This window comes from Lutra lutra, chromosome 2 (assembly GCF_902655055.1).
Source record: "Lutra lutra chromosome 2, mLutLut1.2, whole genome shotgun sequence".
Lineage (NCBI taxonomy): Eukaryota > Metazoa > Chordata > Mammalia > Carnivora > Mustelidae > Lutra > Lutra lutra.
The window spans coordinates 117,538,998-117,778,611 of record NC_062279.1 but is presented as its reverse complement, the minus strand read 5'-3'; the positions used below and the strand labels follow the sequence as shown (position 1 = coordinate 117,778,611).

Sequence of the window (239,614 nt, the reverse complement as noted above, 5' to 3'; positions counted from 1 at the left end):
TTAACATGGTATCACTTGTTTGAAATAAGTTATTAATTCCAGCTCACACAAAAAGGGAGAGAAATTAAACTCCATCTCATAAAGGGGGGAGTATAAAAATTTGTTGACACATGTCAAAACTGCTACTGTAAGAATGGGTGAGGTTATGTTACAGTTACAAACAATCTAAAATCTTTGCTGTTTAAGACAGCAGGTGTTACTTGTGGTGTTTTCCATTTTAGAGACTTGGGCTAATGAGGCCTTCACCATTTGTAATGTTTCTAGGCAATAGGAAGGGAGATGGGAAGATAGAGAATCACATACATGTTTTTAAAGGCTTCCATTCTGAAGTGAGAGTCTTCACATTGGGTCATATTGCATGGACAAAAGCAAGTTGCATGGTTACACATAACTGTGAAAGGATGGGGAAATGGAATCCCACTCTGTTCTTATAAGAATCAGAGCAATCATTGAACACCACTATTGATTAATGCAGTTGCCATCTTACCACTTTTTGGACAATTATTTTTAGATTTACCTTTTCCTTTCCTATCCTCTATTGTCTTAATCTAGGACAAACCAAAGACAGCATGTCTGAACTATCTTCCTACTTTTTAAATTCCTCCTTTCCAGTCAACCCAGTATATTTTTGAGAGATTAAATTTCCTGAAATACCATTTTCTTCAGGTTAGTAACTTGCTACAGAAATTATAATAGGTTCCTACTTCTTATCATGTTAAACGTCTAATCTCTGGACATACTGCAATGTATGTTACACTTAGCATGCCCATTCTTAGTTTTGTTCATGCTATTTTTACCTATATGTCTCATTTTTCCTACTCATCCATTAAGACACATCTCGGTTCTTTTTTTTTTAAATGTTTTTGGTAAAGATTTTATTTATTTATTTGTCAGAGAGAGATTGAGAGCACAAGCTGGAGAAGTGGCCAGCAGAAGGGGAAGCAGGCTCCCTGCTGAGCAGAGAGCCCAATGTGGGGCTTGACCCCAGGACCCTGGGATCATGACCTGAGCCAAATGCAATTACTTGATTGACCGAGCCACCCAGGCATCCCCAAATCTCAGTTCTTAATTATTTTTTACAAGAATCTTTCTTCCAGAACATCAGTGAATATTGGCCTGTTCCCTTTCTTGCCATCCTTAATATTTATTCTTTGTGCCTTTGTTTTTAAAAATTGTTCATCACTAAATAGTTAATGTTCCTACCATGTGGTTTTCTGCTGTATGATGGGCCCTGTTCTTGGTGTTGGGGCAGGAGCAGTAAACAAAACAGACAAAATTTCTTACTCATGGAGTTTATATTTTAGCAGTACAAAACAGACATAATAAGAGTATTAGAGTTATATCAGAGGAGCGGAACTACTAGGATATCGATATTGATATATCAAGTGTAAGGTCAAACATAGCTGTCAAGTGGAAGAATCAAGAAAACTGGCAACTGCAACAATGAACTAAAATCCATGAAACTGGAGTGGAATCTGCTTTGATTTCTCCATGCTTGCAAGGTTTCAACTTTGATAAGAGAGGTGATCTGTAGGAGGAGCTGGTCCGTTGTCACAGACCCATGAGTTGCAGAAGTTGAAATGGGATCTGTCAAAAGTTGAAGAAGGTACAGACCTGGCTGCAGCCCCACATGCACAAAATGAACTAGCAGATTAAGTGACAACTTGCATAATCCATAACATTGCCTCATGCCCTGAACTGACCTTCCAAGTGTGAAGGTATATGACAGCTGTTTCACTTCCAGCTACTATACAAAATGTCTCTTGTGGCTGTGCTAACCTGGAACTATTTAGGCAAGGAAATGGATCTACAGGACTAGCTTAGCTAAATTAACAAAATAGAAATCAACCACAATAAGTAAATTATATGAAAATTTAGAGTCAGTCAGTGCTATGGAGAAAAATAAAGAAGGGGATGAGAAATGTTTGCAGTGAGGATAGGAATTATAATTTTTAAAAACAAGAATTCAGGACAGATCTCCTTGAGAAGGTGATATTAGGCCAAAATGACTGGAAGAAAGGGAAGGAATAAAACATGTTGATATTTGGGAGAAGGATTTTTTTTTTTTTTTAAAAGATTGATTTATTTTGGAGAGAGAGCGTGAGTGGGGAAAGGGGCAGTGGGAGAGAGAGAATATCAAGCAGACTCCATGCTGAGTGTGGAGCCTGATGGGCTTGATCCCACCACATGAAGATCACCACTTGAGCCAAAACCAAGATTTGGACGCTCAATCAACTGAGCCACAGATGTTCCTGGAAGAAGAATATCCTAGGTGTCCAGTGCTTCCTGAGTGGCACCATACCTGATGTGATTGACAGCCTTTTACAAGACTCCCAGTGATTGCCACATCATGTTACCCCCTCCTTTATGTAATTCCCTTCTCTTGAGTGGCAAAGTGATGAGATGTAACTTCTGAGGTTATGTTATAAAAGACAGACTTTTTTTTTTTTTTTTTTTTTTTGCTACCATTCTTTTTCTTGTCTTTTTGGATTGCTTGCTCTGATGAAACAAGCTGCTGCATTGGAGAGCCTGTGTGGCAAGGAACAGAGTGGTCTCTGGCCAACACCCAGTAAGGAACTGAGGCTGTCAGACCAATAGCCCCTGAGGAAGTCAATCTTGTCAACAACCATGTAAGTGAGATTGGAAGTGGATCTTTAACCATTTGAGTCTTGGAATGACTACAGCCCCAGATGTCGATTGCAGTGCAGTCTGTAAGAGACACTGAAGCAGAGAATCCAACTAAACCAGATAATACTGTTTTAAGTAAGTACATGCAGGAATAGTTTGTTATTCAGCAATTGATAACTCATATACGTGGCATGTTCAAGGAATAAAAATGAGACCAGTTTGGCTGGAATGGGGTAACCACTAGCAAGTCAAGTTAGAAAGGTAATAGCTTTCCTAGAGCCTTTTGAATCATTAAATGATTTTTAGGGTTTTTTTTTTGTTGTTGTTGTTGTAGTTTTTTGTTTGTTTTGGAGTGAACTTGGTAGCTTTTGGAGAGTTTTGAGTAGAGGAGGGGCATGATCTGACTTAGGATTTACGGTTTTTTTCCTCAAAGCTCTATTGAGAAGACACATAGTGTCTAGGGATAGAGTTGGAGCAGGGAAACCAGTTAGGCTAGTGCAGTGATACAGGTGAGAGAATGGTGATGAGAGAGAATGATCCCAGTAGAGGAAATAAGTGATTCAGTTCTTGATATATTTTATGGTAGAGTTGACAGAATTTGATGATTGGTTTAGGTCATAAGAGAAATGGATATAGAATATGAGAAAAATAGCTCAAAGGTTTTTCTGAATATTTGCTGAGATGGGGATGACTTCTTCAGGCATGGGTTTTGGGGGAAGTAATACTCAGGAGCACAATTTTGTATATGTTAAGTTTGAGATATCTTTTAGACATCTGAGTAGAATTTTGGAGTAGGGAATTTAATATAGGAATATGGAGATCTGGGGAGAGGAATGGGCTAGAGCTGTCAAAGTGTAGAAGGCATTTAAAGCCATGAGATTTTTTGCTAATAACACAGGATTAAAGGATAGATAGAAAATAGATAAAAAATTTAAGAGGCAGGGCGGGGAGTTGTGGGGAGTAGGGAAGGAAGAAATGAAACAAGATGGGACCAGGAGGGAGACAAACCATAAGAGACTCTTACTCTCACAAAACAAACTGAGGGTTGCTGGGAGTTGGGGACATAGTGATAGGGTGGCTGGATTATGGACATTGGGGAGGGTATGTGCTACGGTGAGTGCTATGAAATGTGTAAGCCTGATGATTCACAGATCTCTACCCCTGGGGCAAATACTACATTATATGTTAATAAAAAAAAAAAAAGAAAACAGGATCAAAGACTGAGCCCTTGTACATTCTAAACACTTACCTACTGGAAAGAGTAGCAGGAACCAGCAAAGGATGTTGAGAAGTGAGGTAAGTAGGAGAGCAATTGGCATGTGGTATCCTGAAAGTCAAATAGAAAGTTTTTCAAATAAAAGAGAGTGACAGCTGTTCATGATACAAGTAAGATGGAAGTTGAGAAATCGCCATAGGATTTAGCAATATGGAGTTCATTTGGGACCTTGTTGAGAACAGCTTCATAGAGAATGGGAAGAGAATTGAAGCCCATGGATTTGGGTAACCAATTTGCAGACTTATGCTAGAAGGGAAAAGAAATGGAGTAGTATCTAGAGAGGGATGTGGGCTCAGGAGAGGACTATTTTTTTTTTTTTTCTGGAGGTATCATAATCCCAGATTTCAAGATACAGTACAAAGCCATAGTAATCACAACAGTATGGTACTGGCACAAAAAGACACATAGATGAAAAGGACAGAACAGAGTTCAGAAATAAACTCACACTTTTATGGTCAATTAATCTTAGACAAAGGAGGTAAGATGTCTCTTCAGTAAGTGATGCTGGGAATAGTGGACCACTTTCTTATACCATACACAAAAATAAATTCAAAATGGATTAAAGACCTTAATGTGAGACCTGAAACCATGAAACTCCTAGAAGAAAACATAGACAGTAATTGCTTTGACCATAGAAACACTTTTCTAAATATGTTTCCTCAGACAAGGGCAACATAAGCGAGAAGTACTGGGACTATACCAAGATAAAAAGCTTTTGCACAGTGAAGAAAACCACCAACCGAACAAAAAGGCAACCTACTGAACAGGAAAAGATATTTGCAAATTATATATCTGAATAGGGCTAAATGTCTAAAATATATAAAGAATTTATACAGTTCAATGCCAAAAACCCCAAGTAATCCCATAGAAAATGGGCAGAGGTCTCGAATAGACATTTGTCCAAAGAAGACATACTGATGGCCAACACATGAAAAGATGCCCAACATCACTAATCTTAAGAGAAATGCAAATTAAAGTCACAATGATATATCACCTCACACCTGTCAGAAGGGCTAAAATAAAAAAAAAAAAACCGCAAGAAATAGCAAGTGTTGGTGAGGATGTGGAGAAAAAGGAACCCTCATGCAATGTTAGTGGGAAAGCAAATTGGTGCAGCCATTGTGGAAAACAGTATGGAAGTTCCTCAAAAAATTAAAAAAATGGAATTACCATATGATCTAGTAATTTCACTACTGGGCATTAGTCCATAGGAAATAAAAAGACTAATCCAAAAAGATGATATGCACCCCTGTTTATTGCAGCATTATTTACAATAGCTAAAATATGAAAAGCAACTCAGGTGTTCATCAGTGGATGAATGGATAAAGAAGAGGTGGTATAAATATAAAATGGAGTGTTAGTAATTAAAGAACAAAATATTGCCATTATCAACAATGTGGGTGGATCTAGAGGATATAATACTAAGTGCAATGTGTCAGAGCAAGACAAATTTCACCCAAATGTGAAGATTTCACCCAAATGTGGAGTTTAAGAAACAGAACAAAGAAAGAAAGAAAAAAGAGACAAACCGAAAAACAGACTCTTAAATAGGGAAAACAAACTGGTGGTTGCCAGATGGGATGTTGGTGGGGGGATGGGTGAAATAAATAAAGGGAATTAAGAGTACATTTATCTTGATGAGTACTGAGAAATGTATAGAATTGTTTAATCGTTATATTGTACACCTGAAACTAATATAACATTTAATCATTATATTGTAACCTGAACCAATACATTATATGTTAATTATACTTGACTTTTAAACAAAGGAAAGAGATGAGTGGGTTATTTCTTAATAAAGTAAGAAATTGGGAGAATGTAAAGCATGCTTGTGTTCTGATGGGAAAGATCCCGTGGAAATGGACAATTGGTGGTGTAGGGGAGATTGGTGAATTTCTTATGCAAATGCTTTGACCTAAAATGGTGGTTCCAACAAGTTCATCTACAGAAACAGGAGTATATGGGCATTGATGCTGGTAGGTGAGTGATGTGGTAGTGTGGCCTTTTGAATATTCTTTTATATTAATGTTCCCACAGTAATAGAAAGTAAGGTCATCAACTGAGAAGTTGCGGGAGGGAGTTCTGGATATTTGAGAAGGGAGGAGAAGGTATAGTCAAGAAATAGTGTGAGCAGACTAGGAAATGTAGGACTCCTGGGACACATTCAGGAGCCACTTGAATTCTCATAATAAACTTAAGTTCATTTAAATTAAAATACTAGTGTGATTGTATATTTTCTCCACACCAATCTTGTTTGCATAGGTATAGGTGTAAAGCTGATGAGGAGTTGGAATTAAGATTGAGGTTTGCCAAGAAAGTAAGCAAGGTGAGCAGTGGGAAGGGGACTGTATGAAGGCTGTGGTCATATCGATTTGTTATGGAATTTAAACTAGATAAGGAGCCATGACAATACATTAGAATAGTGCGGGACCTGAAAATGTTAGTTGAATTAATGAATTTCAAGGTAATGGTGGGTCAAAGGAAGTTTGGAGCTTGGGTGCTAGAGTAAATGACACCATGAAACATCTGTAGTGTGTATATTTATTGGAAAGTATAGCAAGCAGCATACTGAGCCCTTTATTGTTTAACATGACAAGTTGTGGAGTTGCCCAGTTGTCCTCTGATCTTAAATTGGACTTTATTACCTCAAGATTGATTGCTTGGCTTGGCTATAGAAATGCACATGTCGATGAGAAGTTGTACACATATTTCATTAAATATTTAAAGTCTCGGGGCGCCTGGGTGGCTCAGTGGATTAAGCCGCTGCCTTCGGCTCAGGTCATGATCTCAGGGTCCTGGGATCGAGTCCCGCATCAGGCTCTCTGCTCAGCAGGGTGCCTGCTTCCCTCTCTCTCTCTCTCTCTGTCTGCCTCTCCATCTACTTGTGATCTCTCTCTGTCAAATAAATAAATAAAATCTTTAAAAAAAATATTTAAAGTCTCAAAAGTCCAACTTTTTCTTTTTTCCCTTCTCAGGTGGCTTGTGATTGTTGCTCTTTGGTATATTTACTAATGAGGCATTTTTTTTTGGGAGGACTTGCATGCATTTATGCAAAAGAAGATGATTTATGTAATAATATGGCAATATAGTACATTAAAATGGAAGGTCTTATTACTGTTTTAGAGTATAAACTATATTTGTAAAATATATAATGTAAGCTATACTACACATATTAAAGCAATTTGAAAGTTTAATGATCACTTGCTAAAATTCTGTTTTTATTTTCTCCTATAATACACTTCATAGATGTTTCATGATGTCAAACAGTTACTTTAGTACTTAGACCCCCATTTTTTTTCAAAGATTTTTTGTACTTATTAGAGAAGGAGAGAGAGAGAGACAGACAGAGAGAGGGCAAACACACATGAGCAGGGGAAGGGGCAGAGAGAGAGGGAGAGAAGGAATCTCTCTTTTTTAAAAATGATTTTATTTATTTATTTGACAGAGATCACAAGTAGGCAGAGAAGCAGGCAGAGAGAGAGGAGGAAGCAGGCTCCCTGCTGAGCAGAGAGCCCGATGTGGGGCTCAATCCCAGGACCCTGGGATCATGACCTGAGCCAAAGGCAGAGGCTTTAACCTAATGAGCCACCCAGGGGCCCCAGGAGAGAAGGAATCTCAAGCAGACTCTGAGCTGAGTGCAGAGCCTGACATGGGACTTGATCTCACGACCCTGAGAGCATGACATGAGCCGAAGTCAAGAGTCAAATCTTAACTGACTGAGCCACCTGGCACCCTCAGACCCAAAATTTTTATGATCTGTCATCCATAAGAATTATAAATATCTATGTTAGTGAAAAGATAAACTTAATGGAATGAAAAAGTTAAGAAGCAACCAATTTTTATAATGTGCCACTAGGTGGCTCTGTTACCCTATTATTTAAGTCTATTTAAAAAAAACCCTGGAAGGTTTTAACTTAAACACATTATTGTCAATGAAAGTATAAATGAATGTATAGATAATAACATGAAAATGTCATCATATATAATGGGTCTACCAGCTACCTTCTGGATTCCAGCTTTGTATAATATTCATAGTAAATATTGGAAACTAGATTCTACTAGAAAGTAACGACTTTCCCCTAGATGTAGATTCTAAGAATATGATTGAAAAATCACAGTCCTTTTTTATATTTGAACTTGATGTATAAGTCTTTAAAAATACTGAATTAATCAGGTAAAGATTTAATTCATTTCCTATTGTCTGAAGTATTTAAGTTGACATGTATTTTAATGTGGAGTGTATCAAAGTAGACAATGATTGTATTGCAGGAATAAAATATTTCTGCCCAATCTACCAGAGGACAAGGATATAATCATATTCATCTTAGCTATAGCAGTACTCGGTTCATGGTGCATGCTCAACGAATGTTTGTTGAATGAGGAAGTTGGCATGATAAAAGAAAAAAAATTTCTGGGAAATTATACACAATGTTCAAAAGGAAAAATGAATTTTAAGTTAGTATTTTTAAAAAAGATTTTATTTATTTATTTGACACAGAGAGACAGTTAGAGAGGGAACACAAGCAGGGGGAGTGGGAGAGGGAGAAGCAGACTCGAGCCCGATATGGGACTCTATCCCAGGGTCCTGGGATTGTGACCTGAGCCGAAGACAGATGCTTAACTGACTGAGCCACCCAGGTGCCCCATAAGTTAGTATTTTAAAACAAAAATGACAAGTGTTTTTTTGGTCCTGGGCACAACTAAGCTCTGTCTTTGCCAAAAATTTTAAAGTGAGATTACCCCCCCACCCCCATTTAGGGATATATTTTAAATCTTACAATGGAAATCATTTCACAAAGAAAATTTTATGACAAACTTTGTAACTGATCTTTATAGGTCTATATTTGTAATTGTAATAGTGTTTACTATCTTCACAATCTTGGTATTAGAAGTTTATATTCATTAATTCATTAATGGATTTCTATTTGATTCTCAAACAAATGGCAAGACTTGTATAATTCTCTCTGAAAAATTTTTGCTTGAGCTGAATCTAGAAAAATTGTAACATTCCTTTTTTAGAAGTAAAATCCTAAAACTATAAAACACTGATGTAAGAAATTGAAGATGACACAAACAAATGGAAGATATTCCATGCTTGTGTATTGGGAGAACCAATATTATTAAAATCTCCATTCTACTGAAAGCAATCTACAGATTCAGTATAAACCCTATCAAAATACCAACACATTTTTCACAGAACTAGAACAAATACTCCTAAAGTTTGTATGGAACCACAAAGGACTTCAAATATCTAAAGCAATCTTGAAAAAGATGAACAAAATCGGAGGTATCACAATCCCAGATTTCAAGATATACTACAAAGCTGTAGTAATCAAAACAGTATGGTGCTGGCCAAAAAACAGACACATAGATCAATGGAAGCGAATAGATAGTCCAGGAATAAACCCAGGCTTTTATAGTCAAGTAGTCTATGACAAAGGAGGCATGAATATGCAATGGGAAAGAGACAGTCTTTTCAATAAATGGTATTAGGAAAACTGGACAGCTACATGCAAAAGAATAAAACTAGACCACTTTCTTACACCATGCACAAAGATAAACTCATAGTGGACTAAAGACTTAAATGTGAGACCTGAAACCATAAAACTCCTAGAAGAAAACAGTAATTTCTTTGACATTGGCCATAGAAACACTTTTTTCAAGATATGTCTCTTAAGGGCAACAAAAGCAAAGTTAAAGTATTGGGACTATACCAAAATAAAAAGCTTTTGCACAGTGAAGGAAACCACCAACAAAACAAAGAAGCAACCTACTGAATGGGAAGAGATATTTGCAAATGATATGTCTGGATAGGGGTAAATATCTAAAATATAAGGAAGTTATATAACTCAATGCCCAAAAATAATCTCATAAAAAATGGGCAGAGGAGTTGAATAGACATTTGTCTGAAGTGGCCATACAGATGGACAATAGACATGTGGAAAGATGTCCAACATCACTAATCATCAGAGAAATGCAAATTAAAGTCACAATGTTGTATCACCTCACACCTGTCAGAAGGGCTAAAATTTAAAAAAAATGCAAGAAATAGCAAGTGTTGGTGAGGATGTGGAGAAAAAGGAACTCTTGTGCACTGTTGGTGGGAAGGCAGATTGGTGCAGCCACTGTGGAAAACAGTATGGAAGTTCCTCAAAAAATTAAAAAATGGAATTACCGTATGATCTAGTAATTCCACTACTGGGCATTAGTCCATAGGAAATAAAAACACTGATTCAAAAAGATGATATGCACCCCTGTTTATTGCAGCATTATTTACAATAGCTAAAATATGAAAAGCAACTCAAGTGTTCATCAGTGGATGAATGGATAAAGAAGAGGTGGTATAAATATAAAATGGAGTGTTAGTAATTAAAGAACAAAATATTGCCATTATCAACAATGTGGGTGGATCTAGAGGATATAATACTAAGAGCAATGTGTCAGAGCAAGACAAAAACCACATGATTTCACCCAAAGTGGAGTTTAAGAAACGAAACAAATGAGGAAGTGTGCTTGGGTGGCTCAGTTGGTTAAGCAACTGCCTTCAGCTCAGGTTATGACCCTGGAGTCTTGGGATTGAATCCTGCATCAGGCTTCCTGGTCAGTGGGAAGTCTGCTTCTCCCTCTTCCCCTCCCCCTTTCATGCTGTGTCTCTCATTCTCTCTCTTTCAAATAAATAAGTAAAATCTTAAAAAAAAAAAAACAACCCAAAAACAAATGAAGAAAAAAAGAGACAGTAATCCAGACTCTTAACTATAGAGAACAAACTGATGGTTGCCAGATGGCAGGTTGCTGGGAGAATGGTGAAAAAGGTGAAAAGTGATTATCTATCTATCTATCTATCTATCTATAAAAGATGAAATAAAAGACTTAAAATGAGGATGCCTGGGTGACTCAGTTGGTTAAGTGACTGCCTTCAGCTCAGGTCATGATCTCGGAGTCCCGGGATCGAGTCCCGCATCAGGCTCCCATCTTCATGGGGTGTCTGCTTTTCCCTCTGACTTTCTCAGCTCTCATGCTCTCTCTCACTTTCTCTCTCAAATAAATAAATTTAAAAAATCTTTTAAAAAAATGACTTAAGATGATATACAAGAATGCTCAAAGTAATATATTAGATATTTTAGTATTTTTAAATTCTGAATAAATTTATAGAAAACCAAGTAGAATTAGAACCAGAGAAATGACTTTTATATTCCTCTAATTTAAGGTACTTTTATTTGTATAATAATTTAGGTAAATGGAAATGAATAGTATGTGGTAGGTATTAAGGAGGGCACGTATTGCATGGAGTGCTGGGTGTAGTGCATAAACAATGAATCTTGGAACACTGAAAAATAAAATAAAAAAAAGAAATCAGAAGAATTCTAAAAGAAATCCTTGGAATTTAGTAAATTTGATAAAAGCAATAAGAATTTTTGAACATTCATCATTCTTTAGGGCACTGACAGTAATTGAGAGGATACAAGGAAAATTATACAAAATGAGCAGAGAAAGTGTTTCTGAAAAGAACAATTAGTTATTATTCCCTCAGTAGGTAATAATCAATGATAATGATAATAACTAATGTTTATTGAGTACTTCCATACTTAACTCATTTCATCCTCACAATAATTGTACAAGGATATACTATTGTTATTTCCATTTAACAGATGAGTAAATTGAAGTACAGAGAATGAATGTAAGATTAGATCTAGGATTTGAGTGTTGTGTGACTGGCACAGAGTTCACATTCTTAACTGGTGTGTTATAAAGAAGGAAGAATGATATTAGGTATAAGATAAAGATAAATCTTCAACTTTGCTTCTTATGGGAACTAGGGGAAGCTAGCTATCTTTTTGTTTGTTTGTTCGTTTAAGATTTTAAATTTATTTATTTGACAGAGAGAGAGAGATCACAAGTAGGCAGAGAGGCAGGCAGCGAGAGAGAGAGAGAGAGCGGGAAGCAAACTCCCCACTGAGCACAGAGCCCTTTAACAGGGCTCGACCCCTGGACTCTGGGATCATGACCTGAGCTGAAGGCAGAGGCTTATCCCACTGAGCCACCCAGGTGTCCCTTAAAGCTATCTATCTTTTTCAAACCTTTTTATTCATTTGTAAAAGGGAGCTAGTGATATTTCCCTTTTTAGTATTTTTATTAGAATAATTTACCTGAAAAATGTGGCAAATAGCACTATTTAAGGATTGGTTTTGTTTGTTTTACATGTAAACGTTATTTTGCGAGTTTTAATTCTTTGTTAGAAATTCATTACTATTTAAAGTCTGAATTAGTTTATTGTCATTTAAAAATTTTTAAAAGTTTTTATTTATTTGAGAAACAATATGCATAATCAGCAGGGAGGGGTAGAGGGAGAGGGCAAGCAGACCTCCTGCTGAGCAGGGACAAACCCTCCACCGCCCCCCCCCCCCCCGCAACCCCCTACGCAGGACTCAATTCTAGGACCCTGGCATCAAGACCTCTGCCAAAGGCAGACACTTAACAGACTGAGCCACCCAGGCACACTGTTTATTGTCATTTTGAAGAAAGCCCTGGAATTGTAAATTTTTGCATGATTGGGAAAATATATATCTTTCTTATTCAAACTTATTGGTTTGTATATTTTTTCTAACACTTAAATGTAAGAAAATATGTAATTGTTTAAATTATCATCATTTGCCTTTTTTCCTTTCCTAGTTTTTATTGCCAAATGAATTCATTCAACAAAGTACTTATTGAACACCTATTATGTGTCAGAGACTAGATATGTAAGTGTGGGGGTACCCTGATGTTAAGAAAACTGATGTGAGAAACTTACTTGAGTAGAAGACAACAGATACAATAAAGTTGTTAGTTATATAGTTATGAGATCATAAATATAATGGTAAAAAATAAAATTAGGGTAATGGGAATCAGGAGTGCAGGGGACGAGGAAAATTTTATAGGTAAGGTGTTGGCCTTTTAAAAAAAATGAATTGCAGGGGTTAGCCATATGGACATTTGAGGAAATGTCAGTACAAAGGCTTAAAAATAGCAAAGAAATCAGTGCAACTGTTGCATAATGAGAGAGGGGGAAGAAGAACTAAGGTCATAAAGGCAATGGATATCAGATCATGTAGGTCATACTGTGACTGGAAAGGAGGGCTATTACAGGATTTTTAATAGAAGATTGCTCTGACTTACTTTGTGAGAAGGTTCTTTTTGGATGTTGAGTGACAGTAGATTGTTGGGCTTAGAGATGGAAACAGGGAAGGTATCCAAGATAAAGATGGTGTTAGAACAAGGTAGCAGCAATGGAGTTGCTGAGAAGTGGTAGGTTTGGGAGAGACCTGAAGATAGAGCCCACAGGTTCCTTGACAGAGTGTATGTGGGATGTGCTAAGCAAAGAGTGACTATCCTCTTTAAAGATTCTACCAACTCTCCAGGCAATTTTATATGAGGGCATGACTCTTAGGGTGTGTCCACCACAGGATGGAACAGATTACTTTGGAGGAAGATCACAATTGGCAGATGTGTTCCATCTGTAGATTCATGCCTACTACATCACTGTGCACGTCCCCAGCTCTTCTTAACCGAGGCTGTGTCTCTCAGTCTGTCAGTAGTCAATGCTAGCTATTGCCTCTTTTTCCATGAGTCTCCATTGTTGCTAATTGAACCTGGGATGTATGGGTATATGTATGAGTATGAATTCCATAATCCACAACCTGTGCAGAATGTAGTTTTCAATAATTGTCCCCATTTGGGATATATTTAATCACTGGGAACTTTTAGGTCTATTTCAGGAAAGCCCAGTCAAATTCAGGATTCTTCTATCCTTTTCTTCCCAAGGTGGTCATGATAACGGACATGAAGTGAGAGGGTGACATCTGGGCCTCAGCTGCAATCTGTCATATGCTGGCATTGGGTGAACTTTCTCAAGTTCCATCTTTGGTAAGTGACATCTAGCTTCCATGGTCTGGGTTCCTCTCATGCCTTACAGTCATCAGTTTGGGAAGGTCATTATGTGTCCTCCTGGTTCTAGCTGCCCAGTCTCTTTGGATCTAAAAGGCCTGTTAGTGATTTCTGCGGTTTCCATAGAGAATGGGAACTTTTAAGTTCCTGTGCCATCCTAGGTCTTATATGCTTAGATCACCATGTGCTGTTTTAACTATTTTGCTCCCACACCACTGGTGAGCAGAGCACATAGAAGAGGTTGCTGCTTTGCAGAGTTTTAGATGGAAAGTAGGACATAGCTTTCTCTATTCTTGGATCCTCAGATCCCTAATCTTTCATTTTCAAAACTCACTTTCGTGGCAAGGAGGAAGGGCAAGGGGAGAACAATCTCATTCTCGGGGTGCCTGGGTGGCTCAGTGGGTTAAGCCTCTGCCTTCGGCTCAGGTCATGATCCCAGGTCCTGGGATCGAGCCCCGCATCGGACTCTCTGCTCAGCAGGGAGCCTGCTTCCCTTTCTCTCTCTCTGTCTGCCTCTCTGCATACTTGTCATCTCTATCAAATAAATAAATAAAATCTTTAAAAAAAAAAAGAATCTCATTCTCAGGTGTACTTCTCTCTTTTCCCTTTTCAGTATTTTTTTTTTAAAGATTTTATTTATTTATTTGACAGAGAGAAATCACAAGTAAGCAGAGAGGCAGGCAGAGAGAGAGGAGGAAGCAGGCTCCCTGCTGAGCAGAAAGCCCGATGTGGGGCTCGAACCCAGGACCTGGGACCATGACCTGAGCTGAAGGCAGCGGCTTAACCCACTGAGCCACCCAGGCGCCCCCCTTTTCAGTATTTTTAAATTTACAGCCAGGCAACTTCTAGTCTGGGAGTGGAATGGGAAGGTGATAGGAGGTATAGTTTGGATTTCCATCTATTTTCCTTCTAGTCTGTTGTTTATGGTATAAGTCTTGGCTCTTGGTACTTAAATTACTTCCAACTTCTATGTCAGTAGCTTTCACAATTTTTGGTGTGAAATCCCTTTACATTTAAAAAAATTATTGAGGACTCCAAAGGAGTTTTGTTTATAAGGGCTATATCTATCTATATTTACTGTATTAGAAATTTAAATTGAAGAATTTTAGAGTGTTAATTAATTTAAAAGTAACAAGAACAAACCCATAATAAAATCATGGTTTTAATGAAAAATAACTGTTTTCCAAAACAAAAAAAAAAGTAGTGAGTGGCCTTGTGTTACATTTTTGCAAATCGCTTTAATATTTGGCCTAATAGAAGACAGGGGGATACTGATATTTATTTTTGTATTCAATCTATTTTGATTCGCCGTTTTTGTTGAAGTATATGAAGAAAATCTGACCCTACACAAATATGTATTTGGGAAAGGGAACTGTATATTTATAGCCTTTTCAGATTATTGTAGATATTTTTCTTTGATAGTACACTTAAACTTGATAGGTGACATTTTCTTTTCTTTTTTTTTTTTTAAAGATTTTATTTATTTATTTGACAGAGAGAGATCACAAGCAGGCAGAGAGGCAGTCAGAGAGAGAGGAGGAAGCAGGCTCCCTGCTGAGCAGAGAGCCCGATGCGGGGATCGATCCCAGGACCCTGAGATCATGACCTGAGCCAAAGGCAGCGGCTTAACCCACTGAGCCACCCAGGCGCCCCGATAGGTGACATTTTCTTAAAAGATATTTGTAATATAGAGTTTGAAACCAACTTAATAAAGTTTTCACATTCTGCTACATTTAAAACTATTGGTTTGTCTTGCCCTAAGGATTGAACTTTTACTGTTTTTAAAAAATATTTTATTTATTTATTTGAGAAAGCATGAGAGGGAGAGCATGAGCAAGGGGCAGGTATAGAGGGAGAGGGAGAAGCAAATTCTGTCCTGAGTAGGGAGCCCGATGCAGGACTCAATCCCGGGACCTTGGGATCATGACCGGACCAGAAGGCAGATGTTAACAGGCTGAGCCACCCAGGCGCCCAAACTTCTACTATTATAATGATGTACCATGAATAATGATTCTGTAACTTCATGCATAGGTCATGTGGGAAATATTGGTTCACTGAATTATTCAGGTCTTCCAAATGTTAATATGTTTCATTATATAATATTAGAAAATAATATTTGTGAATATCACCATCAACCTCATCAGAAAAAGTATTTAGATGTTAGTCTGCTTTTAACATCTTAATAGCAGATACAGGTTCTACAAACTTTTAATTTTCACTTGAAAGCTCAAGTTTTATCATTGGCAATAAATACAGTCAATTGTTTTTCTTGAAGCGACAGGCTCACTTTGTTCATTTTCAAAAAAAATCTTTGCCAGTTACTGAAGTCTGTATAACCAGAGTTCTCTGTCAGTCATTTTTTCAAGTAAAGATGATCCTCCACAAATGAAGTAGTAGTTTTCTTTTAGTTTCGATATAGTGAATAAAAATAAGAAGAAAACGAAGTAGATCATTCAATTTGCAGTTCAGTTGCTCAAGTGCTTTTGCCTGAGACAACAGTACTTCGGTAGGTGGCAGAAGTACTCTAAGCATACTTTGCGTTTTGTCACAGCGAGTAATAAAAAGACAGGTACTCAAGGTTGAAATTTATTAATATTAATAATTCTTACTGCTTCATCAGGGCATTCTAAAGTGCAGCTGATCTTTTTTTTAATGAGTGTGTGTAATTGTGAAGAATATAATGACTACTAGTACAGATTAATGTCACTATCTTAATTTATGTTAAAGTACCAGCAGTTTCATCCATTATTGCTATTGTGAAATTGGGGAAAGATCAATAAAAAAGGGATATAATAAATTAGTATTTTTATAAAAATATTTTTACCCTGAAGACCCCCTGGAGGGGACTTGGTTTGGCCAGAGGTCCACAGACTCTACTTTTAGAACCACTGCAGTAATGTTCTAAGTAAGGCTATGCACCAAGATGGAGGTCTTACCTATTACTCAATCTGGATAATATCCAGTATCTGATGTGCTGAAGTCAGCTACTCCTCCTCTGTGATCTTCCCATTAAACTGGGCACTGTTGGTCCTGAATATTTAGACTTTTTAAGAAAAATGGTAGATCGGGGCACCTGGGTGTCTCAGTGGTCAAGTGTCTGACTTGGGCTCAGGTCATGATTCTGTGGTCCTGGGATCCTGCCCCTCATTGGGCTTCCTGCTCAACAGGAAGCCTGCTTTTCCCTCTCCCACTCTCCCTGCTTGTGTTCCCTCTCTTGCTGTGTCTCTCTCTGTCAAATAAATAAAATCTTTTAAAAAATGATAGATATTATTGTTGTGATAAAAACAGTGTATGTACTTAGAAATAAAAATTCAAATATTTCTCCCTTGTCCCATAATCTAGTCCCACTTATTAAAGGTAATTCCCTTTTACCTTTTCTGTTCAAATTATTGTTGATTATCTCCATAATTCTGGTTATCTTTTACCTTAATTTCTTGGTTTGCCAACTTTAAGCAATATCTGTTGGCTTCCCACTGAAGGATCATTTAGCTCATTTATATTATTCCTCTTATACTTTTTTTTTTTCAAAGATTGTGTTTCCTTATTTGAGAGACAGAGACAGGACACACAAATGGGGGAAAGGGCAGAAGGAGAGGGAGAAGCAAACTCCCTGCTGAGCAGGGAACCTAATGTGGGGCTTGATGCCAGGATCTTGGAATCATGACTTGAGCCAAAGGCAGACATTGAACTGACTGAGCACCCAGGTGCCCCCTTCTCATTTATACTTGTTCATCCTCATAATTTTTGAGCATATATTCATATTTTCATTTTTGTTTCTAAGCTCTTTTTGTTGTCTTTGTGGCTTTAATTACTGTATTTAAACATAGAGTTCTGCTGAAATTTCTGCTGTGAAACCACAGGCCACAAGCAAACCGGAGTGTTCTCCCAAGAGAAGTGAGGGGTGACAGGTTAAGCTACTTGGGCCCAGTTCCTGCTTGCAACTTGACCACCTAGGTCATTCATGGCTCCTGCCTGGTGGGAGGTTATGTGAGAGACAGGGAAAGCCAAATGTTAGAATAACTAATGATAAAGCAAGGAGAGAATGGGTTTACAGTGATCACATTTGACTTCTTCCATTAACAGATGGAGAAATTGAGGCAGCAAATGGAAAAGTGACCTATCCAATGATATTTAGTCAAGGGTAGATATTGGACTACAGTCTGACCTATCCTCATTGCTACTCTAGTTTTCTGAGGACATCCCTATAATAAACTGGGGATAGAACAATATGGTTTTATCAAGTTGATCCTAGATGGGAGTGAGATTTTCTCAATATTATATTTTCATAGCCTTTTGTTATTTTTAAAATGATAATCCTTAACTTTGTAAAAGTTTTTTGAACATATTCATTTGTATGGGATAGACTTTATTTTCTGATAGTAGGTTTTGTGGACCTTTAGGAATTGTGTTTGTTTTCATAATTATTAAACTTGTTCTGGTGATTTGTGATCAGTGATTATGACTTGCTGAAAGTTCAGATGATGGTTAACATTTTTTATCAAGAAAGCACATCTTAATTAAGGTGAAAATAAATAAAAAAATAGGAGTTGTGTTTGCTTTAAAGGACATAAATTTCATAAAATCTGAAAAGATACATTAGAACCCTAGGAATATATAACATTTTGAGCTTGCATTTCTGTTTAAAGTGGCTGAAACTTAAAAAAAGAATCAGATTCAGAATATTATTTACCAAAAAGAGAAAAAAAGAGCAATCTTCTCTGGTCCGACTGTACAAATTATGCATAATATTTAAGAGCAAGATCTGGTTTGCATTTTAGTTATTGATTTGAAATAGAGCATTTTGGCATCAGATATGTAGACAGCAGGCAGTTCCTGTACTTAATTTATCCCCTCATAACCAAGAAGCAGCTTGATGTAGACAGTTTTATGTAAGGTTTGTCACAGATCCTGTGTGCTTTGGAAATGTTTCACATTTCATTAAGCTTAATTCAGTTTTCTGTATGATAAAATGTGGGTAAATACATTCTTCCTAACAATATCTTGGAGACTTTATGCTGCGGGTAATAAATTTGTGAAATTTTTTTCACTTCCTTGAAAGGGATTGCTAGGCAAATAAAATATTTGCCTAAATCTGGAAAGTAAATGTCTTTCTTAAATACTTACTGACACTAGTCATGATTCCTTTCTCTAAGAGGTGCTCCAGAGGAGATGGTGAAAATATAGTGGGTTCCAATTTTAAGATTTACTAGTCTTTATAATTATAACTTTTCGACAGAGGCTGAGAAATTATAGAAACTCACAGGTTAAGATTGATATATGATTAATGGAAGAAGGTACAAGGGGTACCTTCGAATAATAATAAGGTACAAGGAGTACAATTTGTATAATAAAAAATAAGTGAATAAATTCTTTGTGACCTTTGTTGAGAGCAGTGAATGTATAGAGAACTCTATCAGATAATTTATTGAGGACAATAAATGGCAAGAACTAGAGGTAGCACTGGGTAGTGGGACGTGGCCCCAAAATTCTGTTAGGTACCTTTGGCTGCAGGTGAGTGGCATACTCAAAGTAGAGTCTAGGTTTTCTTGAGAATGGAATAAATGTCACACTGTCTTGGCTTGACCAAGACATGGCTTGACCTTGTAAATTTAGTCTGCTCTTAGGTAAAGTAAGTGAAGAGAAGGTAGATATTTCTATCCAACACAAATAATTTCTTAAGGATTATCCACGACAAGTATTCATTGCTCTTTCCATGACTGCCAGCTATTTCAGGATGGTGGTATGTGTGCTTGGGGTGGGACGGGCAGGAAGAAGGCAGCAGCTATGTTGTAGGTGGTAACCAAGAAGAGTCAGCTTTGGGAGAATAGAATTCAGTGATAGAGTATAATTTAAAATTAGAGAAATTCCTCCATACCAAATGTATGAACAGTTCAGTGCCTCCGCATTAGTTAGACTTCGGGTTAAAACATCTCTCTTGGAAATTGCAGTACTGATATCTCTGGAAAGTATAATAATATTTTAAGTCATAAAAAGCCACTAACATTGATGCAGTTGGTTTATTAACCATCACCAGTTGGTCTTGGAGTAGATGGAACATAAGATAACATATTTAGAGAGAAAATGAGTCGTCTGATGTATTCCATACTAGAGAACTCTGTGTGTGGGAGACAAACCTATGGGGAAATCAAATGGTGCATGTAGATGGGGATGGCTGGGGGGCATTGCAACATGAGAAAATCTGAATTCCAAGGAAGAAAGGGGCTGGACTAGAGGAAAAAAAGTTTGCGGACAATGTGGATAAATGGCTGCCTCCCTGCACATCTGTTTGTTTGTTTGGTTTTGTGGGTTTTTTTTGGCAGAGATTTTTTGGATAGATTTTTAATAAAAGAGAGATTAGTTGACACCTTTTAAAGCTCTAAAGAAAGGAGACCATTTGTGGGCAGCAGAACAGAGTACTGGAAGTAAGAAACACTGTAATCATTCAGGTTCTCAAGTTTGTTAAGTAACAGCTGTGTGTTTCTCTTATTCTCTGACTCTAGGATCCCACAGTGACCCTAGTTGTTGCTTCATATCTATTAGAACTAAAAAAAAAAAAAAAAAAAAAAATGGCTACTATTGATTAGAAAGATCTGTGCAGGGTTATATTATTAAAAATAAACTTACCTAGGGCACCTGGGTGGCTCAGTGGGTTAGGGCTTTGCCTTCGGCTCAGGTCATGATCTCAGGGTCCTGGGATCGAGTCCCACATCGGGCTCTCTCTCCACAGGGAGCCCGCTTCCTCCTCTATCTCTCTGCCTGCCTCTCTGCCTACTTGTGATCTCTGTCAGATAAATAAATAAAGTCTTAAAAAAAATAAACTTACCTATTTTCTAATTGGAAGTTTTCCATGCGTCTCTCCATTTTGAGTTATATTAGTGGTACTTGGGTTCTATAACCACCTCCCGCTCTGTCCCCGGCAAACACAAACAATCAAATACCTGCTTATTACTTAAAATCACCAGGCCCAAACTTTTCATTTTCTTATCACAGTTTATTGTTGTACATATGAGGTACCATGCTACTATCAGAATTATATTCAGCTTTTTTATTTAAAAAAAACTCAGAGAAAAAATGTTTCCAGTAATTTTCATTCAATGTGAATGACAAGAATATCATAGCTATAAACATTGAAATAACCATTTCATTTCTTCCTGAGGAAGTTCCAATTTTAAGCAATGAAAAAGGAATTCTATACAAAGCTAGTTTTAAATCACATTAGCTCTCATTCTTTTCTCATATGTATTTATGTTACTTTTAGAATATCTTAATAACCAGCTGGAGTATATAATGTAGAAAGTATGTATGTCCTCTAGAATTTGATGTTGCCTCCAAGATACATTAAGTGGTCAAAAATCCTTTCAAAGGTTTGCTACTATAGATAGCATAATGCCTGTCCTGTGAATGAGTGAATTTTGGTATGATCTTTTCCTTTTTCCTTCATTATACAAGCATCCAGTATGTTTTTTTAACATTTATCTTAAAGGGTATGATGTTCCCTTGACTCAGTTTACCTAGACAAAATTGTGCCAGGAGCAGCTTTGTTTAGAAATTTAAATGCACGTCTCATCATTAAAACACAAATGTATCATTTTTTCTTTTTCTTTTTTTTTATCAGTAGAAATGCCAAAATAAAACCATGATACTGTATGTAACTGCTGGGGCTTACTCTCACTGTGTGTGCTCCTCTTAAGCCAGTTTTCTTAAATTAGTGGAGGTGAAACACTACATTCATTTTCCTACCATGCTGGGCAAGTGCTGCTTTAAAAAGGCTAGCAGTAAGCATGAAGATTGAGTTCACCATATTTGTCCAAATGACTTTGATATTGCTTTTACAGAAGGGGTCTTGAAAACTTGTTCTTTCTCCAGTTCTTTTGGCTATTAATTTGTTTAAAACAGTGTATCATTTGGGAGCATAAGACCTTAAAAAATATTTAATAACTATAATGTGATTTAAAAATTTATAATAAGTGGAAGGATCTCAGAATTTGTTTTCTAATTAGTGAATAATTGATAGAGTTTAGTTTCATGAATTATAATGACCAAGAAAATATTTGGGCTATGACTTTTCCTTGCATATCTTTTTTTTTCCTTGATCATACTTTTGATAACATTTTATAACAGCTTATGTAATCGTAGCAGGGAATTTGCTACTTAATTTTTTATATGTACAGTGAATTTAAAATTTAATTAAATGTAAGCATAGGACAATTGTGATTCTTTTCTTTTCTGAATACTTTATTAACCATATGATCAATTGAAGTTTAAGTTAAGGAATCATGTCTGGCTCATCTTTGTACTTCCTCCATTTAATTTGGTAGATAATCCTTATACTTAACTATGTTTTATTGCCTTTCATGAGAGAACATACAAAATATTCTAAAAAAAAGGGGACATGGCCCTGGCTTATTTTCTTCTGCCTTATATTAAAAGTATTATGGGAAATATGAGATTAAAAATCATATATCAATTTGGTTTTTTGTTATAAATCTCTACATTATACAATTTCATTTTGAACTACCTGGAAAGATGCAATTTTTCTACATTTTAAATATGAATAACATCATCTAAAGACACTGTGCTTAGTTTTCACTTAATAGGTCTTGTTCTGGAGAAAATTTAAAAAAAAGTTTTTTACTTTTAAAAGTCAGTATGTTTCTGGAGATGACAAATAGCTCACATTCTAAGCAAGTGTTTCTGTAGAACCAGTGAGGACTATTGGAGTAGGTTTATAGCTCACAAAAAGAGAATACAAATTGTCAATGATAATATCTTCAGACCCCTGCAATTTCTCCCTTTTAGAGGATTCCATGAGTACAATTTACATTACTATTTACTGTTTTAGTATATTCAGCATGTTTCCATATACGTTTCGATGGCTTTACAACATATCTCAGTGTAACAATTACATTACAGCAGAGGAGTTAGTAATTTTTACATAAATGCACTAGAGTATGTGTATGAAAAATCAGGTTTTTTTTTTTTTTTTTGCTATAGCACTTACCTTTTTATTTTGATACAGATAAACCTCATATAGAACTTTTCCACTCTCTGATCTAGCAACAAATTATAATTTACAATTCTTTCTAAGTATCCAGTGGATTTATATCTTGGCAAGCATTCTTCATGGGTATTATGCCTTTGGCATTTTATGCTACATTATGATGTTTATTTTGCTTCTTGTTTTGTAGGACACTTTATAGGATCAAAGAATAAGAAAACATTTTACAGGCAAACAGTGATCTAAAAATCTACAGAGACACAATTTTAGTTGATATATAAAAGTGTAAATATTACTATGAAATGGAACAATTCTGCATTTGCGTCTGACACCTATATTGGTTGCAGCTGACTTCCACATGAGTGCACAGTAGTCTACAATAATCCCACAGGCTCAGATATGGATTAAGAGAAAGGCCGTAGGCCTCAAGGCTTGTAACAGGTATGTTTTCTTTTTTTCTTTGTTTTTTGTTTTTTGTTTTTTTTTTTCCCCCTAGTCATCCACATGCCAGCACATGGAAGGAACTTTGTTCTTTTTTTCTTATTTGAAGAGGTATATTTTTAAACAGCCTTTTGGTAGCTTCTGGAAGCTTTGTGAAAGGTGAATGTTACATGGCAGATGGATTCTCGAGATGTTGTCTCAGTGCTATCTCACTTTCTGCAGCTCCTGTCTCAGCCAGGATGGCAGAGGCTGCCCCAGTCTGTGTAGCAGTTTGGACAGTTCCACGTTGTGATCTCGGTAGTAGCTTGACAGAAACGCTCTGCTCTGAGGTGGGATATAAGAGGACATTTCACTTTGAGGATTAAAGTATATTTCATCTACTGTGATGACGTTTAAATCTGCGTCAGTTATACCATACCTGGGTTGAGATTTATATTAAGCATGTGGGCTATTTATTTAGCACAACCCAAACCCAGAGACTCTCTTCTTTAAAATAGATGCTCTAGGTACATACACTGTTTCAGCAGGGAAAGAGATTTTGTATTGAGCGTGGGATTTACTTGATTGTGCAGAATTAAATGTTACAGTAACTTGATTGAGTTGCTAGAAAAGTAGCTGTGACAACTGGTTGGGTCTAATATGATGCTCTTATTCAAATCACTCCTGTTTTGGAGAATGTTAGTTTGGTACATGTACAATATCAAATGCTCCTTGGTCATCATTAATTTACATTTAGATATAGAAGGTACATAATACTTTCTTACAAGAATTTTAAGGTGTACAAAGGCATACTGCTAAAAACAGTATTGTGTGTAGGCTTGAAAATGCAGTAGGTAAACCAGTTAACCTCTAGCTTGCTATATTTGTATGATTTGACCCAAGGAAGGAAAAGAATGCCTTGTAAACTATCTTGACTTGGAGGGAGGTAGATTTCTCTTCACTAAAGAAAAGATTTTAATAATTGAATTTGTCAAAACTGGAAAGGGCTGTGCTGTGAGATGGCATTTAGTGGCATTCATATATTGGTTGGATGACCGTTGTTAGGAATGTTGCAAAGGGAGGATTTCTGCATCTGTATCTGTACCTCCAGGCTTTGTACTACTCTGAGATTTTCAGCAGAGTTGAACCTTTAAACATTTTTGTTATTTAATTCCTTGTGTTGTTCTTTCAAAATGTCATATCTGGTACTCGATTTTAAATGCCATAGAAGAAAGTCTCATTTGGTATTGATTGATGTAACAGTGATTTTTGTAGGAATCATGATCACTGGAATTAAATAGAATAGTTGTGCTATATTCTAACCATTACTGGGATCAAGGGAGAGCCCAAACCACTGTGTGATTTGTGCCTGTCTGTCTCATTTCTGTTTTGGGTCTTCCTCAGTCATTAGCTCTAAAACCACTGACAGGCTGAGCTGGCACACTCAGACAAAAGAAAACAGTACAGATAAATTTTATTTCCCAGATCCTATATCTGGGAGCCTGATCATTCTGTGCCTCCTTTGCTGCCAGCCAGACCTGGAATCTAGGGAAGAACCTTACATCTCTGTCTCTGAGTTTCTGTACTTCCCCATTTTTTTCTCTCTTGCCGGCTTGCACCCCAATATTTTCATATGGTAAGTGATTGCACAACATCTTATCTGGGTCTAGGACTGAACCTCCTGGGATCTATTTCTACTGTCCATCCCTTTGGTATTTGAATTGAACCTCTGATACTGAGGATTATCTCAACCTTACCTCTACCTTTTGGGCATCATTTTCAAACCTCTCTGCCTGTGTCAATGTGCCATTGCAGACAAACTTTGTCCTGTGTCCTATTGTGTGTATGCATGTCACCATAATCATGTCCACTTACTCAAGTACCCTTTCCTCTTGTTGCTTCACTCCCTCATTATGGCAAGACAAATGAAATGAGATTTGCAATGTATGATATGTTTTATTTTGGAGTCTAGTATGTTTAGGCCAAAAGTTACTAGGATACAACTTTGTGGTATGCAGAATTTATTGAACATAAATTGTTATCTCACAGTCATTCAGAAGGTGGGATATTTTAGATAAAGCCACAGATAGGATATATGCGAATGTATGTCTGTAATCTGACTACTTCATACAAACTCATGTAAAATAATGTAATAAGAGGAGATAATATATACATTTATAATATAAAAGTATAAAAAGAAGGAATCATATAACACCTTCAATATCAGGTTATTTATTGGCCCATTATTAAATTAAAGAATCTATTACAGACTTTTGATTTGGAGAGATATTAGATTTAGTGATTTTTTTTAAGATTTTTATTTATTTATTTGACAGAGAGAGAGATCACAAGTAGGCAGAGAGTCAGGCAGAGAGAGAGGGAGAAGCAGATTCCCTGCTGAGCAGAGAGCCCGAGGCAGGCCTTGATCCCAGGACCCTGAGATCATGACCTAAGCCAAAGGCAGAGGTTTTAACCCACTGAGCCACCCAGTGCCCTTAGATTTAGTGGTATTAATTTAGAATGTCAGTTTTTATTCTTCTACACTGTTATTTTCATAAACAAAGTAAAAGTAGGAGTAGGCCAACAACTTTCTTAGTTTACCTGGATTAAATGCATTCTATGATGTTTTGGTGAGTTGGGTGCTGGCATTTTTCTGTAATAGGGGGAGAAGCAAGCAATGTGATAATACTGCCTCCTCTCAAACATTCTCACATTCGTGTTTCTGTTGTCTTTAAGAAGCCTCCTTTACTCTTGACTTCTCTCTGGTCTCTATTTGTATAAAATCAACCACTCTATGCCTTCAAATAAATCCAGTATATACTTGATATTGTGACATAAGAAATATATATAATTGGTTTTCATCTCAGGTTCCTGGCACAGAGCTTCTAAAACCATTTTTTTCCTCAGTGATAGGGGTGAAAGGAGTGTGTTTTGTTATTCATAATAAGACCTTTTAAACCATACCCAAGTTTATGCTAATGAGGTGACTCTTGCTGGGACCACAGATAGTGTCAGATGGAGGGGGTGGGATGGTAGTTGCTAGAGGAACCAAACATAATATTAGAGGTTGGGAACTCTCAGCCCTACCCTTTGACCTCCAAAGATGGGAAGAGGGACTGGGGATTGAGGTAATGACTAATGGCAGGTGATTTAATCAATCATGCCTATGTTAATGGGACCCCCATAAAAACCTGAAGTGAAGATTCTGGAGAATGTCAGGGTTTGTAAATGCATCTATGTGCTGGGAGGGTGGCACACCACAAACTCTACAGAGACAGAAGCTCCTGTGCTTTAGCACCCTTCTGGACCTTGTTCTATGTGCCTCTCACTCTGGTTATTCATTTTTTATCTTTTATAATAATAGAAAATAAAGTGTTTCCCTGGGTTCTCTGAACTGTTATAGCAAATTTTAAAACCTGAGGAAGTGGTCATGAGATCCCTTGATTTATAGCCACTTTGGACAGAAGTAAGTAACCTAGGAACCTGTTACTTGCTATTAGAGTCTGAAGGGAGAGCAGGCCTGTGGTAGTAAGCCCTTTACCTGTGGAGTCTATACTGGTTAGTGTCACAATTGAGTTAAACTATAGGGCACTTAGTTGGTATCTGTAGAAATCTGCATGCTTGGTTGGTATGAAATGCTGCACATTTGGTGTCAGAAGTGTGAGTTAATAAGCCCTTGGAATGTATTACACAGTAACATTTCTGGAGTATCAATATGGAAGTACTGATATTCTAAAATTTGTTTTTCTTATCTTTCTCTACCACAAAATCTAATATTATGTCTCATTATGTCTGTGTTTGATAGGAGTAAAATCAAATGCTAAGAAAGATGTTCTACAATGTCTTTTAAACATTTTAGTTTAATAAATAGAGAAATAGCCTGGACATAAATGAAAATGATGTATTTTATATTACTTTCTTGAAATACCATGGAAATTGCCCTTGAATTTCTATTAATGTGTAAGGATTATTTTTATAGTGCTCGAAAGTAAATTTTAATAATCATCCAAAGAAAACTGTCAAAGAAATAGTATTATGCAGACCACATTTACTACTATAGCATGACTTAATGGGGGAAAAATAGAAATCTTTTGGTCCTGTTTTCAATTTCCAGTTGATGTATTTCCTGTCTTGGTTTAAATTAACATTTTTAGTGCTAAAATTTCTATTAATGTATCATTCTTCTTGTAATCAGACATTGCCTTCTATGTTCTGCTTCAAAATAGAAAATTCTGTTGTTTTCCTTTATTCCTGCTTGACGTGTGTCATTGGAAAAATCCAAATAAACAACCTGGATACACTGAAATCCACATGTCACTTGTAATTTTTAGAAGGGCTAAATTTTTATTTTAACCACTTTTATAAGAAAATACATATTATTTATTACTTTGCTTATTTAGTTTTTATTTATAAGCTTTATACTTACATCAGGATCCATTGGAGGGTATTTTCTTCCTTTGCTCTTTCCCAGGCATTTTGTTTTACCTTCTTCCAATAATTGACACCAGAAACCTTTATGAGAATCAAACCTAAAAAAAATTAAAAACACAAAACACAAAAAAGTATTTTTCAAGCAATTTGTAAGTTATAATGACCAAAGCCATGAATATATTTTTGGATCTTAATCTATAACCAGAGAAACTGGCATATTTTTTGACTAAGTCACTTTGCATAAATTCTTTTGGCATACTTCTGAATTCTTAGTCCATCTGTCATATTTGTAAGTTTGCCAGATTCCTAATAGAAAAATTGTCAGCAGAAGGTCTTCTATTAATAGAAATTAATAAGCCTACCTCCTTCATCTGGAAGGAAAAAGTTTTATGAATTTCAAGTCTGTTCTTTTCCTTTGTAGGGTTTAAAAATGACAAGTCAGGTTTCATCCATATTTATGGACTTAGGTAGTATTTATACCATACAATTACAGAATAATAGAAGAGAAAGTGTTTGGTGTGCCATGGAGTGATTAATTTTAGGATTCTTCAGCTGTCATCCACTTAATTTTTTTCCATAGCCCCTTTCTTATTTTGGTATGAGCTCTGTATTAAAGTCACAGTACCTATAAATGTGGATTTTCATGGCATAACTATAATCAAAATAATAGTAGCACATTACATTTATATTTTATTTATTTTTAATCTTTCACATCGTTTTATTTGTTTATTATTTAATATTTTCTTACATTTTAATTTTAATTCCAGTTAGTTAACATACTAAACTTATATTTTAGTTTGCCAAAACATATATTTTTTTAAGATGTTATTTATTTATTTGAGAGAGAGAGCCAGACTAAGCAGGGGGAGGGTCAGTGGGAGAGAATCTCAAGCAGACTCAGTGCTGAGCATGGAGCTGAATGTAGGCCCTATCTCATGACCATGAGATCATGACCTGAGCCAAAGCCAAGAGTTGGACGCTCAATTGACTGAGCCACCCAGGTGTCCCAGTTTACCAAAATATTTTATGTAATTCTTTTTCCTTTTGAGTTTTCATTAAAATCCCTTAATGATACGGAGTACAGGATTCTTCCCATTTTATGGCACTTAACAACGTGTTTTTGGCTCTTCATCAATGTTCACTAAATGTTAGCTGAATAAAAAACTGAAAAAGAAGGAAATGTTTGTCAAAGTTTATTTCTCTTGGACTATATATTTTTTCCATACCTGGGTCATGACTTAAATCTAGGCCTCCTTACTCTAAGTCCAGTGTCTTTTCTTCTTCACTGGTCTCTGGTTATGTTTTATATTATTATTCATTATGAATAAATAGTAATTTCCATGCTTGAATATAAAAACAAAAGAGTCAGCAATGATAATTCTTTCACATTGCTTTTGTAATTTGATAATTCTATTGCCTTACTTTCTACTTCATTAGAAAAAATTATCACTTGGGGTTACTTTTTCATTTTGTTTTAAAATCCACATTACTAAAAATACTGTTTCTGACTTTTTCTTAAAATTATAGTGTGAGCAGTGAACAATTGGCAACTGAAATAACACATTTAAGTTAGCCTAAAAATGTGAAATACCTAGGGAAAAATTTAACAAAATATTTGCAAGATCTGACACTGAAAACTATAAAACATTGTTAAGAGAAACTGTAGAAGACATAACAAAGAGGGCTAAACCCTGTTCACAGATCAAAACAATAAGTATTTTTAAAGTATCAGCTCTCTCCAAATTTATCTATAGATTCAGTGTGATTCCAATCAAAACCCCAGTGGAATTTGTAGGAATTGTAAGGATGATTCTAAAATGCGTATAGGAATGGAAAGGACCTAACAAGCTATAACAATTTGAAAGCACTATGCTAAATGAAAGAAAGTAGATGAGTGGTTGCTGGGGATCGGGAGTGAGGGGGGAAGGATTGACTGCAAAGGAGCATGAAGAAACTTTTTGGGTAAATGGAAATGTTCTGTGTCTTGATTGTGGTGGTATATACAACTGTAACCATTTGTCAAAATTCATCAGTCTGTACAGTTAAAATTGGTAGATTTTTATTATATATGAATTTTATTTCAATAGAGTGGATTTAAAATTACACTGTGATTGAATATATGTGTATATGTATGGATTTGGAAGGTAGTCTTTATGTAGCTAATCTTGTGGAGCTTATAACATAGCTGTATGAAAAGAATGCACACCTAGATTTCTGCCTCTGTACTGGTTTGGATATTAGAGACACTAAAGGATTATCCACATCCCACTTAGGCAAAGCCTAATTCTCATGATTACTGACACAACTGTATGAGATCACGACACAACATGCTATGTCTTCATGTTATTTATATTATTGTTTGAATCAGTAAGGCAACTGAATAAAGTAGTTCCACACTCAGAGGTACAAGAAAAAAAAGCATTTAAAAGACTATTATTTAAATAATCTGTACATGAAATCTGGAAAGCTCTAATATGACACAATGGAAGTCTGGAAGTGTGCTATTGATATAGTATTTTTCATAAACATTTTGTCCTTAGCAACTTCTACAATTGAATTCTGGCTTGTTTTATATATTTAAGTGATCAAAATTTAGAATCCAGACCAACTATTATTTTTTTTTGGTAATATTCTAACTATACATCATCCATCTCTGGAACATACATAGGCCTTATGTTAAAATGAGCAGCCTTTTGACAGAATGATGTTTTCTTAAGAGACACTGAACTTCACACATAATATAATTGAGAATCAGAATAAAAATGGGTTTTTCTTTCATCCCTGTTCATTGGTTACATGTCATGCAGCAGGCTGTCATGTGGGCTTTATTGAGAAAAAGTATGTATGTGTATGTGTGGCTGGCATGTAGCCCAGGCATCTGTAGGCATAAGCTCACAGACAATGGCCTAAGTGTGTTGGAGTGGAAAGGAGAGGAAGGCAGAAGGGTGATCATGTTTATTTTACAGGTGACTTGAGCTAGAGGTGAAGGTATTGATGTTGACATTGTGAGTTGGAAGACATCAGCAATGCAATTTCAGAGTTCAGGTGAAGAAGCTTGACGTGAAATAGAGAAAGATCTCCCTGTATCTGTTTAGAATATTACCAGTGTTTCTCTTAAGATTACCCTTGGTACCACTGGTATCTGGTGGGACAGTAAGAAACCTTTCTTTGGGTAGGCACTCAGTAGTCATGGCTAGGACCTCTTTTAGAGGACTTCAGGAAGTGAACCTTTTGGGGGAAATTTTTTGTGTTGTTTACTTTATCATATGAGATCCTTTATCTTTGTATCCAGAGTCTTGCACATAATAGTCATCCAATAGAATCTTGTTGAATTAGACTAAAACAAGAATGAATTGGTTCTTCTCTCAGTCAAATAAATAAAACCTTAAAAAGGTGGGGGAACCTGGATGGCTCAGTCTGTTGAGCATCTGCCTTCGGCTCAGGTCATGATCCTGGAGTCCTGGCATGGAGCCCTGCATTTGGCTCCCTGCTCAGCAAGCAGAGTGCTTCTCCCTCTCTCTCTGCCCCCCTCCCCGCACTGTGCATGCTCTCTCTCAAATAAATAAATAAAATCTTAAAAAAAAATAAGAGAATGGATTGGTTCTTAAATTTCTATAGAATATCACCTGGAGATGTCTAGAAATAACTGGAAGAGACTTGTAGGCAGGGACAATTGAAATTCTCCAATGATTCAGCCTCCAACTGGTAACATTTGGGCAGGTGAATCCTAGGGAATATTCAGATTATACTTAGAAGTTCAAGTATGTTTAAAATACCTTTAGATTGAAATAACATTTCCATGGGAGAATAGTGAGTTGCAAACAGTGCTGGTAAATTTCAGAATCAAAACACCATCATTCAGGTGTCACTAATATGGAACAAACACAGAAGTTAGTTTTTGTTTGTTTTTGTTTTTAAATCAGTTCCCTCTCCACAAATATGCTTTTATGATTTAATGAACCACTTTGTTGATACCTGTTTTATTTGTAACAGTTTTTTTAAGGTATAATTTACTTAGAACACCCATCTTTAGTATACAATTAGATGATTTGTAGCAAGTTTATATAGTTGTATAACTGTCACCACAATCCAGTATTAGAACATTTCCATAATCCCCCCAAATTCCTTAGAGCCCACTGGAAGCAATCCCTGCTGTTACCTCCAGGCCCAGGCTAGCACTGATCTGCTTTGAGTCTTTGTCTTTTTGGGACACCTTTTTTTTTTTTTTTTTTTGGCTGGGGTGAATATGCCAGATTTTGTTAATCCATTTACCAGGTGATGGACATTTGGGTCAGTTCCAGTTTTTGGCATTCATTTATTCATTTACTTATTTATAATTTTTTTTTTTTTGTCATTTCAAACACATAGATTTCTTCACTTCGTAAGAGCATTCTAAAAGCAGTATCAATAGCATACAATCACAATGCTGGAGAACATTGACTAAGCATGAGCCTTAAAAAAAAAATCACAGGGCAGACAATGGGATGATAAACTGTTAATTTAAATTTATGATGTAGAGTCCAACAAAGTAGGAATCACGTGTGGTTCCCACCATGCGGTTATCAGTTTCTGGCTATTATTAATAATGCTTCTTTGAACAAGTATTTGTTGGACACAGGTTTTTATTTCTCTTGGGAGTGGCATTATTTGTAAGCCTCTGTTTAATTTTTAAGAGAATGCAAAATTGCTTTTCCATAGTGGCCATATTTTATACATTGTCATCTGCAACATATGAGGGTTCCAGTTTCTCCACATTTTGGCCAACATTTGGCATTGTCTTTTGGATTATAGACATTCTAGTTGTATTTCAGTGTGATTTTAATTTGCATATCACCATGATCTCACATTTACGATGCCAAGTGATCGTGTGTCTGAAGATGGATTCTTTTTGTAAGAAAGCCTGAGACAACTTAAAAAGCTCATTTTAAAGTTTCAGTCTTTTAAAGAAAATACTTCCTGTTGGTATACTATTCATTAGTCACAGTTTACAGTATTGTTTTTCTCTGGTTCTAACATCTTGTGCCAACTTAAAGAGCTTAATAGATTGGCAGCACAGTCCAGTGGGCTGATTGAGTTTTAGTCCTGACTCCTCAATTTATTTGCTGAGTGACTTTTGGCTTAGTTTTTCTGTGCCCGTTTTCATTTTTTTTTTTTTTTTTTAGCTGAGAAATGGAGCTAATAGCACCTATCACATCTACTGTTGGTAGGAAGAGATATATGTAAACATAGAAATGTAGAATATATACATGCATATTGATTTTCAAATGTTATAACCACTTTTAAAACAAATTGATCTTAAGAAATTAGGGCACACTATCTTTTTCACTACTTACCATTGCTAGGTGCTTCTTTCATGGGTCGTCCAGGGAACCAAAGGATTTTAGCTACTATGGCTACTTTTTTTTTTTTTTTTTAATTTTCTTTTTGCTACTGAAAAAAGTTTTTTAATGTGGCACCTTTTTACTCAAACTCATCCAGAATGGGATAGGAAAGACTTCCTCGGCAATATAAATTTGGTTGCTAGGGGAAGTGGGATGAGACACAATTGAAGACCTTCTTGAATTCTGAAGCAGCTTTGATTCTTTATGACTTAGTTAAGTCCTACCCACAGAACAAAACAAAACAAACCCATGATCTTTATCCAGCCCCTGGCCTTCAAATTCTTACTGTTCATTTATTGAAGTTTCACAGGAAATTTGTATTAAAAGTTCATATAATTCAATCCAGTTTCATCTGTGTTAATAAACAGGTTAACTGACTGAGAAATAAAGATGTCAGGTTCAGGTGTTTAACCAGTATTTCCACATATGAAACCTCTTGTCATGGTCATTGATGGCTTTGTATAATTGTGAGTTCATAGTTCATGGAAAAATAAAAAGTTTATATTTTTCATAAATTAGTTTATACAAATTAGCACAATTCCATGCTAAACATGATTTTTGCTGGTTTCTCTCAAATGTTCAGTCAGCCTAAAACACTATGTAACATATAACATGAAAGCTAAAATAGTTTGAGTATATCAATCCTATTTACACTTTAAGCATGAAGGTTATATTGAATAAGAATTGTAAAATACTCATTCCCTTAATTGATTTATATTAATCATTTATATTGTTAAAACTTTTATATTGTTTACAACTTTTCTGCTTATTTAAATCACAGCCATTCTGACCAAGAAAATCAGATTTTTTTAACATATTCAATGTCATTTAAAATTCATTATGCCAGTACTAATTCATGTTAAGACATCATAGACTATCCAATGACTGCATGAAATTTGGAAGTCGTGAATACTTTTTTTTAGCAATTGCAGAAAGGAATAAAGAATACTCTTACAATAGAAACTTACTGCCATTTTTCTTGAAAATAGTTTTGAAATTGGAACTGTTTTTATATTGAAGAGAATCAGTTTATAGAGTGCTTAAATTGGAGTACTTTTTCATGCCAAGACTGTATAGTAAAATCTTTGTGTAGACCTAGTTTCATTCATTTATTCTTCTGTGTGGAAAAAAAAAAACCCTGGATTTATGTGGTTAGTTGAGAATTCATATCTCTGTTTGCAGTTCAGTACATTCTTAGAGGATTTTAATTATTTCTTTTTAAGTACTAAAGAGATAGTCTTCACTACCACTAGCAGAAAAAATATGAAGCAATAAATTACATTTCTGAGAACATACATTTTGTTTGACTCCCGCTCATCCTTGATGAGAAAAAACTTATCAGTATAGTTACTTTAACAAGAGTAACTAAATGATCAGGGCAGGATTTGGAACTGCAAAGGGCTTGGTGAAGGAGGATATGCATCAGTTCAGACCTAAGACAATGACCTGAAAATCCAAATATTCTACAACAGCTCCAGGGCTGATGTGTTTAAGGCCAACTGATGATTGACAAGAAAATCTAAAAAGAAACTGAATGGCTATACATTATCTCTATCAGCAGGGTGAGAGCTTGGGCAGCCCTGTAGGGCGAGAAGCTGTGGTTTCAGAGACTACACATATCTTATCTTGCTGCTTTACCCACTGAGCCCCATACCAGGCTAGAGCAGCATATAACAGGCAATTTCAGCCAGATATAACCCGGGTGCAAAGTGATCCACAGTTCTTTGTATAAAGTGCTTTCCTTTGATACTACTTCTCTTAAGTTTACACTCCCTTTTCTCGGCAGTGGAGGTGAATAAAAAGCTTGCCACTGAGCTGGACACAAAAGGGACAAATAACACAGCATGCAGGTCAAGGACCATTCTATAAAAAAAGGAGATTATGTCTTTATAGGATACTTCACTTCTTTTTTCTGAAATACAGTGCTTTGCTATATGCTCTATAAAAGAGACCCAAAGATAAACCAACTTGAAATAGAAAACTGTTTAGAAAATAAAAGCGTTCTTTTCTGAGATACTTAAAAAAGATATAAAGCAAAGGGGACTTGAATTTCTAACTGCAAACTACAATCACTCAGGTTTCTTTAAGGTCAAGCTGAAAGTTAAATACCTAAGGCGAGTAGAGTCTGTGTTAGTTAGTACTTGAACTAAGCTCTACAAAGCTCTAACAGTACTCGTAGTATAAAAACACAGAAGTCAGAAGGTTAATAGTAATAACAAAGTAAATGGCTCTTGGGAAGGAAGCTCAAAACCTAAGTTCCTTTGTCCTCCACACCAAAATGTCTTTCTTACATATGTCTCTATATATGATTTGTTCAAGACATAAGCAGTATTTGATGTTTTCCTGACAATCTTTTTTGTAAGGGATGCTGAAAGGTAAAGGAATCCTCCTGCCTCTCACAGCTTCTAACTTGCTAGATGAAGAAGCACACAATGAAAAGAGAAAATCAGTTGATCTATAGAAATGAGTTTTATAATGAGAAATACAGTGGAAGAAGTCCATAACAGTCCTTTTCAGTTTCTTTAAGGTTCAGTCTATGACCCTAGAATTAAAAAAGAAAGTGTTATAGTGGGAGTCAGGTCCATGGCCCATCCAACTCAGTATCTTCCACTTGCTCTAGGGGTGTGAAATAGGAACAAAAACAACCCTCAGAAATTTGATTGCTGACCATAATAGTGGAGAAAGTAAGATGGAGGTCTTATTTAAAACGCTAAATGGAGTCCAAAGTCAGGATTAAGGTAAGGTAAGAGAGGGACGTGAGGTGCAAAGATTCAGGAGGCACCCACACTCAGGCATTTGCGTGGAGCTGAGAGTGAGTGTCTCCTTAAATCCTAATGCTTCTCTTGTGTTATCCTAGTCCTGGCCCAGATGGAGTCAGTTATCTAAGAAAATCAGAAAAAAAGAGGAAAAGAAAACCAAACCAGAGCTGTAATTGCTTTGGCCCCTGAAGAAGAGCTGACGGGGTCAGATAAACAGTGAGTAAAAACACAGAAGCAAAAAGCGGAAGTATGTGTAAGAGCACATCTCCCGGGGCACCTGGGTGGCTCAGTGGGTTAAAGCCTCCGCCTTCGGCTCAGGTCATGATTCCAGGGTCCTGGAATCGAGCCCCGCATCAGGCTCTCTGCTCAGTGGGGAGCCTGCTTCCTCCTCTCTCTCTCTGCCTGCCTCTCTGCCTACTTGTGGTCTGTCAAATAAATAAATAAATAAAAATCTTAAAAAAAAAAAAACCAAAGCAATTAAAGAGCACATCTCCCTCTGCCAATTCAGTCGCCTATTGGGTGATTTCTTGTTGCTTGACTTTGGTTTTGAAAATTGCACAAAAGCCAGTGGAGAGAGTTCGTAAACCATCTAGTTAATCACCTCTTTATGCTTCCACCGAGTTCCCACTATTGTCTGTTGAACAGGCTCAGGACTTACTGGCTTAAGTAGCCTCTTTTGTGGTTAATTGTTGGCTTTAAGATTTACAATTATTTTGCTTCCCTACTTTCCTTCTAGGGGAAATCTTTCATAGTTAGAAATCAATATAGGATTTAGGACATTTCTTTGCTACACTGTTGAAGTTTGTTTCCAAGTAGTTGATGTCAAACTAATCAGAAAATAGTATGTTAGGAACAGTTAAGACAATAGCTGCATCACCAAACTACAATTTTTAAAAAGCCAATTCTCTCCTGAAATTTCAATAAGTTAATTAGAATATAAACTTACGTTAAAGCTTCAGAGTAATTATAATGAGGAGATACTCCTAGAAATTTCTGTACTTCATCCATCACTGTAGCAGGATCCATCCTTAGCTGTTGCCCATCGATAATTAGCAACTAAATTACCGAAGGGGAAAAAAAAGACAATGCACATTGAAAAAAGATGTTTAACTGTATAATAAAAAAAAAATGAAGAACTCTTGAATTTATTCAATGAGAGAAATTCTACTGAGGGGATTTGCACACGTTGTTGTGTCCTTAACCAGGCCCTTTCATTAATGACCTGGAATAAGAAATAAATCACACTAATAAATTCACTCATGTTTTTGTAATCTGAGAAGTCCTGAAAATACTATGAAAACAAAAAAATTGTTTTTTTGAGGGAACCAAAAGAGCTTAAGAAATGTGGCTACACAATCACAAGTAGAAACCAAGCAAACAGTGATTCCATCGCTCAAGCTGGGAAGGAGCACTGTAGAAAAGAAGAAAAGTTGGAATAAGACTAGGTGTAATGAGGCAGAGGACATGTCATTCTCCATGAGTCCATTCAAAGGAGTGGCACTGTAAAGTTTTAAGAAATGATTAGATAACCCATTTGGAGAAAAAGGAAAGCCTCCCAGAGAACCTGAATGTGGATAGCAGTTCCTCAGTTGACTAAGGGGAAGAATTTGCTTGTTACTCTAAGGAAGGAGACAGGTGGCTAGAAAGATAAAATGCCAGGAGACCCTGACGGAGGACCACAAAGTGACCACACTCTGTTCTTCCATTTTGCTCATCCCTCTTCTTCAGTATTTCTGTTTAGTCTAGACTGACATTGTTCACTAGGATGTTTTGTGACTATGGGCATCTTCTATAGTTGTGGAGTCTAACAGGTAGCTACTGAGCATTTAAGACGTGACTAATGTGACTGAGAAACTGACTTCTTAATTTCATGTAATTTTAATACAAATTTAAATAGCCAGATGTGGCAGCAGCTGTCATGCTGGACAGCATATGTAGACACATAGGCATGCACCACGCCTGAGTGACTGGACTGCTTTATGCAATCCAATATTGGGGCTCAGTTTGTAATCTAGGTTGGTGCCTGGCAAAAGAGAGAAGCAAGGAAGGCAAGAAAAACACAGGGGTCATGAAAAATTCAGCAAGGTGGTTCAAAGGGAAATAATGGCACTTAATTAAGCAAAACAATATTTGCCTTATTTGGTTAAGAGGTTCTTAAGCTTTACAGGCAGACTAAGAATCAGGGATATGAAGCTTTTGAAGCTCTTTACAATCAGGATGGGCATATGCTAGAAAATACAGCAGGGAGAATTATTCTGAAATACTTTTAGAAAGAAAATTAAGCAGTTTGTCTACCTCTGCCTAACTAGTATTCTTTGCCACAGTCTTATTTACAACTACAGCGTAAAAGCTAGTAATGTTTTAATGAGTAAAAATTTCCTCTATCCTAGAGGCAAAGTCATCAACTTAATGAGATTGTAACATGATGTAAATTCTTATTGCTCAGTACCTGAAAGGGAGGGAAATAAACAAGCCATCTCTCGATGTGGCTGGCATACCACCCTGGGACCAAACATCTCTTCTGCAAGGCTCTAAGCTCGGAGGGTGCACGGGGCCCAGCTGAGATCACTTCGTAGAAGCTAAACTTCAGAGCTGCAGGGTCTTCATGTGATCGCTGATGCTATGATGAAAAGGTGGATAATTAAACTAACTTGAACCACAGGCATGAATAATTAAAAACCAATTTCTGTGACAAGTCTCGAAGCTAAAGGAAGGAGCAACTCACTGCTGGAGTTATTTGTTTCGCAATTAATAAAGGATGAAAATGTTTGCTTGGAGCCTCAGGATTTAAAGTTATGATACTGATGAAGATATCTTTTTTGAGAACTTGTTTGGAAGAGGCTGAATTCTTATTGATAGGCCTCGTTAACCAAACTTACTGAGTTTTTTCCATTAGTGTAGGTATCTATTCACAAAGTAAACTTTTCAAAGTTGCATTAATGCCCCCTTTGCAGCCCATAAGCAAACCATTTGTTATGTCCATTGAATATCCGAAACACACAAGCACTCTGCTAGTTCTGCCATATAGTTTTGCTCCATCTAGTAATGCAGTTTTAGATTAGGAAAGCCCTACTGGCTATTTTAAATGGAGAGACTACTGAAAACTCTGACATGTACATTATCTGAAATCCACAGCTTTTATCACATACCACCTAGCATCTAAAAGCCAAGATTATTTTACCTAATGGTAACCTTCCTTTGTGATGAATCAGAATCATTTATTGTACAGAAATGCAGAAAGCAGCAATCCAAATAGGAAAGTGTTTCATAATGGCTCAGGCTGAGGCCCATGGGTTTGAGGAAATCACCTTTCCCCTAAATTGACCAATAAATATTCAGGCTTAGTGGTAGGTTTGTGGATGTTTACCACATCTAGTTGAATAGCAAATTTGCTGCAATTGAGATTCAAATTACTATAGTACAACCACTACTAGACTTTGTTAAAGCCTGCATTTTGCTACTATAGAGTGATTTATTTGTAATATTTAGGACATTTTGTTAGCTTACAGACTTGAAATCTCCCTTTATGGTAAATTCTCAATTTTTTCAGGGGCTAAGCGGTTGCCAAGTTCCAATTTTCTTTTCTCTTTGAGTCAATTAAGGCTTATTTCTCTTTTTCTCTAGATACCTGGTGGAAAAGGTAAAAGACACAGAATCTAATCAGTCATTTTGCAATTTGCTATATACTGTGATTTAAAAGATGGCTGTAGGAGTTTGGCATCAATGCTTAGTGTGGAGTTGTGGATTTCAGCTTTCCAGGCTGTCTCACTTCCTATTATGCAGATTATTACCAACATGCCTATCTAAGATCCCATCTGTTTTATCATGACCTTTTCCCACCCTGTGCCGGGCACAAAACCTTTCCTGACAATCTGTTCTTCCTTTTCCAATCTGGAAAAACTACTTTTGTTAAATAACAAAAGGACCTGTGCTGAGAAACGTTATTGTCTAATATCCTAGATTGTCATGAATTATCTTTTTGAAATCCTATCAGTGGGAATGGAATAGACTACACTTGTCTGGAAGATCAGAGCTATGTGCACTTACTTTAATACAAAGAGGCAGCCTTATTTCCATCCCAGGTACAGAGATTCAGACAAGGAGTTTTTGGTTTTGTTGTTTTGCTTTTGGTTATTACCTTTGTCATTATGCGGTATCCTTCTTTGTCTCTTTTTGTCTCTTTGTCTCTTGTTTTAAAGTTTATCTTGTCTGATATAAGAAGCATTGCTACCCCAGCTTTCTTTTTGCTTTTTGCATGTTAAATGCTTTTCATCCCTTCATTTTCAATCTGTATGTGTCTTTAGGTCTGAAGTGACACTCTTGCAGGCAGCATATAGATAGGTCTTGCTTTTTTATCCATTTATCTATTGATTAGAGCACTTCGTCCATTTACATCTAAAGTAATTATCGGTAGGTGTGTACTTATTGCCATTTTATTACTTGTTTTGCGATTGTTTTTGTAATTCTTCTCTGTTCCTTTCATCTCTTGCTGTCTTTCTTTGTGGTTTGATAGCTTTCTCTCTTATAATGCTTAGATTCCTTTCTCTTTATTGTTTTGCATATCTGTTACAGGTTTTTGATTTATGGTTACCATTAGGTTCATATGTAACATCTTATGTGTATAGCAGTCTATATTAGGTTGATGGTTGCTTAAGTTTGAGCCCATTTTAAAAACACTAAATTTTTATTCCCCCATCATGTTTTATGGATATGATATCACACTCTACATCCTTTTATTTTGTGAATCCCTTGACTGATTTTTGTAGGTATAATTGACTTTACTGCTTTTGTGCTTTAAACTCTATATTGGTTTTATGAGTGATCAACCTACTATCTTAATTGTATGTTTTCATTTACCTGTGAATTTTTTCCTTTCCTAAGTTTCTTACTCTTGATTATGGCCTTTTCTTTCCACTTTTGAGTGGAATTCCCTTTAATATTTCTTGTAAGGCTGAATTAATGGTGATGAACTCCTTTAACTTCTGTTTGTGTAGAAAGCTATCTCTCCTATTCTGAATGATAAACTTGCTGGGTAAAGTATTTTTGGTTTTAGGTTTTATTCCTTTCAGTGCTTTGAATGTGTCATGCAACTTCCTTCTGGCCTGCAAGGTTTCTGCTAAAAAATCAGCTGATTGACTTATGGTGTTTCCCTTGTATGTAACTATTTTCTTTTCTTGCTGCTTCAAAAATTCTCTCTCTATCACTACTTTTTGCCATTTTAATTATTATGTGTCTTGGTGTAGACCTCTTTTTAGAAGCTATACTAGCCTAATAGCAGGTAAGGGGTTTTTGAATACAGGTTTTCACATTTATCTCAACTTTATATTTTCCAAGCAAAAGGGACCCTTACTCTATTTTTCAGTCTATTTTTTTGAAATGTAGATGTGTAGAAGCACAGATATACATACATGTACATACTATTTTGTTATATTTTCATTTCATTAATATATTTTATTAAATTAAGGCAAAATTAATAAAAACTTAAGGAGAAAGTTCATTTCTTCAGAAACAAAGAAAACTCTATCCACTTTTATGCAGATATACAACTAACAAATCTCTTTTATTGAGACTTGAGGTGGTTGCTATTGCTGTAAAACATCCTCCCTTCTTCATACTCTCCTTCTTACCTGTTAGGTTCTGTCTGTATTTTTCTTACCTGATACCAGGAATATGCTCGATCTGAGGGGTCGATGAGGATGGTTATGATCTTGGCTTTGGGGACCAGAGAAGCTGCTCTTTTAGGAGCTTCCTCTGAGTGGAAGTAATTGGCACTCTTTTCAAACAGAAAGTCTGTGGTGACATTAGATGGGACTGGGAAGAAATCCATATACCTGGAAAAGGAATATTTCTCAAAATAAGACTGGTTTATATTCATACTCTGGTGACTATAGATGTCAAAGGTATCCCACAAATTCATTTGTTTCCTAAACAAAAGCACTTTTCTATAAGGCATATGTTCTATATAGTTAGCAAGGGAAAAGTATACAGAACACTAATAATGTACTTTGAGAATGCTTCTCTAAATACATTTTCTTTTTGTTTTGCTTACTATCAGGAGATAGCAAAAATGTAGACATAGAATGATAGAATTGGACCAATAATCAACCTAACTGTGTAAAGTGTATGTAAGTGCAGAAATATTTTACAGAGAAAAATGTGAGTGCTCAAACAGAAGGAAAATTTGATCAAAACAGATGATATGTTCATTTCAAAGATATTTAGAAAGGACTTAGATAATTTTTTTTTTTTTACTTTATCACAAGTGAAATAATTTCCTTTCCACTAATGTGTTGTGCTGTGGTTGTATTCAACTATAAAATGTTAAAGGGCAGAACACATCTGGGTGTAAATATCACCTATTTGCTTAACTCTTTTCCCATTTAGAACCAATTATATTCTTTAGAGTACTTATAAAAGTTTAAAAGTATGTACATATTTCCAAATGTAAAATCCTATCAAATTTCCCAATATCAGTAAGTGGGCTGAGAATGTAAATCACCAGCAGTGTGAACACAGGAATACCTGAAGCCTTAAGCACAGATATGTAGGACATAATTGATTTTGTATAATGTCCCATCTGTACAAAAGCTGTCAAACATAAACTAATTCAGCATGTGATACCATATATTTCTGAGGCCCTAAGGGCAAATTTTTAAAGGAAAAAGAGCCTTTTTAGAGAGCATATGCAAATTTAACTTCTAGGGTTTCTTACATTTGATCATAATGGTTTCTTCATCCTCCACTCCCACCCTCTTCAATTTATAAGTCACCAAAACTTTGGGCTACCAAAGCAGTCACTCAATAATTATTGAACAAGAGAGACATTAACATTATTTGATGACTTCTTGATGCAGTATGTTGTTTTCTTTTAGCCATCTCACATGTTAAAGCTTCTGGTAGGATTCCAGTTGTTAACATATTGCAAAATTTGGCTGACACATCAAAGTGATGTCTTGAAACCCATGACAGTAAAGATATCCTTTTATATTTTCTGGAAATTGCCTTGGTAATATGTCATTCTGGTATCCTTTTACAGGGAAACAGATAAATAAACATTTCTGGAAAGTTTGATCTGCTATCTGTTCTTGTGTATAATCTATTTACAGAAAATGCCTGATTTTAAGATATTTCTTAATTTAGATGCTCACCTTGGTTCCAGGGATGCTAAGGTTATGCCAAGTGTCTAGTGGTATCTTATTTGCTCTAAGCTTGTCTTAGCCATGCTTATTCCGAGAAAGGCTCTGAAAGCCACAAAAGAAGGGCATAAAGTACTGAATTCTGGTAACTTTTAGTTCCTGAAAGTGGTCCCACTTTCTCAGCAGTCCTGTCTATACCTGGAACAGTTTCAGCCTTAAAAACTTTCTCATGCAGTTCTGGATCTTGGACCTATAATGTGTTGATCTTGCCTGGCCCCCAAAGGCTCATGGAAAAAGCAGGGTCCAGTTCTTGTCCAACTATTACATTCCTTTCCACTTTTATTTATTTATTTATTTTTATTTTTTTTTTTTAAGATTTTATTTATTTATTTGACAGAGAGAAATCACAAGTAGGCAGAGAGGCAGGCAGAGAGAGAGGAGGAAGCAGGCTCCCTGCTGAGCAGAAAGCCCAATGTGGGGCTCGAACCCAGGACCTGGGATCATGACCTGAGCCGAAGGCAGCGGCTTAACCCACTGAGCCACCCAGGCGCCCCTCCTTTCCACTTTTAAAGCAGTTTTTCATCATCCCCTTTTGTTCTGATGTTAATGTAGTTTTATTCTACCATATACAGGCATATATATTTGAGTCACTGGTCAAATAACCGCTGAAGTAGTTGATGCTTTCTTAGTTCTCACAGTTGTTATCTAACACCACACAATTAATCAATATCAAGTCCTGTACTGAATTGGCAGTGAAGGATATTACAATTAGAATATATGTAAATCCTAGTAGCTGCTCAAATTATTCTCAACTCATTTCTTTCCTTTTGGACTACACACAAGCAACTCTTGATACTGATAAAATTGAGATCATGAAATCTGACAACAGAAGTTAATATATAACAACTCTTTATGCTAAAATACATGCAAAATGTTTATGTTTATGCTCTAGAATTATTATAATAATTCCACTCTTTGATATCACTTTCTGTCTAGAATTTACACCTTTAACAGCAAGACTTAAAGATATATTTTATTATTAACATGTTCATATACAACATCCATTCCTACTATATTACTGTATTTTGTATATATTTGACATTTTAACTTTTAACTATTTTCCTCAGATCGTTGGTATAGTTCCAATTTCAATTCAAAGACCAAAGATTAAATTTTGTATATTGTTGATAGTTTTTTCATTTTCATTACTTATGAAATATGTACACATTTCTAGTTCTATTTGTTTATTTACCTTTTATGCCAAAACAAAATAGAAAATTATGTACGTGGACTGTAGCCTCACCATAATGCAAAGCATGCAAGAAGAGAAAGCTATGAAGTATTTTCTTAAGAGTAGAGAGGAACAAAATTCCTGGGTCTTGTGGTATTTCTCTGACTTTATATCTATAATTACCATCAAAGATAGTTAATGCAAATTGAAATTACATATGGATCCCTTGAGGTAACAAGTCCCTTAACAAACTGAGAAAAGTTTCTTATGAATAATTTCTGTGCTTCTTCATTTTATTCAATCCATTTCCAAGGCACAGAGGATAACTTTTATTTGTGGCTACAAACTTATATGTTTATAAATATTTAACACTAATTTTAACTGTGCACAGTACATATACTTTTAGATTTATACTAATAACCCATCTTACCAATCAATCCCCCTGTGGTAGTTATTTCTATTAAAGAACTGTACCTCCTCAAAGGTTTTTGGGCTGGGGGAGTTACTAAAGATGGAAGGATGCATAACCAGGAACAAATACAAAGCAGTGGTTCCTGAAAAGACAATAGAGATTTAGAAATTAATGAAATGAAAATAAAGTTTCCTATTACTAGCATTTCAAAGTCATCAATAAACTAAGTATTGTAATGATCCAAACAGATACGTATTAGTACTCCTTGAATTAAACTGAATAGATAACCAGCATTTTAAAAGAAGCAACTTCTAAAAAACTGGAGATAAGTATGTTGTGAGGAGAAGAGCCCATTGCGGGGACTGTTTGACTGCATCTCTGTCACTGATTTGGTTTGTGACTTTGGCTTTTCGCTTCTCTTTGTCTTGGCTTTTTCAGTAGAAAATCACCTGCCTTGCTCATTTCATAGGCTTTCTCTGAAGATGAAATGACATTTCGTGCCTGAAGATATTTCGATTTTAATCAAGAATTATATAAATGAAAGATCCCATTGTCTCATATAAGATATTACATCACCAAAACCAGTACTTGGGTCCTATACAGTTCTTCTAGAGGCCCAAGAAAATTTATTAAATTTGAGACAGAGTTTAAACTTTCAACAGGTTTGTTTAAATTTGAATGTACTTACCTATGTAAAAAGTGGTGTCAAAAATAGTTTTTTAAAAAAATTTTGTCCTTTCCTAATGACATAACTTATAAAATCTGCACTTTTGGAAAGAGACTGGCCTATCACAGGTGCCCATGTAGGTTTGTGACTATTGGGAATCAAGGGTGTGATTTTTTCAAAATGAACAGTGTTATAAACTGTAGAATTAGTATATTAGAGCCTAAATTATGAGCTAAAGGGCATAGCTTAGATTGCACAAGAAAAAGTGAGGCAATCTGAGTTCAGTTTCCCTAAAATTTAATCGGGTGCTTGTAACTATAACTATATTTATAAAATCATAATATAAAAATATTTCTGGTCCAGGTATTTAGGATTCCCAAGATCCTAGTTTCGACTTCTCTGCTGTAATATGATTTACATTACTATGCAGTCTGAGGGAGTGGGATCTGTTCATTATATTCCAGGTCAACAGCTAGCAATGGTCTTCAGACACAGCCTTATAATATTTTTCTCATTTGGAGAAATCACTGTTCTAGTTTTGTTTAGTAATAATATTAGGTTGGAGTCTGTATTAAATTTTGAAAATTCTGATTTCTCTGACAAGCTTTATTTAATATTGTATTTAAATCTAACATATCAACACAACAGAAAAGTTGTTAAAATAACTCTGTTAATAGCAAAATTGTCTAAAACAATGAATTGAAAGAGACTGTGTTCCCAGATTAATATCTTCCCAAACAATGAATATTTTATCTCTGAAGATGGGTAACTATAGGGAATGAAACATAGTAATATGTGGTATACAAAATAAAAATGCTCTTCACAAGCTTGACCTAAAACAGTGGTTCTCACACTTCAGGATGCCTTAGATTAACCTGGAGGGCTTGTTAAAACAGAGAACTGAGCCTTATCCCAGACTTTCTGATTCAGTAAACTTTGAGAATCACGACTTAAAAGAAATGTGGAACAAAAGCTAACACTTACTGGGGGAAAAATATTCCATCCTTGAAATCCAGAGTAGAATAAAGCTTTCTTGAACATGGTCTTTAAAGTTAGGTAAATTCTAGGATCAGGATTTTATTACAACACTTATCAATTGTGTGAATGTGAACAAAAACATCTAATGTGAGGCTTAGTTGTCTTATTTGTGTTGTGGGGGAAAAACACTTAGCTATCTATCAGGATTTCAGGAGGGTTAAGAGAGATAACCTATATGAAATACCTAAATAGCTTCATATCTCAGTATTAGTAAGGTATTTATTTAATTTTTATATTTATTTATTTATTTATTTACTTGAGAGAGAGAGAGAGAGAGAAAGAGGGGGAGAGAGAGAGGATGCATGTAGTGGGGAGGGGCACAGGGAGAGGGAAAGAGAGAATCTTAAGCCTAGCACTGAGCTCCACACCGGGCTCTATCTAATAGCCTTGAGATCATGACCTGAGCCGAAATCAAGAGTCAGATGCTTAATGGATTGAGGCACCCAGGCACCCCAAGAATTTTTTTAAAATAACGGCTTTTATGAGATAAAATTCAGTAATGCTTTAAAAAAAAATGGAAAAGAATAAAATCTTTGTAAGGATAGGAAGTATGACCATTATAATGTGAAAAAAGAAAACCGATTAATTCCTCTCATTGATCAACTGGAAACATTCTTCTCTGAATTTTATTTTTTAAAGTTGTATTAAATCAAGTTGTTTGCTTTTAATTGTATGACCAGGATCAATAAGCAAACTGAAAAAATATTACACAGTCAGTAAAAGTCATAATGTAATGTATCAATGGCCAAAAATTGTTAGATTGTGGTTTCTGAATTCTTTCTTTACCTTCTCACATCCTTGAGTCTGAATAAACTGTCCTGTGTGTGTGTGTGTGTGTGTGTGTATGTATGTATGTGTGTTTGAATGTATATAATGTGTGTATGTGTATAAAACCACCACCTAATCATAGACACACCCATTCAAATAACCATCCCTAAATCTTGTTTTATTTTTTGTCAGTTTCAACACTAAAAATATTTGTGCAGAAGATTATACATCTATGCAAAATTATTCAGAAAAATGCCTTTGCTAAAAACTGAAGTTAAAATGAAGCTCTTTTATTTTTATGAAACTGATCAGAAGATGTTTCTCCATTTAAAATATCGATTTCATAAAATATTGCTATACATAGTAACATGGATGAATCTCAAAAGCATTATCTTAAGTGAAAGAAGTAAAAAACAAAAGATTGTACATTTAATGCTTCCATTTATATGAAAGTCTAGAAAAGGCAAAACTGTAGTAGCAGAAAGTAGTTTCCTGTGACTGAGGATGGGGAGGGGCATTGACTACAAAGGCATGTGAATGGAGAAACCTTTTAGGGAGACAGAAGTGTTTTTTTTGTTGTTGTTTGTTTGTTTTTGAGATAGAAGTGTCAGTGTTGTGGTTATACAACTGTGCATGATTGTCAAATTTCATCAAAATTTGCACTAAAATTGGTGAATTTTTTTACATGTAAATTATACCACTACAAAACTGGGGAAAATTTAGTTTCTATAAAAAGGAGATAAAAAATTTTCTTCCAAAGGTAAATGTCATATACAATTGTAACTAACATTTGGAAATCCAACTGAGTTTAAGATGGCAAATAATGGTTTTGCCGTCTAACCCTGATTTTAAAATGTCTGCACATCTAGCAGGAAACAAGAGGATGCACTTCCTGTGGGGCTTTCTGAAGTGAATTTAATATGCCAAGCTTCAGAGAGATGTGATCAGTAATGACAGTGGGAGTTCCTGAAGAGACTTCAGTTTAAATGTTTTTCTAGTTGTCTCTTGACTTTAAATAGATACAAATAAATAAGGATGAGAAAAGTTTTTTTTAATCACATTTATTATTGTTTTCAAATTGATATTGGCAAATGGGACCAAGAGAAAATGAATAGGCTAAACTCTCTGTGTACATTACATAAAATCTTCCCTAGTTATTTTTGGACAAATGAGGAAATGGTAGGTATTCCCCTCAGAAAGGCATATGGCTGAAATGGCTGTTTTCTGTGAAGCCAGAATCCAAGAACCCCAAATAATTTATCATACAGGATACAGCATGGATGTCTGGCATTTTAAAGTTTCCACTGGGCTTCATTTTAATACTGATTCTTAAAGAAACAAGAATTTTATGGAGAAAAAATTGCATGCCAATTTAAGAAAAGGTGCAAAAGATTTCTCCTGGGTGTGAATAAATACCTTTGGTTAGCACAAAGTTTTGTTTATGTCTGGAATTCTGCTTGTCAAACATCCTTTAGATTTTTAGAAAACAGTCATCTCTGCAAAAAATAGTTTAGAAATAAACTACATCAGGAAGATGGCAGGAAGAGGCTGTTTTTCTGGAAGGGATTGATTATAAAGAGTAGTAGATACTTATATGTATCTGCTTTGACTTTTGATGAATTCCTCAAGATGTGATTCATTTTGATTTTAGAAATGTTAGCAACACCACCTTTCAATTTAGGTCTTAGGAAAAAAATTAACATTTGGTACCAAACTGACTCTTAAACATCCAAACCATATGACACTTATTTTCATCTTTTTCACTTAAAAAAATTCCTTTACAAGCATTTAAGTACATTATCAAGCTAAACAGATTATATCAGAGAACAAAATGTGTTATTCATTCATCAGTACTTATAAGAATTTTGAAAACACATTGTGACTTGAACTCACTCTCTAGTCATTGGGAGTTTTGCACTTTTTGGTAATTATAACAAAAAGCTCTCACCAGTTTTCTGGGGTCCTATTACCAAGAATTTTGGTAAGCGATCACAGGTTTTTTCTTTTGACCAAATGTCTCTGTGGCGTTTGTCATCACAAGGATTCTAAATGGGAGAAGAATATAGAGATGTATTTTTTTTGTGAATGTCCAATGTGTGCTAAGAGTTTCAACTTTTTTTTTTAAGATTTTATTTATTTATTTGACAGACAGAGATCACAAGTAGGCAGAGAGAGAGAGGAAGGGAAGCAGGCTCCCTGCTGAGTAGAGAGCCTGATGCAGGGCTCGATCCCAGGACCCTGAGACCATGACCTGAGCCAAAGGCAGAGGCTTAACCCACTGAGCCACCCTGGCACCCCGAGTTTCAACTATTTTTTTAAAAAAAGATTTATTTATTTATGTTAGAAAGAGAAACAGGGAGTGAGTAGGGGGAGGGGCAGAGAAAGAGGGAGAGAGAGAATCTCAAGCAGACTCTCTGCTGAGTGCGGAGCCCAAGGAGGGCCTCGATCTCATGACCCTGAGATCATGACCAGAGCTGGGATGAAGAGTCAGATGCTCAACTAGCTGAGCCATGCAGGTGCCCTGAGTTATTCAACTCCTGTCCTTAAAGAGATATTCCAGGAAACAGAGTCATGGTCATGTGTCTTCTTTTAAATGAAGGCCTTGAAGTGGCATCAGGGAAGCTTTCAAGTAACTCCTTTCCATCCTGAAGTTGAGTTTCTACTGAGGTGTTGGGGGAGAGGAGACATTTCCACTGTGGGTAACAGCCTCCTAGCACTGAGGATTTAATATTTCTTCTGCTTTTGGCAGTTCTATGTCTTAATTGTGTGTGTGTATGTTTTAAATAGTGAGCCCCAACACAGTGCTGGGCAGAGATTGTGCTTCCTGCTAACATGAAGGAAGGTACCCTCTTGCCATTCAATAAGTAAATGAAATACAAGGTGTAAGGTTTTTATTCTGAGTAACTTTAAGCTATCTTGCTTCAAGATAGTGCTTCAAAGAGGTACCCATCTGGCCATAATAAAACTATTTAAAGAGATAGCAAAGTCTTTTCATTTGCCTTCAGAGGTTAGTAATTGTATATGTAATACTATAACTTTACAGATTATGATCCTAAAAAGCACCAGATTTGGGCAAAAAGGGTAAAATGAAGGTGAATTACCACCTTAGGGACCTGCTTTTGGCGTATAGTATAGTACCTGAACCAAAACGACTATGTAAGATGGATCTAGAACATCCTTAATTTCAACCGCAAAGCACACATTATGTGAAGAATTGAAGTACCCTTTAATACTATTTCAGATATAGCAATCAGGACAGTCCTCTATTTCTGTTAATATTACAGATGTATGTAGTTAAATAAACTCTCTGATTATTTACAATAAGCAACAGATTAGTTAAGACTAAAGTGAGGGTGTTCTTTTCGGCTGTTGTTCTGGAAAAAAAAAGTTGTTTCAAACTTGTCACCTCAAATAATGATTTCAGTTTAAAAATAAGGTATTGAGGTACCTAGGTGGCTCAGTCGTTTAAGCACCTGCCTTCAGCTCAGGTCATGATCTCGGGGTCTTGGGATGGAGCCCTGTGTTGGGTCCCCTGCTCAGCGGGGAGTCTGCTTCTTCCTCTCTCTCTGCCCCTCCCCTTGCTCATGTTCTCTCTTTCTCTCAAATAAATAAAATCTTTAAGGAAATAAAAAAAATTAAAGTGTTAAATCTGCAGGAAAATTGCATGTCTTTTCAATGGCTAACATTTGGTGATATTTTGTAGTGGTTAAGAAAAAAGACATGGGTTCTAGCAACTGCAAAGTAATATGTACTGATAATTCCACAAGCACCGACTTCCACATTCTAAAATGTATAGTTACGTCTCCTGGAGTATCTGTTTGTGGTCAGGCAGCAATCAGATTACATTCAAAGCTGAATGAGCTGGGGCGCCTGGGTGGCTCAGTGGTTAAAGCCTCTGCCTTCGGCTCAGGTCATGATCCCAGGGTCCTGGGATCGAGCCCCGCATCGGGCTCTCTGCTCAGCGGGGAGCCTGCTTCCTCCTCTCTCTCTCTGCCTACCTCTCCGCCTACTTGTGATTTCTGTCTGTCAAATAAATAAATAAAATCTTAAAAAAAAAAAAAAAGCTCAATGAGCTGAGTATATAGTTCAAAGCTTACTGTGACTTCAGTCTGTGAAATTTACTCAGTTCCACTTCTGATGATTGTTATCATTGTACCATCAGTTCTGTTAGTAACTCTCTAGTATTCAGTAACTCTCGTTTAGAAGAGTGATTAAGAGCACAGCCTCTGGAGCCAGATAGCCTGGAACTTGCCTAGCATCCCACCTGTTTACCACTCTTCTACTCTTTTTAGCCGATTGCAATCTGCAAATTGATCCCTCACTCCTGATTGAAAACACTGCATCTATGAAATCCTTAGCGGACGTTTCAGAACTTCATAATTCCTAATGGGCATAGGGACAGAATTTTGCCCACTATGAAGCAATAATGTAAGACTGCAATTCAGGAGGAAGTGTTTTCTCAAATCGACTAACATTTCCAAAATGCATTATTTTTTTTCCCCCAAATGCCTTTACTTTTCAGATTTGGATTATCTCATTGAACTCCAAGATATGTTTATGTTTATGGGATTAATTAATTATACCAATTATTGAAACCATGTTACCTGCCAGAGAGGGTCTTTTTGATCAGGAAAGAGCTCAAAATACTTGTGAGCCAGCTGTGCTGGGGGCAGGGTCTGAAGTCGCAAGTTGGTCCAGCTCTGCACGAAGTTGGCCAGATTAACGAATGTATATAGTCCCAGGCGGTCATTCCCATAGTTGGACAGATGTGTCATGAAAATGCTGATCTGAAAAAGGCAAATGACTTCAGTGTAAACACGAGTTATTTTAATCCTAGGGGGCAGCGCAATCATAGCAATGCTAGTTTTTCTTCAGTAGTCTCTGCACAGGGTTTCAGTTCATGTCGTGTTTCTGAATTGTGGACATATCCCAGATACTCTCATTACATTAATGCATATTAGAGGATGTGTTACTAATAAGACTTGGTGTGAACACTTTTTTTTGAGATTTTAATATATTTCATAACAACAACAACAACCAAAACAAGTCCAACTGCCATATATCCATGTTGGTGCAATTACTTTGATGCCGAATAGCATCCTAGATGCTCACACATAATTGCTTCATGATATCAGTGACCTATTTATAATTTGTGGCAGCAGAATCCCAAGAGATTGGAATTTTATAATTTCTATCTACTTAATTTGGCTTATAAGGTAGTACTTCCTGTTAAAGAATATAAATAATCAGTGTATCACCATTATTAGCATGAACTGAATATCGTCTGATTTGTATTTATTAGAGGCCACAATGACACAAGACTAGGGACTGAATTTTTCCTAAAATAAGTATTAACTATTTTCCATCAATAACACTCTCAAACCCATTTCCATAGTCATTGGGTCTCTTGTTTCCATTATCAGATACCTCCTTTAAGACAAGTGTTCAGTGTTTAGCTAGATAAAATCAACTCTCCCTATGAAAACAGCTGACCTAGATTGAATTCATGCATTGAAAAGAAAATCACAGCATTTTCTTCATAATAAAATAAATTTAAACTCTACAGGTTTGATTAAATTGGTCTGGAATGTAGAATGGGCTTTTTAGAAGCTATTGCTTCAAGTGAATGCAAATAGTTTTTGTTGGTGAAGTGTTGACAAATGGAAATAATTCTGCATGAGATTTTCAATGGCAAAGAAACCACTGTCGCATTTATGCTGCTATAAAAAAGATCATAAAAATAATTCATATGATTATAGTACTTTCCTAAAATATATAATGTCGTGTGAATGAATAGTAATAATAGTTATTATAATCATTATAATAATGAATATAATAGGTTCATTCATTAGAGACTGAAAGAAATGTTCAAGGAAATTTATTGAGGTAAAGTAGCAGAGATGAGAGAACGGTTACATTAAGATTTGATACAATGAATCAGAAAAAATCTAATTACAACTATGAATAAGAGGAAACAGCGATATCCTTTATTCTATAGAATTAGTCCTGTTGGCTTTTATATGAAAAGCTTCAACTGTGATCAAGAATATTGAACTGTATTTCTATTCACTCTGCCTGAACATATTTTAAGTTCTAAAACTTTCACAAATAAAATACGTTGAGAGCTTTAAATAGCTACCAGGGAACTGATGCAGTCATGGAATTGATAAACAAGACTTTTACTATATTGGGTATTTCTGAAAAATGAGACTTCTAAAATTTAACCTTCTGTTTATTTTTATAGTAGCTTCAGTTCTATGTGTTCTGTTTCCCTTTCCTTTCTCCTTCAAAATTTATCAAAAAATCACCTATTGAGAGACTCAAGACAATCATGTCACATTTGAAAATTCCTTTCTAATGTCTGTTAGAGGCAGTCTTTCATCATTTGTTTTATAAGCCACATTTTCCAAGTAGCTCAACAACAACAGCAAAGTACTTCAAGTTGCTTATTAAATGAAAAAAATGTTAATACAATGTAATATGTATATATATAAATTAATCTACTTAGCCACTGGTTTATATTTCTTGCTTTATTTATGAGAAATTTATCAATTCATCTATGTGTCTCTATTTTCACTTGAATAGCATCTGCATTGGGCATAAAATGGGAAATGTGAAGATACTGTGTGACTTTGTGATACTAATACATTTGAACTCTCTTTGAATTTACATTTCAACCCCGAAAACATTTTACTCTGTGACATTTAAAACAGAGTGTCACTGTTTTACCTATATGAGTATAGAAAGTAAAAAATGCTACTCTGTCTACTAAAGACAGAGGCACTCCAGAATGAGTTATGAGCTAGTTAATGACAATGCTTTTGATGAAAGTTAACCTGATTGGAAAAAATTAAGGTAATACTTTTGAACTTAATCCTGTAAAAGAAAAGCTACTTAGCTGCCAGCCATGGAACCTTCCCCAGGTTTTCAGCTCTTCTTTTGTATATCTACGTTAACATAATGCAAAGTGCATCATTAGCAAAAGGACTGTTTCGATGTGATGGTTTTGTAGTATGTGTTACCTCAAGACATTTTCAGACTTTGAACTCAAGCCTGGGATTGTTTTGTTTTTCTAAGAAATACAGGGCCACGGAAGGAATATAATTGGTCGGAACATAAAATAACTTCTTTTTAAATAGTGTGTCTGTAGGTGTGTGTGTGTGTGTGTGTGTGTGTCTGTGTGAATCACAATATTGTCTCTACACATGGAGTATTCTATATCTCTTGCTGAACATGTAACATCTCCAAGTTTTCTTTACTAATTTTTAGTTAGGAAGGTACACACAACAAACAACAGGACTAGTGAGAACAGACGTGTAATGACAATATTTTGGTAAAGTAATTAGTTTGTTTTCCAGACAGTATTTCTTTCTTACTCTTGTTCTGACCAATGACAACTGTAATGTCACTTTATTTCTTGGCAATAGTTTCTGCTGGAATAGAAACAAGGAAGCTTGAAAGGGTTACCAGTTCAGGGAAAATAGATACTAATCATTCCCTAGAGAGGATGCCTTTATAATTTTTGAGTGCTTCAGAACTAAAGATTTGTTTGTCTTTTTAAAAAGCGTAAATGTATCAAAATAAATTATCTTTATCCAACATGTAGAATCCAATAAGAAAGAAAACGTCAAAGAAGTTACAACTGCATTTCTACAACAGTTTTTGTTTCATGCATACTATAAGTAATTGTTACCAAAAGGACTAATTAGCTGCTTAAAACTCAAATCATTGGAAACTCTGGCAAAGGTATAAATTTTGTTTAACAGTTGAAAACATTCTTTCTAGCCTGATAGACACAGATATGTTTAACAACATACTCACTATGATTATTTTTCTGTAAAAAGCAAAAGCTAAATGCCAAATAGCATATACACTGGTATTTATGGCAGAGGAAGCAGATTATCATTTGTAAAAGTGTGGCTAAGAGAAAGGTGTGGGCAGCTTTATCTCACTTTCTAGCCTCAACCATATGAATCTAGTAAGTTCCAGGTATTGGAGATGCATGAATCACTACCAAGAAGAATAAGGAGCAAAACATGTGTCCTGGTGTAAAAGCGGTTGACAGCACAGTAATCTGTTTCTTTTGAGGTCAAGGGGAGGGGAGAGGAAATAGGGTTGTAAAAAAGTGTGTTACTTCCAATATTTATTATAAACCATGCCATTTATGACCAAATCCACAAACATTTTTCTTATCCTACTGCCAGAAATTCTCTGCCGGGTCTGGATGTGAAAATATAAATATGTGATGCCCATTCTTGTAAGTACTGTTTGTGGAAAAATGCAGAATTCAAAAGGCACAGAAGAATTTCCAGTGAAAAATGTCTGCCTCCCACTTCCGTCCTTCAGCCAAGTAGTTTTGTTTGGGTATCCTTCCAGCTGAGCAACGATTCAAAAGGCTGAACATATATAACAGATCCTGTAGGCAGTTTATGAAAGTTCAGGTCACCAGACCTTACACTCAGTGATTCTGATTTGCTAGATCTGGAAGATGCCCTGGTACCTGCATTTTATTTTATTTTATTTTAATTTCTTTTAAAAGATTTTTTTTTTATTTATTTGACAGAGATCACAAGTAGGCAGAGAGGCAGGCAGATAGAGAGGAAGGGAAGCAGGCTCCCTACTGAGCAAAGAGCCCGATGCGGGGCTCAATCCCAGGACCCTGAGATCACGACCCGAGCTGAAGGCAGAGGCTTAACCCACTGAGCCACCCAGGCGCCCCTGGTACCTGCATTTTAGAAGATCATTCCCATTGTCTTGATGCAGGTACCACTGAAATATAATTTGAGAAAAACTGGCCAGCCCCATTGTTTATTCTCATAGAAAAGATTCCATTTGCCAAAAGCCATTGTCTTTTTGTAGTTTGTTTTGAATACATTTTAAAAACAGACATGTCCTGTTAAGTCCATAAATGTATTTTGATGTCCTAGCCTCAGAACTATCCCTAGCACAAAGAACTTGATAAGTGCCCTTGGCCTGCCTTTTGAGGGTTTCTGTACTGCTGACATATGTATGTAGATGCACAGAAAATGGATTAAAAAGAAGAGAGAGAGAGAAAGATCTGGCCCATATAGACATGTGCAATTGGTTCCTAATTCCCCTTCAATCCTATGTTTATTATCATTACTATTATTTTTTTAACCAAAGCAAAATTTTTTTCCATTTCCACATGTACTTCTCAGATTCTTATTACCTTATAACGTCTCCATTGAAAAGACTGACTTGCATGTTTATTTTTACTTTTTTTCATGGCATTTAAAATGTTGTGTGGCAGAGGACAAACATATAGTAATTCTTTGGAGAAAAAAAAGGAAAACAGTTTATATTTATGATGTAGTAATCAAACTCTGGGAGTTTCATTTTTATTATCATGAAAATATATGAGTTCCACCATGGTCAAGAATGCCCTCCATTACATAAGCACATGTCTTTCTGGAAAATAAATAAATAAAAAAAATCTGGATTAGAAGGCTATTCTAATGAAGCTTTGGGCCTCAACCTCCTATTCTATAATTTCTGAGCTTGAACCCACAAATAGTTCCTCATTGCCTTCTGAATTAAATAAAATTCAGGATGTCATCCTTAGTGATGACATCGTCCCAGGTGACCTTTACAATCTTCCCTTGTATCCTGGTTCTGTTCCTCAGGCACCAGTCAGCTTGCCTTCCTTACTGCCTTCTTTACTGCCGGTGCTCCCTGGTCTTGCCTAGGTCTTGCCGACCTCCACGGCTTTGTTTATGCAGTTTCTTCTGTCTGCACTTTTCTATCTATCTCAATTCTATATATATATCCTGCTTCAATTCTATATATATTTATATATATATATATATAGATAGATATAGATATATCAATTCTATCTATCTATCTATCTATCTATCTATCTATCTATCTATCTATCTATCCCTCTTCAGATCTCTCCAAGCAAATTCAATCTTTTAACAAAATGAGCTCCAGAGCACCACTGTTAGGTCTTTCTAACATTTTCTTACTCTGGCTTGTATTATGCTTTTAAAAAAATTATTGCTTTATTTGTGTCTAGATTGCTAACTTCCCTGGGGCTGACAGAGCGCCTTTTCAACTTTATTCTCTGAACTGCTTGTGATATTTGGTATGTGCCTTGAGTTGGCACCACTTGTCTCATTTGTAAAGTGGGGAAAATCTAGGGTTAGTTGTTTTTTCAGTGCCATCCGTTCTGGTAAATCCTTAGCACCATTCAAATTGTGGCCTTCTTAATGATTGATTCTCACCTCTTCTAACTTTATCCCTGTTTACCTGTATTCCTCTGCCCGAATCCTGCCTAGTCTTCACTTACTCTACCACCCTCCTGCTTCCGTTTCCTGTGAAACTTCCTTTGTAAATAAACTATGTCTTTTAGGCCTTTGACTTTGGTCTGCACAGTGGTTAAGACAAACCACAGAGGCTCTTAACTCTAGGAAACAAACTGAGGGTTGTTTGAGGGGAGATGGGTGGGGTTGGGGTAACTGGGTGATGGGCATTAAGGAGGGTGCTTGAAGGAATGAACACTGGGTGTTTTATGTAAGTGATGAATCCCTAAATTCTACCTCTGAAACTAATAATACACTCTATGTTAACTAAATATAATTTAAATAAAAAATGTATAAAACAATAAATAAAAATGCCAAATTTTCATTTAAAAAAAGTGGGTTCTGCTACCTACTGGTTCGTTGATTTTTAATTTACTCATCTAAAAGAAAAAATAAAGGATATAAAAAAGTAACTACCTCACCGTGTTGTTTTGTTAATTGAGTTCAATAAAACAAAACATTTAAAGAACTCCTTGACACATAGTAATTGCTTAATAAATTATAGCTATTTATTGTTGTTATTGTCCATATATTATTAGTATTTTGGAGGAACACCATTTCTCACTTATAGCTTCCTTCCAGCGGTTCATCAACCTTATCTATACCTCTAGGATCTTATTCTCTCATTTTTTTCTGCATCGGTCAGGGTCCATCTGATCACTTGCTCTAGCAGGCAAGATTCTGTGGTGAACAATTAGAACTCCTCTCCTACTATCACCTTCAGATATCCCAAATCATCTTTTTGCGTGAGACTTCGTATCAATTTTTCATTCAGTTCTTTCAGTTTCTACATTCCACGTATGGATTGTTCAGCACACTAGAGAAAAGAACACATAATGTTTCAGGTCACACCTCATGCCCAATCTCAGTTGACACCTCCATACTCCTGGCAATTATTACTCAAGATCTTCAGTTTACTTCAGTGGCTCCTTCAATCTTCCCTCCTGTCCTTGAGGCCTTCTGCTTCTCCTCCACACTCTCCTCAACCTCCCTAGGTATCCCTCGCATGATCAGCCGGGAGTATTGTGATATGATTACCACAGTAGGTTCAGCTAACACCCATCTTCTCTTATAGATACAATAAAAAGAAAAGAAAGAGGAAACGAATGAATGGAAGAATTTTTTCTTGTGATTAGAAACTGAGGATTTACTCTCTTAACATTTTATTTACCATCGAGCAGTGTTAGCTCTAGTCATCACGATGTACCTTACATGCTTAACACTTATTTATTTTATAACTGGAGGTCTGTACTTCTTGACCACCTTTCTCTAGTTCCCACTCCTCCCACTCCCTGCCTCTGGTACTCTGGTAACTATAAGTCTGATCTTTTTATTTATTTATTTTTTTCTATGAGTTTGTTTTTCTTTTTAGATTCCACATATAAGTGAGATCAGACTGCATTTGTCTTTGACTGACTCATTTCACTTAGCCTAATGCCTTCAACATCCATCCCTGTTGTCACAAGTATTAAGATTTCCCCTTTTTTTGTGGCTGAATAATATTCCAGTGTGTTTGTGTGTATCACTTCTTTATCCATTCGTCCATCAGTATACACTTAGGTTGTTCCCATGCCTTGGCTATTGTAAATACTGCTGCCATGAATATGGAGGTACAGATACCTTTTTGAGTTAGTGTTTCATATATTCCCAGAAGTGGAGTTGCTGGACTATAAAAATTAAAGACTGTCTTTAAATTTTTGAGGATTCTTCATATTGTTTTCCACAGTGGTTGTATAAATTTACAATTTACACAGGGTTCCCTTTTCTCCACATCTATGCCAGCATTTCCTATGGCTTATTCTTTTGATGATGGCCATTCTAACAGGCATGAGGTGATAGTTTTTTATGGCTTTGACTTGCTTTTCCCTAATGACTAGTGATGTTGGCATCTTTTTGTGTACCCATGCCTTTCATATGTCTTCTTTGGAAAAATGTCTATTCAGACCCTTTGCCCATTTTAAGTTATTTTTCTTTGTTGTTTGTTTTTATTTTCTATTGAGTTGTGTGAGTTCTTTAAATGTTTTGAATATTGACTCCTTATTATATATATAGTGTGCAAATATTTTTTCCCATTCTATAGGTTGTCTTTTCCTCTTTTGATGGTTTCTTTTGCTGTGCAGAAGCTTTTTAGTTTGATGTAGTCCCATTAGGTTATTTTTGATTTTGTTGCTTGTGCTTTAGGTGTCCTATCCAAAAAATCATTACTGTGACCGATGTCAAGGAACTTTGTTTCTCTGTTTTCTTCCAGGTCTTACATTTAAGGCTTAAACCATTTTGGGTTAATTTTTGTGAATGGTGTAAGAAATAGGTCCACTTTCATTCTTTTACAAGTGAATATTCAATTATCCCAACATCATTTTTTGAAGAGACTCTCTTGTCTCCACTGAGTATTCTTGGCTCCCTTGTCATCTATTAGTGGACTGACTATGCTTGACTTTATTTCTGGGCTCTCTATTCTATTTTGTAACTCTCTTTGCCTGTTTTTATGCCAGTACCATACTGTGTTGATGCCCATAGCTTTATAGTACAGCTTGAAATCAGGAAGTGTGATACCTCCTGCTTTGTTCTTCTTTCTCAGGGTTTACTTTGGCTATTTATTTGTTCCCAATAAATTTTAGAGATTTCATTCTACTTCTATAAAAAATGCCATTGAGGCCACAATTGCCAAACTATGGAAAGAGCCAGGATGCCCTTCAGCAGATGAATGGACAAAGAAGATATGGTCCATATATTCAATATGCATATATTCAATGAATAGTCACATATTCAATGAACTATTATGCCTTCATCAGAAAGGATGAATACCCAACTTCTGTATCAACATGGATGAAAGATTATGCTGAGTGAAATAAGTCAAACAGAAAGAGTCAATTGTCATATGGTTTCACCTACTTGTGGAGCATAAGGAATAACATGGAGGACATTAGGAGAAGGAAAGGAAAAGTGAATTGGGGGAAATCAGAGGGGGAGACAAAGCATGAGAAACTGTGGACTCTGAGAAACAAACAGGGTTTTAGAGTTGGAGGAATAGGTGAGCCTGGTGATGGGTATTAAGGAGGGCACGTACTGCATGGAGCACTGGGTATGGTGCATAAACAATGAATTGGGGAACACTGAAAAAATAAAATTAAATTAAAAAAAATGCCATTAAAGGCGCCTGGGTGGCTCAGTGGGTTAGAGCCTCTGCCTTAGGTTCAGGTCATGATCTCAGGGTCCTGGGATCGAACCCCACATCAGGCTCTCTGCTCAGCGGGGAGCCTGCTTCCCCCTCTTTCTCTGCCTGCCTCTCTGCCTACTTGTATCTCTCTTTCAAATAAATAAATAAAATCTTGAAAAAAAAATGCCATCGAAATCCTGATAGGGATTGCATTGAATCTGTAGGTGGCTTTCAGTAGTAGTGACACTTTAACAATATTAATTCATGGAATCCACGAACATATGGTATCTTTCTATTCATTTGTGTCTTCTTTGATTTCTTTCACCAGGGTCTTGGAGTGTTCAGCATAGAGAAATTTCACCTCTTTAGTTAAATTTATTCTGAAGTATTTTATTGTTTTTGATGCTATTATAAATATGATTGACTATTTCTTTTTCAGAAATTTTGTTAGTGTATACAAATGCTACTGATTTTTGTATGTTAATTTTGTATCCTACAAATTTACTGAACTCATTGATTATATTAATTGTTTTTTTTTTTAATATTTAGGGTCTTCTCTATATAAAATCATGTTATCTGTAAATAGAGACAGTTTTATTTTTTTCTTTCCAATTCTGATAACTTTCATTTCTTTTTTCTAGCCTAATACTCTAGCTAGGCCTTCTAGTACTAGATTGAATTGACATGGTAAGAGTGGGCACCCTTGTTTCTAATTTTAGAGGAAAATTTTCATCCTTTCACCACTGAGTATGATGTTAGCTCTGGGCTGGTCGTATATGCATGCCCCTTATTATGTTGAGATATGATCCTTTAATGCCTAATATGTTAAGAGTTTTTATCATGAATGGATGTTGAGTTTTGTCAGGTGCTTTTTCTCCATCTATTGAGATGATCTTTTTTTCTTCTTTTCTTTTATTCTGTGAATTTATTCTGTGAATGTGATGTGATGTGTCACATTAATTGATTAGCTTCTGCTGAACCATCCTTGCATCACAGGGATAAGATCATGGTGAATGATCCTTTTAATGTGCTGCTGAATTCAGTTAGCTGGTATTTTATTGAGAATTTGTATATCCATGTTCATCAGAAATACTGGCATATAGTTTTCTAGTAGTGTCCTTTTCTGGTTTTGGTGTCAGCTTACTACTTGTCTCATAAAATGAGTTAGGAATTTTTCAAAAAAATTGAGAAGTATTAGTGTTTTTTAAGTGTTTGGTAAAATTCAGCAGGGAAACCATTTGGTCCTAGGCTTTTCTTCATTGAGAGATTTTTAATTAATGATTCAATTGTCCTACTAATAATTGGTCTATTCAGATTTTTTAAATTTATTCCTGATTCAGGTTTGGTAATTGTATGTATGTTTTTAAGAATTTTTCCATTTCTTTTTAAGTTGTCCAGTTTCTTGGCATATAGTTCTTCATAGTACCTCTTATGATCCTTTTAATTTCTGTACTATTAGTTGCAATGTCTCCTTCATTTACAATTTTGTTGATTTGGGTCCTTTCTCTTTTTCCTTGGTTAGTCTAGCTAAGGCTTTGCCAATTTTATTTATCTTTTCAAGAAACCAACTCTTGGTTTTCTTAATATTTTCAAATTTTTCTGTCCTCTATTTCATTTATTTCTGTTCTAATCTTTATTATTTCCTTCTTTTTTGCTAACTGTGAGCTCAGTTTGTTCTTTCTCTAGGTTTTTTTGAAGTATAGAGTTAGGTTATTTGAGAACTTTTGCTTCTAATATTGGTGTTTCTTGCTATAAATTTCCTTCTTAGAAAGCTCTTGATGCATCGCATAAGTTCTGGTATGGTCACATTTCCACTTTTGTTTGTTTCAAGAAACTTGTTAAAATTTATTTTTAAATTTCTTATTTGATCTAGTGTTTGTTCAGAAAAGTATTTTTTAGCTTCCTTGTGTTTGTGAATTTTCCAGTTTTCCTCTTGTTACTTATTTTTAGTTTCATGCCATTGTATTCAGAAAAGATACCTGGTGTGATTTCAATCTTCTTGAATTTGCTAAGACTTGTGGCATAACATATGGTCTGTCCTAGATAATGTTCCATGAACTCTTGAGAAGAACATACATTCTGCTATTGTTGGGTAGAATGTTCTGTATGTGTCTGTTAGATCCATTTGGTCTATGGTGTTGTTCAAATCTGGTTTCCTTATTGATTCTCTGTTTGGATAATCTATTTGTTATTGAACGTGGAGGATTAAAATCTCCAACTATTATTGTATTACCATTTAGTTCTCCTTTTAGCTCTGTTAATTTTTGCTTTAAATAGTTAGGTGCTCTAGTGTTGGATGCAAAAATATTTACAATTGTTATGGCTTCTTGAGTTACTGGACCTGTATATAGTGACCTCCTTTGTCTCTTTTTACTATTTCTAGTTTAAGTCTACTTCACTGATGTAAGTATAGCTACCTCTGCTTTCTTTTGTTACCATTTGCTTGAAATGTATTTTTCTATTCCTTCCCTCTTAGCCCATCCATATGTTTAAAGCCAAAGTGAGTTTTTTTGTAGACTGCATGCAGTTGGATCCTGTTTTTTTCTTTTTTTCTAATGGAATCAACTATTCTGTATCTTTTGATTAGATAATATGCTTATGTTACAGTAATTATTGTTAGGGAAAGACTTTTTATTGCCATTTTATTCATTGTTTTCTAGTTGTTTTGTAGATTCACTTTTCCATTTTCCTTTTCCTTCCTATTGTCTTTTTTTAATGTGTTTTGATCTCTCTTGATATGACTATGCTCTGGCTTCTTTATCACCTTTGTGCAATTATTGCAAGATTTTTCTTTGTAGTTGCCATGAGGCTCAATAAAATATTGTAAACTTATAACACCCTATTTTAAACTTATAATAACTTAAGCTCAATAAAATTCATATACTTTACACTTTTACTTCTCTCCAGCATATTTTACATTACTACTGTTACAATTCACTTGTTTTTCATATTGTGCAATTAATAACAGATTATAGTAGTTATGCTGATTTATGCTGATTTTTTTGATTTTTGGTACATATATATATTTTTTAACTTTTAAATTAGAATTGTGAGTTATGCACCACTGTTACCATATTGCAAAATCTAACTATGACATATATTTGCTATTACCAGTGAGATTTATGCTATCTTTTTTTGTGTTTTTAGGATATTAATTAACGTTTTTTACTTCCACTCAGAAAACTCCCTTTAGCATTTCTTGTAAGGCATATATGATGGTAATGAACTCCCTGTTTTTATTTGTTTAAGAACATTTTTATACCTCCTTTATTTCTGAAGGATTATTTTGCTGGGTATATAATTTTTGATTGAGTTATTTTCTTTCAATATTTTGAATATGTCATCCCATTTTCTCCTTGCCTGAAAAGTTTCTGTTGAGAAATCCACTGATAGCCTAATGGAGGTTCCCTTGTATGTAACTTCTTTCTTTCTTCTTGCCCCTCTTAAATTCTTTCTTTGTCTCTGACTTTTGATAATTTAACTGAATGTGTTTTGATGTATCCCTATATAGGTTTAACCTATTTAGGATTCTTTGGGCCTCACAGATTTGGATAGCCTTTCCTTCCCCAGATTTGGGAACTTTTCAGGCATTATTACTTTAAATATATTTTCTGTTCTTTTCTTGTCCTCTTCTTTTTCTGGAATTCTCATAATACAAAAATGTGTTTCTTTTCATTGTGTCCTATAATTTCCATAAGTTTTCTTCATTTTTTTTCATTTTTTCTTTTGCTTCTCTCAGTAATTTCCAATGTCCTATACTCCAGGTTGCTAATTCTTTATTCTGTGAGGTTGAGTGTACTTTTGAAACTCCACTAAGTTCTTCAGTCCAGTTATTGCATTTTTCTCTCTCTTTTGATGGTTGCTATTTTTTTTTTTTTGCCAAGCTTCTCATTTTTTCATGTACTGTTTTCCTAATTTCCTTTAGTTGTCTATCTGTGTTTCCTTGTAGTTCACTAAGTTTCTTAAAAGGATTGTTCTGAATTCTTTTTCTGACAATTCATAGAGTCAGATATTGGGGATTTATTAGGTGCCTTGTTTTGTTTTGTTTTTGGTAGTGTCATATTTACCTGATATTTCATGGTCCTCGATTCCTTGCATTGTATCTGTATATTTTCATAATGGGACTCCTCTTCCAGACTTAACAGTTTGCCCTGGCAGAGACCGTTCTTCACTAGCCAGCTCACTTTGGGTTTCTGGGTATGTTTGCTGGTAATATCTTTGGACAAGTGGGGCCTGCTATGGTCTATTTGTGGGTGAGGCAACTGTTGAAGCCCTGAGAACAGGGATGGGGGATTTGCCAGTAGTTGAGAACAGCTGGATAATCAAGTTGGCTTACTTCTATACCCAAGAAAGGCTGTAGGATGGACTCTGCAGTTGCCTGAATTCTCTGGTCATGTTTAATAAATGTTTGACACTGAGTACTACATTCAATAGTGGATAGGGCTGTGAATTAGCTTTCCTGCCCTGGCAGGGCAGCAGGCCAGGGCTCAGGGCCTATACTCATTGTTAGGGGGCTCCAATCAGACCTGAGTGTTCATGGAATTCCCTGGTCTGAAGAAACTACCAGTTTTGCTCTGTAGACAAGGCAAGCCACAGGCTGTGCTCTCTGTTCAAATTCCAATGTACATAGGGCTGTTTAATGGTTTGTACAACTTCCTGTGTGCTCTGATTAGTTTCTCCAGTCAGATAGGCTGAAGGATTTATTCAGAAATGAGTGGAGCTATGAGTCAAATTCCCAGAATGGGAGCAATGGAATAAACAGCTCTAAAACTGGTAAAGCTGTTTGTTGTCATAAGTTCCCTGGCTGCACAGGGCCACTGGCTTTGCTCAGTAAACCATTGGTTCTGTCTACTCTTCTCTTGGCTTGAGTGCCCCTGGGTCTCAGGGATTTCAGGTATTTTTGCCAGTCCTTCCGGTGCTGGGCTACGTCTCAACCCCTTGTCTGGGTTGAAGCTCCTTGTCTGGGCGACTCTCTGAGGCTACTCTCAATATCCTAAATAGGCTGTCTAGTTGGGAGGGGCCAGGAGACACTCTTAGTTGTGGCTATGAATTAATTCCCCTGCCTGTGCATAGCATGGAAAGTCTCCATGTCTGGTACTGGCTTTGCTCTGAGGGTCATTGACTCTGCTCTCCTACCTCTTGGCTCAAGAGCCACTGGTCACATAGCTTCCAGGAGTTGTCACCAGCCTTCTGGTCAGTGGGGCTGAAAGGGACTCTTCACAGTGGGTGAGGAAGTGACTCAGCACTTAGCCTGTGTGGGCAAAGCAGGCTGTAGGGCTGGTAGAACTCTTCATTTGGAGATCTGAATCAGGCAGCTTTCTGTCCTGCCAAATTCCCTGGTCAGAGTGTGCCTCCAACTTGGTCCTGCATATGATCAGAGCTATGGGTTGGGATTACTACTTGGGTACTATAGGGATGAACTTGGACTACCAGGATCTGTATGTTGGTTGTTCCATTTTACTCCCCACTTCTCCAGCACGGCCAGATTTCCAGTGGCTGGGCCCTGAAGATTCTCCTGCAGTCCCTACAGTATGAGAGCAGAATAAGGGCTCCCACAAAGTGGCCCAAATGCTTGTGGAGGTTGGTTGTTGTCTCTGGGTTCTCTTTCCCCACTAGGGGAACTGAAGGGTTAGGAAAGACATCTCTATGTGGTGATATGCTATACTGGGGGAGGGACAATGTGGTAAACATATGTCACTTCTCTCACCAAGTGAGAATGCAGTCTCACTTGGTCTATAAGGTACAAGGCTGTGCTTCAGCCTCACTGCCATGTTCTAGGATTCTCTCAGTGGTGTCTTGCTCTTGAATAGATGTTAGTTGTTCTTGTGAAAGTGAATGAAGTCAGGAATGACCTATGTTGCCAACATGGTCAGGCAGACATGGTTTATTTTGCATTCAATACTAATATATCTCCAAGTGCTTTCCACTCCATCTACTTTCAGCTCCCAAGAGATCTCATTCTATCACTTACACCTCTGTTTTCCTCTCTTTTTAGTTCTCTCTACTCGTCCCTCCCTAATTCTTGAAAACATGCCTCAATTCCCTCTCATCTTAGGCTCTCACCTCAGTGCTTATCTTTTCTAGCTACTGTCCATCCCAGCCAAATTCTTCAGAGGAGCAGTGTATAGGTGCTGTCTTTAGTCATCAGTTTTGTCTTCCAATCTGGCTTTTGTCCTTACCATGCCACTGAAAATGCCCTGTCGAAGATGAGCAATGGCCTCAAATTACATGGTCGTGTGGATATTTGGTAGTTTTAATCCAGGCTGCTGTAATTGGCAGTACTCCATTCGACCACACTTAAGTTTTTCTCCTTCCTTGCTTTTTTGGGTCTGTTTTCTCCTATTTCTCTTTTCCTTGATTCCTCTTTCTCCATGTTCCCCTTGAAGAGCTGGTGTTTCTTAGGGTTTTATTTTTTGCTGTCCTTAGACGGAAGCACCATAATGATTCTCAAATCTCTACCATTCATATATTTGTCCTAAATTTTATACACAAACATCTAAGTTTCTAGTTAATCTGAATATCCCATAGCCATCTCACTTTAAACATGGCGAACTTGAACTCACTATATGCTCATAGGAAAGTGTAAGTAGGTTCTAGGAGAGCAGAGCTCTCATTTATTTCATCATTGCTAGATCCCTGGTACCTAACCACTGGCAGGTGCTCCGTAAATGAATGTTTGAATGAATAAATCTTTACATCAAGAGTTTGTATTCTTTTTTTTTTTTTAAAGACTTTACCTATCTACTTGACAGAGACCACAAGTAGGCAGAGAGGCAGGCAGAGAGAGAGGAGGAAGCAGGCTCCTTGCCGCACAGAGAGCCCAACGTGGGGCTTGACTCCAGGACTCCGGGACAACGACCTGAACTGAAGGCAGAGGCCTCAACCCACTGAGCCACCCAGGTGCCCCAAGAGTTTGTATTCTTTTTGTACTCTCTGTTTTGTCTAAGATCACTACTTATCATATTGTCATCAAGCCAAAAAGCTTACAGTATCCCAAATACTTAGAGCTCCTTTTCATAGTTAGCTTGTCTGCTTTGTCAATATAATATTTTTTTATAAATCTATCTCTTCCTCTCTATCACTGTGTGTACTTGCCTAGTTCAGCCCCTCTTTGCATTTTGTTCTGTGCTCTTTAAAAGCCTTCTAACTGGTCTTCCTTCTTTCAGTGTTGTTCTCTTCTAATCTGTCCTCTAAAAAAGTGCTGTCCCACATAAATAATTTAAGATTTTTAGTAGTCATATTACAAAAATGAAAACAACTGAAATTGTAATAACATATTTAACTGGTATATCAAAATATATATAATATTAAATATTATATTTATTTATTAATTATTTAAATTTATTCAATTATTCAATAATTGTTCAAAATTATTTAAATTTATTCAGTTATTCAAATTATTTAATTATTTAACTATTTAATTAATTATTTAATTATTAAGTTTGAATTATTAAATTTAAATTATTAAAATTTATTTAATATTATTAAATATTAAAATATTATCATTTTAGCACACACATACATATATATGTAGATATATACATAAAAATTATTGAGATTGTGGCATTTTTGGGGGTTCCAAGTCTTCAAAACCTGGTATGTTATTTTTATGCTTGCAGTATGTCCCATTGTGGGATAGCCCCATTTCAGGTGTTTAATACTCACCTGTGTTTGTAGCTACTATACTGTATAGTGCAGCTCTAAAGTCTGTGCCCTTAATGCTTCTAGAGTCCATCATGTTCTAGCCCCTACCTTCTTCTCATCTTCATATCTTTCTGTTTGCCTTCATTTACTTTCCATTCCAACAAATGCCTCCATGCATTTGTAGATGTTTCTTCTTCCTCCTACCTGGAATATCCTCTTGTCTCTTTCCAATCTGTGACATTCCCAGTTTTTGGTGACCACTACCTCTTTTGTATCTCTAATGTATCTTGTGCTGTTTTATAACAATATTGATGTAAGTTGCCTTTGCTCCTTTATGTTACTCTGGCTAAACTGTGAGCTCACCAAGAGCAGGGACCATGTTATAATCTTCTTTATATCTATAGTTATATGCTTGTTTCATTAAAGAAACATTTGTTGAACTTAATTTGATTACAGAATAGACTACTAACAAGTGTTTGTTGAATTGAATTGAAGTCCACCTCATTATGGGTGGGTTTTTTGGCTGTTAAAAATTACATGTTTAATGTAAGAAATTGGAAAATTTTTTAAAAAGCAAGAAGAAGCCAAAATTGCCTCAGGTTCACCACCTACCCACAAAGTAATCTATGTTTATATGTATGTGTGTATGTGTATATATATATATATATGTGTGTGTGTATGTATATATGTGTGTATACATATGTATACACGCATATATATGTAAACATATATGTACATATATACATATACATGTACGTGTGTGTACGTATATACGTGTGTATACACACATATATACATACATATATACATATACATATATGTGTGTGTACATATATATACATGTATATACACACATATATACATACATATATACATACATACATATTTGCAAAATTTGCATGTACTTTTAAAAATATGGCATAATTTGGTATCTAGTGTTTGTTACTTAGCAGTATATCTTTAGCAGCTTACTATATCATTAAAAATGTTTCTGAAATATGTATAGGTATATTTTAATGGCTATATAGTAACCTATCTTATTAATCATTGCAATTTACTTTCTACTATTGGTCTTTTGGGTTGTTTGTAACTTTCCCTGTTATAAACAGCAGTGGATTAGTTATCATTGTTGATATGTCTTGGTTTGTATCTTTGACTACATTCCTAGGAAAGTTTTTAATGTGGGTGAAATTACTGAGTCAAACAATGTATATTTTAACAGCAAGTGTCTTTGAGTTACTTGACTTGGATTGAGCATTGTGGCCCAATTCCCTGGGCTTTATTCCTATTCACCAGGAACATAAATAGAAACAAAACAGGAGAGAGGAAGCAGTCTAGTGGAGCTCATGAATGATGACAGTTTATGGTTGAGCTCTGAGGAATACTGCCTTCTTCATGTCAGTCAAATCACTGCTCATTTTGCCAGATTCTCACTTCTTGGGAAGCATTATTCAGACACTGGTTTAGTTTTGACTATATAGCTTTAAATGGTAATGAGCTATGGGTGGGGGGAGGTGAGAGGAAGAGAAACCAACTGTGAATGAGGAATAATAAGGAAGGTAGACGCATGGACTTTCATCAGATTGTGGAGGGGGCAAATAGTACTTTTAAATATCTCCAGTGAAATTACTTGGAAGGCTTCAGTGAGATAATACATGTGAAGGCCTCAACATGGTATCTGACAACAAAGTAAGCATAGACATATGTTATCTGAAAAAGATACAAGACATAATTTCACTGGGTAAAATTTCACTGGGTAATAATTTCACTGGGTAAACTGATATTTAGATTGTCTTTAAATTCTTGTCATCAATTTTAAACTATTAGAATTGTTAACTCTGTGAATATATTTTGGAGTTCATTTTGGTTCTTGCCTCATATGTAGGAAAAAGAAGTCAGCATTCAGAGCACATTTAATTTTTTATATTTATTTTTTAAATCAGGTTGGACTTCAAAGTCATAGGACTGTTCTGCTGTAAATGGTCATATATACTCTCAATGTCATGTTATATGATTATCAGATATTATATTGAGTATAATAATGTATTTTAAGTACAAGAATCTATTTTTTCTCCTTTAGCATCAGAGTCTACATGTCTCTATCTGCTTTATTTATAAAAAGGAATGAATATATTTCACTTTATGGCATATTTCTTCATCAGGTCATCACAAAAACAAATATAATATCTATGTTCTTAAAAATCATTGTGTAACTCATACACATTAAACATTTAGGATTCATGGGGAGTAACCATTAAAGTAACCTTACTTTTTTTGTACACTCCCTTTAAAAACTATGCAGTGTCTGTGGTTTTCTCCTTATCTCTGAATGAAGGCTAAGGCTAGCAGCATGGCCTCCTTGGTTTCTTAGGTGACAGAAAGTTCTCCTGTAGCTTTAAGTTGCTAACAGAGACTTGATTTAGTTGTTTAAATCTCCTGGTCCAGGAAACAATCAAAACGCCAAACTGTTGCAGTATTAAATCTTCTTTCTCCTAGCTGTGATCTGGTGCTGGGGAGAATCTGTGAGAGAGGCTGGGAGGAGAGGCTGATTGATTCTTCTCCAGTGGGTGATTTTATTCTTTGTCTTGCTTCCTGAGGTTTCTGACCCCTTAGTGTTTGGGACGTGGAGATGAAGGAAGGAAAACTTTGCAGGGAATTATCAGTTGACTTATAATGTCATAAGATGGCATATCTTTAAAGCCATCTGAAATTTTTGGAGATACTCCTTTTAGGCCCCAACAATGCAATTTCCTTTAGTAGGCTAGTGCTTTCCCCAGTCCTTTTGAGCAGGACCCCTTTTAAATGGATTCCAGGGTAACATTCCTACTAAAAATTCCACAGCTGGATCTAGGATTTAGGGGCCTTTGTCTTGACTTTGGAAAAGAGGGTGCCTACTTCCCAGACATATCCCATCTTTTTCTGACACAGACCATTTTAGCCAAACTCTCTCTCATGCTATATAGTCTAACCAGTCAAAAGGCAGACACCAGCTTAATATGTCCCTTTGTGTGGGGGAACCCATATCAAGCTCTGTGATGGTTCCAGTGATGCTCATGCAAGAGCTGAGATGAGCAGTAGGGCAATCATTCACCTCTCTGCTCTTGCACAGATAGAAGGCAGTGGAGATTGTGCTCACTGCACAGCATAACTCTTTGTGAATATCTTCCTCTTTAATTTTGAGAAACTTGATCATTTTATCCTGGGATGTAGGTGAGAAATCTGACATTTTTGCATGGTGATTCTGCTCACAGCTCATTTTGGTGCCTGCCGCCTTTCAAATTTTTGTGTTATTACAACAGTTTTGTGTTGAAAATTACTTTCATTAGTTTATTACCATGTCTAGTGGGAGAAAAAAGATGTCACTTTCATATCTAAGGCTTAAATTCATTGAGTACTGTTTTTCTACCGGACTTGTAGCTTAGTCGTCATTTAAAAACCCAAAGGAAAGCTCAATTGCAAAACAATTTGGCAAAGGGCTCTCAACATTTTGAATGTGGGATCTGATGGGTTTTAAAGGAAATCTGGAAGGGTAAATCAATTGCTCTCAATTAGGGACAGGTTTCAAAGGTACACTGATGAGGGCAATGTAATTTAAAGCAATTGAGCTTGGATCATTTGTCTTTCTTTATCACATGTATGTCTCCCACTTAATTTTTCTGGCTATATGTTCAGAACTGCGAGTTCAGCCCTTTTTTATAAGCTAATGATTGATGATCAAGTAACCTTTCTGTTAGGTGCCGGAAGAAGTAATTCTATTGGTTTAATTCATTGTCATTACTTCAGGTGCTGAATAAATGTTTGCATGTCACGTGAGTGTCTCCAACTTTCAGACCACTAATTTTTGATTAATTTTGCACTATGTACCTCAGATGTGCTGTTCTGATGTTGTTCCTACATTACTCTGAAAGAAACCTGTTGCAGTTAGTTAGAGCCCCAAAACAACTGTTCTTGTTCTATTAGACTCAGAAAGTGACAGGATAATGAATACAGTTATAGCTTATGATATTTAAAACTAAGAGAAAACCCAATTTAAGTAGCAGTGTTGCACAAAGGTAATATTCAATTTTGCAATGAAAACACTTTTTTTCTGGTAAAAAACATTGTTTTAAGTACTGCCTCCATCACATAATGAAAATATTTAGAGAAAATGAAATTAAACTTCCCTGAAGGTGTTTACCTGAAAAAACGTTATAGAATTGAAAAAAAAAAAAAATCCTTCAAGTAATGGACCCACATGAAAATCTGATTTGAGCTCATATGTGAATGAATTAAATTTAGGTATTTACAAAATCAGCTTCATCATTAGGAGGTTTCAATTAATTGTATTTGCTCATAAAGCTGAATTTACTTTCGTTGGGTTGGGAGGGGGAGAGTCACTAGATATTAACAAAGTCACTCAGATATCTATACCTTCAATAAGAAGAAATATAGTAGATCTTGACTAGACATACAAAGTCATACCTTACTGTTTTGATTGAAAAAAGATATTTTAAGACATAAAGTTTGACACAAGATAATATAATCGAAGTAGTTCTTTTAGCTTTGAAGGGATAAGGAGAAGACTGACCCAGATACATGAGCCAGCTAAGGTACTGGATAAAACTTAACTACATGCTGTGCGCCTGGGTGGTTCAGTTGGTTGAGCGTCTGACTTGTGACTTCAGCTCAGGTCATGATCTCAGGGTCATGAGATTGAGCCCTGTCGGGGGCTCTGTGCTCAGTGGGGAGTCTGTTTGAGCTTCTCTCTCCCTCTGCTCCTCCCTTGGCTTGTAGGCACTTATGCTCTTTCTCAGAAAAGGAAAAAAAATATTAAGGGCAAGGTACCTAGAAGGTACAGAGTTCCCGTATCTGTGGCTCAGGGTCCCTCCCCAGTGTTAATTAATGTCCAATGTCACCAGGGTGTAGTTATCACATCTGAGAAACTGACATTAGTATGTTGTATTTAACCAAACTCCAATGGTTCAGATCCCACCGCTTTCCCCACAGACTCCTTCTGTTGCTCGGTGCCAACCAAGGCACCCAGTTGCAGGGAGGGGGTACGTGTTTTAAATTACCCATTAAACCACACAATCAGGAGAAAAAAAATTAAAAAATTAATTAAAGGCAAGATACCTAGAAGGGTATTTCCAAAGAGATGGGGGTAAAACAAATACAAAAGATTTCAAGCATTATGGGTCAGCACAGCTAGAGGCACAGATCGCCAAAGCTGCTGGCAGCTGGAAGGGTTAGTTCGATGTTTTGGTGAGAACACTACCATGACAGAGTTTTCTAATTCTAGAGATAAAAGGTGAAAACGCCACAAAAGATTGCAACTAAACCAGATATCTATGTCAAAAAGTTTTTTGTAGTAGATCTATAATTTTATTCTCTCATTAAGCTGTAAGTCCTTTAAAGTAACTAATTTATAGATAAACCAATCAATAAGTAATACTGTTACATAATGAGGAATTACATTTTCTTAAAGTGAATTTTCTTAGGAACTAGGTAAACTAGCTTGTTAAAAAGAACTAGAGTTTATAAATGTTTCTGTACCAAAACTGGCAATCCTTTCACATAGCAGCAACTACCCAGAGCTGAACCTAACAGATACAAGGAGACTGGATGAAGTTCTGAAATCTGAAGTAGATTCCGTTTTCTAGTAAAGTTCAACATTTCCGTAGTGACTTAAGGGGAAGCCTAAAAATATTTGCTTGGATATTATTATTATTATTATTACAGTAAGGCAAGCCTTGGACGCATTAGAATTTTGGAAGAACTGCACAGGTTTTTATAAATGGTCTCATTAATACCAATGTATAGGGAATGGTGCCTGCTAAATAAGAAAATTTGCCTTATTAGGGAGGTACGTGGGTAAAGGGGGAGATGGGAGGAGGACAGGAATCTTCTGTCCCTTCCAGCTATGAAGGCAATTTTCTATGCTTTTCTAAATACCTCTTTAATTTTTTAAACATTTTATTAATTTATTTGAGACAGCAAGAGAGAGTGCAAGCTGGGAGAGGCAGAGGGGGAGAGAGAAATAATCTAAAACAAATAGTACTGGGTGGGGAGCCCAATGCAGGGCTCAGTCCCCCAACTGTGAGATTATGACCTGAGCTGAAACCAAGTCAGATGCTTAACCGAATGAGCCACCCAGGAGCCCTTGTCTCTATTTAATTTTTACTTAGAGCTCTACGCTGACACTCGGTGTGCTACTTTGGGTGAGGCAATAAACCTCCAGGTGTTTAGGTGCCTCATCATTAAGTTGGGATAATAATTATATTCCCCGAAGGCTCTGGCTGTAACACGTGATTTCTTAAATTCTCTTTCTGCCTAATGCACACAAACCTATGGTTCTCAACTTCAGGCTCTGTTATAACATGATACAATATTATTCAGTACTAGGCTTTCCACAAATTTCTGTTTTTGTATGTCCGTATTCTTCCCTTATAAATATTTGTCCCTCACTATAAACTTTTTTTTTTTTTAAAGATTTTATTTATTTGACAGACAGAGATCACAAGTAGGCAGAGAGACAGGCAGAGAGAGAGGAAGGGAAGCAGGCTCCCTGCTGAGCAGAGAGCCCGATGCGGGGCTCCTTCCCAGGACCCTGGGATCATGACCCGAGCCGAAGGCAGAGGCTTAACCCACTGAGCCACCCAGGTGCCCCCCTCACTATAAACTTTTGATAGGTTATCTCTCCAACCCTATAGCTACCACTATGACCTTAGGTCTCATTAATTTTAAAACTTATTTTGGTCTGACTTGGGACTTAGCAACTTTTCCTAAGCTTTTGTTACCCTTCCCTCCTGAGGCAAGGGAAACAAAAGCAAAAATAAACTATTGGGACTACATCAAATAAAAAGCTTCTGTATAACAAAGGAAACAATCAACAAAACTTAAAGACAACCTACCGAATGGGATAAGATATCTCTGATAAAGGCTTAGGATCCAAAATATGTTGAACATCCAGAAGGCCAACAGACACATGAAAAGATGCCCAGTACCACTCATCATTGGGGAAATGCAAACAAAACTACAATGAGATATCACCTCACACTTGTCAGGATGGCTAAGCTCAAAAACACAAGAAACAAGTGTTGGCAAGGATGTGGAGAAATAGGTACCCTCTTGAATTGTTAGTGGGGATACAAACTGGTGCAGCCACTGTGGAAAACAGTATAGGTGTTACTTAAAAATTTAAAAATAGAACTACTGTATGATCCAGCAATTGCACTACTGGATATTTACCCCTGAAATATACAAACACTAATGTGAAGGGATACATGCACCTCTATGTTTACTGCAGCATTATTTACAATAGCCAATTTATGGAAGTCGCTCAAGTATCCACTGATGGATGAATGCACAAAGTAGAAGTGGTATATCTATACAACGGAATATTATTCAGCCATAAAAAGAATGAAATCTTGCTATTTGCAACAACATTGATGGAGCTAGAAGAGATAATGGTAAGTGAAATAAGTCAGTCAGAAAAAGACTAATACCATATACTTTCACTTATATGTGAAATTTAAGAAACAAAACAAATGAGCAAAGGAAAAAGAGAGAGAGACTCTTAACTACACCAGAAGGAAGGTGGTGGGGGGATGGGTGAAATAGGCGATGGGGATTAAGAGTACACTTATCATGATGAGCAGTGAGTAATGTATAGAAGTGTTGAATAACTGTATTGTACACCTGAAACCAATATAACACTATATATTAACGATACTGGAATTAAAATCAAAAGCTTAATAAAAAACATTTTGGATGGGTAATATTGCGTCATATAAGATTCTTAAAGGTGCAAGAAGGTGCACAGTGAAGTATATTCTCACTTCTGTCCTTCAGCCCCTCAGTTCTTTCAGCAAGAAGCCACTAGTACCATTGGTATGTGTGTGTTCTTCCAGAAATAGTCTATGTATGTAAAAGCAAGGATACATACATATTCTTCCTCTTCTTTGTGATGTTGATGGACATATGTGCCTTTCTAATTGATACATATGTATATTGATACTTGTGTCTTTGTAATATTGATAAGTATTGCCAAATTGCCTTTCACAGAGATTGTAGCAATGTACATCTCTACTACGTAAGAGTTATGCCTTGTTACTTTTTTGCCTGAACGATTCTAATAAATTCCTAAATGATCTCCTCACTTTTGTTTCTCCCAACTCTCTTATGTCCCAAATGCTAACATAGGAGAAATCCTCCTAAAGCAACACTCCTTTGTTTAGAAATACTAACTCATTTTCCACTAAACTAAACTCCTTAACTTGGCACTCAGACTGCATAACAAAACAGGGGCATACTCTTTCTTGAGTTTTAGCTTCTGCCACATATACTCACTAAGGAATAAGTTGAACTACCCCTTATTTCTCAAATGCTCATGTGTTAGGCCTGGTATCCATTTCCTCTACAAAGTGTGCTTCTCCACTTGTATGTCTTCCAGGCTAAATTCTATCCACCTTTCAAAGACCATCTTAAATATTACCTACTTAAAGGTCAGAATAGGTGAGCCCTTAGATTTATGTTCTTTATTCTGCTAATAGTGTCCACTTAGAATAAATAAATTCTTCTACAATAATCGTTGTCTTTTTGGTTTAGCTGTAATTCAATCATTTTTGGTTGTGTTGTTGCCTAGTTCATAGATGACATGTAGGAAGAGGTCAGAAGTGGATAGGTGCAAAGTTTTTGGTGTGAGTGTTGTAGAGGATGAGCAAGGAACACTACATATTAAATGTTCAATATGTGCCAGGTACTATAACTTGTTACGTGATGATGTAACTTGCATCACTCATAAGAATTCCTGTGAAGTTAGATGTAATGATCTTTATTTTATAGTCAGACAAGCCATATAGCTGGTAAATACCTGACTTAGGCTCTAAACCCAGGCCTGTCTGTATGCAGAGCCTGGATTCTCTCATAGGATACTGTGTGGACATATCTGGAAGCAAGGAATGGCTAATATCTTGTATCTCTGAAGACAGAGGAAAAAAAAACTCTACAGAAAGCTGATCTATGAATATTAGTGTACTGACTAGAACTATCTAATGTAGAGGAAAGTGCCCTACACTCTGGATGTCAGTGTATTAAAGCACAATGAAATCAGTAAATCATGTGCAGAATGGTCTGATTTAGAAGGCAAGGGAAAGGTTTATTATATCTAGCAAGACTTTCATTCTGTTCTTTAAAGTAACATGTAAATGGGTCAACTGTATTGGAAAATGAACGTACTTATATAATGTCTGTCATTCTGTAAATAGAGGGTAAAATAGGAGTGTGTGTGTGTGTGTGTGTGTGTGTGTGTGTGTGTGTGGACACTCTTTGATATTTATCTCTTTGTCTTTGAGTTTGTTTTTATGTCTTGAAGTCCATCGCCATCAAATAAAATTCTACCGTCTTTACAAATGGACCGACATCACTATAAACTGGGAAATAAGGCATGTTCAATTCTGGAGAAATGTTAAGCACACAGAAAACAGAAACAGTGATAACATTAACAATATTATTATTAAATTAAAAAGAAATTGAACAAAATTAATTTTTTTTAAATTAACAGTTTTGGAGTTAACAGTAAGTGAAGTTAAAAGCTACTTTAATATAATAAATAAGCCAATCAATTGTACACAGGTACAGAGTGAATAAATGCTTACAAACCGTTAAGTTTGTGGACTCTAATTTCAGATTAAACATGATATAGACAATTGTACCATGTAAGAGTTAGTTCCACTAATTCTTTCTTTTTTTTCCAAACCTAACAAATCCATTGCTCCTAAGCTCTAAATGTTATGCAAAAAATACTTAAAAGAAGGGACAATGTCTTAAGATTTTTTGTGTCTATAAATAAATATGTCTATTTGCACATACATATACATGTTTACACATATATAAACACATATTATAAAATTATAGATAATTTAAAATAAATATATGATATATAGTAAGATTATTTACCATTTTGATTTAATCTTGTACTTATTGGCTTTAATTTACAGGGCTTTATCACCATTTCAAATCTTATGTATTGTGCTAAGTTTGGTACTTTTATTTTCATGTTAAGGCAAACTAAATTTGGTAAGGTTTTCTTATGTCTATAAAATAATTAAAATGAATAGAGATTATTAAAAATGTTTTACTTTGCATATACATATGGCATGAAGTAAAATGCTTTCTAAAATATTAAATAATGATAAAACATCTCATTTCTCTGAAATTCAATAGGAATTTAAAAATATACTTTAGCATATGTACGTATTATATTTCAATTACATTTTAATATTTTTTTGAGTTACAGTTAAACAGCTATTTCCCATTTCATGTTTCCATAGAATTTTTCCTTAAGAATATTTCTTAAGAAATATAAGAAACCAACAGGATATTTTGTACCAAATTTGGTGATTCATATTTACTGTCCTTGAAATAAAGTAGGTAAGTCTTATTCATTTGTGCCTCTTCATTGTGCAAATTGAGTAAGAATGCAGGAAAACAAATAATTGATAGAAAACACACACTTCATGGAAAATTTAAAGACCTAGAGATGGTTTATAACCATTCAGCTTTCACGATCAGAGGGCACAAATGGGAATGCAGACCACAAACACAGACATAAACATGCTTAGAGAAGGCAAGTATAATTTACTTCTTTGGAACATAAAATAAAAGTACACTTATACTAATAAGTTATGCACACTTGATATTATGTATTATTTCAAAGCATTAAGAGTGTGTTAGTGTAATAAGAGGGGTTTTCCAGAGAAAGAGAAGTAACAGGGTGTATGTGTGTGTGCGTGTGTGTTTATGTGTGTGTGTTAGACTGAAGATCCAGGGAAGAGGTGCAGTTTCAGTCCAAAGACAGTGTGTCCACAGAGTTTCTTCTTGTTGCAGGGATATAAGTCTCTCTCTATTCAGGGTGTTAAATGATTAGATCAAACTAACCGATATCATGAAGAATAATCAGCTTTACTGGAAGTCTACTGATTTAAATGATATCTAAAAATAAATCTTCTTAGAAACACCTAGAATACTGTCTGACCAAATGTCTGGATACTGTGACCTACCACAGAATTTATAAAATTAACCATCACAAGAGAGGATGAATATTATTTTTTTAAAAGTTTCATTTTGGGGGCGCCTGGGTGGCTCAGAGGGTTAAGCCTCTGCTTTCGGCTCAGGTCATGGTCTCAGGGTCCCAGGATCGAGCCCCGCATCGGGGTCTCTGCTCAGTGGGGAGCCTGCTTCCCCTATCTCTCTGCCTGCCTCTCTGCTTACTTGTGATCTCTCTCTCTGTCAAATAAATAAATAAAATATTTTTTAAAAAAGTTTCATTTTGGGGGCACCAGCGGGGGGGCTCAGTTGGTTAAGTGTCTGCCTTCAGCTCAGTTCATGGTCCCAGAGTCCTGGGATCCCCATGTCAGTTTCCCTGCTTAGCAGGGAGTCCGCTTTTCCTTCTCCCTCTGCCTGTTCTCCCCCAAATTGTTCTTTCCTTCTCTCTCAAATAAATAAATAAAATCTTAAAAAAAAATTTCTCAGTACTGTGTGTAACAAAACAATTTGTTAGATTATTTTGTGTCATGTGCATTCTCCTTACACCTAGTTTTTTGAGAAGATTTTATTAGGAAAGAAGAGGGAAAGAGATATGAGACTCTGCAAAACTAAGAATAGGATCGAGGTTTTGTAAGGGAGGGGGGTGCCTTAGCCACCCCTTTGACTACTCTGGGTTAGTCGCAGTACCTACCATGTGAATGAGTGCTTCTGTGGTACATCTACACAGGCTGGGTTTTAGGACTCTGAATTTCCAAACTCAGTCCAGATTCCTTCATCTGACAAAAATAGAAGTTACAGATCTGCTGGTCTTAACAAAGCCATGCAGGCTTAGCCAATGAATAATTAAGAGGGTGTGAAAATGCTATTATTTTAGTTTGATTTTCAACTGAGACCCAAAGATAATAGCTGTTAAATCCTAAATTCCAGAGGGAGACTCCAAAACACTTGTCTTTCAAGGGAAGTGGTAAAAAACCATTGGCCATTCACCCACTTGAAGATTATTATATACTAAAGAATTGGACTGACCTTTGTGCCTGGTTCCCGGGAGGAAAGTTCAAAACCCTTGCAATTTCTCAAATGATTCGAGTTCTTTGTTAATTATGGTGGGTCCTAATACTTGAGGCTAATGAGACGACTCAGGATATGTATAGATTGAGCCAGAAAAACCAACGTTATTAGAAGCTGGAGCTTTAAGCTGCAGATCGACTGAACTCTTTTAAAAGAGGAGAAAGAAGGGAAGGGCAGGATACTAAGTTCAGTCATGTGGCCAGTGATTTAATCAATCATGTCAATGTGATGAAATGCCAAGAAAATCTCTGGACACCAAAAAATAAAAAAAAAAACAAACCTCTGGACACTGAAGTTCAGTGGAACTCCTTGGTTGGTGAATACTACCAGAAGGGTGATGTGCCCTGATTCCACAGGAGTGGGCATAGAATCTCTGTGTTATTTTCCAGAACTTGCCTACATGTATCCTTTGTAATAAAACTGTAATCATAATCATAGTACATTCCTGAGTTCTGTGGGTCATTCTAGAAAATTATTGAACACGGGATAGTGGAAACACCTGAAATTTGTAGCCAGTTCTTCAGAAGTACAGGTAGCCTGGGGATCCCCCAATGACTTGTGGCTGATATCTGAAGTAAAGGCAGTTTTGTTGGGAACCATGTCCTTAAACTTATGGAGTCTAATGTTATGCCAGGTGGTTTCCGCTATTCCCTGTGCTTTTGATTTGCATTTCCCTGAGGATTAGTGATATTAAGTATCTTTTCACATGCCTGTTGGCCATCTGGATATCTTCTTTGGAAAAATACCAATTCAGGTTCTCTGCCTGTTTTTTTTTTTTTATCAAATTATTTTTGGGGGTGCTAAGTTGTATGAATTCTGTACACATTTTGGGCATTAACTCCATATTGGACATAACATTTGCAAATATCTTCTCCTGTTCAGTAGGTTACCTTTTTGTTTTGTTGATGGTTTCCTTTGCTGTGCAAAAGTTCTTTAGTTTGATGTAGTCCCAATTATTTATTTTTGCTTTTATTTCCCTTGCCTGGGGAAACATATCCAGAAAATTATTGCTAATATTGATGTAAAAGAGATAACTTATTTTTTAAGTGGCTTTATGGTTTCAGGTCTTACATTTAGGCCTTTAATTCATTTTGAATTTATTTTTGTGTATGGTATAAGAAAGTAGTTCAGTTTCATTCTTTTGCATGTAGCTGTCCAGTTTTCCTATTACCACTTGTTTAAGAGACTGTTTTTTCCCCATTGCATAGTCTTGCTTCATTTTATTTATAGATTAATTGACCATATAAGCATAGGTTTATTTCTGGGCTATTTTGTTCCACTTATCTTTTTTTTTTTTAATTTTTAAAATTTATTTTCAGCATCACAGTATTCATTGTTTTTGCACCACACCCAGTGCTCCATGCAATCCGTGCCCTCTCCAATACCCACCACCTGGTTCCCCCAACCTCCCACCCCCCGCCCCTTCAAAACCCTCAGATTGTTTTTCAGAGTCCATAGTCTCTCATGGTTCACCTCTCCTTGCAATTTCCCTCAACTCCCTTCTCCTCTCTAACTCCCCTTGTCCTCCATGCTATTTGTTATGATCCACAAATAAGTGTAACCTTATGATAATTGACTCTCTCTGCTTGACTTATTTCACTCAGCATAATCTCTTCCAGTCCCGTCCATGTTGCTACAAAAGTTGGGTATTCATCCTTTCTGATGGAGGCATAATACTCCATAGCATATATGGATCACATCTTCCTTATCCATTCGTCCATTGAAGGGCATCTTGGTCCTTTCCACAGTTTGGCGACCGTGGCCATTGCTGCTATAAACATTGGGGTACAGATGGCCTCCTTTTCACTACATCTGTATCTTTGGGGTAAATACCCAGTACTGCAATTGCAGGGTCTTAGGGAAGCTCTATTTTTAATTTCTTGAGGAATCTCCACACTGTTCTCCAAAGTGGCTGCACCAACTTGCATTCCCACCAACAGTGTAAGAGGGTTCCCCTTTCTCCACATCCCCTCCAACACATGTTGTTTCCTGTCTTGCTAATTTTGGCCATTCTAACTGGTGTAAGGTGGTATCTCAATGTGGTTTTAATTTGAATCTCCCTGATGGCTAGTCTCCGTTTTTGTGCCAGTACCATAGTGTTTTGATTACTATAGGTTTGTAGTATATCTTGAAATCTGGGATTCTGATGCCTCTATCTGGGATTCTGATACCTCTAGCTTTGTTTTTCTTTCTTAAGATTCCTTTGACTATTCGGGGTCTTCTGTGGTTCTATACAAATTTTAGTGTCATTTGTTCTAGTTCTTTGAAAAATGTTGTTGGTATTTTGACAGGGATTGCATTAAATCTGTAGATTGATTTGGGTAGTACAGACATTTTAACAATATTAATTCTTCCAATCCATAACCATGGTATATCTTTTTTTTTTTTTAAGATTTTATTTATTTATTTGACACAGAGAGTGAGAGAGCACAAGTATGGTGGACAGTGGGGAGAGAGAGGGAGAAGCAGACTCCGCCATGCAGGGAGCCCAATGCGAAGCTCAATCCCAGAACTCTGGGATCATGACCTGAGCTGAAGGCAGACACCTAGTCATCTGAGCCACCCAGATGCCCCGTAAGCATGGTATATCTTTCCATTTACTTGTGTTGTCTTTGATTTCTTTCATCAGTGTCTTAGAGTTTTCAGGGTATAGGTCTTTTTGCTTCTTTGCTTAAATTTATTTCTAAGTATTTTATTCTTTTTAGTGTAATTATAAAAGGATTGTTTTCTCAATTTCCCTTTCTGCTATTTTATTAGTGTGTAGAAACACAACAGACTTCTATATATTGATTTTGTATCCTTCGGCTTTACTGAATTCCTTTATTATAATAATTTTTTTTTTTTTTTTGGTGGAGTCTTTAGGATTTTCTATATATAGTTTCTTTTCATCTGTAAATAGTGACAGTTTTTTACTTGCCAATTTGGATGACTTTTATTTCTTTTTCTTGTCTGATTGCTATGGCTAGGACTTCCACTAGCATATTGAATAAAACTGGTGGGAGGGACATCCTTTCCCTGTTCCTGATCTTAGGATATTAGCTGTGAGTTTATCATATATGGCCTTTATTATGTTGAAGTACATTCTTTCTATACTAACTTTGTTGGGAGCTTTTATCATGAATGAATGCTAAATTTTGTCACATGCTTTCTCTGAATCTATTGAGATGATCATATTATTTTTATCCTTCATTTTGTTAATGTGGTGTATCACATTAATTGATTTTCAGATATTGAAACATCCTTGAATCTCTGGAATAAATCCCATTTGATGAATAATCCTTTTAATGTATTTTTGGAAGTGGTTTGCTATATTTTGTTGAGGATTTTTCCATCTATGTTCCTCAGGGATATGGATTTGCAATTTTGTATTTTTGTAGTGTCTTTGCCTGGTTTTGATATCATGGTAATACTGGCCTCATAGAATGAATTTGGAAACATTTTTTCCTCTTTTATTTTTTGGAATAGTTTGAGAAAGATAGATCTTAACTCTTCTTTAAATGTTTGGTAGAATTAACCTCTGAAGGTATCTGGTTCTGGACTTTTTTTTTGGGGAGTTTGTTGATTACTGATTCAATTTTATTACTAGTAATTGGTCTGTTCAGATTTTCTTTTTCTTCCTAATTTAGTCTTGGAAGCTTTGTCTACTGTCCAGCATAATAAAGATAATGTCTCTTTCTAGGGCAAAAGTCAGACAAGCTTATTACTCACTGTATGAAATTTGGGTTCCCTAAACTTGGGGTTCCTTTCAATAATCCATCCCACTGTTTGTAGATGTCATCTGGACTTTTTCTCTCTCTTGTGAGATTTGGAGCTTGGAGAACTAGCACAAATGCTGATTGATATCCTGGCTGCTGCTATTGCTATGAATAATAAAAGCTTTTTCTTCCAGCATCCATAAACTGTAGCAGGCTAACTTGTTAGTATGCAAGTAGGATAAAATCACAGATACTATTAAAATCACCTCACATCCATTAGGATAGCTACTATTAAAAAAAACAACAACAACAACCACCTAGCCTAGAAAATAACAAGTGTCAGTGAGATTGTAGGAAAATTGGAAATTTTGTGCACTGTTGGTAAGAATGGAAAATGGCATCATTGTGGAAAACAGGGGTTCCTTAAACAATTGAAAATAGAGTTGCTGTATGATTCAGCAATTACATTTCTGGATATATACCCAAAAGAATTGAAAGGAGGGTTTCAAAGAGATAACTGTGTATCCATGTTCAGAGCAACATTATTCACAATGGCCAAAAGGTGGAGGCAGTCCAACTGTCCATCAGATGAGTGGATAAACAAAATGTGGTATGGAATATTATTTAGCCTTAAAAAGGAAGGAAATTTAGACACATATTACAATGTCAATCAACCTCGAGGACATTATGTTAAATGCAATGAGCCAGTCACAAAAAGACAAATACTGAATGATTCCACTTATATGAGGTATCTAGGGTAGTCAAATTTATAGAGACAGAAAGTAAAATGATGGTTGTCAAGGGGTTACAGGGGGTGAGGTGAATAGAGAACTGTTGTTTAATGGGTATAGAGTTTCAGTTTTGCAAGACAAAAAGAATTCTTTAGATGAGTTACACAATGTGAATGTACTTAACATTACTTACCTATACACTTGAAAATGGTTAAAATGGTAAATTTTATAAAGTATAATGTATATTTTATTTATAAAGTATAATGTATATATTATAAAGTATAAAGTATACCATATAAAGTATATATATTGTATAAAGTATAATGTAAAATGTATATTTTACCACAATAAAAAATATTAATATGAACCATCTAGATTCCTCCTTGTTATATAGATAAGTTATGTGTTTAATACAATTATTATTATTATTAAAGGGACTAACGCCTTTTAGATGTAAGCTAGACCTACAGGACATTCTGTAAGACACTAAAATAGACTGTATAGTGCCTGAATTATTCCTTCATCTTTAACCATCCACCTTTATTTCTCATTACCTTCCAGTATTAGATTTCTACTTCAGTAAAGCCCCTACTGTTTGTTTGTTTGTTTGTTTTTAAACACCTGAGGGCTTTTCTTTCTATAGGTGGTTGCTTTCTCAATTTCTTCACCTAACTGAATCATGCACACTCAGAGAGACTCATTCATATTCTCCATTTATCAATAGGATTTCACAAAATTAATATGACTTCTTTCCTTAAAAAAATCCCAGCAGCAACAAACTAAAGGTTTTAGAGAGGAAAGGGGTAGGGGGATAGGTTAGCCTGCTGATGGGTATTAAGGAGGGTACGTATTGCATGGAGCACTGGGTGTTATACACAAACAATGAATCATGGAGCACTACATAAAAAAAAGAATAACAATAACTACAACAACAACAAAAACGTGTTCCACTAAAACAAAACAAACAAAACAAAACTTACTTTTAAAATAAAAAAAAAAAAAATCCCAGCAGCACTCTGTATTATAGCCTTGATACATTTTATAGTCTTGATCCAGGATTGCTCCCTACTCTGAATATCCATCATAATTTGAAACCTAGAACTTGACTGGTACCTCAAGAGGTAAACCTCACTTATTTTCTTTTGTTGTGAAAATACATCCGGTTTTGATGGTACCTATGAGTTGTGGTGGAATATCACATAGAGTAATGATGTTCTTCCGTAATCTTTGATTAAGTTGGAAAATACGCTTATATAAATTGAGGGTACTGAAACTGAAATAAGAGAATGTTGTAAATGTTCTTAAAATGGAAAATGATAAAAGCAATGAACCTAATGATTCCATCAAGGATAAGAAAAAGCTGAGCAGAAGGATGCTTTTGCCTTTGATTCACTGATTAATTTTTCAGAAAGCCTTCTTGTTATACATTATAAGTGATCCTGAGTAATCTGTGTGCCATTTTGGTGAGTGAGAGGCAAATGGCAAGATCCTTCCTAATCTGTCTCTATCCTGGGAATCCAGTCCTACCTACTTCATAGGATTCTTTAATGTTTAGTTCCAAGCCTTCACATACATACTCTTGATCTTCACCATAGCCCTAATAGACTGATATTTACCCATTTTTATTTTATTTATTTATTTTTTAAACATTTATTTATTTATTTATTTGACAGAGATCACAAGTAGGCAGAGAGGCAGGCAGAGAGAGAGGGGGCAGCAGGCTCCCTGCTGAGCAGAGAACCCCATGCAGCTTGATCCCAGGACCCTGGGATCATGACCTGAGCTGAAGGCAGAGGCTTTAACCCACTGAGCCACCAGGCACTCCTACCCCTTTTTATAATAAATAAGAAATTTGATATTTGGATTACTTAAAACAAGTGCTTGTGACTTCCCTCTGCTGCCTAACCCAGGCAGGTCTCCTTACTGGCTCTCTCACCCAGCCTTCTCAATATCATCTATCTGGCTTTCCTCTTCCATCCTAATCCTCCCTCACTTCCCCACAATTTAGGGACTTCACTGTTTTCATTTTTTTTTTCACTTTTCACATTTAATTTAAACCCACCTTCTTGAAGACCTGTATTACTGACAAAGTTCACAATGATTTTTTCCCTTTCCAAACTGCAAATTGGTAGTGAATAATTCAATGCCTGATTACGTTATTTTGATTATTCTGCATCTTTTTTTTCAGACGTTTATTTCATACCTCCTAAGGTAAAATGTACATTTTAATTTAAGGGAAATTTAAAGGAATGTAACATGAGTCATAAAACTTTCTAGTTCTATCTAGTTCTTTTGAAGTGGGTATCTCATATTAGAGGCTTAATAAGTATTACTTAAAATAACTTCTCAATTAGTTTTTTGACAGACTTCCACTCTACAGAAAATGATTTGGCTGCCTATTAATTCTCACAAGAAGGGTACATAGCTAGTACCAATCTAAGTATGTAGGAGAGAAGTGAGCTCATCACATGCAATGGATTCATTAGACATTAGGGCTTAACTGTAACAGGTTGAGAATGATGGTTTGATGAACTGACCATCATTAGCACCAAAATGAAAGGTTAGATAATAAATGACCTTTGCCATAATTATCTTGTCATAATAATATGCAACTTTCTATTTATACAAAATGCTCTTAATGCTTCTTATAAGGAATTATGCAATGTAATTCAAGAAGAAACACTTAAAAGAATTTATACTGTTAAATGTACAGATGCAGTATGATAAAATATGCAGGGAACCAGTTTTCTCACAGATTTTTTTCAAATCTTAAATTCAGTAATGACCAGAAATGGCAGTGTTTCAGAAGTATACCATAAAAAATTTGCCAAAAGCCTTATTAACCTCTTATATGACACATTTTTTAGTAGAGCTAATAAAACATAATGACACACTTGCAGTTCTGTCTCACTTTAAGTGGGGGTAAGAATGTGTAATATATTGGCTAAAAAGGAATTGAAGGAAACACATACCAGCTGATCAGCCTCTGACCACCTGAGATTTAGCTACAGAGAAAATGACACACAGATGACTGCAAACATAGGAAAACAGTTCTTTACTGACAATATACATTTACATGCGTCTCTCCCCAGTGGATTTCTAATTCATAGTGGAAATGCTGTTTTAACAGTTGTCAAGCACCCTGCCACAAAGGTCCAGACTGAGAGAGGTTTGGTACATCTGTACATCTTTAGGAACAGGCAGAAGCAAACTACACAGTTCTTGTTGTTATCAGTTGCTACAGGGATATAGTTCAGCTTCCCCCTGTGTGAAGGAGGGTCCATTGCTTGTACTTCTCAGTATACAAGGTTAAAGAGGATGGGTACGATTTTTATCTATCTATCCTTCTGTGATAACATGGAAAGAGAAAAGATACTATCCCTGAGCTTTGGCTAGTAAAGAAAAGAACATCAAAGGGACAGCAACTTTCACACCAGAGGATATAATAAATGTAAGCAGTACTTGGTGATGGATGAGTAATAATTATTAATATATGATAGTGATATGATACTTAAAAAAAGAATGGAAGTAAATGGAACTAAGAGCAAAAGGAGCCTTAAATTACTAAAAGCATGAATGTGTGAAAACTAAGCAAGATTGAAGTGGGAAAAAGAAGTTGTGTGAAAAAATAATTCATGGTATTATGGTTAAAGGGAGTTTAGTTGGATGTTGGTGAGGTTGCAGAGAGAAGGGAACTCTCTTACACTGTTGTTGGGAGTGCAAACTAGTGCAGCTATTCTGGAAAACAGTATGGAGGTTCTTCAAAAGTTGAAAATAGAACTACCCCATGACCCAGCAATTGCACTACCAGCTCTCTACCCCAAAGACACAAAGGGGCACCAAAGAGGCACCTGCACCCCAATGTTTATAGCAGCAATGTCCACTATAGCCAAAATATGGAAAGGCCCAGATGTCCATCAACAGGTGGATGGATAAAGAAGAGCTGGTGTGTATGCATATATATATACACACACATATATATATGAATATTACTCAGCCATCAAAAACAATGAAATCTTGCCATTTTCAATGATGTGGGTGGAACTAGAGGGTATTACGCTAAATGAAATAAGCCAGTCAGAGAAAGACAAATACCATATGGTTTTAGTCATGTGTGGGATTTAAGAAACAAAACAGATGAACATAGGGACAGGGAAGGAAAAATAAAATAAGATGAAAATTGAGAGGGAGACAAACCATAAGAGATGCTGAACTCTAGGAATCAAACTGAGGGTTGCTGAAGGGGCGGTGGGTGGGGGGGATGGAGTAACAGGGTGAAGAGCATTAAGGAGGGCACTTGAAGGAATGAGCACTGGGTGCTACACGCCACCGATGAATCGCTAAATTCTGCCTCTGAAACTAATAACAAGTATTATATGCTTTACCCCTGAAACCAATAACACACTGCATGCTAACTAAATTGAATCGAAATAAAAAATTAAAATATTTCTAAAAAGGGAGTTTAGTTGTAAATACTGGCATGCATAGGCTATTAGATAAAAAATATTCTGATGAAAAGTTTTTTGACTCCTCTCTGTGAGGCAAGAAAACAATCAGTGAAATCAAGGCTACATGTTGGAGCATTGAATTGATGAGGTAAGCAAAAGGGTTCATAGTCAAGTCTGAGAGAGTGCTGCTGGTAAAATAGGAGCATTATTATAGGTAGCATGAAGTCCTCTGAAGACTGATGAATGATGAGGGTTCTGATCATGAATGTCAGCTGTTAATTTTATGAGGGTCATGGAACAGAGTGAAAGGAAAAGATGGCTTTTATCATAGCAAGCTGGTTTAGAGCAAAAGAAATACAAAATTATAGGTGACAACAGGCAGGTAGTCACAGAAAGGAATTCTTACAAAAACTACTGAAGATGAACTCAAGGATACTTGCACCTGGGTGAGCGACTCTGGAGAGAATTCTTTTGAAGCTCAGGGAGATAAGGAGAAGTAAAAAATTTGAATCAGAATTGTGCCAAACATCTTGTGAATGCTCATGAGATTTCCTGAAGTGGTGGGAGCATTTAAATACAAAAATTACATCCAATAGAATTGTTTAAGTTCGCAGCATGCTATCGAAATATTCCATCTCCTTTCACTTGGAAATATAAATGCCTAGCAGCATGCTGGGCAGCACTGTTGAGATCTTTGTACACTGATGGTTAGCTCACTGTCCAGTCAGCCATTCAGAATTATGAATATATATTTTTAAAATTTGGAACAAAATGGGGCATTACTTTCTGTATCGTTCATCAGATCTGATTTCTCTTGTAAATATAAGTAGGGATCATTTGTAAAATAACAGAGTAGAATTTCCTGTGCAGACAGATGCTTTTTATATTTATAAAGCTTGAGTTCCTTTTTTCTTTTTAATGCCCTGGGAAACTGCAAGCTGATAGGATTTTTCATATCAAGTTTAGTTTAACATATGGCAGAAATCTCTGTGAGACTATCTCCAAACTTTGCAGTTAACAGTTTCCAGCCTACACAGGAAGCGAAGCTGTGCTTCTGACGCATTCCCATTATATGGGAAGACCGCAGAGAACAGCCTCAAGTTAAACCACAAAAATTATGTTTATACAAAGTGTAGCATTCAGTTGAAACCACAGTTGCATAGAAAGCTTCAGTTGGTGCTTCAATTTCATTTTCAAGTTGTCTAGCAAAATATTTCAAGGCATGGGGATAACCAAGTACCTATTAAGTCTTTTCTTCAGCTTTTAGATAGTTAGATAAGCAAAAATGTTCTGAATCTGGATATTGCCTATTTTGAGGGGCCTCAGTTTAGTAACTGCCTTATGTTTGTAAGTCTTCTACTAGATTCTTAAGCGTAATCAAACCAAACAGATAAGCACCTCCTCTACCCAGAACTCATGGAAGAGAGGGCTAAGATGACCTTTGTGCAATTTGTGCAAAACAAATTTTAGGTGTTACATTTCCCCTATGTTACAGAGTATATGGAAAATAAAGCATTGCTTTGATAATATGTGTATATATATTATAATATGTATAATATATATCTCATATAATAATTACTTCAGCACCGCATAGAATTGTATGTCTTGTCACAAATCGTTCCATTGCTACCATAGAGCTATGCTTCTTGAGTTCTTCGATGCTTTTTAAAAAGTTTTCATTTCAATTCCAATTAGTCAGCCTACAGTGTAATATTAGTTTTGTAAGGACCTATTTTATATTTTTATTTTAGCCAGAGGCTTCCATTGAAGTTAAACAATAACTTTGTTGTTTAACCCTTAAACTGTCCCTGCTCCCCTTCCCCCAGGGGACTTAAAAACAAGTCCCAAAAACCAGCTCCAGGTGTGGAGGCCAAGAAAAACAAGGCTGTACCCACCTCGAGTCTAGCCCTGACATAAGTACAGCCATCTTGGCAAAGCAAAAGCCCGCACCTTGCACTGTAAGAGTGGGTTAGCATCAGAATGGCCATCCTGAAGGCGGGGAAGCCATTTTACTGAGCGTCCCTAACCAGCCCACACGCACACATAACTTGAGATAAGAGAAAGTAGCTAAAACCTAAGAAACAACTTAATCATATACCACCAGGGCGGTTAGGCGATGGTGCCACAGGGACCAGATGTTAAAGAAAACAAACGGTTAACTTGCAGAGATCACAATCCTGCAAGACAGGAATCTCCCTTGGTTTGCAAATGTCCTGGTGATTTACAACAAAAAGGGCTATCTCTTCAATGGCCCAGTTTCCAGAGACAAGTGGCACAGTTCCTCAAGGCCTAAGGTCGCCCGCCCCACCATAAAACTGAAGGAGGCTGAGGCTGAGGAAATGTAAATAAAGTTAAATTTCTTCTAAACCTAAATCTCACTTAACCGCCAGGATGGCGCCAGGGTGATGCCGGGGTGGCAAAGGGTTAAACAAAGTTAAACTGTCAAAGTGGGGCGCAAGATATGTATGTAGCCATGAAAAAGTGCCTTGAAAATGCTATATAAACCCTTGGCTTTGAGTGCTCGGGGTCCTTGTTGAAACCCCCTGCGCTGGGCAGATACTTGGACCCCAGCGAGCTGGAAGTAAACCTCGCTGTGTGACTTGCATTATCGAGAGTGTTCTCTGTCTAATTGAGGGGTGGTCGACTCCGTACCCTAACAGTTTCAGCACTTCCTTACAGTTTCAGCACTTCCTTACAACACCTGGTGCTCATCAGGAGTGTGCTTCTTAAACCCCATCACCTATATTCCCCTATTCCCCCATACACCTCCCCTCTGGTAACCGTCAGGGTGTTCTCTATAGCTAAGAGTCAGTTTCTTGGTTTACCTCTCTCTCTGTTTCCTTTGCTCATTTGTTTCTTAAGTTCCACAAATGAGTAAAATAATATGGTATTTTTCTTTTTCTGACTGACTTATTCTCGTAGCACAACACTCTGCAGCTCCATCCACCGTATGGCAGATGGCAAGAGTTCATTCCCTTTGATGGCTGAGTAGTATTTCTTGGGTGCTTTTTAATAAATGTTTTGTTGGGGTAGGATGTCTACTTTTGCCAGCTTTCCCAGTGTTACTGCCCTAGCCATTCTTTCTCTCCTTTGTCTCCTATATCTCTTAGATGAGGGACCAGATTAAGAAATGTGGCTTAATTCTGCTAAAAAATGAGGCTTGTCAAGGCTATGGGTGTGGGCCAGGGAGATGCTATCAACAAAATACAATGACAGTAGAAAGAATGAGGACCTTTCTCTTACTGTTTGTTTCCCTTTGGCCAAATTTCCCTTTGGAATCTCTTTGAACCCCAGTTTCCTCATCTGTAAAATGCCTCATAGAATTGTTTTTTCAGGTCAAATAATATGCATATAAAACCTCACAGAGTAATTGCCCGAATTAAATAAGGTCATGTATAAAAAGCATGGAGCACATGGCCTAGCACAAAGTAGGTTCCCTTTGTACCCTTCCCTCCCTTGTCAAGGGCACTTTCTTGCTTACTTCCCTGTTCTTGCTGCAGTTATTAAAGGAAAAAAATAGAATTACAGTTAATTGAACTATTATTATTCTGTGGAATTTTAGAAGGTCTTAATTTCAAAGCCCAAACAAAAGGATACTTTAAAAAAAATACTCAAAAAATATTGTTGAACTGAATCTCTTAATACTTTGTCTTAAAATAATTATATAAATATGAATAATAAATTATATAAGTATTAATTCATAGACTGGTTTGATAATTTTTTGCTAATAAAAGCTCTTGTGTTAGTAAGTAAGTTCTAGGCCCAACATGGGGCTTCAAATCATGACCCCAAGATCAACAGTTGCATGCTCCACCAACTGAGCCAGCCAGGAACCCCTTGTGATTTAAAAATCAGTGCTTTACTACTCTGGTAAAGAAGTGATGGAAACTCATTAAAGGAAATTTGCAAAATATACAAAAGCAGAAAAAAAATACCTATTTCTCAATGTTTAAAGATGCATTTCTTTTCAGTATTTTTACATATAATTTATTTAAACAAAGTTTTGATACTTTACGTATAATATTGTATCCTATTTAGATAAAACAAATGCCTCCCTTTTCATGTTATTGCCAGATTACTCACAGGTATAAATTTTTAAATTTGTATAATAATATAAGTGGACATAATTTATTTAAACATTTCCCTTCAGTTGGACATGATTTGTTTCCATTTTATCTCCCCATTACAATGTATTTTTCTGTATTTGGTACTCTTTCCTTAGGATGGATTCCTAGAAGTGGAATTATAGTATTAAAGAGTATAAAGACTTTTTTTAAGGCTTTTGCCAAGTTGGAAAATGGCAATCTCAGAATCATAATTTTACTTCAGAGGACACCTAGCCAAGCCTTCCTGGCATTTAACTGTCCTGTTTCCTCCAAACGAATGTGTCAGCCTTCTGCTTCACTATCCATAGAGAATCTCACCTGGGGTTTGCTCACTTTACTCAAGACAGTGCAGTGAGTATTCGGATGGCCTGATACTGGTTTTTGAACCTTGATTTATAATGTCTATTAAATATCTAATTTCTAACAACAAGGACCTATGTTGTTATTATTATTACTACCTCCAGTATTATTGACATTTCATAAACGAGCACATGGAAGCACAGAGTAAACAGAACCAAGGGGAGCATGTCCTTTCTTTGTTGTCTCAAAACCTACACTGGTCATTGGCCCCATGTCTGGCTGTGAGCTGTGGACACACTGAATTTACCAACCAGCCCTAATTTAACACAACGTTCACTGATTTGGAAGGAAAGATGTGGCAATCCCCCTCATCTTAGAAACCAGAAGGCCCAATTATTTATGTGACTAACACCTCCCCTGAAGGCTGTATTATATGACTTTCAGAAAGAATCACAATTCAGCTGAGACCCACGGCCAAAAACATCAGGAGCAAATATGTCCGAATGCAAATATGGCTCCAATGAGGGCCTCTATCTGAGACAGGAAATTTCTAATATCTGCATCAGGCAGCATCATGCTTAGGGCCACAGAAAGTGAAGTCTGATAGAACACTGAGTAGTAGCCAAAGGCAAGAAAGCCAGTAGATTAAATCCTGAAAAGTACAATCTTGTTAAGACCTACTCGTTATTACAGGGCATGCTTCAGCAATCTAAACCTCAGATATAATACAATACAGTGTGCCCTGGCGGGAAATTGAAACTGTGTATCTTACTTCCTGAGGGGAATACTAAATTGGTGAAATCCCAATTTGAATGTAACTGGGAACCTTAAAATTTCCTTGCTGGCCCAGATTTCCCATTCCTAAGCCGAATTCTTAGGCCTCTTTGGGGGTAGTGAGAAAGGATCAGGCTTTGACCGAGTTCATCTAGGGCTGTAGTTCTTATAATCAAGAAAGAAGTGAATGGGCAGGGAATTGAGGTTTCACATCAAATCAGAAGCTCTCCGAGAATTGTACACAAGGATTTATGCATGAGATTTTTAGGAGGCATCAATTAAAATGGGATATCATAAACAACTTGCTGTTTCTAAAATGTGCAAGCACACCTGTGGGGCTTTTGTACTTGCTGTTCCCTCTGGGGTTGAAAGCCAGGAGGTGAGGGCTGTGGATCACACAGAGTCCTGGAGGTCTTGGTAAGGAGTATGGCTCCTACTCTGAATAGGGAGGTTTAGAGGATGTGGGCAGAGAAATAATGTAATCGACTTATATTTTATTTCCTCCTCAATTATTTGAGAAACATATATTACATAGAGAAAAGCAAACTATTAGGACAAGGAATATCATATATCCTTCACCTTATTCTCTGATAGCTTACATTTCACTACGTTTACTTCATATTTTGTTTCTTTCTCTATTTTATTTAAAAATTTTTTAAAATTTATTTATTACACACACACACACACACACACACACACACACACACACACACACAGTACAAGCAGGGGGAAGGGCAGAGGGAGAAACAGGCTCCCTGCTGAGCCAGGAGCCCAAGGCAGAACTCAATCCCAGGACCCCAGGAATCATGACCTTAGCTGAAGGCAGATGTTTAACTGACTGAGCCACCCAGGCACCGTTCTTTCTCCCTTTAAATATCTTTTATTTTGCTAAATCATTTGAAAATAAGTTGCAGATGTCAAGACACTATTGCTAAATCCTTTAGCATCCATCGTCTAAGTACATGTATATTATAAAATCAAATAGCATTATCATACCCAGGAAAACATTATTAATTCAATATTATCTGCCATACAGTCCATATTTACATTTCCCCAATTTTTCCTAATTGTGGCAAATTATAATATCCAAGGATAGCCACCACAATTTCTCTCTCTTCTAGAACTTTGTCCCTCCCCTGTAAAGAGGTGGAGTCTAATTCTCCTCTCTTTGAATGTGGGCAGGGTTTTGTGAAGCGGGAATGATGCTGTGACTTCTGAATCCAAGGCAGTTCTGCTTCTGTTTTGCTTGCTGTGACACTTGATGGAGCCTTAAGGCTGTATAATTGCCTTGAGGCCATCCTGATGTGCGGAATCCCCTAGAAGCCCATGTTTACAGATCACATAAAAGGCCCGAGACTGATGCCCAGTCAGATCCCTGCTGCTCCAGCTGTCTAGTGTTCTAGTTCCAATTATCATCAGAACTGTAACCTTAAGAGACCCTCGAGGTCAGAATCACTCAGTCTAGTCCTTCCTGAATTCTGACCTACAAAACCGTAAGAGGTGATAGAAGGATTAATGTTTTTTTCTTCAAGACATTGTATTTTTGGTTATTATGTTACCCAGTAATAACACCTAGAAAAATGACTTTTATTAAAAAAAAATTCAGGATCCAGTGAAAATTTAAACAATCTACAGATTTAATGCAATCTCTATCAAAATGCCAACATTTTTCACAGTGCTAGGACAAATCATCCTAAAATTTGCATAGAGCCACAAAAGACCCTGAATAGTCAAAGGAATCTTGAAAAAGAAAAACAAAGCTGGAGGTATCACAATCCCAGATTCAAGTTCCACCGCAAAGTTGTAGAAATCAAAGCAATATGGTTCTGGCACAAAAATGGACACATAGGTCAGTAGAACAAAAGAGAAAACCCAGAAACAAACTCACAATTCTATGGTCACTTAATCTATAACCAAGGAGGAAAGAATATGCAATGTGGAAAAGAGAGCTCTTCAAAAAATGGTATTGGGGAAACTGGACAACTACATGTAAAAGAATGAAGTTGGACCACTCTCTTACACCACACACAAAAATAAACTCAAAATGGATTAAAGTCCTAAATGTGAGATGTGAAACCATAAAATTCCTGGAAGAGAACACAGGCAGTAACCTCTTTGACAATGGTCACAGCAACATTTTTCTAGATATGTCTTCTGAGGCAAGGGAAATGAAAGCAAAAATGAACTATTAGGACTAGGTCAAAATCAAAAGCTTTTGCACAACAAAGGAAACCATCAACAAAACTAAGAGACAACCTACTGAACAGAAGAAGATATTTGCAAATGGCATCTCTGATAAAAGGTTAGTATCTAAAATATATAAAGAACTTATGCAATTTAGCACACCAAAACCAAATAATCCAATTAAAAATGGGCAGAAGATTATGAATAGATATTTTTCCAAAGAAGACATCCAGATGACCAACACTTACGTAAAGATGCTCAACATTGTTAACCATCAGGGGAATGCAAATTAAAACTATTATGAAATATCACCTTAAACTTATTAGAATGGCTAAAGTTGAAAAGTTAAGAAATAACAAGTATTGGTAAGGATGTGGAGAAAAAGGAACCCCTGTACACTGTTGGTAGGAATGGAAATTGGTGCAGCCACTGTGGAAACCAGTATGGAGTTTCCTCAAAAAAATAAAAATAGAAATACTGTATGATTCCAAAGTTCCACTATTAGACATTGATGAAAACACTAATTTGAAAAGATATATGCACCCCTGTGTTTATTGCAGCACTATTTACAATGCTAAGATATGGAAGCAACCTAAGTGTCCATCAATAGGTGAATGGATAAAGAAGGTGTGGTATATAAATACAATGGAATATTACAAAGCCAGAAAAAAGGATGAGCTCATGCCATTTGAGACAGCACGGAAGGACCTAGATGATATTATGCTAAGTGAAGTAAGTCAGACTGAGTAAAACAAATACCATATGATTCTACCCATATGTGGAGTCTAAAAAAAGAAAAAGTAAATGAATAAACAAAAAGCAGAATGAGATCTGTAAGTCAGAGAAAAAACTGGTGGCCAGAGTGGGGGAGGGTTGGGATTGGGTAAAGTAGGTGAAGGGGAGTGAGAGATACAGGTTTCTAGTTATGGAATAAGTTAAGTGACAGGAAAAAAAGGCACAGTATGAGAAATATACTCAATGATTCTATGATAGCAGTTTATCAGGACAGATGGTAGCTACAGTTGTGGTGAACATAATGTCAAATAAACTTGTCAAATAACTAAGTTGTACACTGGAAATATTGTAACATTGTTTTTTAGCTGTACTCCAGTAAAAAAGTATTGTCAAGAATACAAAAAGGTATTTTTAAAGTTTTTTTTTTTTTTAAACTCTGGTGATAAGTAACATGAATTTTACTCTGTTAGCAACTCTTGAATATACATTACCGTATTATTAACTACATACACATTGTTGTGGAGCAGATATCTAGAACTTTTTCATCTTACATGACTGGAGCTCTATACCCACTGAACAGCAGCTCCCCAGTTTCACCTCCTCCAACCCCTGGCAGCCACCATTCTGCTTTGTTTCTAAGAGTTTGGCTACTTTAGATACCTAAGCAAGTGGAATCATGAAGTATCTGTCCTTTTGTGGCTTATTTCATTTAGCATAATGTCCTTGAGTTTCATCCATGTAGTAGCATGTGACAGGATGTCCTTTCTTTTTAAAGCTGAATAATATTCCATTGTACACATATACCACATTTTGTTTATTCATGCATCTGTCAATGGACATTTATTTCTACTTCTTGGCCATTGTGAATAATGCTGCCTGGAACACAGGAGAGCAAATATCTCTTCAAAATCCTATTTTCAATTCTTTTGGACAAATACCCAGAAACTGGATTGCTAGATCATAGGCTAGTTCTATTTTTAATTTTTGAGGAAATACTATATTGTCTTCCATAGCAGCTGCATCATTTTAAATTCTTGCATTAGGGACCACTTTGCACAACCACTAGGATATATGAGAACACCTGTTTTTCCACAACATTGTTAACATATTTTATCAATATTTTGAATTTTGGTCAATATGGTAGATAAGAAATAATATCTCAGTATATTTAACTTGCATTTTTCTTCCTGTGAATGAAACTGAGCATCTTTCATGAATGAAATGACTTTCAGAAGAATCTGTCTGGATGCCATGTTGGGAGATCATTTTGCCCAAGTAATGCAAACTCTCTTGAATAAATTCTGTGATTCTGTGATTAGGTACTTTCCAGGCAACCAGATTTTCTTCAGATTCAAAGGATATTACATATATAGGCATCATAAATTAATTCACTGTCATTTACTGAAAACTATGTGCCCCCAATTTTGCAGTACACTGTGGTTATAAAACAGAATTAAGACATGCTGTCTTATGGGTGCCTGGGTGGCTCAGTGGGTTAAGCCGCTGCCTTCGGCTCAGGTCATGATCTCGAGGTCCTGGAATCGAGTCCCGCATCGGATTCTCTGCTCAGCGGGGAGCCTGCTTCCCTCTCACTCTCTCTCTCTCTCTGCCTGCCTCTCTGCCTACTTGTGATCTCTGCCTGTCAAATAAATAAATAAATAAATAAATAAATAAATAAATAAAATCTTAAAAAAAAAAGACATGATGTCTTATATCAAGGAATGCACAAACTATTGGATGAAAAAGATAACTGGTTAAGGTGCTGTGGCCAAGTTATGTTAGGGTTATGCCTGGGTGCTATGAGAATACAGAGGAGAAACTGGAGAGTGGCAGGAAGTCTTCTATAAAAAGATGATATATAAACTCAGATTTGCTGGAAAGAATCAAGTTGAACCCAGTAGTGTCCTTTAAGGCACAGAATGAAACAATAGGTCCTATTTAGGGAAACTATGGGTGGAGTGAAAGATGCATATATGATTATTGAAAGAAGGGGAGACTATCAAAGGATTAAATAAGGAATGACAATATTCATTTCTTTAACTTAGAAACATATATTTTTTTTTTATTTGACAGAGAGAGAGAGAGAGAGATCACAAGTAGGCAGAGAGGCAGGCAGAGAGAGGAGGAAGCAGGCTCACTGCTGAGCAGAGAGCCTGATGCGGGGCTCGATCCCAGAACCCTGAGATCATGACCTGAGCCGAAGGCAGAGGCCTAACCCACTGAGCCACCCAGGTGCCCCTCATTTCTTTAACTTAATACCTATTTTTTATTTCTTAATATCCATTCCAATGACTTAAGAATTTATCATATTTCTTTTTTTCTTGACTGTGGAAATCAAAAGGTCTTAACCATACTTTCTTGTAGTATGTTAAATCTCACAGTGGCAAGTAATTATGTAACTTGCAGTTAGTTGTGAGGAACATTACTGATAGAAAAATAGGGCTGATATGGAGGATAGCAAATAAATGAAATAAAATAATTTGGCTTTACAAGTTTAAAAGTCTTATCAATTTGTAAGTAGCATCAACAAGATAAAAAGTGATTGTTTTATTATTTATGATTTATAGATCTTTAAATGAACATTCAACATTGTCCCTTGGCTATAAGTGCTTATTAAAGCCTTTTACAAAAGCACTTTTTTTTGTCTTAGTTTTTTTTTTTTAAGATTTTATTTATTTATTTGACAGACAGATCACAAGTAGGCAGAGAGACAGGCAGAGAGAGAGAGGAGGAAACAGGCTCCTCGCTGAGCAGAGAGCCCGACGTGGGGGTCCATTCCTAGACCCTGGGATCATGACCTGAGCCGAAGGTGAGGCTTTAACCCACTGAGCCACCCAGGCAAATTTCAGGGGTGTAGCTTTATAATTTGACATCTGGACATACCACAAAGTTATTACCACAACAAATCTAGTTACCATCTATCACCATATAGTTGACCCTCTTTGGCCATTTCACCCACCTATGAACCTCCTTTTCCTTTGGTAACCACTAGTCTGTTCTCTGTATCTTTGAATATATTTTTATTTTTTGATTATTTTTCTTAAATTCCACATTTAAGTAAAATCATATGGTATTCATTTTTCTCTGACTTATTTTACTTAGCATAATATCCCCAAGATCCATCCATGTCGGATTTCCATGTCAGAAATGGAAATATTTTATTCTTTTTTATGGCCAAGTAGTCTTCCATTATATAAGTGTACCACATCTTCTTTATCCATCCATCTATTTCTGGACACTTAGGTTGTTTTGGTATCTTAGCTATTATAAATAATGTTGCAATGAACAAAGGAATGCATATGTCTTTTCAAATTAGTGTTTTTGTATTCTTCAGATAAATACCCAGAAGTAGAATAGCTGGGTCATATGGTAGTGTTATTCTTAATTTTTAAGGGAATCTCCATACTGTTTTCCATACTGGCTGCATCAATTTACAATCTCACCAACAGTGCATAGGGTTCCCTTGTCTATACATCCCTTCTAACATGTGTTATTTCTTGTCCATTTGGTCACAGACATTCTAATAGGGGTTAGGAGATATCTCACTGTGGTTTTGATTTGCATTTCTCTAATATCAGTGCTATTGAGTATCTTTCCATGTGCCTGTTGGCCTGTGCCTGTATGTCTTCTTTGGAGAAATGTGAGTCCCTGAGGGAGTCCCTGCTGTCCTGCCTCTCCAGTGGATGCTTTAAGGGCTGTAAATGGGTGTCCTTTATCTATCATCTATGTGCTTTACAAATTGGGTGTTTTGGGCTGGTTTCTGGGTCAAGTGCATTTGCACACAAGCCATTTAAGAGTGGGTTTTCCATTCTCCACAGTTTTGTAATTTTCCTGAACATAATTCTCATTGGTTTTCAAAGCCTGTTGTGTGGGGGGGCTGTTTCTCCTCTGTAGGATCTGAGGGTTGGAATGCCTCATGTGGAGCTTTGATCTGCCACTTCTCAGGGAAAAGTTCTGTATCCTTCATATCCTTCTTGATTGTGACTTGCTGTGGCTGGGGTGTTTTTATTCCCTCAAGAATCCATGTCTTTGCTTCTGTTTCCCTTGATGCTACCCTTTTACTTTCTGTTGTGGGGGCTCTGTTCATTCTGTTTTTAGGTCCCTATCAGAAGGAATTATTCTATATGTTGTTGCAGTGTTGTCATATCCATGGGAGAAGATGAGTTCAGGATCTTGCTAAATCACCATCTTGAACTCAACTACCCAAAGCACTTATTTCTTTGTTTGTTTGTTTTTTACTCAACAGGGAGATGGGTTCCTTTTTACTAGAACATGGCTAGAAATTTTAAACCATTCACACTTTTTTCAGTACCAGGTAACTAAGTCACATTGAGAGTAATGTGAATCATATTAAAGCCAATTTAACCAAGAATCCAGGAGCAGCATGTTGGTAGAACCACTGAACTCAGAGTTAAGAAAATCAGCGTTCTCAGTGTAGTGTTCAGTGATTCATTAGTTGCGTATAACACCCAGCTACATCAAAAACTAATGATGAACTATATAGTGGCTAACTGAACATAATTAAAAAAACATTAAAAAATGCATATTTAGCAGTAAGTGAAAAAAAACTCCTAAGTGTGTGTGTATATATATATACATATAGTGTATGTGTATATATATGTGTGTGTATATATATATAAAATATATATATAATATACATATAATGGCCATGCTATTGGAAAAAAAAAAGAAAATCGGGATTCTCAACAGAATACTACAGAAAAATTAGGTGATTGAATAGATAAACTCTGTGGCTTTCTTCAGCTTTAATTGTCCACTGTTCCATGTCAGGCTAATTCATCATCACTTGTGAAAACCTACCACCATTAAGGGTCAGTTAAAAATTTCCTGGATCATGAATTTCACTTATTTATAAGCAGAGAATCTTCCAGAATATAGTCTTATAAAACCAGTCTTGTTATTATTCACCTTTGGATATACCAGAAATCAAGCGATGCTCCTAAGACATAACTATTCATGTATTAAGGCAATCATTTAAAAAAAAATTAGTGACCTCTTATTATATCCAAGAGATTGATCTAGACACAGTGGGAAACACAAAAATGAAACACACATCGATCATTCCTGCAAGAATGTCTCCTTATATAGAAAAAAAAAGATGAAAACTCAATTATGTGGTGAGGTAGGTGTTAGGTGACATATGAGACTTACAGATAGAGAACAACTGGAACTGAGTAAATACTAATTCTATCCTGGATAGGTCATAAATAATATAACATAAATAATGTTTTTAACAGCTGAGTGTATTCTATTATGGGGACACATAATTTGCTTTACCAGTACCCCATTTCCCCTTTTTTGGTCAATTAAGTTCATTCATTTATGAATTTTTTTTTTCTTAGTGGAAGTCATAAATAAGCAGCACTAGCAGAGAAGTACTTTATAGTCTATAGTAGAAGACACATTCAGACAAAGGAGAAGCATTTGAGTGTTCGTATTAAAGCATGAAGGCAAGATCTGGATTAGTAATTCTAATGTTTATGGATCCTAGAATTGCTAAGACTCTGAAGAACACTTTAGGTCCCATGGGCCCTGATTGTTTAGCTGTCTACAGACAACACACCCATTGCTTGAGGTAACCTGAGTGAGTCCCTCATCCTCACACCAGAGGAACTCAACGAGAGCAAGTCTTTATAGTGAAGAGAAATTACGTATGTGAAGCACAGTATATAACAGTATGTAATTTAGCCCCAGCCAACTCATGAAATAGGTCCTACTTATGCTTTTGATTTGAGAACTATCTTACCAGCATGCAGATTTCCTTTCCTTTTAGATTCATTGTCTTTTTTTCATATCAGTTATTAGAAGAGCCAGTTTCTCTTTCTCAATATATGTTAAATAAAAATTAGGTATAAGACATCATGTTTAAACATGGGAATGGTTTTGGAGATGAAAGACACGTTCTCTACCACAAGAAGCAAGCAGACTAATAGCAAACCCACAGTTACAGTGGTACTGTGGAGAGAGTCTGCAGAGCATGCTATGGGAACACAAGGCTGGCCAGAGTAGAGGAAGTTTCTTGAAGGTGATCTCTAAGCTAAGCTTTAACAGATAAACAGTAGTTACCTCTACTTTAAACTCCAGTTCAAGTTAGAGTTCTCTGGTCCCAAAGAAAAAAATTTATTCTCATTGTTTTTTAAATCCTACTGCAGATATGAGTTCATTTTCAATTCTGATATCTTGATCTTAGGTCCCTGATTTCTATAGCAGTTTTTAGTAATCTTTGATTACCAACATTATTTTTCCATTTTCCTCCTTTGTAGTATTTCCCAAATCTGCCTGATCTTAAGAATCAACTGAAGCTTATGATAAGTATTCAGGTCCCCCAAACTGTTCCCTGAAGATTTTGATGCATTAAAGTTTGGATTTTTTAAAAATCAAGTGTCTCAGGTAATACTCATTATTAGGCATGTTCAGGAATTATTTTTCTACTATCCAAAGTTGTTATTATTATCATTTATTTAATTTTTAATAATGGGTTTTATGTTACCCTTACAATTTTTTGCAGGATTAATAAATAATTAGGAAAGAAACAAAATTACCCATTAGTAAAAATAGTTGCTTCCTTTTAGACGACTTTATAGATAAGCACACATAACCCCTACTCATATTAAGTTATAGTTTTAAAAATATTTTTCAATGTGGGTTGATTTCTGTATTTACAGCTATGTTGTGTGAATTTTGTTTAACTTTCATTGTAATCCACTCAAATATGTTCTTCCCAGTTTAAGATACTCATTCCTTTTGCATCCATGTTTCTGACTTTTCTTTAATTAGAGAAACACAATGTAGATTTACCTTTTAGGGATTTGGGTGGGAGCGTATAGAGGGTATAGTGGATGGATGCTATGTCAAATTGAGAAAAACAGAGACAAAAAGTATTTAATAAAATATGGGCATATAGGGATTACCTACTGTTTGTATGGGATGTTTAACAGATTGATGAAGGAAGTATAATTTTGCTATGCTGTCAGGCTTTTGCTCCATTTGAATTCCAAGCAAGTGTGGTAGGAGCATGAAATCTCATGACTCTTTTGGATTAATAAGTGAGGCAAGCATTGACTTTATTATCAAGTATGTTTAAGGGAGGCCAAGCGTCCCACAGATATCAATTGTTAATGACTCAATACCTAGCATCTGTTTATTGAATAAGAGCATAAGCAAAGACTCAGAACAATTTGTAATTAGAAATAAGAACACTGGAGCAGGAAGGTGAGCCATACAAGATAATATACAAGATAATATGGCTCCCACAAGAACAATCATGTCTAATCCAGAACTATCCCATTTGTCACACCAGTTAGGTATTTTTCTATCTTCTTAAGATAGGTGGAACTGGAAAATCATGTTAAAATATACATTATACTCTTATTAGTTCCTTTTCTATGACAATATCTGTTATAGATTTATAGTATTCTATTTGTTGAGGGCAGTGTAGTCACTGTCAATGAATATTTTTTGTCATCTTCATAAGTTTCAGTTCTTAATATCCTTCACCATAGTATCTTATAGGTATGTAAAGTAAGTAGACTCTTTTTTAAAGGGTATACGAAGGTACTTGTAGCACCATGAAATGATCAGGAATATTCGTGTCTGAGTATAGTATATGTTTTTGTAGAAATTTTGTCTATAGCTAACAGCAACTCCAGGATAATTCCAGTGTCTCTCTCCTCTGGTATATCCATAAAGTCATTCTCGTTACCCTCCTGAATCAATCAAAAAAGAGTTCAGAATCTGCTACTTAGCCAAATGGGCTCCAAAATCTGATTCAGTACACTGACAGAGAGCTCCCATTTCTTAGTGGTGTAGAGTGAAATTAGCAAAGACCATGAAATTAATAAATAAGAACAGAATGCCATTTATTAGTTTAACATGGGAAATTGTAAGTTATGGAGGGGCTGAAATATTAGAATATGTACAATTGGAAGGGATCTTCTTCTGGTAGGCAGGTTACACAAGAAGTATTCACCAATTGAAAGATCTATAATAAAATTGCACTGCAAATTACTGTTCTAGTGAGTTCAAGTTCTTATGATTGACATATTCTTTTCCTATAGGAAAGTGAACTATAATCAAGAAGTCACTAGGGGTGCCTGGGTAGCTCAGTGGGTTAAGCCTCTGCCTTCTGTTCAGGTCATGATCTCAGGGTCCTGGGATTGAGGCTCTCTGCTCAGTGGGGAGCCTGGCTTCCCCCTCTCTCTCTGCCTGCTGCAGAGAGAAAATCTTAAAAAATCTTAAAAAAAAAAGAAAGTCATCACTGGGTGAGTTTAGAAACAGACACACACACAAAAGAAAAGAATTCTTAATTTCTTTGTGGTCCTTGGATCAGATACTGATGGTCCCACCTCCCAACTGTACCTAAACTTCAAAGTCAATATATTAAACAAAATCTCTGTATCCAATGCATATAAGAAGAGGTGTCTAGGCCTGTGATATTGGAAATATCATTTGGAGAAGGCTGAGGTTTTCTCTCTCTTAGATATTGCTAATATTTGTTCTTATCTGTATTACATTTATTTGGTGAGGACTTTTGTCTTTAACAGTAAAAAATACTTTGGTAACAGTAGAACTTTTCAGGCTTGAGTGTTATTTTGTCTTCGCTGTGATCTATTCTAGTTTAACTCTGAGAGGTGCAACTCTGTTGCAGCTACCTCTCACCCAGATACTGGCAAAACTTACTGTAGCACCTTGATATTATGTTGACATGTGGGCAGAAAACTTAAAATACGCTACTTAAATTCCTTAAAGTTTATATTTTACTTAAAGTTCATATTTTAAACTTATATTTTAAACTTAAACTCATATTTTAAACTTAAAGTTCTATTTTACTTAAAGTTTATATTTTCTTTTTTTTTTTTTTTAAGATTTTATTTATTTGGGGGCGCCTGGGTGGCTCAGTGGGTTAAGCCGCTGCCTTCGGCTCAGGTCGTGATCTCAGAGTCCTGGGATCGAGCCCCGCATCGGGCTCTCTGCTCAGCAGGGAGCCACTTCCTCCTCTTTCTCTGCCTGCCTCTCTGCCTGCTTGTGATCTCTCTGTCAAATAAATAAATAAAATCTTTAAAAAAAAAAAAGATTTTATTTATTTGACAGAGAGAGAGGGATCACAAGTAGGCAGAGAGGGAGAAGCAGGCTCCCCGCCAAGCAGAGAGCCTGATGTGGGGCTCGATCCCAGGACCCTGAGATCATGACCTGAGCCAAAGGCAGAGGCTTTAACCCACTGAGCCACCAGGCACCCCTGTTTATTTTCATTTCAGCTCCAGTGTATCTGAATATATTTGAGACATAGGTATATTTCCAATACACCTATGCCTTTTTGCATGTTGGAAAACTCATTCAGCTTTCAGAAAATAGCACTTCTAATCAAGGACTAGGGTATTACTTAAGCTTATAATGGCTATCATTCAAATCCACTATAATTAAATTTCATATCTTTCCTGCAGCTAATATGTACTATGGTTCCATCAAGGTTTTCTCGTTCTTATTCTGACCTGGAAAAGAGTGCCATCCGACGAATCAGTAGCATGCCTCACTGCACCTGGACCTCTCTTAATTTTAACACAAGCTTTACCCAAACATGTAATTTTGGGATGGATAATTAATGTGAAACAGGTCACTCCTCACTCTGCTCTGCAAGGCAAACATCACTAGCTAATGATAGTGGTCTTCTCTTGGGTGAGACTTGGGCTGAGTTTTAGAAGTGGGCTTCTCAACCAGAAATCTCCAGGTGACTCTAGTTGCTTCCAAAAATTGGAGTTGGCATATCAGATGAAATTAATTTGGATTCCTTCCCTATCTTATGGTGTCTGACAAGGATCTGTCAATTTTGAATTCCAGCATTTATCTGAAAGTAATTGTCTACTGAAAGTTTTCTGAATCAGGAAAGCACAAGTTCTCTGGAAATTTTTTTTCCTCCCCTTTATTCCCTGTGGATCTTCTCATCAAGAAAAACAAAACTGCCAGTATTATCTATAAAGGCCTGAAAAGTAGCTAGATTTGCTAAACATTTAAAGCATTTGCTCAGCTAATTTAGCTCAAATTAGTATCCATGATTCATACAAGCTTTATGGTAAGATTTTTAGAAAATAATTTGGGGGGTGCCTGGTTGCTCAGTTGTCAAGCATCTGCATTTGGCTCAGGTCATGATCCCAGAGTCCTGGGATCAAGCTTCTTATTGGGCTCCCTTCCCAGTGGGGAGTCTGCTTCTCCCTCCCCTTCTGTCCCCACGCCCCCCGGGCTTGTGCACTCTCTCTCTCTCTGTGTCAAATAAATAAAATAAAATAAAATAAAATATTTATTAAAAAAAGAAAAGATTTTGGTTTTGAAACAGTGAAAAACATTTCTTATAAATCTCTTGTATATGAATGAATTGTATATGGATGTATTGTATATGAATCTCTATTTATGAATGAATTTCTTCCATGTTAAATGAAACCAATTTCCTCTAGAAAGTTCAGAAATTGTAATACCACTAGGAATTTCTTAAGCACCAAAGCAACGATTGGGTAAAAGAATCAAAGAGGGGTCACCTGGGTGGCTCAGTCAGTTAAGTGCCTGACTCTTGATTTTAGCTCAGGTCATGATGTTAGGGTTGTGAGATCAAGCCTCAAGCCAGGCTCTTTACTGGGCTGTGGAGTCTGCTTAAGATTCTCTCTCTCCCTTTGCCCCCACTCCCACCCCGGCCTCCAGACCTGGCTCACACACTCTCTCTACCTTTCTCTCTTTAAGAAAAAAAAGAATCAAATAGACATTATCTGTTCATAGTCATATTGCTCTATGATGAAAGGAAATATAAGATGTAAGAACTGTATACTTTACAGATTAAAGGGTCTTAAAATAATTGGTGAAAATGTTAACTTATTAAAAATATTTTAACTTAGTCTTTAGTTCATAATCAAGTATTTGTTTAACTCTTTTACCTGTGTATTACTGGCTGAATTGACAAAAAAAAAAATAAAAATAAAAAGAGAGAGAGAGAGAGAATGGAAGAGGAGGAGGAGAAAGCTGTAAGAGATGATTCCAAAGATGCTTCCATTTGTAAAGAATAGATATATTAGAAAAATCAGATTATTTCTGATGTATATAAATCAGAATTGTTTACATTTTGGGGATATGAAGATGGATAAACTTCCAAAAGGGGAAATGGCATACTGCCTGAAATCATCTTGAGTTTTGGATACACATGATGATTTTTCCCAAAGATGAGTCACCCTTATGTCTAATCTCATTTTCTAGAAGCTGAGAAATAAATATAGTCATTAAATACAAGAAGATGATGAAAAATACCTGTAATTTTATTTGCAAGACCTGGAAAATTAGGATCCAGAATGGGGCTTTTCAAATTTTATTCTCTTTATTTCTATCTTATTCAACTTTTATGCTAACAGGCTTTTTTCATATTTGGAAAATTACACTTTTTCATCTTTAATATTGCTAATGCCAGGGGCAAACCCATACAACTGATAAATAAACCTAATTTTATTTTTTTATGCTAGTGATATTCAGAAGGGAAATAAAATCCCTTCTTTTTCTTATACACCTTACTTCAGTTAGTTCGTCTTTTTCTGCACAACTTTATCACACAAGCCTCTGGCAGATATATGCGTCAATGGTTATTGTAGAGCTGGCACACAAGTATTAGGAAGTGAAGGAAGAAGAGCAGCAGCCAATTAAACAGGCTGCTCTGCCCAGCCTGAGAACCAAGAAGACAAGCTCTCACATAAATGTATCCAAAATGACCATATTTACTCACCTAATTCCTCTTTCACTTTGCTTATCCCTTTACTTTAAATAGGAAGGGGAAAAACAGAATCACAGTGTTCATGGTCATTTAAATGAGAAAACTGGTCCACAGTGGGAACAGGAGAATTTTGCAGGTAAAAAATCTTGTTCTTTGGGGCGCCTGGGTGGCTCAGTGGGTTAAGCCGCTGCCTTCAGCTCGGGTCATGATCTCAGGGTCCTGGGATCGAGCCCCGATTCGGGCTCTCTGCTCAGCAGGGAGCCTGCTTCCTCCTCTCTCTCTACCTGCCTCTCTGCCTGCTTGTGATCTCTCTCTGTCAAATAAATAAATAAAATCTTAAAAAAAAAATCTTGTTCTTTGGAAAAATGTCTATTCATGTCTTCTGCCCATTTTTAATTGGGATATTCATTTTTTGGGTGTTGAGTTTTATAAGTTCTTTATATAAAGAAGACAGACAGATGGCTAATGGACATATGAAGAGATGCTCATCACTAATCATCAGGGAAATACAAAACAAAACTACATGAGATATCACCTTATACCTGCCAGAATGGCTACAATCAACAAAACAAGAACCAACAGGTGTTGGTGAGGATGTGGAGAAAGAAGAACCCTCTTGCACGGGATGCAAAATGATGCAGCCAGTCACTCTGGAAAACAGTGTGGAGATTCCTTAAAAAGTTAAAAATAGAACTAACCTATGATCCAGTAATTATACTACTAGGTATTTACCCAAAGAATTTAAAAATACTAATTCAAAGGGATACATGCACCACAATGTTTATCAATGGTTATAGCAGCATTATCTATAATAGCCAAATTATGGAAAGAGCCCAAATGTCCATTGATGTATGAATGGATAAAGAAGAGGTGGTATGTGTGTGTGTGTGTGTGTGTGTGTGTGTGTGTATGACTATTACTCAGTTATAAAAAAGAAGGAAGTCTTGCCATTTGCAATGATGTGGCTGGAGTTACAGAGTATTATATGAAGTGAAAGAAGTCAGAGAAAGACAAATACCATATGATTTCACTCGTGGAATTTAAGAAACAAAACAAAGCAAAGGGAAAAAGAGAGGCAAACCAAGAAACAGACTCTTAACTATATAGAACAAACTGATGGTTAGCAGGGGCTGGGGGTTGGGGGCATCAGGTGATGAGCATCAGGTGTTGTAGGGAAGTGCTGAATCACTATGTAGTACATCTGAAAATAACATTATGCTCTTTGTTAACTGAATTTAAATAAAAACTTTAAAAAAGATCTTGTTCTCCATAAAAGAAAGAAATCTTTGAATTCTGAACACTTTTCAATGCAAAGGAGGTCCGGGAGCACTCTCCTGGCTTTCCATAAGTTCCTCATGTCACTGCTACTTGTAGAATGAGTTTGCCTCCTTCTCTAGATGTGGTTCCAAATTGAATTTTTTTCTCTTTTGGAGCTAGAACTTCATACTGAGTTGGCTGAAACTACCCAAACTCTGGCCTTTTTGTCAGGGTAATTTTCAGCCACCTGATCATTTTTCACCTTTTTTTTTTTTTTTTTTTTTTTGAGATTAACTCAAAGTACTTACTGGATTGAGAACCACAGTGAAGAAAAGTTCACCTCCTTGGATACTCTTGTCCAGCTCTTTAGGACCTCCTGGATATTCCTTGTAGAAAATTGTGTGAGTGAAAAGCCCACAGGTTTGTCTTGGAAGAACCTGAAGGAAGAATAAACAAGTAAGGAAAAAGTTCCTTCGACCAATTAATTTGTTGAAACTTGGGTTTTTTTCTCATGGAAGTTGTTGATGCATAAGCTGGTATCATTATTCAACTCTTAACTAAGACCCAGAAAATCCTTCACGAAACACTGGGAAAGCAAGAACGACATCAGCACAGAAAGAATACTGAAGAAAGTTGAAGAAATATTTTAAAACTAAGATAGATTTTGAATTATTTTAGCCACTTATCTATTTTAAATCTCCAAGTCAGTACGGCTGCTATGAAGCCTAGTATGTTCCAGCATCTTAAGAAATAAAAAAGAAGTGAAAATGAGACTTTAAAAATATTGGAATTGTCTACCCTGTAATCTAGTAGGCAAAAATTTTAAGGATAATACTTTCTGCCAAATTCTACACATGCACTAGAAAATGAAGTCAATCATTAACAATGTGATTCTTAAGAAATGGCGGTATTACGCTGAGCGAAATAAGTGAATCAAAGACAATCATCATATGGTTTCACCCATACATGGAATATAAGAAACAGGGCATAAGACCACAGGAGAAGGGAGGGAAAACATGGGGAGTCATCAGAGAGGTAGAAAAACCACGAAAGACTCTTAGCTATAGGAAACAGAGGGTTGCTGGAGGGGAAGCAAGTGGGGGGATGGGGTAATGGGGTAATGGGCATTAAGGAGGGCACATGATATGATGAGCACTGGGGGTTTTGTGCTACTGATAAATTACTGAACTCTACATCTGAGACTAATGATGTACTATATGTTGGCTAATTGAATTTAAATTAAAAAAAAAAAGAAATGACATTTTAAATTAGAACAAATATTTGAGACACAAATCATAGCATCTTTTCTAGTCTGGAAGAACAACTGCCCCAAATTTTAAGTCTGAAGGCTGCCAGTTCCAAAACTTAAAAAGAGATTATGCTTTTGACTATTAAACCGCCATAAACAAAATGGTAAAACATCACTTAGGAGAAAAGTTTGTTTTCATCCTTTGTATATGAAAACCATTATTTGTTTCAATTATACACATTCATGATAAGGATTTTTTTTTTTTTTAATTCTCAAAGCTTTTCTGGTAAAATAACATGCAATTATAAAAGAAAGTGTGAATTAATGCTGTGCAGGATGGTACAATCTTTAGCTATATCTTATATAATGACTTTGTAATGACCTGTGTTTCTCACTATATACTTGAAGGAATAGCCAATTAATGATATACTTTGGAGAGATACAGGCTTACAGAATCTTAAACATGCAAGTCTTCTGCTTATTGTCCTCAGTAAATTGATCTTCATTTTTTGGTCATTATTCTTAAAGCACATTTGGCTCAGTAAGTGCTTTCAAAATACTGCCTATGTAGGACTTTTCATGCTTTGCAGCCCTCTACAAATATACTAGTTCTTTTCCTTTAGTTTCTGTATTATAATAAATTTCAATCTCGTCCTTGAAAGTTTTCTTACAAAAAACACAATTCTTAGCTCAATCAGTATATCACACATTGCTGTGTAAATTGGAACTTCATATATCCTATTTATTTTTGTAAACTGGTCAAATATCCTTGAGAGCTGTTCTATCTTGATGAAATAGTTAAATGAACTTCAATTTATTGCCGAGTATTAGCTCTGGTGATGTTTATGTTTAAAAGTACCACATTCTTACAATGTTATGCACAAAATCAATGGCGAACAAGAACCCAGTGCAAAGATATTCGAGCTGAATTAAATATATTCCCTAACAATTCATGAAAATATCGTTCTCCAGGAAATCAAAGCTTTATACGGCATTTGTTCATTTTTTTAAACAAGTACATATTCTTAAGGCAATGTAAGTCCATGTGGGAGAACACAAAGATACATTCTTTCTACTCTTGAAGAATTTAAGGTATATTGGAATAAAGAGAAATACTCCAAAGCTAAATAAATACCCACAGGTGATTAAAAGCTAGGTTAGTTTTACATTTTAAAAGTGCATGATTCTGAATCACTTTCGGGATTCAGTTTGAGTATCTTGTCTGAAAAACTATGGAAACATAAAGAGCTATCTTTGGGACTTGATCGCCTCGTTGATTCTATGCAAAATGGAGAGAGAAAAGAAGTTGGAGTTTTGTCTATTTCTCAAATTATTTGAGTTTGAACACAGAGAAGAGGAAGTGCAAAGGCTTTACCCTTCACCTCTGGGAAGGATGGCACCAGCAGAGAGGATAAGAGCTAACGTGAGCCCTCGGATGATCAGCGGGCCACCACAGGAGGGTGAGGAGATACTTAGAATGTGACAGGGTCATATTTCATTGTCTAGCTCACTGAGCTCAATGCTACAGGACACTGAACATATTCCTTCAAATAGCTCTCTTGTGTTAGAGAAGGAATGAGAGAGGGTTTGTTGTTTGTTTGTTTTTTTGTTTATTTTTAGGTGTTTTGCTAGGGACTGTCCTCTAGAACTGATTCTAGGAGTGTGACATTATCAAATTCAGACTTTGAGACATTGAGGAGACTATGGAAACCTTGATGACAGTAAGTGGGAGATGGTTAAGAAAGCCCTAACCAACAAGAATTTGACCAATTGGACCTGAAGCCAATATCCTGTACTTAAGACCTAAACCTAGAGCAGCTGTAAACAAATGCTTTTAGGAGTTACCTGTTAAGACCATCTAGGAGGCTGCCAGCAGGGTTAATAGGAACCTTTATCAATGGGCATCTCCATTGGAAACAGAAAGCGGACAATCAGGATCTGTAGTCTAATTGTTTAGAGGGCTCTGGCTTTCTCCAGAGAGTCACATTTAGCAACCAGGGGTTAGGGTAGAGAATCCTGGTTTTTCCTTAATTTCTTACTGAATGAAGATCAAATTTGTCCAGCAGACAGTGCACTAGGACTGGAAACTCAGAGACTCTGGTTAGGGCACAAACGCCTTGAAATGTCATAGGCTTTTATCTTCTTGTGGAGTTATAAGAGGATCTGTTATGGGAATTCACAGGAGAGCAGGACTGAGTTAGCTGCTCAACTGTTGTACACCAAAGCGCTTTACAATAAATTATAGGACATGGACTTGATATCGAGGAATAAAGGGAATAAGAGTAGGTAGAGAGTGGTCAGAAAGTCTTTCGAGGAAGAAAAAATAACAAAGATATGAACACAGCAATACTGTTTTAGAAATTTTTGGCTGGAGTAAGTCTCTATTAGCTACAGGAAAATAGAAGGTAGAAAGGTAGATTTAGACTTAACTGTTTTCAGGTACCTGAAGAGCAAGTTAAGGGGTGTGGAGATAATTGGATGTATCAAGGTTAGGAAGGCCAAAATGACAGCAGTGTTCTAAAAAGAATAATAATTAAAAAAAAAAAAAGACTGGCAGTATCTGTGGAACAGGCTATAGTGTGGGGGGTAAATGGAAGCTATAAACAAAGTAGGAGCCAGCAGTACAGTTTACACATGAAACCAAGGCAGTGAATTAGTCTGTGGGAAACTAAGGGGAATAAAAATGCATTGTAAAGGAATTATTGTTGGAATGCAGAGGCTGGAAGTTGGAAGGCAGTGGCCAGCATCATGTCCGAGTTGCAGAACTGAATCAGGAATAGCAGGATCAATAACAGCTGGCTTGAAGGGAAGTAATGCGCTCCATTTAAGGCCTTTGGAATTTGATTTATGAATATTTTTTAAAAAGTGTCCCTCATCTCATAAAACAAAATATGGGTGTGATTTTTTTTTTTTCTTTTCATTCTCTTCCTAGGAGAGCATACTGGCTCTTATGGTCTTACTTGCATCTCTATTTGGATGACTCCAAGCCATGTTCTCTCTCTTTTACTGCACAATCAGCGGCCTGCTGAGCATTTCCCACTTGAAAATTCTCATCCAAGAGCCCACAAAGCACGTATAGAGGGTTTCCATGGATTGCTACACAACTGAAGCCATAGGGACAATTCCATCAAAACAGAGCCTTTATTACCTGTAAGATTTGTGCATTTACAGTACAGTTAAAATATGTTTTTAGGAGAAACAAAAAATGAACATATCCCATGGGACACAGCCAAGCAAATTTTCTGGCAGTATTGACAGAAACAGAAAAAAAAGAGGACAATCTTTAATAAAGTCCTTAGAGACTTAAATTCACTGTTCTACCAACACTGCATATGATTTAAAAATGGCAGGAAAGTACTGATACTCTTCAATCATAACCCAGGTCTCCTAAACGCTCTCTGGTCAACAGGCTGGCAGTTGAGGCATAGTGAGTTTATCTTCAGTAAAGAAGAAGGACAGACTGGGATAAAATAGAGCCATTATGTTCCCATCTAGCATTTACAGCAGTTTTTATTGAGGGAAAAGTCAAAATGGGAGATAATCCAACTTAAATGTCATCATCCATTCTATAATTTTTGCAGACATTAGAAAACTGTCTGAAAAGAAGTAAGTTACTCCTAATTCTAGAGTAGGTATCTGGTCAGACATAGTCTGACAGAGTGTTACAGTGCTTCACCGCACAGTGTTTTTCTCCATGGTATTCCTTCCCAGGATGAGTCTAAATCAGGAAGCCCCTTCCTCATGTCATCAGTACTCTTTGGATTTTCTAGTTTGGAAAAAAAGTCGGATTTAGTTCCTTTGGGAGGCCTCACAAAGTATTAAGTAATAACATATCTTGACAGTAGGCATGTGTCACCATTGTAAAACAAAACAAAACAAAACATTAGGGAAGCTTTGGAGAGAATTTGACAGTAGATGAAAATGACTTAATTAACATCGTCTGTTGCATTTTACTCTTTATTATGATCTGTTAGTAATTACGCAGGGCTTCATGTGTGGCTTCTTATTGTAACTAGTTGAGTTTTTCTTTGTTTGCTTGGTCTGACATGATAAAGAGAACAGTTTGACTTGTAAAAGAGCAGCACGTTAACATAGGGAGAGTTAGTTTTCGTTTTACGTACTAAATAACTTTTTAAAAATTTTTTTTAAAATATATTTTTTATTTATTTAATAGACAGAGATTACAAGTAGGCAGAGAGGCAGGCAGAGAGAGAGGGGAAGCAGGCTCCCTGCTGAGCAGAGAGCCCAATGTGGGGCTTGGTCCCAGGGCCTCAGGATCATGACCCGAGCCGAAGGCAGAGGCTCAACCCACTGAGCCACCCAGGCACCCCTATTTTATGTACTAAATAATTTTTTGAGGAGATGATGGCTTCTGTAAATTACCTGCAAGTCAGATATATTGTTTCCTTAGTATTTTAACATCAGTTAAAATTAACCATTAACATGGTTAATTGTAGTGTCAGTTTATCTTATTTTTTTTTATTTTTAAAGATTTTATTTATTTATTTGACAGAGAGAGATCATAAGTAGACAGAGAGGCAGGCAGAAAGAGGGAGGGAAGCAGGCTCCCTGCTGAGCAGAGAGCCCGATGCGGGACTCGATCCCAGGACCCTGAGATCATGACCTGAACTGAAGGCAGCGGCTTAACCCACTGAGCCACCCAGGCGCCCTGCAGTGTCAGTTTAAAAAAAAAAGAAAAGTATTTTGTATTCAAAGAATTGTGCAGAAGTGACTTTAATTAAAACATCTTCTGCTTAGGTATGATAAATATACCTCCTTTAGTAGAAAGCTTTTCCTATAGTTAAGAGCTCAACATTTTGCTCTTCCCTTTTGTTCTTTCTTCAAATGAAGAATGTAAATCTTAAAGAATTAGTTGTACCCTATGCATACCAGAGGAGGCTCACCATGATGTTTTTGTGGATGAAGCCCCTCCGGTGTCTGGCTGGTTTCAGATGCGGATATTCTTCTGTGCTGGTGATTCTAATATTCCAAACCTTCTTCCAAGCCTCATAAAGCTGAACATGTACAGGGTAGACGCCCGAATGGTGAGGGGCCACTGCGTAGCCCATGTCGGTAGGAATGCCATGCTCCTAAGACCAAGCAAATATTGATTAGAATGTGGGAAGATTTACCTTGATCCCATTTTTACCCCCAGATTTTTCAAATGTGCTATAAATGCATTTGTTTAAATGCATCATTACTTAATTGTATTGTAAAATTAAGGTGACAAATATTACAACCTCTAGGTGTCATGAAGCCTGGTAACCTTTCCACTCATCTTGATGTTAATACATCTGTGTTTAAGAGGGGGCAGAACAGGACTGATGATTTTAATGAATAACTTGAAAGAGTCTGCATTTAGTGCATCTTGTCATAGCCACTCCTCCTTCTTTCTGTTTTCACAATTTCAATAAATTAAATGATAAGCACTTGCAACAAACAACACTCAGCACTCCCCACAAAAATAAGACCAACGTTTATTAGAGAGATAGAACACGTTCCGATTTCATTAGAACTGCTAAGGGATTTTATTTTGCCTACTTCCCAGGTTCTCCCAAATTTGCCGCATTTCTGCTGGTCCTTCAGCATGTGGGCCGGTAATAGATTATGTTCCCTACCTTGGAGGAAGCAGGCACCTGCAATGAAGAAATGTGTTAAATCTTATAGAGCAATTTTCTTTGAAGTTGAAGTCCTGGTTATAGTAAAAGTAGAAGGTACTGAAAAAGCCAAATAATCTGGAAATTTCATTGGTGTAAAGTCAAGATTTTGTATAAAAAACGAGTCCAGTTACAAGGAATAGTTTTAATATTGCAACTACAACGCATATGTGGATACCACTTGGCCCTGACTGGGTCAGAAAATTCCAAAAATAAATTTATGTGATATCTGGATATATTGGAGGATGTTTGGGGAAAATTTGTATAATTGTCATTGTTCTTCTTCATTTGAGTTGGTCCCTTAATCCTGATACATATAGGCATCTTGGCACACAGGGAAATTGCATAGGCGTAAAAAATGAAACACATCTTTTATAAAAAGAATACCCATGGCTTCAGCAGTAGACGTGTATTTTTTTTCTCCTGAAAAATAGTTTATTTTTCTATCTGTATTTTCAATTGCTTTATAGTCTTCAAAAGTTCCACCCAAATAGGCCTCCTTTGAATTAGTCATGGCTTTTCTTCATGCCAAAGAACAATTTCACATACAGAGAACCATAGTTATCAGGCTTCTAAATGTATTGAATTACAGAAATACGCTCCAAATGGATATGGGAAAAGAAGCTAGCTTTGTTTGGCTAATTTGTAAGGCTAGCTTTTTTTTTTTTTTTCAACTTAGATAATGACAGGAGGTGAAGGAAGTATACGAAGCCCCTGAAAGAAAGAAAATGGGTTGCCAGTGGTTTGTTGTTCCTTAAGTATCTGTCCAACTCCCTCACACAGCATAAAAGGCCCTCAACATTTGGTCCCAAGCCTGTCTACACAGCATTATCTCCTACCAGCATTCATCCTCCCCACGCACAATTTCTGATGATTCCCTTTAAGTCTTTGCTGTACACTGTATACATTGTCCTCCTCAACTGAATGCCCTTTGCCCCTTATCTTGTAAATTCTATTCATCATTTAAGAGTGAGTTCAGTCAGAGAGAAGTACTGGAATTGCTGAAAAGAGAAGCTGCCACATTTGTACCGTGAGAAAAGAGAATGAGTACTGTTAGTGTTGAGTGGCCCCTGTCTGTGTTTCTGAAGGATGACAGAGAAAGTTTTGTGTTTTTCATTGTATTTGCATCTTTGTGGAGCTGGCCATATTTAATGGAATTGCTACTATATCATTTAGAATTTTGCTAAAAACTGAGCTGAAATATCTCACTGCAGTTCTTTTACTGGTTTTTAGAAACTCAAACTAAAGCAAATTTTTTCAACTAAAAATAATTCACCAGTGCATACTTTGTGTTAGACTAGGTCAGTGAAGTATTCGTCTAATTTGGCTTAAAAATAGGGGTGCAGTGATCATGGACCAGATGAAAGAAAATGAATTTCAGTCATTGAAATTTAAAGAAAAAAAATTAACAATTACAGATCAACAGTTTCTTAAGAAGCAAGGATGAAATTCACAATGATAGGAACTGTACTTTAAATTCAAATATCTCCAAATTTGTAAGAAATTATGCTGATAGAAAGCTCAAGGTAGTTTTCAATGCCCATAAGTAGTAGGCTCTGTGTTCAGGAACCCCATATAAGAAAAGGATGGCCCTGTACAGCAGGGACACTTCCCTCCTTTTGGAATATTCCCAAATATTTGGGGACCAATGTATGCACAATTTTGTTTTTATTTCCAGCTTTTAACACTGAAGAAATACTGAGGCTTCTTAGTCTCATCTTTTGTGTGCTGGTGCCATGTGTCATGATGGTAGAAAACTCCATTTCTGGAGTCAGATATATCTGGCCATTTCACTCTCCCATTTTCTACCTGTGTGGCCTTTGGCAAATGATTTATGACCTTATCTAAGCCTCATGTCCTGTTCTCAAATGCTAGTCATGGGGTAATTATCTTGAAGGAGTTCAGAGTAAATTAAATAATATTACACAGGGAGAGCATTTAGTGCATGATACACATTCAATGTATGTCGTTTATTGTTGTCATTACTGCCTTGCATCCATTTTTTTTTATAAGCTGTGATCCTACTACTCAACTCTAATGTGGAAATTATGAAACCACCAGGCCATCTTTTTTTTTTTTTTAATCAGTAAAAGAGCTATTACACCCTCTTTTCTGCTTTCACTGTAGGTTTTGGGATTCTCTCATGTGAGGATTCAGTGACTTCTATCTTAGTGTTCTGTCCCTGCTTCTCTCCTGATCTGTCCATATAGTTGCAACCAGCACCATGTGGCTCCAGGCTATAAATTGCTGAGAGCTAGTTAGTAGGAAATCTTTTTTTTTTATACTTTTTAAAAAAGATTTTATTTATTTATTTGTCAGAGAGAGAGAGAGAGAGAGAGTGCGGGAGAACACAAGCAGGCAGAGCGGCAGGCAGAGGCAGAGAGAGAAGCAGGCTCCCCACTGAGCAAGGAGCCGGATGTGGGACTCGATCCCAGGACCCTGGGATCATGACCTGAGCCGAAGGCAGCGGCTTAACCAACTGAGCCACCCAGGCGTCCCTGTAGGAGATCTTTTAAAAGGGCTTTAGATAAAGGCAACATAAATTGGCCCCCAGATTGCATTCAATACCAGAAAGAACACTAGAAATGTTCTTGCATAGAAAAGTTTGGGCTATGGGGCGCCTGGGTGGCTCAGTGGGTTAAGCTGCTGCCTTCGGCTCAGGTCATGATCTCAGGGTCCTGGAATTGAGTCCCGCATCGGGCTCTCTGCTCAGCAGGGAACCTGCTTCCCTTCCTCTCCCTCTGCCTGCCTCTCTGCCTACTTGTGATCTCTCTCTGTCAAATAAATAAATAAAATCTTAAAAAAAAAGAAAAAAAAAAGAAAAGTTTGGGCTAAAACGTAGGTAGTGTGTTTTGGAAGGCGGCCTATCAGGTTTTAGAGGGTTTAGCCACAATGCTTAATTCTTAACTGATAATTCTCTTCCAAATCTTTTAATTTGAAATTAAGCATGTATTATTATTTTTTTATTTGGGGCCAAAAGTCTAAAATACTATCCATGTTAGCTTAAAAAGTTAATTCTTCTTCTTTATTAATCCTCGACTGAAAGTAGCATCTTAGTTCCAGGAACCTAAAATTCACATCAAGATTTTTCTAGTGGAGGACTTGGACTGAAAAGGCTGGGGAATATGGCTTTGTTACTATTAAATGTAAGTCAGATACTTTGAACAAAGCGGGATTAATCAGTCTCACAACTGAACTCTTCATCTCCACCTCTCAACTCTACTAGATGTGCTCTTTCCCCAGGGTTCCTCCATGTCGTTAAATGACACTATCAGCCATCAGCCAACTCGTGGCCATGTGGGAAAAGTTAGATGTTGTTCTTGACACCTATTTCCTCATTCTGTCCTGAATCCAGGCTATTATCATAGCCTATCAGTACTACCTCCAGTATGTATCTTAAATCTATCCACTTTTCTCCAATTCGGTCATCACCATTACCCTGGTCTCATTTACCATTTTATCTCATGGGCTTGTAGCCCAGGCTCCTAACTCTTCTACCTATTTCCTCTCCTGTTACATCCATCCATTTTCTACACAGCAGCCAAAGTAATACTTTAAAGTCACAAATATGATCCTATAACATTCTATTCAAAATCTATCCTTGATTTCCCCTTGAACTTAATGATAAAATATAGAATTCTTAGGATAGTCCCAAGCGTTGCATGGTAGGACCCTTGCTTCTTTCTCTATCCTGCACCCTTCACTGTATGTTAGTCATGTTAATCTTTTCCTGAAATCCACCAAGTGCTTTCCTACCTTAGCACCCTCCTCTATCTGGTTTTCTCAGCCTGGAATGTCCTTACTCCAACACTTCCTGTGGATAAATGTGATACCTCTTTTTCATAATTTTTTTTTGTTATATCTACAAAGAAGGCTTTACTGACAAGTTCTGATCTAAATTATTAGATCATATTAAGACTTTGCCTTATAGCCTTCATTTCTTTTTCATAGTACACAGCATGATTTGCAAGTGAAAATTTTTCTGTATAATTATTTCTTAATGTCTATCTTTCTCACTAAACAATAGACTCCACAAATTTTGGGTTCTCTTTCATCCACTTCTATACACCCAGTATCTTGCCAATAGCAAGCACGAAATAAATATTAGTGAGTGAGTTTGTGAGCTGATTCTGACCACCTCCCTCTCATGCTAACTTTCTCAATGATCTCAGTTAAGCTCTCAATTCACCCACAGACATGGGTAACTCACAGGGAAATTTTATTAAAGTAATATTTGAAAACACTTTTGAGACTATAGCTAAAAAAATTATTCAAGTGTAAGATAGACATATCTATTATTATGAACTTAGATATTTAAATTATAGAATAAAAATTAAAAGGTTTTGAAAAATTATGTATTTAAAGACTTTCAAGTAGATGTGAAGATAATACATTTTTATCAAGCAAAAAGTTATGCTATATTCTTTAGAAAAATTCCCCAAAAAAACTAAAAGAAAAAAGAAAAAAATTGGTATTCAGGTATTTGAGCAACACTGAAGAATCATTGTTTATTATAATCTTTGATAATATTTACTTAAATTCTTGCTAGTATAAGAATGGTACTTTACTTTGAAAATTTGAGTATAGTTTACACAGGATGTTACATTAGTTTCAGGTGTACAACTTAGTGTGACTTAATAGGTTTATACATTATACTATGTTCACAAGTGCAGCTACCATCTGTCCCATTACATCACTATTACAGTATCATTGACTCTATCCCTTATGCTCTGCTTTTTATTTCTGTGATTACCCATCCCATATCTGCAGGCCTGTATCTCCCACTCTCGATCACCCATTTTGCCCGACCTCCTCCCTTCCCCTCTCCCCTCTGGCAACCATCAGTTTATTCTCTGTATTTATAGTTCTGGTTCTGCTTTTTGTTTGTTTATTCTATGTCTTTTTTTTTTTTTTAAAGATTTTATTTATTTATTTGACAGAGAGAAATCACAAGTAGGCAGAGAGGCAGGCAGAGAGAGAGGAGGAAGCAGGCTCCTTGCTGAGCAGAAAGCCCGATGCGGGGCCCGAACCCAGGACCTGGGATCATGACCTGAGCCGAAGGCAGAGGCTTAACCCACTGAGCCACCCAGGCGCCCTGTTTATTCTATGTCTTTTTAAAGATTCTATTTATCATTGGATTCATATGGTATTTATCTTTCTCAGTCTGACTTATTTTGCTGAGCATAATAGAATAGTACTTTACTTTTAGATTTTTCTGTTTTAATCTTTATAAACAGAACCTTTAAAATTTCCATTTATGACTAGACTTGTTGCATATTCCCATATTTCTCAGATTAGCAACTTTAAAAACCCCACTATGGTATAATTAGAAAACTATAATTAGAAATTATAATTATAATTAGAAATTATAATTAGAAACCCCCACAATGGTAGGTAACCAAACAGACATTCTACGCTCTGTAGTAGAAAAAAATCTAAAATTTCATTACAATGTAGTTTGGAAAAAACTTGTGCTTCTCTGCAGTTACATGTCCCACTTCCTCAGCATATAGACTTTCATTCTTTGGTTAACCATATCATAGTACTGAGAATTTACGTTTATAGTTCACATGGGTTTATGATAAGGTAGTAAGTTTTGGAGTTGTTTCTAGGAAAAAAAAACCTGTTTTGCTTTGCTTTTTAAAGTGGCTTCCTTAAAAGCTATTGCTTTTCACATAGAAAAGACTACATTTTTCCAGATGACAGAGGCATGTTTGAAAAATGAAATTAGAACCTTTTAGCATAGAATACATATAAGTGCACACATATGCATATATGCACACAGTATATATGAAGAAAATGATTTCTGAAACTAGGCCTTTAAATTTGAGGAACATTTTAATGTTTCTAAAAACAATGTGTTTTCCTAAAGTTAAACTAATGGCCGCACCGGAATGTTAGCTTATGAGAGCCCACAGGGCCTGTAGCATCTGGAGGTCTGTAGCAGTTGCTGTGATGGGGGGAAAGTAAGAAATGGCAGTGCAGGTGGCCCAATATATGTAAAATTACTATCCCAATGAAGCTGACTTTCTTCTTCACTTAGAACAAAACCAGGCAAGTCAGGATTGATCTTTAAGTCAGGGAATTACTATTTGGAACTGAATGCTAACATTGTCAGTATTAAAATATGTTCCTGTGACAAATGATGTTCTCTCTGATACGGTTTGAAATAAAATATCCTAAAAGAAATAATTACCTGAGTATAGGAATCTGATTTTTACCGTTTTTTTTTTAAAATTTCATTTTTTTATAAACTTTTTTTTTTTTTTAGATTTTATTTATTTATTTGACAGAGAGAGATCACAAGCAGGCAGAGAGGCAGGCAGAGAGAGAGGAGGAAGCAGGCTCCTTGCTGAGCAGAAAGCCCGATGCGGGGCCCGAACCCAGGACCTGGGATCATGACCTGAGCCGAAGGCAGAGGCTTAACCCACTGAGCCACCCAGGCGCCCCTAAATTTTATTTTTTATAAACATATAATATATTTTTATGTGAATCGCCATTTACCGTTTTTTTTTTTAAATTGTGCAAGTAGTTACTAATGTTCAGATTTAAAATTCTGCGCTGCTTTGATATAACCTGGGTGGTTTTAGAGTGGTTTTATATTCAGGTGCTAAATATAAATGCACTATCTTTAATCCATGGTCTAATATTGAGCTAACATGTGTAATTTTCCACCTGTAAATTTAGGGCAGAAGTAACCTCCTAAAATGTAATTGGCACATTTACACAAATTTTGTTAATATTTATAGATTTGGCCAGTAGCTTTATTTCTGTTTTTTTTTTTTTTTAACATGGTAATATTTAATTCATCATATAAATTTCTGTTTGCTGGTTGGTATGTGAAAACACTGCTGTGATGATCATGTTATTTTTAATATATTTGGCTTAAGAGTTTAAATTCATCCTATGTCAGCAGCTATTGTATAATAAAGAGTTTGGCTGGTCTTCATCATCCCCAATTCCTGGGAGATAAACCTGAAATCCTCAGATTTTTAGAGTGATAGGAATGTTTTTGTTATTGATGGTGGGCCCCTGAGACCATATCTGAGTCATGCTAACAAGATGACTCAGAATGTGGTTTGGCCGTGCCAGAAGGGCCACCCATGAAATTAGAGAGGAAGGGCTTTGAGCCAGGTGATATCAGCTTGACTTCCAGGGAGTGGAGGAGAACTAGACGTTGAGTTCAATCCCATGACCAGTGATTCAATCAATCGTGCCTATGAAATGAAACCCCAATAAAAACTCTGGACACTAAGGCCTAGGTGAACTTCCCCAGTTGGTGATTTTCTTATGGGTTCAGAAACCCCAGGAAGGCGATTTCTTTGTCTCACAGTTTGGATTTAAAAGAAGCATGCTACAGTAACAGGAGTCTTTGGATTAAAGTGTTAAAGGTGTTAATAATGAAATTTTGTGAAATAGAATGACATTTTTGTAACTCCTAAAAGAGAAGTATGACCTTACTACTCTGAAGTTACTCAGCTCTGGAAAAGAATATATAGTGTTTCATCAACTACATAGTGAGAAAATAATCTTATTCTTCCCATATCTAAAGATACCCAAATCCATGACAATGGAATGGTCAGTGTCAACCAAGAGTCTCAGGGATAGGGAGAGCATAGTGTCACAGAGAAAGCACAGATGTAGGATTCCTGGGCTCAATCTCAGTGCTACCCTTCATTCATTGTGGGACTTTGGGCAGGTCTCACTAAGCCTCACTTCCCTTGTTTGCCAAGTAGGGGTAATAAAGTTATTTATAAAGAGTTGTAGAGAATGACAGATATAATATAAACAACATTATTGGTCAATTACTATGTAATTTCCTTTCATTTTGTTAACATTATTCTCTTTGTGTTTTAAACAACAAAAGGACAAGGAACAATGGTAAACTAAGAATCCTTCTGCATCACTTCTACCCTTCAAAAAACTCTTTGGGGCGCCTGAGTGGTTCAGTTGGTTAAGTGACTGCCTTGGGCTCAGGTCATGATCCTGGAGTCCCTGGATTCAAGTCCCACATCTGGCTCCCTGCTTAGTGGGGAATCTGCTTCTCCCTCTGACCCTCCCCCTTCTCATGCTCTCTCTCGTTCTCTCTCTCTCAAATAAAAAGAAAATCTTAAAAAAAAAAAAACCAAAAAAACTCTTCAGAATTCTTCTTCTTTTTAAAAAAATTTCACTTATTTATTTGACAGAGAGAGAGAGAGAATGCACAAGCACAGGGAGTGACAGTGGGAGAGAGAGAAGCAGGATCCCCGCTTAGCAAGGAGCCCCATGTGGGTCTTGATCCCAAACCTTGGGATCATGACCTGAGCCAAAGGCAGATGTTCAACTGACCGAGCCACCCAGGTGCCCCGAGAATTCTTATTTACGAGCAGACATTCCTTAAAGAAGTTACAATATCAGTATCAATCTTATCTAGAAAAAGTTTTATTAAAAAGTAGTATTTTTTTTTCTGGAAAAAATAATTGATACTACGTATAAAGTGGGAGGTAAAAATACTCCCGGCAAACCATAAATTTGATAAGGCTGTAGTAACAATATCAGTAAAAACCCACCTTGATAACACATAGTCCCTTTCAAGTGCTACCCCAAGTTACAGCTCAGTTATTTGAAAAACTTAAATGAAATTTAGTACACCCAATGCATTAAGAAATTCCAGTAACAAAAGTTAAGCTAGTGATTCAGTACCAATACTGAAATTTAATCTTCATTTTCCCTGGTGCCCTCTAAGAAGGGATTATCTGGGGGAGATTGACAGATTTTCTTCTAGTCTTCCCTAATAATTATGTAATTTATTTCAAGTAAGTTTCTATTTAACAGAGCATGCTGTTTTCCTCTCTTCAAGTTCCCTTCAGAATTTTTAAAGTGTCGTCATATCATTGTTGAGTGCTTCATAAGTAAACACACCACTAAAGGGTGTACTTTTGTAAGAGTACTCAAAGGAATGATGTAAACACTTGTACCTTGCATAGGCTAGGCTCATTTTTTTTTTCAATTGCTGGCATTTCTTCAAGTAAACACATGAAGGAGTTTGTAGAAATATAAAAAATGAATTTATGAATATATTTTTTTAACACTGTAGCAAAATAACCAAAAATAATATTATCTGGAGACATAGTAGAGGAATTGGGAAGGTTTAGTTCAGTCCAGCTTTCTGGAGTATGAAGTGATGAGCTTTATGTGGATGTTTGGGGTCCTTGAAAGGTAATAAAGCTATAAACAATTCAGAGACAGGCTCACATTCCCAAGGTACTTGCAAGCACATTAAATCTTTCTGAAAATCCACAGGATTGATTACAGTAGGAATCTTTAAGTCTGCATTGTACCAATTTTAATTTAAGTTTAATATTCTAGAAAGAAGAGAAAAGTTGGTATTGCTCTTTGTTGTAACTACTGCTTACCCTCTAGTATTTAAAATAGCCACCAGAATGGTTAACACTTGTGGTGCTGGCTGCACAAACACAGGAAATTACATAAATTATATAAAGAGCTATTAAAAGAAAAACATGGTGAGAAGTAATTCTCATTATAAGGTTTTGCTAATAGCATCAGCCATGCCATTGATACTGATATTGACTGCTGTTACCAAAACCTTATACTTCCCTAGGGAGTTATTTTAAACAAATTCAGAATATTAAAATCTGACTTTTTAGGCTTTAGAGCTTGATAGCCCTGGGGTCAAATCCTTTCTCAGCTTTCCACTGACTTTGCGAATTAAGGAAGATTATATAAGCGCCCCGAGCCTTATTTTCTGCATTTACAATATGGAGCTGATCAGCCTCGCAAGTGGTTGGGAGGATATTGACTGAGGACACATGAAAAGCACTAAGCACAGTGTCTGGCAAATACCTGGAGGCTCAAGTTTCTCTTCCTACATTTCGTCTGGAGAGTCTAGAAACTTTCTAATTGAAATGCAAGGTCCTGTTTCATGCAGGGGAACAGAATAATAGAATTTCAAATTTCACCACCTTCCCTGATCTGAGCACAAATTAAAGGGAAAAATGGAGAATTAAGAAGGTTAGTTTGGATGTTGCTGCAATGATCAAGGTGCAGGGTGAGAAATGTGAAAGTGGAGTGGTAATAGAAAGTATCCAAATGGAGCAGGATATGGTGCAAAGAAAGAACTCACAGAAATTGTTGAATGACTGTGGACATGGAGTGGGAGATAGGAAAATGCCAAGCAGGTGCAAGATTAGCATTTGAGCTGACTTGACTGTCATTTCTTCTTTTGCCGTCACTTCCATCCCTGCCATGTTTATAATCACCTCTCGCAAAAACAAGTGCGCCTTCCATTTTAACTAAATGTAAGACACTCAAGAAGGAAGGAGCAGTCAAAATTTAGTAGCAGCATGCATGGATCTGGAAATAAACCTTTCCCCGGCTCCATCCCCACATCTGACTCCAGCCCACCACTAAGAATTTCTTGGAGAATTCATAAAGGCTTTGAGTTCATTTTGTGTCCAAATAAATTTGGGCACTGAGGGACTATTTTCATGTAGGACATGTACTAAATTTATCTTTCTTTTTACAAAACCAGTTTAAATCACCCTATATGCACTGGAGATGCAATGTAGAATTTTTTTTTTTAGAGGAAAAAAAAAGGAAAGGAATCGAAAAGAATAGTTTTCCACATTCTCCAGCTCGTTAGGGAGCATGAAGTCTTCCTATAGAATAGAAAAAAGTAATCTGGAAAGACATTTGCAAAGAAAAGGACTAAGATCCTGAGGTAATCAAAACCACTTTCAAAAGTGTAATGATGTATCCAAATGAGAAAAAAAAAAAAATGCTGTGCCACTATGGGAATGGACAGGGGCCAGTATCTTCATGTAGGTGAAATCCAGAGTTTCTAAGAAAAAGCAGCAGATCATACTTGCATACTTTAAATAAGTATGCATAGATGGAAAATTGGGAGGCTCAAACCTTGATGTTATTTTGACCTGTTATTACATTTTGCTTCCTCATCATCCATCCAATAAGAAGCCGTATTGATTTTATTTCAGAAATAGTTTTCACATTGCTCTCCTTTGTATTCTCACTGCTGTTGGTTTAGTTAAAGCCTGTCTTTATTTCCTCTTCCTTAATCACTTTCATAGTAATCCAATTTGTCTACTTCCCTCCAGTCTCTCTGCTTTTCTCCATCCTCACCACTCCCACTCTAATATTCTGTGGCTCTACAGTCTATGTGGAAGTGACAGAACTCTGGGAAGGAGATGACAGTGTCACCTTGGAGTTCAAAATGCTTAAAATATGTAATTCTTGTAATTAGATACGAAATTTCAATTTAGGAAAGCAGATTCTAAAACATTCTGATGAGAAAATGTGAAACAATTGCCAGAATTACACTAAAGGAGTACAACTAAAGAAGGATAGCTTCTTTAAAAAAAAAGTCATTCTTTTTGGAGAATTATAATTATTCAAAACAAGGAAGAAAACATCTATTTAATATAGTGATTAAGAGTCAGAAACATCTGAATTCAAGTGCCAGATCTGTTGCTTAGCTGTGTGGTTTGGAGGAATTACTAAACCTCTTCAAATATCAGCTTTGTTTTCTATAAAATGGAGATGACATCAGTAGGGCTGTCATGAGGATTAAATTTTTTTTAAGACTTTTTCTTTATTCACTTGAGAGAGAGAGAGAGAACATCAGCAGGGGTAGGATTAAACATGATTAATAAGAGAAAAGATAAGATTATTAAGAGCTCCAGCCACATAGTGAAGGGTCAATATTATTAGCAATTGTCTAAAGACTAACTCTGTACAGGGCCCTCACACACACAAGGGTTTAAAGCAGGTACGTGAGATGAAAGGAAGTACACATAACAAAGGATGAAAACAATTAATGAAACAAAATAAACAAAAAAGGTAAAAAAATAATGTGAAGGAGGCTAAAGTTCAAAGTGAGCTTTTTCCATAAATTACTAATTAAAAATAATTCTAATCAGCAAAAGATACATAAATAATATTATTCCATGTTCAAAGTAGGAGAGGGGAAGGCTGAAATACTTTGATGATCTGGGTAAAAAGCAGAAATGTCCAGTATCTCTTCTGATTCTACTTTCCCTATCAAAGGGAACAGCTTTTCAAAATACATATGATGGTAAACTAAATTGTAAAGTATTTCAATATTTTCGAGGTTCAGAAGAGCACGTTTTAAAGTAATTAAAAAAACCAATTTGTAGATTTTTAATTAACTTAAGATGTGCTCTTCTGAGCCTGTTCAACTTGATCAATAATGATGAAGATGCGGAAGTCATACTGACACAATATACTTGTAAGATATATGTATGACACAAAGCTAGGGAAGATGTAATGCATGTTAAATAATCAGTCTTTACAAGAATGTTGATAGACTAAAATACTGAACACATAACAAATAGGAAATGTTAAAGGGACAGTTTTAATCTCAAAGCTAGCATTTGGTTAACAGAATCTATTGGACAAAAACAAATACCTGAAGGCTTACTAAATAGCTCATGGACAGAAGGTCTGGCAGACGCAGATGTTATGTGATGGTTTAAAAAAATGTGATCTTTGGCTACATAAATAGATATAAAGTGTACATGGGGGTGCCTGGGTGGCTCAGTGGGTTAAAACCTCTGCCTTCGGCTCGGGTCATGATCCTGAGGCTCTGGGACCGAGGCCCACATCGGGCTCTCTGCTCAGCGGGGAGCCTGCTTCCCTCTCTTTCTTTCTCTCTGCCTGCCTCTCTGCCTACTTGTGATCTCTGTCTGTCAAATAAATTAAAAAAAAAAACTTTAAAGTGTACATGAAGGGAAAAATTATTTTACTGTTTTCTGTTCTAATAATGGTCAAATTAGGGCAACATATATTGGGAGGCAGAATGACAAGTTTGAGGTTGTACAAATATGGCAACTGGGATGATGAGGGGATCTGAAAACCAATGGACTGCTTCAAGATCCATAACTTAGACAGAAGCATATATAGTGGTATTAATCATGTCTCTTTATTTTCTGTATTTCTGATACTTTGACATCTGAGACCTTCCTGACCCTGCAAAGACTGCCTCTCCCATGGCTATCCAGTTCCTAGAGATAATTAAACACCTACCCAAGAGCATGTTCTTCAAGCACAAACCAACCAGTTCAGGCTCCCTACTCTCAACCACTTCCTTCTTCTTCTTCTTCTTTATTTTTTTAAATTGTGTTATGTTAGTCGCCATATAACACATCATTAGTTTTTTTTTTTTAAAGATTTATTTTTATTTATTTGACAGATAGAAATCACAAGTAGGCAGAGGCAGGCGGGGGGGGGGGGGAAGCAGGCTCCCCGCTGAGCAGAGAGCCCGATATGGGGCTTGATCCCAGGACCCTGAGATCATGACCTGAGCCGAAGGCAGAGGCATTAACCCACTGAGCCACCCAGGCACCCCCATCATTAGTTTTTGATGTAGTGCTCCATGATTCATTGTGTGTATCACCGAGTGCACCATGCAATCAGTGCCCTCCTTAATACCCATCAACCACTTCCTTCATAAGCTGAGTGGCTTCATCCCTGCCCTAATCACCTCCGGGTCAGGTATGGCACAATTAGAAAGGATCCCTTTACAAATGTGATCACTGAAATTGTCATCCAACCAGCCAATCCTAAACCTGTTTACCCTGCCTTGTCTTGCCTATCCTGTAGAAACCACACTAAATGCTCTTGCCTGTGCATTCCCCCCACTCTGTTTCTTGACTGACTTTAGTGCTACCCCATGGTTTCCTGGATGGTGTGGTATGCTCTCTCCTCTTTGGGAACTGAGAGTGTCAAGCTCTCTTTCCAATGGCAGACCTCTCCTGATCTGATGATCTTACCATACCCAAATAATAATAAAACCTACATTTTTAAACAGTAATGATAAAATTTTAAGATCCAGAAGAATATTTATTTATATTTTCATCTACCAAACATTGAAGACCTACTAGCTGTCAGTCACCATTCTGTGTATACAACTACCTAGATTAGCAGAACAACTCTACTCAAATGTGTGGGATTGTCTTCCTTCTTCTAGAGCTTACCCTCTGAGTACACTCATTCAAATTCCTTGTAAATCATACAATGGATTATATTCAAGGGGTACTATTCAAAATATTTACCAGTCAGCATTCTATGAACTGATCACTCAAAACTGCTGCTAAATGTAGAGCTGGAGATGGATGCTGGCCACTCGGAGCCAGGCTTCGTTAGTTGCCGAGCAGTTGGGAGCTTTGGGACATCCTGGGGTAGGGTCTGGGGTGGTAGTGGGTGTAAGGGTAGTAGCACTGACACATTTCAATATTGGAATCACTGGCATGGCCATACTAGTACTTTTATATTGAATATCAGTCCTGATAATATATCCTTTGGTCTCCTCTTGTCTCTTGTCCTTACCAAGTTCCTTCAGCCATTGTTTTTATGAAGTAAATTATAGGCTTCACCTTATTAGTCATTGTGCCCTGAATAATGGCTAGTGTCTTTTTTAGACTGCGCTACTTGGATAACTCAGAAGTGGTTTACCAGCTCAGGGTAGACTTTTCTATCTTGACTTGAACGCTCTTTCTATTAGGACTAGAATTGTGCTTTGTTTTCAATATCAATAAAATAAAGATCTAATGTGTCTTTTTTATAAGGTGCTTCACTGAAGTGAAGATGATGGAATTCATTCATTCTCTAGCTGGCAAGCAAACTAATTAAAAGATTATCATATATTCCTTAAGCCAGCAAGTCTTTCAATATATTTTAAATTACATTTTGATACTATAATCTTTATTTCCATATTAGAAAAGTTAATGTGCTCACTAATCTAAAAAGTTGCTCACTTGACAATAGACATTTCAGCTAATGTGAATTAGCAGTTCTGCTGAACTTGGAAAAGAAGGGGGCCAAAGGACACTATTTGAAGGAATAATGATAATGCAGTAAAAAAGTACAATCCTTGGCAAGATTTTATGTCTTCAGGATCAGAAACATTGTTCTACTACTACTAATTTTAATAATATTGTCTGTAACCGTGTTAAGTATTATTTGATATTGGCAGTGAGTTCTACGGTAAAAATTTCTACTAATTATTTTATCATTAAAATTAAGCCACCATAATTTACCAAAAATGTTAGATCTAATTCTTCAATTGAGAGTATATATCTTGATGATTTTTTGAGGCTTAAATGCAATAAGTTATTTACTTATTGAATGGAATTTTGTCCAATTTTAAAAGTTGTACAATAGATATTTCAAACTGTGTTGTAGGTCATTAACAAATGTTATAATTAATCCTTGCCTCAGATATGGTACCTTTCAAAAAAACCCACCTTTGTTAACATTTCATTTTAATACATGAATTAGCCCATATTTGATAACTAAAAATATTTTCTAATCAGCCTTTAAAGCTGTATTTCCTGGTGGCTGTAACCATCAAATGCAAGTTTGCTTAAAGGATTTACTTGACCTTCCATAATAAGCTATTAGGCAGAGCTTTCAAAGCTAAATTAAAATGGACATCAAATTCTCTTGTGAGACAGAAGTGGCCACATTGTGAAAAAGGATAATAGATCAGATGCATTTGCTAAAACTGAATGAAAATAACAGGTGTGTTTGGCTGTATAGATGGTGATAGAGAATGCTCAGACAAAAGAGTTTTATGTCATAGTCTCAGATTCTCTTACTTGAAAACATACTTTCAATGATTTCTAATTCAATCACTTATTTGAATGCCGAATTTCATCCGTGAGCTCCGATCTTGTTTGAATGCCCAGTTGCTCCTAGAGCAACGCTTTGGTTCTTTCTGTGTCCTTTCATTTCCTTAACTGGGAGAAACGCTCGTGCTCATGTTAAAATTCAGAGCCTCCAAGCTGGTGGAGAAAGCAGGATGTTGCCTAATTTAGATGTGTGCTATTATTAGTACAGGGTTAAGCTTTTGCCTATTTCATCTAGTGAGTTGATAGTTGGTGCAAAATTTCCTCCAGAATAGTTTCCAATGAATTAAAGTAGCCTCTTTATCCGTGATAAGAGATACTCATTCTTGTGGAAGGTTCCTCAGATTTGGTTGTTTGTCTCCTTTCCCAACATTTCAGAAACTGCCCATCTTAGAGAACCTTGGGGAAAGATGCCTTAGGAGACCAACCTGTAGTTCTCAGTTTCTCTTGAGCTATCAGAATTACCAAACATGCCTTTGGATTACCAGGCAGAAGTGAAGCCTAGACTTACTCCTTTGAGTTGGGTTGACAGGCTAGTGAGAAAGCCTGGGGGGAGAGGGTGTGTCACAATTCATACAGTTTTAGAAGACCTAGATTTCTGGGCTTAATTCTACCCCTACTGAGCTTTATAATCCTGAGTGAGTCACTGTATTTCTCCAACTTTTAGTTTCCTTATCTATAAAGTGAGAATAAATATACCTACAATTCAAGGTTGTTATAAGAATAAAAGGGAATAACACAATATATAAAAAACTAAAACCTTTTCTCCTTACCTCTTTATCTTCAGCAGCAAAGCCACTTTGTAACCCTAATGCCTTAATGAGAAGTAAAAGAGTTAACATTTGTTTAGAAAATGTGTAGAATTCACACGAACCAAATGTCATTGCAATACAGAATAAGCTTTTAACCTTGAGGATTTTGTTCCTCCTACCTGTCACTCTAAACACCTGAGAAGCCTAGGCAAAAATTGAAGAGGGCAATTTTCTGATACTGAATATGTAATGATGATAAAAACAACAACTGTCATCTTCCGTTAGGTGCTAATCACTGTTTGCAATTACTTTACATGTGTATTCTCTTTTGTGTGGTTATGTCTGGAAGGGACTGGTCCTCGATTTAGTCTTTTTTTCTTATCAGTCCTTTCCTGACAAAAAGAAATCCATGGATCCTATATTTGATTAACATTAAAGAACACATTTTGCCTTATTTCTGAAGACCCTCTGTGACTGTTCTCTATGCCTTGAGGACCATAATTTGGGTTGTCAACCTGTAGTTAGGAATGATATTTCCAAGAAAATGTCCTTTGCCTGGCACTTGAGTGAGGAATGAGAATGACCAAATTTCACTTCTGAGTTATTCTTTTAATTTATGATGCTTTTTAGTTGAGAATTCTAAAAAAATGTGTATAATTCCTGTGCATGTCTGTTCTTACTATGTGTACTTTCAAGTATTTACACTTGTTTTCAGTACAAACATAATATTCATTGGTTCATTCATTCAAGTAATAATAGAATCCCTATTATCTAGATACTTTCTTAATGGCAGAGGAATATAGATAGCAATGAATGTTATGTCATTCATCAAATCTGCCTTGAAAAACTATTTTCTTTTGAAAGCAAACAAAAGCAACAACAAACAACAAAAACCTAACTGCTCATTTCCCAGTTTTTAATTTCTTATTAGCACTTTCTTTCATTCTATTTATGTATTTTCTTCTTTCACAAATTCTATTCTTTACAGATTAAAGAAGAAAATACAAAGTAATTTTCTTGTTCATATCCTTTCTTGCTGATTAATGTTGCTTATATCAGCAAGTCTTAGGCTTCTGAAGATGACAAAATTAATGTTTGCTGTGTTTAGTGCTCTTTATTAGAAATTGAGACATTTACACACTCTTATGTGCTGTTTACCATTTCTGTTTCTATTCTGTGGAGGGAAAAGGAGGCTTTCCATCTCCCAAGAGTTTGAAAATTCTATCAGAACATTTTCACAAGACTGGTATGGAGGACACTGTTCTCATCTTCTTGACAAAATGTCAATGAATGGCCATGGTGCACTTGAAGCCGCATATCTATTTTGGGCAGTCCCTGAAGTTGAAAGACAAGTATGGGCTCCCAGTGCTATCCGTACAGTGTTTGGTCTTCTATATCCTCAAGAAAAAAGCACATTCTACAAATTCTAACCTTTTCTTGTACACATTTAAGTAAGGTGACATGTAGATTGCTTACCCAAACATCTTGGCTTTGGAAGTTTATATGGAATACCACTCTGTGGTAAGTGACTCCAGTACTCTGAACACTCTAAACACTGAGTAACCAAAAAGCCAACAGTTATATGGCCAAGTGGCCAGCTTAGGGAGACATAACCCTTGCTCTTGTTTCCACAGATTGACAACTGCAATCTCTTATGCCATTTTAGGGTGAAATATGTTAGGGATATTTGTGTGATAAATAGAACTATACAGTCTAAGAACATAAAATACTGGGAGCTATGATGCTTAAGGACGATAATGTTGGGAAAGGCATATATGTGGGGAAACCTCAAAATTGAAGAGTCATATTTCAAATCAATCATTTCTAGTTATGGGGTCAGGACTTTAAATCTCTGGTAAAACATTTTCTGTTTGTCAGGGGAGCAATGGTATTTTAGAGTTTTTCAAAATCATACTTAAATTAACCAGGGCTGTGTATTTTAGTTCATTTTGCACACTGGGCTAAGTCTACTATTAGTAGGATTTGCTTAGAAACATGATTTGGTGGTTTTAGAATTATTCACAATATAATTTATGAACATTGTAATATCAACCTTGTGGTTTGCAAATAAGATAAAAGGCTATAACAAATAAGATATATTACATTTCAAATCTTTTTAAAAAGATTTTATTCATTTATTAGAGAGAGAGGGAGAGAGAAAGGGAGATAGAGAGCATGAGCAAGGGGTAGGGGCAGATGGAGAAAGAGAAGCAAATACCCGCTGAGTGGGGAGCTGAACATGGGATTTGATCCCAGGACCCTGGGATCATGACCTGAGCTGCAGGCAGATGCTTAAACAACCGATCCACCCAGGTGCCCCTCAAATCTTTTCTGAGTGTTAATTTCTGTTGCCTTGATCATTTATGCTTCAAATACTTATTGAGTACCTTCATGATATAGGAACTGCCATCCTGTGATGAACAAAATATAGTTCCTGCCCCAAGGCACTCCCCACCCAGGGTGAGAGAATGCTGGGTGAATAGACAATTGCCTGTCTCGAGTTCTCCCATGTGTTTCTGTGCCCGTTAGTATTTTTCATAGAAACACAAATACTGTATGGGCCTGTTGATCACCATATACCATCCCTGCTGACTACATGCACATTCTCTTGAAAACTGTACTCATTAGAACTTTTGCTGTAAATTTCCCTGTCAGGAATCAGAAACCCTTCAGTATAAAACAGTGTATGAAAATTGAAAAAAAAAAGTGTATGAATCACATGAATGTCCCATCACTATAACATGTGTTTGCAGTGGTTTGCAGTGTGTTTAAACGATTTTCTTCTCATTTCCATTGCCTCTCTGGCTTGAGTCTTCATTACCTAGTCCCCACATTATGGTCTCCTACATGGTCTTTTCCCTCATCCTCACGATACTTCAGTTCTTCCTGACATGTACATCTTTTCCTTATTTCAGGTGTACCTAAATCCTCTTGCCATAAGTACATTTTCCTGACCACTCCCAATGACACTTATTTATCTGAACGGTGGGGTTTTATATCTGTACAGTTTGGCACTAGGTCATGAAATATCTCATTTTGTTAGAGGATTGTTTTATGTGCATATTTTGCCTTCCTGGTATAGCAAAAAGCTCCTTCTGGATAGGGAGCCATGTCTTATGAGCTCTGACTAAACTGTCATGTAGGTAAGTCTTGTGAGTGCCTTATGAAGTTTCTCTTTTTTAAATTTTTTAAAATTCTTTATTTAAATCCAATTTAGTTAATGTAAACTGTATTATTACTTTGAGGGATAGAGTTTAGTGATTCATCAGTTGCATACAACACCCAGTGCTCATGAAATCAAGTGCCCTCCTTAATGCCCATTACTCAGTCATTCCTTCCTCCACCCACCTCCCCTCCAACAACCCTCAGTTTGTTTCCTAGAGTTCAGCATCCCTTAGGGTTTACCTCCCTTTTTATTTTCATCTTATTTTATTTTCCCTTCCTTTCCCCTCTGTTTGTTTTGCTTCTTAGATGCCACATGAGTGAAATCATAGTATTTGTCTTCCCCTGATTTATTTTGCTTAGCATAATACTCTGTAGCTCCATCCATGTCACTAGAAATGGCAAGATCTCATTCTTTTTGATGGCTGAGTAATATTTCTGTGTGTGTGTGTGTGTGTGTGTGTGTGTGTAGAAGTGATATGTTACCACCTCTTCTTTGATCATTCATCTGTCAATGGACATCTTGGCTCTTTCCATATTTTGGCTATTGTGGACATTGCTGCTATAACCTTCCACTCTTTTCTTCTGCTCCTCATCTTCTGGGACCCCTATTACCTAGGTATTGTTTCACTTTATGGGATCACTTGAGTTCTCTAAGTCTCCCTTTGTGATCCAGTACTTTTCTTTCTTCTTTTCAGCTTTCTTATTTTCCACCATTTTATCTTCTATGTCATTGACTTGCTCTTCTGCCTCATTCTTCCTTGGTTTATATACTCCATTTGGGACTGCGTCTCGGTAATAGCATGTTTAATTTTGGCCTGACTGGATTTTAGTTCTTTTATTTCTACAGTTAAGGATTCTCTAGAATCTTCTCTGCTTTTTTCAAGCCCAGCCAGTATCTTTATAATCATTTTTTTAAACTCAAGTTCAGACATTTTACTTATATCCATATTGATTAAATCCCTTGCAGTGAGCACTACCTCCTGTTCTTTTTTTTGGGGAGGGGGTGAATTTCTCCATCTCATCATTTTTTCCAGAAAAGAATATAAGAAAGAGGAAAAAACCCCCGATAACAACAATAGGAAAAAACCCCAGAAACAAAACAACACAAAACAAAACAAGAAAAACAAAACAAAACAAAACAAAACAAAACAAGAAACATAACAAAGCAAAGAACTAGACTGGGTGTGATTTGGTCTGCTTATTAAAAGAAATGAGATCCCAAAACAAGAAAGAAAGAAAAACTTAGATATATATACAAAAATAAAATAAAGTACAATGAAAGGAAACAAATATATATAACACATATATAAAAATAAAAAGAATAAAAAATGAATTGAAAAAATAACAACTGAAAAAATAACACTGAAAGACTAAAGAATTAAAAAACAACAACAAATGCTATATACTGTTTTCCCCAAGAGCTGAAGTTTTGCAGCCCTCTATGATCAGTAAACTTGTGTGAGCCAGTTGTTCCTGCTGGTCTTCTGTGGGCGGAGCCTGTTGCACTGATTCTCAGGTGCACTTGCCCTCTTGCACATGTGACTTTCTTGCCAGGCGGCTGGACTGTAAGCAGCTCCAAATTCCACTATGACGCTGTTTTGTTACCTGAGGGCTTTCAGCACTGATGGGTAGGATGATTATGGCAATGCCCAGCTCTCTAGCCCGGGAGCTGAAAATTCGCAACCTCCCCCCCCCGCCCCGCCCCTTCACTGAGCCCTCACAGAAGAGCGATCGATCACTCGTCTCTCCCTGGTCTCTGTCTCAACTCTGTTCACCCAGCCTGTGACCGAGCATTTTTATTTTAGGCACATGACTGAGTTTCAAAACTCCAAATTTTATGGACTCCTGCAGTGTGGACCTGTGCTGTTCCTTCTGGGGAGGGAGTGGTCTTGGCATGCATCTGCCTTTTGCTGGACTGCTGCCAGGAAAGTGGTCACATGACTGCACAGCGGTTTGCAGTTTATGGCAACACTGAGCAGAGAGCTTGCACCTAGACTCACTGTTCTCAGTTGCTTCCCCACTCCTGTGCCTGGGAAATCTGCTGGACCCAGACACCCTCATTCTTCCTGTGACCCCAGGGATCCTGAGACCATGCTGTCACACCGGGATTCTAGCCCGCTTCCCCACCTGAGCACCTTTATGCCCAGGACATCCCCCACTGTAGCAGATCCTAAAAGTTTCGCTTTTGTGTTCCGCTGCTTACCATACCGTGGCGGTAGCCTCCTTAAGCACCCTCCCTCCCCTCTGCCATATCATCAGATGTAAGGCCCGGTATTCAAGTCTCTGCACCTCCTATCTTGCATGAAGTGGTCACCTTTCTACTCATATGATTGCAGCATTTCTTTTCTCAGATGTCTCCAATTGATTTTGCAGGTGTTCAGAATGATTTGATAATGATCTAGCTGTATTCATTGAGGGACCAGGCAAACCTAGGAACCCCTACTTTTCACCATCCTAACTCCACTCTTGTGAAATTTTTCTTAAATTAGACCCTCAACGCCTTAGGCATAGTATTGAGCATCCAATACAAATTCAAAAGTCACATCCTGAAAGGCTCCAATACCAGGTTTTTCTAATGCCAGTGTACACTACAGTTCAATGTAATATTCAAAGTGAGTTACTTACTAAAGCAAATTTTTTGTTGAGAATCATCTGCTCCACCAAAGATGACTCATTATGGAAGAGGTGAGGTTGCATATGGCTCCACATATGAGGAAACCACCAAAACTCATCCACAGACCCCAGAAGATGGTCATCTCCTTCATCTTCCTCTTCAGTTCCTTCAGGGGAAAAGGATTGTTCAGTTAATTCCAGTTACAATGATTGCCTATCATGCCCATGTATGTATTTAGAAGACTCCATTTATACTTTCTTTGATACACAGAAGGCTTTAAACATGAAATGTAACAAAGAAAAACTCATTCCTCAGGGAATAGCCAGAGACTGTGATGAAACTCTTTTAAAAAATTTTCAACATGAGCCATGGGTATAGAATTACTGCAAAATGGAAATATGCAACCATTCCCAAGGATATTAGAACTCTTTCAGTATCTGTATAATCTGTAGTTTAGAGAGAATGGGGGGATAAGTAGGAAATGGAACCAAGGGAATGTGTATAAAGAAATGAGTGGCAGAGTTCCAGCAGTAGGTCATTCTGACATGGGTTGTGACACCACAGTCACAATAAAGTAATTCCATAGTTTATTTGGGTTCCTCATTAGCTCTGAGAAGAAGCTACTGAGTAGTTAGTGAAAACTAAGGCATAAATAAGGAGGAAAAAAGGAAATGTAGGAATTGTTTTTTGGAAGATTAGAGAAAATTGAAGGGGAGAAAGGAGAAAGGATGAAAGTGAAGGAAAGAGGCTGAGAAGTGGTAAAGTCGGAGTAAAGCAAGCCACGCTGCTCCTTGGCGGTACTTGGGTTTCTCATGATTGTCCTGTCTCTCAAGTTCCAGAAGCAGACTTTCTGTCAAGAAACTCCTGTTTCCTTTAGAGTCAGCCCTGTTGTCATTCTTTTGGTTTTTCCTATTTGGGCACATTTTATTTCCTCTGTTTTCCCTGCAGTTTAGGTGAATGGGTGAGAAATTCCTCAATTTTAACTTGAGGGGGATAGGACTCCCTTGGTTTCTTTACCAAAGCCTGGAATGAGAGCCGTAGAGGTTGCCTCACTACTGTCCAGGCATATCATAAGATGATATTAATCTCCACAAAATTACACAACCACACTTAAATTTCAGCCATGACACTGAATCTAACAAGCTGCTAGGATATAGTTTTAGTAGATTCTTCCAATGACGTTCCCTCTGCGTGGAGAAAATGCTCTCTTGTATTTTCAAAAATTTCATTTTTCTGATATGATTGGTTTTCAATAGTGCTCTATGGGCTATAGAGGAAGGGCAGACTGCTCTCCTGGCCCAGCCAGTAGTGCCTGCTACTACTGCTCTTCTCTTCATTTTTTCCAAGAGAAGGAAGGCAGAGCCCATTGGAAGGAAAAGAATCAGATCCTCTGATTTACTGGGTGGTGAAAGTGACTTACCAAAGATAAAGGCATAGCATGAGGCTGCACAGTCCTCATTTATATAGGGACAGCAAGGGTTAGTAATGTAGAATGAGTGGAATGACATAATTCTTCAACAAGGACAGACTTTAATTTCACTTTTATATGGTTAAATACTCAGCTGATATGAAGAAACTTTTTTCCTTATATATAAAAAGCACCTTTAAATTTAACCTATTATATTTCCCTAATTTTTTCCTCTTCATCACACATTCATGTTACCAAAATATAGTGGAACAAGGAGAGCCTTTAGAGTTAGAAGTTTTCAGTTTATTTGTAGCTTCCAACACATTCGAATTGTGTGATTGTGGGCAAGTCACATAACTCCTTTAATGTCTGTATTTATGCAGGTAAACAATGGATAGCGATACCTATTTTATTCTTTTGGGGAAGGAAGTGGCACTATAATCCTGGCACATATTAGGTAATCTAAAATGCCTTTTTCCTTTCTTTTCATGTTTCTTACCCTTGTTCTCCTTGTGTCGTTTATGGGCCTCCTTGCATTTTATTTTTTCCACGATGATACTGCATGATGTGTAGGGGAAGATCTCACTTGGGTGTTATGTGGCAGATGGGACACTGCTCAAGAATTGACCATGCCATCATATTAACTGACTGACCTGATTAGTGAGTCACCTGATTAGTGAGGCAAAAGCATTCTTGGGGCTTCTGAGTGATTATTTTACAGTTCAAGAGAAACGTCTAGAGAGGAATGCAAGGGAATATGAATATATGGATTCAAGATTTAGAGTCTCTGATGACCCCAATCATTACAGGGTCTTCTTGGGTCCTGCTACCTTTTAGGTGATAAATATGGTGGCCATGGTGAAGAAGCATTTGTTACATTGACTGGTGTTGTTTAAATATGTGGTTTTTTGACATAAGGATGATGTCATTTAGTTTCCCCACAATTAAACATCTCTACTTACATCCAAGAGACTGTCCTCTTTCTTAACATTTTGTATGTCCTCAGGACACCATATTAGTTAAGATTACCATTGGTTACTTATGGCAGTTTTATTTTCCATTACTGAAAAGAAGCACAAGTCTCTGGGATTTCCCAGTAATCAATGCATTCCTGACTTCCACCTCCTCTGGATAAAGTGAATGTAGGTTGAGTGAGATGAGATTTCCTAGATTATGAAAACTCACCCCTCTATTGCTTTAAATCTCTATCCCCTATCCCCCGTAACTCCTATCTTTCCCTGCAACTTTCTTCTCATCTCTCCTTTGTTCATTTTTCTAGTTGGACTTTATCCATAGTTTCCTTATCAGGACAGTGGAAAGGTAGCTTTGGAAGGAGAGCTCAGGCATTTGTTGTCCTTTCCTGAATATCATGGTGCCATCTGCTATTAAAATAGTCATACATTTGAATCATGCAGAAATTAGACAAATGATGTCTGCCCTCTGATAGATTTATATAAATTCATAGTGGGCATAAATGTATGCCTTTCCCTTTTTCCTTTATAACTCTGATCTGATTTCATTTAATCCTCCTTTGGGGATGTTTTACATCAGAATTAATTATATTGAGAACAAGTGTCTGTTGGTTATTACTTTAAACAGTATGATAAAAAGCAGTTGAAACATAGCTGTGGTTGGATGTCCTGGATGCTTGCCACCCTGTGATCTCCTAACTTTGCCCACCTTTGTTAGAGCTGGAGGAGGAGAGAACCAGAAATCAAATTCCTCAATTTTAAGTGTCATTTTTTAAGGTGTTAGAAAACTATGTTGAAATCTTAGAGTTATTGCAAATTATTATTTTATTATGTATCTATTTAAATAACTTATGTCTCATCAGTATCTTATCTTCTGTTTTTCCTGCTTTGATATTCAAAATCATCATTGATTGAGACTCTACCTTTTGTCAAGCATTGTGTTAACTGTTTTATAAGCATCATCTCATTTAATTCTCACTAAAACCTTATGAGATAAGGGCTACTGCTAACTCTATTCTTCAAATAAGGAAACTGGTATTTAGAAAGGTGAAATAATTTGTCCCACATCACTGACAAGGTTGGGACAGAACCTGGTGTCTTACTGGGAATTTTTCTTCTGAGTTGTGGGAGGTGCCCAAGTGAAGAAAGAGGAGAAATCTTTGAGAAACAACAAGGAAAGGCAGCAACTGGCTAGAGTCATTCTTTAGCATTCAGCATTGGACAAAAAACTGAGTTGCCAGGAGAATTTTTGTATATTTCTATTATGTTTGGGAAAGAAAGCTTTTAATTATTCTTAGTTTTTGCAGTGATTTTCTTTCACAACAAAACATGGTCAAATTTTATTCTCTGACTTATAAATTCTAACCCAGATTAAACAACTCCAAACTTAGGGCCCTTAACTATCATGAATTGAACACTTTTGGAATTTAGAAAATAAGATCATCATTTAATTCAATATAATATTACTCTTCACGTTGGTAATTAATTCTGTGGTACAATTAGAATTTACCAATATTGTTGGTTCTCCAAGGTTTGGGGAAATACACAAACCTAAAGAACGTATAGATAAAGAGAAGGAACCCTTTGCCATTCAGCTTCCTTTATCAAGGATTGCCAGATAAGCAATAAAAATCCAGTTTATCTAACACATAAGACTTGGGCTCTGCCTGACCTAAAGTTGAAACTATTTTTGACACTTAACTAGCTACATGACCTTGGGCCCCTCTAAATTTCTACTTAGAAAGCAAGGGAACATATTCTTTAACTCCTAGGCTTCATTGAAAAGGTACATGAAAAGTGCTTAGCTAAGTACCTACAATGCAGTGTTGCTCACTAACAGGGAATTATGATTTTATTTCCTTCATCTCTTATGTTTCTGCACAAACCCTTCAAAAACTAAAATATACCAAACAAAATGGAAACCCTCTCCTGAAAGAAAGTCTTACTATGATGATAGTGCTGTTTTTCTCCTTCCCTTCAAGGTTGAATAGAATAGAATTTTTAACAGGAGAATGAATTACTCATTTAGAAAGAAGACAATGTAATTCAATTAAACATTACAATTTCTAATTTTTGAAAGATTCAGAGTATTAAATTTTACATCTTTTCCCACTAAAAAGTGATTGTATTGTTCAGATAACCCTAGCTAAGTTTTTGTGGAAGCTTTCATATCATACACAGATAATAAGATCCGTTCAAGCCTTGGCCTTAGCTTTATTCTGTGTTCTACTTTCCTTGGCTTGGGTAGTAGACATCCTTACTGTGAGCTGTGGGAAGGGTCAAGTAAGGAAAGAGGACAGATCTTTCAGAAACAAAAAGGAAGAACAATTGGCTAGAGTCACTCTTTAGCATTCAGCATTAGCCATAAAATAAGTTGCCAGAAGTATTTTCTCCTATTTCTATTATGTCTAGGAAAGAAAGTTTCTTTCTTTCTTTCTTTTTTTAAGATTTTATTTATTTGAGAGAGAGAGACAGAGAGAGTGACAGAGATAGTGAGAGAAAGCAGGAACAGGGAGGAGAGGGAGAAGCAGACTCCCCACTCCTCCTAACGTGAGGCTTGATCACAGGACCCTGGGATCATGACCTGAGCCGAAGGCAAACACTTAACGGACTGAGCCACCCAGGGGCCCGAGAAAGAACATTTCTAATTATTCTGAATATTTAGAGTGATTTTCTTTCACAACACAACATTGTCAAATTTTATTCTCTGAAAAATACTAATAGTTAAAATGAAAGTGATTTTATTTTCACTCAGTCATTTGTTCATTAATTCATTTTCAGTAGCCACTGTCCTAGTTGCTGGTGTTAAAACAGTGAAGCCTTCATGGAGTGTTCATTTTAGTAAGGGAAGAGAGACAACAGATAAATAAAGACAAAGTGCATTCAACACCCATTTATGATAAAACTCCTAGCCATCTAGGAATAGAAGGGAGGTTCTTTAAGTGAACAAAGAGTGTCTAGGGTCACCTGGGTGGCTCAGATGGTTAAGTGTCTGCCTTTGGCTCAGTTCGTGATCTCCAGGTCCTGGGATCAAGCCCGTGTTGGGCTCCCTGCTTCTCCTCTCACTCTGCCCCTTCCCCCTGCTCATGTTCTCTCTCTCTCTCTCTCAAATAAATAAATAAATAAATAAAGTCTTTTTTTAAAAAAAAAAAAAAGAGTGTTTACAAAATAGTCTATTGAAAGGATTCCCCTTGAGAATGGGAAAAAAATCTACTGAGAGATTTCCCCTGAGGTCAGTAATAAGACAGGAGTGTTATCATCACCACTTCTATTTACTTTTGTACTGGAGATATAAGTTAGTGCAATAGGTAAGGAAAAAACAATTTGTAAGGCTCAGAAAGGAGGAAGGACAATTTTTAAAATCCAAAAATTACACGATGTATAGGTAGGAAATCCAAAAAGTGTCTACAAACAATAGAAATAGTAAGGGAACATAGCAGAGTTGCTAGATGCAAGATCAGTACACAAAATCAGTTGTATTTTTACATATCATCAACAAAGAAATGGAAAATGAAATAAAAACAAGACACCATCTGCTACTGCATCGAAGACCGCCACCAAAGAATAAATCTAAAACCAGTAAAGTTTAATTAAGTGTAATTAAAGGTGACCTAAATGTGTTCAAGGATTGGAAGACTCAATATTTAGGATGGCATTTCTCCCTCAAATCAATAGATTTAATGCAATCTTAATCAAAATTCTAGCAGGTTTCTTTGTGGATACTGGTAAGCTGGTTGTGAAATTTATATTAAAATGCAAAGGGCCAAGAATTTCCAAGGCAATCTTGAAGATGAACACAATTGGAGAACTTGCACCAGCAGATACTAATATTAGTTATAAAGTTACTGTAAATAAGAGTGTGATGTGGCATAGATCCAATGAGTAGGAGAGTCTAGAGTCCTCATATATGGTTATATATGACAGCTATGACACTATGGTGCAATGGGAAAAGGAAGGTCATTTCAGTACTTGGTAACCGGTTAGATAACTTTGTGGAAAAAGAAGGTATCTTGACCTCTGTCTCACACATACACAAAAATCCATTCCAGGTGGATTTCAGATTTATAAGTTTTAAGAAAGTAGGAACATATTTTTATGATCTTACAGTATGCAAAGATGTCTCCAAAAAGATACAAAAAGTTGACCACTAAAGGAACAAAAAGATGAACTGGACTACATGAAGTATTTTTGGTCACCAAAAAACACCATCAGAAGTGTGAAAAGACAACCCATACAATAGAAGAAAGTATTTGGAACACATATAACTGACAAAAGGCTCATTAAGAACATGTAAAGGAAAAAAAAGAAAAAAGAATATATAAACAATTTCCACAAATCAATAAGTAAAAGCATACAACCCTATAGAAAAATAATCTCAGATAGTTTACAAAAGAAGATATCCAAATAGCCCATAAATATATGAAACATGCTCAATTTTACTGCCCATAAGAGAAAAGTACCTTAAACCATAACATTTCTCTACAAGGTCACCAAAAAGGCTAAAATTAAAAAGACAAATAATATCAAATATTAGTGGGAATATAGAATAACAGGAAAACTCATATACTGTTGAGAATGTAAATTGATAGAACCATTTTTGAAAAACTGTCATTTTCCTACTAAAGTTGGCCATAAGTGTGTTGTATAACCAAAAATTTTACCTCTAGTTGACAGTCAACAGAAAAGAGTAGTTATGTTCTCTGAAGGATGGTATAAAAATCTTCTTAACATGATTATTAAAAAAAAGAAAAGAGCTGAAGACTAGGAAAAAAACCCAACCATCTACATTGGAAAGGAATGGAATAAAGAAATTTTGGTATACTCCCAACAATGGAATGCAAAACAGTAATGAAAATGGAAGAATTACAGTAATATCTGTAAAACCAGCATAATGTTGAATGAAATGAGGTGGCTACAGAAGAGTCCTTACTGTATGATCCTTTTACACACATCTCAAAGCCGTGAGAACTAGTTTGTGATATTAGAAGTCAGGGTAGTGGATTTCTTTGAGGGAAGCTAGTGGCTGTGAGGAAGCACAAGGCGGTTTGTGGGGGTGGGATTTGGTACCATTCTCTCTCTTGATGTGCGTGCCGCTTTGTGAAAATTCACTGAGCACTACATTTAATACTTATGCACATTTATCTATGTAAATTATAGTTCAGTAGAAAAGGAAAGCTGTTAGGCCATTAGAACATGCTGAATAAACTTTCAAACCATCCACATTTTGTAAATGTTAAAAAATAATATATTAAGTGGAATTGAATAATATGAAGAAAATAAAAATGGAGAGAGACATGGAATGTAGGAAGGTATGAAGAGAAGGAGGCACAATTTTTAAATAGAGTAGTCAGAGAGGCCTTATGAGAATAATTAACTTCCGTTTTCTTACCTGTATGGTAAAATTTTCCTGAAAATCCCAGGTTGAACGTAAAATTTGTGATTTGTGCACGCAGAAGATTCTGAGTGTCAAGCAGGGCCTGAAATACACAGTTTAAAAAAAACCCACATTATCCGGTTAGAGAATGGTTTTGAGAAGTTTTAAAAGATACCTTCCTTTTGCACTCAAAGAGTAAAACTAGTCTTTTATACATGGGAGAAAATGATGGAAAGTAGTGTCTTTACCACTTTACAACCAGAGAGATGCTTTCAAGATTATGTAAACATATACATATATTTATCCTTTAGCTTGCAACAAATCAGCAAAAAGTGTCAGCTAGAAAAAGGAAGTTACATGAAAAGTTTATTCTGCATATATTAAAGGAACTATTATCTAGTACATAAAATATATCTCCTTTCACTTCTCAGGGACATAGATCACCAATTGTCAAAAGAAGGACACTCTTTAAGTGTAACTATGTAAGGATGTATGTTGAAACAATCATTGTTACTTTTTGCATATGTCTTTGCTCTTCAAAATCCAAGATTTTTCAATCTTTGAGTCTTAGATTCTCATGAGATAGTGATCGTTCTTCAAAAGGGGCTATCACAATAAAGTAAATCTCCAATTTGGGCTTTCATTAAAAAACAAACAAAACCCCTACTTCTGATAGTGAAACTCTTAAAACAGGGTCATCTTATAAAGTATTTACCATGCTATGAATTTTTAATGGACTTCTTTTCTTCCTTCTCCTTCTTTTCTTCCTCATTCTCATTTAAATTCTTATTCTCATATTCCTTCTCTCCCTGTCATCCTCCCCACACAGACTATGGTATCTGAGTACTCACTTCAACTAGGCAGAAAGTAATACTAAATGTTAGATTTGTAAAAGATGTAGTTAACACTTCTTTTACACACAGGGAAACTGAGGAGAGATGACTTGCCCATTTTCACAGATAAAATTAATGGTAAATCGTAGATTGAGGATATAGCTTGCTTGATTCCATATTAGGTACTCTTTTCCCCCCTTTCCATAGTATAGCTGGGCCCACAATAAGATCTTTTTCTTTTTTAAAGTAGCATGGCTGACACCTGGAAGCCTTGCCCGCTCAGGTTTAAGGTTTCAGTCTTTTTTTGGCAATATAAATAGACCTTTTATTCAGAGATTATCCCATGATTGATTGTATGCCTTATCTGTGCATGTATGTGATTCTTCTTATTGTGTAAAGACAGAGGAAGAGGACTTTTGAATCTCAAATTTAAGTTCATCTGACCAATGACAAGTTTTTGAAATTCAGGTATCTAAATCTTTTTCTATCACTACTCTGTCTACTTGAACAACTTCCTTTGATTGCTCAACTGAACTGGGAAATATGTGGGTCCCAAGGGCACTCAAAAATGGAAGATAGGTCTGTTTGTGGATTTCCATGCCTAAGTACCGAAGCAACAGACAGTGTTAACAATGGCAATGTCATTGGCAATGGCAATTTTCATTAAATTCTGGTATCACAAAGCCTGGACATGGGTTGGGCAGAGGAAGAAGAATTTGGCCAGTTCATCAGTGACAGAGTAAATAGTGGGACCCAGAATCCTATTGTGTGAAGGGGTGGGGAGTGGTGTAAGGTGTGAGCCTTTCTCTTTCTGTCCTAATGGAAGGAACATAAGGTATGGAGTAGGACGGTATGGATTGAAGTGCCAGCTCTGGGACTTAGAGAAAAGGCATTTAAGACTTGGGAGTCAGATTGCTTCAGTTGAAATTCTGGCTCTGCTTCTTCTTCTTCTTCTTTTTTTTTAAATTAAATTAAATTAAATTTAATTTAACTTATTTTTTTCAGTGATCCAAAATTTATTGTGTATGCAGCACACCCAGGGTTCCATGCAATACGTTGCCTTCCACAATACCCACCACTAGGCTCACCCAACCCCCTACCGCCCCCCTCCAAAACCCTCAGTTTTTCTCTCACAGTCCACAGTCTCTCATTGTTTGTCTCCCCCTCCGATTTTGCTTCTATTCAGTATTGGGCATGTTATTAAAGTTTTCAAACCTCAGATGCATCACATGTAAAGTAGGGATAATAATAATTATCTCATTCCCTCTCTCTCTCTCTCTGCCTGCCTCTCTGCCTACTTGTGATCTCTCTGTCTCTGTCAAATAAATAAATAAAATCTTTAAAAAAATAATAATTATCTCAGAGCACTGTTTTGAGGGTGACATACTTTTATGCTCTTGGCACAGTGACTGGCACATATTAGGTGCCCGACAATTATTAGTTGCTGCTCCTCTATTATGGCTGCTGCTACTATTGCTATTATTAATATGGTGGTTGTTATTGGCAGTAATGTCAGACAATTCATATTCTCTGAACTGTTCCCTTCATTTATTGGAGTGGAGACAATTATCTAACTCCTAGAGTTGTGATGAGGATTATAAAAGAGGTAATATATGTGAGGGCTTAATAAGCATTTTTAAAAAGTGGCATAAATATTAGGTGTTGATATAATTATCAACAGTCATAATATATATGTATATATATTTGTAAAGATTTATTTATTTGAGAGATAGAGAGAGCATGAGCGGCAGCAGAGGGAGAGAGAGTGAGAGTACGCGAGTGCATATTAGTGGGGAGGAGCAGAGGGAGAGAATCTCAAGCAGACCCCCCACAGAGCACAAAGCCTGATGCGGGGCTGATCTCAGGGTCCTGAGACCATGACCTGAGCCAAAATCAAGAGTCAGATGCTAAACTGACTGAGCCACCCAGGTTCCCCTTATATATGTATATATTATATATTACTGACAATTATATCATCTATCTCATTTACTTAAAGTTGTTTTTCTCATTTTATTTGCCTTCAGTCTTCTCCAGCCTTTCTCCCTGCTTCTTCTTTTTCATTTCTCTCCAGTTGAAAATTCTAGCTGGCTCTTCCTTCCCTTTTGATTTTATCTTCTTTATCCATCTTACTTATTTCATTTATTCATTCTACTTACTTTACTTAATGGTTAAAATATGGATTTGAAATCCATTTTAAAATAATTTCTTGTGTGTTCAGTGCTTTAAAGTTGGAAGTTTTTCTATCTCTTTGAAAAAAAAAATCCCCAACTAAACTTGAACTTGAACTTTCTGCTTTGTGACTTTTGATTGCCTTTTAAAACTTAAAATACTTGACAAGAAAAAAAAAACCCAACAAGCCTATCCTGTTCTCTTAGGCCTTAGAATCTAAATAATGTACCTGTGAACTAACCTCTAAATCAACTAGAATATGTTGATCTAAATTATTGAATTAGACCTGATTATGCAGGTTTGAGTTGGCATGTTACATATTTATTTGACATTCTAGAAACAAACACTAACACACATAAAACTTACTGAAACAGATGGTAGATACTAACATTATGCCTATATATGGTGAAGAGGGAAATTTATTTCTAGATGATATTTTATATACTTAAGCAGTAATATTTCTTATCTTTTATATATATTTTTTATGAACCAGGTTTTGGAGGTATCTATGAGAACAACATTATATATTCATCCATTACTTCCATCTTTTCAAAATATGCTTTTGTGCTAGAAGCTAGAGCACCCAGCAGTATTCTTAGAGGATACTCTTTTCATTAAACTCTTCATTGCTAGAATGATTTTATTCAACATTGGTCTTTTTAAAACTGAGATAGTCTATTATTACTATCAATAAAGTATTCAAAACTGATATAAATGATACTTTGTTTTACTCTTTATGTGTAACATGTCAAAAGTGGTGTGATAATATTTAAAAAGTCTAATCATAATAAGCCAAATCAATGTTCTAATACCAAATTCAGAAAAACATATGCATTTTGCCCAGGCAAACCCTCTGTGATGTGCAGACTACTTTGGTCATGGAGATGGGAAAGAATCACAACCACCTGGAGAGGTACCATCTAATGGTCTCCTCCAGGCCAAGAACCCTAAGAACATAGATAATCTACTGTTAGGAATGTCTGATTATTGAAAAATGGTACTTTTTTATTTTTAACTATTTCAAAACTTTTTATACAATAGCAAAGTAATTTATAATTCCATGCATCAGTAATTATTTTTTTTCTAAAGATTTTATTTATTTACTTGAGAGACAGAGAGAGAGACAGAGTGAGAGAGAGCATGAGACGGGGAGGTCAGAGGGAGAAGCAGACTCCCATAGAGCTGGGATCCTGACTCGGGACTCCATCCGAGGACTCGAGGATCATGACCTGAGCCGAAGGCAGTCGCTTAACCAACTGAGTCACCCAGGCACCCATCAATAATTATTTTTAAAATAACATGTTACTTTTTCTAATTAAAAACTCAAAATCACTAAAAAACCCACCTCTCAGGATAAGTTAATATTATGATGGAATTCTTTCCCATTTTTACCAATAACTATCTAAATATATGCAGATCTATATAGGTATAGGTAAGTGAAATTAGAGCCATAAAGCAAAAGTTAGAACTATACCAATTATTACTAAAAATACAGTTTCAAATTTTGCCCATTTATTTATTTATCTATCTTTTAAATGTTTTGTTTGTTTATTTGAGAAAGAGAGAGAGAAAGAGAAAGATACAAGCAGGGGCAGCAGCACAAGGAGAGGGAGTGCAGACTCCCCATTGAGTAGGGAGCCTGATGCAGGGCTTGATTTCAGGACCCTGAGATCATGACCTGAGCTGAAGATGGATGCTTAACCAACTGAGCCACTGAGGCATCCCGCCTTTGTCTTTTAATAGTATATTATGAGCTTTTTCCTGTCACATTAACCTTCCAAAACCAAATTTGTTAATGAGTGCAGAATACTGCATCAAGTTGGTGCCCTACAATTTATTTAGCGATTTCATCTTACTCTTGTACATTTAGGTTGTTTGCATTTTTTGTGTAATATAAATACTGCTCTGTGTATGCATACATATTTATATAGCAATGAAGTAGCCATTTCTGCAAGAGGATAAGAATAATTCTACTCACTTTGGCAAACAAAACAATTTTTTAGCAAATTTGAAAATGCTATGAAAGTATTAAGAGAGAACATAACATCCACTTAAAATTATATAGATTAATAGATTTAATAAAATTAAATAGAATTGACTTATGAATATAATTTAACATGAAAATTTGACTATTTCCAAAATGATTTTTTTCAAATCTTAAATCTGAATGCTCTCCTACAAACTTAGTTTTTTGAGGGTTTATTCCACAGAGCCAAAAACCCTTGCAGGCATTAAGAGATCCAGTTGAAGGCCAAGAAGATGTAATTTAAAGAAATTGAGCTCTAAGAACTGAGCAACATGGGAGCTTTTATGTAACATTGGGCTTTCTCCAACTTTCTTTAACAGAGGGAATATATCAATTAAAGTAAATAAATCAAAGACGAAATTTAAAAATAATTGCAAAAAAAGTTTTATATGGAGATTCATGTTAGTATTCATCACATGTGTGACATTCTTTGAGGGAACGTTTACTAATTTTGTGTTTCTTATCTGTGTTTCCCAGATGATGACCTATTTTATCTTTTATAAGGTAACTAAAGGAGTTGGTGAGCCAAATTAAAGCTGGGGAAAACATTTTATTGCTGGTCGTGGTTTTTCAGCAGCAGGCAAAAATAGTGTTTCAGCACAGAATTTTTAGTCAGTGTTTTCTTGATCAGCCAAATACTAGTTATAAACTATGTAATCTCCTAAAATAAATGAAAATGATTGGGCAGCTAATTGCAGGATCTTGTATCTATCTCCTCACAAACGTGCACACTCTGGCATCATAGGCATTAACTTAAAAGAAATCATTATTCCCCCTTCAGACTGGATGCATGATTTATATAGTTGAAGGGACTTCCCACAGTCACAAAGTTAGTTAAGTGCTGAGGAAGTGATTCAAGCAAAGATTTTAGATTTCAAAGCTCACTGCTTTTGTTGTCCACAGACACAACAAGAATATTAAGGTTGAACACTGATACCAGTGATGTACAGAGCCATTGGTGACAAAATCCACTAGAAGGGAGGAAAAGGTGGTTTTTCGTATCATTTTCACTCATTGGTTGCCACTCCTAGTTTCCCAAACACAAAGGTGTGAGGGGGATGGGAGGACTAGGTTGGTCAGTGAATAGCCAGCCCAACCAGGAATATTTACCCACCAACCCCGGCGTTCATACTGAAAAGCAGTCCCTCAATCCACCTCGTGTGGAGCGGACTGCAGGGTGGTGAAGAGCTGAAATGCCATAGCTGGCACCTTGGTCTCCTCCTCACAGGTGCAGAACTAGGAAAGCTCTCTGTATAAGACCTGTTCCCAGACCAGGAAGGTATGAAAGCCTGCTGAAAACAGTTAACTGGGCATAACATTAGAGTGAAGGCATCTTGCATAATTAGAGGGAAGGCAGCTTTAGAGGAAAACAATGAACAATAGGGCCGGGGCCAACTATACTATTTGAGTTGCCTACCCAATGCCACTGGGGTGGGAAATCAGAAGGAAATGGAGGCAATTGGGTCAGCCAGTGGAATACATCAGATTTGGCCACTTTTTGTAATAGTATTTAAACTCTCTTGAAAAGAAATCTGTAGATCTAGAGCTGTACTACCTGACAGTAACATTCCTAGTGGTAAAACAATCACTCAGCTTTTAGTTGTCTAAATTTAAAGTCTACACACAAAAAGGAAGAAACTATGTTCATCCCGCTAACTTAAAATATAAAGACCAAAGGTTGGAGTGTGTTTTCCATGATTTACATGAGCCCTATCACATTTGGGAAAATTGATAGGGAACTTTCACCTAGCAATTTGCTAATTAGAATGAGGTGTTTTAGAGATTATCTTGCTTACTGTTGACATTACCTTAAGCCGCGGCCATCATACACTGAATGCTTAGACCTTGAGGGTGGCCTCACTAACAGGGCATGATGAATGCATAGCAGATTTGGAATCAGAGTGACTTAGGAGTCTGACTCAGCCATTTGACTACTGTCTAAGCCTGACCAAGTTATTGATCCTCTCCAAATCAGTTTCCTCCTCTAGAAAATGATAACAATATGCTGCTTCTGGATTTGGTATAAAAATCAAATGAGAAAATGGATATATGGGCCTAAAACCTTCCCTAGGACATAGAAGTGTTTTAGCTCAGTGAATGGAATCATTTGTCCCTTTCTCAGAACCTTAGAAACTCCTTATTTTCCTATCACAAAATTCTGTCTTCTATTTCTCACTGTGACCTATCTTGAGTAAAATCAGGCATATGCCTAAAATTTCAAATGTTATTTTCAGATTTCCTTTCTAAGTAACTTTAGTGAATTCTTCATTCTCCAACTCGATGTTTACATATTTTATTGTTTGCATTGTACTAACAGAGTAAGGACAAAGGTTTGTGTGAAAGCAAGGAGAAAATAGCTATATAATAATCTTAAATTATTTCTGTTACATATTTAAACTGGTTCAGACCATACATTATACATAACCTCTAAATTACACAGATGAGAGATGGTTTTGCCAGAACATCTGTTGACATGAAATTGGCAAATAATGATATGTGAGTGGGAAAATAGAGAACAATTTAAGTAAGTGCTATTGTAAGTATTCACTTGAAATTGTTAGGCATACTCCGTTTAGCTTATGGCTGATATACTAAAATAGTCAAAATACTAATGTACTTTTGAAAAAAGAAGCATAAAGGTAGTTCACGGTATCTTACAATATAGTATCTTTAGGAAGCGGTAAGTTATATCTCACTCATTCCATTATACAGGAAAAATTTTTATGTGTTGTAATAAACGTAATTTTAACACCTTAATAATTTAAAATTCTTGCTTTTAGCAGCAAAGCAGAGAAGGAAGCAGATATGTAGGATTCCATACCAGGGAACTGGGGCATTTCATTCCACATATGAATGAAATCATATAGTATTTGTCTTTCTCTGACCGAATTTTTTCACTTAGCATAATTATTTCACTTAGCATAATGCTCCATCCATGTCATTACAAATGGCAAGATTTCATTCTTTTTTATGGCTAGTATTCCTGTGTGTGTGTGTTTGTGTGTGTATGTATGTATATATACATACATACATACAAATACCACATCTTTATCCAGAGATCAGTCAATAGACACGGGCTGTTTTCATAATTTGGCTATTGTAAATATTGCTTCTATAAACATAGCAGGGTCCATGTATCCCTTTGAACTGGTGTTTTTGTGTTTCGGGGGTAAATACCCAGTAGTGGAATTGATGAATGGTAGGGAAATTCTAATTTTTAACTTTTTGAGGAACCTCCATACTGCTTTCCACAATGGCTCCACCAGTTTGCACTTCCCACTAACAGTACAAGGTTTCTCTTTCTCCACATCCTTGCCAACACTTGTTGTTTCTTTTGTTTTTGATTTTTAGCCATTCTGATAAGTGTGAGGTGGTATCATTGTAGTTTTGATTTGCATTTCCCTGATGATGAGTGATGTTGAGCATCTTTTCATGTGTCTGTTGGCCATCTGGATGTTCTTTTTTGGAGAAATGTCTGTTTGTATCTTCTTCCCATTTTTAATTGGATTATTTGTTTTTTTGGGTATGGGGTTGTATCAGTTCTTTGCATCTATGTTCATCAGGAATATTGGCCTGTAGTTATTTGTATCTGTGGTATTCGTTGTAATTTCTCTTCTCTCATTTGTGATTTTATTTATTTGGGCCCTTTCTCTGTTCTTTTGAATAGAGTCTGGGCAGAAGTTTATAAATTTTATTAAATTTTTCTAAGAACCAGCTCCTGGTTTCATTGATATGTTCTTTTTTTTTTTTTTTTTAATACCCATGTCATTTATTTCTGTACTAATCTTTATTCTTCTGCTGGCTTTAGGCTTTATTTGCTGTTCTTTTTCTATCTCCTTTAGGTATATGGTTAGGTTGGTTATTTGAGATTTTTCTTGCTTCTTGAGGTAGACCTGTATTGCTACATATTTCCCTCTTATGACTACTTTTGCTACATTCCAAAGGCTCGGACTACTGTGTTTTCATTTTCATTTGCTTCCATATACTTTTTGATTTCTTCTTTGATTTTTTGGTTGACCTATTCATTGACTAGTAGCTCTTGCTTCAGTGAGGGATAAATGGGGCTCAGACAGAGCTCTGGGTGCTTCAGGCAATAAAGTCAAGTTTTGTTCAATGAAGAACCTCTTAGTGTGGCTTTAAATCAGATAACGGATCCTTTTTGGAGTGGACTGAAATGCTTTATGACTTTTTTTTAATGAAAACTGGAGTAAAGACACAAGTGTATACTTTGCCTAGCAACTTTAGTCTGCTGGAACCTAACTGTAAATACAGAAATAAGAAAAATGCCTAGGAAATCAGAACAGCTACCCAGAATCAAGTATTAGAGCTATTGAACATTCTTTAAGAAAGGGTTTCATACTCTCATTTGGAATCACTTTATTTTAATATGGGTCTACAGACTTTGTCATCTGGATTCCAAAAATATAGCAGATAAGTTAGCCTACAGAAACTGACCACAAGAAAAGATGCTAAAGAACTTAATGGAAGAATTAGATGGAAAAAGAGCAAATCAACACAAAAATTAAATATATATACATGTTAGGTTGGAGGCAAATGGCTGAGTGTACCACCATAGCCTCTGAACCTTCACAGCACTAAATCCAATCACCGATGTTCAGTAAAAACTGAATACGATAAAGTTGAAAGTAAAAGTTGTGCTGTTGAGTTAATTAATCAACTAATTAATCAAGTATAAATTCACTGAGTATGCACTATGTGTCAGACCCTTTGCTGGTTGCTAGGATAATCAACTTACATCCATCCCTCAGTGACAAGATGTTTCAGGAAGAAAAGAGATATCTGAGAAAAGTTTTTTGTTCTCTAAAGTGGTAAACAATGTATAAAAATATAGTCTAAAATAAGTTTTCTGGAAGATGGTTTATAGTCAAATCCCATTACTGAATGACTTAGAGATAAGTCAAACAATTTTAGGCATCAACTCATTCTTTGCACTCAGGTCCAGCCCAAAGACCTTCTTATTGTTAGGGAAACACTCCAGAATTGTTCTTACTTCTGGGTCTTTGCTCTCAATGTTATGCCTGTCTTTCCAAAATCATTACATTTTTACAATTTGCATTTCTTTTATGTCTCTGCTCAAATATTACCTTATCAGAGAGGCTTTCCCAGACCATTCTTATAAATTTGGCAACAACACACCTCCACCTCCTGAGGCCCAGCCTTTCTCATCTTCTTTGCCATACATTACTTTCTCCACAGCATCTGTCAGTACCTAATATGTTATATTGTATGTGTGTTTATTTTATTTATTTTTAAAAGATTTTATTTACTTGAGAGAGAGGGAGAAAGAGAAAGAGAGAGTATGAGCAAGGGGAGGGGCAGAGGGAGAAGCAGACTCCTTGCAGAGCAGGGAGCCCAATATGGGAATCAATCCCAGGATTCCAGGATCATGACCTAATCCAAAAGCAGATGCTACCCAATTGAGCCACCCAGGTGTCCTCTGTATACTTGTTTATTGTTGTCTACTCCCACTGACCATAAGAAATATGAGAGCAGAGACTTTGTCTGCCTCATTCACTGAAGACTGGCCAGTGCCTGCAACTTGTAAAATTTGTTGAATGACTAAACAAATGAATCTATGCTTCTGAATTGGAACTTCAGGTAGTTGAGCCTAAAGCTGAAGTACAATTCTGGAACTAAAAAAGTAACTAAAATTGAGAAAAATGAGTTTTTTAGATCAGGCCAGCTTCTCTGGAACAGCAGTCATAGCAAAAAGGATGGTGACTCCAAACATGGAAAGAGAGAAAAGGCCAGCCAACTTGAAGAGACCAGAAATAGAAATGGCCTAACGTCTGACAAAGACTTCAAGCCAAGTCAAGCTACCAGAATAATTTACTTTGACTTTCTGACAACATTCTAATTGGGAGGCTATTAAGAAAGATAATAATGTGGTTTATGGAGGGAAGGTCCCAGGGCTTGAATCCCAGTCCAAGACACTGAGTAACCTTTCCTCTAGCCTTTCCTAAGCCTCAATTCCCTTATTCTGAAAAAAAAAAAAAAAAAAAAAAAAAGTGGGGATGGGAATGACAATACCTATCTCATAGGGTTATAAGGTTATATAAGGTTATAAGTTCTGGATGATGTTGTTTATGTAAAGCTTAGTGCCTTGAACATGATAATCACAATAAAATTTTAATATCTTATCCTAGTACCAAAAACTATGTATAACACTGAAAGTGATGAACATCAGACATGAGTTTAAAAAGTTTAAAAAAGGAAAAAAAATGATAGGAATATAAAATGGAGTCAACTATAATACAAATATAAGAAATGAACAATTAATATGCTGGACACTGCTATTAGTTCTGTTTTGGCTGTAGTGCACTGGACATGGTGGGTAAAACATATTACTACAACTAGAAAAGGGGAGAGAACCCAGGAGTTCTTTCATGGAGATGGTCCTCTATTTCCTCAGGGGATGAAAGAAGTATTTGGTGACCAGAACCTGACTAGAGCGTCCTCTACTTGGGATGGAACTAAGAATGCATAATAAAGTATGATAATCACAGGGTAGAATCAAAGAATTTTAGAGGTGAAAGATATTTTAGAGATTGCCAAACCTGGTTCTCAAATTGTTGCACTGAAGCATCTGTCTTTGAACAGGAGGATAAACATATAACTGCCCATCCCTCATATTCCTGAGACTTTGCTCTATATATTGACATAGTTCCTATAAAGAAAAGGATTTTTTTTTAAGTCTATGCTTAACTGAAAAATCCAAGGAGATTTTTCAATAATTTACCTTGGTTTTAACAGAATATTTTTAATTGTTCACCAGCTAAACTAAAAAAGCCAACCAAAGCAAAACAAGGAAAAATTGCTTTTTGTTAAATTTGTAAAATGTGATTCTACTCATGTATATTATTTTAACTTCATCTCTTCTTGGCTGATCCAATCAGACCTTCTTGTAAAACTCTTGTGCCTCATAAAACCTCTAAAATTTTGGCCTGGAATTATTCTTGACTAAAGAAGCCTTTTTTAATAGGGGAATAACTAGGTCACAGACATTTGAAAATTACTTATGTCTGACTAATTTACCTAAATGGAAGTATTTCCTTCCTTTCCTGATTTATTTTTCCTTTAGAGTGAAAAAAGTTAGGAAAAGTTATAGGTATTAAAGAAATAACAGGATCAAAATCAGTCGGAAATAGTGCTTGCAGATTTTAATATCTGGTTTTATAATATTTATTTGTTAATGAGATAAACAGCAGCTTGTTTGTATTGCTCTCCCAGTTTGCATGATTTCAAGCTTCTCTTGCAAATAGGAAGTTCATTTGGCGATTTTAAGTAATTAAAGGTCAAAGAACCTTTAGGTCAAAAGGTCAAAAGCCAATTAATGTCAAGTTAAAAAGCCCATGACTGCTAACTTCGTATTTATCCCCAGGGGATTTAATAAGATGGTGCAGTCCATTTCATTTTAGAATGCACCTTTCAGTGATTTATAATGCCCCCCAAACTGATTTCTCAAAGCAGGTTTGCTTTGATTTAAATTAGATTTGCTCTCAAACTTTTGCACACTGTTTAAAATATCTGACATTCACCTCTTTGTGAAATGTGGAATCAAATGCAGGATGGCTCAGTGCCCTAGCAGGTTTTCTCAGCAGGGTTGTTAGCTGTATAGGTGAAGGAGAAGGTAGTTTAGGTGGCTTCTTATTCCTAATGGTGAAGTAAGGGGTCCTGTGAGACAATGCCATAAGGATCAGATGGTCCTTTGTCACAGCTGCTCCAAGGGCCAGGTATGTAGTTAATTTATGAATTTGTGTTTGTGGCAGGTGGTCTCTTTCCACTGGTGTTCTAGCCCTGTGTGCCTTTTCTTTTTAGGCGTGTTCTTTGAGCTACAACAGGGAGAGCCTTTATGTCCATGATGGACTTAGCCTGATATGTCCTTTCTTTTTTGGCTAGACTTTCCCCCCTAGTTATCACTGCTTCTACCTTGTTCTCAAAGTTTACGTCTTACTCCTTATTGCTCAGGATCAATAATGAGCTCCTAGTTACATGAAACCCTTTTTATTTTTAAATATATCACTTGTTATAAAATCCTGTCATACGCCTCCTGCTTGGAAAGAAGGTGGAAATACTCACCAGATGCTGATGTGTAATTGACATGTGGGTTTCACATGTACACAGGCAAAGCACAGAATAGAAATTTCAGTGCTTTAGTCTTTGAAATCATTAAACAGAATATCAAAGATCACGTTTGCTACATTGTGGCTTCAGACCATTCCCAGTATCTCTTCTAACAATATACCCTAGGCTTGATTTAAATTCTGAATTATAACCGGTAAGTTGACTCAAAACTGGAAAAAGATGCTGCTATTTTTTCGCCCCCCACCCCAGCTTTATTGAGGTTATTTTATTCAATTTAGGTCACCAAACAGTTGTTTGTTCTCCGTGACCCAGTTCAGATGCAAATCAATGACCTAGAAGGGAGGGAGCCCTCTTACTGCTCCAGAGGCCAGGGCAGCATCTATTCGGTTCCCTCATGGGAAATTCTTTTCTCTACAAATATAACTTCATATAAAACTAAAATTATAGTGTAATCAGTGATAGAACTGCCTGAGTCCCATAGGTTCTACAACACTCTCTGCACAGCACTAAAAAATAACACATATATCCCATTACTAAGGAAGAAAGGACTTATACATCAAATTATTTGACATATTTCTGCATGATTGATTAAAAACATTGAAAAAATTTTAAAAATGTTCTTTTCCCACAAATGCTTCCAATATTATAAATTCCAAATAAGAGCTCCACTTGTTATTCCCTGAACCTATGGAATCAACCGCCTTTGTCTTATGTGCCATCTCCTATGATCACAACAGAGGTGACGTGACTGATTGTCAGGGAGCCTGCATGGCCTGGACGTAGAAGCTGTGACTTCATACCTAAACTTCTCAAGCAAGAAACAACTGAAGTGTCAAGGAAGTTACCACCCACTTTATTCTTCTTACTCTGTGTGAAAATACACACAGTGGGTTTTTAAAAAAAATATGTATATTTATTTATTTGACAGAGAGAGGAAATCACAATTAGGCAGAGAGACAGGCAGAGAGAGGGGAAAAGCAGGCTCCCCGCTGGGCAGGGAGCCCGACGCAGGGCTCAATTCCAGGACCCTGAGATCATGACCTGAGCTGAAGGCAGAGGCCTAACCCACTGAGCCACCCAGGCGCCCCCCACACAATGGGTTTTAAAAGTGGGTTTTGGAGGGGCACCTGGGTGGCTCAGTGGGTTAAAGCCTCTGCCTTCGGCTCAGGTCATGATCCCAGGGTCCTGGGATCAAGCCCCACATCGGGCTCTCTGCTCGGCGGGGAGCCTGCTTCCTCCTCTCTCTCTCTGCCTGCCTCTCTGTCTACTTGTGATCTCTATCTGTCAAATAAATAAATAAAATCTTTAAAAAAAAAAAGTGGGTTTTGGAAAGTTAGTTCGAATGCAAAACGTTTAATAAAGTTATACAAAGTCAACCAAAACCAAATTGCAATTTCTTCGTTTTTGGAAGCTTGTTATGATGGATTGTGTAAAATTAACATTCCAAGAGACATTGTAAAGGCACGAAGGAGACTGAGAGTCAAGTGCTCTTTCTTCTGGCAGCCTGGGGCTGGGAGCAGGTGCCATGTGCAACCAGTCAGGCCCAGGCCACTCCGAATTTGAGTTCACTGAGAAGAGCAATGCGTGTGCATTTTAGATACTTCTGAGTTTCACATTTATTTGTATGCTGTGTTAGCTTGCTTGTTATCCTCCATTAAATACCCTAGGATCAACACAGGGAAAAACTCATATTCTATTTTGACCATGGTTGTAGTAACTGCTGATAACCTTAAACATCTGCCTTCATCAGATTCTCAGTAGTGATTATTTTGATAAGGAATGGCTTAAACTGTTATTCTCAATTCCCTCATTGCCATTATTTTTATTCTCAATCTTTTTTAAACTGGATACCACTGGAGCTTACATAGATGTCTATCATTTCTGTTATTTGACTGGTACTTTCACAGAAAACCCAAGTGGTGACTAAGGTTTCTGCCAACTGTTCTGCTTATTTTCAATTTCACTCTGAACAAGGGTAGGAACCGAAACCAAAGAAAGAAAGAAAAATTATGTAACATTATATTCTCCACCACCCTAGTATGGTGAGTTTCCCAGTACCTGAAAACATCCGATATTCTAGTGTGTCTAACAACATCCCACAGGTTCTACTTGGGGAATCCTACCCTAGTAGAGAACCGATAAGGTCAGCCTGCCTTGCATTAAAATCCAGGTTCAGAACTTAGAACTGTCTCTTGGGAGAAGTACAGTAAGTCTGTATTTGGCCTTAAGTATGCATATTTTGTGTGTTGTCCTTTGTAACAAAGAGAGAGAGCCTATGCAAACTGGAAAAGAATCCTTAAAAAGTCATCTTTCTCAGAAAGATAATAACTTAGGCCTTTCAGAGACACATTCCCTTATCTCCACCTCCCCTTCTGCCCCCTGCCCCTCCGCCCCATAATACCGGCCAAACAGAGCCACTGGAGAGGCTCTAGGTTTGCAGCCAAAATTCTAATTCTATAAGATAGCACTGAAATCCAAGGATAGACTGGAACTGATAGGGTTATTCATGGCTGAGAGAAATCCTCCCACTCTGAAATATTATGACAAGGTGACAGTTCCATGAATCTGTGAATGTATGGGTGGGAGACTGATGGTAAGAAAGGAAGGGAATATGGAATACAAAATACCTTCTAGGATTCTCTTCATCAGGTAGAAAGAATTATGACTTTCTCACCCTTCCCAGGGATCTTGCACTACAGCAGCCAACTCAGGGGTCCCAAGTTATCCCTGAAGAAAGGCAAGAGCTGCAGAACCTCTAGCAGAAATGGCGAGCTGGCCCTCCAAGCGTGTACAAGTGCTTTAATGGAGCACTATATTTGGTGCTACCAAGAGAATGATGAGGATACTAGAAAGCTGTAATTCTGATTTTGAGATAAAAATAATATAACTTTACATTTGTATTGCATGTAATTCACAAAAAGCTTCCAATATCATCTCATCGGATCCTTACAACAACTCAAGAGAGGCAAGGCATAAGCTATCATTGCTACTGTACATTTAAGGAAACCAAAGCCTAGATAGGTTAAGTAACTTGCTTAAATCCACAGTAAATAAGAGGCAGAATAGGGTATTTAAACCCATATCTCCATATGGTCCAAGCTGTCTTGTCTAGAAACAAGAAAACTAAAAATATCTTGACTAATATACTTTCCAAGTATAATATCTGATATAGACAAGTCTTTCAATTCTTTTTTTTTAAGAATATAAAACAACCTTTCCTGACATAAACCAAGATAATGTGTCTTATTCATTTTATGTCTATTTCTTAATCTACATTCTCCCCCCATATATAGATTCTTGTGTGTATATGTGTGTATATGTATATACATATACATGTGTATGTATTACATATATATATAATCTTTCATGGGTATGAATTAACCTTTCATTTTTCTCTTACAAAATATTTTAGGCATTTAAAGTGGATTTAGTATTATTAGGCCAAGAAGTTTAGGCCAAACTGATGAAACTATAGCATTTATAAATTCATTCATTTACAGTGGAGAGTGTAGATTAAGGCTTGATATCCTGAGAGTTAAGGTCTTAAAAGGGCTCTACTGTGATTCTCCAGAAGCAAGAATGACTTTCACATTGACACTAAATGTGATTTTCTGTCCTTAGGCCAAGCTGGTTGGCAGATTGCTTTTATGTAATTCCTGTGAAGCTGGCAGGAGGTGACTCATATACATAAATGCCTCTTTCAATCAGGAAGAAGGTGTCAGAGGGCGGGTGGGTGGTGTCTGAATGACTAAGTTTTAAGATGTTAGGGGTACTGAAAAAAAACAGTTAAAATGAGGGTTTCTAGGGAGATGCACACATGAGAATCTCAGGATCATGTCAATGAATTAAAGGAAAACTTTGAAAGGATCCTACTACATTACTTGAATCTTAGTGCTCATTTCATAACACAAATTCCCAAAACTACTTGTAAGTTAGAAACAGTCCAGAATTTAAATGAGTTCTAGGAATGAGACTTGATTGCAAGATGATAAATTAGGAGATTAAGTACCTTGTATGAAAGGGACAGAGGAGTTGTGGGTATGAAAAAGTTATGAGGAAATCCCAGAATCTTTCAGAAATCGACACAGTGGAGGAGTGAAGTATAACCATGAGAAAATAAAGTGCCTATCACATTTAAGTAAAACAATGAAAATTTCCTACAATGGTAGATATGGGACAGAATAAAAATCGCTGTTGAAATCCTTGAACTGATTTCAGAGAAATGCAAAATAACAGGCCAGGTATCTAGGTGGTAGTTCATAATAGCCAATGTTCTCAGTAAATGTCCAGTGGAACAGATAAAGGCCAGTATGGTAACTGAATTCCTAGGGAAAACCGACCAGGCTGACAACGTGAAATTCTTCATTTCATGGCTTTGTGTTCTGGATTTCTCATGAAACTATTCCTACATATGTTTTTTTCTTCCCCTAAAATTTTTAAAGGTGTCAGAGCAAAAAACAAAAACAAAAAACAGAGTGGAGCATGTATGAAATTGTTCATAATAACCAAGAGTGATCAACATGAGCAAGGAGCCTGGACTCAACAATGTTATCAACAAAAGATTGCAACGCCTTTTCACTCACTATTACTCTGCATACTGTGTGTTGGTCTATTGGCTTTCCCTATACTATAATATCAATTTATTATTTTCAGAGACTACATGTTTACTTTCAATTATAGCACCAAAACAATTTCTATCAGTACTTTTTTTTCCTTTTCATTTCAGTTTAAGGACTATATGTGAATTCTAAATGTCTCCAGGAAGTTCTGGGACTGTTGTTTGAACTCTTCTACTATTAGGCCTTTTTTTCTTTTTTTTTTTTTTTTAAGTCTTCTTGATGTGATGAGTTTCTGAGTGAGCTAGAAGCATTATTTCAGAATACTTTTGATATGATCTGTTCTTGCCAGTAAACTTTTCAGAAAATAAAGAATCTTAATTCTGCAGCAAATCTAAGCAAACGTCATTCTAGTGTTCAGAAACAATCATTATTTCCCCCACAGTGATTTTTATATGAGTTGCTTTAAAGAATGTATAATCAATTTTCTGTGCAGAGTTGATAAGAAAGAAAATTCCTATGGAACTAAGTAAAAAAAGGCATGTTTTCACCTTTGTTTTGGTGTAGCCTTTAGAGTGTATCTTCTAAAGTTAAAAGTGAGCTTACATGGTTTATCTGAATGAGTGTTTTGTTACTATCATAGGCTTACTGTAATTTACTTTTATAATTTGTCAAATGAAATGGCTCTTGAAAAAGCCATCATACCACACAAGTGTTCATACTCGCATTTCTCGAAGATGTCATACTGTTTTAAGGTTCCTGAGAGAGTTTTGAAAGCTACCCAAACTAGAAATCATATATTCAAAAGAGCGAGAAAAATATCTTGATTAAGCCTACAGATCTGGCAATAGACTTTGGTACAAACAATAGCATTTGGGACACAAATACACCTCAGACCTAACATATTGTGTATATCATTGTCCCAAAGGACAGATAGTGGAGAGAAGTAAGATTGAATGTTTCAAAATTTAAAAGGCAGTCAGATAGGGTTGGGCTCCTGCACTTCCATTTACATGCTGTACAACCTTGGGTAACGTCTGCATCTCAGTCTACTCTTCTGTAAATGACACCTTCTTTATGTGACTGCTGAGAAGAACTGACTGCAAATAATACATAAAAGCACTAGATTAAATAATCAACTTAAAACACACAATAAGTCTTTCAAAATGTTACTTCCTTTATCTTTACCTTTTCCTCTTGAATGCTTCTATAGCAACAAAAAGCAAATCAGCACTCCCCAGGTACATTTGAAATCGGGTCCAATGTTGGTTTAGTAAAGTGGGTGTTTTAAGTACCTCTCATCAAAGTGTACTTATAGCTAATTCTAATTAAAGCTAACATTTATTGAGCAATGGGCATTTAATGTTTACTAGGCTCTATGCTAAGGATGGACAAGCTCATTTAACCCATTGAACAACTCGCTGTAGTTTTTTTAAAGATTTACTTATTGAAAGATACATTTGTTTATTTGAGAGAGAGAGGGAAAAAGGGAGAGAGAGCAAGAGCCAGGGGAGGGGCAGAGGGAGGGAAACCCAAGCAGACTCTCTGCTAAGTGCAGAGCCTGAGGCTGGGCTCAGTCTCATGACCCTGAGATCATGACCTGAGCCAAAATTAAGAGTCAGACACTCAACGGACTGAGCCACCCAGCAGCCCCAAAGATTGATTTATTTATCTGAGAGAGAGAGAGAGAGAGCGTGTGCTGTATGGGTGAAAGTGGGGGGAGGGGCAGAGGGAGAGAATCTTCAAGCAGACTCCCTGCTGAGCGCAGAACCCTACCAGGGCTTGATCTCACAACCTATGAGGATCATGACCCAAGAGATCACAAGCTGAGCGGAAGCCAAGAGCTTGTCACTTAACCAACTGAGCCACCCAGGCACCCCAACACCTTGTCGTATTATCTCAATCTATTCAACTACTCACTGAATTAGGCTATTTAATTTGTTTTACAGATGAGGAAACTGAGGCACACAGAGGTTAAATAAATTGATCAGAAATTAAAAACTGAATTTTAATTAATTAAATAATTAAATAATATATATATTTTAAAAGACTTTGAGAGAGAGCAAAAGCAATCCCAGAGGCTGAGGGAGAAGCAGACTTGCTTCTGAGTGGGGAGCCCAATGTGGGGCTCAATCCCAGGATCCTGAGATCATGACCTGAGCTGAAGGCAGACATGCAACTGACTGAGCCACCCTGGTGCCCCAAAGAACTGAATTTTAATTTAGTTTAAAAAAAGGAATATGAGGTTTCCTTTGCAAGAGGACAGTGTGATTTGGGGATTACATGTTCATAGCACTAAATCTGTATTACTTTTCAAAGCTTATATTGAGGGGCACCTGGGTGGCTCAGTGGGTTAAGCCTCTGCCTTCAGCTCAGGTCATGATCTCGGGGTCCCACATCGGGCTCTCTGCTCAGTGGGGAGCCTGCTTTCCCCTCTCTCTCTACCTGTGTCTCTGCATATTTGTGATTTCTCTCTTTCTCTATCAAATAAATAAATAAATAAAATCTTAAAAAACAAAACTTATATTGAAAGCATTAATAAGCTATGACACAATTCCATGAAGAAAAGCTATGGTACAATTCTCCATAGTACTCCTGAATTCCTGCATGTCTTGTGAGAGGAAGCACTGACTGTCTTTACTTTGTACAGTCTTTTCAAGGATGTTTGTAGAGCAAACAACCTTGTAAGACAGAGACAGTCTTCTTCAGAGCAAAGGGCAAGTTTGCTTACTTTCCAGTATAAAAAGTACTGTCTGCCTTGGAGGCAAAGTTCATGCTAGCTTTGGACCCATTATAAAAGATTCATTTCCTTAGATGAGGTATCCTCTTTGTTATGCAACCCACTGCATGTGCAGATATCAATCATCTGGAGCTCTTCCCATCACCCTTCAGGAACTGGCACGTGGAGAACCAGCTTAAATGTGGATACTCTGGCTACTGCTATTGCTGTGAGTAATAAACTACCTTTTGTCAGCATCCATGAAACTGTGGCAGGCTGACCTGTAAGCTTGCAAATGGGGGTGAAATCTCAGACTGCTCATAGTTCTTAACACATGGCAAAAGGAAAATTGTAAACATGCATGGACAGCCAAAGATCCAGTGTGTTTCAGGTATTATCTAAAGCAACTGAAAAAGGATGTGCGTGCGTGTGTGTGTGTGTGTGTGTGTGTGTGTGTGTGGCGGGGGCGATAATCATTCCCAAAGGCTGTGCTTTATAATGGACCAGAGAAGCTTTGGGATAGGAATTTGTGTGTATATGTGGGGAAAAAAAAATAGAGGGCATATTGCTTGAAACCATGGATAAAGAATAAATATACATGGCTGTAAACAGCTTTCTGAAGACAGGTACACTGGGCTGCACATGATTTATATGTTCGCTTCTGGCTTGAAAATGAGCACTGATACTAGATTCACAAAAGCTGTTAAATTCTTCTGAGGCTGAACACTGAACACTGCAGGAAATGGTCTCCTGTCTGTATTCTTACAAGCCCAATAAACTGGTTTGTGACTTTATGCAACTATTATATCTAGCAAATTGGGTGGAGAAAGAAGGGTTAATTTACTGTGAGGATAATTCACTGTTAATAAACTGTAACAAGCATCAGTAAGTAAAGAAATGGTAGTTTAATGGGGATACAGTAAAGAGGAATTTTCTTGCTTTAAGTGTACTTAATTAACACAGTTCATTCTCCGGGGGGCAGGAAATAATGAGACCATAACAGCCCTTGCCTCTGGATTTTGCTAAGTCTGTATAAGAGCAACAAATTATTTCACATGTAGCAAATCCCTCCTGTTACACGTGAAAGACCTTGTCATACATACATTTTAATTTAGATATAAGTAAATTTGTGAAAAACTAAACAGCACATTTTTATAACTCAATCTACTTTAGTATTTACAGATAACACAATCTAATATTTGCATTGTACATATTATTTAAAAATAAACTGAATTTTACATGCACATAATTCTGTACCGAGAATAATGGATGCAAAAGTGTAAAAATCTTCCTTAAAATGCAGTATAACTTGTAGGAGATAAAAGGGAACCAACATGTAAATATCCAATGACTGCTAGGGCATGACCTCAGACTTCTTCAGACTTCATGAGGTAGATATTATCATCATCCCTATTTTAAAGATGAGAAGACTGAAGCTTCGGATGGGTTAAGCAACTTGTTCAGTGTTCACAACTCGTATGGACCTGAGTGTTGAACCCATGTTTGCTCAAGTCTGAAGCCTTGTTATCTTTTCACTTTACATCTATTCCTTGTGTGATAAAGATAGGTTCTAGGAAGATAAATTCATTTATTATCCTGGGTTCATATTATTCATCATAACATCTTTAAGTAATTAATCCAACATATATTTATTGAGGGAGTGGGGACAGTGAAGGACATTTAAAAATGCCACATACTCTTACTAGGAGGAGTCTATAATCTGATGGAAAAGCATATACATGAAATGTAAAATGGAGGGCATTTTGTGATACAGAACTTCAAATGAGACTTTCAGGAATTAATTTAGGAAGAGGACATTCCCTAAAAATAATGAGATAAAGAATTTATTCAGCGTCTCAGCCATTTCTGTGACATCAAAATATATCTCAGCCATGACCTTAATGATAAAGTGCCCCAGGGCTGGTCATCTTTTATTATTTCTCTCCCATATCTTCCTAGGTGATTTCATCCAGTGCTAAGGCTTTATTACTATCAATATGTTAATGACTTTTCAATTTATATCTTTCCATGTGACTTCTCCCTGAACTCTAGACTTGCATACCCAACTGCCTGCCCATCTCCACTTGGACACCAAAAAGGCATCATACACTTAATGAGTCTAAAAGAGAACTCTTAATTTTTTTTCCCCCCTTAATAATAAGTAACACTATGAGACAGGCACTGTCCTAAGTACTTTACATGTGTTTAATCATTGAATCCTTGGGGCACACTGATGAGGTAGCTGCTATGACAGTTCTAATTTTACATAAAAGGAAACTCAGGCACAGAGGCTAAGTAACTTGGCCAAGGCCAGTAAGTGATGAAGATGGGATATCTATGTCCACAGTGTATGCTGTCACAACCACTTCAGGATACTCCTTTCTGGGTCCCCAAACTCAGGGAATATGCCACTGACAAGCCAAATGTTAAGAGTTATCCTTGGTTCTACTCTTTCTTGAAGTTCCTCACATACCATCCATTAGCAAGTTCTTTCAGCTATATGTCCATAAGATATCTCAAACATGCTATCTTTTCACCATCTTTCTTATCACCATCATTACTTACCTGGCCTATGATGACCATCTAGCTGGGTTCTCATCTTCCATTTTCTCTACAGTCCCCTCTCCATATGACAGACAGTATGATTTTTTAACCTGAATCAGACCTTATCACTACCTTGGCAAAGATCTTCAGTGGCTAGTCCCTGAAATTAGATAAATTCCAAACTTCTCTCCATGGCCTACCTGGCTAACTTTCTGAACTAATCTCACCTTAGGCTCCTTCACATCCACTATGCTCCACTCACGCTGGCCTCCCTTTTCTCTCGCTTAACCACACTAAGCTATACTATAGGGTACCTTGTGTGGAACTCTCTCACCCCAGATCTTTTTATTCATGGCAGGCTGGTCTCTTCTTTCAAATCTCAGCTCAAATGTTTTATCAGAGAGGATTTCCCTATCCAGTATCTCCAAGTCAGAACTCCCCTGTGCCTACCCCCAGCACCTTCCATCACTCTTGTGAGCTCACTGAATGCATTTCATTTTGTTCATATCTCTCTTATCTCTATACCCAAGATTTTGTTGTTGTTGTTGTTGTTCATTCGTTTTTATGTTTATTGTCTTGTTTCTTCTCATCAGAGAGGTGAGGTGTATGCCAGCAGTGAACTTGTCTGTCTGGGCCACCACTATATCACCAGCTCCTACCAGAATGCCTGGAACATAGCAGACACCTATTACTATTTTCTGAGTGGATGAGCAAAAAAATGGTCTCATTTTTTTCTAGCTGATCTTATACCTCTACATTATTTAGAACTAATTTTACTCATGTTAGAATTATTTCCAAAGTACCGCTCAAATATTCTCTCCCAAATTCTTTCCAAATTTGCCCACAGATTTACTGAGGGCATCCTGGAATTAGGTATCTGGCAGATACAGTAATTCTTACAGGAGACATACATGCTATGAAGTTGGTATTGTTCTCATTTTACAAAGATGGAAACTGATGGTTTCAGAGAGGTTTAGAAGATTGTACAGAGTTACTCCACTAAAGAGGGCACAGTTGAGATTTGGACTCAGGTTGATCAGTCTGACTTTAGTTCCCACATTCTTTTCAGCAAGTATTTTATGTTCAGCTATGCAACTGGCAAGGAAAAGTAAATAATCAGAAGATGAAATGACAGACAGCTTTTCAGCCTGTATAAATGTGAAAGCAGGGAGGAGGATGACTGAGGTCTACAAATGGTTGAGGTTAGAAAGAATGGTCAAAGATTTTGTAAGAGCTAGGGGTTGGGAAATTTATTTCAAATTAAAAGTAAGCTTATGAGATGTGTTACAGTAGCAGATGGTAGAGAATAATTAGATAATTATCTTTTAACTATTTTAATAAGATTTGTTATAGATGGATCATAGGTTATTCAGGGAAATCAGTGTGTTTTGGAATATTCTTCACCTGAAATGCTAAAGTCAGAGAGCTCAACCACAACTTCTCACAACATGCCTTTCATTAGAGCTGTCAGGCAAAGCATAGCAGGTGGGCCGATGATTCTAAGAATTTCTAAGAATTCTTAGAAAAGGGTGTTCTGCTCATGCTATTTCATCATACAGTTACTCTGTTCAGATCAGTTGGTGCTGGGCTTTCCTTAGTAATGTTTGAAAGACATTCATAGTCTGAACTGAAAGAAACCTTAGAAATGATTAAATCCAACTCTTTCATCTCAGCAAAAGAAACTAAACCCAGGAATAATAATTTATAACTTGTAAAGTGCTTCCACATTCATAGGTTCCCTGCATTCTCACAATGGCTCTCTGACCAAGGAGGTGCATTATTTCCACTTCCGTCTTTCCATGGGGGAGTGAGGCTCTGAGTGGTTACGTGTAAGCTGGTCGCTACAGGAATAGTGTGTGGGGTACTGTGACTTGGTATCTTCTGAAAAGGCTGCATAAGCATTCTCCTTCTATGATATTAATGAGGTTCTTTTAATTTATTTTTTTAAATTTTTATTTATTTTTATTTTTTTAAGGTAAACTCTGTGCCCAATATGGGGCCCGAACTCTTGATCCTGAGATCAGGACTCTCTTTACTACCAACTGATCCAGCCCCAAGATTCTTTTAATTTAATTCTGATAATGTTCATGAGGCTTTCTGGGAATATCAACACAAAGGCTATATATCAACTCAGAAATATACTGTTCTATCTATGGAAAGTGAAATAGAAGAGAAAATGTTAACTGACTAGAGAGACTAAAAGTGTAAGGAAACTAAATCCTCACTTTAGCTACATGAATGAATGAAAATAATTTCTGACGTGTTAAAATGGGGGCAATAAAGTGCAGAGACCCTCACCTTCAAATGGCGTATGTCTTTTTCTTTGTAAAAACACAGTATTGTATAGACCAATAATGACAATTAACATCCCAGTGGAAAAATGGGCAAAGGGAGATTCTCGAAAGAGAAATAGAAATGGGCCATAAACATATGTGATCATCTTAACCTGCTGCCACAATTACATAAATATAAAAATTAATGAGATAGAAATTCTTATTCATCAGATTTTCAAACGTTAAAGAATGAGTAAATCCACTGTGTAGTGGGACTTAAGGGAATTTCTTTTTCCTTCTCTTTCTTCTTTATAATTGTCTACATTATTTGATTACTTATTACAAAGTGCATATGAAAAACAAAGTGTATATATTATTTTACATATTTGAAAATCATGAAAATTTATTTTCATTTTGGACAAAACAAACCAACCTAGCTCACATTAATTGGAGTTTCTCAAAGACAAATGTTTAGAGCTTTCTAACATAAAATTTGTTTTCTTCATTCAAAAAATATTCCCCCCCAAAATGTTCCTCATCTGATGGGAAAACTCTATCCCACCTACAATTCAAGAGAAACTTTTGTGATTTCTTGGATATCACATTATAAGCACATTCAGTTACACTTAGAATACATCCCTTACTTTCCTCCCGTCATCCCTCCCTCCCTCCCTCCCTCCCTCCCCACCTCCCTCTCTCTGGTCCTTCTTTCCTCCCTACTCTTCCCCTCCCCCCAAATACCACTTCTCTATCATAGTTCTTAAACCTCCTGCTCAGGGACCTCTTTGCCTTAGGAGTCTTTCTTCTGACTGACCTGATATTCAGGTTCCTGAAAGATCAAAGAAGCCATGCACCATGCAAAATTATCCATTGTCTTCTTAATTAGCTCGAATTAAGCCATCCATTTGTTGGAATCATTTCCTCAAATCCTCTGCTTTTCTGCTTCTTTTGCCTTCATGTAAAATCTACTCTATGTCCACAAGATGTTTCACATGTGTACACATTTGCTAAAATATTGTCAGACAGTCTTGCTACATGGTATGGCTAAAAAATAAGTGAAAATAAGAATTCTTCCAGTCATAAATCAGTCTTCCAGTCTTAAAATCAGTCACAAAAACTATTCTAATTCGATTATGATCGCTTCCCATCGTATATTTGCTTACATAGGTAGAAATATATACTTTAATATAAAATCATTTTCTCTACAGAGAAAGATCATAGGACCCATGTCTTTGTATTTTGCAGTAATATTGAATACACTTTATTTAAATCAGTAATTCCCCAAACGTGAATGTTTATCAACTGCATTAGAATCACCTACGTGAGCATATTAAACATAGACATTCCTGGGCCCTCCTCCCTAGATCTACCAAGTCAAAATCTGCTAGTGTAGGACTGGGAAATTAACATTTTTAAACAAGCATTTTAAAATGATTATTTTGCCTCTTCTGTGATTTGGAAACTCATAAAGATAGTTTCATCTTGATAAATGATTAAATACATCTAAGTATCTCTAAGTTGAAGACTGTTTAAGATGAAACTAGTGGCAAATTCTTGGATTGTTACTCTAAAAAAATACTGTATCACCCTGATTTTTATTCATTTACAAATTACAAGTTGATTCATCACTGATGACTTTAAATACATCTGTGTCTTAGGCTCAATCAACAATAAAAATATAAATTGTTGAATATGGAGCTGAGTATGTCACAGATGATGATACGTTAGTGACTTGAAGCATTCACTTGAATTTGATAATGATTTTGCTCCTTAGAGACATTCAGTTAAAATAGAGAACCAGTCTGAAAACTGTTGCTGGCTTGAAAATAAAGATGCGCAGTTAATTATCTTCCCAAGCTCTCCTTGTTCTTTGGGATGTTGCATTGACATTATGTCAATTTCTAAGTGCAGAGCATTGAACACTGGGCCTCTGCCTAGGTTCTGAATTATCCCAAAGGGATGATGAACAGCCTCCTGTCACTGGCATCCATTAGAGACTGATCCCATTTAAGGAAACAGGACTTTTTTGAGTACAATGAACAACTGGGTCTTCTCTGAGAACGACTACTGAATGCTAATTAGTTCTTATGAAGTTATAACTGACAATGATTTTGGAGATCTGGTACTAGCAAGAAAGTTCCAACAAGAATGAAAAATATGGATTTCCTTTTTCATTGTTCATCGGTCCCTCCATCAGATCAATGACAATGCCCCTGTATCAGATAAGAAATAATAAAGATTGGGAAAGTGTTTTTCCCTTTATTCCCTTAAAATGCTTATGACATTTCTGTAGCAGATTAGCAAATTATGCAAAAAATCTATTGAATATTAAGCTAAGCTATTTTTGTCAAAGCAAATACATTAGAGTTAAAATTAATTTTCATTATAATACCTTCTTGCTTTTGAAAATATTGTCAGATAATTGTTAAATGTTATGCAAAATTTCAGTATGTCAGAAATCCAAGTCTGCCAGGACACAGCAACAAACTATTTTGATGACAGCAACTCTAAAGCTTGAAAAGCTTATTGTCAAAACCACTCAATTCAATTACTCAAGAGTATCAAGGAAGTTGTCTTTCTAAGAGATGAATTCAAATACCTTGTCTCTTAGGGTTCCTAAGGAATATCTGTGTTATATGTTGTTTTGGTGTAGTAGATTATTTCATTCAAGATAAAGATAGTGAAGAACCACCCCCCCACCCCCCTTTTTTTGATAGATGATTGTTCAGTGCCTCAACCAGCTGGTTTAATTTCTACACACAACGTTTCTTCTTTTTCTCTTTTTCTTTTCTCGGAAAGCTGATCCTACTCAGTATATATAGTTCAGAGGGAAAAAAAAAAAAAGAAACAGTGAGTTACGTAAAAATAAGTCTGTAAATCTAAATGGGGAAACAAGAAGCAATGCTGTACAAATCCAAACACCAGAGAATCAAAGGAGGGTAGCAAGAGTGAGAACAGATACACAGATGGAATAGAACTCTGCTGTTTTTGGATTAGGGTAATTAGGGTAGGGGATTCCGAAGAGGGGAAGACTGGTAAAATAAAACAAGGGTACTGAATCTGAGGTGGATACAGAAACATAAGATAAGATAAAATGGAAAGAGGAAAAAAAAAGCACAATAAAACCCTTACATAACTGTGTGCTTAAGTAACTGTGTGATAGTTGTAATGAACTGGCTTTTACATTTGGTTTTTAATTCACCTAATAATGGATGCACGTCTAGAAAAATGATATTAGAAACTAGTGAAACTAGTGAAGTAGTGAATTGATGGAAGTTACAAATCTTATCCTACTGAGTAATCTTCGGAGAGCTAACTTCTTAAACTACTGAGGTGAAGTTGCTCATGTTAACTTTAAGAGTGTAAGGGATAGAATGAGTTTCAGAGCATGATAATCTAGTTGTCCTCAATTAATTACTACTGGTTCAGAGAGTATATATATATATATATATATATATATATATATATATACACACACATATATATATATATATAAAATGAAAGTTTCATTTTCCAGTGAGAACAGTAGTAAAATCTCTCTTGGGGGAATGAGTAGCTATAAGAATGACTGGCTTGATTAGGGGTGCCTGGCTGGCTCAGTCAGTTAAATGTCTGACTTTGGTTCTAGTCATGATCTCTGGGTCCTGGGATTGATCCCACCGTCCAGGCTCCTGCTCAGCAGAGAGTCTGCTTTTCCCTTTCCCTCTGCTCCTCCCCAAGCTTGTTTTTTTTTTTTTTTTTCCCCCCTCTCTTTCTCAAATAAATAAAATCTTTAAAAAAATTACTGGCAAGATTACATAAAGAGCATAGCTTGTGGTAGGCAGAAAAAAAGCCTATTCTCCCCCCCGCCCCGCCCTGCCCCCAAGATGTTCAAGTCCTAATTCCTGGAACCTGTGAATATGTTACTTATGGCAAGTAGGATTTTGCAGATGTGATTAAGTTAAGGATCTTGAGTTGGGGATTATCCAGGTGGGCCAATCTAATCACAGATGACCTTAGCAGTGGAAAACCTTCCCAGTTTTAGCCAGAGGGGGACAGGACTATGAAAGAAAGGCAGAGAGATGTACAGCACTGCTTACTTTAAAGATGGAGAGAGGGAACATTAGCTAAGGAATGTGGGTGGACAGTAGAAGATGGACAAGATGAGGCAATGGGTTCTCCCAAAAGGGGCACCACCCCACCAACACTTTATACTTAGCCCAGTGAAAGTGACAAGTTAGACCTCTGGCCCCCAGAACAGTAAAATAATAAATTTGGGTTGTTTTATGCCACTAAGTTGGTGGTACTTTGTTACAGCAGCAATAGAAAATAAAAATATAGCTATTTTAGTAATTGGTGCAATTAATAATTATAACTACTAATTATAATCATTGAATTATTAATATGAAAATGAAAAACCACTTACTCTTTTAAGGTAAAACTCTAGTATGCACCAAATGAGTCAATTTTAATACTTCTAAAATTTTAGTCCACTTAGAGGCTTAATAAAACAAGTTAACTATTTCCTTTGTCTATAAGCAGTCCATAAATTATGTCAAGTGTATCTCATAATTTATTTTATATCAACATTATGATTTTAAGACCTATTTTGTATCTTAGGCTACAGTTTCATTATGCATAAATGGCCTATAAAAGTTAAGAATAAAAAGTCCTTTAGCTATTAATTCATGCTTCCCCGAGACTAAGAGACAATATATCAGTACTTTTTGCATTTTTATACACTTTAAAAAATGTTAAAAATGCCTGTATAAAGCACATTAAAACATTATAGGGACAGTAAAATCTGAGCTCATACAGAAAGAAAAAAAGTTAAAATATCTAAATCATGGGCAGTTTCTATTCTTTAATTAATCTAGTACCAAAAGTGTCTGTCGCATGCCAGTTTAATTCACTACAAACTGCTAAGCTGATTAACCAGAATTGTAGGCAAAATGCCTATGTTAACTCAAATCTTAAAGTAAAATCTAGCTTGTCCATATCATTGCAGTTATAAAGTCCAAGGCACTCTAAGGGTGTTCTGTTCCACATTTATAATTAAATCTACAGCAAAGCTTCAGATATGACCAATTAATCTATAATAGACTCTGTCTTGGATGCAATCTGCTATACAGTAGAATTTGCTAGGGAGGTTTTGATATGGACACCACAGTACTGTGTTAGGTTATAACTGGGAAGCAGCATGAGGTGGAAAAGTCTGCTTTGGCAGCCAGGTAGGCCTGCATTTTGTATTCTGCGATGGGCACATCCTAGTTTTAAGATCTTAGGCAAGTCAGTCTTAGTATATGAATCTCAGTTTCTTTACTTAAAGTGATGGTACTTATAGTCATTGTTTTATAAGATTTTTGTGAGAGTGAAGTGACAATGAATGTGAAATACTTAAAACAATATATGAACTCAGTAAGTATTAACCTGTTTGGGGAGCAGTTAAATACCCCCAAACATATCATTATAAAATAACCACATGTTCTATAGGCTTAACATTATAAGTCATCATCACAGAAATACAAATGCAGATCCCTTTATATTTTGAATTACTTCTTAGAATTATGGAATATTAAAAAAATAAAAACTAACTCAACTTTCAATCCACAAAAGGACATACCCAGTAATCAGCAAACTGCAAAATTTTCTCCTTTTTTACTTCTTTTATTAAAAAAAAATGTGTTTCATTATTCATCAATGTACCCCTTGAAATCCCTATCCACAGCACTTTGCAGAATAGATGTTAATAATTTTCAAAACTGAATTGACTATCTCTAGAATCTAAGTCTTAACTCAAGAGTTTTGGTCTTCTAATCTGCTGCTAGTCTAGCGTGTGGAGGTTGCCATGACCTGGTTGAGCTCTAGAACCATCTATAATGGCTCTGCTCTTTGTCATGCTTGGAAAGGAGATTCACTGTATCAGGACTTTAAAAATGTAACTAGTCCCCAAATATTTTGTTTCTACATTCATATAGTGTTCCACACACGTTTGTCTCCTTTAAATGATTTAGAACTCATTGTTTTAGAATGTCATTGTGTAACAATAACTCCTTAATAGTAATAGTAATAGAAATACATTCTATCTCATAATTTAACAAATTTAATAAAATGTATTAAGTGTAAGTTGATAATGGGTATGAAACAGTTTTTTTCCCTTTGCCTAAACTATTATCTTATTTCCCCATGATAAATTATTGCCAAAAACTATTTCCAGGAAATTATTTCCTTAAAATAACTATTTGTATAATTGCTAACACACTATGTCTATTTGAGTTTGATAAGAATATTGAGAGTGATGCATATTCCTGTATATTATAAATCACAAATTATAAATTACAAATATGTATTACATCAAACTGAAAGAGGAACATTTCATAGACATATATAAGTACAGTCCCAAACTGCCTAACTTTTTTGACAGTTCTAAGATAATTAGAGACCAGTGGATTCTCTCTCTCTCTTTTTTTTTTAAGATTTTATTTATTTATTTAACAGAGAGTACAAGCAAGGAGAGTGGCAGGTAGAGGGAGAGGAAGCAGCAGACTCCCCATGGAGGTTGAGCAGGAAGCCCGAAATGGGGCTCTATACTAGGACCCTGAGATCATGACCTGAGCTGAAGGCAGACGCTTAGCTGACTAAGCCACCCAGGCACCCCAGAGACCAGTGGATTCTGACATATTCCACTCCTACAAGCATTAAGGTGACTTCTAGGGATCCCTAATATTCCTAATGTGGGCTACATTGGTTATAGATGAGGGAACTGTTAACTAAGTGTTGTAAACTCAACAAAACTATCTTTCAAAGATGAGGCTGAATAAAGGCATTTACATTCCATAAAAAAAAAAAAAACAACCTGGGGGAGTTTACCATGAAGAGACTCCTTGTGAGGGCGGGGGGGGGGGGGGGGGGGGGGGGGGAAGCCTGCATCTGTGCATTTGCCGTTTCTGCGGTGTAAATGCTACCTCCACGCCGAATTTCAAATTGCTGCTATGTCCTGAGGGAAGAGACGACCCCAACTGTCCTGCTGAGCCTGTGTGAGCTGATTTGAGCACAGCCCTGAGGATCCCAAGTGCTAGGGAGAAAAGCGAGCAGGAAAAGATGGGGGGATTTAGCAATTGCAATCTAAAAGAGAATGGCCAGAGGAATCTTCACCCAGAAGGTACAATTTGAGTAAGGAATGGAAGGAAGTGAGAAAGAGAGCCATGCACCCAATTTTGGAGAAAACCGTTTTCGGCAGAAAGAACCGCAAGTACAAAACCCTGAAGCAGGAGCTGGGAACCGCAAGGAAGCCAGAGAGGCTACTGCAGAGTGAGAAGTTCAGGTGGTTAAAGGCAGGGTATACAAGACTGCAAGAATTTAGGCTTAGCGCGAGATTGGAAGTCACTGGAGTGTTCTGAGCTGAGGAAGGACAGGATCTAAATTATATGTTAGTGGCCTCAGTCTGGCTTCTCTGCTGAAAAGGAGTAAGCCAGGATAATAAAGCTTTGATGGTAGTAAAAATAATGTCTAAGATCTGGGATTCAACAACAATAACAACAACGAGTTAACATCCAAAACAAGAACAGCTCATCAACCAAAGGAGAGTGGGCATGACTGGGAGATAAAGTAACTGCATACTTTTTGACTGAGGTGTGAAGACATTGATTATTATTTTTTTTTTTTAAAGATTTTTTATTTATTTATTTATTTGACAGAGAGAGATCCCAAGTAGGCAGAGAGGCAGGCAGAGAGAGAGAGAGAGGAGGAAGCAGGCTCCCTGCAGAGCAGAGAGCCCGATGCGGGGCTCGATCCCAGGACCCTGGGATCATGACCTGAGCCGAAGGCAGAGGCTTTAGCCCACTGAGCCACCCAGGCGCCCCGAAGACATTGATTATTAACACTTGTTTAACACATATGTTTAAATTTCTGGAGAAACTCCTAGAAGAACAGAAATAAAATATATACCTTTCAAACCAGGAATGGGTAGAAAAAAGAAGGAAACTGACAATAAAGGCAATAAAAAACAGAGCAAAAGAAGAAACTGAACAAGTGGGACAAATATAAGGCACAAAATAAGATAGCTGAAACCAATCCATACACACTGATAATCACATCAACTGTTTGTAGATTGATCTTGTTAACTAAAAGACAAATATTGGCAAAGTAGATAAAAAGAAACTTAACTGACAAGGTGTTTTTTTAAACTAATTTATAATGTCAAGACATGCAGAGAAGACAGAACAAATATAAAAATGAGGTAATGTGCAATTTTAAAATAGTAACCCTCCAGAAGCTGGTTAGCTATGTTAGCATAAGGTAATGATAAAATTTTCAATTAATATATAAATATATATGTAAATATAAATGTGTATATATGTATATACATCCTTAACATAGCTTTAAAATATAGAAGGTGATAATTGATGGAAAAGCAAGGAAATATTTACAACCCACTAACAGAGTTAAAGAATTAAACACACCTCTTTAGAAAACATCAATTTGTACACCTTGTTCTTCCCCCTGCCTCCACAAAAAGATAAAAACAGTAAGAACATCGAAAATTTGAACAACATAGTTAACAAAATTGTGCTAAGTGGAGAATATTTGTTTTTATCAAGTACACAAGCAATAGTATATCCAGTCATAAAGTAATCCTAGCAAATTTAAAGTATCCGTTTCAAGCAGATACATGCTTCCAGAGCAAACTGCAGTTAAAATGAATATCAGCAAATAAAGATAAGAAACAGCAGAGAAAATGGAAAGGAATTAGAGAACTATGAGGGAGAGAGAGAGGGAGTGTGTGTGTGTGTGTGTGTATAGGGGGAAAAGAATTGGTGCGGTGTAGGTTTTGACATCCATTCGGGGCACTATTAATAGTGAACTATCTGGAGAAATTTTTGTTTCCTTTCTATTTTTACTTATGACAGAATAATTGATTGCAGGCCTTCCCTGCTCCCCCCCCCACCAGACATTTGGCTTGTTAAGTTCTTTTTCAATGGTTTTATGAAGCCTCTGGCTTTACTTTAGCTGGGGTAGTGGATATTCTGATGAGAGAGTGAAGTCAGGCAGATCACCTTTACACTCCAATTATGGTCTCCAAGGGTCGGCCCCTAGTGAGACTGAGAAATCAGCCAAGTCTGTCTTCTGAGCCTGATACCACTTATTTCTCAGACCTTTATGGCTTTTCCTACTTCTATTTTCAGTTCTTTCTTTTCCCTAGGCACTCTGGGATCTTTAGTTAGTGAGGATAATAATGATAAAGTCACTGATGACATTGTATCAAGATTTAAGAACTGCCCTCTCCTAAGGCCACTTTTAAAATGTAGATATCTTTAGGGGACAATCTACAACAGCCAAATTAAGGAACAGTGACGGGTCAAAAACTAGTGGGAAAGACTGGGGATGGTGTGGAGATGGAAGGCCTTGCTCAGTTGCTAACCTCCAGTCACACTGTGGGCACCTCTAGTGTGCTAATAATGTATGGCTGCACTGGTTCCTCATTTTCTCATGGATGTTAGGAAGTTTGCAAGAAGACAATGTGTGCCAATCTTAGGAGGAGAAGGAGGGAGAAACACGGGAGGAGGAGAGTGATATATAGCTCTTTTATTTGTTGAGAGTATAACCACACATAGTTCCATAAAACTTTGAAAGACTCCCTTCCCTCTTCCACTTCCCAACTGTCTTAGGGGTGAAATGTTATAGGGAACAGTCTAAGTCTATAGATATAATGGATCTTAGGCCTAGAGTGAATTCATTCTTCTAAGGGAGAATGTGAATTGTTAGTACTCATTTGGTCCTGCTGTGCTTTCACTGATAGCTTTAAAATACTGTAATGGCAGAAACATCTATTCATAAACCACTTTCCCTCTCCAAAACCCTCTCCATGCACTTAGTCTCAGGAAGTCTGAGGACAGGTCCTAGAAAACTAGGAACTTGAAAATCACAAAACTAGTCCACTGTGAATTTGAGACAAGTCTTGTCCACACAGTTCAATAAAACACACTCACACCCCTTTTTCTGACTTCAATAGGACTGAAATGAGCATCGACACTTTTGGAGAACATATTAATTGTCTGAACTATATGTTCTTTGGTTCTCTAAGGGCTATGGCTGATAGTTTATAAATTCTGCAACTAAAAAGGACACCTTAGGTCTGTATTTTTTTCTTCCTCATGAAGGGTCATATATTTTGTGCCATGTCAGCTTCTTTCGCTCTTTAAAAAGTGCTCGTGTTATTCAATAGCTATTTGCATTGCTAATTCTAATTTTCTAGTTAAGCAAGAAAACACTTTTTTTTGTTCCACATAAAGAAAAAAAAATAACACTTTTGCAGTGACTAGTATAATAATTACAATTTATGTGCTACACACCATCCTAGTTTTGCAAGAATCATTGTATGTTGCCTTCAACTGTCTCACAATCTTTTCAATTTTCCTAATACTTTAAATAGGGGAAATACAATATTCTTCATAAAGGATAATAAATAAAAGAACTTGATTAAAAATATTTCTATTAAGGGGCACCTGGGTGGCTCAGTGTGTTAAGACTCTGCTTTCAGCTCAGGTCATGATCTCAGGGTCCTGGGATGGAGCCCTGCATCAGGCTCTCTGCTCAGCAGGGAGCCTGCTTCCCCCTCTCTCTCTCTGTGCCTCCCTCTCTGCCTACTTGTGATCTCTGTCTGTCAAGTAAATAAATAAAATCCTTAAAAAAATATTTCTATTAATTAGGTACTTTTAATTACCACGTGCACAACCTTTTCTTGGATCACACATGCTCTTTAATCCCCCTTTCAAGGAAAAAAGATAAGGTAAGTTTCCTAACTAGGTTAATTAACCCTGGTTAGTTAGGAAGACTTATTTCTCCAGTTTGCCTGGGACTCTGAGTTTTAGCACTGAATGCTCGCAGTCCAGGGAAACTAAGGTAGTTGGTCACCCTAACTCCTGTTCGTCCTCCAGCTATTTTCTCTTCTATCCTTCACATCAAAATTTCTCCACTGAATATTCTACACTCTTCTTCTCCATGTCTTAACTCTCTCATTTACTCCTGAACTTATTGCAACTGTGCCTCTGCCTCGAGGCATGCCTCTGGCTCCGTTCTCCTGCAATTTGCAAGCGGCTCCAATGACCCTCATCTTTCAGGAAAGGAGACTTGTAGTTCTTACCTCAGTGGCCCCTGCTGCTGGATTTTATACTGCAGTTCATGCCCTCCCTGACATTCTTTATTCCCAAGGCATATACAGTAGTCCTCCTTATTCACAGGAGAAATGTTTCAAAGCCAACAGTGGATGCCTGAGCTTGCAGATCATACCAGACCCTACATATGTTTTTTCGTATACATACATCCTTATGGTAAAATTTAACTGATAAATTGGGCACAGGAAAAGGTTAACAACATTAATAAAATATAATAATTATAATGATATACTGTAATAAAAGTTATATGCATGTGGTCTCTCTCTCCAGCATCATATTGTACTGTACTCACCCTTGTGATGACATGAGATGACAAAATGCTTAATGAGGAGATGAAGTGAGGTGAATGACGGAGGCAATGTGACAGTGTTAGACTACTATTGACCTCGTGACCATTTGTCAGGAGGATCATCTGCTTCCTGACCATGGCTGACTGCTGGTATCTGAAACTATGGAAAACAAAACCACAGATAAGGGGGCACTACTGTATAAGAGCACAGCTTCTTAGTCCCTGACACTGTTCTCTTTGACTCTTAGTAATGAGATCATCTCTCTCCAGTTGTCTTCTGAAAGATGATTTTCCTCAAGATTCTATACTATACTCCATCTTTCCCCCTTATCTTCTAGAAGCCCTTTCCCTGGCTAATCTCACATACTTTCATGCTTTGAGCCATTCCCTCCATTGAATAGCAACTTTAGAACTTATGCTTGCCATCCAGACTTTTCTTGAGAGCCAACTACCTATTAAAACATCTGTACCTGTATGTCTCAGATGCACTTCAATAATTTAACATTTTTAATATGGACTCTAATTACCTTCACTATGATCTTCCTGTTTCTGGTTTTTTCTTTGTTTGTTTTGTTTTTGAAGATTTATTTATTTATTTGAGAGAGAGCACAAGTGGAAGGGGCAGAGGGAGAAGGAGAGAGATTCTCAAGCCAACTCCACACTGAGCACGGGCGCCTGACATGGGGCTCAAACTGAGACGTCACCAAGAGTTGTATATTTAACCAGCTGGGCCACCCAAGTGACCCTCTCTCCTCTTTGTTTTTGGAATAATCAACCATTATTTACATAGCCAAACATCTTAATGTTATCCTTGAATGTTTTCTCCTTCATCTTCACTGACCCAGTAAGTTGTTCGATTTTACCTCCTAAAGAGTTCTTAAACTAGTCCTTCCTTCTCCATTCTTTATCATTTCCTAGTTTCAAGAAATTTCCTTTTGTCTGAAATATCACTGCTGTAGCCTCCCAAATCATCTTACTGCTCTAGCCTTGCCTTCAAAATCTGTCCTGCTTAATGGAGCTTAATAGTTTCAGGTACACATTACATACTACAGTGTTTCCCAAGGCGGTACTTAGGTAAAAGGAAGGAAAGAGAGAGAGAGAAAGAGAGAGAGGGAGGAAGGAGAGAAAGAGAGAGAGAAGCGAAGGAAGGAAGGAGGGGAGGAAGGGAGAAAGTAGGAGGTGAGGGGGAAAGAAGAGGGAAAGAAAATGTTTACACTCTCAGGGTAACTGCATACAGTAAATTAGTGTTTTGAGACACAATTACAGATATAATGTAGAAGTAGTTTAAAAGTCCAAATAATTCAAAATATACTTTCTTTTAAGCCTTCGGATTGGTTAGAAAATATATTCCCATCTAAATGAGCAATTCATTAAATTTTTTATACATGTTTAATTCCTATTAAATGTACTCAATTGTAATGTGGCTTTTTTAAATATTTAATTTGTTTATTTGACAGACAGAGATCACAAGTAGGCAGAGAGGCAGGCAGAGACAGAGAGGAAGGGAAGCAGGCTCCCTGCTGAGCAGAGAGCCTGATGCGGGGCTCGATTCCAGAACCCTGGGATCATGACCTGAGCCGAAGGGAGGCTTTAATCCCACTGAGCCACCCAGGCGCCCCTGTAATGTGTTTTTTAATACCCCTTAAAAATGGTTTAATCTTAAGAGCACTGAAGACATTTTATATTTTGTATAATTTTAGAGGATATAGTAGGGTTTACATATAAAACTTAGGCTTATCTAGCACATTTTTAAATGGCATCACAACATATTTTCTCAGTTTTAAAGAATTATAGTTCAGAAATCAAACCTTAAAAACATGTTTTATCATAATATTTTGAAATGAAAAAATTGGAAGAGAAATATATACTTTTTGTAATTTTCAAGTACATAATGTTTAAGCTACCAACTTGATTTTAATTTAGTTATAATTTTCAAGTATATTTCATAAGACTTAATGAAAACTTAAGCACAGCTTCTATGTTAATTAATTTTTATTGAGTTAAAAAGAAGAGTCTAAAATACTGTCAAAAAATTTTTTTTCTTCCAGTTTTCACACTCTCTTATGGTAACATTTAATGGTCCTTCTGGTATTCTTAGCTCATTGACTAGTGTGATTAACATTACTATTATTTGCCAGATGCTTAGTCTTTATAGAAAAGAATGCAATTTTCAAGATCTTTTCCATCTGATTTAGTCCTTTGTATTTTACCAAAAGGTTAAAGCTGTACAGAATAAAAAATATGTATCAAAATATCTCCTTTCATTTTTATGAGAAATCAATCTGTAATATAAGAAAGATAGAATCCTATAGTATTCTGAATGGAAAAGTAAGATAAATGTAGATCATTTTAATTTCTAATTTCATTAATATTAAACAACCAGTTGTTTATGTAATACAATTCATTCACAACAATCAACTATCTTCAAATAATTGTTGTTTACTTAAGGGCAACAGTTTTATACAGTGAGAAATCTAATACCATTTAATGCAGCATGATGGGCTTCATATATGTATCAGAAGTGTTCAATGAATTTTGAAACTTAATTTAAATCCTTATGTTTGTGTGTGAATAAGTATGCTTGTATATTCATAACTTTCCATATTTAGCAGTGCTGATTTTAAGAGTTTCAAAAAAATATAAGAGAAAATGAGCTGCACATTTGACTTCCAAAAATATCTGAACTTGCTACTTATGAGATCTTTAATTCTTGAAAATTTGTGGGAGTATTTATTTTCATTAAAACAAATTTACTTTGATTTCATATTTAAATGAACTGAAGTCTTAGATTAGTAGTAGTTTTCTAAGGTAGATAGTTTCTGGAAAGTTAATTAAACAAGATGATTTCTACTCTATAGCTGTACATACACATAGAAAAACATTTCAGGATCCTGCCACACTCAAGTCTTTAGCACAGTCTTCATTTTTCTTGATTCAGAGAGATATAGCCCTATATCTCAAATATGGCTGTGGGAAGCCATCTCATCCCAGTTTGCCTGAGACTTTCTGATAAAATGAATATCTCATGTCCTAGGAAATCCCTTAGCCCCAGAAAAACTGGGACCATTGGTAAACCTACTGAAAGATGACCTAAACTTTGAAACTTTGAGTTAAAAAGGGCCTTACCTTAACATCATTGATGTTCATTCTTGTTCCCTCCTTTCCCACAAAAATATCATCAATATCCACAAGAATGTACCTGTCCAAGGACAGTGTCAACCTCTTTCCTGACAAGAAGGAAACAGCGTCTATGAAGATGAGCTTATGCAACCAAAAGTTCAAGTTGTTGCCAAAAAAAACTCTTTGAATTCCATCATGAAGCCCCAAGTCATGTATGATAGTGGCATAAAAAGCACCTTTAGAGATGGGAGGAGAAAGGTTCTCTGGGGTCTTTACTTTGGCAAATATTACTGGTTGGTAGGCTGAGTGATTAATCTGGAAAACTGTCCAGTCTGTTCCAGGTAAAGAACCTTTTTCCAGCTTGGAAGATTTGGTCACATGAAGCAATGGAGAATGAGGGTTAATACAACAATCTTTTACTGCAAGGTTTCCATATATGGAGAAAGGGAAACCTTTCAACTGAAAGCTCTGTAGACTCTTCTCGCTAGTTTTGTGGAATCCAATGATACCCACACCATATTCCACACAGTATTTATCTAAAAGGCTTCGGTTCCACGAGTCCATATTTATATACTTTAATATATTCTCATAAATAATGAGAACATATTTGCCTTTAGTTTTTTCTGTAAGTGCTGGGAGATCCCCCTTTCCAGGAGCAATTTCAATGTGATACTGAAATCTACTGGATTCTAGAATCATAATTATGTCTTGACCAAGTGATGAGTATTGGCTCTCCACAAACACCAGGACTGTGGGATCTGTCCTTGAGGCATCAGAAAGCTTCATTGTCTTGACTTCCATAAGCCTGTATGGTAGGTGCTGGAAATCCCCACAGTCCACTTCGGACATCATCTCAGAGGGTTCATTTTCCTGTTTGTAGCCACTGTACAGGTAGTATGCAGATATAATAATGCTCACCATACAAAATGTGGCGAGCAGAATAACCGTCCTTTGAAAGTGTCTGTGAAGCTTCATGATAAAACTCATGTTGCATATACTTCCCTCAGACTGTTCCCAATAGAAGCACCATAAAAAAAAAAAAAAAAAAAAAAAAAAAAAAAAAAGAAGAAGAAGAAGAAGAAGAAAAAGAAGGAAAGAAAATATAGTATTCGGCTACTTTTCCAGTCTCAGTCGATAGTTTATGTCACCATCGCAGCGCATTTGTGTCACTTGATCAGGACTCACAGAAAATATAGCCTGGAAAGTAGAATAAAATAGAAAAGAATATCAAACATTCATTCTGTGGCATTAAAATGAACCAGCTTTTTTCCTGCCTATTGGCATGAGTGGCAACCTGTTAGGTAGATGAATGGGTGTACGGTCTGTAAGAAAGCCTCTTTTTCCTCCTGCCAGATCTGGATGAGGACATGGGAGGGAAAGAAATGGGAAAAGGGCTCCATATAACAGAGGCTGTTTATCCTTCATATAGAAAATACACTGGACTAACCAGAAATTTCCTTTTATTGACTGAGCTTTGCATCAAATTTTGTAGATAAAACATACCTAAGACCACAGAGAGGTCACCTGAGCCGTGCACAGCCCTATTATGTAATGCATACATGATGCACATGTACTGAACATTCATAAAAGTGTCATTTTCATTTGGTGCTGTAGTTAAGACACTAGTTTCTGCTGTTTGGAAAAGAGCACAGTAATTACATGAAAAAAGTAGTATAAAAAGTAGTATAAAAAAGTTTTTTAAGAACAATGAAAATAACTAAAACTTCATGAAACACCTTGTCATGCTATAATTTTAAATCCCTTTCAAGACTTACTAATCTTAGGGGCGCCTGGGTGGCTCAGTGGGTTAAGCTGCTGCCTTCGGCTCAGGTCATGATCTCGGGGTCCTGGGATCGAGTCCCGCATCGGGCTCTCTGCTCAGCAGGGAGCCTGCTTCCCTCTCTCTCTTTCTCTCTCTCTGCCTGCCTCTCTGTCTACTTGTGATCTCTCTCTGTCAAATAAACAAATAAAATCTTAAAAAAAAAAACTTACTAATCTTAGAAAAATTTAGTAACTTTTGAAAAACAATAAGAAAGAAACCCAAGTGCTTCTTAGAGCAGAATTTTATTAGAATCTTATGGTGCTGCCACTTTTTGAGGAAATATGCACCATAAAAGAATTAAGGAAGGTCTTCTTATTGTCCAGAAGGCAGGCTGAAAGGGTTCACTGAAACTCTACCTCTCATTAATTGTGTCACTTTGGCCCCAGTATCTTTTAAGTAAAATAGTAAGGTTAGAGTAAATGATCAGCAAGAACATTCTGGCTCTAAAATTCTGTGATATTCACCTATGAAATAAGCAATGAACAATATTTGGAATAATATATGTTTATCTTTATGAATAATACATTTTGGCTTAGGGGTGCCTGGGTGGCTCAATCGTTAAGTGTCTGCCTTTGGCTCAGGTCATAATCCTGGGGTCCTGGGATCGAGCCCTACATTGGGCTCCCTGTTTGGCAGGAAGCCTGCTTCTCCCTCTCCCACTCCCCCTACTCGTGTTTCCTCACTCACTGTGTCTCTGTCAAATAAATAAATAAAATCTTAAAAAAATTACATTCTGGTGTATAACTGCAGGATATTTACAGAATAGGATACTTATAGATAGGTTATTTATCCTGTAAATTATTCATTCAAATATTTAAGGCATCTATATCATTCATTCAAATATTTATGGAGTAACTATCTATTTAAAATATAAATGGTCAACAGAGTGAATTTCCTTAAGGTTTCCAAAATTAAAGAGACAGTGACTAGCATGACAATAATAAATGATTGTTGATTAGAGACAAATGCCTCTGATGGGATGAGAGAAGTGACTATGGCAAGTGGGGAAGCCTGAAATGATGTAGGATTTGGGTAGAGCCTTGAAGGTGAGGGTAATGTAAGTAGGAATGCGAGATGGAGGGGATTTATAGACGCAGGGGTGAGCACAATATTGGGCAAGGAACACTCTGACAAAGAATGGAAGACAAAGGTATGAAGTCCCCCCCTCCAGATAAATTTTACAGAGTATGGGTACCTTAGATTATGGGGAGACTTGATAGCATACAAGTTCATGGTTGAGAAAACTCATCGGGAGCCATTCTACTTTCCCACTTTGGGGAATAACATGGTAAGGATGAGATTTTTCAGGAAAATGAACTAACCAATAAGATGGAGGATATTCTAGAGCACTGTTAGAAAGTAAAGGCTGGCAAACTGGTGCAGCCTTGTTTCTCACAATCAAGTCATAAACTGTTAATGATCTTGGTCATAAGACAGGGAGAATATGGGAAGAGGCAAGCAAATCAAAATTACCAGGACAACACAGAATTTCCACTGTAATTGTAGTTATTTTGTTTTGGAAAGTAATTACAATTTAAAAGTTATGTACATGTTTATGAATAATATAATATTCTGGAGTATAATAGTGGGATATAAAATCTCATATCTTTCTATGCCTGTTTCAATTTTAGCTCTGAGGTGTTTTTGACTGGATACAAAATGTATTACTACATTTTGCATTTCAGATAGCAGCGTTTCATAGTTTATTCTTGTCAGCAGTGTAACTCATACTAATGAGTATGTAACTCATACTAATCTTATCTGTGATGAGGCAAAGTGGTGAGGAGGACTTGTTCTCACTATTTAGGATGGATATTAGGGACCTATTAAAGCTACCTTCTCCATTACCTGGTGTAAAATACTGAAAGACCTCTCTTTTATATTAAACTCTTCAAGTTTCCTCCTGAAGCCAAGGGAATTCCCGTGTATGTCTCTGAGGGTAGGATTTGGTCTAAGATAGTGAAATGGACACATTAAGATTCTCCAAGTCTTCTTCTTTTTTTTTTTTTTAAGATTTTATTTATTTATTTGACACAGAGAGAGATGACAAGTAGGTAGAGAGGCAAGCAGGGTGGGGGGGGGGAAGCAGGCTCCCTGCTGAGCAGAAAGCCTGATGTGGGGCTCGATCCCAGGACCCTGAGATCGTGACCCAAGCCGAAGGCAGAGGGTTTAACCCACTGAGCCACCCAGGCGCCCCCCTCTCCAAGTCTTCTTTAAGCCTTTTTTGACAGCACACTTCACTGTGACCAAATTTGGTCCCTGGTATAGACTCTCAAAAGTTACTGTTCCTACTGCAACCTCATCCACCCCAATTACTTCCCATTCTCTCTATGTCTGTTGGCTCTGAAATCACAGAATATAGTGAACTGTTGCTGTCCCTCCTGCGTGGGATGGTGCTCTAGCAACTTCTCCTGAGCCCTTCACTGGGGGGCGGGGATCACTAAGAAGACAGGAACATGTGGAAAATGAAGCTCCTCTACACAGTTCCCCTGTGAAACCTTCTCAGATGGAGCTGACCTTCCAAACGTGGTCAGACCAGCAGTGACACGTGCTGTTGTAGAAATGTTATCTTCTTTGTAATTCTTGACACTATTGTAATTAAAATTTTGTTTGTCAGTCTGTCAGTCTCTCTTATCCAACTGTGAAACACTCTAAGAGGGTAGAGATAAGGCCTCTATCCTTGAGCCCCTAGGGCCAGTGACAGAATAAGCACCCAGGGGACTGTTCGTGGAATTGGTCGAATACAATGGCGTATTAACCTTCCAGGCTAATTTGGCAATTCTACTTTATTCTGATTTCATAACTTATTTTTAAGGTTACACATCACTATTAATATGATTATAATTATCTATACATACAATTATCTATACATATAATTATCTATGCATTAGCTGGATTTAAGTCTCTGTTTTATTTAATTCTAAGAAAATATAATCATACTATCCTGACATAGGATAAAGGAAGCCACTATGGTAGATATTGTATCTTCACTCGCCCAAAGACACCTATCAATTAATCACCCTGCCGTTGGTCATCAGGTATTGAACACCTAGTTTGGGCTTAGGTGCAGGGGACACCACAGAGATAATATTAAGAGTGATTCTGGTCTGTGGAAGCATGGTCTCTGCTGGGGGAAATGACTTGTGAAACAACAGTCAACACTATGTTGTACATAAGAGGCAGTGGTTAAGGCTGTACAGACTAGATTTGTTATAAGTTTCAAAACAAATATTATTGATTAATTAAAGATTAATGACATTTAGGAAAGCAGTTTCTGCAGACATGGTGCTTGAGGACATGACATGACGGGCAAGATTTGGATATGAGGGTGGGATGAACATGTTAGGCGAAAGCATCTGGCAAGGGTGGGGGGTCCCTGGCTGGCTCAGTGGGCGGAGAGCACGTTACTTGATCTTGGGGTTATGAGTTCAAGCCCCACATAGGGTCAGGTGAGAGCTTACTTAAAATACCTGGCAAGGTTGAAGAAATGAAATGGTTACTATATGTTTATCTGAGAGTGAGACTAAACTAATATGATACCTTGTGTTGGGTTGAAAATGGAAATAATATTTCATTCAAGGAGTCCTGCAGATTAATGTATGTCCTTGGAAGTGACTGTGAAGCACAAAATTGTGGAGTTGGAAAAGGACAGCACTAGATGAATCTGAACAGAAGAGAGACAATAAAAATAATCACATTTACAGGTGATGAGTGTAGCAGCGCCATCCAGAATGGGCAAACAGCAGTCACATGAACAGAAAGAGTATATGCTACATCGTACAGAGTGAAGAAGCAGGTATAGTCAGGACAGTCCCACTGAAGGAGCCGCTGCGCCATCTAGGTGGGGGGTCCTGGGGGTCCAGACTAAGGTGGCTATCAGGGAGAATGAAAATGAAGAGAGACAGGAGAAAGACAAAAAGGAAATGATTACTGATAAATTATGCTTGGGGACTAGAAGAATAAAAGTGCCAGTATTAGAAATATACAAACTTAGAATAGAAATTGGCTTGAGCTAATCATGTTCACCTAAGGTGTAGACAGGTGACTATATGATGTTCAGGGAGATAGCAAGATCACAATGTTCTGTAAAATAGGTGGATGTTGACAGAGGAGATAAGGAAACATTTGAAATTAATGGGTCATAGGTGAATCTGGATATGCTGCACAAACTCAGTTCCTCAGGAAATACTTTTCTGACCAAGTTTACTTCTCCCCCTTTAGACCATGTCCCCAGGTGATGTAATCTAATTATAATTACATTTATTTCAGGCTTTTATCACAATTCTTACTAAATATTATTAGCAACATTATTTGTTTAATGTCTCTCTTTCTTGTTAGACTGTAATTTCCAAGGGTATAGGGTTTGTGTCATTCCCAGTAATCTTTCAAACAAGAAACAGGATAATAGTATAGTGATTATTGTGTTTTTTTAAAAAGATTTTATTTATTTATTTTGAGTGAGAGAGAGAGAGAGCGAGCATGCACAAGGAGGGGGAATGACAGGCAGAGGGAGAAGGAGAAGCAGGCTTCCTACTGAGCCTGATGCAGGACTCCATCCCAGGAACCCAGGATCATGACCTGAGCTGAAGGCAGATGCCCAATCAACTGAGCCACCCAGGCACCGAGTGATTGCATTCTTGAAGTGCTCTCACAAAAATACACTGAAAATCATGAATTTTTATATGATCTGAAGAATTCTCTGAATGACTAAAGAACAGGCACAACAGCCTGCATGTCAGTGAGTTTCCATGGACACGATCGTCTTTACTACAAGCAGAGAGCTGACAGGTGTGCTTGCATTAAGAGACCTATGATGAGTAATATGCTGAATGACCGAGGAAGTGTAAGTTAAATTAGAAAATCAATAAATCATTTAGGCAGGCATTTTGGGAGAGCTGGAGTAGATACAGGAAAATTGCAAGGTTGGACTGGTTATAAACATCCCCATGTCACCAGGATTTCCTATAAGGCAAGCCAAAGGAAATAATATTGTAGGGGAAGGTACAGTAACAACAACAACAACACAGCTAAGTTAGTGAACACTTACTACATGCTGATGTGGTGTTGGGCCTTTCAAAAGCTAAGTAATTGCTGAAAGCTAAGTAACACCTCATAGTGGCTGAACAGAAATTGGAACTCGACAGGCTGCAATGAAGATACCATACGCCCAAGAAAGCAACTGCAACCCTTTTCAGGCTAGGACTATGAAGGAAATGGGCAGTGGGTCGCTATTATCTTTAGATGCTGCAGTTTCTGCATATGAAAATGGAGATAGTTGTGGTACCTATTAGACCGTTTTTATGAGGAGTATGAGGTCAAGTATAAAAAGCTCTTAGAGTGTCTGGCACATAGAATGAATATACTAAATGTTACCTGTGATGATGATGAGGAGGAGGATGGTGATGATGGTGATGACAATGATATAAATAACATGGGAAATGGGAAATATCCTGAAGATGGACAATAAAAATTCACTAAGGGCTTTAAAGGGACAGCTTCAAGCATTCCAGTGTAAGCAGAGTTGTGGGAAGAACAGGAAGTCCCCCTTTGATGCAGGAAGCTAAAGTCAGAGCAGAGGAAGAGACTCAATCAGAGGCATAACCCAGCATCATGTCCATCCTTGGGCTTCTTCTCATTCCTCCCCATTACCCCAGATAAGCTCATATACTCATTGGCTTTCCCTACCATCTATGCTCCAGTAAATGCCAAATGTTTTTTTTTAATTTTTTTTTTTTAAGATTTTCTTTATTTATTTGACAGAGAGAGAAATCACAACTAGGCAGAGAGGCAGGCAGAGAGAGAAGGGGAAGCAGGCTTGCCACTGAGCAGAGAGCCCGATGTGGGGCTCAATCCCAGGACCCTGGGATCATGACCTGAGCTGAAGGCAGAGGCTTTTTTTTTTTTTTTAAGATTTTATTTATTTATTTGACAGACAGAGATCACAAGTAGGCAGAGAGGCAGGCAGAGAGAGAGAGACGAAGGGAAGCAGGCTCCCTGCTGAGCAGAGAGCCCGATGCGGGGCTCGATCCCAGGACCCCAGGATCATGACCTGAGCTTAAGGCAGAGGCTTAACCCACTGAGCCACCCAGGCGCCCCAAATGCCAAATGTTTATTTGTAAGTCCAACCTCCTTCTTCTGAGCTCTATGATTGCAAATTGAACCATCAACTTGATATAATAACAATAACTCACAGTAACTGTATTCTTCTTACTATGTATCAGCCACTGTTCAGCTCCAAGAAATTCATGTCACAAGAAAACTCAGCCTGTCTAAAATGGAATGTATGATTTACACTCTAAAACCATCTTCAGCTTCCCATGGACCATGTAGTGGCTTGACACCTTCTTTTCTTCTTACCTCTGCTTATCTAAATAAACCCAAGCCTTCTCATTTCTATTTCCCAAAACTCACCTCACCTCTCCAGTATATAGCTCTTTCCTAGGCAACGTCCCTCTCACTTGAACTACTGCACCACTAGCCTCCTCATGAACACTCTGGGCTCCCTTTATACTTTTCTTAGTCTAGCATCAAAGTGCAAATCAAATTGTTTCTTCCCAGCAGAAAATGTGTCCCAGTGGCTGCCTATTTCACTTACTGATTAAAATTCCTATATATGCCCTAGAAGACACTGTGAGGAACAATTCCTACTCTTACATCTCAGGACTGATGCAATGGTGTGCTCCTCTCTAAATTCCAGGTAAATGAATCTTCTTTCCATTCTCAAAAAGCAACCACCTCTTCTCTGATTCTGACTGAGGGTCTTCTCACATGCTGTCCTCTTTGGAAGGACTTCCAAACTTCATTTGGAAGTTTTCTCCCATGTCTTCATCTGGCTTCATCCCCTGAATCCTACGGTTCTAAGCATAAATGTTCCTGCCTCACAAAAGCCTCCTTGATTCCCCAGATCTGTTGGGTCTCCCTTTTTACATTCTCACATCCCCATCTACTTTACCTCTGCAGCACATTCCATAGGTATAATTAGTCGTGCGGCTTTTTGTGTAATATTTCTCCAGAGATTGCAAGCATCTGTAAGTACCTGTTCACCTTTATATTCTAGATACCAATACAGTGCTTGAAGTAAGACCATCCTGATGAGTATTTATTAAATGAATGAAAAGAGAGCCTGTACTAAATTTTACAAATAGCAGCTATCTTCACAAATGAGGGCAGTCATTAAGTCAAACTGTCTTCTGTAAATGCATACCTCCACCAGTCACACTGGCCTCAAATAGTCAGGGTGATAATATGAACACTGTGAATAGGCAGTGACCACCTTGACCGCAGTCATAAGTCAGACACATGCAGAAGTTACCTGTCACTGAATCTTACTCAAACACCTACTTTTCCCATTCTGATATTTTTCAGAAATTGGCATGGCTAGAGTTGCTTTGTAATGCATCTGTTTTTTAAAAAGGAAAACATCTGTTTTCCACCAAGGGAGCATTAGCCATTATTTAATTATATACCATTAACAAAAGGCAGAGGGAGAAATTATATTTTTGAATCATAAGCCATTCTGTATATATAGAGAAGAATTGAATATATACAAACATACATTTTGCAAAGTATTTTGATATCTGCAAGGGGCAGCACCCACTTGTCACTGTAACCTATCTTTTCTCTTCCACTAACACCCACCATCATCCCAAAGTAAAAATCAATTTTTAAATGCAATAGAATCACGTTGAAGTTGGCAGTACAAGAAATGTTGAAAAAAAGATTGCCATCTGGAAAATGAGTATTAATAACTAAAGAACTTCAGGTTCTAACATAAATGAAAGATATTTAAAAGATGTTGACAACATTCCCCTTTCACAAAATTAACTGTATTTTATAGTGTTGAAAATGCATTGGGAGGCTTCAAATACATTACACGAATTTGCTAAAAGTAATTTAGTAGTATTAAAAATTGACAAAGAACACATTCTTCTCTGGGAGGAAATGTGTGAAACTGTGTCCTATTAATTGAGCCCTGATGTGGTGGGGAAGTCAGATGCTGATTTGCATGGAGTATGACCAAGAACACTACTCCATCCCTAGAACTGTGGTTTTCCTTTGGGATGGATGGCCAAATAGCTGCACTTGGGGGCACAGGCTTTGTTTGATACATTACAAGGAAAAATGCCTTTCTATTGCAATTTTCCCTCCTTCTTTGTATTTAGAAATTATCAAAGAAAAAAAATTTTCTTTCACCTCTCTTAGTCTTATGCCAGCCAGTGAGGAAAGACAAGAAAACTACCCCACTACTGCTTGCTCTTCGTTCTGCCTTAAAAGAGAAAATGTCTCTTCTGACTTAGAGGAGAAAATGTCTCCCAAATCCCCTTAAACTGAGCTACAACGTATGCATCCATGTCTGCTGAATAGCAGGGCATTGTGATGACTGCTAATGCAGCTTTCAGGATCTAATATAACCTTTGTTGTTTTAATTCTTCTTCAGAGTCATGGGAACAGAAGTATTAACCTAATCTCTCCTTGTTTGCCTAGATCATACGATGTAAAGTTACAGATCAGTTTTGGCTATGTTTTAGGGAAGATTATATGAACCAGAGAAGCAGAGGCAGCCAATCTGCAGAGAGGATAATGTAAACAGAGCAGAGAAGAGCAATGAAGAAATACGATAGGGAGTCTTAGGGAGTCTGAGGTCTCAGGTCTTGTTCTATTACTCTCCTATGGATGCATCAACAAAGTAGTCAGACATATTCTTCCTCTGTTACCTTAGGCATCTTTTTGAGCAAGTGACACTCAACCCATTGGGCTGTCATGGGATAGGAAAGAAATCACCTAAACTGGACTGTATACACTTGCTTGGAGAAGGTACCACATGTAATGGTCTTGGGCACTGGTTTAAGCCTGACACAATAATGTGTGCTGAGTAAATATCTCTTGAATGAATAAATGATCATTTCATATGTAGCAGTACATAAGGGTAGAAGTGGTGGAAATGATTGAAGTGGTACACGAACTGCCTGGAGGGCCCCTGCCATTCTATGAGGAGGCATATCAAGCACAGATACTTGAAAACCTATAGAAAGACAATGTAATATGGTGGTTCGGGGCATGTGTGTTAGAACCAGACTCAAATTGAACCCCATCTTTACGATTTGCAAGTATATGATCTTAGAAAGGTAAGTAACCCCTCAAGGTCTCAATTTCCTCATTTGTGAAATGAAAATAATTAGAGCATCTACTTCAGATAATCTTTTTGAAGATTACATGAACTAAAAATTAATATATGTGTGCTTAGAACAGTGCCTGGACAAAGTAAACACTTTATGAGGGTTAACTGTTATTTTGAAAACTTTCATATCTATTACTAAATATTTAGACAACAGTACTAATCAACAAGTTTTGCATTATTCTAATTTTTTTCATGTCCATTTGTCCTCTTTCAGAACGATTTCTATAGTGTTGAGCAACAAAGAAGATAGGAAAGGATCTCTGAGACTGTCACTGTCCAGGTAAGGGACCAAGGCCCAGAGCTAGCAAGGGAGTTGTCCGAGAGTATGTCTCTCAGGGCAGAACAAGGCCTAGAATCCATATCTTGCTTTATGTTATCCTCAAACATTATAACCAAAGAAAAGAATTAAAAATGAAGTGTATGTAAAATGGATACCCATCATCGAAATGCTATAATGTTTAGTATGGGACTTTAACGCTTGATGTTTTAAGCTCATGCTTGGCAATAGTAATCAAGAATTATATCCCTCAGTAATTTTTAGGAGTTTTTGTAAAAAAAAAATTGTTATACACATTAACTGTAGAAAAGCCTGAATTAAAAAAAAAAAAGAAATGAAAAAGAAAAAAGAAAAGAAAATTTTTTCTAGTTACACAACTTACAGAAAATTGATGAAGAATGTTTAGAGTAATGTAAAGGTCACTGTGACATCCCAGAACCTAAATCTATAGTTTTTATTAAAAACAAGCAAACAGACAAAAAACCCAATTGGTTTTCTACAACCAATTATTGGGTACTCTAAGAAAAAATTCAGTTATAAAACAATTTTGAGCGCTGTTCAGACTAATTATCATTATAATGTAAGCTGTTGCTTTTGTGGCCTGGCAGCATCCTCTAAACTGGACAGGTGTTTAGAGTTCCTGCATGTCAGTGTGATGCTTATCTTCAATAGCCACACCTCAGGAAAGGAAACTTCCACTGTTGTTCCCTATTGTCTAAACTGTTAAGCAACTATAAATCCAAGACATTCATTTAGTTGAGAATAATGTTTTTATCACCAATTCTATTTCTCTGTTTTTATAGTGCATACAAATCACAAAGTATTTAAATACAGTTTCCTTTGGAGATATTTCATACCTCAAAAATACATATTTAAGTTTAAAAGTTGGCACTAATCACTAAAGAACAACTGAGACTCAGCCAGGTTTCAAGGAAGTCATACAAGATTCCCTGAATTGAAAGAAAAAATTGTAATTTCTTTATGGTTTTAAAATTCTGAAACAGCAAGTTGACCACTGATTATTTAAATTTTAGCTCATAACAACTCTTTCAGTATTGAACTGATTATGTGTGAATATATATTCTATATGGCCCAGAAAAATGAAACTTACTGCCTAATTATCTCTTGTACTCTATATTTTTTTCAATAAGCCTTTCAGTTACATCACGAATTACTCTAATAACTTGATGTAATCTTCAGAAATAATAGTTTCATCAAGAAAATGTACTGAAAGAGAAGGTATACCATAATTCAACTATAACAAATCTCTCTAGAAAGAGATAAAAGTTTTCTTTTATCTAAAACATTTTAGTAACCTAAGAATCTTTTATTCTAAAAACTATGAAGAAATTAACTCATGTGACCAGGTTAATAGTAATATTTACTTATACAAAGAGAGAAGCCTTCCATTTTACCATTAGGAACTATAAAGAAAAACAATAAAAATAGGAGAGCTGGTAGATATTGTGTTAACTGAGAAAGAAAAAAAGAGCTTCTGTTAGGGCAAACCCCTTGATATGTTCAGTACTATTTTTCAAAAGAGTCTCTTTCAAATTTATTTTTGAAATCTCCTTGTCAAATACAATATTAATAGGAAGCTATAGCTGAAGAAAAAGGGAAAAATGCCCTCCAGCCGACTATCAGATGTTTGAGAGTTTGTCCTCCATATCATTCTGCTCTGTGGTGAATAGCATTGTTCAATAGTTGATAATATGATATTTTCTAAAGACAAAGAAAAAGTGGGTTAGAGATGAGTTTCACATGTATCTGAATATTTGATTTCTATTTTAATCTAATGTGAAGACGTAGTGTTTACATATACTTAGGAGTGATTTTCTTAAGACTCTTCCCAGATTACATATGTTGCTGTACTTCAATGTGTTTATAAAGAATAGGAATTAAATTTCAACTTTAAATGAGTTTGAAGCTTAAATAGTTTCCAGATAGTAGAAGAGCTAGTTGGAAGATGATCTGTAAGCTTTTAAACAGTGATCACTTTGTTCTTTTGAGGAAAAAATGTGGTTATATTAAATGGAAGATACATGTATCTTCTTTTAATTTAAAACTTCTATATTCAATACATAGGCTGATTATTTCTTTCCAGTTGCATGTAATTTTATTAACTGTGTAATTTTAAATAATGTTTATAAAATGAATTGCATCAAATAGAAAGACTTGTTGAGGATCATCACTGTATAGACAGACAGGTAGTTTTAGTTTAAATCTCTAATGTTGCTTACAAATTTCTAGTCCATCAAGCAATACACATGTGTTCTGTTTAACAAATCTGCTGCAGAATAATTACAAGTTGTTGGTGGAGATCTTAAACAATTATAAGGGATCATCTCCTTAATACTTAATTTTATTTAAGAGAAGCTTTAAAATTACCTCAGAATGATATTTGTGTCTCACTTAATTTAATTAAAATGTTCTATTTCTTCTACAAGAATAAAATGAGGCACTTGTTCAATCCTGAAATTCTTAGATTCATTGAAAACAAAGTTACCATCTCTACCTAAAAGCCCTTCTTACATTTATGGGTGAGCATTAATGGATAGTGTAAATAAACAGATGCACTTACCTGGAATTAAAGTTGAAAGCGCCGAAAATGCTTGAGAAAGTTTCAACAGATACAAAAGAAACTCAAACAGCAGCATCCACTACCACCGGCTCAGGCGTTTTGGCTTCACGAGCCGCAGCAATACCAGTTCTGGCCCAGTACCCTTGTGTTATGTAACATCTTATTAATATTAGCCATCAAACTGCTACCAAGCTGGTGAGGCACTAGAGGGCAAGAGTGTCACATGCAAGACCCGTCGCCAAGGGACAGGCTTTGGTACCACTTCGGGAAGACAGATGCTAACTAAGCTGATAAATAACACGATGCCTGAACGCAACAGCGAAGTTGTAATGTTCCTCAAAAAATATTTTAAATGTCAATTTTCTGACTAGCTGCAGAGTTAAAGGTTAATAAATATGCATAAGCAAATAACCACACCATGCAAAACTTTCGGGATTATATTTATAAACCTACAGTCATCCGGGAGGCTATTTTTTCCATTGTCTAAATAAACTTATTTAAAACATAAGAGGAAAGGCTAATTAAATAATAACTAGTGACGGTTTCAGGACCCCTTCAAACCGCGAGAAACTTGTCCTGATCGAGAGTGCGCATTCTGGAGTCCGCATTCCGAGCCGCCGGGGTCGGGTTCCTGGGCGAGGACCGGCCCCGTCCGTCTTCCACGGCGATTACCTCGGGCTGCAGGCGTCCGTGGGATCCTCCTTCCCGGGGTGCTCCGCCTCAGCGACTCCCCGGGGGCAGCCCCGCGGTCCGGGTGGCGTATGGAGGGGACTCAGTGCTGCGAGCCGGGCGGGGGCGAGGCGGACGGCCCTTCCCTCGCCCGCCCCGGGGCCCCGCGGACGCCTTCGATGGGCTACCGGGGCTGGTCCAGAGCGCGGGCGGCGCCCGGCTGGCAGCGGCTGCGGGGCGAGCGCGGCGGGCGCGCCGGGGACTCGTGCGCTCGCTCCGACGCGCACCGCGTCCCCGGGACCCGCCCGGCCGCGCCGCCGCCACCGCCCTCCCGCCGCCTCTCCGCTCCCGGCCCGCGCGCGCGCCCGGCTGAAGAAGGGGTGGGGACGGGGGCGGAAGCAGGGGTCTGGAGGAGCCGCCATCCGCCCGGCTCGCGGCCAGCCAGGGTCTACCCTGAGGATCCGCCAGCCCTGGCCTCTGCCTGGTGACCCCGGGCGTCCCGCCCCGGCCGGCGCGCAGAAGGTGGGGACCGCCAAGGATGATACTGGTCGCGCCGCCTAGGAAGTGGGTGCATCGTTCCCTCTGGTCTTGCTCCTGCTGGTCGTCGTGGTGACACGACCTGGCAGCAAGTGGCGGGCGGCTTCCAGGTTGTAAACCAGAGTTGTTGTTGCTTCTGTTTGCCGGCTTTCCGAAAGACCAAGTGTTCCAGTTCTTGAAGACAAGTGGAAGACCAACGATTGAAGCGACATTTTGGATACAAGGTGTGAGGTTGCACACCTTCAAAACTTAAGTCGAGAATCGAATGATTTTTTTTTTAAATCATATTTTGATCCACTAACATAGCATATGTGAGAGTTTAACAAGTCGGGGAGGTTGGGGCTTCTAACGATAACTTGTAGTGGCTGTCTGTGGTCTTTTGTCCCAACTACTCACACCTGTTTATGGAAGCAGTACACCTGTTATTTTGGAGGTTCCAACAGCACAGCCTCACCCTTTAGCCCATTTGCTTCAGATCAATAGCTACTCTCACTCACTGGGTGACCCAAGACTCAAGTCTCACCATTGGAGGTGTTGTGTACTCCCGGTAGCTGGGATTAGTTTACAGAAAAGTATGTGACCGAACCTGGCCAATCAGAGACAAAAAGCCACCGTCCTAGGATTTTTTTGGCCACCACCTCCCACCCCCACTTAAGGAAGTAGACTCTTTTCTAGGCAGTCTTTGCAGAATGATGTGTGAGGTTGGAACTTCTTGTATCAGCATATGAAGTTTGAGAATGAAGCTAATACTCAGGGAGGCATGCCTGAGAGTTGGAGGAAAGTTAAACCGCAGATGGGGAATATTTGAGCTCGGAGTCCAGCTATGGCTGAAGCAAGATCTTACCTTGTTTTTCAGTATTCAAATATGAATCAGTAGTTTGCTTTGAAGCACCTTGAGTTGAAATTCTTGTCCATTGGAATTGAAAGACCCAAATAAATGATACAGGAATTAAACACTTTAACCATTTATTAACTTTTTGAGGGCATTTGGATATTGTAGAGCAAGACCTTTGATTAGATCCCAGTGTCCTGAAAGAGTTAGTTTGGAATTTTAAAAAGCTGGGAAAGTTGCATATTCTTTTTGTTCTACATGATAGAGGTTATAGAAGTGTCTGAACCTATTACTTCTTTTGAAAGACTACAAAAATGTCAAGATGGTAAAAATCTCTGGCCAAATGACATGTACTAAATTGGTTTATTTATTTATTTTTTTAGTTGGTGCCCCTTGCCCCTGCTTGGTGCCATTCAGGAATTTTAAGAACCTGGGTTTATTGTTTTACACTCCTTTCAAGAGAGCCTACTCTGTTATCCATATGATATGTTGTCCATATCATACATTCATCATTTCAATCATTAAAAAAAATTGAACATTTATGACATGGCTGTGGGAGTACAGTAATATTTTTTTTTAAAGATTTTATTTATTTATTTGACAGAGAGAGATCACAAGTAGACAGAGAGGCAGGCAGAGAGAGAGAGAGAGAGGGAAGCAGGCTCCCTGCTGAGCAGAGAGCTCGATGCGGGACTCGATCCCAGGACCCTGAGATCATGACCTGAGCCGAAGGCAGTGGCTTAACCCACTGAGCCACCCAGGCGCCCAGTACAGTAATATTTTAAAAAGAAAAGCAAAGCAGGAAACTTCTCTGCCCTTCAGGGTACTCATGCGGGAATAGGAAGCCATACTATTCTACAAGATTTTAGGAAACAGACAAGATTCATGAGTCCATACATGCTGAATGGCATTCATTTCTTTCTTCTTCTATCTTCCATGTACAAAAACAAACAAACCAAAAAATAGAAAACCTCTTTTACAGAATAAGATACTCAGTATTTTTAATGACTGTATTCTGGCATTTTCTTTAGCTAGATGCGACAGAGGCACAATTGAGTTTCCTGATGCTTTGGGAAGAACTGCTACCTCCAGTTCGTGGATGACGGGTATTTCCAGCCATCCATCTGAAAGTGCCAACTTTTCCTAGGAGATAGATCCCATAGCCCTATTTCAGAAATTTCTATCTGTGCACCTGGAAAATTTAGGCCAGTGTTTTAGCAGATCGATATGCCACCTATATCCCCTTTCTCTTTACTTGCCCAGCAGACAGGTAAAGATAGAACAGATAGCTCTGTCAACCATTGCCCCTCTAGCCTTTCCTTCCTATCTTCTTTCTCTAACCCAAGAATATTAAGGCCAGGGAACAGTTTTTCCTCCAGACTGGTATTCCAATTTAGTGTAACAAGAGTTATAGACAATCAAGAACCTGTGACAGTGGGTGAGGCAGAGGTGAAGAAAACAATGTAGTCCAAGGCCTCACATTTCTGAAGCATCTCAAGTTAAATTATCTCCAAATGAGGTGATACTGTATTTTTGAATGTGACAAATGTGCTAGTTTATACTTTAAGGATATACCACAGTTTTTGTAACCATCTTTAGCTTATCTATTATTACTATTTACATACATACTGGGAACCTAAAAAAAAAAAAAAAGGAAGTTCAGGCTTCTGGCAACTTCTGAGAAGCTTTGAGACAATGTGACATATTTTTTGTTAGATGCATAGCTTCAAACACAAAAGGAGGAGTCTGTAAATTAAGTATCTAAAGAAACCATTAAGAAGAGAAAAAGAACAAATCTAAACACTTATGTAAATTGAAATAATTATTGTATTTAGTGACTTTGAAATAAGGCTTTGAATCATAGTGATGTAGAGATTTTAAACATTTTAATAGGTTAAAAATTATTTGTATATTTTGATAGGTCTTTGGCCTTCATCTAAATGCTTCTACGTGGAGGGTGATGGTTATAAAAGAATTTTGGGAAAGGTCATTTCTATTTTCAGAGTTGTCTTCTATTTTTCAATGTCTAAATTAAAGCAATATATTATTCTAACTAGTTTCTAAAAATGTAGGGGTTTATAAAGAACACATCAGTACTTCTGGTCTGAAATAGCTAGTAAGTGTATTACTTTTCTTGAAAAATATTCAGCTTGGATTTATAGTGTAGTAATTAGTGACACTGTTAAGCTGAAGATAATGGAGTGAAGATTTCAAAGAAAACATGTTTTTAGCTGGGAACTGCTAACTCAGCTTAAGGAAGTGTACCCCAGTTCTACTGTCTTAAGAGATGTTAAAGTAAAAATAGATCAAAACCAAAAATCTCAGCAAAATGATTGGTTAGGAGGAAGCAAAGTGGAATCAGGTATTCGGCTTCTTGGAAACCACAGAAAAATCACTTTTACTGGCTTCCAAGTCTCGCTGCAAACATTGCCTCTGAAAAGTATATAAGGTTGAGTTAGTGGGATGAAGATTTCATTTTCTATAACACTGCTTTAAAGCTTCATAGACTAGGTTGGAGCAGTGGTTCTCAAACTTAAGTTTATATCAGAATCCTCTGGAGGGCTTACTAAATCACAGGTTGCTGGGCCCCATTCTCAGGTTCTGATTTAGTAGAGGTGGGTGGGCCTGAGAATTTGCATTTTTAACAAGTTCATACGTGATACAGATGCTATTTACCTGAGACCACACTTTACGACCCTCTGGTTTAGAACATTATTGAGAACACTGGTTGTCTTACGTGGTCTGTAAGAATGAGCATTTATTATTATTTATTATTATTATTATTAAAGATTTATTTACTTTAGAAAGAGAGTGTATGTCCAAGTGGCAGGGAGGAGCAGAGGGAGGTGGGAGAGAGAAAATCCTCAAGCAGACTCCCCACTGAGTGCAGAGCCTAATGTGGGGTTTGACCCCAGGACCCTGAGATCATGACTTGAGCTGAAATCAAGAGTCAGATGCTTAACTGACTGAGCCACCAGGGTGCCTCTGAACACTATTATTATATAAATTATTTGGTTTTCAAAAACAGTACCTGTTTTTATGTTAATCATAATAAATATACAATAACATCAGTATTTTAATTGGTTCTCCATACAATCAGTTAAGTAAATTACCAAATAAAAAAATTTTTTTAAAGTAAAATAGTAAAATTTGGAAACAGGTAAATGGCTGCAACACTCTTATGTCCTTGAGGGCTGCCTCCCTCACTGGTTCATTTTGTGTTTTCCACTGCCCTAGGTCTAGGGTCTGCACAACTGTGGTCATTTAAAATACACTAAGGAAGAGAAAAAAAAATTTCTTAGCCTAGTAGGTAATGTTTTACACTGTCCCCGATAAAGGAAATAATTTTATTTTATCCTGTCATTAAATGTTTTTTATTCTTGAGCTAAAGAGTTCCTCTACTCATTATTTTCTATCGGTTCTGTGTAATTTCAAATGCTCTGTCCTCAAAAAATAGTTTTTTCTCTTTGAGCAACTAGGTTAAGTTCTTAGGTGCGAGGCATAATGTCTGCAGAGTTAATTACAAGCGTAGGGTGATGACTGGCAGTAAAAACGTATCTATAGGTTTAGTATACATTGTTGAAATAACTGTTGTTTTGTTCCACCTTATATGGGGAAATACAAATAATCATCAGATTGTAGAACATGCTCTGTTGAGTCTTCGAAGCTATTCTTAATATTCAGGCAGGACCAAACTTCATTAAGGTGTTTCTTTGAACTTGCTTGCAACATTAAAACATCGTTTTATAGTTTGGCCTCATGCCATGTAGTACCAGACAGATTCATTGTGAGAATAAAGTGAGTGATTCTGTTCTCAAATTGTGTGAAAACAGGCTTTATAAAGAACTCAGAATATATTATCTTCCATCTCAGTATGCTACTTCTCCATTATATCTGATCCTTGGATTTCAAGAGGTTGAAGAAAATAATAAATATTCAAGGAGTAAGAGGTGTATGAGTTAATTTTGTTTTGTTCCTCTGAAAGTATGTCTTTGAAATAGTGATATGAGAACTTGTTAGAGAAAAAAGAAATAGCAGAGAAAATTGAGATGCCCTGTACATTATGGATTGACAAATCCAATATTCTTAGGCTGGAAGCTTTTTGACTGACTTCTCCACCAAACATTGGAATTAGAGAACTGTGAGTATAAAAAATGAAAATTTAATTGGTAAAGGGAAAATTTATGCATACAATTTTTTTAAAAGATTTTATTTATTTATTTGAGAGAGAGTGAGAGAGAGCATGAGCGAGAAGGTCAGAGGGAGAAGCAGACTCCCCATGGAGCCGGGAGCCCGACGCGGGACTTGATCCCGGAACTCTAGGATCATGACCTGAGCTGAAGGCAGTCGTCCAACCAACTGAGCCACCCAAGCGTCCCAATACAGTTTTTTTTTTTTTCCCCCTCAGACATGAACAAGTGCCCTCAGTGGTACAGAAGAAACAGAAATGGAAACTCTGCTCCCCTGGCATTAAATTTAAGTGTTTCTCAGCATCTTTGGCATTTGGAGCAAAAAGGTAATAGATGCTCTCATTCAGTTTTCTTAAAATCAAACTTCAAATCAAACATATAGATGAATGAAATTACAGGAACTTACTGGTTAAGTTCAAAGTATTTTTCTCCAAAGTCTCATTTTAATTGCTGGGGTTCATGATCACTTTATTTTTCTTCTGTAGGATACAGTGCGGCCTTCTGACAAAGACAAATAAGTATTACTTGGACAAATGAATCCAAATCTGAAAATGTTCTTTTTTCTTTTTTAAAGATTTTATTTGTTTATTTGACAGAGAGGGAGATCACAAGTAGGCAGAGAGGCAGGCAGAGAGAAAGGGGGAAGCAGGCTCCCTGCTGAGCAGAGAGCCCGATTCGGGGCTCTATCCCGGGACCCTGGGATTATGACCTTAGCCGAAGGCAGAGGCTTAACCTACTGAGCCACTCAGGCGCCCCTGAAAATGTTCTTTTTTCTTAAGCCATTTATGTAAAGTATAAGAATTAACTTTTGAAAGATTCCGTTGGTGATTGTGCCTGTAGTTTTATATTTCAATTATATGTTTAGAACTTAAAATGTAATAGCTTTGTATTTACACACACAAAAAATTTTTAAACTTGGTTAAAGGGCTTGGGGTGGTAACAGAAATATTTTTCATTCAAGCTTCACTTCTCTGGGAGCATCAGTTTTCTGGCTCTTAAGAATCTTAACTGTAACTCAATATTGAAAACTATTGTTTTTCAGTATAAGATAGAAGTTAAACCAAACAAAGCCAGGAAAACCATATCAATTCAATTTGTAATACTTTACAAATAATAAACTATATATTATCATTCCTTTACATCAGACTTGATCATTTTATGTATTTATCCATCTGTGTCTGTTTTACAAATCCTTTACCTAAGAACTTAGCCATTTGACAAGTAGTAATAATAGAATCTCTGCATAGTAATAGCAACAGAGATGCCAATGAGACAGAAAACACAAGCACTTGCTACACCTTGGGGCTTTGTATATGCTGTGTCATGTAATCTGTATGAGAGCTCAACAAAGTATCATTATAATTGTGTAGAAGTAGAAAACCAGGTTTAGGAAGTATAAGTCATGTTCCAGAGTCTATCCACTGATGGTGGATGACCTTTAAAGCTGGTTGGTTGTAGGGTGGGAGGAGAGAAAAAAGAAAAAAAATGATTATAGGCAGAAATTTAATTCCAAAACTCATGCTCATTTCATTATATTGTGATGCTTTCCCAATGAATTCGTTATGTTTAGACCATCAACAAGTATATATGGGGTATCTATGTACGTGTATATAATGTGCTGCAGAAATATAGTAGTGAGCTAGACCCTGACATCCTGATTTTCACATTATTATTACACAGCTATTATTTCACACTTAATTTAATTACATTATTTATAATTATCACTTACTATTATAAGTCCACAATGAAACATACTGGATAATCAGAGTAAATATCAAACAACCTGACTGAGTCTGGGGAGGAGTGAGGGCATGTAAAGGATCAGAGAAACTTACCTCTGAGACTGATCTTTAGTGACTCATGACGCTTGGCCCAATTTCTTTCTTTAGTTCTCCAGAAACAAAACAAAACAAAAAAACCCACAGCCACAGCCATAGTGGGTCTAGGGTACTAGAGAGTGAAGGGTGGAGAGTGTATGTGAAAGAGTTTAATTTTAATAGCCTAGCAATGACCTGTTTTGGAAAGATCTCAGTGTTTGCAACCATCACATTTCTGAAGGACTGGATTCACTTTGTAACTAATAGTTTTCTTGACTTAACAAATTCTCTTTGGAGTCACTTATTCAAATGTTAAAGCTCTTCTAGTGGGACAGGACCCTTTAGTAAACTGCTGTCTCTGGCCTGCCTTCCCTTTTTCTCTTTTCTCCTTCTTTTCATCAGTCCTTTTGGGTGAGGCTATCTTAAACACAGCAAAGGGACCAAAACAAGAATCTGGCAATTATCTGATATTTCCATATTTCTGGAACTTAACCAGCATCTCATCTAGCTTTTGTTCAAATGCTTAATATCTTGCATTTTTGTTCTTCAGTGAAATTGATTTCCTGACATTATGGTGTAGTAGAAGCTATGTAGTGGTATGTGACCTGTGCATTAGGTTGGCCTGTGCCATTTGCCAGTTACTGAATTTTGAGCCAGTCATTTAAACTTGACCTGCTAAGTGAGAGGAATGGACACTCTTTGAGAAAACTAAGAATAAAATACAATACGTGAGAAAGTCCTATGGAAATGGCAAAAGGTTATACAGATATATACTTTTTAAAAATGAGGTTATCTGGTTAATGGTGTTTATAGGAATGAAAGCTGTAAGACTGTCTTGAATTAATTTACCTGAGAACTAAATCTTGTGGTACTAGTAAATTGCGCATGATTTTCTTTTCTTTTTTTTTTTTAAGATTTTATTTATTTATTTGACAGAGAGAGATCACAAGCAGGCAGAGAGGCAGGCAGAGAGAGAGGAGGAAGCAGGCTCCCTGCTGAGCAGAGAGCCCGATGCGGGGCTCGATCCCAGGACCCTGAGATCATGACCTGAGCCGAAGGCAGCGGCTTAATCCACTGAGGCACCCAGGTGCCCTGAGCATGATTTTCTATTCAAACACTTTTCATCCTTTAACAGAATTTAATTTCTATTCTAATAATCAAACTACAAATTATAATCAGAGAATGTCATCTGACTACTAATCTGTGCCAGATGCTGTCTTGTTCCTTATTTCACTGGATTGCTGCAGAAGTTCTGACTGGAAGTTCTCTGATTGGAAGGCAGTCTGCTAGTTGTCTCCCAAAATTCACTCTCTCCTTCTTCCACAATAATCACATTGGTATTAGGACACATGGCAATCTGGGGGGAAAAAGTCTGCATCTTCCAACTAGATGTCGTTCAGCTTTAGCTAATGGAACACAAGAGGGAAGATTGTGTAATTATGTCTGAGAACCTTCCTGTAGTAGACAGACATGAGAGAAGCCCTTATTATCTTTGTCTCCTGTTGCTCAGGAGACCTCTCCCTGTATCCTCTCCCTTGCTGTGAAAGCGGGCAGGATCACTGATGTGTTATAAACCAATAAAATATGACAAAGGTGGCAGGATGTTATTCTCATGTGTAGGTGATGTCCTGAGTCGACTTAGAAATGGATTCGTCCCCACTTTGCCCCCAGATGAGAATGCAGTTCAGCCAATATCTTCGTAACAGCAGTGTGTAGCCCTAAGCAAAGGAACTATAAGGCTGTGTCTGTATTCCTGACCCAAGGAAACTGTAAGATAATAAATATCTGTGTTTAAGGTGGTAAGTTGATGGTAATTTGTATGGAATAGATGAATAATACACTCCTTCAGAGACCACCGACACCAACTCTTTGCCCTCTTTTTCTTCTTCAAGTCCTTCTCCATTGTATTGCCTAAAACTCAGCTACAACTTTACTGGGCCAAGAGGTTGAGGGCCACACTTTTGGGATAGTGGAGCCTTGAATTAGACAAGGTTTATGTTCCTTGGGGGGAGGAGGGATATTTATGTGAGCATAACCATTTATCTTGTTTGGGCCATTATTTTGTCTTTTCTACTTTTTTATCATTTAATGCTGAAGTTTTCCAAATAATTCTCTAAGTATGACTAACTGGTATTTGTTTCACTTTACTCTTTACTACTGTAAGAATTCAAGTTTAATCATACAGAAGAAGAATTATCATTCATTACTTTACACACAGAGACCCTAACCATTAGCATTTGGTGTGTTTCTCTTTAGTATTTTAATCTAATGTTATGTAAAAGAAGACCTGTATAGCAAATATTTGTGACATTTAAATGTCATGACTTCTCTGTCATTAAGATTAAAGTGTATTGAAATTACTTTAAAACATCTGTTTGCAATGTAAAAAATCCAATCAAATAAGCATGTGGCATGAAAGAGAAAATATCCTATCCACTTTTCTCATTAAATTTAAGCTTTTATTTTTTAAAAAAGTCAACTTAGGCCATCTATTTTTGTGTTCAGAAATGTCACCTCGATAACTAAACATATAGGTTGGATTCCCAGTCTTTGGCTGTTGATATAGAAGTTTATTTTGGGTGCCTAAACTATCTAGATTTTTTTTGTTTCATTAACTGATGAATCTCAGATCATTGCTTAACTTCAGGCATATATAAGTTGTGCTTTTGCTAATCTTTTCACAGGCTTTATATAGTTCCCTCCTCCACACCTTTACTCAACTCTCCAGCTGTACTGATATCACCTGCTTTGCACTTCACCTAAATGGACCTTTCCTATACAGTTCAGTTGAACCCTCAACTTCTTAATGGAGTCTCTCTTAGAGCAGGTTAGACCTCTATGATTTCTCCATCCCCCAACCCAGATCATTCCCTCTCCACACCAATCAGATAACATTAAGAACCTGCTACTTTCTTATAATAAGACTTTCTTATTGCCACTTATGCTTTGCTGGTCTGCACAGAGTAGAGATTTAGTAACCTTTTTGTTAGACAGTTAGCCGATAAATAATTTAGTTACATTTTTTTGGACAGTTAGCCGATAAATATCTACTCACAGAGTAGAGATTTAGTAACATTTTTGTTGGATAGTTAGCCCAAACACTATTAACAGCTGTATTTTCCATTTATTAAATAAATAATTATCATCTTTATCAAAAAGATTTTATTTATTTATTTATTTATTTAAAGAACATGAGCAGGGGAGGGGCAGAGGGAGAGGGAGAGAGAGAGAATCTCAAGCAGATTCCATGCTGAACTTGGAGTCTGATGTGGGGCTCCATCCCACAACCCTGAGATCATGCCCTAAGCCAAAATCAAGAGTTGGACACCCAACTGACTGAGCAACCCAGGTGCCCTACGTAGGATCACTTTCAATGAGAGGTCTATGAATTTACTTCATACATGGGAAAAATTTAAGAACAATATATGAAATGAGGAAACAAGCCAAAATTTTGGAATTTTATAGCAACCTCACTTTCTGAACTGAAGTCATGTTAAGAAGGTATGGCTTGGCTCTGGTCATTGTGTTTCAGGTACACTGTCCTTGATGTGAGCAAATCTATTCATGTACTCTTGTTTCCTTTGGAAATGAGGAAAACTCAATACAACGATGTGAGGAGTACAACATGACATTTAAAAAAAATGATAATTTATCAAGACTCTCCAATTCAAGATGAAAGTGTCAATTAACACTCAGAAGCTTTCATGTTCAAGAGTACTTCACAGAAAATAGGTAACCAAATTGAGGTGTTCCTCTTCTGAAATGCTCCCAGGTGTTTAGCTGTGCTTTTATACTATACAGGAGCACTCATGGCAAGATCCCATGACATGCATGTCAGTGTATTATAGACCCTTGAACAACATGGGTTTGAATTGTACAGGTCCAGATATACACAATTTTTTTATAATGCAGTACTATAAATGTGTTTTCGCTTCCTTATGATTTTCTTAATAACATCCTCTTTTTTTCTAGCTTACTTTATTGTAAGAATACAATATATAATATGTATAACATACAAAATATTTATTAATCCGTTATTTATGTCGTCAGTAAAGCTTCAGGTCAGTAGTAGGGTACTAGTTAAATTTTGGGGAAGTCAGAAGTTATATACAGATCTTCAACTGCACAGGGTTTCGGTGCCTCTTCACCCCTGTATTTTCAAGGGTCAACTGTACTTAATGGAGTGAGTTGTAATTTTTTTAATTTAGCAAATTAAATCCTCAAGTTATTTTAGAGACTTTTAAAACACTGAAGTGGATTTCCTAATTAGAAAATTCAAGTATAAATGGGATGATAAAGTGTGATTTACGGTTTGCAAAATCTTTTGTAATCAATTTCATTAAATTCTTAGATGATTCATTATATTATCTACAAGTGAAGCAGAGGTTCAAGGTATAGTCTTTTTTTTTTTTTTAAAGATTTTGTTTATTTATTTGACAGAGATCACAAGAAGGCAGAGGCAGGCAGAGAAAGAGAGGAGGAAGAAGGCTTCCCACTGAGCAGAGAGCCCGATGTGGGGCTCGATCCCAGGACCCTGGGATCATGACCTGAGCCGAAGGCAGAGGCTTTAACCCAGTGAGCCACCCTGGTCCCCCCAAGGTGTAGTCTTTAAGAGGTTCAAGTTAGTGATAGAATGAAGCCTTCAACTCTGATTCTTTAACTCATTTAAATTAAACTTCTCTCATTCTTGTGAAAAGGAAATTTTATTTGTGGTGATCAGTGTTCTAAATCCATACCAGGTAATTAGCTTAAAGAATAGAAAGCACTTTTGATTTAAATTTCAAGAAGCTGATAATTATCCTAAATTGAACAACTATTTTCTCTCCCACTTTCTGGGGAAAAAAAAACCAGAAATTTTCTACAATGTTTTTAACATTTGGCACAATTTTATTTTTTATTTATTTTTTTAAAAAAGATTTTATTTATTTATTTGACAGAGTTCACAAGTAGTCAGAGAGGCAGGCAGACAGAGGAGGAAGCAGGCTCCCCGCTGAGCAGAGAGCCTGATGTGGGGCTCAATCCCAGGACCCTGGGATCATGACCTGAGCTGAAGACAGAGGCTTTAACCCACTGAGTCACCCAGGCTCCCCATTTGGCACAATTTTAGATTTAGTTGCTTTTCTGCTTGATCAAGGTAGAATGGGTAAAGGATATTCCCTCTAGGAGGTTAAAGTAGAAAGCTGGTGAAAGGTGGAAAAATTTACCTTTTCTTCTTCCTTAGCAAGTTGCTTTGTAAATTTGATGAACAAGTCCAGATTTTATTTTGTTGCAGTTTTATTTACTAAGCTTCTATGTAAGGTAAAATAGTCCAGGGGTTTGTCATTGTAAGAATAATTTCCAATTTCAAAGAGATGCAGCACTTCTTTTTTGTTTTTAAACCAGACCACATTTAACGATGGTAAATCAGGTGCTGCCACTCATGTGTTCCCAGGGTAGTTCTTTTTCAAGGTGACGGTGTCCTTGTAACTCTAACCACCAGTCAGTGGTGGTTTCCAACCAAAGGGTCATGTTTTGAGTTACCATTTATATCTTTGACCAGAAAACACATATCAGATCTTAGTCATCCTTCTCTGTAGCCAGAACCACAATAATATGGAAATAGTCAAAGTGATCTCAGTGTAGATAAATTAGGTACTCCCAGGAAGAAAGGATGACATTTCTAATAGTAATTTCTATAAATCAAGGTCAAAACTCAATGGACACTTTGGACTGATAATTCCAAGTATTTGCACAATGGGGCGCCTGGGCAGCTCAGTGGGTTAAAGCCTCTGCCTTTGGCTCAGGTCATGTTCTCAGGGTCCTGGGATCAAGTACCTTATTGGGCGCTCTGCTTAGCAGGGACCCTGCTTCCTCCTTTCTCTCTGCATGTCTCTCTGCCTACTTGTGATCTCTGTCTGTCAAATAAATAAATAATATCTTAAAAAAAAAAGTCAAAGATGTTGTGGTATAGCAGAAACAGTATTTAACTTGGAGTCAAGGGCCCTGAGTTCTGCCCATTTATTCATGTGGTTCTCAAACAGACTCTCTGAATCTGTGAATCATTGGGAATATTTGCTAAAATGCAGATCCCCCAAATTCTGCCCACATCAATTAAATTACAGTCTTTGATGATGGCATATTGGGAAGCTGCGTTTTATCAATCACCTGAAGTAATTCTTATGTACTCTGAAGTTCAGTATTCTCTGTTCCTATTTCTGTTTTTGAAATTTTCCTTATCCTCAAACTGAAAACAAAATATTTCAGAATTTTAAGTTTAATGTATTCCCTAGCTCTGTTGATTCCTTTCATCCTTAAATACCATAATTTTGGGCATGAAAGTTATTTTGTTTAAAATATTATCACCTGTAACAATGAAAAAAATTATAATCCTATTATAATCTGTAAGTACAGTTAATGATTACCCTTAACACATCGTAGCCATCTTTTACTTATTTGTGAAATTTTTTATCTAAAATTTCAGAATTTAGTGCTGTGTAATTTCACTTGTTCTTGATCTTAGCACACAAAGAAAAATATTTCTTCCCATAAAAAATACAGTATTAGTGTTATGTTACGCCCTTAAAAGAAGTTGTATGAGGGAGATGCTCACACAATTTTAATGACCGCACTGCCAACAAATCCTGTAATGATTCTACAGTCAGGTTTTATTTCAGCAAGATTTTGGTACTGAAGAAAAACACTGAAAATAAAACTGGAATGATTGAAAGGCTTTGAAGAGGGATGAAGAGAATAATAAAGTGAAATTATTGAGTGAGGTACTAAAATCAGAGGTGATGATGAATTTTTACTCCTTTGTAAGTAATACAAGCTTCATAAGGGCAGCAGATTCTTATAAAATTCCTCTGAGTAGCATTTTATCTTTTTTTTTTTTTAAATTACTGCTCCTTATTAACATTTTTAAAGCCTCCCATGGTATCCTGACTGAATTGCAGGAGGAAAATACATAATTCCTTTCTAAAAATAAGGAAACTATGGTGTGAAAGAATTTATTTTTTTAATGCACAGCAAGAAAGGGTCATATAGACCTGAACTCAAGTATGCTCTATGTGGTTATCTAAGATAATATTAAAGGCCTGGGACCAATCACACTGTGTTTTCCTGTTCCCATGCCCCAAATATCTGCATATGTCGTATGCTAAGAGTTTTACACTGAAAAGACCATATTTAAATTTTTCATCAAAGATAATATTAATGGGAAAAGAATAAAAACAGGACATTCAGCCTGATGGCTTTAGCAGGAGCAGGAAGAAAGAATGTAATGACTTTTGTTTGGGAAATAATGTGATGTATGTAGATTAGCCATTTGTAAAAAGCACTGGCTGAACATTAATCTCCCTTTTCCCTCTATCATTATGGTACTCTCACAACCTGGACTCCTGAACTTGGGTTAGATTTGCGATTTTAGCTTTAGTAATTGGCTTTCTATTTAGAAGGAAATTATTTATCTTTTTTTCAAATTTTTGTTTAAATTCCAGTTAGTTAACATATAGTATAATATTAGTTTCAGGAATAGAATTTAGTTTTCTTATCCCTAAAATACATTGTTAAAATAATAAAGAACTTAAATGAAGATCATGTGTATGTATGTATATATATGTGTTTGTGTGTGTGTGTGCATATATATATATATATATATATATATATATATATATATACACACACATTTCAAGGTGTATTTACCCCTGCTTAAATATTGGCTTGTAACAACCAATTGAAAAAAATCACAGCTCTAGAGTTGTCATAATGTCAGATGTTAGTAGCATTCTTTTTTGAAAGTAGATAAATAATTATAAATTATTTGTAAGAAGGCATAACATTGCAAAAATCAAACAGATTTGAGGTAACTTCTCCAATCGGCCCAATCTATGTGACCTCTTTATTAGACACATTACATTGTTCAACATGTGCCTTCTGTGATGAATTTTCTTTGAATCCTCCTCATAATAGCTTTAAAACAGATAACCAAGGAATTCTCTAGCCAAAAGATGGAAGTATGGAAAGAACTTCGGATAGACACTTAAAATACAGTTTCAAATAAATTATTAGTTATTAGAAAATAATTAATGTACAGTCTACTGTTTGTATATGTTATCTGCAGGATGAGATTGTTAAGTCTTTCTCCTCCAAAGATGAATGATTGAATTCGTCTCTACTGTTACATTGCCTAATAAAAAATATTACTTAAAGTACATTTAGAACAGCTAGAATTTGAAACACTTTTGTTTCATGTTTACTAGGCTATATTGTTTACTAGTGTGAGTTTTTTGAGCATGAAATTTCTAGTTATGTCATGTGGAATTTTTCTAATTCTGATAGCCATTTAGAACTTGTTCCTGATTATAGATTAGTGGAGGTGAATTCTGTACCTTTAGGAAAGGAATATAACCTTTGTCTAACTGCTGTGATATTTCTTCTCTTTGACATCAACAGTAACCAGAGTACTCCTACTAGGCCACATAGTGTGGAACAAACACAAATGGAACAAACATGAAATGATTTATGCACACTTAAGTATGTCCTATATCTTATTAAGTGAAGATGAATTACTGTATTATGAAGGGGCACGTTCTCCCCCTCCCCCTCTTCATTCTTTGTAGATTTCAAGGGCTTGGTTTTGGGCTTATTGAAAATGTGTTTTAATGTATTACCACTGTTTTTGCACTTTCTGATGCCTGCTATATGATTGATCATTGCAGTGTTCCTGTAGGAAATCTGGGTTGGATTCCAGTTTGGATAGAGCACAGCATATACAGGGTTTAGATTTCTCTTTGTATTACTTGTTCATATGCGATTTATATTGAAAGATTTCCAATTGTGTATGTCATATTCGAGATTTTGATATAGATGATTTAAGTCTCTATTTTCCTTTTGCCTGTGTGTCATTTTATGAGGTCACTAATGAACATTCTATTAAGGCACTTTGGTTAAAGCACTTTAGCTCAAAGAATGGCTTTTAGGGATCAATAATTACGGTGAATAAAGTAATGCATTAATACAGAAAGGGATCATTTGTCATTAACTTCATAAATGCACACTGTCTTGTGGTTTAATGGACAAGCTTGCTCCAATATATCACTCTATAGAGTACTGCCATTTATAGTCCGATTGCTGTTTTATCAGAAAGTCCCAAGGCAAAGAATTAAAAGAGTTTTTAAGAAGCCAGAGAAAGGCTATGAGATCTCACCCTTAAGCCTCAGGGAAATATTTTGCATAAAATCTGTTCCCTGATGCTTTTAAGTTTAGGATTGTGAAAGTCCTTTGATTTGTCGTTATTTGATTCTGCCAAAGTGCTGAAAGGTCAAATGTGAAAGACAATTAAGTAACTTGGATACTGAAAGACTTGTTGTTCCTAAACTTAAGTGGTGTACATTCCACTGATAAAAAGTGCACAGTTGTTCATATCTGTGTAGACAGAAAATTTTGAGAAAAGACTGTATTGCAGTGTTTTACAGTTACAGCTTATGTAGCAATATAATTGTCAATCTATTTAGAAGCCAAAGATTTAATTTTAAACTACTTAAGAAATCTTTTAATCTGTTTCTATAATTAAATGGTCAGAAAGTAGTCTGATGCAAACAGAAGAAGCCCTCTAAAATTTTTGCAGATCAATGAGCAGGATTTTCTTTTCGTAATATTTCTTGTTCCTTGTGTAGCAGAAAGAGGAGATCCAAATGCTAAACTTGTTATCCAGATCCTATCTCATTTTAAAAATGAAGTCACCAAAGATTTGAGATATTAACCAACTTGCTGAACTTTACATGAATAAATGATAGCATAATTCAAGTATTTTGATTTGGAAAGAAAATCTAAAAGCCACAAAAAAGAGGAAATTATAGATGACATAATTCCCAAATCCAAAATAATAATACAAGTTTTGTCTCCAGTTGCTTAAAAAAACTTATCTACTGCTTTCATATATTTTGGAAAATTATCAATTCTTAAGTGTTCACAACAAGTAAAGGATTGCCTGCTTTATGTAATTATGTGTATGTTCTAAAATGAATCAATAACATTAAATCAACATTTCAATTTCAGGTAAGTTTTTTACTACAGAATTGTTTCTTTAGGCACTAAAATATTTTCTATTTATTTTGATTGATATTAATATTTACTAATAATTATTGATTATAATTTCCTTGAACCTATATATTATTTGCAGATAATGTATTTAGTGCTTTGCCTTTCATTCAGGAATACACCTGTATTTACTTTAGTCTTTTAAAACAATCTCTTTCAAAAAGGTTTTTATGTTTTCTTCATGTAGATCCTTCAGATTAAGCCTATGTATTTTTATATTTCATATATTTTTACTATTGTGAATGGGGGTCCTATTTTTTTTAGATTTGTATGTTTAGAGAGAGCACAGAGGGGAGAGACAGAGAGAGGCAGTGAGAATCTTAAGCCGAGCCAAATGCGGGGTTTGATCTCATGACCCTGAGAAGAGAAACTGAACTGAAACCAAGTTCCACATTCAGATGACTGTGCTACCCAGATGCCCCCATGAATCGGGGTCTTTTAAAATGGTTTGTTACTGATTACTGTTATCTAAATATTTGGATTATTTCTGCTTTTTCTTCCTGTGCTTTGCAGTTAGGTTCTTCTAAATCCGATGTGGTTTTAGAATATAGGTGTGGTTCGGTGGGGTGAGGTCTGGAGCCAACCACCAAGAAAGAATTCTTGAGACCTCGTTGGTGCAAAATGGTAGTTTCATTAAAGCCCGGGGACAGGACTGCTGGACAGAAAGAGCAGCTGCACTGAGATTGTGAGGGGGTGACTGATTATATACTTGAGAGTTGGGGGAAGTAAGGAAAAGGGAGGTGCCAGAAGGATTTTCATATGTTAAAGAAGACTCACAGGATACCAGAGGACTTGCCATTGTCAAGTTAAGGTTTTGTTCCCCCCTTGCCTTCCCCCAAGCAAGGTATTAACATTAAGATAGTTGGGAGAGTGCTGGAAGAATGTCTCTCCCCAAGAGTGGAGATGGGGGACGTTGCAGGGTGTCCATTCCTGCTTTATCTTCAGCTAGCCTTCTGCTCCTTCATCAAATCTATTTCTTTGGTTTATTAAAATTATATAGAATATCCCCTTGATTTCAGGTGCCTCAGTGGTACAGTTGGTTAAGCCTCTGACTCTTGGTTTCAGCTCAGGTCATCATCACAGGGCCCTGATCTCAGGGTGGTGAGATTGAGCCCCATGTCCAGCTCTGTGCTCAGCCCAGACTGCTTATAACTCTATCCCTCTCTCATCCTTCTCTCTCTCTCCCTCTCCCTCTCTCAAATAAATAAATAAATCTTTAATAATTAAAAAAATATATTTGCATGATTTCAACAAAACCTATTTGCCTGTTTATCTATTTCAAGATAAGATTTTAGTGTTGAAAGGTGACAACCTTGACTTGCTTGCGTTATGAATGGGGGAATGCCTTTGGTATTTAGCATTGGGTAATTTTTTAATAAGTTGTATTTATCACATGGCTGGCTCATTTTATTCCTAGATTAACTTATTTTATTTTTAATCAAAAGCATTTCACCAGCTAGGATAGTACTATATTTTCAAATTTGACCTATTAATGTAATTATTATATAAATAACTCTTATTTACTGGAATAATCATTTCTCCTTTTGTGTTTCTTTCCTTCCTTTACTCCCTCCTTCCTTCTTCAGTGAACATACATTATGTGCTTGTCATGGATTTTTTTTTAAAGATTTTATTTATTTATTTGACACAGAGGGAAGACAAGGATGGGGAATGGGAGAGGGAGAAACAGGCTTCCCGCTAAGCAGAGCCCATGTGGACTTGAGCCCAGGGTCCTGGGATCATAAAGTGAATGGAAGGCAGACTCTTAACAATAGAACCACCCAGGTGCCCCCCCCCCTTTTTTAAATTTGAATTTTAGTTAGTTAACATACAATCTTGGTTTCTGTAGTAGAATTCAGTGACTTATCACTTCATACAACACCCAGGGCCATCACAGATGCTCTCCTTAATACCCATCACCCATTTACCCATCCTCCACCCTCCCTCCATCAGCACTCTGTTCCTTATCATTAAGAGTCTCTTATGGTTTGTTTCCCTCCCTCTTTTCTTTCCCCCCTTCCCATATGTTCATCTGTTTTCTTTCTTAAATATGGATTATTCTTTTAATGTAAAATTTAAAATCTTATTAATAATGTTAGTTGATGAAGTGGAGCTTTCATTGGATAATATTTTCTTTAGAATATTCTTCAAAAAAGTATGTGAAATACTGATTAACTTTGTTTTTTTTTTTTTTTTAAGATTTTATTTATTTACTTGACACAGAGAGAGAGATCACAAGTAGGCAGAGAGGCAGAGAGAGGGGGGTAAGCAGGCTCCCTGTTGAGCAGAGAGCCCAATGAGGGGCTCAATCCTAGGACCCTGAGATCATGACCTGAGCCAAAGGCAGAGGCTTAACAACTGAGCCACCCTGGGTGCTCCACTTATTAACTTTTTAAAGAAACTGTGTTCTGTAATACAAATAGAAACTAGCTTTGTAGTATCTGGCAATTCTCCCCAAATGCAGTTAAGCCGTATTTCACAAGACACATGGAAGTCTACTGAAACAAAAATAAGGAAATTTCTACAAAGTAGTTGTTAGTGTGGAAACTGACCTCATTTTCCACAATATAAAGACTTTTAATATAAATGTACTTTAAACACTATTTTAGAGAAAAATAATGGTAAATAATTTAGAAAACTAATTTTAACACTTGGACTGGCTTTTTTCCAACAGTAGAACTTCATTTTATGACAATTATCCTAAGCATGTCTCTATTGTTTAGTTATTATTTATCATCTATTATTTTAGTTAAGGCAAACTACACAGGAAAATAATTTTGGGACATCTACAAATAATCTTTAGTGTGACTAATCCTTTTGGTGGGAAACACACCCCTCTCACAAATTATTGCTAGTCAAAATTAGACAAATGCATTAGACAATGCTTCTTATTTCTATGATTTAAATATACAGAGCTGCTTTAGAACTAAATGAAAACATCATGAACAAAGAGTTATTTGACAATTGAGTATATTTAGAATATAAGAATGTCCTGTTATAGGTTTCACCTGTAGGAAAATAATTCCATGTGGGTAGGTGATTTCATTATGTTGATGGCAATGTATGTTGGGATAAACTGAGGAAAGTTGCTTCGCATCTCTTTTTTTTCAGTATTCCTACAGTGTTAAGACTCATGATGAGGGTATCTCACTTCTGCTTTTTATTTGGGAAAAGAAAAATTGATTCCCTAACCATTTGATCCAGTATATTGAATCCTGTGGTGAAATTTTTGGTATTATTAATATTTAAAGAAATGCAAATAAGCAACAATGAGGCACTTTTAACATCTTTTAAATTAGGTATAACCATTAAAACTGATAATAGCTTAATGCTGGCAAATTCCCAATAAAGCTAAAACATTAAATGTGAATTTATATACCTCTTGAAAACAATTTGGCGATGTATGTCATAAGCCATAGAAAAGTTTACACTTTTTGACTCTATAATTCTACTCTTGAGAATTTATCCTAAAGAAACTCTTCAAAAGAAGGAAAAAGAGCTAGGGGCTTAAAGAAGCTTATTACAGCAAAGAGTATAGTGAAAAATGGAGAATAAATTTAACACTAACATGGAATGATTAAGTAAATCAAGGTGTAGGCAGTTGATGTCATATTATGGTGTTAGGTAAATATTATGAAAATGGTTCAACATGGAAAAGTGTTTGTGATATCAGGCTAAGTGGCAAAAAAGTAAAAAGCAAAATTCTGTGTATCTGTGCCTAGAAACCCATATAGATAATACACTGGAGAGAAAAGTTAAAAAATGGAAATAACTGGCTTTAGATGTATAAATTATAGATTTTTTCTTCTAAAATGTATTTTAATGTTTCAAATGTATGTCTTGCATTTTAGTGGCTAATTGGCTAATGGTTACTGATGATGTATTAAAATATTCATGAAAAACTAATTCCTTCCTGCAGTTCATAGTTTAAGCCTCATCCATTTCCTATTTAACAGTACGGATTCTTAGCACTATCTGAAACATACACAGCATTTGATGGTTTCAGTGAATCTGCTGTGGAGATAAATATGATCTAGTACATCAGTTGGGTTTGTTTAGCTGATAAAATATGTTCTACATATTTCATCTACTTATATAAAAATAATTTACATAATTCCAAAACTCATCTCTATTTGCTTACAACAGTAGCATATGTATAGTCACAAAGGTGGTTAAACTTTGGAGTTGTAAGGCTAGAGTATATTATTTGATAAAGAAAAAGATATACCATGAAAATAAAATAGGGAATTAAATAAATATACACATATACACATGAATCTTTAATTATATTTTATCCTTTTCTCAGTGTATATTCAGGGTACTTAGATATTTTGGGAGTTTAGCAATCATGCAGATCAGGGGTTGTAAATCCAAGTCCTGTAAGGGCCAGACAAAGAGCATAAAAAAACAAAGGGTTTCATTTACAGTATGTGAGCTGACCAAAGAGGGCAGCAGTGGCTCAGGTCTTGCTGTTTGCTGTGGGACAATACAGGCAGAGTATTCAAAAGAAGCCAGACAGGTACCTTGAGTTTTATGTAAATACTCTTTTTAGCATCGAAATTAATTCATATTAAGGAAATGAAAACACAGGGAGTCAAACAAAATCCACTTATTTGCATGTCATGTCCAGCTTAGAGTAGCCATTTTGTGGTTTTAGTATAAATCATTTTATTTTATTAATTTATTCTGCTTTAGAAATAAAGCATGAAACTCAAAGAAGTGAAATGACTTGTCTAAGATTACAGCAAATCAGTCACAGATCTGCCTCCAGAGCCAAGTCTTCTGAGCCTTGGTTCTTTGTTTTTTTCTGGCAAAACTGATTTTTTTTTTTTTTTTTGTGGGTCTACTAAGGAAGAATTCTTTAAATACCTTTAAATGTCCGTATGGAAAGATATAAAAATATTTATAGCTACAGAAGATGGGGAATATTTTATTTGTCTAGAACAATTAATTTTAGTACTATGCTTCTAAAACTACTTTTGCACAAATTTTCTTAAGCTCAAATTTCCCCTGAAAGTCAAACAAACAACTACAGTCCCTACTTCTCCCTCAGATAAACAGGTACAAACAGCAAGTGTGAAGCATTCTGCCAATATTAGAGTAAGTGATTCCTCTTAAAAAGGGGCATCATAAAGAAAAGCAGGAACTTAGTCATCTTTTTAAACCTGAAGTGACTAGCTTTTGAGACACTATTTTAAATGGAATTGTTGAGCTGCCTAGCTCATGTATCAAATCTCTAAGAAAGAAGGACTCAGAACATTGAGCTCTGGATCTGGATAAGTACCTTATTCTGAGTCTTCCTTTTTTTTGTCTTACTCAGTCTAGTCCATCTTCCTCATCAGAAGTGAATGTCAAAACCAATGGTTCCCAAAAGAGAAGCACCCAGCGTACTGCCACCCATTCACAGCGATACCACAGGATTTTTGTAAAAATTGAGGGAAGTGCAGTGGACATCTTCCAGGCATTGTCAAAACTACTATCTCAGGGTAGTTCACAGCTTTAGTATTAGATTATGCTACAGTTCCTTTTGATGATGACATCTTATCTTTTCATAGGTGAGTTTTCAGTAGTGGCTGTGACAAAAAGCATGAAATGAAATGGGACTTGAAATGAGGGTGGTAGCATCCAGTCTGATCTTGACTCTTGAGTAATAGTGTGGTGCCCATCAAGTAATATACATCCCATTGGCAAATAATATGGTTGCTTATGAATGAAATAAATGCATTTTCTTCTTTAAATGTATGTATGATTATTTTTCAAATGATTACTGACTTGTTAGGACATAAGTACTTATTAAGTTGTTTGAACCTAATTACTTAATAAATGGAAATCTTAAGAATTTCTTTTGGTCTAAAAGTACCAGGAAAAAAATTACTGAGATAGAAATGGTGCCATGAATCCAGAAGACTTGGGAATATTTGGATAAGACTTTTAGCCTTGCATTCAGTATTTAAATGTTCTCCCAATTCTTTTTAACTTATTTTAGACCATTTCCTTATATTAATTCTCTGTTTTCTGTAGAATGGTACATCATTATCTCTTGATCATGGTATATCCAGTTGGTACTTTGCAGACTTACTTTCCAACCTGCGATTTTATACATATACTTTCCACATGTGGCAGTATAATTTGTTGAGATACTAATTTGTGTTTTGTTACCTCTTTTCCCCCCTCCCTTGTCCAAATAGGTTCTCAGACATTTGTCGATCTTTGAATAAGGGAGTGGGAGTTTCTTCTAATCAGAAAATAGAAGCCATTAATAGACAAACTGTTTTCCTGATTTTATTTTATTCAGAAGGCCAAAATCCTTGAGAGATGTGTTTAGGATTGAAGGAGAGCAAGAAGGGGACTGTATTGAGGGTAGGGAGGAAAGAGAAAAGGAGAATGCATTGGTTCTCTAGGGCTACTGCAACAAATTAACACAAACTTGATGGGTTGAAACAACAGAAATTTATTCTCCTACAGTTCTGGATACCACAAGTACAGAATGCATGTGTCAGCAGGGTTGGTTCCTTCAGAAAGCTCTGAAGGAGAATCTGGTTCCACACCACTGTCCTAGCTTCTGGTGGTTGCTACAGTTCTTAGGTGTTCCTTGACTTATAGACACATCACTCCAGTCTTTGCTTCCATCATCCCATGGTATTCTTCCCTCTGTCTCTGTGTCCTCTCTTCTTCTTATAAAAGCATTTGCATTGAATTTAGAACTCACCCTAAACCCAGAATGATTTCATCTTGAGATCCTTAACTAATTATATCTGCAAAGACCCTATTTCCAAATAAAGTCACATTCCAAGGGCCTGGGTGGACATGAATTTTGGGGGGACACTATTCAACCCCCTACAGAATCATACCAAGACTGAGAATGGAAGCGATTGGCAAGTAAAGAATACTGTGGATCTGTACTTCCTCTTTGGCAGTGCCCACGTGAGTGGGGAACTGGGAAAGGGGGTGAAGGGGTCCCTATTTCGCCAAGTTGGAGAAAAGTTAGGTATCAGGGGTGTGGCATAAACCAAAATTCTCCTGCCCAAACTTGGCACAGAAACACTAATCCCCTGCATCAAGGGACCACACAAGCTTGAACCATATTTGATTTGAATAAAGTAATTTCACAACTTTTGCACATCCAAGTGTGTAAAACATAGTGTCATTACAAACATACTTATTCCACGCATCCTCCAAGGCTGAGCTCAAATTCTTTTTCCGTCACCAAACCAAGCTAAAGTTATTCCTTTCTTCTTTGTACTGATTGTCACTTACTTTTGGTAATTAATTTTGTATTGCCTCATATCCTTTCTCCCTTCTCAAAGTACTTGCATTTTAAGCAGGTGAAGCTATTTGTCATCTCACATCTTTATCTTGTTTTCCTACTATATTAGATTTTAGTTCCTTTAAAGAAGGGATTCTGTTTTATCAGTCTTGGTAGCCATCACATTTCTTATCATCATACACTCAATACATAGGGATTTAATTTTATTTATTGCTTGTACCTTTTGTTCCTGGTATTCATACCTCTCCCTGTTTATTCCTTAATATACTTTAAATATATATTTAAAAGCATGATAGTCTCTGGTATTTTTCCAATGCAAACAAATTATTTGCATTTGTATAATAGCGTGTTCAGCTGGCAAATATTCCTTATGATTTCAACCAAACCATCCCAAGACAAATGACAAGTGAAAAAAGTAGGTTTTGTTTTCTAAGTCCCTTGGCATTTCAGGTGCATTAGGATTGCTTCCTTTTGTGTTAAGCAGCATTGCTAGCCAACCTTGGCAGTTTCTGAATTTCACAATCTAGTTTGCTTTATCAGCAGTATATGGCAGTGAGCTCTAAGTGAGAAATAAATTATAATCTGATATACAAACAAATCCTCTGGGGCTCAGTAGGTGTTCCTATAGGAATGCTCTGCTCTACTGATTTCTTTTCCTTGGTGTTTATATATATTGGAACTGGAAATAATTCAAAATTTAGGGAAAATTAATCTCAAAATACTTCGGTCATTTTCAAAGAAAATTCAATTAGTCTTTCACATCTAAGACAAGAGAGCATTTTCATTTTTTTTCTGTTTGGAAACAGCAGCAGGCTTAACACCAAGTGAGAACTCCTGATATCAGTGAAACTTTTCTTCAGATCCAAAATATTCTGTGCCCAGAGTGGATTTGAATAGCTCCCAGGAAATCTATACGTCATGTTCTATGGGTAGACCATCAGATTTCAGATCTGGCATTATCTTTGACTTGACATGTATATTTCTTATTTAAACCTGAGAAACTTAAGAGTTGGTAATGTACTTTTTAGTTATCCAATTGTGTTTATTTAACTGAACTTACTCAAAATGACTAGTATTAGAATATTTTTAATCAACTTATAAAGAAAATAAGTATCTGAGATTTTCTTGCCAAATTATACATTCTTTTGTCATATTTTGGTTTTAAGTTCTTACTTAAATTCTAGTTGGTTAACATATAGTGTAATATTGATTTTTAGGAGTGGAATTTAGTGATCCATCACTTACATACAACACCCAGTGCTCATCACAAATGCCCTTCTTACCCATCACCCATTGAGCCCTTCCCCCCACCCACCTCCCCCCCAGCAACCTTCAGTTTGGTCTCTGTAGTTAAGAATCTCTTATGGTTTACCACCCTCTCTCTTTTCTTCCCCCTCCTCTTCCTCTACATTCATCTGTTTTGTTTCTTAAATTCCACATCTAAGTGAAATCATATGGTGTTTGTCTTTCTCTGACTTATTTTGTTTAGCATAATATACTCTAGCTCCATCCATATTGTTGCAAGTGGCAAGATTTCATTCTTTTTGATGGCTGAGTAATATTGCAATATATATGTATATATATATGTGTATGTGTGTCACATATTGTTGAAACTGGAATACCACATGTGATAGTATATATACATATATACATATACATATATATATACATACATATATATGTGTGTATATATATACACATACACATATACATATACTTCTTTATCCATTCATATCAGTGGACATTGGACATTCAGACTCTCCATAATTTGGCTATTGATAATGCTGCTATAAACATCAGGGTACATATACCCCTTCAAATCAGTATTTTTTTTTTTTATCCTTTGGGTAAGTATCTAGTAGTACAATAGCTGGATTGTAGGGCAGTTTTGTTTTTAACTTTTTGAGGAAACTCCATACTGTTTTCCAGATTGGCTCCACCAGTTTGCATTCCCACTAACTGTGTAAGGGAGTTCCCCTTTCTCCATATCCTTGCCAACATCTACTGTTTCCTGTTTTGTTAATTTTAACCATTCTGACAGCTGTTAGATGGTATCTCATTGTAGTTTTGATTTATATTTCCCCAATGATCTGTGATGTTGAGCATATTTTCATGTGTCTGTTAGCCATCTGGATATTTTCCTTGGGAAAACATCTATTCATGTCTTGTGCCCAATTCTTAACTGGATTTTTTTTTTAATTTTTATTTTTTTTGGGGGTATTGAGTTTGATAAGTTCTTTATAGATTTTGGATACTAGCCCTTTATCAGGTATGTCATTTGTGAATATCTTCTCCCATTCCATAGGTTGGCTTTTGTTTTGTTGACTGTTTCCTTTACTGTGCAGAAGCTTTTTATCTTGATGAAGTCCTTATAGTTCATTTTTGCTTTTGTTTTACTTGCCTCCAAAGATGTGTCTAGTAAGAAGTTGCTGTGGCCTCAACAAAGTAGAGATAAAGGGAACATATCTTAACATCGTGAAGGCTGTATATGAAAGATCCAGCTAGTATCAGCGTCAGTGGGGAAAAAGTGAGAACTTTTCTTCTGCATTCAGGAGGAAGATGGGGATGTCCACCCTCATCATTGTTATTTAATAAAGTACTGGGAGTCCTAGACTCAGCAACCAGAAAACAAAAAGAAATAAAAGGCATCCAGATTGGCAAGGAAGAAGTTGAACTTTCACTATTCGCAGACAACACAATACTCCATTGTAGAGAACCTTAAAGACTTCACAAAAAAAAGTTGCTAGAACTGATACATGAATTCAGCAAAATCACAGGATACAAAATCAATGTACGGAAATCTGTTGCATTTCTATACACCAGTAATGAAGCAGCAGAAAGAGAAATCAAGGAATCAATCCCATTTATAATTGCACCAAAAACCATAAGATACCTAGAAATAAACCTAACCAAAGAGGTAAAAATCAGTACTCTGGAAACTATAGAGCACACCATGAAAGAAATTGAAGATGACACAAAGAAATAGAAAAACATTCCATGCTCATGGATTGGAAGGACAAATATTGTTAAAATGTCTATCCTGCCCAAAACAATCTACACATTTTATGCAATCCCTGTCAAAATACCACCAGCATTTTTCATAGAGCTGGAACAAACAATCTTAAAACTTGTATGGAACCACAAAAGACCTCGAATAGCCAAAGCAATGTTGAAAAAGAAAATCAAAGCTGGAGGCATCACTATTCTGGACTTCAAGTTATATTACAAAGCTGTAGTCATGAAGACAGTGTGGTACTGGCATAAAAACAGAAACATAGGTCAAGGAAACAGAATAGAAAACCCAGAAATGGACCCACAACTCCACAGCTCTAGGACAACTAATATTTGACAAAGCAGGAAAGACTATCCAATGGAAAAAGAGAGTCTTTTCAACAAAGGGTGTTGGGAAAACTGGACAGCAACATGAAAAAGAATGAAACTGGACCACTTTCTAACAATACACAAAAACAAATTTAAAGTGGATGAAAGACCTAAATGTGAGATAGGAAACTATCACAATCCTAGAGGAGAACACACAGGGAATCTCTTTGCCAAATTATACATTTTTAATTGCCTCAAAAAAAAAAAAGTATTTCCCCCTCCTTATCATAATATAAAAAGCCATTTCTCCCTTAAATTAGGAAAGTGAATCTATTTCTGTACAATTTGCTGTTTTTTTTTTAAATGTAACAACTTCCCTTAATTTCTGCTCCTAATAGTGAAATCTATATAGCTCAATCTTTTAGCTTCTAACTCCAGGGTGAGCAGTGCCTCAGTTTTGAATTTGTGACCAATAATGAATATTTGGTAATTTTACATGAAACTTATTTTTTTTTGGAAGTTGGAAAATCCAAAATTGTATGGTCCACATTCCCCAAAATATCAATCTGACAGAATTATCCCTTTAGATGGTTTCTGAAATACATTTTGAACTTAGTCCAGGACTCTAGGTTCGTTTCTGTAAGGCTTGTGTTTTCTGCAGAAGGTAAGAAGATGTGTCTTGTTTCTAAGAACAGCTATGCCTTGAGGACTCTGGTTTTAGTAAGTGGTTTTGTCTTAGTAATCTTAATGATATCTTGATAATTAGTTTAGTCCTTTAGTTTCTTTGTATTCCCATAGAACTCAATTTTGGCTACTGAGCTCACTATGTCCACTTGGAGTTCTTTGATGCCCTGTATTCTTGGTCTCTGTATATGGCCTTGTTAGACTTCCCTACCCTCCACTCCTGCTGCACTCGGCCTCATAATGACTTTTTTAGAATTGTTTCTATTTTGTGACTGCAACTTCATTCTGAAACTCAGTTAAACTTACAGAAGGAATGAGGAAAATAGAACCCAAAGAAAGGCAACAAGTGAGGGCACAGAGTAGTAGGATATGAGAGCAGATTCTCTAAATTCAGAAAGATTCAGTGGGTATGGAAGCAACCCACATTAGAATAGGGGTGATCTCACTGTTGGCATTGCTGGTTTCCTATGGTTTCTACAGCTTCCATGGGGCCATCTTTCACTTTCCGAAAGACTGCATATTTTCCATCCAGCTAGCCAGAAGGACCAATAAAACTCTAAAAACATTTGCATTGGGTCAAAACATTTGCTTAGCAAGGTGCTAGGACTGGTGTGCTTCCCAAGGTGCTCTCAGCAGCGTCTTTGTCCTAGAAGATGGCTTTCCACCAGTGTCGTTGCATGTGAAATCACCACTCATGTATGAAAACAGAGTAGTCATGCTGTGAATATAGAAATCCTGTCACATAGCCCTTTCCCTCTCATTCTCAAAGACCAAACATTTTCTGCCACTTTTAGCATTTGTTTGAAAAGAGCTTGAAACAAACAAAAAACCCACCAAAACAGGGCCCATTGTCAATCATTATATCGAATTGTTCAACAGTAAGTTGGTCCTAAGGAACCAACTCAGCATTTTCATGGTGGCAGCTCTAAGAAATAACGTGTGCAAAGTGCCTTGACCCACCCCTTCTTTGGACTTGCACCTAAGTCTGTTATCTTCTTTTGGATGTTGTACGTCTTTCTGGCTGGAATCTTAACAACCTGAGGGTGATTCATGATCCTTAGCACTGCTATTTCCCTAGTGGGGGAGGTGGTCTCAGGTTCAGACCTCCCCCATCCACTGTGAACTATTGTGTTGTGCACTTGGCTGGGTCAAGGGATTTAACACACTTTATGTCCCTAGATCTTGTGTTCTGATTTAGAATTCAAAGAGATGGAGTACATGATCCAATGACACTGATTATGGGAAAAAAACAATTATTTGGAGAATGAATATATTTACAGTAAAGATAAAGAAGTGGAGAAATACAAGAGGACTATTTTCTGTGTATGAAATAAAAACTGTCAGACTTTGTTTCAAATGATCACCTTTGTAATTAAATGTGTAGTTTAGTATAATTACAAATGATTAACTCTGAAGCCTAATAGGATTTCTTATGTTCACGCAGTGAGTTTTGCTCAATGTTCCAACTGGTATGTCATGGACTGGCGCCCATTCCTGCTCTCTTATTTAGAAGACCAGTTTTTCATTAGTGAGGAAGTATTCTCTGTGCATAAAAACTGAAAAGTTTTAATACAAAGAAGTGATAACGAAGTATGGGAGTGTTGATATTTTGACTTTTATCGTCTCATCCTTTCTTCTCTTCCTACATAAGATTTAGAGCTTGCACAAATTGAATGAAACTGAGTTTAAAGACCATCACTGAAAATCTCGTGTAAAAATCTTGGTATCAGTCTTCTCTTGCGAAAAGTGGAAGCAGAAGCCATGCTTGGTTGACATTCCCAGGCTCTTAACCTTCTCCCTTTAGGGCAGAGTGTTGTGCTCTCTCTTGTCCTGAGCACCACAGCCCTGGAAACTTCTGTTGTCTCTCAAATTGTTCTTACATCTAGCCTGCTTCACCTACATATGTTACCTTTAAAGCCCTTGGAGACATTTGGGAGCCAAATTCGTCATGTTAGCCTCCTGTTCTCTCAGAAAATTCCCATGGTGCTTTTTACTTCTACAATGCAGGCATTGCAGAAAACAACAGCATCCTTAATATAACATAATACCCAGAACCTGCAACCTTTGATAATCTCCTGGGAAGAGGAATCAGATGCCCATGGACCCAGCTTTTTCTTTGTTATTCCCATGCTCTAATGACTAGTGCCATCACTATAGTGACTGACCACATGGCACACAGCCCCTCTTTTAAGTGGGCACTGATCTTCCTGGCCACTTACATTGACTTGAATCCTGACTTTCTTTTTTTCTTAATACAACTGAGAAAACCTGAGGTTTTCAAACATCTTCCTCAATAGTGAGAAAGAACAAAGGAAAATAGATGCAGCAGAGATGAAATCTAAACTTTCTTGATTACAGGATAGAGCTTGTTCCTTGGAGGTAACAGGCCCCATCAGATTTGATATGAAGTGATAATCGCAACTCCTATTTCCTGAGTGCTTACCACCTGCCAGCTGCTATATTGGAGTGAACTTTATTTATTTATTTTTATTAAATCATTACAAAATTTCTGTAAGGTAATGGTATTTTTCTCTCATTTGCCAACCGGGAAACTGAAGTTAAAAGTTAAAGTAACTAGCAATACATAACACACCTTATTAATCAAAAGGCTGGACTTTTACCCTAGATCTGATTGTGAAGCAGGCACTTCTGTTATTTTGCAATACTGAGAAAAATATTAGTGTAAGCCTTTCCCTTCTTTGCTACAGACCCATTTCCTCCAAACTGTCAACTTCTTCTTTAACATCTGTTCCCCATATGCCAGCTGGTATGTTGAAATCCAGAATGAATGATGTTTTACTCTTCCATAAGAGTCTTTCCAGTAGTGTTCTTTAGATTAAGATGCGTCCTTTTTGACTGCTCTGTGGGTGAACTTCCAACCCCACCTAGAGGAGATTGGCCTCTTTTATTCCTAATATCTTACAAGTGCAGTGTTGGTCTTCACATTGTGATAATGTCACTGATGCCGAAATATGTGGGAAATGTTTCTTCACAGGATCCAGAGTGGGAGAGAGTAAATCTGTCCATCCCATGTGAGAAACCAGGGTGGGCTGTAAGGGAATGTGACTGTGTCACAGGAGGGATAAACCAAAGCTGAGTTCTCTGTCAGCATAGGTGGGGAATGTGGAGATGGGGTGAATAGGAGAAACATATTCCCTCTAGGAGGGTCTTGGAGCTTCTGAGTTTCTAGATCTTAGAAGGATATGACACAGTAGCAGCAGCACTGTGTCCTAGCAATGGGAAAGCATGTTTTTTTTTCTGTTTCTTTCAGGTGTATGGTTGCTATGGTTTATGTTCCCCCCAAATTTCTATGTTGAAACACTAACACCCAATATAATAGTATTGGGAGCTGGGACTTTTGATTAGTGTTCTTATAAAAGGGACCCCACAGAGACCCCTTGTGCTTCCAACAGGTAAGAACACAAGGAAAAGGCACTGACTCTTAACCAGAAAAAGGGCCCTCACTCAACCATGCAGGTCCCCTAATCTTGGACTTCCCAGATTCCAGAACTGTGAGAAACAAATTCCTGTTGTCCATAACCTACCCAGCCTATAGTATTTTGTTTTAGCAGCCAAATGAACTGAGACTGTTAGTTAAGAGAAACAGTGGTGCTGTTATGCCAATGGAACTTGGAGCTATGCTCTATCATCTAGTGGATAGGTATGGAGAAGAAATAATTTCAGCAACACTTAGACCAAATTTTGGCTGAAGATTCCCTGACCAGAATGTGACTTTTATGGTTAGGCTTTTCACATCTTTGCCTCTCCAGTAGAGGGTGAATGCTGGTGTCTTTAAGCAGAGAATCAATGAGAAAATAGGGAATATGCTTAGAGACAAATAGCAAAACCCTGTGCTGGGGGCCCACAGGAATATTGGGGTGATATAGTATTAATAACATGGACTACTATCATGGCCATTGTGATGTGCCATCTAGATTTCCACTTCAGGATTGAAAGATTACTCCCCCAGTTGCTAGGAGTGCTGTGAGCAGAAAGGCCTCAGCTGTCATCTTCTACAGAATATGCTTCTGCTGAGAAGCAACTCACCCAAGGTCATACTTCATTTCTGGGGTGGCCTGTATGCAGTGACTAATCTACATGAGATATAAAGTTTTGGCTTTATCTCCTCAACTCAGGACAACTCTGAAGATTTATATTCCAGCTTTTCAACTTTCCAGAATTGGCTAAGGTCTCCATTGAGATTGCATCAATAGTCAACATCTCCTTTTGCCCATTTCTGATTTTTTCCCCCTCCTTCCATAGATATTGAGCCTACCATTAATTCAGACAACTGTGTTGCACACTAAACTCTGTCTCAGAATTTTCTTCCTGGGGAAACTGACATGTGACAGCTATCAGTAGGGTGTGGAAGAGAAGGAGCTTCTCCACTCACAGCTGGATGATCTAGTGACCCATGTGGATTGTTCTGCCAATTATCTATTAGCTAAGAGTTGGAGGGGATTTAAGAACAATACTGCCTGAAATTATTAGAGTGGCAGGGGTTTTAACATTGTTGTAAAGACCTTTCCTCATTTATCTTCTCTCAATAAACTTCTGAGGATTTTGAAAATACATGATAAATTTATATCTTGGTTTATTTAGAGGCCAGTGGACCTCTCTGTAGGGTCTACAATAGATTTCATCTGACACAATGATTTTCTTCTGATTACTCAATCAATGCTAATTTTTTTTTCCCTAATTCTGCACCACTTACTTCATTATTTGCCCCTTATCTCTGGGCTTCTGCTCTGCTGCTCTACTGTGAAGTCTTGTCTTCCCAATTATGTATGCATTTCCTAAGGATTGCAATTGTATCATTTAGGTTTATATCCATCATAACACATAGCTCAGACTGGACACAGAGGAGACATTAGTAAATACCTTCTGACTGAGCTCAGATGAAGTCTCGTTAATAGATTGAACAACGTAGGTATGGGATTCAAAAAACTATATTATGTTGGGAGCAGAACTGAGCTATTGTGGCAGTGTGTTGAGGAAATGGCCTTGGACCATTTTAAAAATATATTTCCAAGTTTCTATTGCTTTTTTTCTCCTCACCTTTATCTCTGTTACAAATATTTTATTTTATAAATTATGTAGATTTTAAAAATTTTATTTATTTATTTTAAGGGAAAAGGCAGAGGGAGAGAGAGAGAGAGAATCTTGAGCAGGCTCTATTCTCAGCATGGAGCCCAATGCTGGGCTCGATCCCATGACTCTGAGATTATGATCTGAGCCAAAATCAGGAGTCAGATGCTCAACCAGCTGAGTCACCAGTAACACCTTAAAGATTTTTTTAAACACACTCACACTCACACACACACACACTCATCTATATTACCGCAACAGAGAAAACCATTATATTTTTCCAGAGATTTTTCTATTCATGGCTCTGCATGTTTATATCTTGTACCTGAAACAATTTTGGGCATAGTTACCCTCATTCATCTTCACTAAGACTGGTGAAAAGTAGTATATCATCATATGATACTCTATTTCTTTTGTTACTGATAAAATTAAAATTATTTATCATGTGTTTATTGATATTCCCTCCCACTTATTGAGAACCTAACAAGACCCAGGTAATGTGCTAGATATCCCACACCTGTTAACTCACTCAATAGACATACCGTTATAAGGTTTTTAAATTATTATCTCTATTTTATTAAAACTGAGGATTTAAGTATCATGACAAAAGTTATAGGAGTAGTAGGGGACAGACTTCATTTGCCTGCATCCATCACCTCTTGGGATTCTAGGTCCTAGGCCACATAAGAGGAGGAAATAAAGGCAGGACTGACAAACAGTCTAAAGGATTAAAAAACAATGAAAACAGGTGGAGAATTTGGGCAAAGGTACAGTGCAAGAAAGGGAAAAGGAATGGCCCCACACTGAGTATATGGTGAGAGTATATTCCTTTTTCACTGGCCTATTATACCTATTCACTTGCTAGATCTGTTCTTGCCTTATGTAGCTGATGTTCCTTTATGTTCATTCACTGGGAGCTTTCTTTCTTCCCATGATATGATCTGGTGATACAGAAATGAAAGGTGCAATACATTTTTTTTTCCTCCTAACAACCGAAAAAGTCTGCTCCACTTACTGTTACCTTAATGAGTCTTGAAAAAATGGAAGTTCTCTTAGGGGTGAATGTTGCCGTTTTCCTTTTTTTAACATTTCAAGAGATTGAGCCACAGAGAATGTGAAGACCTCAGATGCTGGGATTTGTGGTGGCTGAGGCTGACGTCCAGGCCTTCTGGTTGCTGGTCCTGTCTTCTCTCTGTTACATTTTTCCTTCTTTATACACAGAGATACCATCCAGAGACTGGCTGTAGGGAAGTCATGAGATTAAAATTAAAATAACCATCATGAATAAAAAAGACTGGAATTCAATTATTAAGGAATAACCTGGTATCTGAGTAGCAAGAGATCTTCGAAGATTGTGCCTTCATGGCACAAGTGGAAAAGCTTGTTAGATGGAGAAATAGACCTGTTATTCAGGATGGCAGAGACAAAAGTTTTAAATGGCCTTTAAATATATTGTTTTCCCAAACTCACAGAAAACATTTGTCAAGCAGCTATTGTTCTTACTTTAGAAAACTATAGTTAATAAAAAACAGGAGTAAATAATTTGCATATTAGAAAGATTATAAATCAATGGGTAGCAGATAAATACCAGGTAGTACATATTTATCTTTTGGCTTTTCCCCCACTCCTTTCCCATATCCAATTAACACCCTGATTTTCCTGGGAAAGATATGAATTTCTCTCACCTAAGAACTAGCTTTCAAACTTTTTCACTGTAGTTCAAAGAAAAAAAAATTACATTACTACTCACCCAAGACATTACGCATTTATATAGAACTAAGCAATTTTCAATAAAAAAAAAATCACTAGTGGTGATACACTCCGATATTTCTGTTTCTATTCTGGTCATTCTTTAAAAAAAAATTGCTTGCAGGCCTTTGTATTGAGTGTATGGCCCACCAATGAGTTATTATCTACCATTTGAAAAATACTCATCAAATTCAGTATGCTTCAAGTGTGATTAAATTGAACTCGGGAGTGGCCAAATTACTAACAGTAGAGATCCACTGAAGGATGGGTAAATAACCCAGGCAGAGCAAGTGAGGGGAAGGAAACTTTTGTGGGATATGAGGATGTGAATTTGATAAACCCACAGGGGTTTTAGAAGTGCACAGACAATCACTGTAGGCCAGTCATCGTGTGGAACCTGATGCTGGTGATTTCTCTGCAGAAGCAGACTTGGAAAGCAGCAGACACTGGGTGCTGTTGTTGGAGTTACTGTATCAGATCGCTTTATCAGTCATATTTCTAGACAGTTCAGTTTATGTAAGCCAGTAAATTCCCTAGATTGTTAGGCAGTCTCACAGGATGAAAATTTACATTTGTAAATTTGACTCTAAAAGGACTGAATTATCAGGATCTAAATTGTGACTGGGAATTACTCACAGGAGGTGGGATTGAATGATCCATTTCAATTCATCACTTGCCTCCCTGAATTCTGGATCAAAATAATCTCTGTGACATTGACAGCTTAAGCTTCTGAGGAGGGACATATTCTCCAATGACTGCTTCCCAGGACAAGTGAGAGTTCTCTTCTGAGTACAGGGGTCACATCTGTTTGGAATGAAGGTGATGCCACATTTGACATTCATCATGGACAGTTCAGGAAGATTGTCTGTGCTTCTAAAGTCTATGGAAGTAAGGCTTTACTTACCTTCAGTTCCAGAAAGAGGAGCGTTTGATGTCATGAAGGGACAATGCCCAGTGCTGGGATAATGTTTTTGAATGGATTATAGATCTGCATGAGGCTTTCAACCTAACAAGTGGTTAGGGACTCTTTTGAGGTTTAGGACACCGGGAAGTTATAAAGGAGGATGCATGGTTTTGTGCAAATGAGTGAAATAACTACTTTGTATTCCAAGCTGGGTGGAACAAAGTTTAGACATATGTACATAATTTTCACTTCTACCAACACAGAACAGTGTAATTGAATTTGGTGATTTAGATCGTGAAGTGAAAATTATGTTTGAAATCTGGATGTCATATAGGAATGAAGATGTTGAGGTACTGGATCCAGTACGTACTAGTTCATAATCTTTGCTTAATTTTGGTCTCTAATAAACCAATCAGATATATCGATTTATAAGGATAGGGTGCTTATCTTCTAGAGACTTTCTGGGAAAGCAACACAAGATATGGAAATCATGCTTGAAGTTAGAAGTCCTGGTTTTGCTACTTACTGTCTTCATGCACTTAGGGCCTCCTCATATTGCCATCTAGGAAATGAGGATCATACAGTATCTGTTCTACTGATTTTATTGAGGTCGTTATGGCAATTAGATAGAAAATGCACATAAAATTGCTTTGAAAACCTTGAAAGTACTGCATAAGTATGGGAAGTTATTTGTCTACATATAAAGAAACCAGCCTTGCTTTTCACAAATGTCCTGTCCATATTAAAAAAAAAAATTAAACTACTTATTAAAGAGCACCAGCAATTAAAGGGTCTCAATTTTTACCAGTTCGATATCCTGGATTTTATCTGATAATATGAGTTTGTTTTGATATCTTTGTTTTTAGGCAATTTTGTAATTAATCTTGGCAATTAATTACTGGAAGTGTGAGAGTCAAATCTCCTCAAAGTGTGACTATAATAAGTACAGAAGTTTTTATCTATTATTCTGTTCTAGTCAAAGTGCAATCACCTCACATTAATCAATCCTAATGATGCTAGAAATAGAAAAAGATCAGTAATTGTTGAGATCACTAATCTAATCTTCTCGCTTTGAAGATCAGAAAACTAATGTTAGGGCAGTTAAGTGAGTTGTCTAAAAATACAGAGGTAAGTGTTTGAGAGAGGTAGAATGGTTATGTAGGTATTTTTGTTCCTGGTCTGATACTTTCCTCAAAGATCCACCTTGAATCTCTAGGGGAAAACAATATCCTAGCTACAAGGGCTTCAATTCTTGAGTTCCTCAAACCTAAATGCATATGTTGTTTCTACTGTCAGAGAAGTAGCTGAGTTATAGAATGAAGTACTGTCATGGAAGTTGTGGAAAACTTCTATGTACATCAGCTCTAACAGAGCTCGTGATTGTGGGACTAGGGAGAAACGTTTTCTTAGAAAACTACTGATCATAAAGGCACTTCATTCTCAGAATAGAATAAAATAAATTTTTTAAATGATGGTATCACTCATTTTCTTTCCTTTGCTCCAAAATTTAGTTTGATGATTGTAATCGAACTTTCCAATGGTAGGAACTAAGGCTGAAAACAAGGAATTGTTGGGAAGTCCAAAAAAGTCAGTTAGGCATCCTGGTCTCCTCCAGTATCCTAAGCACATAGAAACTTGTCCCTCAATGATTTTGGCAGGAAATCTGGAGGTTTCTTGTTTGGGAAAATTAAACTAAGAGACTCCA

The 239,614-nt window shown here is 36.7% G+C and overlaps 1 protein-coding gene across 4 annotated transcripts; it reads right to left on the bottom strand.

Annotated features, from left to right (window-relative positions):
• Positions 1-23,368: 23,368 nt before the first annotated feature.
• LOC125093318 (bifunctional heparan sulfate N-deacetylase/N-sulfotransferase 3) lies at positions 23,369-201,585 on the bottom strand. Of its 4 annotated transcripts, XR_007125205.1 has the most exons (15): positions 200,775-200,907; positions 186,923-188,113; positions 147,144-147,231; positions 139,387-139,541; positions 116,427-116,612; positions 110,582-110,710; positions 51,674-51,856; positions 49,018-49,114; positions 44,615-44,738; positions 41,474-41,648; positions 38,267-38,437; positions 36,764-36,873; positions 31,304-31,404; positions 27,673-27,775; positions 23,560-23,591 (listed from the first exon to the last, which is right to left on the bottom strand). XR_007125205.1 is itself a non-coding variant. In XM_047718315.1 (14 exons), exons 2-14 carry the CDS (start codon positions 187,901-187,903, stop codon positions 23,472-23,474), a joined length of 2,622 nt encoding a protein of 873 aa, XP_047574271.1. In that variant the 5' UTR covers positions 187,904-188,113; positions 201,447-201,585; the 3' UTR covers positions 23,369-23,471. The 4 variants fall into 4 exon arrangements, 3 of the variants coding, with proteins under 3 accessions (XP_047574271.1, XP_047574270.1, XP_047574272.1); XM_047718315.1 differs by lacking the exons at positions 31,304-31,404; positions 200,775-200,907 and adding an exon at positions 201,447-201,585 and having other exon boundaries at positions 23,369-23,591; XM_047718314.1 differs by lacking the exon at positions 31,304-31,404 and having other exon boundaries at positions 23,369-23,591; positions 200,775-200,906.
• Positions 201,586-239,614: the final 38,029 nt, after the last annotated feature.

Coding starts and splice junctions, on each gene's coding strand:
- LOC125093318 (XM_047718315.1), bottom strand. CDS start 187,903: ATGAGTTTTATCATGAAGCTTCACAGACACTTTCAAAGGACGGTTATT. Junction 49,115..51,673: donor AAAAAGACCCTCTCTGGCAG/GTAACATGGTTT, acceptor TCTCCCATTTAG/AATCCTTGTGATGACAAACG. Junction 36,874..38,266: donor TTTATTTCCCTCCCTTTCAG/GTACTGAGCAAT, acceptor TCGGTAATTTAG/TTGCTAATTATCGATGGGCA.